The sequence below is a fragment of the Amblyomma mixtum genome, chromosome 1 (genome assembly GCF_055824585.1).
Source record: "Amblyomma mixtum isolate Tamu chromosome 1, ASM5582458v1, whole genome shotgun sequence".
Lineage (NCBI taxonomy): Eukaryota > Metazoa > Arthropoda > Arachnida > Ixodida > Ixodidae > Amblyomma > Amblyomma mixtum.
The window spans coordinates 146,805,989-147,051,671 of record NC_143012.1 but is presented as its reverse complement, the minus strand read 5'-3'; the positions used below and the strand labels follow the sequence as shown (position 1 = coordinate 147,051,671).

At 48.5% G+C, this 245,683-nt stretch overlaps 1 protein-coding gene and 3 pseudogenes across 1 annotated transcript; 1 reads left to right on the top strand and 3 right to left on the bottom strand.

Annotated features, from left to right (window-relative positions):
- The first annotated feature begins 16,449 nt into the window (after window positions 1–16,449).
- LOC149367884 (uncharacterized) lies at window positions 16,450–108,862 on the top strand (annotated as a pseudogene).
- A 118,010-nt stretch (window positions 108,863–226,872) lies between these two features.
- LOC149367883 (uncharacterized) lies at window positions 226,873–227,842 on the bottom strand (annotated as a pseudogene).
- Window positions 227,843–240,228: 12,386 nt separating this feature from the next.
- On the bottom strand, window positions 240,229–241,871 carry LOC149367882 (uncharacterized; annotated as a pseudogene).
- Window positions 241,872–242,054: 183 nt separating this feature from the next.
- LOC149367881 (uncharacterized) lies at window positions 242,055–242,633 on the bottom strand. Its single transcript, XM_089567429.1, has one exon. The coding sequence runs from the start codon at window positions 242,631–242,633 to the stop codon at window positions 242,055–242,057; it is 579 nt and encodes a 192-aa protein (XP_089423555.1).
- Between the last annotated feature and the right edge of the window lie 3,050 nt (window positions 242,634–245,683).

Below are 245,683 nucleotides of genomic sequence, written 5' to 3'. Positions count from 1 at the left end.
AGCAAACTTAAGCCGTGCACAAGGTGGGCCTCGATACCGGTGAATTCAACGCGTGGCAGCAGTCTTGTATACGTCGCACACCATGCCGGTGCCTCCGCATTCCTACGGGGGGTCGACCTTTTCACAAAGTAGAACCTTCTGAGCGTGCCCGCTCTTTTCTGCTTCGCACAGTTCACGGAATATTCACTCAGTCAAGCGGCGGCACGGGTCGGACAGAAATTACGTGCGGCGAGACGCGAAATACACTCACATTTCACCCATCACCAGCTATTCAAACGCTGCGGCTGGCTGCGGCGGCCGCGCGCGCGACCACCAACATGGCGAATGCCGCGCCGGCCGCTAGCGCCCCTTGCGGATGACGTCATGTGAATTACAGATGGGCAAAACGGCTCACTTCAGTGAGCGGCTCAGAACGGCTCCGCTCACTGAAGTGAGCCGGCTCATTTGAGCGGCTCACCGGCTCACTGCAACAGTGAGCCGGATGTTTTGAGTGAGCCGTGCTTCTTTTGGAGAGAGGAAGCCGGCTCTCTCTCTCTCGTTCACACTGAGCCGTGCCCGCGGACGTCCCGAACCGTTCCATCGGAGCCGCGTCTTCTGGTGGTAGTGGTTTATTTTTAAAAATAAAAAATAAAAATAAAAAAGTGAAGCAAGAAAGAGTTGCCGGCCGCGGCAATTGCTATCTAAGATCTTAAGCACCCGAGCTGGAGCCGGCGGAAATGGAAGAGAAAGGGAGAGGATAGTGAGGAGAGGGGAGCGACAGCAAGAAAGGACAGGGGCATAGAGTCGTTAATATAACGACAGGAGAGAGCTTTTTACACTATTTGCGATTCCGCGCCATGGTGCGAGAAGGCAACTGCTCTCCTGCCCTTCCTGGCAAGAGTGGCATCCAACCCCTCACCTTCGGCTGTCTTTTGAACCGCTCTTTTTAGAGAACGAGTGAGCCGTGGCGCTGTACGTGGTTCAGTTAGTGAGCGGCGGTTCTTCTGGAGAGCCGGCTCTCTCTCGCTCAGTAAGCCGTAGCCAAAAGAGTTAATAAAGCGCATGGGCGTCCGGAGGGGGGGGCAAGGGGGGGGCGGCTGCACCCCCCTGGAAAATCACTCACTCCAACCGTGAGTGATGGCCGCACGCCAGGGGCGGTGGTGCGCTCAGCCAAAAGGGTAAAAGCAGCCCCGCTTCGACGCTTGGTCACATCTGCGAAATGCCGCGTCCGGGCGCGCGTCGTTCCGCCGTTTTCAAACCACGCCACCGCCAGCTCTGCTGAAGGACGACCTGTTGCAGACATGCAGCGCCACCGGCGAGCATGTGTTTCGAGCCGTCTTGAGATGGGTGTCTGTTTCTTTGATCTCTAGAGAGATAGCGACACGGAGGCAGACAGCGCACAGGGCACAGGTCGCTCGCTATAATCATGATACGTTCGTACGCCGGCCACCGATGAATTCTTGAGGGGGGAAGGACAAATCAGCCGTGTCCACCCCCGCTTTGTGAGATGGGTGTCTGTTTCTTTGATCTCTAGAGAGATAGCGACACGGAGGCAGACAGCGCACAGGGCACAGGTCGCTCGCTATAATCATGATACGTTCGTACGCCGGCCACCGATGAATTCTTGAGGGGGGAAGGACAAATCAGCCGTGTCCACCCCCGCTTTGTCGGGCTGCTCAGGGGAAAGCGGGCGACGAGTTGGCGCCGCCGCCGCGCGCTGTCTCCTCCGATCCACGGGAGAGCTCGGTGCGGTAGAAGCGCCGCTTTCAGAACCTTCGGCAAAGGGGATTAGCTGCTTTTGTTCACGGCGACGCAGTCTCCAGAGGCGCCCCCACACCAGCGTTCCTTGCGTCTTCTCCGAAAACCAGCGCCTTTGGTCAACGCAGCCCGATGGCGCCTGCCTGGCTCGCCTGTCACCTCTGGCTGGGCCTCAAATCACAACAGCGCCCATGTACTGTGCGTGTCAGTGCATGGTAAAGAGACCCAGGTGGTCGACATTATCCGAAACTCTGTACTACTCCGTCCCTCATAGCCTGAGTCGTTTTGGGGCTCTGAACCCCATAAAAGCACAAAAACAAATTTTCCGGCCGAATTAGCTGCGGGTGTCCCTTCCCCTCGGAAGTCGCGCGGCGTTCCTTACACCCCAAAAGTGCGCATTCGTGGATATTGTGGCAAGTAAGCCCTTGCACGTGTGCGCGCCTCTATGTTTGTGCTTCGGTGTTTTTAGTGGCGGGTTGTCAACGAAGGTGAGAACAACCAAGACAGCGGACGAGAAAACGACGAGCGGCGAGCAGTGTGTGTGCGGTTGCTCGACTGTGCGGATGCGCGAGCAAGATGGAGCGAGGTGTATGAAGCTGCGAGCGTGCATTTATCTTGTAAATAAGTTTTCGTTGTATATATAGTCATCTTTTGTTTTCAACGTACTCGTTCAACCATTTTTCCAATCAATATATATGATGACTGTGCACTGAGAGCGTGTAATGAAGCACAGAAATGAATTTATCACCCGTGTAACTACGCAATTCGCCCAGAAAAATCCGAGGCGCCTACAGTTGCTGTTCAAGGAAGACTGACTGAGTGACTGTAGTTGCGTGTTTGTGAACATATTGCGCTGTGTGCTGGTCATCAATTCGGGTGAGTCGAGAACCCGTATGCAGTAAGACTGAGCACTTCGAGTATTGATAGTATCTTTTTGCATTTTTATTAATTTTAAGTGTTTCTTTGTTGATGAACTCCAATGTATCTCTACAATCCGCGCTTTAATTTGCTGCTTGTAATTTTCTTTCATGTGTGTATTTTACTTATTTTTTATTTATATATAAATAAATAAATTTACTCCGCAAATAGTGCCTTTTCGCTACGAATATACCCCCCCCCCCCCTCCGGCGCCAACAACCAATGGGCCCCCCCCTGCAAAAAATTCTGCGGACGCCCTTGATAAAGCGGGTGCCAGCGGCAGGGCACACGCGGAAACAGCTGAACGCGAGGGGTTGGTTGCGAAGGGAGGGAATTCAGTTGATTTCTCGCACTGCTCAATAGATGGCGCGCAAATCGCACCCTGAAGCAGACCCGGCTCTGACGGAACGGTTAGGCACAGTCAGCACGGCTCACTGAACGAGAGAGAACCGGTTCTCCAAAAGAACCGCCGCTCACTTTACTGAGCCACCGCTCACTCGCTCTCCAAAAAAGAGCCGCTCAAAAGATCCGGCTCGCTCCTGAGCGACCCATCTCTAAAGGCGGGGACACATGTCAGGCGGGCGCTCCGAATCCGGTCCGGCTCGCCGTGTCCGGCGGCGCCGCTCCGGCCAGCCGGCGACCGCCGGACGCGTCAAACCGCGTAGATATGTCCGGTGCACCGCGTCCGGCGAATGTCCGGCACGCCGCTCCGGCGGGCAGCGGCAGCCAATGCGAGCGCGCAGAGCGCCAACGTCACTATGACGTCGAGTTCGCGACGTCACAGGTGAGCACGACAGAGGTACCGTGGTGAGCGGTGTGTCGGCTGCTCAATTGTACGGTTAGTTTGACAGCGCTGTTTTCACCGAACACCATGTCTTCGTTCAAACAGTCCCGGATTTGGGAGAACGAACAAGGGGTGCCCAGTGTAGCACCTTTTTTGAGCGCTGGCCAGTCCCGAAGAGCCCGCGGCTGCGGCGTCGATACGAAACCACTAGGCCTAGCGACGACTAGGGCAGTCGGGGACTAGCGCGCAGTTCGTCGCCCGGCGTTGCCGCAGGCGATGTCGTTGCCGAAAGCTCCACTCTAGCACAGGCATGCTGTCGTTGCTCGAATCTAGGAAGCATCCTTTCTGGTAGCATGGCTGTTCTGTATTTTCTTGTGCGAACGTGAAGTAAGCCGAGCCTGCCAGTCGACCAGCTTGGATCGCGTCTGCTGGCGTCATAAAAACGAGCTAATGAGTGTTCTTGACGTAAATAATAAACCCTGGGATAGGGAAATGAGAAAATTATATCATTTTTCTGGTTCATTGGCCAATACCGAGTTGCTGGTAAAAGTAACAACTGTGGTACGAGCGAATTAGTTGCGAGAACCGCCTCGCAGCTGCCGCTAGCTGGCCCGACGCTGGGGTCCGGCTCGACTGGCGCCCGCTAGCCGCTGCTGAAGGCGCCACGGAAACTGACCATACTATTATTTTATTGTGTGATGATGCTGTTGACAGCAAAGCGGAGTGAAGAATAGGCCTTAAATTATAGCGCAGGCGACTTCCGAAGCGCCGGCCCCTGCCGCTTCGATGCGGAGCAGGCTATAGGCCTAGCGACGACCACGGCAGACAGGCAACAGCAGAGCTCGTCGCCCGGAGCGCCCGCGAGCGGTGCCGTTGCCGAAAGCTCGCAACATAAGCAGGCATGCTTTGTCGCCGCTCGAGTATAGCATGCAGTCTTTCTGATAACAAGGCGATGCCGTCTTTTCTTGCAATATTTGTACACCAAGCCAAGCAGCGCTCAGGCACCGCTGCGCGGCGGCGAAGTGCGACGCCGGTTGTGGGCGGAGCTTGGGTTGAGCGGCGCAGCGATGCTCACCGCTCCCTGTGTGTCCCTGCTTGCTGTGGTGCGGCAGTTCGGAAGCGGCGACCGGAGCGGCGCGCCGGACGCGTTGCCGGACATGTGTTCCCTGCTTAATGTGAATACCTCCTATACGTTGTTCGAGTCGGTCTTCGGGTCACCGGACGAGGTGATGCTACACAAGGTCACGCCGAGCGAGGCTGCTAATTGAAAGACGCTGTGTACTCGAAGAGGTCTCGTGCTTCAGCCATCCGGCGGGGGAGATCGAGGAGGTCATTCACCTGCGGGGAGACTGCGGGATTCTCCTTTCCCGCGGCGGCAACCCACAGAAGACTAGCCCCAGTGGACAAGGCGACACCTCAGTGTTTGTTGGTGTTCCACTTCTCATCCCCCGAGCTGTGAGAGAGCGAGAGAGCTTCAGCACCGCCCCGTGCCGTGGGTGGTACCGCCAGCGTCATCAAAACCGTATTTAACGGGATGTTGTTTTGTGATCGGAGCTTTCGATTCGATTCTCATCTGTAAATATGTAGAATAAACCCTTCTGTACAGTTTCCTCGATAACGCAGTCCGACATCGTCATTCGGAGCCGGTACCTGCGGGGCTAAACGAGTTAGTCATCTCCAGGACCCCTCCGTCTTCAACTCTGGTTCCAGCGGTGGGATAGAAGCCCCATCTTTAACACTGGTTCCAGCGGTGGGATTGTGGCCCCATCTTTAACAAGACGCAGACATTCGCCATGGAAGGAAGAAAAGAAGATCCAGAAGTGGTAGCGAGGGAGTTGGCTCAAAATCTACACCGCTATCGTGGTGCGCCCAGTGCATTGTGCGCGAAATGCGCCAGCCATGACGTCAAACAAAGCATAACTGCAGCTTTTCGCTTGTATATCCAGGCTTAACCAGAGCTAAGCCACTGCCAATTTTTTTCTCTTCAGCCTCGCGTGTCACCTTAAAGGGCCCGTGCCCACCCCAGCGAAGCAGACACTCTCTACCTCTCTTTGAGCGAGCCTCCTCTCCTTCCATTCCCTCCTCGAAATTCTTCTCTCCCGCTCCTCGTCGAGTAGGCTCGGCAAGGCAAAATCACCCCTTCCTTCTCCGGTGTAAGCCGGAGGCGTGGTGTCTGTGGAGTGCGTCACAGGGCGACGTCATGGCCCCGCCTTCAATAGAATTCTTTTCTTGGTTTTTGCATTTTCTCCGCACACTGAACGATCGAGAGGCGCGATCGGCTCGACCACCTAGACTTGTTAGCGAGCGCATCCTTTCATACATCTGTTTGTCATTCCCAGTTAACGAGCCACCTTTTCATTTTCTTTTAGGCCTCCCCACCGTTTCACGAGCGGAGGGGCGGAAGTCGGTTGTGTTCGAAACACACGGCGAAGCGCGGACCCGGCAACCGCCCGTTTGCTTTTCTCCATGCGTGTTTGTGTTCTGTGTGTTTGTGTCTTTTCTCAGCTCCAAACCATATGTCATTCATTGGAGTCAAGGCGTACGCAAGATGCACGAAAGATAAGCGGTGTGTGTGCGGAGCGGTCAAGTGGGCGAGCGAGGGAAAGGCTCTGCTGCACTACTAATTAAAACCTTGTTTTGGGGGGCTCGCATAGAAGAAAAGAAACTGAGAAGGGAGCACGCACGCAGAGCGTCTCGTGACGTGATCACGGCGGGGGGGGAGGGGGGGGGGGGCGAACCAACTCCCTCAGTTTTACTATTTTTTTACTTTTTATGGCTAGGGTTTAAGGCTGTCGCCGCACGCTCCCTCCGCAGTTTTTTTTTTTGTTCCTTCATGCGGGTTTGTAGGCATGAGCCAGAACAGAAGGCGCTGCGGAAAGCCTTGTGCAGACGACGCGACGCCAAGGCTACGCCCAACCTTCTCCCGTCAGTCAGAACGATGCACCAATGGAGTGCCTTTAGCGAAAGCAGCCCCCATTGACGTCAGCGGGGTGCAGAGTAGGGGGCCGGGCCCGTTTTTGAAGGAAGGAAAGAACGAACGGGCTTTGATTTGAATTTTCGCAGCTTTTCGGGGCACGCATGGCTCTAGTATTTTGCAGAGGTTATCTTCGATGCCTCATCTATGCAGTGGGCTTGTTTTTCAAAAATGTCCGGACCCTGGGCAGTGGCCCTTTAAGGCCACTTTATTGTAAGTTAAAATAAAACATTTTTCCATTATTATTCAGCGAAACACGTAACGAAATCCTTATTATTTGGCCAACAAACCTGCATGCACCGAACTGCTCAGCCACCCAACGAAATTAAGTATTTTGCGAAGATGGCCGCGCAAAAAAAAAATGGTATTTACCTCGAATTCCACGTTTTAAAGGGCCACTGCCCAGGGTCCGGACATTTTTGAAAAACAAGCCCACTGCACAGATGAGGCATCGAAGATAACCTCTGCAAAATACTATGGTCGGATACAACTTAAGTCTGCAGTGACGCTCCGCCCACATTCAGCCTCCGCGCACAGAATTCTTCCACGACAAAAAAGTATTCCGCTACCTAAACGTTTCTTGTTACGTAAACAAGACTCTTACCACAACAAAAGAGCTGTGAGCTCTAGAGTTCTGATATGTGCATTGTTTGATATAGTCAAACATTAAAAAGCTGATTTCGTTTACAGTTGCGTCTGGCCAGCGGAGTAATACAGGACGCCGCGGACCGATGCACAGTGTTAGCAACTGCTGTTTTTTTAAGTTGTATCCTACTATAGAGCCATGCGCGCCCCGAACAGCTGTGAAAATTCAAATCAAAGCCCGTTCGTTCTTTCCTTCCTTCAAAAACGGGCCCGGCCCACTACTCTGCACCCCGCTGACGTCAAGGGGGGCTACTTTCGCTAAAGGCACTCCATTGGTGCAGCGTTCTGACTGACGGGTGAAGGATGGGCGCAGCCTTGGCGTCGCGTCGTCTGCACAAGGCTTTCCGCAGCGCCTTCTGTTCTGGCTCATGCCTACAAACCCGCATGAAGGAACAAAAAAAAAAAAAAACTGCGGAGGGAGCGTGCGGCGACAGCCTTGAACCCTAGCCATAAAGAAGTAAAAAAATAGTAAAACTGAGGGAGTTGGTTCGCGCCCCCCCTTCCCCCCCCCGCCGTGATCACGTCACGAGACGCTCTGCGTGCGCGCTCCCTTCTCAGTTTCTTTTCTTCTATGCGAGCCCCCCAAAACAAGGTTTTAATTAGTAGTGCAGCAGAGCCTTTCCCTCGCTCGCCCACTTGGCCGCTCCGCACACACACCGCTTATCTTTCGTGCATCTTGCGTACGCCTTGACTCCAATGAATGACATATGCTTTGGAGCGGAGAAAAGACACAAACACACAGAACACAAACACGCATGGAGAAAAGCAAACGGGCGGTTGCCGGGTCCGCGCTTCGCCGTGTGTTTCGAACACAACCGACTTCCGCCCCTCCGCTCGTGAAACGGTGGGGAGGCCTAAAAGAAAATGAAAAGGGGGCTCGTTAACTGGGAATGACAAACAGATGTATGAAAGGATGCGCTCGCTAACAAGTCTAGGTGGTCGAGCCGATCGCGCCTCTCGATCGTTCAGTGTGCGGAGAAAATGCAAAAACCAAGAAAAGAATTCTATTGAAGGCGGGGCCATGACGTCGCCCTGTGACGCACTCCACAGACACCACGCCTCCGGCTTACACCAGAGAAGGAAGGGGTGATTTTGCCTTGCCGAGCCTACTCGACGAGGAGCGGGAGAGAAGAATTTCGAGGAGGGAATGGAAGGAGAGGAGGCTCGCTCAAAGAGAGGTAGAGAGTGTCTGCTGCGCTGGGGTGGGCACAGGCCCTTTAAATGATCTCGTCATTTACTTGCGATACACATTTCGCCGTTACGGTACCGGCTTTTTCTTCAACAATCTGCTTCACGGAGTGCACCTGATCCTAGCAGTTATTTTTTCAAGTTTTCGCAGCGAAAAAAAAAAAATTCACTGTCCACTCTTTCTTTGAACCTACATCTCAGAGCGTACTGCCGCGACAGAAAGAAATGCGAACAGAGCGGTGCCTACGCGCTCCGCTGTTGGATTTTATTTTCATCACGCTTATACTTCCGACTGCGCAGCGCGTGGGCGCCGTGCTGTTCGCATTTCTTTCTAACGCCTTTGTACATTTTGCTAATCCTCTGAAGCTCGTAAGCGTTAACTGGCTTTTTTTTTTCAGGAGAAAGCGTGCTGCTCGCGCAGCTATTCAATGGGAGGGGTGACCGGTTTGCTCGGTCAAAAGTCAAAAGTGTGGAGTCGACCGGAGAGGGCGCTTTTCACATGCGGCGCCCCCCTGCGAAGCTGCGGTCCCTGGACCCTGGACGTGCGAACGCATGAAATGCGCAGGAACGCCGCTCGTGGACATTCCAGCGTCTGCGCGACGTGGATAGCGTCTTTCTTCCTCTCCCAGCGCGTGGCGTGTGAACACGAACAGGTGAAAAAGCTTGCTTCGTCGAGCCATAGCGTGAAATCTTGCCAGGAAGGACGGGAACTAGTGGAAAGAAACAGCTTCTGGCTCAACTTTTTTTCGTGTTCTGTCCTCTGCACTTCGTCGACGATTGCGCTGTTTCTTCTCAAGGGGCAGGCGTCCGCTTTCGTAGCCATCTGTTCTCCGTCGTGTGTTCGTGCTGGCGGCGAAGCAGGGGGGGGGGGGGGGGGATGATTAGCAGTGTATCTGTTGCTTGCCACTCATTTTACATGGTTTTAGCGCTACGTCTCGCGCTACATTTAGGCAGTTCTAGCCGTTGCGACATCGTGGTGCCTATGCCGGGATGCGCAGCAAAAAATGTTTTGTTTATCCTTGCCTTTGACACAGTTTTCGTTATGCGGCACACGTTCTTTGCAAAGTATTCGATACATTATGATACTATATGTTGCCGAGGATGTGATAGCGGAAATATTAGTTCGTCATTTGTCGAAGCTTTGATTTAGCGCACAATTTTATGCCAGGCATGCTTCATGTTTTTCTGGTGTTTAGCTTGTCATTGTGAACACCATGCTTTGAATTAACTGATAAAATTGCGCGTACCGACTGACCTTTTGTTTTAATGAAGTCATGCTTATTCAGAAATGAAACCTGTATTCTTTTTTCACAGTGAAAGTGGTCCTGCTGTTGCTGTGCAGTGTGTTTGCAAAAGAAGCAGGAAGAAAACTGCAAACCCATATACTGTGCAACTGGTACTTGCTGCAGACTGTCTCGTGGAGGGAGCACATTGCAGTAGTCCGCAGCTCGATCTTCAGGATACTGCAGCCATTTGGTAGCTCTATACTGAAACAGCTTGTGCAACTTCAACAGCTGGTCTACAGGAGCCTCCTGTAGAGCTCGCACCAACAGAACTTCCGCAACAGTGGAGGAGACCACGAAAATCTATGGCACCTGAAGACATCATGAAAGTAAATTGGCGTCAGGTTGGCGAAGGGCGGCCGGCAGATCAAAAACGAGCCACGCTTGACTTTGGATATGAGATGCCGTCCATTGAAGAACAGATAGATGCTACTTGGAGCTGACAGAAAGCAAAAAAGATACACACGGCTGCTTTGCAGCCATTCATGCGCAATCAGTTTCTTGTGAGCATGTTGAAACACAAGCTGGGCCAACTTTTGTTGGCTCAGCAAATTTAAGTCCACTCATTTGCCTCTTTTGCCAACCGCATTGACTGCCTCGGCACCGAACACAATTTCCAATCTTTTGAAACAGGCTGGATTGGATACCATTGTAGAATTTAAGTACGCCGTTCATCGAAAGTGCGCCTACAGCACGAGAACCGAGCGACAAGAAATTGACGCAAAGCAACGAGAAAAACGAATGCAGGAATGAGTATAGCTTCCTGCTTATCTTTTTTCCTTCGGCATCCTTATTTCCCCTTTGTGTACAGCACGGACCACAGCAGTATGTCGGCATTATCGCAGACAACGAGCGCGGGCCGCACAACTTTCTACCGTGACGCCTCAGCTGCTCTGTTCAGCTACCCTTAAACACGCCGGAAATGCACGCGGCGGCCACTAGGTGGCAGCACTTTTGCGTAAGGTCAATAATCGTGAGTATACTCAGTAATATTAGGCCCGCTGCACCCGGTGTTGATTTTAAAATGTGCCATATTTTAGCCTCTGCCGACCACTAAACCTTGTGTCTGTAGCTCTTCGGCCTTAGATGCCCTTGCGCCAAAAAACCTATCACCATCATCATTATGATCATCACATTCTACGTCCACCTAGCAGTAACTTTTCATGGCTTTCACCCAAGAGAACGGCGTACCACAGGAGTGTTTTCAAAGCACGACACTCTTCAAAGCAAAAATTGTATTCCTTAACTGAAGCATATACCCAAGTCCATAATGTGCATTATTCTGCTTGCCATTATCTTTAAATAATTCGGTGCACTTTGAAGCACCTATACTGGTGCATTAGAAGCATGCTGGCGTCTCATGGCGCGATGACGTATCTCCTGCTATGATTTTTCCCGTCCCGCTAATACGCTATCAACGTAGCACATGCTGCAGAGAAAGTTTTCTTCACATCAGTTTATGCACTGAAGGAAACAGTAAGGCACACCCACTAAACACCCTGTAAACATGAAAGCACAAAAGAGGTCATCACTCAGGCATCACTCCTGATTTCAATATACCGGAGAGAAAATGTTTGGTTGGGGCACTCGAGACTGTCCATATTAACGCACTGAAATACGGGGGTCCTAATGGACACTCTGCATTTTCACCCTCTCCATTGCTCGAACAGTGAGTTTCCTTACTCACGAAGCATAGTACATTCAAAAAGTTTGGCCTCCAGAAAAATTCTCCGTAATTCGAGTAGTCCATATTAACAGGGGTCATATTAATGGGGTACGACTGTGGTCCAATGTGTGGTGTGTACATCTGCATGTATCTTTTTTACTAGTCGTGTGAATAAAATTTATTTGATAATTTGACACCCCAGCAAGCGTAATGGACGCCCCTAACTTGCATTCTTTTGACACATAATAAGAGCATGTTTGTAGCCATCTGTACCATGATTACTGGAAAACAAAGTCTGCAATCAGGATTTCCTATCAGGAACACTGATCCTATTGAGACTGCTGCGTGCTTTTATATGTCTTGTTAGCCTAGCAGATATCATTGCAAAGTCCTTAGACCACTGTCGCAGGGGGAACATTTTCATGTTGTTTCCTTTTGTGGTTGCAGTGTCTATCTGTGTTGCCCGAGAGTGTGTTGCTCGAGAGTACCGGTGGTTATGGCGCTCGGCTGCTAACCCAAAAGACGCCTGTTCGATCCCGGCCGTGGCAGTCAAATTTCTATGGAGGCGAAATTCTAGAGGTCCGTGTACTGTGCGATGTGAGTGCACGTTATAGATTCCCAAGTGGTCGAAATTTCCGGAGCCCTTACTACGGCGTCCTTCACAGCCTGAGTCGCTTTGGGACGTCAAACCGCCAATAAACCAGTTTCTGCATTTCTGTGGAGTTTTCTTTTTATTCCAGCGGCCAGTTTATACATCAGCTGCTGATACTTCAATGAGTGCAGCTTGAAAAGAAAGGAATCTTGGAACAGTTTCGTTCATATGCGTTTCTACGGGCCGCCCTCCCACCCGCTACCGCCAGCCGACGCGGTGACCGCTAAGCACATGTATCACTGTTTTTAGTGTGAAAGCACGCATACCGTCGTCAGAGCCGAGCAGAAATCTTGCTTGTGCATCGCTCGTTGCGATAGCAACTGTGACGCCAAGCAGCAAGCATTTGTTCTCGGTCAGCCCTGAAATTTGACATTGGCCGATATGGACGAAAATCAATGTCCATTCATAACTAAGCGTGGCCGACGCAATGGCAGCCTCCAAATCTGGTCCTGGTCACTTCGAAAAATTCGGCCCTAGCAAACCCCGAAATTTGACATTGGACGATTTTGGCCAAAATCGATGCCCAACCGTAATTGACTGTGCCTGACACGATGGCGACCACCAAATTACCCCCGGATTACTTCAAAATATGTTCCGCGCCACCTCCAACAAAAATGGCTGCGTCTTAGCTCGGCTAAGCCCGTTTATGCAAGCGAAAGCTCAGCTATGCGTGGTTATGCTGTGTTGCCAAGCCAGGTTAGACTCAACCTCTTCGTCCGTCGCCGAAGTCATGGCGGAGCCAAAAGCCGCAGCGGCTGCCTCCGTGGCTCTTTGCTGCCGCCTTTCGGCATCCTTCAACCGCCGTTGAGCCAGTCGACGGTCCCCTTCTTCGCCGGTCTGTGCCGCTAGCTTGGCACCTTTGCTTAATTTACCTACGTCTAGCGGAATACTTAGCATGATTGGCAACGTCAGCCGAATGATCAAACTCAGCCCGTCGTCTACGAGACCGTCCTCAGATGCGGCGCAACCCTTAATCCGCTTTTGTGAAATTCTGAAGTACTATCAGCATGAACATCGACGTTACCCATCCCCGGCGAAAGGGCTTGGGAAAGCAGAAGAACGCGTGCTCCTCCGAATCCCCCACTATGGGTATGTGTCATCGCTTCAGAGGCAACAACAACTTCTTACGAATACTCTTGTATGCCCGGCTGTACTGAAACATTTCGACCCTATGGTCAGTGGCGACTTCTCGCACTGTGGTGAGGTGGCTGACACCTATCACATGGTGTGGGCCTGCCAGCAGAACACAGCCTCCCCCTCCGGCCCGTAAGGACTGGGAGGCGGCCATGCTCGGACGTCCAGACCCTGCGGGCCTTGGTCCAGAGGTCCCGGACGGCGGCTGCTACCAATGAAGTCTCGGACTAGGGACTCCACCTATGTAAAGAGGCTTCCCACTACAGGCCGAAACTAGGGACCTCCACCTAGTGCTTGTAGGGATCGGTCCCTTACAGGCTGATCTAAGCACACCTCCTGTCCCTTCCTAACAAATGTTTTCGAAACCACCACCACTAGGAGAAGCCCCCGACCACCTATCTGTGTATAATACAACAAATGCTTTTCACCACCACCGCCATCAAGCCAAATAAAAATTTTCTGGCGGTTTATCCTTGCTAAGCATGAAATACTGCGCTAAAGCGCAGTTTTTTGCAGGTGGGCACCACCGCCACCTACCTGAAAGCGCGATTGAGGTGTCCACTGACCCTCAAAGCCAGTTATGCGCCTTTCCTTACCTTCTAATCAACGCAGTGTATAACGTTGTCAACACCAACCTCAGTTTACCCAATGAACGCCGGCGGCCTATTGAAAAAATTGAAAATTTGTTTTTGAGGAAAGGAAATCGCGCAGTAACTGTCTCAAATATCTCGGTGGACACCCGAACCGCGCCGTAAGAGAATGTATAAAGGAGGGAAGGAAAGAAAAAAGAAAGGAAGAAAGAGGTGCCGTAGTGGAGGGCTCAGGCCTCCATCGAAACGCGTCCTCCGCACCCGGGAACTCCGGTTCAGTAGCAGAGCGCGCTAACCACTGAGCCACCAGCGGCGGTAGTGCGTAGTTCAAAACGCTTGAGGGGTTTACAGAACCAGGTAGCAACATATGCCCGTCTCCTTTCCTTTCATGTCTCTTTAGGAGACTTCACATACACCTGAAAATATTGCAAGGTAGAGGGCTAATAGTGCTCTTTGCGCAAAGACGGAGGTTACAGAGGACGACGACGTGCAGTGCACAACGCGAGAATGTGGAGAGAGAGAAACTCGTTAATGAAATACAGAGAATTAAGCCGGTATTTAAAAATCGCTGGCATGCTACTCTGCGTAGGGAGGGGAATTTGGGAGATATAGACAGAAGGAGAGCAGTGTGGAAAAGGTAAAAAAAAAAACAAAGATAAAATGCGGCTATGAAATGAGTGCTAAGGATGCAACGGCGAGTATTGATGTAACCTGTGGAATGATGGAGTGCATAGTCCGACAAATGGGCTGACGAAGTTCACTGCATGAAGAATGCGTGAAGGTAACGTGCAAGTGAATTTAAAGCTTATCGAGATGTCCAATGTTTTTTAAATATGTAAATAGAAAGTTCATTCCAAGTCTCTGTTGCCTAAGGCAGGCTAAGGGACCTAAAACTTCGTCCATTGTTAAGGGCACTGGGCAGAGCTTCTGCATGCAGTGTTCATAGTACGCACGCTCGTTAGCATGCGCAAGGCACTCAAGCAGGATATGTTCCACAGTTTCTATCGAGGCACATTTGTCACAATGCGGACTGTTCATTTGTCCAAAATGGTATCGCAAGACGTTTGTATACGTGGCAGCTAAACACTAGGTGTTCGGTTGCGGCAATAGCATAGTGCTCTCATGCAGTGGCCAGCGAAGCTGGCCTTTTCACGCCGCCGCGGTTTCGAAACCTAGCTGCGGTAATATTTCTTTTATTTCTGCCGGTATCTTAGAGGTATCAAGGATCAGAGGTAGAGGATTCAGAGACCCATGGGCTTTGCAGGATTGCTAGTGAAGCACTGCTTTCGCACCTCTGCTCCTGATTTGTGAGGTGGCTGAGAGGACACAGCGTTAGTTTTACTACTCTGCAGGTAATTGAGGTGAAGGGTACGTCTAACGGCGGAGGCATTCTGAGACTGCAGGAGGCTGTAGCGTGGAAGGTATATCGGTGGTAATTTATTTATTTATTTATTTCCTCAAAGGTCTCGGTTGAGACATTACATGAGGGAGTGGACGGTATCTGGCAAACAATGGTAAAAAATGTTAAGATGAAAGGTTGGCGATGCTCCGCTTGAATTATAGTGGGTTGATGATAATGACAACTTCGGTGGGCAGGTCATTCCAGTCTCGTGCAGTACGCTGAAAAAATGACTGCTGAAATGTCACAGTATGGGACTGTAGGGGATACACTGCGTTACTGTGGCTGAACCGGGCGATGGGGTGGGCTCTTTTTATGTAGGGGTTATCAAGAGGCAAAGAATGGAAACATTTATGAAAAAGGTTAAGACGTGCTATCTTACGGCGCGAGGCTAGGGGGGGCAAGTTGATTCGAGCTTTTAATGCTGAGATGCTTGAGTGGTAGGAATAATTAGATAGAATGAATCGTGTTGCGCGGTTCTGAACCAATTCGAGGGCGTTAGTAAGATTATTGTGGTGCGGATCAAAAATAGCGTTAGCATACTCAAGCTTAGGATGCACAAAGGTTTGAAAAGCAAGCTGTTTAATAGGGGGAGGAGCGAGTGAAAGGTTACGGCGTAAATAACCTAGAGCACAATTAGCAGAATTTATTATGTGATTAATATGACATTAATATAATGCGGCTTGTTTGAGAGCCGATCCAGCGACTCTTTCTATCGCAACTGAACTAACAGTCGCTTCCGGTGTGCCGTCGCACCTGTGGACACTACTGGTACTTTGCCGTGGGGAGATCAGGTTACGGACACATGTCTGTCACCACTGGTATCGGAACTGTGCTGCTCAAAAAATTTGAGGGTGTGCACTCACTGCAACAGCCAAATACTCGCAAAAACACGGCTATACCATAAAATATCGGTGCCCCGTTAAAAATTAACCTGCAACCAAGCATTCCATTAGATCAGGCGGAGAGCTTCACGAAATATGAAAGAAAAATATTTTATTGATATTTATTGGCGAATGTATGTAACCTCTGGAAGAGCTGCAAAAAGCTGTTTGAATTACGTATTTTTCGATCCCTAATGCCTCGACGACGTTGTTAAGCACTTAAAATATATTATTACATCGATACGGATGATAACCAGGAAAGCTTTTCGCGCGTTGTCGGGAGTATTCGATAAAAATACGGCAGGCTTCATCTAACGAAGGCAGTATTCTTCCAATGAATGAGAAATGCAGACTGCTTGGTCAACCACCTGGTGCTCCCTAGTTGCTACGCGTATACCGCAGCCTTTGTCTGTGCCATCACTTTATTGCACTTGTGAGGGGCGAGACAACGAATGGAAGCTTCTAGAAGGATCCTCTTCAGCTGCGTAGCTTCCCCTACCTGCGAGCGTCAGTGTTTTCTCGTAGGGTCCGGAGGACAGACCTGCAATTGTCGGCGGATCGGAATCAGCGCCAGAGGAAAGCCACCCGAGAAGCCATGGCCGAAACGACAGTGCACACACGTTTTCCACCCGAAGTTCTGTCGCTGCGCCAAAAAACTATCGTAAACAACGGCATACACACCTTATACCCGGTGAGTGCAGCGTCAAAACCGTCTTCGTGCCTTTTAATTTTTGCACGACGTAATAGGCGCGCTTATTTCACGAGAACAATGCAGGGCGCGTTTGTCCGGTATCCCACGGGAGCTGAAAAAAACGTCACTGGAGGCAGCTGTGTCCTGTTTCACAAGAGTTGAGAAATATCTTCGGTTCGTAGTTTGAGATCGAAAATTAGAAGCATGATTCAGTGCGAAAGCTCGTTATGCAGATGTGACCAGCATATGACCTTCGCAGTGATTTGTTTCAGTCATCCGATGCCATCTTTCCACGCCGTGATCATCATTTCAAAGTTAAACGCGTAAACTGTCATTCATCGTCTTATGCCAATTCATTCATTCCCCGTACTATCACTGAACGGAATAGTTTGCCATCAGTCATCGCCACAGAAACTGACAATAAAAAATTCCGAGAGCTTTTTCGCTGTGACGGAAATGTGTAAAAGTTTGCCGTTTTTGTTAGTGTTCATTTTTACTTTGTGTAATGCCTTATGTTTTAATTAACGTTTTTTGCTACACTCATTTGTTACAATGTATCGCGATTACTTATATGATTGTACCCACCCCCCTCCCTATGTAATACCCTCTTCTGAAGGGCCTTTAGGGGTAACTTGAATAAATAAATAAATAAATTTGCACACGCACATCGCGGTCTGGACCGAATGGACTAAAATTGGTAAGAAAAGAATGAGCGGTCTGACGGAGTTCTGAGATGACCTAATCGCAATGAAATTTGAGAACGATCTCACTACTAGGATATGCAAACCAGAGATGATGCAGCCTGATTTTGGAAGGCGATGTGAACACCACCAGTTTAAACTGCTGGAATGCGTGCTAAAGACGGCACATCGTTCCCGCTACTGATTTGTGCCCGCGTGTATTTTTTCCGCGTTAATCATGCGTTGAGAACTTGGAATCATGCTGTCCCTGGTGCCTCAGGCGCGACGCTGAAGCAAAATGCCGAACTGCGTTCTAAGAAGAGGGTGGGCACTGGCATGGCCAACTTCATTGGCAGCAGAGTGACCCACCCTATCAAAATCGGTTAACCCGGAATTGCCAGTCAGTGCTTTAGTGCCCCCTTCATCTTTTACTTGCCTTTTCCGCCTCAACCTTGGTTGCACGAGCAAATGAATTTTCGAGCCTGCGTCGGTGCATCTCTGTTGGTGGGACACAAAATGTAGAGTCGTGCTTTGCCCCTCCTTGGGCATGCATTGCTAGCTCCTCAAGTCCATATGATTCGTTTCGATGTCGGCGGCACATAAATTGCAACTTTACTACGCAGAAGTTTTCGACCTTGGCCACACAACGAGCTGTTTAGTTTAGCTCCAAGCGCTTCGGTACCGGTTTCTCTCTAGCCTCTGAGCAAGAACTGAGAGCTCAGCGCGATACGTACGGCAGCAGGGAAAGGATAGTACAAAATGTTCACTCTCGCATGCTCCTGGGGCCAAACGCTGCTCGTCAGGTCACTTTGTCGAACTACGCTATCGTCAGTTGCAAAGTGACAAATAAACGGCCAATTTACTTGGGTAAACAAGGTGCCCTTCCACAATATATATGTACCCCTGGCGTAGGTTACTTTTGAAGATTTTGCACAGAGTGTAAGTCGAAGCTGACACGACGCGGTTTCTGTTTTTTCACTTCGCTGTAGCTGCCGCGAAACACATCATCACCGGCTCGCGAGGGGCCTGTCGGAACTATGAGCTGGAACGGGCTCCACCCCTTGCCTGGCGCATACTGCAATATAGCTGCCGATGCGAAGATCCAACTGTACGTAACCTGATTTGGGCCCCCGGCCACCAGGGACCACGGGGAAACGAACAGGCCGATTAGGCGGCCGGCGCACTCTCTCCCCGGGCTATCTCCCTGACCTTGGAAGCCTACTCCTAATCAGACAATCTGGCCCTTACATTAAAAAAAATCATCGATTACTACAAGGAGGAGCACCGGCGCTACCCGGCCCCTTGTAAGGGACTGGATCGCGCTGAGGAGCGCCTCCTCAACAAAATTCTCACTAACATTGTACTGTGCCCGGCGATGCTTAAACATTTAAACACATCATTTGATGGCGCGTGCCAGTTCTGTGTGGAGGTGGCTTACATCTTCCACATGGTTTGGGCATGTCAATCAAATCCATCTATCCCCCCCCCCCCCCCCCCCAACTCCAACCCCAGCAGAGAGGACTGGGAGGCGGCCCTGCTCAGCTGTCAAAACCTAGAGACCCAAAAGGCCTTGGTTCAAAGGACGCGGGCGTCGTTGCTTGCAAATGGGGCCCCTGAATAGGGACTCCAGCTAGTATTGTGAGGGGAAAGGGCGAATGGGACCGTACACCAATCACCTCTCTGTAAAAATTTAGTAGACAGCAAATGTTTTTCACCACCACCACCGCGAAAACTGTTTTCACCTTCACCAGGACACCCCCGAGCTTCTCCAGGCCACCTAACAGCTTTTTCGCCAGTAGCCCACCTAGTGTTAGCGCACGAAAACGAAAGACAGATTACTTCTCTCCACTTTGCCACCCGCAACACGTCGCCTGTCACCCTGTCTTCATCATCCGCCTCCCATTTGCGTTTGGGGCTGTGTTTATGTCTATAAACTTTGTTTTAGTGCGCGTTTGTGTCCCCATGACATAGTGGTCGATGGACACTTGAAAAACTCATTTCATCTCCGCTCTTTTTCCTTTTTCCCCTCCCCAAGCGTAGGGTAGCCTACTGGGCATCGCCTGGTTAACCTCCCTGCCTTCCCGTCCATTTCTCTTTCTCTCTCTGAAAGTTTTAGGGGGAACTTTTCTGTATTTTACCACCTTCCAACCGTGGCAGGTGGAGGCTTTACCGCAGCCCATGACGCCTTTTTGCTAGTGACCCACTTACTGCTACCGCTAGAAAAGTAGAGATTCCCTCTCTCCACTTTGCCACCTTCCAATCGTGGCAGGGGGAGGATTCACCACAGCCAATGATGGCTTTTCCTTAGTGCCCCAGCTAGTGCTAGCGTACGAAAAGTACATTTCCTCTCTCCACTTTGCCACCCGCAACACGTCACCTGTCAGCCTCTCTTTGTTGCTCATTCAGCCGGAAAGACGAGGTCACAATCCGATGCCTCGGGGTTGGTCTGATGACCGCCGGAACACTTCCACCTTTACCGGTGGCGTCCTGCATGGGTATTAGAAAATCCTACTCGCCGAGACGGAACGCAAACACTACTTTCCAGATGCTGCAACGCTGGTCTCTCCGACGGGAGTCTTCTGTGCCGTCGTCGCGTTTAAGGGCGTTTCTGCAGGCCGCTGAATACCTCTGTGTGGGCCGGTGCTTTGCTCCCACGACTCCTTCAGCGGGAGGGAGCCGGCGCATTGCACCTCGGAGAGGAAGCACCCAGGTGCTTTCATAGGCCCTCTCGTCCCGTGCAGGGCCCGAAGAACTTCCCTGGAGGAATCGCTGAGGTGGAGGACTTGGGCAACGGCTCTTGTAGCGACCTCTGGATCCACAGTTGAAGCAGAGGGGCCGTGTCTCCTCTTCGAATGCTTCGTGGTGAGGGCCGCGCACCGGCTCTGCCCGGCTTGGACAGGAGCGTGGATGTTGAGCTGGTGTGCGCAGAGCTTTGGTGCACCATGGCGCAGGTCGATCGGGCCTGGACTGGTTCCCTGGTGCGTTCATGTCGGCTAGTAGGGCGCATACGTTTGCTTGGCCGGTCCGACGCCCATACGCCGTTTGGGTCAATTGCCAGAGGTATCGGAAAAAGAGTTGCTCGGGCCAGCGCAGGACCGCCTGACCAGGCGCAAGAAGTTTCCTGGCATGTCTAGGCCGCAGGCGGTTGCTGTTAGCTCAGATCCGCTGTGATGACCGCCTGGATGGCAGCTGCTTGTCCGGCGAGGTCATCCAAAGAGCTGAAGGTGCGGCCGCGAAGGTAGGCCTAGCGACGGGGATGGCACTGGTGCACAGCTCGCGTCACCTCTTCAGCATAATATGCAGTCGGTCTGCACGCTCATGTAGTTTTTGAATTATGAAATGCACGGAAGCAAACTAATGTGCCCGAGTGCTTGTCCCCAGCTCTTCCTTTGATCGGACTGGGGAATCAGGCCGCAGGAACTTCGCTCGCAGGCGTTGTTCGAAATCTGTTTGGTCGGTAAAAGACTGACCTCGCCGCCATCGCGGTGAGGACCCTTTCAGAGCGACAGGCAGAATCCTATTCAGAAGGACGTAGTCGGAGATGTTTTCAGCGCTAGTATAATGCGACAGTTGCTGCAAAAAGCCCGCCACGGCCTTGCTATAGATGTGTCCTTCATATACTGGCACCGGCAGATATAATTTCAGGGCTCTTTGTGTAGGCTTCGGCGCGAGATGCTCCTATTTGGCCTGCTGGCTTTCTATCGCCCGAAGTATCGCTCGCAGGAGGTCGTACAAATGGCGACGCGAGTAAGTTGTACGTTACGACGTGGCTCTAGCACATACGGCGAGACGGGGTGCTTTCAAGGTGTCGTGCAAGTAGCAGAACTCGCGGAGCCAACTAAGGCTCGTAAAAATCACATTGGGCGCCAGTGAGGGAAACTTTTCCTTCCAGAGGATTCGCGAGCCCAGGTATTTCTCAAGGAGTAACACCACAAGAACAGGTAACACCGTTTATTGTGGTCTTGCTGAACGGCAGAAAAAAACTTGGAAAGAACTGCAGTCTACTGCACTGGAGAAATGCGAGAGCGTTTGCGTTTGAACGTTAGCAACTTTCTTTCGCAACTCATCGTTGCCTGACATCAGTACACATCCCCAACACACTTTACCGTCGTACATACCACCTTCGTGTCCATCTAACACGACTGCACCTACGACCCTTCGTTTCTGGGTGAAACAAGAGGTTCAGCGTTGCGGTCTAACATGGGCGTTTTTCGCAGCCTATGAAGTCCAATTAAAAAAATCACGTCATAGGGTTCGCAGTCAGGTTGAGTGGCCGCAAGGCAACGTACACTGTTGGAATTTAAAACAAAATCCTTCGTTAGCGTCCTTTGCAGCACATCCCAGAGTAAAATCACATCCTCGCAGCTGAGAAAACAGTGCTCAATGGTTTCAGGTTCATTGCATAGGCGATAGTTAACAAAAGATACAAAATGTTCTTCTGGTGGTGTCACGTTTGAACAGGGAGAGCTTCAGTGTGTAATCTATAAAAAACTTTTTTTTGGTGAAAAGTGGAAGCGGCGTCTTGTACACGCACTTTAACGCATCATTAGCCATGAAGCCAAAGTACAGGATCGATACAATGGCGGCGGAAAGAGCACACCGAAATATATCTTCACAGTCTATTACTCGAAACAGAATATAAGTACTCGTTAGAATATCGAACTGTCAAAAACTTCACAGATGCACGAGCTTCCTGCACAAAGCTATTGTAAAGAGGGGCGCTCAGTAAAATTTGAAGAAACCACTAATTTTGGAAAGAGGGTCATGAATTTAAAGTGCAAGAATATTCTAATGATAGCATGGGAAAAATCGCGAAAAAAAGAAGAAACAGACCACTAACTGTCTAACCAAGCCCAATCCACCTGCGCCAACTGGCCTGAAAAGATTATCACCTCGCATCGGCTCCAAACTGAATGTCCAAAGCCGCAAAAATTCGATGAAAACGCTGTATATAATTTCTAGCGCAGTGCAAGACATGAAGTACATAATAGATTTTTGGTGCCAGAAAGGTGCTGCGGGATTTGGCAGGACCAAAAATGGAAAAGCCGTGTGGGACAAAGCTGCAGTTCAGGAACGTTTATGATAAAAGAGACTTTCTACCGGGCTGGTTTCCGCTGTTGATACGGTGTCTATCGTTGCTGCCCCTTTAGTTGTGTTGTCTTCTATCAACCTGGTAAAGTGCAGCCACTTGCTGAGGTGTCTGTAAATAATCTGTATATGGGCCCTTCCTGTACATACATAACATAACCTCGTATACAAAATACCATGTCGCATAAAGATACCTCGTGGCATATGCGTTGCGTGCCCCCCTGGCACGCAGAGTGCGTGGTTTCGAACCCCAGTGCCGGCAAACTTATTTCTTTGAATGAGGTCACGTGAGAGGTACCATGAACTTCCTATGGACATATTCTTCGGACAACTTCCAGTGACGGATTATCCTTCGCATGAGGCATATAATTCTTTCGCGTTAATAAACAAAAAAATTGGCTGAGGCTTAGCTAAGGTTAAGCCTAGTCAGATGCGAAGCATATTGATGGCTAGGCTTGGTAATACATGGCTTTCCTTGGTTGAATACTTGGTCATTTTAATACAGCCACTAGAAGTGTAGCAAGGATTGCCGTGACAGCTATATACGGGATCATCGGTGAATTCAATGCAGAGTGTACAACCGCTGCCCCAGCACCGGCTACAACAGCTTTCGCTTCTCGTTCAAATCAGCCCTGCTTCTAGGCGGCATCCCAACACCTGGCCGCCTCGTAAGTGCCCGGAGAGTTGTTGTGTTGTTGTGACTGAGAGAAGGATGAAGAGGAAATTGCACGGGCCTGCTACTGGCTCGAGCCAAGCCACCACCGCTGCCAAGTGCAGATAGAGGAGAGTTAAAAGATCAAAGGAAAGAGAAAAAGGAAAGGAAAGACGCGCGTCGCAGCAACAACTGCGTCCGCCGGAGCGGACGCTGCTCAAAAAGAAGCGGCCGAAGCCGCGCTCGCCGAAGCGAGAACGCCCGGAGAGCGAGGCAAGCTCAGCTTTATACCGCCGCTGTAGCGTCACGTGGTCAGCTGCAGCGCCTCTGATGTGGAGCCTCCACCGCCGCGGCCGACCGCGCGAGCCGGCAGCCCATCTCTCCTCTGCTGTGACGTCATGTTGTCACGTGGTCAGCCGCCGCGCCTCTGATGTGGAGCCTCCACCGCCGCGGCCGACCGCGCGAGCCGGCAGCCCATCTCTCCTCTGCTGTGACGTCATGTTGTCACGTGGAGTCACGTGGTCACGCTAAAGGTCAATGGTAGCTCCACCGCCGCGCTCGACGAGCTGTAGTGTAGCTCTAGTAATATGCTTCGCATAAAAATGCACTCGCACCGATTTCCAAGTAGAGGGGCAGCGCTGACACAAGCTGAACAACTCGGTAGCGTCCGAGCTCCGCAACGGAGGGACGGCCCTAAAAGCTACACTCGGATTAAACAAGACGCTCCAAAAAACTACGTGACGACAATCCCGCCTCGGCACTACACAACTCGCAAGGCCACTCACGACAGGTAGTGCTGCAACACTGCCGACAGCCCGAAATGGCCGGGAAGGGAGGGTGCCCGAACCACGAAGTGCGCGGGCTGATCTCCCTGTGCGCTGCTTTTATCTAGCCGCTCTCCAGGTGCACGCTCACTGCGCTTCCGGCGAAGCACTTGCCAGACATGCGCGGTGGTATTGCACTCGGATGCACTCGTTTGTACCCGAAAGACGGCAGATGACGTGCACTCGGCGGGCTTTGCTTGTTGCGCTTAGCAGTGGGGCGCCGTGGGCCCCAAAGCACATACGAAGTGATATAGTTTTTAAGAAATTACATGATGTTGCTAGCGCTCAATGACTAAATTCATTGTTTCTTTCTAGCTTGGACAAGACCGCAATGCTCATTACGCCCCCTTCACCGCATACGAAGGCTTCATCGCTCGTGTTTTCGGTTACGTCCGGAATTTTAACGGAAAGTGAGTGCTGTGATTTTTGCTCGGTTTTTATTCTCTCCCTGTGTTGCAGCTTGCAAAGTAGTGCGCTGCTTCTAAGAGCGCAGAATGAGCAGCGATGCTGTTTCTGGTTTTGAACCGTATTCTGCCTTCTCGTACTCTCGCCCACACTCCTGTCCAGAGCGCTCGGGTGGAGCTCTCGCATATATGACAGTAGGTGCTCCCTGGCAGGCCGGGTATAGCTTTTAAATACGATCCATCCGAATTGGCATACTTGATGAAGTCTTGTTTCGAACCGCCAGTCACTTGTGAGTGACACCAGTGTACTTTCTGGTGCGCCGTTCGTGAGCTCCAGACATATATGTGCTCGAGTGTTCATGGCTGTTGAAAGCGGAAGCCAGAGGAGCGTACAAACGCGCCGCGCTTGGTTTGCTCTCTTCGCAGTAGAGGGATTTAATGAGTCGCCTGAAGAGTAAGCGGAGTAATAGGGACGCCACGTGCCACCTTGTTTACCGCGTGGCGAGAGCTGCCCTCAGCCATTTTAAAAACTGCGCGAAAAAGGCGAGGCGACAAGACGAGGCACAAACACACCACATCTCCTCTTGTCGTCCCGTTTTCTTTTCGCAGTTTTAAAATGACTGAACTCAACAACCAACTAGCCCAAATGCACGCCTTACTTCAGAGCTGCGTACTGGACGCCGGTATTTTAGGAGATTCTGGGCGCTTCAGTGGCGTATGTGGCTAACGCTAGAGTAAGCCGAATGCGCTCATTTGGCTGCCCGTTGTAGAAAGTTTTCGTTTGTATCGCTCGCGTTTCGGAAGCCCTGTTACTGGAAAAGAGAGAATGGAAAAGGCACCTAACGCCTGAAAAAGGCGTGAGCCGCAATATGAACATGACACAAGGCTCGTAATAACTCGGACATGTGTAAGCGGAGCATGCGAGCACTGTAAGAAGTCCAACTGAGTCACACACAGCCGGGCGCGGAGCAAACGGAAATGCAGGCCCGCAGGGGGCATCTGTTGAAGCACATGTTTGTGTCTTCATGTTCGTGCCCACACCACGGGCCCGAGCACCTGCGCTTAGCCGTGCGTGGCTTAGTCGAGTCCGGGGCAAAGGAGATCCTGCTGGTTGAGCCAACGCCGAGTGTTCGTACCTTTAAAGGGACACTGAGGAGAAATTGAAGTTGGCTTGTATCGACAGAATACCAGCTCCTGATTACAAAAACGCCACTCATACTGACAACAAATCTCTTGTAACGTAGAAAAGAGCGAGAACCAAAATACAGGTATCGCCGCCACAGGCCAAACTCGCAAGTACAAGCGTGGTGACGTCATAGGACAAAACAGTGTTGCTAGAACCAATGGTTCTAGCAACACTAAAACACGGGAGGCCATGAATCACTGAGGCGCAGCCAATGCTTGCGCAAATCTCCTTGACGTCTCAGATGGCGCCACGCACCCGGCAGCTACGCGCGCGCCTGCAGCACCGGGACTAGTCAGCGCCTGCTCACCGGCGGTAGGCGGGCTCCCGGTATTCCGCTAACGGTAACAAGGTACATGGTATGCTAAAGGTGTCTATTTGCTAGAACTTCGTTGATGACTTCGAGAACGGGTGCATCGTAACGCTGGCAAAACGCCGGTGCAAACGTAAACGAAGCGACGGTTGCGACGGCCGCAATAGCCGATAGATGCCTTCAACGTGCAGCCGGCGGTAGCTTTCTTTCTCGGCTGTTGCCAGGCCGCACTGCTGGCCGTCAGAAATCACGGAGTCTGCGTTACGTCATGTTAACGTCATGTTTCACGTCACTTAGTCCTGTGTCGTCATAAGAGAATCCCAAGTTTGAATCAGAGCGGCGAGAAAAACTTTTTCAACTTCGAATCCAAATTTGTTTGGAATAAATGCATCTTTCGCTGCCGGCCAAGTGGCAACAAAGCCATGAAATGCCGAAATATCGAATTTTGCTTAAAAAAAATGTTAATAGAGCTCTCCTCACTGTCCCTTTAAGACCTCTCGCTCGGGGCAACGCGCCACTATGGCCACAGCTGCCTGTAGACGCCACCTCTGGCCGGACCGAATAGGGGGAAATCGGCAGTCTCCTTTTCATGACCTCCTCTCCACCTTTCACTTTCCAGTCTTTTATCTCAACAATTTCCTGTCATAATGGTGGTTCAACAGCGCAAACATACACAGACCAAGAAAGAGACAGACACACACACCAGCGCTGGTGTGTGTGTCTTGTCTCTTTCTTGGTCTGCGTGTGTTTGCGCTGTTGAACCACCATTATGAGTCTACACCAACTAGCCCAATCTGCAGTTCTTCTACAGTTAATTTCCTGTCTCCCGCCACCTTCTTGGTTTTTCCTTTTTCCTGGCGGCCAGGGTTGACCTGGTCTGGAGTAACTACCATCAGTTGCTTCTATTTGTTTATGGTTAGGTGTCCTGCTGGTGTGGGCAGCACTTGCTTGCAGGTTCCTGTCCCGTCCCCTAGTTGACTTCGTGGTGAGTGGCTGGTACCGTGAATTTTTTCTGGCTCTCCCTTTCCAAAAATGATCGCTGACTCAAAAGAGGGCCGAACGAAGCCGCACACTTCTTTTACAAAAGAAAGGTAAGATTTCCCGAATACGACGTCATCCGTAGCGAAGTACAAGGAAAGTAAAGAGGGATTCTATCCCCTTCCTTATATCAAAGTGCTTGACAGATGCCTTGGGCAAGGTACCGAAACGGGTTAGTGGCGTCTTTCTGCCCCAACTGCGTGCCACTGTGCAGTACCAGAGGTGCCCACCTGCCCTCATTTTCACCTTTCCTCCCTCACCTAACATTAAATCCATTCCCCTCCCTGACCCTCGCCGTGATTTTGAAAAATTATCCGGGCTTCCCTCACCTTCACCTCGCTCTCATCCTCACATTCTCGACCATCCCTCATGCTCACTAATAGTTGCTTCAGAACTTGAGTTATTTTTGCTAGTCGGCAACTTCTGGCGACATTACTGAGTAATAAACGCAAGACAAGCCGTCAGGGCAATATTGGACGAGAGGCTAGATGCTTATATTGACGCCGGTGCTCGGGCAGACGGAAGCGCCTTTCAAGAAGAGGAGGAAGTGTGTGTGTGAAAGTGATCTGGAAGCGCACGTCTGGGCTACGCCGCTGGGCAAATTTGGGCAAGTCGGTATCGATCCATAACATAACAGTAGCGCAGTACCAGGACGACGGACAAAAGGGGAGAGAAGGGGGTGCGTGTTCTCTCCCCTTTTGGCCTTCGTCACTCTTATGTTATGGATCAATCATATGGTTACCAGGCCACACGGAACACGCAGGAGGGAATGATACGCCCGCCGGCCAGCCCCAGCTCTCTGGCGGTGGCCGACGGAGGGGGCTGCATTTGGACCGTTTTCCCCCCAAAATCGGGTGGCCGGTGCCGCCGGGTCCTGCTCTACGTTTCCGTCGAGCGGCGGCGACGGAGCCCCGCCCCACGGAGAACGCACCAGTCACAGCGCGAGCTCGCTCACGTCACCCGCGGCTTGCTTGCTGCGACCAAGAGATGGCGCTGGTGAGCGTCGGCGGCGGCGATGCGCGGGTGATGATGATGAAAAGCCTTTATTTAATAAAGAGGTGAGGCTTTCTTAAAGAGCCCCGCAATGGGTGGAGTCCCTATTCCGGGACCCCATTGGCCGAAGCCGCCAGCTTAGCCCTCTTGACCAAAGCCTTTTGGGCCTGAAGGTCCGAGCAGCCAAGCAGGGCCGCCTCCAATTCCTCTCTGGTAGGGTTGGGGTGGGGGGAGAGAGCTGAGTTGCGCTGGCAAGCCCAAACCATGTGGTAGGTGTCAGCCACTTCGCCACAGTGTTTGCACCTGCCAGTGAACGCGGGATCGAAATGTTTTAATACTGCCGGGCACAGCATTGTATTAGTGAATAGTCTAAGTAGAACGCGTTCGTTTGCTTTCCCCAGTCCCTTTGCAGGGGCTGGGTACACGCGGTGCCTATCCTTATAATAAGATGTTATGTCTTTGAACGAGAGTAAAGAGCCACCTTCAGGTTTCAGGTGCTCAGGAGCCAATGGGAACGCCCGGTGAATGAGTGCTCGGGCCGCCGCGTCTGCAGCTTCGTTTCCTGCTAGGCCCTGATGGCCCGGAGTCCAAACTATGCAGCGGGGAGTAGGATCGGTGTCTCGGCTGCAGTTCCTTAGTATTCGTTCAGCTAGTGGAGTTATCCAGCCAGTCTCATAATTTTTACACGCCGAACGCGAATCAGTTATGATGTGTTTTGATTTGGTATCAGAAGCAGCTAGGGCGATAGCAACCTCTTCAGCTTGTGTTGTGCCTGGGGCTTGAAAGGACAGACCATCCACCTGTATTTCTTGATGTATGACCGCGGCAGTGTACCACCCCCCGTGGGTCGGCCCGGCTACATCTACGTAGTAGACACCTTGCTTGTTGCCATAGTGGCGCGCTAAGGCTTCCGCCCTAGCCTGGCGACGACCACTATGGTCTTCCTTATCCATCTTAGTGGGGAGGGGTCGAACTCTGACGGCGCGTCTCCAGAGTTCGGGCACTCGGACCCGCTCCTGAATGTGGAAATCGTGTTGGATGTGAAGCCGGGCTAGCAAGTCCCGGCCCGACTTCGTTTGGGCTAGCCTCGTGTATTGATTTGTGAGATGGGCTTCCTTGAGCTCCTGAAAGGTGTTCACCACTCCCAATGCAAGAAGTCTCGCATTGGAGGTGGAGACAGGAAGGTCAAGTGCCCTCTTCATCATTTTACGGAGTATTACCTCAACTTTGTCTTCGTCGTGCTTCCGCAAGTGTAGATAAGGGACCGAATAGAGAATTCGGCTGATTACGAAAGCATGGGCCAGCCGAACTGCATCCTTGCTTCGCAAACCCCCTCTCTTATTGGAGACGCGACGGACCATACGGCCCACCTGGTCTCCAATTTTGCGGAGCTTGTGCAATGTTGTGTCTACTCTTCTTTGGCTATTGATGAAGAGTCCGAGTATTCGAATTTCTTTGGCCTCATGTATGGGGCCACTTGTTAAGGAGAGATGTATTTTGGTATTGTCCTTAGGTGATGCCCTAAGGTGTACAAATTCAGATTTGCTGGGTGCGCATTGGAGACCACAGTGCCCTGCGTAGCGATCCACTACGTGAGCGGCTGTTTGCAGGCATTCCTCCATGCGCCCTAAGTTTCCCTCTGTGGCCCAGATCGTGATATCATCGGCATACAGCGCATGCCGTATGCCGTCAATACCCTGCAACTGGTCCGGGAGATGGAGCATCGCCAAATTAAAGAGTAGGGGGGATAGCACCGCGCCTTGTGGTGTCCCCCGCGTACCCATTTGATAAGGACCGTATTCTGCCTCTTGGATTTTGATTAATGCTGTTCGATGGGTGAGAAAGTCTTTGATATAGTTGAAAGTGTTGCGGCCACAGTGGGTCTCACTGAGGTGTGTCAGTATGACGCTGTGTTTGATATTGTCGAAGGCTCCTTTCAAGTCTAAGGCAAGGACGACCTTGTCATTATGCGCGGGTGCGCGGGCAGGGAGAAAATACAAAAAGCCTGCTCATTTTTTAGAGCGCAGCTCTTTGGCGTCCGTTCCTGGGTTTCGCGTCGTCGTCGGCCTCGTAACCAGCTCCGCCCCCAATGTCACGCTTTTCAATTGGTCGAAATGCTCGTGACGTCACAGTGCGCGAATTTCAAATGGGGCCAATTGTACTTTGGCTAGTAACCATGCAACCAATCAAAGGGATCGTATAGTGATGCTGCAACTAAGTTGGACTGAGTTTAGTTAATTGCTTAGTTAATCAATTAGCCTAATTAATATAGAGGAGAATGAAGAGGTCAGAACAAAAAAGAAAGACGCGCGCCGCAGCGACAACAGAGTCCGCGGAAGGAGACGCTGCTGAAAAAAACAGATAAGTACGAAGCCGCGTTCCCTCCACCACCACGCACTTCCCCACTCAGTAAGACGTTGCTCGTTTCATATACGTTGTGTCGAACATCCTAGACAGTTCCAACAATTGACAGGTTAATGACAGAACACGATGGATAGAAATACAAGAATATAAATATGAAATAGCCTAATTAACCTTTATAGTTAGACCGCATAAATCAATAAAACCGAGAACGAAATTGGCCGAGTTGGGGAATCGAACCAGGGTCTCCGGAGTGCGATACGAGCACGCTAGCCACTCCGTAATGCCAGCTGAATGGTTTGGAATGAACAAAGGCGCGTCTAGCTAATACGGCGTCTTCGTTCACTCCCATCTTCCCCCTTTCCCTTACGGCGAGGTGCAGGTGTCCACCCAGATATGCGAGAGAGATACATTTCCTTTCCTCAAAAAATAAATTTACCGTCCAGCAAGGCGTACAGCCGAATTGGCGATGGCGTTCTGTGGACTCCCTGGCAGCGTTGCAAGACGCTGTCGCGTTCCACTCTTACAGGCGAAGCTTAACATGTTAACCACACATCAGTAACACACGCAGACAGCCAATGGACGCGTCATTCGCTGGCAGCACTTGATTCATCATTCACAACCACATTCTTAACGTACGCTCCCTTGCCGCACATGCCAAGGACGTACACCACGATCACATTCTGCGCCATTCCTCTGTACTTTGCTTTGCTGAATCCTGGATGGATCCCGAAGAGCCTCTCGAAATCATAGATTTCCTATACTGCTGTGGCGCTCGCAGAGACCACAACAGAGCGGCGGGAGTCGCTATCTACTTGCGCACAGGTCTCTCTGCAATACCAGTCGAAATGTTTGGTACGTCACATGAAGTTGGCGAACTGTGCGCCGCAAAGTTGCCCAACGGCTTGCTGGTAGTAGCTGCCTACTTCGCCCCTACCGCACTCACGAAAGACGTCGTGCACTTCCTGCAACTCGCATTAACCGTCCATCGATCCACACCGATGTTAGTAGTGGGGGACTTTAATGGTGACATAAAGACAAACAGCAATTTCCTAACACTTATGCGGGAGAACATCCCGTTCCTCTCGCTCGTAACGCGTCCCACGGCTGTGACAACCTCGCGAGGCACTTGTATAGATCTCGTCTTTGAGAATCAAGCATTGGTGTACCAAGTCGAACATATATCAGTCTATTTCTCCGACCACAAAGCTTCCTTCATGACTGTCAAGAACTGTTAGTGGAGTCTTTGTTAAAGGAATACGTGTGAAAAATAAAAAAAAATTATGTGATAGCGCATACATGTGTTGCTCGATTTCTTTGCCTCAATCTATCGAAAAGGTGAAACAGCTTATTTGCTGCGCTCAAATTTCGCATTAGGAAGTAACGTAATCGTCGGTACTTTTTTTACTCTCCGTAGGGAGATGCACGCGCCTTGCTCCCCGAAAAGCGCCCGCTGTCGAGAAGCAGAGAGCGGATGACAGTTTTATGTCATATGGCAATATGCGAGGTGTTCGAGCCAAAACGGGTCTCCGAATGAGCATTGTGGTTGCACTAGGCGTGGGATATACGATAAATGATTTTTTTTTGGGTGTGGGGGGGGGGGGGGGGGGGGGACGCTCAAGTAGCACCACTGTTATGTATTTGAATTTCATGCGCTATCTTTTAGAGCTTTAAGAAAAAACTACTCGGACGATACCTTGTTGCGAACACTCTAGCCGGCCGTTTGTCAAAGTGATCTACAACTTTTAAATTGACACTTTTTTCAAGAAATCAGTCAAAAGAATGAAAATACAGCACCAAAACCTTTTCCAAGAGGACTTCCTGACGTCCATGTTTTTGTTTTGGGGGGGGGGGGGGGGGGGAAGCAATCTTTTTTTTTTTTTTTTGACGCGATATAGCCTTGACGTGTTTGTTGCCTGAATACCGCTAGCGGGAACGACTCACCGCGCGATACTTTGAAGCTGGAATATCTGGTGCGATATTACTTTGGGAAAACGGCACGGAAAACGTAGAGTGAATGACACAACACGGGAGGTGGCTAACAACTGAGGTTCACTCCACGCACAGAGAAATACAGAAAACGGCACGCCGGGTCAACACACTCGTTCACATTTAGCCCCGAAGGAAAAGCCTGTTCACAAACAGCGCCGACTGCAGCACTCCGCTTGCATGCTACAAGAAGATCGCCAACCCAAGACACCCCAAATCAGGAAAAGCCTGGGAGGTTGAAACGGTGGCTCAACATGTGGCTCCACAGTTCAGAGGCGAGCCATAAGGTAGAAAAAACCTTAAAAAAAAAACGCGGCCCGTGGGCCATGACGAACAGAGGGAGTTCGGGAGGGTAACGAAGTGGGGGACGAAAAGACTGTTGCCAGGTTTAAAGCGAAGTGAAGGGGATGGCTGATGCAAAGGGGAACCATCCAGGTGAAGAAAGGAGAAAGGGGCGAGAGGGGTAACTGCGGAGATAACGAAAAGAGCGGAAAAAACTAAATTCTGTTCGCCCGTTGCTAGCTGTTGAGGCCTTATTGTTTTTATTAGCCGTTTAAATTTTTTTGCTAGCTCAATTCTTGAATGGTTGTATAAAGACCAATCTCCCAAGCTATTGATAACAGAGTTCATTACCACCCTACATATGTTCAATTTCGTGCATATCGGCCTGAATACTGGGACTGCAGCACTCATTTCTGCAGCGGCTTTAAAAGTAGTTGCTATACTCATATATATTTGTTTTGGTGCTGTACACGTGGTGTTTCGTTGCAAAAATAGGGGAGTTGCGTAGAGTTAATAAGCTAACTTCAAACTTTGTCCACCGCTTGCGAGATCACATCGATTTTTTTCTGCGATAAGAGCCAAGCGAACCAAAGCGCAAGCAGACGGCAGACGGCAGACGACTTTCATCGCTACTTCGGGAATGTTTCTCGGACACCGCCGAGCAGCGTTTTTTTTTTTCGCGCGGAAGAAAAAAAAAGGAATTGACGTAGAGTCACGTGGGAGCAGCGAGCTGCCGCCCAAACTGGTTTGCCGGTGTCCGGCGCCTCTTTCGATTAGAACACAAATCCGTTCCGTTGCGGCCGCGGTTCCCGGCTCCGTCGCCGCCGCGCCGGAGAGGAGACCGGCTGTGAGAATCAGGCCTTACACAGCCCATAATCAGCTTCGCCGAACACCTACAGGCTTGCAGACAGGCCAGACCGACATACCCCCACCTCACAAAACTCTAGGCAAGGCAGAAGAACACACCCTTCGCCGACTACAAACACACTCTCGTAACTCCATTTATACTTCACTAAGGGTACCCCTCACTCTACAAACCAGAGTGCCCACACTGTGGAGAAATAGCGACAGCTTATCACATGGTGTGGGCATGCCAGTTCAATCCTGCCGTCGACAGACTTCCGAATCCCGATATGAAGCAGTCGGAGGCCATGCGAACAGCGAGGACCCCGACAAGCAACGAGGACTGGTTTCTCAGGGCCCACGCTGCGGCGCTGGCCAGTGGGCTGCCGGAATAGGCGGATCACCCAAGGCTCCAGTAATTGCCATTGTTTAAATAAAGTTTTCAATCAATCAATCAACGCGGGTAGATGGCGAAGACGACGGCATTGAAAGCACAGCTCGCAAGCCTGGCAGTTCGAACAGGCAGGATGCTAGGATTCCTGCCAAATGATGTACTCTCGACCACTTAACGCGACCTCTTACCAAGCTCTTTCCGGCGAATAAAATGTTTTACAATCAATGCCAAGTGATTCTTCATCTGAGGTTAGTATATGAACCGACTTACTTTAAAGCGAACGGAACGTCCGATCTGGCCGTGACTCGGAGGCTGACGCAAATCCGGCTTAGTGCTGACTCCGGCCTCTTTGAGAGCGGGAGACAGATATCTCTTTCGGTGGCGGGTTCTCGCTTGATTATGCAATGTTCAACTTGTAGTTTGTGTGTTAGACTCTTGAACCATCGGACGCTGACGGGGATGCCGTTTGGTGCGGACTCTTGCCTGCTTGAGAATTCGAGTTTGTAGATTTTACTGAGAGTACCTACTAACCACTTTGTAACATAACTGTAAATAAACAGGTACAGTTAAAGAAAGTGTTGTCCTCTCAGCTCAACGTGTCGCTGGGTCAGTAAACAAGCGGGAACACCATTAATGAGGAACAAGAACGTCATTATGAGACAACAGCGCGAAGACGACGGGGGCAACAGTGAAGACGACAGAAGGAGCGCTGACTCTCAACTAACTTTATTTGACTTGAGATGAACTCATACGCATGAGCTTCTGGAATATTGCGTGTAAGGAAAAGGAAGAAAGAGTATAATCACAGATAACAAACAACATACAATCCACTGAGCCCTCAGCTTGTGTCCAGGATTGCGATCTCTTTATCTGTAAGAACTATTGTGGCCTGTCTGATGCACTTGCCTAGTTTTTTTTTGCGAGGTGTTATGATTTCATAACTTCACGCGTGGTCTTATCCCTTTTTTTATACAATACTATTGCTGTATTGAAAATGGGCGAACACCCGCTGCGCGCGAAACAGTGCTTGGAAATGTAGGAATCTGGGTCGTTGTTTTCGACATTGTTGTTGTGTTCCCGAAGGCACGTGTTCAGACATCGTACAGCCTGCCCTGCGTAAATAGCTGGGGATGATAAACTGATCTGATACACTACGCTTCATTGCACGCAACGAACTGCTTCTCATGGCGTATAGTACAACCCTAGCGTGCACCTCGGTTCCGTGCTTCCAGCTTGTGATGCACCTTTGGACATATGCGGGCCAGTTTCAAGGGAGCGGACAAAAATACATGAGCTTTTGATACCGCTTCGCCACGTTCTTCAACCCATGAGAGAGGTGGTGTACATAGGGCAAGACAACGAATTTATTACTTTTATCCCTGTTGCGTTGTTGGCTGGCGTGGCAAAACCTACTACTTACTCCTTTAGCTAGCTCACCCGAGATGCGCGCCAATAGTTCTTGCGGATAGCCTGCTTCCTAATCTGGTCACCTGGGCTTCGAAGCTAACGTTCATGAGATGGAAACACGATTTCTTCACGGCATTCTGTAGGCACGACTTGGCTATGCAATTTTTAACTCTCTTGGCGTGCCCTAAGTTGAAACTGAGGATCGGTTCAATTGACCTTGTGTTATAGTGCCGAGGTGCACGCAAGAGTCTACTATACGCCATGAGAAGCAGTTCGTTGCGTGTAATGAAGACGTAGTGTATAAGATCAGTTTATCGTGCGGAGCCATTTACGTAGGGCAGACTGGACGATGTGTGAACACGCGCCTTCGGGAACACAAAAATGTCGAAGACAACGACCCAGATTCCCACATTGTCAAGCAGTGTCTCGCATGTAGCGGGTGCTCGCCCGTTTTCAATACAGCAATAATATTGTATAAACACAGGGATAAGACCACGCGGGAAGTTATGGAATCATAACACCTCGCAAAAAAAAAACGAGGCAAGTGCATCAGCAAGGCCACAATAGTTCTTACAGATAAAGAGCTCGCATTCCTGGACACAAACTGAGGGCTCAGTGGATTGGATTTTGCTTGTTATCTGTGACTACACTCTTTCTTCCTTTTCCTTACACGCAACTTTTCCAGACGCTCACGCGTATAAATTGCATTTCAATTCAAATAAAGTTACTTGAAAGTCAGCGTTCGTTTTGTTATCTTCACTTTTGTCCCTGCCTTCTTCGCGCTGTTGTTTCATAATGAACCGGTATCAACTCGCCAAACTCGCTCTTCCTCCACAACAAGAACATCGTTCCATCATCTAACCTCACCCTTGTTGCGGCGAATTTCTTCGAGCAAGAGCTGCTTCCAATAACACTGATACGAGCTTTGCAGTCGCAGCACACAAAGCTCGCATTCAAGAGACCGAATGGCGAAGAGTGATGCATAATCACCCAGATAACCACTTATGTCCTTTGAACATCCTAAGAATGCCTAGTGCTGGATATTGCGTACTTCTTATAGACATCCCAATTAGTGCACGGAATGCACCGGAGATGTTGCATAGATCATCAGAAGTGCATCGGTACCTCTAGCATAGGATGTGCATTAGATCAAATGGTTGGATATTTGTCGCATCCAGGGGATATCCATGATCATATAATGTTCTTCTAATGGATATCCTAATTTGTCCATGGAGCACACGGAAGATATTCTATAGATCACCAAAAGTGCTTCTTTACCCCTAGTAATGGATGTGCACTAGACCTCGCAGTTGGATATTTGTCGCATCCACTGGATGGCCACAAAAGCTACATAGCCAGCGTTGCAGAGCAGCAGTGTGACGTGTCGCAGCCTGCGCCGTCGTCTGCTATGTTGGATAACTAAAATGGTAAATTGGTTTTTGAGGAAAGGAAATGGCACAGTATCGGTATCGCATATCTCAGTGGACACTGAACCACACCGTAAGAAAAAGAAGGAAGGTGGGAGTGAAATAAGAGAGAAAGAGGTGGCGCAGTGGAGGTCTCCGGAATAATTTCCACCACGGGGATCTTTAACGAGCACTGAAACCGCGCAGCACATGGGCGCTGTTAAGTTCGCTGAACTTTCTGCGGTGTCATCCAGCCTCCACAGGGCATGGAACCGCGGACGCACGACGCTACGCATGTCGGTGGCTGCTCTATTGTTGCCGGCGGCATCGTCGCCAGAACGCCCGTTCTGTCTCCGGTTCGCCTCCCCACCACAGATACTTTCTAGCGCGCAGCGTTCTACGGTGCACTGCTTGAATGTCAGCAGTAGGTGTGTTTGCGGCCAGTGCATGTCTTTTTTTAACCTTCTCGCGTCCCTGCGGATAACTGTGAGGATGCAGGTGTACGGTGGCCGATCGGTACGCGATGCGGCGCCGACGGGTCTTCGAGCGTCCGATGCTCGGAGGAGGCCCATGGTTGGGCTTTGGTTGCCACTGGACGCTAGACCCCTCGGCGACAGCTTTCCTTTTTATGCGAAGCATACTAAAATAGCCCAACCCAGCTCCTCGAGCGCGGCGGTGTCGTTACCATTGACCTTTCGTGACCTCCATGTCATACCACGTGATGCGTGACGTCACAGCAGATGAAAAACGGGGGCCCAACTCGCGCCGTCGCGCGAGGCGTCGTGACCAAGGATGACTACGTGGTGCGTGACGTCACAGAAGATGAGAAACGGGGGCCCAGCTCGCGCCGTCGCGCGAGGCGTCGCGACCAAGGAGGACCACGTGATGCGTGACGTAACGACATAGGAGAAACGGGGCCCCAGCTCGCGCCGTCGCGCGAGGCGTCGCGACCAATGTGTTTCCTGCTTCTGCCGCTAGGTGCGCTGTAGTGAACACGTGATGCTGGAGCGGCGGTATACAAGGGGGTGCGTCTGCCTCTGCTAGGCGTACACGGGATAGAGATGCCTCCTGGAGACAGGGCTGCTCGTTGGAATGAGAAGCAAAAGTTGCGGCGTGCTACAGAGACTGATGAAGAGCGTGAAGAACGTCTAGCCAAGCGGTGTGCTCGATATACAACTCGGCGACAATATGCTTCGCATCTGACTAGGCTTAACCTAAGCTAAGCCTCAGCCAATTTTTTGTTGTATAAGGAGCCTTCGGTGATTGTTCCCGTGGCATACGTGCGTCTCGTATGCACGTGTGCGGGAGGGGGAACGAAGAGGAAGGCGGAGGTTCGGAACGCGGCGAGTTCAGTGCTTTTTGTGTGCGTGCTCGGAACCTCTCCTTTCCTAGGTATTTGATTGGCTGGCATCCTTTCCCCAGTCTTTGATTGGCTGACGGAGGCTTTGTTGTCCTTTTCCTGGGCGTCGACTGGGGAGAAGTGTCGTCTGTTTTATTATTGGTTGCTGTCCCCGCCAAGGGCGGAGACAGAAGGCTTAAAACGGAACGCTCTCAGAGAAGTGGGGCTGATTTGTGTAATCAACAGTTCAGTCATGTTGTTTTTTTCATTTCATTTCATTTATTTTTCCCTTAAAGGCCCGAGGGCATTACATAAGGGGGGAGCAAACTCAAGATTTGTACGAACAAGACAAGAACACTACAAAGAAAGAAAAAAAAATAACATTGCAAAGGAATAGAGATGTACAACAGGTAAGGGGCGTCGAAAAGGTTATACAATATGTAACAAGTAAAAAAAAAATTTAACACATGAGTAAACAAAGGCTAAGGAATGAAAAAAAGCAAGGACACTTGTCTGTCTCAAGCACAACATATAATTGAAAAGATTGCACTCACGAAAAATGGTCCTTTAGTATTTCACGGAATGATTTGCGATTAGTGCATGATACAATGGTGTTTGGCAGGGCATTCCATAGAGCTATTGCGTGCGGGAAAAAAGAAGAACTGAGTGCTAACGTGCGACAGTTGGTGCGAGCGATGCTATGATTGTGGTTCAAGCGGCTAGACGTCCTATGGGGGGGTTCTAGTTTTGCGTGGCGTGAGCGCGGATGATAATAGAAATGATGCAGAAGACAGAGGCGAGATATGATGCGGCGTGACACGAGCGATGGAATGGAGACGGACTGTTTCAGTGCAGTGATGCTGGTTTTTCTTGAATAGGAAGATGTTATAAAGCGGATGGCGCGGTTCTGTACGGCTTCGAGGTCGGCGGCGAGATAAGCTTGCGATGGATGCCAAATGGATGACGCATATTCTAATTTCGGGCGAATGAATGTCATGTATGCTAGTTTCTTTATTTCAGGGGATGCGTCCTTCAAGTTACGTCGTAAGTAGCCGAGTGTGCGTGAGGCTTCTGCGCAAATGTTTTGAATGTGGGTTACCCATGATAGTGATGGTGTTAGGTGGAGGCCAAGATATTTGTATGATAATGTGGGGTCGACAAGAAGTGAACCAATGCTGTACTGATGCGGATTCATAGTGCGTTTTCTCGTGAAAGACATAGATTTGCACTTGCTAATGTTTAACGACAGGAGGGACGTATTACACCATGACGCGAGTGTGTTAAGATCGGTTTGAAGTAAAGATGAATCATTGGCCGCCTCAATAACTCTGTATATGACGCAATCATCTGCAAAAAGCCGTAAATTAGAGTTTATGTTACAAGGGAGATCATTAATGTAAATGAGGAATAGAAGCGGTGACAGTCCAGCGCCTTGAGGGACCCCTGATGTTACGCTGGTGAAGGGTGAGTGGCTATCGTTTGCGGAAGTGAACTGCTTGCGTCCTGAAAGAAAATTTTCGATCCAGTGGATTAGGTTGGCGGGAATTCCTAGCAATGAAAGCTTTTGAAGTAAGTGGTTATGGGGGACGCGATCGAATGCTTTAGAGTAATCGAGGAATATGGCATCTACTTGAAGGTTATTGTCCATAGATTCGAGTAAGTCATGTATGAACTCTGCAAGCTGTGTTTCGCATGAAAGGTGTTTCCTAAAACCGTGCTGGTGAGGATAAAAGAAGTCGTTAGATTCTAGATGTGCCATTAGGTTCGTGGATATAATGTGCTCGAGAAGTTTGGATGGGATACTGGTTAATGATATAGGACGGTAGTTAGAGGCTGATTTGCGGTCACCTGCTTTAAAGACTGGAATGATTTGGGCAACTTTCCAATCATCCGGGACTTCCTCCGATTGCAAAGACTGGGTGAAGATTAATTCTAATATCTGGGACGAGGTTGATGATGTGTTTTTTAATAACTTACTGTTGATGTGGTCACACCCAGCCGAGGAAGACAGTTTAAGAGAATCAATGAGGTTGCTGATACCGTCGGGATTAATCAGTATCTTACGCATCGTAACCGGTGAAGTTTCTGGTGGAAGTGAGGTGGTAGAGTTGTGTGTGGGAGTGAAAACCGATGTGAAATATTGGTTCAGTACGGTAGCGCACTGATCTAGGTCCACTGGGTCACCATCAGTTCCCATGAGTTCTATTTGGTTCGGCCGAGACCTAGGAGAGAGAATACGCCAAAATTTGTTGGGGTTGGACTGTAGGATTTTGAGAAGGTCAACTGAAAAGAATTTGTGTTTTGCCGCACACAGGCTTTCGATATAGGTTTTTGCGCACTGATAGTATTGGTTCCACCTTGCAGGGCAGTTAGACGACTTTGCTGACCGGTAGAGGCGTTTCTTTCTGTTCAGGAGGCGTTTCAAAGTCACAGTAAACCACTCATTGCTATGATCGGATGTAATATTTATTTTTGGTATGTATTTGTTTCTTAGGTTTATCATTGTTGTTTTGTATAGTTCCCAGTTATGGTTGATCGTTCGTGACGCATATGACTCACGAAAGCACTCGTGAAACCGTGCAAGTTCAACGTTGATTGCATCAAAGTTGCCTCTTTTGTAGTCGAAGATTATCTTCTCAGTTGCGGACCTAACTTTTAGCAGTAGTGATATGGAAATGTGAAGAAGAGCGTGGTCGCTGATTCCGGGGTGAATCGTTACGCTTTTAATGTCATCAGGACTGCTCGTGAGCAATAGATCAAGAGTGTTATTCCCTCTCGTCGGAAGTGATATGGATTGATGCAGATTGAAATCAAGAGTTAGATCAAGGAATAGTTTGGGCTCACTGGATTGTGAATTACCAGGTGTGCTAAGTAGAGGCCAGTTAATATTGGGGAAGTTGAAATCGCCAAATAGAAAAATAGGTGAGTTGGGGAAGTTGTCCCTAATATATGTTAGACTATGACAGAGTAAGTTGCTGAAGGATGGACCATAATCGGGTGGTCTATAACAAATACCAAATACAGCTTTCCCATTTGAGGTGTGAACGCAAATCCATGATAGTTCGAGTACGTCGTCGTGGCACACTAAGGATGATGACAATGTGTTTCTTACAGCTATTAGAACGCCACCCCCTCTACGGCCGCCGCGATCTCGGCGATAGATGGTGAATTTCAGATTAGTGGGAAGCAATTCATTATCGAGGATTTCTGCAGTCAACCAAGTTTCAGTTAGAATGATAATGTGGGCGTCAATGTCATCAATGAAGCTAAGAAGTTGGTCACGCTTTGGAATAAGGCTTCTTATGTTGGTGAAGGCGATTTGGATGTCGAGGTATGATGAAGGACGCTTGTTGGGAGCATGATTTGCTGCGCGTCATTCGCTACAATCGGTGTTGGGAACACGAGCGGTACATTCAATCACCGTGTCAGTGGCAGAGTTGTAAGCATAGCATTTTTTCCCAACGTACATTTTATCAAGTCGCAGTTTGAATGCACATTTTTGAGGCCGGATAAATTTCAGAAGTTTAGAACGAGCAAGACGGGTTTCCGGAGCGAAATCCTCTCTGATTGCGTATACCGTGTCTTTCAGTTTGGGACCACACGCCAGAATGCTTTCTTTTGTCTTAAACTGAGTTAGCTTAATGATGATTGGCCGTTGTTTATCGGTGCAGAATGCTCCTAGTCGATGCGCACGTTCTATAGAATCTGCTTCTAGTTCTACACCGAGCTCAGTAGAGCACAGGTCTCGAACTTTTTTCTCAGATTCTTCCCAAGGTTCCTTTTCGACGTCTTTAAGGCCAAAGAAAAGTAAGTTGTTTCTTCTCATACGATTGTTTGCATCAATGTTGGCAGCATGAAGGGCTGCAAGCTCCCGTTTTATTTCGTTAGTTTCTTCGATTTTCACCACGTCTGAGTCTTTATTGTGAGCGAATTCCAACAGAGAAATGCGGTTGTTTAGCTCGGATAAAAGCTTTCCATGGTTGACTTGAGTAGCCTTAAGTTCTTTTAGTTCAGTAGACATGGCAATATGCGCGTTCTCGAGGCGTTTGAGGGTGTCTAAAACAGACGAGTTGTCGAGTGCAGTTGGAGGGCCTGGGTTCAGCTCAACATCACCTGATAGATATAACATTAGCTGGGATAACAGGTGGGATGCTATACAGTCGCAACACATTCGCAAAGCGCTACGCCACTTCATCACATAGGGGCAAGACACCGCTACAAGGCAGCGGTTGCTAGTCTTACATTCACTGCAGTTGTTCATATAACCAACCTGAAATGTCAGTAGCGGGTTGAGCATGGTGCCACGTGCGGTGTCGTGCCCCAGGTGGTGCGCGGCAGATGGCGGTATATATACTGTGCAGGCGGGTCCGGTGATCCATGACGTCGATGAGGGGCTGGGTTGCCAGGGGAGTAGCGGTATCCGGGCTAAATTTGGAATGTCGTCCACTACGGCGCAGAGCACACGGTCACCGACCGCGCAATTCACGCCACGAGCGGATGACGGAACTTGAGGAAAGGGGCGAAAAGCAGCAGGCAGCCAGAGCAGCAGGACCTGAAATGTCAGTAGCGGGTTGAGCATGGTGCCACGTGCGGTGTCGTGCCCCAGGTGGTGCGCGGCAGATGGCGGTATATATACTGTGCAGGCGGGTCCGGTGATCCATGACGTCGATGAGGGGCTGGGTTGCCAGGGGAGTAGCGGTATCCGGGCTAAATTTGGAATGTCGTCCACTACGGCGCAGAGCACACGGTCACCGACCGCGCAATAGTTTTCTCCTTGCTTGTTTCTTCTTGCTTATTTATGTGTTATTAAATAGTTAACCTTCTTGTCCAGCCGTCGAGTAATGTGATTGTTTGCGAGTCCGAACCATCAATTCATCATCATCAAATGTTTCCTCACATCTCCACCTGAAGGGGAAACTCAACTGGCGCAGTCGACACCGGACCGCAACTGCGCCTTTTGCGTTTCGCCTCCACTGCCTTCACTGTAAAGCTGTCTGCCTAGTCTTCCTAGTTCGAACGACTCAGTTTGCAAGCAAATGCACCGGCGTAATGCGCTAGCATTTTGGGCTGAAGATACCCAGTACAACAGTATGCATTACAACTTAATAACGAAGTGGCAGATGACCCTTTTATAGCACAGTAGCACTACAAGCCACATTCCTGCATATTCAGCCACATGAATATGTGCATGTTTTGTCGAAGCCAATAATTAAGGAGTAATTAAGTTTAGGAAACGAAAAGTGTGCGCGAGCGCCGAGATCGAAGGCGTAGCACGTACATCTGCATGCGTCTCGCGCTCTGCTCATGCAGCTCAAGGACAACAGGTCACAGAACCGCCACTACGTCTTGGTTACATCACAAACGATGGCAATGTTTCGCATTATCAATGTTTTGCATTATCGCCAAAAAGCTCTGAGTAATTGCCGATGAAAGAAAACTTTAATGGATTCATTCCATGGCGCACATCTTAGGATTCAGGCTTTTCTTATATGTTCGAATGTGGCACTAAAGCCGCCGAAGATATATGGCGCGTCCGATGTCCGCGTTTGGTGGATATCAACATACTTTGCACATCTATTGTTCACGCTTGGTGGACATGCACGAGATCATATATTAGGCATCTAGTGTCCATGCTTCGTGGACGTGCTCTAGACTTAAAAAACAATCATATTATTGACGTCCTATAGACGTCTAGCGCGTACAAACGTTCCGGTGATCCTTATGATGCACATCTAATGGACGCCCCTTTTAGGACATGACGTTTGGATCTTTCCGGTACGTCGAATGGATATTTGTGGTTCACTGGGCAATGGCGGCGCCGCCGTGGCGCAAACATGATCACGACGCGAAACGTTCTTTCCACGCTGCGATGGGTCAAACTACAGACAGCCATCCACTCATCAACTTCCATCATAAGCGTGTCGGTTCGGGCAGATTTATTATCAGGATGTTGCAATAATTCCTACGAGTCGGCACACATTTCCTCGTCAACGTGCGCTTCTACGCTCCAAGCATGTCGCGCAGTCCGTTCGCCCAGTTATTGTCTTTTCCTTTAAAAAGGGCACGGGAAAAAAAAAGCGCACGCTCCTGCACGCTTTGTTTTGCTTTTACTTCTTGAACGGCAGCTGGCTCGCTCATGCAGTTTCGTTGCAACTTGAGATCGCAGTGCTCGAAACTTAGCCTCAGTGCGGAACACGGGCTCCTGATAGATGTGCGCTCTTTCAAACCTAAGCGCTTACTTCGTTCATAGCGCATTAAATCCAAATAAGAGAACCCCAAAACAAAAGAGCCGAACAGAATAAGGGGAGGCTGGCTTACATAAAGCGAGGACGATCACATAAACAACGGGCGCCTATTGCTCGCCATCCCAACGTGCGACTAGGTAACAGAGCACATCGGCATTGCCTTACTCGCCTGACTTTGGTTCCGTTTCCCGAAAAATAAATTATTTTTATGCGGAGCATATTAACGTAGGTTTCGGGCCTTCGCGCGACGCCCGGCGGTGGCCACCATTGACCTTGAAGTGAGATCACATGATGTGACTCCCCGCAGGGAGGCGTCTGCAGCATGCAGACGTTGGTGAGTGGCGACACCACGGGGTTAACCCGAGCATCCGCAGGGACATCCCCTCAGGGGGATGATGGTGAACAATGCGTCACCACGGACCCGAGCATCCGCGCTTAGCCGTGCGTGGCATCGCCGTGTCCGGGGAAAAGGGAATCCTGGTGGTTGAGCCGATGCCGAGCGTTTGGACCCTTAAGGCCCCTCGGCGGAGGCAACACACCACTTTGGCCCCAGCTTCCTGTAGACGGCACCTCCGGCCTGACCCGACCGGGGGAAATCGGCAGTCGCCTTTTCCTATCCTCCCCTCTATCTTTCACTTTACTATCTCCTTTCTTACAACTCTCCTGTATCCTCCTCTTTTCTTCGTTTTTTCCTCTTTTTCCTGGCGGCGAGGGTTAACCGTGTGTGACCAACTACCCTGGGTTGAGTCATATTAGGTTATAGTTAAGGTGTACAGCTGGCGTGGGCAGGACTTGCTTTCAAGTTCCTGTCGCGTCCCCCTGTTGGACTCCATGGTGGGTGGCTGGCACCATGACCGAAAAACCTCAATTTTTTATGGCTCCCCCCCTTTCAAAACCTGATCGCTCTCTTAAAAGAGTGCGGAACGAGGCAGCAGACTTTTTTTCGAAAAAGAAACCTACATTCACGAAGTTTCATGTGATACATAGCAACAGTGACGAAAAGCAAGCTCGAATAATATCCCCATTCCTTGTAACCAAATGTTTAACAGATACCTTAGGGCCTGGCTACAAGGTATCCAAAATGTCCAGTGGCGACCTACTCCTCGAACTCCGTGAGAGCATCCAATGCTCAAAACTCTCAAACATCGATTCCATAGGGGACATCTCTGTCTCCGTAACTCCCCACCGATCCCTCAACACAGTCAAAGGCGTAATCTCAGAGGCTGACTTCATCCATCTAACAGAAACCGAAATGCTTGAAGGACTTTCCGATCAAAATGTAATTGAAGTGCACAGAATCAAAATCCGTAAAGACAACAAAGAAATAGACACCAAACACATGGTCCTCACGTTCAACACCAGCAGTTTGCCCGAAACGATCGATGTTGGATACCTGAAAATCACCGTAAGGCATTACATACCCAATCCCCGTCGCTGTTTCAATTGCCAAAAGTTTGGCCATGGCTCACAGAGCTGCCGTGGCCGCAAAACCTGCGCGAAATGCGCATCGAAGGACCACCAGTCTCAGGAATGCGACGCAGCACTACGCTGCGCAAACTGCGAAGGCGACCACGCTGCGTACTCCAGGGCGTGTCCGTCCTGGAAAAAGGAAAAAGAAATCATCACCATTAAGACCAAAGAAAACATTTCATTCAAAGAAGCGAGGAGGCGTTTTGCGCTTACCAACACATTCTCCTTCACAGCGAAACCTAACTTCGCTGATGTGGTGCGCGGGGGCGTAGCACCACACAGCACTCCGGCACCTGCCGAGGCCAGTTCTACTGCGCCTGTGGCAGGGCCACCCACGCCCCAGGCAGGGACAGCGAAGGCTGCTCTGCCAACTCCAAGCCAGGGAGTGCCGGCCCATGGGTCGACATCCCGCAGGACTTCCCCCCGTCGGGGGAGGCCTGACACTCACCCACCCGCGGCTTCCCCGCGGTCGTCCAGCACCTCTTGCGAGGTAATGGACCAAACTCCCAGCCCGCCTGCTTTACAGCGGCGGAACAGCTCCCTTGAGCGGAAGAAAGACAGGACCGTCATAACGGCCCCAGAAAATAAGTAAACTCTCAATCACTCCTATCCCAAACATAAATATGGCTTTTCTGGTTCAGTGGAACTTTAGAGGAATGTTGAGGAACTACAGTGACATAAAAGATATTCTAGGGTCAATCTCACCCGTAGCTTTATGTCTTCAGGAGACCAATCTTGGTCCACAACATGCAAATATCCTGAAACACTATAAAACTTTTAGACGCGATCGTGAGCAGGCAAATAGACTCTCTGGAGGCGTCGCGATTGTTGTGCAAAGCGGCGTCCCTGCTCGAGAAATCACACTCAAAACAAAGCTTGAAGCTGTTGCGGTCAGTGTTGTCAGCCATAAAACAATTTCTATCTGTTCTGTATATATTCCTCCACATTTTACATTAACAGTCCACGATTTACAAGAACTTGTCAATGAACTTCCAGAACCGTATCTAGTAGTTGGGGACTTTAACGCTCACTCCCCTTTTTGGGGAAGCGAGCACCGTGACTCTAGGGGTCAAATAATTGAAGATTTTATCCTCACAAATAATGTATGTCTTTTAAATACAGAAAAAGCCACATACTGCTCCCCTGCCTCGGGGAAAATGACCTTTTTAGATTTGTCTTTTAGCTCACCTTCTGTTTTTAATGATTTTAACTGGGACGTCATTGACAATCCATATGGCAGCGATCACCTCCCTGTACTAATCACTTTAACATCCCCACCGGAAATAATCCCCACAAGGCCACGTCGCTGGAAGCTCCACCTCGCCGACTGGTCACTTTTTAGAGCAAAGGCAACTTTAGAAAATATAGTTTTAGAAAATCTTACTATCGACCAGATAAACGAAAAGTTTACTAATTGTATCATAACTGCCGCACTCACAGCTATTCCTCAGTCGTCAGGAGTGACACGACAAAACCATAAAGTATGGTGGACAAAAGAATGTAAAGAAGCTAAAAAACAACAAAACAGGGCTTGGGGTAAATTCCGTAGGTATCCGACACATGCTAATCTCTTAATTTTTAAAAAGGCAAAAGCTAAAGCTCGGTACGTCCGTCGCAGTGCCGAGAAAGCTTCATGGCAGAATTATGTTTCATCTATCAACAGTCAGATCCCATCTAAAAAAATGTGGGAGCAGGTTCGAAAACTAAACGGTAGCTTTTCACCATTCACAATTCCGCTTTTAACAACACCTGGCACACAAACAAGCATAGAGGAACAGGCAGACATATTGGGGGAACATTTCACTGCAGTTTCAAGTTCATCACACTACACACAGTCCTTTTTAAAATACAAAAATACAGCTGAAAAACAGCGGCTGCCAACAACTGGAGGTGCAAATGAAAAATACAATAGTCTAATTACCCGCCAAGAAATCAACAGAGTACTGTCTGCCGGAAAAAAAACTGCTCCAGGACCCGACCATATACATTATGAAATGCTTGCACATCTTTCTGAGCCTGCCATAGAAGCACTTTTGAGATTCTTCAACACAGTTTGGATGTCAGGGAAAATACCTGTAGCCTGGAAGAAAGCTATTATTGTACCGTTTCTTAAACCTAGTAAACCCCCAACCTCTCCTAGCAGTTATAGACCCATAGCCTTAACCAGTTGCCTCGCCAAATCCTTCGAAAGTGTCCTAAATATAAGACTAACCTTTGTTCTTCAATCCTGTGAACTGCTTGATATCCATCAGTGTGGATTTAAAAAAGGATGCTCCACTACAGATCACTTAGTCCGCCTTGAAAATACTGTCAGAGAAGCTTTTATACACAAACAACACTGTCTTAGCGTCTTTTTTGATTTAGAAAAAGCATATGATACAACCTGGAGGTTCGGGATTCTCCAGGACTTAGCTGAGCTCGGCATCCGTGGCAGAATGCTCAACTCCATTAAAGACTTTTTGTCTAACCGCTCATTTAATGTCCGCCTAGGCTCGACCCTTTCGAGGGACTTCATTCAGGAAAATGGAGTTCCTCAAGGGTGCATTTTAAGCACAACTCTCTTCGTTGTAAAAATGAATTCTATTAGAAATATAATCCCAAGGTCCATTATGTATTCAATGTATGTTGATGATCTGCAGATAGCATGTACATCTTCCAATATATCCACATGCGAACGACAAGTACAGCTTACAATCAACAAAATGGCAACATGGGCAGACAAGAATGGTTTCCAGTTCTCAACACAGAAAACAGTGGCCTTACTTTTTTCACTCAAACGAGGCTTGCACACAAATCCAACATTACACCTCAACCAAACCGAGCTGCCTTTCAAAAACGAACACAAATTTCTAGGCATCACCGTCGATAAAAAACTTACTTTCCTGCCTCACATAAATGCACTGAAAAAGAAGGCGTCGCGAGCACTGAACATATTGAAAGTCCTATCACGCAAACGCTGGGGTTCTGATCGGGTATGTCTTCTACACATTTATCGCTCTGTAGTACGTTCCGTTTTAGATTATGGTTGCATAGTGTATGGATCAGCAAGGCCATCGTACTTGAAGCGACTGGATCCTGTGCACAATTTTGGATTGCGCCTTTCAACTGGTGCGTACAGGACGTCACCCATAAATAGCCTGTATGTCGAAACCAATGAACCACCACTTGCAGACAGACGAACAATGCTCACATGCTCATACATTTTAAAGATCCGTTCCCAGCCTAAACACATCTGTTACCCACTCGTTACAAAGTGCCCATCCCGAACACTATTTACCAACAAACCTCTAGCAATCAGACCACTTCTTCTCCGCTTTGAAGAGAAATGCCAAGAACTAGACATAATAAACGTATTACCTAATATTGCCTGCAAACCTGATCCACTCCCGCCTTGGTACTGCCTACCATCTGTGTGCGACTTCACATTAACACAATTTCAGAAAAAACATACTCCACATGAACAGATATTACAAGAATATTTAGCACTCAACGAAAAATACAGAGAATACGAAGCATTTTATACCGATGGATCAAAATCGGCGCAATACGTGGGAAGTGCTGTAGTTCAGAATAATTGGGAAAAAATAGTACGGCTACCTGAGTGTACATCCATTTTCACCGCCGAGTGTTACGCAGTCTTGGTGGCTGTAGAAAAAATAATAAATGAGAACATTCAGAACAGTATCATTTACACTGATTCTCTGAGCATACTAACCTCACTTCACCATAGCAATGCAGTGACACCACTAATCGGGGATATCATACATAACATAACAAGCGCCACAATACAGGGACAAGACATAAAATTTTGCTGGGTTCCCAGCCACATTGGAATCGCTGGCAATGAGAAAGCAGATGAATGTGCAGGAAAAGCTCGAAACAAAGAAATAAAGAAAGTGTACATTCCCTACAAAGATGGTATGAAGTTGGTACAGTGGAAATTAAGAAATAAATGGCAGTCGCAATGGAATACCGAAAGAAATAATAAGCTACATTTAGTAAAACCCATTCTAGACGAATGGAAATCATGCTCACACCAAAAACGATTCATCGAAGTTATTTTATGCCGTCTCCGTATAGGACACACACATCTCACACACAACTTCCTGCTAACAAAGAAAGACAAACCTGTTTGCGAGCAATGCGGACATGAACTTACCGTAAACCACATACTACTATCATGCACAAAACTTGAATCATTAAGAAAAAAATATTTTGCTACATTTTACAAAGAACATATCCCATTTCATCCAGCGTTGATTTTAGCTGAATATGCACTCGTTAGTATACTTGATGTTTTTAGCTTTTTAAGGGAAGCCGGTCTTCTTCAAAACCTGTAATTTTCTGACCCTGTGCTTCTCTACTTAGAACGATACACCTCAGCCACTTTCTCAGTCCTGAGAGGGAGGCTGAGGTTTTTTATCTGAGTAGTTGGGGGCCTCGAGATCCTTGGCAAGCCAAGGATGTCCACGGAGGTCAACCAACTTTTAAAAGCTTCTACAAGCAGCCATTTCTAAAAAGTTTGTATTTAATCAGCCAGGTAATAAAAATAACTTTTAGGCCCTTTACACCACCGTTTTTATCAACTTTGTTTTCACACTCTGCTCAAGCATATTTTTTTCCATACCTTGTTCTTGGCGCATGATAGCCTTAGCTGCTTATGCGCCAATAAACCCAACACAACACAACACAACACATGATGTGACGTCACACCGGCTGCAGATGGGGCCTCATATCGCGCCGTCGGACGTCGCCCGGCGGAGGCCTCCACGCTTGCACCACCATCGCTGCATCACGTGATATGTGACGTCCCGCCAGGGATGAAGCGGCGCGCGCCCGCCGTCGCGGCGTCAGTCTATGTGCCCGCAACCGCGCCAGCGTCTTTGCGCCGGCTGTGTATGCGGTCAAGATGCCTCCAAACGCTAAGGACGTTAATAATAAGAATGCAAAACGAAGGCTGCTTCGCATCCATTGGGGCTTAACCTTGATAAGCCTCCAACTTTTTCTTAAGACTCCACGCACTTGCTGCGGAGTCTAGACGTCATCGGCCGGGCCAGCGTGTTTCAAAAATCCGCGATTGATGTCAGCATCGAAAATTCAGTCACCAAAGAATATTTTTTTCATTGACGCAAGAAAGTTGTAACTTCGCAGATATGTTAGTAATATGCCCTAAGCAGCGGATGTTACTAATATAATTTGTTGTAAAAGAAAAATTCTACTGGGGTCTATATTCCGCTACGTAAGGAGAGAACGCAACGTGTCTCGGCTCTGTATAGCTTTGGCTGTCTTGTAGAATAACTGATGACTGGAATTGTGCGACGATATTATTACTGGGGTTAGCTCAGCAGCAGGCGCGACAAGCCGCAGTCAGAAGGCACACAAAAGCCAAATCATTCAAGCACCGGCTGAAGTGTCCTCGTTGTCGTCTCCAGCACAGCGACAGAACGTCCTCTTCGCCTCGCGACTGTGTACCGTAACACTACCCCCCTACGCCAGCGGAAGGAGGCACAGTCCCTGGGCGGACTAAGGAGGTGGGTTGGAATGGTAGGGCTTAAGATGGGCCACGAGCTGTGTGTGGGGCCGTGGGCGGAGAGTTGAGGTGCAGAGGCATGATTTCTTAGGTCGCATTGCTCAGTTGCCTCAAGATGGGGAAGGGCCCGCGTAGCTTCTCACACACGCCCACACGGCGCACAGTCAGGCAGAGGTATACGAGGGAGCCGGGAGGGTGGTGGCCGTCACGGTGTTCAAGGTCGTAACGACGTTTTTAAGCGGTCTGAAAAGAGTTGAGACGATCACGAGCGATTTGGCAGGCGTCGTCAGCACGGGCAATGGCGTCACAAGCGTAACTGCTGCTAGAAGGTTCATGAGAGCTCTCAAAGGGCAGAAACGGGTTGCGGCCAAAAAGTAGGTAGAAGGGGCAGTATCCGCTGGTACCATGGCGTGAGGAGTTGTAGACGAACGCCACGAAAGGTAAACTAACATCCCAGTCTACGATGGGGGTCTGAGACGTGCATAGACAGCATGCCCGCCAGGGTGCGGTTAAGGTACTCAGTAAGGCCGTTTGTTATGGGATGGTAGGCCGTCGTGAACTTGTGACGGGTGGAGCATGAGCGCAGTAGGTCGTGGATCACTTTAGAAAGAAAGCAGGGGCCTCGATCCGTAAGCAGTTGACGAGGAGCGCCATGAAGCAGGGCGACGTCATAGAGAAGAAAGTCGGCGACACCGGCGGTACAGGTGATCGGGATTGCGCGCTTTATAACGTACCGGGTAGTGTAATCGGTCGCAACGGCAATCCAATTGTTCCCGGAAGTTGATGTGGGAGAAAGCCCAAGCAGGTCGAGACCAACACGCAAGATTGAGGCAGTTGAAATATCAATGAGCTGGAGCCGGCCACTAGGTGGAAGCGGGGGAGGATTCGGCGAGGAGCGAGGAGAGGTTTTTCGGGCCGACACGGGAACAGGTGAAGTAGATTGGCCGGTCATCCGAGGTGCGTCAATCCGCAGGATTCCCTTAGCGCTAACGCAGTTGAAGCAGCAGCAACCAGTGGAGCGGTGATTGGCGAACAGGACGACTCAGAGGACTGGCCAGAATTGAGGCCCACGTTCGCGAACTCCTCACTCTCAGGAAAAAAGGACTAACAGGGGGCGAGAGGTTAGTCTTTTTGGGGACTACCTGACCTGCCACTGGCAATGGTACTTTTAGGGACTAGCTGCAAAGGGTGTAACTGTTGGTCCCCTTGGAGAGGGGTGCAACAGTTAGTCCCCGGGAGCAGACGTTTAATGAAGAAATGCAAACGACGCGTGATTTCCAGCGTGATTTAGAGTGGGATAGTTTCCCACAGAACTTGACGCATGTAATAACGACAAAGGAAGCAGAAATAAACACACATGAAAACATTACGATTCGAACCGACAACCTTTGGATAAGGAGCCGAGCGCGGACATGAGTAGGCCACCACAGCAGATGGCCCGAGGCAGAAAATAAAAGCCTTATATGCGAAACACACACATTGCCTGTGTCTAGCACTTGAATTGTTATCAAACGCATTGCTGTTTAGAGCACAGTACTGTGATTTTGCTGTCATATGCTTTTACATCAAGCCGCAGTAAGCTCAGGCACAGCGGTCTAAATCGCGAAAAAAGAAGTGCTGAACTGTGTGTACATTGCGACCCGTACTTCACAACCACAGCAGTTGTTTTCTTTTAGTTTCTTTTTTTTGCGTATAAGGCCAGTTGGCAGCTGCACATTACAGCCTGTTAAAAACAAACATAGAAGGCAATGGTTCACTTTGTGTTTTGTTGCTGGCGGACAGCGCTGACAGGGAATTGACTGCTTGCGACTCACTGTTTCACTAAGTGTCGCCGATATATACTTACACAGCATCACATAAGCTCGTAAACAAAGGCAACGATATGAAACTGCGTGTACTTGCTCAACCCTAACATTCACAACTCACATTCGACACGTATTCAAGCTCGTAGTATTTGAAATATTGAAATGAATGGCGGCGCTACAAGGACACTAACAAGAGAGGGGGCACCACATGCGCACACTATCAACTGTTTATTGCATGGAAAGGTGGCATATTTAAACATACAGCTCAGGCATGACACTCATTGCATTATCGCTCCGAACCCAACACGTGGAAAAAAAGCAGCAACATCAGGATAAAAGACAAGAAACCTTTAACCTCTGCAGAAAAAACTAAAAGAATCTGATAACAGAACTTAGAGCAGGCCATCTCGTAGCAAAAGCAGTGTCAAACAATCGTAGCAAAAGCAGAGTCAAACAAGAGAAGCAAAAGCAGTAAAAAAAATAAAAAAAAATAAAATCGTAGCAAAGGCAGAGTCAAACGCATTAAGCAAAAGCAGTCAGAACCCGAAAACAACAACAAAACGGAAAAGAGAAAAACAGTAACAAAATTAACAACCCGCCTAAACAAACAACAGACGGCCGCTAGAAATGCAGGGATGAAAATATGCACAGTACATGACGTCACAAAAAACTGTCAAGATAGGAAATTTCATTTCTACGGAGTGATACTGAAGAGTCGCTAACACAAGTGCTTCCCTTCTTATTGATCATAAAAGCCTCAAGAATTTCACGTGCCACCTGATCGCGACTCCTGCCCAGAATCCTTATTCCGTTAAGCACTGGCTTACACTTGCAATCTTTACAATGTAGGGGCAAATTCGACCCGCCTCCGTTTTCTAACGACTTTTCATGTTCCTGTGTTCTGTCGTTGATGCAGCGACCTGTCTGGCTTATATAGACCCCCCCCCCCCCCCCGCACGTCAGTGGGATTTCGTGCCTCTTTTCGCACACGGCTTTCTTCTTTTGGCTGATCCGCGAGCATAACCCGCTCAGCTTTCTTGGCGCAGAGAAAACGACAGGAACGTCATACCGGCCAGCAACCTTCTTCAAGCTGTGCGCCACACGGTGTATATAATATAAGGGACCACTTGTGGTCGCTTTGATCGCGGCTTAGCATGGGATTTTTTCTTCTTGCCTTTCATTTTTTGAAGGAGGGTCTCCGCTACGCTGCAAACAACAGAACACGGGAAGCCAGCCATTTGAAGCCTTTCGATCTGATTGTTGAAGCTAGCCTCAGCCATGTGAGCACAGGACTTAAGCAATGCGGACTCGAGCCAAAGTGAAGCGATCGCCCTTTTAACTGTCTTAGAGTGCGCCGATCCGTACGGAAGCAGTTCCTTTTTTGCTCGTAGGGAATACATCCAACAAACTCGTCCTTCTAAAACTTGATATTAATATCTAAAAACTGCAAACTGTTGTTGTCTGGAAGTTCGTGAGTAAAAGCCAGCCCTTTTCCCTGTTGTCTGAAAACAGATAAGATTCTTTCCACTGTGCTGGGGAGCGTCAATGCAGAGTTAGTACTTTTTAGTATTACCAAGAAGTCGTCCACGTATCTAAAAATTCGCAGGACTGGGCCACTGTCAAGGGAAGAAGCTAAAGCATGGTCAATAGTTGATAAAAATATATTACACAATGCAGGGGCGACACAGGAATCGATGCAGATGCCTCTTCTCTGCAAGTACATTTCTGTTTCAAAGGAAACAAACGTAGAGCTTAGGTAAAATTCTAGAAGTGATAAAAAATTGTCAACACGTAGTCCTGCTGAGTTCTGAAATGTGATGGCCCCATTAGATTCAATGCACTCCCGTACGGATTTGAAAAGGTCACTATGAGGAACTGAATAGAATAAATCTTCCACATCAACAGAAAACAAGTATCCAAAAGAAGACTGGTCTTTTAAAAAAGCTGTCACCTCTGCAGAATTCTTGGTAGCGAAGGGATCGCCTACTTCCAGTCCTTTCAAATGCTTCAGAAGAAATTTGCTCGCCTTTTGCTGCCAAGAATCCCGCTCACTAACGATAGATCTGAAAGGCATGTCTCGCTTATGGGTTTTCACCGTGAAAACAACATCAAGAGACCCTTTCTTGTAGTCGCTGATTCCTTTGGCCAGCCCGGAGAGCTGCAACTGGTTGCACAATGAGATGGCTTTTGTGTTCACTCTACAGGCACTCTTCTTCACCTGAACAAAGTTCTTAAAAATGGCCTGCATCGCCTTTTCTTTGAATACACCAGCCGGAACCACCGCAAAACCGCCTTCTTTGTCTGCTTGAAGAAGTCTTAGGTCGTTATCCTTGAAGAACGACACGACGTGTCGCGTGCGCCCCTTTTTGTAAAGGTCCTTTTTCCGGGCTGTCCTGAGTATTCCGTCAACACCATCCAAAAGGCACCTTTCCCGGTCCTCACCGGCTTTATCTGCCAACTTCCTGTTCAGGGACAGTAAGTAGCTCGAAGGCTGGGATTCTTGGAGGACAACTGTACTTCGGCCCTTTCGTTAGGGTAGCGGCAATTTCTTCTGGAACGGACGCATTCGCAAGGACGACCAGGCTCCTAGGCTTCACCGTCTTCTTTTCAGGCTTCCGCGGGAGAACCGTAAGGTAACGCTGCCACAAAAACTCTGTGGATTGCGCTGCGAGGAGTCTTAGAGCAGCCAGTTCCTTTTCAGCGAGCCAGACAGGGTTAAGGTTGAAGCACAAAACGCGCAACCAGTCATAAAACAATCGAACTTGTCTCCACAGTTCTGATTTCACAATTCGGCAAAGCCCTTTGACGTGTCCAATGTAAGGCTTAATCACACCAAAAAAGGCATTCACTTCTGAGGGAACAAGTCCCTTGCCGAGACAAAATGAGATGAATCTTGCACGGCAGGTTGAAGCAGCGATGTGAGCGACGAGCGTATGTACTTGAGCATAGTAAGGACTCGAACACATAAAAGGGCCCACTGTACAAGAAAGGTACTTCAGAAGAATGGCCTGAGGGGCACATCGCTGCTTCAACCTGCCGTGCAAGATTCATCTCATTTTGTCTCCGCAAAGGACTTGTTCCCTCAGAAGTGAATGCCTTTTTTGGTGTGATTAAGCCTGCCATTGGACACGTCAAACGGCTTTGCCGAATTGTGAAATCAGAACTGTGGAGACAAGTTCGATTGTTTTATGACTGGTTGCGCGTTTTGTGCACGACACACACACACACACACACACACACACACACACACACGCACACACGCACACACGCACACACGCACACACGCACACGCACACACACACACACACACACACACACACACACACACACACACACACACACACACACACACACACACACATACATACATACATACATACATACATACATACAGGAATTTTATTGCAAGGCATATATATATATATATATATATACAGTACATAGCGTGTGCCCGCAGAAGCGCAAGCGCTTATGGGCGGGCCACGGCAGTCACAACAGCATGCGGTCAATACAAAACGCTGAAAGTGCACAATTTACAATCCAAAAAGAAGAACAAAGAAAAAAATAGGAATAACACAAAGCAGAAATATTACATAGTTCAGTCAACAAATTTAGCGATTGATAATTATGTAAAGCAAAGAAAATCTGCAGTAAATAAATGGAACACAAATTTCAAAAACAAGATAGAAATTACAAAGCAACTCAGTATTTCCTTTCTTTGAAACTTTCAAACCACGCTAGCAGTCCAGATTTCACAGCCCTCAACGAATCACAACCAAACACCTTTGCAGGTAGTTTGTGAAAATGGTAGGGTATATAGAACTGTCGTGTCCTTTTACTATAATGTGTATAAACCCTGGGAACTTTGTAACGCGCTATGTGCCTAAGTGACTCTGGTTTTTTATCTGGCTGTTTAAACTGGGCTGAAAAGTAATTTCTCAGAACTACCACCTGCAAGTACAAGTCATGCAGAGGAATAACTCCTGCTTTAACCATTCTGGTGTTATGGTCGGACTTCTCGTGAACAGTGCCATACAATAAATTAGCGGAGATTCTGCACAGGAAACTATTTACCTTCTTAATCTTACAAGGTGCACAAGAACCATACACTGAAACACCGTATCTAAGGATAGATTCTCCTAAAGATCTATACACAGTTTGACGCAAGTTTATAGGTGTAGTGTATTTTATACGATAAAGCTGCACAGAAAGAGCACGGAGTCGTTTTAATAAATAGTCAATTTGGGAAGACCAACACATGTTGGAATCAAGGTATAGGCCTAGATATTTAACACTGCTCGAGTAAGGCAGTGGCGAGCATTCGCAATTGGCACAGTTGCTACCATGCGGTAGAACCGACTGGGTAAGATCAACATTCTTGTGCGGATTTCTGAAACATATTAACACAGTTTTGTTTATGTTTATGTATACTTGATTTCCAGATAACCAGTCTACTATTTTATTGATATCGTACTGAAGTAATTTCAGTGCGAGTGGGCTTGATTCATGGGATATCACTAAAGCTGTATCATAAGCATACTGAAATAACTTTGCATTTAATGTTAGGTTAACCATATCATTTACATAAATATTGTCACGATCAGAGAGGCCGTGGAGATAGGCGTCGGGAAGAAGCCAAGACTGGGAGCCTTCTTTTAATTACAGCGCCAGGTTCCAGGACACCGAACAGAACAAGCGCGCCTCGAGAGCCCACCGCCGCTTCGTCGTCGTCTTCGACTGAGCGCGGAGGCCGCACGGCGCGTTAGGCGCGTGGCATTATTCCGCCCCCGCGAAAGCAAACATCATCTCGATGTGGAATGGGATATGTACAGAGAGAGGAGGAGGTGCAAAAAAAAGAAGAAAAATAGGGGTGAGGTGAACTATACAATGCGCGCTAGATGAAGGCGGGGAGAGTCAAGTCCACACGTGGGGTAAGGGAAGAAAGGTACAAAACGAAGCGTGAACACAGCGCTCAGTCACGCGCAAAGTACGGCTTTAAGCGCACTACATGCACGATTTCCGGCCGGTGACGCTGAGGGCCGGCGATCACAGTTCCATGGGGGACAACTTCATAGTTGACGCTGTTCAGGCGGCGCAGGCCTCTGTACGGGCCAAAATACCTATTTAAAAGCTTTTCGCACAATCCCTTGCGGCGCACGGGTGTCCACACCCACACGTGATCGCCCGGCTCGTAGTGCACGTCCCTGTGTCGAAGGTTATAGTGTCGGGCATCGGCGGATTGCTGGTCCTTGATGTGCAAGCGGGCCAGCTGGCGGGCCTGCTCTGCTTGTTCCACGAAGTGGCCTGCTTCAGGGGGGAGCTCTGCGTCGCCGTACGGCAGCATGGCGTCTAGCATCATGCGTACCTCTCTGCCATACACGAGACGGAACGGGGTGAACTGGGTGGTTTCCTGCGTCGCAGTATTATATGCGAAGGTGACGTAAGGCAAGACCTCATCCCAGGTTTTGTGTTCAACGTCGACGTACATCGAGATCATGTCCGCCAATGATTTGTTGAGCCGTTCCGTTAGACCATTGGTTTGGGGATGATACGCTGTTGTTGGTCGATGAGCAGTATGGCTAAGCGCTAAGATGTCACGTAGGAGTCGGGCTGTAAACGCCTTGCCTCGGTCAGTAATAATGGCCGATGGGGCGCCGTGTCTAAGCACGATGTCGTGCATAAAGAAGTGGGCAACTTCGGCGGCAGTACCTCGCGCCAGGGCCTTCGTTTCAGCGTAGCGGGTCAAGTAGTCTGTGGCGACTACGATCCACTTGTGGCCGGTCGACGAGAGAGGAAATGGCCCCAGAAGGTCCATGCCAACTTTGTCGAATGGTACTTGTGGCGGCTCGATGCACTGAAGCAGTCCAGGAGGCTTGAGCGCGGGTTTTTTCCGCCGCTGGCATTGCCGGCATGTCTGGACATAATGCTTCACACTTGAAGTAAGGTTGGGCCAGTAATAGTTCTGCCGGATTCGGGACAAGGTGCGTGTAACTCCAAGGTGGCCGGAAGTTGGTTCATCATGGCAAGCAAGGAGGACTTCATCCCGTAGATCAGACGGTATGACGAGCAGGTAAGTTGTCGGACTTGAGGCAGAGTTCTTTTTATAAAGCACTCCTCTCCGCAGGCAGAACGACGACAGTCCACGAGCGAGGTATCGTGGTATTTCAGGGCACCCACCTTCGAGATGATCGATGAGTAGACGCAGCTCGGCGTCGGCACGCTGTCTGGAAACGAGCTCAGACGTGCTGACCGCTCCAAGGAAGCTATCATCGTCGGTGGTGTCTTGCGGAGGAGGTTCGACGGGAGCGCGTGACAAGCTGTCAGCGTCGGTGTGTTTCCGGCCTGACTTGTAGGTGACGGTGAAATCGAATTCCTGCAGGCGTAATGCCCAACGTGCTAGGCGGCCGCAAGGGTCCTTTAAATTTTTCAGCCAGCACAGCGAGTGGTGGTCGGTGACGATACAAAACGGTCTGCCATACAGGTATGGGCGGAACTAAGCGGCGGCCCAGACTACCGCTAAACATTCTTTTTCCGTGGTAGAGTAGTTCAACTCAGCGCGCGACAGTGCGCGGCTGGCGTAGGCAATTACTTTGTCGACACCGCTTTGCCGCTGAACTAGAACGGCGCCAAGGCCGACGTTGCTCGCATCCGTGTGCACCTCTGTGTCGGCATCTTCGTCGAAATGTGCCAAGATGGGCGGTGATTGGAGTAGGCGTCGTAACTCGTCGAAGGCAGCCTGCTGTTCGTTGCCCCAGGAAAATGACGTGTCATCACGGGTTAGGAGCGTCGGAGGGCTGGCGAGCTGGGCGAAATTTCTAATGAAGCGGCGATAATAGGAGCACAGGCCCAGAAAGCGTCGGACTGCTTTTTTGTGGACGGGGACCGGAAAGGCAGCAACGGCAGCAAGCTTCTCTGGGTCAGCTCGGATTCCGTCAGCACTAATGACGTGCCCGAGGAACTTCAATTCGGTGAACCCAAAGTGGCATTTTTCTGGTTTGAGGGAGAGGTTGGCGGATCGAACGGCTTCGAGGACAGTCCTGAGACGGTGCAGATGTTCCGTGAACGTTGCGGAAAAAATGATGACATCATCAAGATAAACAAGGCAGGTCTGCCACTTCAAACCTGTTAGAACGGTGTCCATCATTCTTTGGAACGTGGCAGGAGCACAGCAGAACCCGAATGGGAGGACGCGCAATTCATACAGCCCGTCCGGCGTGATGAAGGCGGTTTTCTCACGGTCCCTCTCATCAACTTCTATCTGCCAATAACCACTTCTGAGGTCAACCGAAGAGAAGTACTTGGCTTGACGAAGTCGGTCGAGGGAGTCGTCGATACGCGGGAGCGGATACACGTCTTTCTTGGTCACACTGTTCAGATTCCTGTAGTCGACACAGAATCGTAGTGTCCCGTCCTTCTTTTTCACGAGCACGACAGGAGACGACCACGGACTGCTTGACGGTTGGATGACGCCGTCTGTGAGCATCTCTTCGACCTGTGTTTGGATAGCATCTCGCTCACGAGGGGACACACGATAGGGCTGCTGATGGATGGGTCGTGCTCCTTCATGCGTGATAATGCGGTGTTTAACTATCGACGTTTGTCGCACTTTAGACGACGACGTGAAACACGCACCAAACTCCCGCAAGAGGTCCTGGAGGTGCCTCTTTTCAGCGGGTGGAAGGCCTGGATTGATGTCGACGTTGGTGACCGCTTCGGTGTCAGCTCCAGGTGTGCCCTCCTCGCAAGCAAAGCATTCGGCCACTTCCTGAACATAGTCGACGTAAGCGATCGCTGTGCCACGAAACAGATGTCGATGCTCATTGCAGAAGTTGGTGACAAGGACCTCTGTACAACCGTCATGAAGGGATCCAAGGCCCCGTGCCACCGCAACTCCCTTAGTGAGTACGAGAGAGACATTAGGCTCGACAACCCGCAGTCCCCTATGTGGCTCGTCACAGGTAAATCTTGCGAGAATGCTGGCACGTGGTGGCACCGTAACGGTATCGTCGGCAACTCGCAGGGCGGGCCGAGAACCCTGGTGCGCAGGTTCTTCTGTGGCCATTGCGGTAGAAAATGTCACCAAGCGATTCGGGAGGTCTATGATAGCACCGTGCTCGCGAAGAAAGTCGATGCCAAGGATGACATCGCGAGAACATTCGCGCAGAACGAGAAAAGTGGCAATGAATGTGCAGCCTCGGACCGTAACCCGGGCCGCACACATACCGAGTGGTGCGACAAGATGTCCGCCAGCCGTACGTATGTCGGGGCCGTCCCAGGGTGTCGTCACTTTTTTCAGGGCCGTCGCAAGCCGTCCGCTAAGGATAGAGTAATCTGCGCCCGTATCGACCAACGCGCTAACCTCCTTTGTGTCGACGAGAACAGGGATATCCAAAGAGACCCTTCCTTCAGCGCGGCCCGTCGATGGCTGTTGTGGATGACTCAGTCGGTGCGTGCGGCGGCGGAAACTGGCCGGCGACTGGGGTTGCGTCGTCGGGGCGAATCAAGCGGCTGGTTGAGGGAAACTCTTCGGCGATGCGGCGTTCGGCGTCGGGGCGATTGGGTCGGTGCGGCGGCGGAAGCGGGTCGGCGATTGGGGTTAGGGCATCGCGGCGAGTCGAAAGGCGAGTCGGGGAAAACTGCGCAGCGTTGCGGCATCCGACGTCGGGGCTATTCGGTTGCTGCGGCGGTGGAAGCTTTGCGGCGGATCGGCGTTCGGCGGCCTCGCCTCCAAAGGCCGCCGGAGCTAGTTTTCCCGACGAGGGCTCGAGGAACCGCGTTGTCCTGAGGCGAAACGGAGCCCAGAGGGGGAAGACCGGCGTGGAGAAGGCGATCGCGACTCGCGGCGCGGAGGAGACGGCGAACTACGCTGGCGGGTGACATACTCGGCGATGTCTTGAGGGCGCTCTCCAGGCCGTGGACGGAGGCTGTCGATAGAAAATCCGCGTAGTCCCATTTCGCGATAGGGGCACCGCCGGTAGAGATGGCCGGCCTCACCACAGTGATAGCAGAGCGGTCGTTGATCCGGGGTGCGCCAGAGGTCAGTCTTCCGCGGTGCCTGGCGCCGATCCACCCAGTAAGGAGTAGGCTGAGCAGAGTGCACCGCGACCAATGGTGCGGTGTAAGGAAAAGGCCCAGGAGATGGGGCCGCGCGGCGCACGACGTCCGCGTACGTGACTGACTGGACCGGAGTCGGGTACGGCGCGGGATCGTATGGAGTCGGTTGCGGCGCCGGCACAAGTGCAGCGTCTGGTGCTCTGAGGGCCTGCCGGACTTCCTCGCGGATGACGCTGGTGACGGAATCGACGCGAGGGGCAAAGGTTCCTTGAAGGTGCTGCAGCTCCTCGCGGACCACTGAACGGATGAGTTCGCGAAGGGAGTCCGGATTCGTCCTGGGATCATGGTCGAATCGGTCCAACGTTGACAGTGTCGACGACGGACGCATTTGCCGGGCGTACTGTTGGGATCTCTGCTGCAGCAATTTCTCCATGTGGACGGCCTCGGCCAGAAACTCCGCGACGGTGTTGGGCGGGTTCCGCACGAGGCCGGAAAAGAGCTGGTCTTTCACGCCGCGCATGAGGTGCCTCAGCTTTTTTTCTTCAGGCATTGCCGGATCGGCGCGATGACAAAGACGCGTCACATCCTCGACGTACATGGCAACACCCTCATTGGGGAGCTGAATTCTAGAGGACAGGGTACGCTCCGCGCTCTCCCGGCGGTCGCTGTTGGCGTACGTACTCAGGAGCTGACGTCGAAAGTCCTGCCACGTCGAGAAAGTAGCCTCACGGTTCTCGAACCACGTGCGTGCAGAGTCCTCAAGGCTAAAGTACACGTTACGCAGCTTTGTAGCGGCGTCCCAGCAGTTGAAGGTCGCAACCCGTTCGTAGTGCGCCAACCAATCTTCGGCATCTTCAAACAGGTCACCGTGAAAGGGCTTAGGCGTTCGTGGGGTCTGAAGAGTGAGATAGGTGGGGCTGGCTGCAGGGACAGTCGGAGGCAGGGCGGGTATTGGCGTCGCCATGAGTGTAGGGGTAGTCGAGGGCTCACCGACAAAAGGGAGGGCCTCGGGGGACAAGCCTCGGATCCTCCGGCTGGCACGATGGACAGGGGTGGTCACAAGAGGCGGGCGTGTCGAGTCGTCCTCAGGAGTAGGGAGCATCGGCCGCACCTCCACCAGTGTCACGACCAGAGAGGCCGTGGAGATAGGCGTCGGGAAGAAGCCAAGACTGGGAGCCTTCTTTTAATTACAGCGCCAGGTTCCAGGACACCGAACAGAACAAGCGCGCATCGAGAGGCCACCGCCGCTTCGTCGTCGTCTTCGACTCAGCGCGGAGGCCGCGCGGCGCGTTAGGCGCGTGGCAGTATTAAACAAAAAGGGTCCCAAAACAGAACCTTGTGGAACGCCGTAGTGAATAGCAGAAAAAGTACTAAATGATTCTTTAATTTTCACTACTTGTTTACGGTGCGAAAGGTAACTTGCAAGAAATTGTTGATATGGACCACGGAATCCAATACTTTCCAACTTACGTAACAAAACAGAGTGCTCCACGGTATCGAATGCTTTCGATAAATCCAAAAATAATCCGAAAACACACTGATTAACATCCAAGTTACCATTGATAAAATCACAGCAATCTTCAAGAAGCTCAACCGCACCAATATTACGACGGAAACCATACTGTGTAGTACTCAAACAAGAATACTTCTCACAAAAAGATGTCATATATTGGTGCACAATTTTTTCCATCAGGATGCTAATGACTGGTAGTATGGCAATTGGTCTGTAATTTGTTTGATCTGGCTTTTTTCCCGACTTGTAGATGGGTCTTAGTACTGAGATCTTCAGACCTGATGGTATTTCTCCTGTCTTGAAACACCCATTAAGTATATGTAAAAGTACATCTTTAAGTTTGGAGTAATTGTTTCGCAAATCACGCAGTCTAATCTTATCGTAGCCTGGTGGTTTGCTGTCTGGTAGCGTCCTAATAAGGTTCCACAACTCTTCTTGATCAACAGGAGGAAATGCAGCAGAATTAATTGTTTTCTTGCCTTGGTATTGAATGGTAGAAACGACAGTTTGTTTTTTAAGTTCCCTAATGGATGATACAAACGCATCATTAAAAGAATTTGCAATGGTCGAAGGATCTGCTTTCAGAAAAGTACAGTGCAACTTCTCATCCAAATTAGATTTCTTCTGTCTACCTAATAATTCATTTAATAGACTCCAAGTTTTCCATGTATTGCTGCTAGACCTAGAAAACTCAGCAGAAAAATATTGCTTCTTTGCTTGCCTCAGCATAGCAGTAAGCTTATTACGATGCGCCCTATACTGCTCTTCCAAGGCAAGATTCTCGACGTCTTGTTTATAGTCACATAGGGACATATGATAAAATTCTGTCGGGTGCCGAAGCATGTACGAATAGATGGGCATGAAAGAGCCGACTTCTGTGCTGACACGCTCAGTCGTGAAATCAAGAAAGTCATCATACCCTAGAGAGACTAATGAAATTAATACAGTGTAATTTGAAGGCTAAATGGCTTACAACTTGGGATAGCGAAATAAACAACAACCCGCATTTTGTAAAGCGTGCCCCGGGCGAATGGAAGACCTGCACACCCCAGGAACGTTTTACATGCTCGGTAATTTTATGTCGCCTTCGCAGTGGACACACACACCTTGCGCACACCTTCCTGCTGACTGAGAGAAAATGTGGAGGTAAAGTAAAAGTAAGTCACATGTTACTCTCATGTGGGAAACTTGAAGAACTAAAAAGAAATTGAAGGGGCACTTAAGCTTCACCTTTAAGGTATGACGCGATAGCGTATGGGATTGATTTTTATATATGCAGGTCATTCTCTACATTCATAGGTCCCCAGGAGTCTTCATACCCCTCCTGGCGCAGTGGCGCAGTGGTGCAGCGGTTAAGCGATGCGCCACTGCCCTGCGATGGCAGCTGCTCCCTGCGGCTGCCTTGTGCCACCCAGGGTGCTCTCCCTGGCTTGATTTAAGTGTCACGGTGGGCAGTTTGCTCACTCTCCGATGCGCATGTTGTGATGACGACGCAAGGTCACGTGACCAAGGTGGCCCACCTGCCTCCCAGGTTGCTCTCTGGGCACCACCTGCCACGCCCCTGATCTTTTGCTTACAACGCTGACAACGTCGACACCAGATTTTCTGCACAATGGCGCCGTTTACGCTGTCGCGCTAAAATGAGTTTACTCATAATGAAGACATTTCTTTACACCTAACACTGCTCTTAGGTGACAATGCTATTTTTACATCTCCTGTTTTTTTTCCATTTTTAAGAGAAGTAGGTTTTCTCGAGAAACTCTAACTACGAACCAACTGCTTCGCCTCATTTTTTGCAGCACTTCAGCCAGTTTCTCATTCCTGAGAAGAACGGTGATATCTTTATTTGATTGGTTGGGAGCCGCGAGATCATTGTCCAGTCATGAATGGCCGCTGAAGATGTCCGACCTTCTTTAAAGCTTTTACTGTTAGCAATTTAAAAAATTTCTTTCCTCAGTCATTACTACGTAGTACGAGCTCACTTTTTAGGCCCTGTGCACCACCGACGTTTTTTCGGATATCTTGTAAATTTCTATAGAAAATTTTTCTATACCTCCTTGAACTTAGCGCATAAGACGCAACTAAGGCGCATGACGCCTTAGTTGCTTATGCGCTACTAAATCCACCACAATTTAAAACAGATGCAGAGCGACAATGACAAGTGGGTTCGCTTAAATTAAAAAAAAATTCAGGGGGCACTTTGGCTGTCTAAAGTGCTGCAAGGCGAATGCGTTGCCTGGCGCACTGCTTTTTTTCATGTTTTATTTTTAGTTTTATTTTTGTTTCCTCTCTCATGTTTTTTATTTCTTTTGTTATGTTTTTATTTTTGTCTCTTTTCCTATTTTTTACTTTTTTCATTTTATTTATGAAACCCATGCATTCACTAGATGCGCCTTCATTCATGCTCAAATCCTGAGTTCGTGGTGGAGTGGTAGCGTATCCACTTCAAATGCCAGTGGCCCTGTTTCGATTCCCAACCTCGACACAGTTTTTTTTAAGTAGTGACGCCGAAACACGGACAAATCTTCCGACACGGCTGCTAACGACAGTGTGAGGCATTAAAGGCTTCCGCCTTAAAATGGAGTGATGGCAGGTGCAACCAGTCTGTGCGAAAAGAACGAACAGCACTATGACAACGCGACATAAAGAAGGAACACACGCAGGTGCTGACTATGAATCATGTTTGCTACCTTTCGGCGTAACTATATGCTATATGGGAGAAGGTGTACAAAGAGGTGAAAAAAGAATTTTGCAGTAAGCAATATCAAGAAATAGTTATGAACGGAGGCACTAAAAATGATGTACCAGTTGCTATCATTTTGCTAGGAAAAGATACGCCAATCCAAGAGCTATCTAGATGGAAAGCGGAGGCGTATATTACCCTTGTTTATAATCGTATAGTTGGCAAATTCAATGCATTCTCTTGTTTCTCCCTCAAATTCTGTAGCGCAGTCTCTTTTTCTGCAATGTGTTTCGTAATGAGCCAGACCGGCGTCAGAGAACGCGACAAAACTAAGACGACGAAGACGAGTAGAAGCTGTAGCAACGTCGCAGAGATCGCCACACAGAGCTACTCGCTCAGCATTTCAGCAAGGAATCCCTGGCACTGCACCCCGCATCACATTTGGTGGAGGTCACTCCTGATCGTTGTCCTCATTCTGGAGCTCCTAAGCCGCACGTTACCCACAGCGGCCACGATACAAGACGGTGCCAGCCAGACATCGCCGCCCGTCCATCCAACCGTTCTGGGCTGTGGTGCGCAACGGCAACGCTACCCTGCTGTCTACTTTGGTACCGGTCACCGAAGTGTTGATGACTGGCTAACCTCCTACGAGCGGGTTAGCATTACAACAGGTGGGACGATCCTAATAAGGAGTCGAATAGAAAATGCGACTAGAAAAGGAGTCGAATAGAGAATTCCACCGGTCACGAAGGCGTTTGCCAGCCGCAAGACATCCTTACTTCGTTAAACCCCGGCGTTTTTTTTTTTTTTGGAAACCCGGCGTACCATGCAGCCAACCTGGTCCGCCTCCTCACGGAGTTTGTCCAATGTAGTGTCTGACCGTCTGTATTTGTGGAGGTAGAGTCCGAGTACCCGTATCTCGTCAGTTTCGCATATGGGACCACTGTCAAGAGAAAGAGATTTGAGTTGTGTACTTTGGCGAGGGGCGGAGGACGCAGATTCCGATTTTTTAAGGAAACATTGAAGACCACAGTCGTCGCCGCTGTTTGCAGGCTGGTTTCAATGTCCCCTGTGCTGCCCTGAGTGGCCCACAGGGTGACGATGTCCTCGGCGTACAGGGCTTGCTGCACGTTGGCGACACCACCCAGTTGGGCCGGCAGGTGCATCATAGACAGACTGAAGAGCAGCGGGGAAAGTACCTCGCCTTGGGGGCTCCTCACGTGCCGAGTAGATAAGGACCATGCTCTCTATCTTGGATGCGAATGTAGCACAGACGATCCGTTAGATTTTGACGTATGTATCGGATTGTGTTGAGGCCACAGTCGGTCTGGCTTAGGTAGTGAAACTCCCGGGATTTCCTCCGATTAACTTCAGGCGACGGCGGACGCCGAGTTTTCAGTAGCGGACGCTCCTTACACGATCCCGTAAAAGGAAATAAAGATGAAAACAGCAATAAAAAATTACAAGGACGCTTATGGAACACGACAGTGTCTTGCAGCGCTGTCAAGGAGTCCACAGAACCCCATCGCCCATTCGGCGCGACGCCTTGCCCGTTTGACAAATCGAAAATTGGTTTTATGAGGAAATGACGCAGTAACTATCAATTGTCTTGGTGGGCCCCCGCAGAATTCAACGTTTCGCACATCACAATACGATTCAGCGTTCCGCACAGCATAAACTTACTAGCTAAGTTAGAGCCTAGCTAGCGGCAGGGATTTGAACCGGTGACCTATAATCGGGGGCTGCGCACATGATGCGCAGCCCCCGATTATAGGTCACCGGTTCAAATCCCTGCCGCTAGCTAGGCTCTAACTTAGCTAGTAAGTTTATGCTGTGCGGAACGCTGAATCGTATTGTGATGTGCGAAACGTTGAATTCTGCGGCAAACGGTCAGCACGACACGATTTTTTCCGACGCGCGATGTCGACAACTACAACTACGACGCCGACGTCTTTTCGATCGAACGAGCTGTATACGCTGTCAGGTAACATATTTCGTAACCTCTAAGCACAAGGAAGAAAGCCACTTGGTTGTGAAAAATTCAAGATTGTGCAAAATTCAAGGTTGCTGCCGAGAAGAACGCAGGGGTATGAAAAAAAATTTGGGAAGTTTTGGGAATTCTCAGTATTCTCGTTGAGCGGCGGAGTGACCTCTTGCTATTTTGAAGATTGCTGTGAGGTCACCGCAGGGTATGCACACCGTACTCCGTTCTAAACAGGTCAAGTGCTCTTGATAAATATACCGCTTGTTTTTTTTTTCTTTTCAGTTACGAGTGGTCAACGTACACCAGTGCCAGTGGTGCCTACGCCCTCATGAAATTTAACCGCCAGAAACAACGCACTCCTTGGACCGGCCTCAGGCAGGAGCTATGATGCGTTTGCCAGTGCGACGCTTAACCCTGGAGAGTTTTTCTCTTTTGCAGTCCGAACGTCAACCGACAGCAAATACGGTCAATCCCACGCGGTGAGTGCTGTGAAATATGCAATTATGGCACCTAACGTCGCGCTTTGCATGTTTACAGGGAACTTATTACCTTTCCGGGAACGTATGACAGCTCGAACGGTGGTTATTTCAATATTCTGTATTAATACATAGCGTATATTGCCACCCTACCCCTATCTTTTCTTCTATCGCTCCCCCCTTTCTTTCCCTCTCCCTGTTCTTTTATTCCCGCTAGCCGCAGCTCAGGTGCTTCAGGTTTAGATGGCAGACGCCGTGGCTAGCAACATCTTTTCCTTCTATTTTTATCTTTTTAATAATAAATAGCCACTAACAACAACAACGAACGGTGCTGGCCCGCGCATTAGATTCAGTGCGGAAAAAAAATTGGCAAAGGCTTAGCTTGGATAAGCCCGGTAAGTTGCGAAAGCAATAGCCCTGGCTGTGCCTGGTATTAAGATCGACGTCAGCGGGTCTCGTTTGGAGCCAGCCAGCACACCTGTTTCTACTGTGCATAGCTGCGAGCAACTTCAGCGTGATTACTTTCGGGCCTGCCGCCATAGACAGCACGCACGGAGAGGACCCAGGTGCCAGCTGACTTCAATTACGGAGTTTGCCCGGTTGGAGTACAGGACCAAAACCAGACCCCCTTTCCGAAAGGTCTGCACGTGTAGAACGCCGCCGCCGCCGCCGCCGTCGCCTCGGGGAGACGAACGTTATCTTCCCCATTTGCCGTGACCGTGCCAGGGAACAAAGGGCCTCGTCTCCTGTTGCTCTTTGTCGTGCCAAGCACCGCGACAAGCTGGCGGGCATCATCTCCGACCCGAGCACGAGGAACCACTTTCTGCCTTTTCGTGACCTTGCGTTCGGCCTCGAGCGGCGGGTGACATTTGATGATCAACAGATGTCGGTGACCCGCAGAAACCTTCGGCTGGCCGGGGGCCATCACCTACCACAGTCGACGCTACCTCGACGACGACCTTCTTTCCCTCAGACTCAACATGTGACGTGGGCGTGGCCCTAAGTGCAGTGGTGTGTTTGTGCGCACAAGTTTGTGTTGTTTGTGATCTGGGCCCCTCCCACCCCGGCGTGGGCGTCCTCAACCTAGGGAATTTAGGGAAGGCGAACAGTATAAATGTCGAGAACGAATGCGGCAGAGCAGCTCACTTCAAGCCTCTCTTGAGCCTCCCATAGCCTCTCTTAGGGCCTCTTTTGGAGTCTCACTTCAGTCTCTAACCATGTTGTAAAAAGATGTAAATAAACCCTCTTGTAATCTTCCTCCCATCACTTAACTCTTCGACTTGGCGGCACTCCTGTCCTGGTGGTGGTGGGAACGGGTTCGAAGCTTGACCGCGGTTCCGTCAAGCGAGCAGCAGCAGCAGCGAGCTGGCAACGACTCCGAACCGACCCATCTTCGCCAACAACTGGTGGCAGCGTCAACACTGGTTTGGCTGGTGGTGTGTCTTGGTAGTGCTCTTAGTAAAGCTTATGTTTATCAAAGTTTTGCCCATTTGTTTTACATGGCATTATACTCACCACACGAGGGCGCCCACGTGCTGGGAGATTTATGTGCGCTTCGGTCGCCAAAACGAGCGGCTGACGCTAACGGATGATTGTCTAGAAGCTCCGAGCTACACCGCCAAAGCCGGCGGCCCAGGTTGCGCATAACCGCTGGATGGATGGATGGATGGATGGATGGATGGATGGATAGGAGCGCCCCTTTTGAAACGGGGTGGTGGAAACTGGCACCATGCTCAGCTTTTCTTTCTTTATTTTTATTTTTTTTTCTTAATTTTTTTAATTTTTTATTTTTGTTTCCCTTTTTGTTATTTTTTAATTTCTTTTTTTTTATTCGCGGCAGCGGCGCGCAGCTGCTGCGGGGCGCGGCGTGGATCCGCTGGGACAGCAGCGACGAGCTGAGTTGGGCCCCAGTTTTCTCTCCGTCTGGCGTGACGTCACAACAAAGGTCAAACGTGGATCCGCCGGGACGACGCTGAAGGCTCAAAACCTAGAACAGTATTGCTTTCGCAATAAAATAAAACAAAAGCGGACAATTCACTGAACACGTACGAAAAGGGATCCCGCGCCATCCAAATATCACCCGCACAATCCTGCAGCAGAAGAGGAACTGCGCTGCGCTTATCGCGTCCCACCTGACGGTGGCTCGAGAATGCCGCGTGACCTGACTGCACCGGCGGAAGACAGGCGACGCTTCTTCTACCGGCGGCATCGCGGGGAGTGACAGTGTCACTGTGTCAGCAGTGCAACTGACTTCAAAGCTGAAGAGCAGTTTCTGCAATTTATTGATTTTTTTTTCTTTTTTGGCAGTTATAATTATATGCAAGATCTCGTTAGTGCAGGGCTGCCAAACATTCGCGACATTGTCACTGGGAGTATACAGCTGATCGGAGAACAAAGAATGCAAAACTTTATTGAGAGAACTCGCGCTCCCAAAGACTAAACAATACGGTCGCGGCGACGATGCGGCAAACGCTACAGCATTGGGGAAACTGAACCACAAAGAAAGGGATTGACAGGATGCGCCCGCAAAGTGACTGGTTTCGCACAGCGGTGGTTTTTAGTTTTTTTATGGCCGTCCACGCTTTCACACTACACTCGTGGAACCCCCGCGTATGACATGATTATGAAGGAATTGCTAACGTCTCGAAATGTCGGCATCAGACAAGATTCGAACTATTTTGATTATATACAGCCAGTTTGTCTGTCGAGAGTAACCAATACGTAATGGCTTTTGTCCCGATGTTAAATGTCCTTCGAATGGCATTACGTCTGAACACTGCCGTGGTGTGCTTCCTCAAAACGGAAGAAATTGGTGCGTTGAATAGAGTTGATAGAGTGCAAATTGCTTTGCGGCACGCTACTTGCTCGAAGTTTGAAGTTTTAAACCTGTGAATAAAAATGTTGCTCAATGTGTATGCTATCATATCTCTGTCGTGAGAATACCGGCCAGGACGGCCCCGTAGGCGGCTGTTGCAGTGTGTCCCACGTTTCGCAGTACGTAGTTTGTTTAGCTTCATTGTGTAACGGAAAGAGTAATCTCGCGATATTTCAAGCATGGAGATACAACATTCGCACGTTGATGCTCACAAGTGACTGTTCACGTAACTCATCCACAAAATCCCGATGAAATTCAAAAGCCCAAACTTCAAGTGTGTCTCCTCGCAAACTTTGTTCACAGTGTACTTAAATGAGTTGGAAGCGTGCTGGTACTTTTTTTTAGTATGTAAATATTGCCAAGAAGCCTTGACTGTTGTTCATGTCGAACGCCGCAGATACGCAGCTTATTCATTTCGTTGCAAGAGATGCGACCTGGTTTACCTCCAATGACCGCAGTCATAACCAACAGCTTTTACGTTGTTCAAGATTGTTGTATGGCGCCTTATCTCGAAGGTTCTGAAATTTAAACTGAGCATGGCCGAGAGCAGCGGTGGTTGTGTTCGACGACTGCCATGCACGCTTATTGCCGTTCCCAAGTTGCTCAGTTCGCTGTGTGTGCTAGTCAGGCCAATAAAGGATCTTTATTTTGGAAGCCTTTCTATGCATTCCTGACTTCGCATCTTCGGGACAGTACATGACACCTGGCGGAAATGCTGGGCCGTGGGTCATCCCCCGGACACCCCTTTCAAGCCATGGGACCGGCCCTCTTCGTTTCGATCAGGAGGACCTGTCGCCAGTGCACCGAGCGAGCCGCCGACTTCAAGGTCTGCCACCTGAACACGGACCACTCTCGAACCGTACCCGGCTGTAGAAGGATGCTTCAACTACAGCATCAATTACAACTATTATATCGTACTCGGACATTTTTCAAACGCCGCGCAAGCCCGCAACTTTCAGCGGGATTCCCAGTGAAGATCCTGCAGATTGGATTAACCAGTATGACTGATTAGCCGCTTTCAGCAGATGGGATGACCTGGGAAAATTAGGGCAAGTTTGTTCGTGCCGCAATGACCGATCGGACCGAGTAAAAAAAACTATGAAACTTCTTTGGCCGCCGCGGTGGCTCAGTGGTTATGGTGCTCGGCTGCTGACCCGAAGGACGCGGATTCGATCCCGGCCGCGGCGGTTGAATTTCTTTGGAGGAGAAATTCTAGAGGCCCGTGCACTGTACGATGTCAGTGCACGTTAACGAACCCCAGGTGGTCGAAATTTCCGGAGCCCTCCACTACGGCGTCTATCATAGCCTTAGTCGCTTTGGGACGTTAAACCCCATAAACTAAATCAAACCAAACTTCTTTGGTGACGTGGAACGCACTTTTGAATACGTTTACAAGCGTCGTCAACAAAGAATGGGCCGAGGTTTTACTACAATCGCGCATAAAGCATCCGAATCGGATGGTGTGATGTCCACACGAAATGGTCGGGGGATTTTTGAACGCGGTGCGTCGACATTGGTGCGTCGCACAGCGGAGCGCCGTGCGTGCCAGCCCAGCATTGCGGGTGCGCACGTGCGAATGGTGTGTCCGATGCGACGTCATTGAAGAACGCGACGGGCACGAGGAGAGCGGGGAGCTGACGTGTCAGAAAACCGAGGTGTAAGGGAAGACAGAGCAGCGGAGGTCGGGTCATTCAAGCGTGGAGGTGGCAGCCGTCGGACGTTGGGTCCGTGCTGCGGGGGACCTCTTTTGGATCTCGGACGCAAGCCTACAGCGTCCCTTTCAAGCTTGTAGGTGGCAGCCACTGCATTGAGGGTCCGTGCTACCGAGAGGCTTCCTTGGATAGCTTGCATAAGCCTACGGCGTTTCGGGACGCCGTCGACGGGTCTTGGCTACGCTTTTCCTGCTGCTACTGCCAAGTTTTTGGGGCGGCTGACTGGAGTCCAGCAGCGGCTTTCTGTGCTCATCTCCCCTCCTTACCACCTGGCTCTCTACCACCGCTGCCTTCCAGCAACGCATCGCAGATCGTCAATCCGCGTCCTTGCTGCCAGCAAGGCATCCCCGCTTCACCTGGGACGCTCCATATCTGGTGAACTCTTTCCCTTAGTCGCTTGAGTTGTACGCGTGTTGAGTGTGTGTTTTTATTGGTGTTTTTGTTTTTGATCGGCTCCTTCCCTTTAAATTATAAATACTGCTTCGTTTTGTTTGATCTGTTTGTTTTCTTGCTCAAACCTGCACGCGATAGCTTTCCCCTTCGGCAGTCGGGGACGCGTCAGCGATTCGCGACAGACGGTTACTGCTAAAATGAAAGAAATGGAGCCCTTCTTCCATCGAGCTGACCTCCAGGTTTCCGAAAAAAAAGGTGAAGCTTTTGGTCTTAGGCGCCAAAGGGCAGCTTTTCACCGGCTTCCCACACAATTAATCCTCTGAAAACTGTAGCAAAGTTCACCATTGAGACATCCACCATCGAGAGTACCCTGGACACCCAAGTTTGCCAGTACGGCCAGCAGCAGGATGTCTTTTCAATGCGCCACCCAGACGCTACGATGACAAACAACGACAGCTAGCGGGAGGTTATCCGTGAAACCGCTCGTGAAAAGCTGCGCTGAACTCGCCCATCGCCAGCACAGCTTGACGCCTCGGTGTTTGCGGATGCCGTTTGCGAGGTGGACAGCAAGTTCTAGGCGCCCCGAAAACGGCGACGGCCAAATCGCAACCAGCCGCCATCACTTACGCCGCAGCTTCCCGCCGCCAAAGGCTTCCCCCAGCTCGCTCCAGAAGCCATATGTACCAACACACGGATCGCAACAAGCCGGTCGTCCAAGAATGGTGCAGCGACCTGCGCCATTACAGCAGATGACGGGAGGACCCTTGATCAGCGATGCCCACTGTTCTTTCATTGCAACGAACATGGTTTAATTCTTCGGAACGGCCTCTGCAGAAGAAAAGGCTTTCGTATCGTCTCCACTGACGCCCCACGACCACGCCCCGGTGAATGTCAAGGGGAGATAGACGAGTACCTGCGCCGTGAGAAGTGCGTGTCATCGAGACCTCTGTCCCGTTCACCGTTGCCGTCCACAGAACTCTCTGCGTCGCCGGGCCTCAGCTACGCACTAGCTGTTAGAGGAGATCCCCCGCGCCCAGAAGCTAATCTGAAGGAAGCAACCTTTCGAGGTGAGGTTGCTTGCCGACGACATGTCGAATATCCTCACTGCGGACGATGCAACGCCACACCGGATCCGCTACGACACCGGCGCCGCAAACAAAGTATAACCCGACAGTGACGTGATGCAACTTCGAGATTATAGCGATGCCACGCAGAGAGACGACGACAAGCCCTCAGCCGCAGTATCAAGACATGATGAATCCTTGATAGCAATCCTAGACCAACATACAACTCGAAAACAAGAACCTCTGACCTTGAAGTAACAGCTGACGGCAGCCAAGTTACTACTTCGGTTGACACGGGAGCAGGGTATTCAGTGATGAATGAACACTTCGCCACGTAGCTGAAGATAGCCACAACCGTTCTGGACGTCCACAAACCCGCACCGCAGGGGCCCTTCTCATTCCACAACCTGAACTATGCACATCGACAGTGGCTGCAAACGGACGTACCTATGCTTAGACCTTTGTAGTGACAAAGCAACGTTGCTGCAAGGTGATATTTAGTATGGCTTTCCTTAAGCGGCCATTGATTTCTATCCAAGCTCATCGCGCTCTCGGCGACGAAGCCATCCCTTCGATGACAGCCCTGAAGCATCACACTGCCCTGAGTGTCTTGGGTGAACATGTAAACGTTCCTCCCCATTAAAGCTTCTAAATCGCGGTAGCTGCCAGGGATCCGAAGCGTCCAAAGCATCAGCGGGGGAAGCACAGAGTGGCTTTTCTACCGGGGAATCGCAAGTTTTCGGAGCGAGCATGCTGTGCTGGTGGTAACAATTTTTAGCAAAGACGGCCGACATCTCAATAGATACACGAATATTGCGTTTTTGGAGGAAGTCACTGACGTAGGCAACGCCTTCGCCCTCTGAGACATATTCGGAAAACGCCCGCTCTTCCAAGACCATGCATAAGCCTTGGACATCCACCTAGCGCTGCCCGGGCACAGACAAGACCCGATACGCGGTTTGCGTCAAGTTATAGGGACCGTTTTTCATCCTTGGGAACGGCCGGCCAAATGCCGATTGCCGTGCATTGCATCATAACCGACTAAAATCCCCGACCTCCCCGCCACAATCCCTACCGTGCATCACCGCGAGAACACCAAATCATCTGCGACCAAGTGAACGAAATGCTTCGCGACGACGTGATTCAGCCTTCAAAGAGTCCTTGCGCATCGCAGGTTGTTCTCCTCAAAAAGAAAGACGCAAGTCTTCGCTTCTGCGTCCATTACCGCAGTTTAACAGCATAACGAAGAAGGTCGTCTAGCCATTTCTAAGGATCGGAGGTACCCGCGACCGAATATCCATACCAAGTACTTCTCGTCGATGGACCTCAAGAGCGGGTACTGGCACATTGAAGTCGTGAAGGAAGACTTAAAGAAGGCAGCCTTCATCACGCCAGACGGGTCATTTGAGTACAGTCATGCCATTACGGTTTTGCACTGCAACAGCAGCGTTCGAGCAGGATATGGCCACGGGGCAGGCAGGCTTAATAATAAAATCATGTTTATTTTCACCAATTATTACAAAAAGCAGAAAGAGGTAGCTGAAGAAAAACTGCTTTTTACGCAGCTTGACAGCTCTCCAGCCTTCTTTACATCAGCAGAATTGAAATGATGTCGAACAAGTTTTTTTTTTCGCTTACCAAGACATGGAAAGCAATGAAGGTTACACTGCAATACATGAACACAACACTGAGAAAACAGTCATGAAAAATAAAGCATTGTGAGTAGCATGCAAAAAGGGAGGCAATGTGCCTATGTGCCACTGTAGAAACATCTGCGTAGTCCGTGATCAATTCATTCTTCAGCCGCATTATATATCTTACTGAGTTGACCATCGCTTGAAAGTTGGTATCGAGCCAAGCCTTTCTTTACTCTTTTTACCACACAAAACTGGAATCACCTTCCTTCCGACATTGTTTTCATTTCTGAAAACACCCGATTCAAATGTCAAATGTGCTTTAGCTAACATTGCACGGTTTGGAGTTACCATGCCTTACCATGCTTTGGTTGATATTTTTAATTGGCCACAAATGCTTGTTCCACCCACTTACCTCTCTGTAATGCTTCGGCTCTTAGGGTAAATAAATAAATACGTTTGTGACATTTTTTGCGGGGATCTCAAGTTTACCAAACATGTAGGAGCGCAAAAATACGAACATGGACGTAGTCAGGGACGCAGTAAGGCGCTTTACTGGACGAAGGGCGTCGTACTGTATAAAAGCTCCTTTAGCCGTGCGCAAAGGCACGAACTGCAAACAATCACGTGTTCGAGATGCGTATCAAGAAAAACCATTTGACTTTGGCGAAGAACCACTGATGTACCAATAATGCAGTTATTTCCTCGTTTCTTGATATAAAAGGGTTTTACAAGTTAACCTTCCGGTTTGTTGCGACTTTTCAATGACACTTCACAAACCGATAGGCGAGGATCACAGGAGACACGATTCTTCACCGAGCAGGCTTGGCAGTAATCGGCAATATGGGAGCCTTTTTTTTCTTTTTTTGCGTTTGTGTGAGCACGAGCGTTTATTGGAAAAAAAGTCCCCCATATTCCAGGTCACTGCGAAGCCTTCTTGGTGAAGAATCGGGTCGCCTGCGAGCCACATCTATCGTATTGTAAAGTGTTGGTGAAAAGTTTTGACAAAACAGAGCGTGAATTTGTAGAAGCCTTTTATATCTTTAAACAAGGAGGCGATTGTGTTAATTATAAATCAGTGGTTAATCGCCGTTTTTTCTTGACGGGCATCTATACAGATATCAATGTTTGCGGACCACGCCTTTGTACAAGGGTAAATGAGCTGGAATGTAAATGCTTTTCATCCAATAAAGCTTTCTGATAATACAGCGCTCGTACCGTTCCGTCACTGCGTCCGTGTTCGTACTTTCGCGCTCCTAAATCCATCCTAAATACGCACCAACAAGCCCAGCTACAATTACTTCTTAGTTATATCTCAAGTTTTCTCAACCAAAAATGCTTTGTTTCGTACGCAAATAATAGTGTTTTTTCTGTATCATTGAAAAGAGAATGCTATTAAATACACTGTTATGTGCTGCCGTAGAGAAAATTTATTAAATAATGGTTGAAAAAAAGTAATGCACACGACCCTCAAATTACCTTTTTTTTTCCTATGGTAAGAAAAGTTAACTCAAACATCATCATCACCTTTGCCACGGCTCCCTCCTAGACAAGGCAATCTCCCATGTCTCTCCAATTAACCCTGTCCTTTGTCAGTTGCCGCCACTTTATCCCCGCAAACTTGTTAACTCATCCACCCACCTAACTTTCTGTCGCCCCCTGATACGTTTGCCATCTACGCTTGGAGCCTGTCCTGTTGCTTCACGTTCCTTCTTGTCCCTTGTGCGCCTTTCTGTTTCAAACTTGGAATCCGCTCCGTTACCCTTAAGGACCAGCGGTTATCTTGCCTTCGCTTCACATGCCGTGCCCAAGCCCATTTCTTCCTCCTGATTTCCATAAAGATTCAATTCAATTCAGTTCAGTTTTATTCAACATCTTGAGGAAGTTGCGTGCGCTGACAAAAGCCATAGAAAAAATGGCCTGGCTTAGCTTATGGTTAAGCCTAGGATGCGAAGCATATCGCCGGCGGAGGCTGCGCGTCCGCAAGCGAGCGCACGAGTTGAGCCCCAGCTTTCACAGCTGTTGTGACGTCAGCGCCCCTAGCGGAAGGAGCGGGAGTTAGGCCGCCGGTGGAGGCTGCGCGTCCGCAAGCGAGCGCACGAGTTGAGCCCCAGCTTTCACAGCTGTTGTGACGTCATATCACGTGGTGCGCCGATGGAGGTCAAGTGGTAGCTACGCGGCCGCGCGCGGTGCAGCAAGGAAGAGCTCGGTTGTGCGGCTAGTATTCTTCGCATAAAAGCTTGAGAGAGGTCGACGGACCCTACAGTGACTTGACGGCAGCACCGGAGCGTTATGCAGCATGTGGCATACATTCATAACAGTATCACTGAGATACATGCATATGGAAATAAAACGGCATGTCAGCTCACAGGAAAAATACAGATCACAAGTACAAATCTGAGTGACGCGAAGTGCCGACGGTATCCAAGTGTACAGGGTCGTCCACTCCAAGTACGAACACGCCGCAGCGTGGCCGCGCTCCGCGGGGCGCGAGCGCATCCGGCGCGATCGCGCATCGAAGCTCTGCGGCGCAGGCGCACACGGGCCTGGAGGCGGTGCTTCGTGTCGTCTGCTACAGCGCGGGAGGGCACTGTGCTTGCTCTGAGGTGAAGCGCACCTAACTTTCTGCATGATTACAGTGCTCGTGTGCACCGAGCGCTGTAGTTAGTGAGGGAAAGCGCACTAACTACAGCGCGTTGTCGCTGGTTGCGCGTGCGACAACTCAGCGGCCGAGAGCGCTCGATCTGTGTGCGTGCGCACATGCGGAAAACCTACAAATGTATTTGCTTGGCCGAGTGAACCTCAAACTTCGAAAGTGCGGCAGCGCTTTAAGTGTTGAAACCGGTGCACGTGTCTCCCTGCAAAATTCCATTGGCACGGAATACTCTTAGTTATGTACTCCCGGTGGTGGCTGATGGGCTGCTGATCCCAAAGTTGCGGAATAGAACTCCGGCCACGACTGCTGCATTTCGATGCAGGGGAAACGCAATTGTCCTGTGCGGCTTCATTAAATGTTACAAAAACCCATGTGGTGGAAATTAATCCGGAGCTCTCTATTCTGGTAGCCCATGCGCACCTTTTGCATGCGAAACACCTTATAACATTGCCATTGATAAAGAATCGTGTGGCCGCTTGGAGAGGCTTCCAGCTCCGTGCGCCTGTTGTGGTTGAAATGAACACGATAATTTTAGCGATTTTTGACTATTATTTTATTCGGACCCGACGAAATAGCGAGCGCAGTGCATGCAAAACATTAGCGTGCTTTATTAAGAAATTGTAGTGTAGCATCCGTAACCACAGGAACTGATCCGAAGACAGAGAAAGTATCTCTGGTACCTCGACTAAGCATAAACCTTGCTTCACATGATTTCTGGAAAATCCAAGCAATCGAGAGCGCATGGAAGCTGGCAACACCGGTCTTGCACTTACACCAGATAAGGACCTAAAAAATAAACTCAGCTTTGTTAACGCACGTGCCCCCATCAGCCCCTATATGATTGCGGGTCTCAGGAACTCAAAGGGACACCTCAGCAATACAGATTATATTGATTGCTTATCCTACAAAACAAAATCTTTCCGACCAAGCGTCATCAACTTCTCTACATATGTTGACCTTACTTTGTTGCAGTGTATATTCATGGACCAATCTTTAAATGCCGTCGCTTTTCCATGGAGCGGTGAGTATATTTAACGCTTGTTTACTGTCTGGAACAGAGGTGACAATGTCTGCTTTCAAAATTCGGTCTTACCTTCTTGCCTTCGCGAATTCGGTCTACAGCAATGGTGTAAGTTTAAATTTTGATATTAAATTCCTGACTAAGCTCCCAGAGCTAGGCACCGTTTGAACATTTGGCCGCGGTCCAGCGCTTAAATGAAAAGATCACAACGAAACCGGATCGGATGATCTAATTCGCATACGCTTCCAGACTTCCACGTCTTTAATTAATTACACGCATGAGCAACAGCCGGCTACTGCTGATCGTACACGGGAGAGATCACACTATAACTGGCGCCATAATGCGCAATAAAACACAGTTACTGGGCTCGACACTTAACATAAAGAAGACTGCACACGGTAGAAATTGAATGCTCATTTAAAAAAAACAATAAGCGATGAGCAGTCATAATCAGAGTAAACGACCTATGAAAAATAAACACAAGAAATGAAAAATAACTCATACTCAAAAAGAGAAAGACAAAACAAGAAGGACATAATCGCCGACACATGGTTTTGCGTAGACTAGGAACGCATAAATAGCAAAGCAAACAATGTTGTACGCGAGCGCAGACGGTAGTCTGCGAGAAGAGTCAGGTGCACTGTAAAAATATTTGCACCCTTAAGGATACATTTTCGTGTCTATCACTCACACCCTTGCACCCTCCCCATAGGGTGCGAAGTATGCTCGTCGCATCCATAGCAAGGGTGGGATTGTTACATTTGCACCCTTATTTTTTCGCTGGCCAAAAAAGGTGCAAAGTATGTTTATCGCAACCTTTTTCCGACAGCTTTGCAGTTTCATAGGTTCTGATTACTTTAAAAGGCGCTGATCAATTTCTTTTTGGGGGTGCACTCTTGAATGGAAGCCAAACATTTCCAACGAAAAGCTGCCGACGAGATGTCTAACTTTGCACTAACGTTACGGCATCTCCAACTATATATACAATACGCAGATATGTCTTTCGCGAAGATTCTGAACCTCCTTGCTGGGGGGTCACATTTGTGATGTCTGCATGATGTTCACGTTGTTATTTTGCTACATATATTAAAGAAAGAGAGAGAGCAAAAGGGCTTGCTAAAGGAGGTCAACCCTCAGAAACCCGCTCGCACTGTAATACGATGCTAAAATGTGCCACATATTTTTGCCAAAGGAACATACACGGATGAGCTTTACTGGAATGAGTCATACAAAGCTACTGAGGGGGCAGAGTACAACACCACTGCTGCGCGCATTATTTACTTGCGATAACAAGCATACTTTCTCTAACTTTATATATGCCATTTCAGCGAGCCCCTATTTAGAGTCAGTTACGCTTAGCACTTCAGCTAAAATGATTCAGTTATCCCATTATGGGGACGCAGATTGCTGTAATAGCTGCTCGCATCAAGGTTGCAGATGTCTTTTAATGGAAAGCACGAATAGCTCACATAATTTTAAAAGCACGCTTGATTGAACTACTGCAATTTTGTTCAACAAGTCAAAGAACATTCGTACACCCTCACGCACCCTTGCACCCGAAGGAGCTACAACACCCTTGCGCCCGTGCACCTTTGAAGGGTCCATGGGTGCATTAAAAGTGCTAACGTGCTCAGCGCACCATTTTCCAAAGAAATAAGAAAAAAAATAAGGGTGTGGAAAAGGTGCAGCCACGAGCGCTACACATTTAAGAATGCAATTTTTTTTTACTGTGTAGTGAGTCATTTCTTGTTTGTATTCAAACCAAATAGGCTTCTCTTCGGACTAGTAATTTCGTTGGCGAAATTTGAAGGTTAATAAATACCAGACTTCGAGAAATTTTCTTTTCGTTAAAACATAGCGAGAGAACACCCATTTTCAAATATTTCGTTTTGGGCGTTGCAGTAATGCTTTGTTTGAAAGCGTACTGGACGATGCAGTTGCCACCAGCTCATTTCGTCGCGATACTCTGTTAGCGCCATGCTGTACTAAAGATTTAAAGGCAGTCTGTTTGATGCTTGCGTATATCTCAGACATTCGGCTCAGCGGTCAAAATATCCTCTGTTAGCACCGTTCTGTTAGTCGGCTTCGACAAGTGTCCATACACGGAGACAAGAGAGAAAGATCTCTTTAATAGAGAAGAGATTTTAACCGGCGTGAATATCCGCTGATATGCTACTCTGCGTACAGGAGTGAATAGGGGAGTAAAGACGGAAGAAGGGTGCTAGAAAAGAATGTGATCAGTGAAGAGAGTTGCAACGTAAAAGTTCACTGCTTGGTGGCGTCTTTGGATGAGGCCGAAGTCAAGTTCTGTGCATGCACTGTGGGGTGAAGAAGTGTTCGGGCAATTAGAATTTGTCTTAAGCACCAATAAAACAGGGAAATAAGAACACCAATGCACGTCGCTGCTGTCTGTAGGAGCTTAAAGGACCTAATAGAGAGTCACTGTGAGTGGCACTCGGATGATGGACTGCATGAGCACGTTCGTTGGCGTACGCTGAACATTCGAAGAGAATATGAAGTACAGTTCTATTGAGCCGCAGTTCTCACAATATGGACTGTCTGCTTGCTTGAAACGGTATCGTAGGCTGTTCGCAAAAGCAACATTAAGACGAAGACGATGATAAATTGCTTCTAGATGACGTGGAAGCCCGATTGGTAGTCGATTTCAGCTGTGAGCCGGTGGAATGGAGGAAGGGGTAATGACGACTTGGCAAGTTGCAGAGGCAGTTCTTTTCATCCTGGGTATATTTTTTGACGAGTTGGGACGCAAGTGATTTTGTGTTTTCAACATCCAATGTTGAACAGAAGTCCCACCAGCTTTGTCGGCTAAGTTTGTCTAGGTAGCGCCTAAAGAGTGTGCCCGTCGGCACGCCCAAAGATCCTCAAGGATTTTCGAGCTCAAAGATGTCCTTTCGGCGCACTTGCCCATCGCATACAGCGTTTCGTATTCCTCATCATTTAACGGTATTGTGCCACTTTCGGCTGTGAGTTGTGTGCTTGATTCCAGACAGTGAGCTAATGTGGAGGCTAATTCCACCTTCTGGGTTGCAGCTGTAATTCCCCTGCTCACTGCGTCCTTTTAGGTATCCCAATTTGAAGACTTTAAGTTTCCTCCTTGATGACGCCTGCGCATTACCATCGCATATGACAATTGGGTAATAATCACTACCACGTGTTTCTAACTCAGCGCCAAGAGAAGCTTTGAGCCGCTGCATTTGTGACGAAAGTCACATCAATGCAGCTGGCGGTCGTCAAACCTCGGAGGTAGGTTGTGCTGCCGTCGTTTAGGGGCTAAGTTGAATACTTTGCAAAAAGGTCGGCATGTTTCGCACCTCGTGCACATTAGTGGGAGCTGCCCCAGTTTTCAATGTGAGCGTTAAAGTCTTCACAAATAATATGTGGCGAAGGAGTTATCAATATTAAATGTTCAAGCCTCGATAGGTCTAATTGCTTGCCTGACTCTAAATATGTACCTGCGAGAGTGTAGACTTGAGTGCAAATTACTGTCAGGGCACACACGTACTGTCTGTCGCTGTGAGGCAGGACTTCAACCAAGGAAGCCGGAATATCCTTGCGGAAGCCTATCAGCAAGCTCCTGTCGTCATCTGGTCGCTGCGAGTGAAGGAGGTGGTAACCGTTCAATCGGAACTGGTCTCCAACACCCGATTATGATATAACAGCGCAAGGAAAGTGATGCGCTCGAACCAGCTGTCGAAAGTCTGCTTCTACTGGAGACCACGTGCGCTCCATTGAAATATGGCACACATGCGCGGAAGATGTGAATGGTTAGATGTGGTGGGGCTATTGCAGAAGCCATATATATTGCAGTGTTCAGATGCGGCCCTGTGGGCCCTAAGATGCTGACACCAACGGCTCCATGCCAGAACAGCTTCTACCTCAGGGAAACTTCTTGACGACAAGACAAGAAGGCACGGACAAGGCGCGGTCAAGAGCCTTGAAGGCTGCAAATAGTATAGGTATCAGTGATTCGAAATATCTTGTTCTGTGCCAATTTGCTGCTTTTGGTAAGTCATCCTGTCACGGTGTCTCAGGTCGAGGGCGAGAGTTGGCATTTGTCGTGTCTTGTGTGGAATATAGGGTTAACTTCCCAATAGGCGAAGAGATCGAAGGCTTGCCACGCTTTTTTAACAGCAGATGCGTAGAAGTTTCCAGCTGTCTTGTCTTCTTGAGTTTCTTTATCTTGGTCTTGTATAGATGCAAAAGAAATTCATGATTAGGTGGCAGCTCATCATGTTTGGGTGGTTTTCCTTGTGCTTGTTCCACTGTGCGCGCAAGCGTAACAGCTTTCTTTTAGGAACATCCTCCGTATGATGCGGGGTGTGGGCCATCGCAGTTTGCTCATTTTGGTTGCGCTCTCGACGTACATTGCTGGTGTGAGTGAGTGCCAGCGCGTACTTTGCAGCAAAGGGGGCCGGTGTTATGTCTTGAGATGTGTCTATGTCTCTGGCATTTGAAACATTGCGCTGCTGGTCCAGAGTATTCAGTTACGGGGTAACAGGAAAAGCCTAGTTTAACTCGTTTAGGTAGCGGGGAATGTTTGGTTAATCCCAATATTATGGTGTGGCTACGTATCTCTCTGATGTTTCCCCCGTCTTCATGAATGTAAGCGGTGCGCCTCCTTGCGGGGACAACGCCTTGCTCACGGAAGTACTCATGCAAGTTTTCGTTGGGGTAATTGGGAGGTACGTCCTCAATTTTCCCACAGCTTACTGTGTACGGGTATGGAACGCGGGCCTCTACAGCCATTCCAGCAAGTTCTGTCACTGCAAGCAGATGGTTCGCGGCGGGCAGCGTCGATACCGAAACTATCAAGCTTCCATCCTTGTTGAGACGACGATGAAGCGCCTTTTCTTGGGCCGACATCACAACCGCTGTTGCCACGACGTTGGGGATTGGTTTTCCATGTCTCCTCCTTCTTTCGTAGGCCTGAATACGACAGGAACTCCATAATCATCCTGTTTCACTTGTTTGCGAGCCCATTGAGACAAAGTGTGAATGCGGCTCTGCTTGAACCAGCGCTCTAGGCGGATCCTCTCGCTAATTCAAGTAGTAAATAACATCATCATCATCAGCCTGACTACACCCACTGCAGGGCAAAGGCCTCTCCCATCTCTCTCCAATTAACCCTGTCCTTTGTCAGTTTCCGCCACTGTATCCCCGCAAACTTCTTAATCTCATCCGCCCACCTAACTTTCTGCCGTCCCCTGCTACGTTTGCTTTATCTTGGAATCCACTCCGTTACCCTTAAGGACCAGCGGTTATCTTGCCTTCGCATTACATGCCCTGCCCAAGCCCATTTCTTCCTCTTGATTTCAACTAAGATGTCATCAACCCGCGTTTATTCCCTCACCCACTCCGCCCTCTTCTGATCTCTGAACGTTACACCTATCATTTTCCTTTCCATAGCTCACTGCGTTGTTCTTAACTTAAGCTGAACCCTCTTTGTTAGCCTCCACGTTTCTGCCCCATAGGTGAGTACCGGTAGGATACAGCTGTTGTATACCTTTCTCTTCAGGGATATTGGTAAGCTACCATTCATGATCTGAGAGAACCTGCCATATGCGCTCCACCCCAGTAAATAACGAAGCGCCACAAAACAACTATTATGGTGCTTTTGGCTGATCTCTCGCCAGACATCAATTCGTCGTAATTTTCAGTGTACTGAGGGGGCTAATGATGGAAAGCCTTACAGCGAGCGTTCTCGACTAGCCCAAGTATCTGAGGCGTGCTCCTAGAGTAAGTAGAAGAGGCTTCCGAGACGCCCTAACCCAAATGACACTGGACTGTACTTCACTAACGACAGATGTGACGGTAGATTTGAGACTGTACTCGGATGGAAAGCCAAGAGGAGCCTACAAAGAGCCGCACCATCCCTAAGCGCGTACGGACTGAAAGCTGCATTTCAGCCAGAATCATAATTTTGTGTGCGCTACCCACCGACATTACAGCGATATGAACCGGCAAGGCATATCTTTGCCGCTCGAGGCTCTCGTGATCATTGAAATGACAGCCCGTAAGAACCTCGTCACCGTAGACGTGCTATTTTTGCGGCACACCCAAACTTGGTCGCGGGGATTTTAGAAGACTTGCCTGTACCGATGGTTGTACCGGTCCGACTCTTTATCTTGTTGTGCAGCGTAGAGGCGTGCTAGTTGACCAGCCTGCACGGCGTCTTGAGCAAACTGCTCAGCGTCGGCATAAAGGTGGTCATCGGTTGCGCAAGGGAGCATTGCATCGAGCACCGTCGGAATCTCCCTGCCGCAGAGTAGGCGAAACGGTTTGAAACGTGTCGTCTCTTGGAATGCCGTATTATAGGCGAGTGTCACGTACGGCAGGATCGGGCCCCAAGCCTTGCGCTGGGCATTGACGTACTTCTCCAGCTGGTCCGCTTGGTATAATTAAGCCGCCCTGTCAGAGCGCTTGCCTGCGGTTGGTAAGCAGTAGTTTTTCGATGAGTCGTATCACTGAGTTCAAAAATTTCGGCCATCATCTGCGACGTAAGGCCGCCCCTCTGTTGGCAATGACGAAGCCCGTTGTGCTCTAAGCGGTGCGGGCCGGGCGCTATAATTTTTCATTCCTTTTTACTCGCCCACCCTAATTTTTTTTGGCAATGACGTAGTTCGGGCAGCCGCCGTGTCGAAGTACGATCTGATTCATGAAGAAATCTGCAGCCTCGGACGCTGCCCCATGAGTTGAGGCTTTAGGTTCCGCATATGGAGGAAGAGGGAGTTAGTCAAGATAGTCAGTGGCAATGTTGATGCACTGGTTGCCACCTAAACCTTTGGTAGCATGTGCATCATAAGCTTATAGCGCATCGTAGAGCAGATCATCGTAGTTTTTATCAGTGGCAGTGCAGCCAGAGTAATTGGAGGTATCTTCGGAGGGGGTGTTTTGACGATGGCATTGCCATCCCGATAGGCCTTACCATATGTTCCGCATAGACAGGCAGACGCTTTGCCGGCGGAGTTCATATAAGAATACGGCCAGCTCAAAAAATGTGTCATCGGCGCTCTCCTCCGTGAAGTCACAGGAGCGAATTATCGCTGTCAGCCCCCTCTTCAACTGCCCTACAATTGATGGGAATTACTTTTCGATTCTCTGTTTTATTTTTTTGTATTTGAGATCCGAGTTTCGCCTATTGGTGCTTTCACTCGCCTCTCGCTAGAAATACCCAGTAGTGTGACTGGCTGTCGTCTGCTGTTGTGCAGGCTGCCTAATTATTGAATCTTTGCTGCATGGTAGGTGCATTACGTTTTCTGCACAGTGCCCGAGAGGAGGCATGATTTAATGTCTATTAATCACCTATACAAATAAGTGTGCGCCCTTGGACTTCACGTCATGCTGATAATTGAGCGCGCACATGAATAAAGGCCGTCTTCGTAATGAGGTTGTTTTTTTTTTCGCAGGAGCCTATATCACCAATTTTAATCGAGACGGATACTGTGTAAACCTGTCTACCCACTTTTGTGATAATGACGCCAACGCGGAATTCCCAGTGAACGATGGGCTGGTAAGTGGTCAACCGCGACAAGCTTGCAGCTAGTCACTCTGTGGACTGCGTGCTGTGGAAGTTCCTTTATTGCTGTAGTTAGATGTTCTTTCGCTGCCATATAATTTGTAATATACCAGCTCTTGCCCAGTAAAATGCAGACGCTTTGGTAGGCACTACCAGGTTGCATAATGATACAACTGCATCACCTGCTCGTAGTATGAAGACACCAAACATGACAGCTCAGTGGTTGCGCACGAAATGCAAATGATCTTTGGTGAAGTGGTAGACACCACCCCGCTTAGGAGGAGGAGGAGGAATAAGAGGAAAGGCAGGGAGGTTAACCGAAGATTAATCGGTTTTCTACCCTACACGAAGGGAAAGCGGTGAGGGGATAAAAAGTTAAAGAGAAAGGACAGTAACAGAAAATTGAAGACACATGGAAAGTCAGCGTTCGTTAAAGCCACAGCCTATCATGCAGGCCAGAAGTTCGCAAGAAGCGGAGCAGTTCCTTGGAGGCCTTCGCCACCGACGATCGCCGCGGCCAGTGGCCGAGAATCTTTATTTCCGTCAGTGGGCGTAGATCCAGACGCTCCAGCGCACGCCTGAGAGACTGCCTTTCGGCGCTGTAGGCAGGGCAGTCACAAAGAATGTGGTATATTGTCTCGTCATAACCGCAAATGGCTCATGCAGGGCTATCAGCCATACCGATCAATAAAAAGCAATGGTTGGTGAAAGCTACACCAAACCGCAGGCGACACAGTAAAGTTTCTTCACGTCGTGGTAGGCCGGATGGAAGCCGGAGCTTTAGATCTGGGTCCAACGATTATTAACGTGAATTGGCAAATTGGCCAGAATTATATGCGGCAATCGTGGAAGGTGCAAAATGCGAACCTCTGATTGCTTTTAAAATGCGGTTCGGAGTTCTATTAAGGCATTTACCGCACAAAGCGTTTGTAGAAAGGTTGTTTTATCTAAGTGAATGAATGGGCCTTGATTTTATCTCGGATATAAAAGCATAAATGTTCGTGTTCCTCAAGTTTCAGGAAACCCAGCACGCTAATGGCTGCACACGAGACACGGCCTTAATATCTGCTTTGAGCTCCGTGGCTTATGAGCATGAATGAAATAAAGACAGAGAGAGAAACAATTTAATGAAAAAACAGAGAATTAGCCGGCGTTTAAAAATCACTGGTATGCTACTCGGTGTGGGGAAGATAAAGGCGGAAGGAGAGTGGTATGGAAAGGGTAAAATAAAAGAAACAAAAGGGGGAGAAGATAAAATGCGGAAATTGAATGCGCACTAAGGTGCATCGGCGATTAATGATGTAACACATGAAATTCTGTTGTGCATGATCCGACAAATAGGGTAACAACGTTAACTGCGTGAAAATTGCATGAGGGTAACATGCAAGGTGGAATTAGAGCTTGTGAAGATCTGCAATGTCATTTAAATGTGCAACCCGCCGCGGTGGATCAGTGGTTACGGCGCTCGGCTGCTGGCCCGAAAGACGCGGGTTCGATCCCGGCCGCGGCGGCCGAATTTCGATGGAGGGGAAATTCCAGAGGCCCGTGTGCTGTGCGATTTCGGTGCACGTTAAAGAACCCCAGGTGGTCGAAATTTCCGGAGCCCTTCACTACGGCGTCCCTCATAGCCTGAGTTGCCTCGGGACGTTAAACCCCAATAAACCAAATTAAATGTGCGACCAAAAAGTTCATTGCATGTCTCTGTTTCCAAAGGCAGGCTAAGGGACCTAACACATTGCTAGAGGCACTGGAGAGAGCTTCTAGATGAAATATTCGTAGCAAGCACGCTCGTCAGCATACGCAGGCACACAAGCTCGATATCTTCCACAGTTTCGATTTAGCCGCAGTGGTCACAAAGCAGACTGTTAATTTGACCAAATCGGTATCGTAAGGCGTTTGTAAATAAATCAAATTAATCTGTCAAGCTTTACTCTTTACGCGAGGAGAACACAATTCCTGATCTTTTTTTTTGCTTTCCGAATACCCCTTTATTGGCAGTCCTTGAAGGAGTATACACACCAGATTTTGGTTCAATGTTTTTTGCTTTGAAATGATCGGTAAGCCATTACTCTACATCAATCACCACGTGGTGTTCGCCTACGACCACTAAATAATGTATAACTGAAATTTTCGCGTGCACTGTGTCAGCTTGGGTTTCAACAGCTGAGTGATGACTAGACGTCAAAGGTCACTAAAGTTCTCGTGAGGCATGAAAGAATTGCGATATAACCACTTCTTCACTCGTTTCGATTCCGAAACTTCAGGCAGACTCGCTTTAGCATTGCAGACAGTTGAAACGACCAAGCGTGGGGTAGGAAGCTCCGGTTAGTTTCGGCTTCCAGCTATTCCAGCACAATTAGTGGTCGAAGGAGACTTTATGTTTGAAAAAAAAAATAATGAAAAAATTAACCGGCTGCGGAGGTGGCCGAATAGTCTGGTGCAGTGGGAAACGAAGCTGCTTAATTATTTCTGGCGGCGGTTGGAATCCTGCTTAAGAACAAACTTTTTTTCACTTAGAGGCCGGTTCCATGACAACGATACGACGCTCCGGTTGGCTTCACTCCGACTGCTACGGGCGGAATCGACGGTGGGGTCTGAATTTCCGGGACAGTGGTATTTATGGGAGGTTGCTACCCCTGACCAAGCAGCGTATTTATCGCAGTTTTTTTCTTCCGTCACGCGACGTATACTGACCTTTGACACGACTGAAATGACTCGGCCAGCAGTTGAAGCTGGAACAGCTGTGAGAAGAGCTGCAATTGCGCATTATTTAGAGTCGCAGGGGAACAACTGGTGGTGACCTATGTATAGTAACGTCCTACGCATAACTGCGAATGAGAGATCACGGCACCGAAAATTCAGTGTCTACTCTCCTTGAAGGTGCGGTTTCTACGGACTTACATGACCAATACATTATTGTATAGCTTTAAGTATATTCTCATATTTTATCATCGAGGATGCTCAGCGAGATCTTAAAAACGGGAAGCGAACATCCTACCCCACATCCTCCTAGGACCGTATGGTGACAGGTTAGGACACCTTAGGCAAGAAAGAAGACGATTCTCACTGCCACACGAACAGCTTTACTCCTCGAATGACCTTGAATAGAGGAGAATAAAAACAAACATTTAGAACACCTTAGGCCAGAAAGAAGACAATTCTTACCGCTACACAAACAGCTGTCCTTCTCGGATGCCATTGACTGGAGGGGAAGAAAAAGAAACACATATCCAGTGCTTCACATTTTACACCAGATCAGACCCACACAATACTCAAGTTACTGTCCTTGGGGTGGAGGAAGGCCCACGCTCTACCTTACATCTTGGGAATGCCAGGACAAACCGGACAAAACGTTAATAATGCCATATCCGACACACGAGCAGTGGTAGGAGGCCCTGACTAGGGACAACCCGGACCAGCCAGCCTGGATCATCCAGCTAGCCCGCAAGTCAGCTGCGGCCAGCGGAGTCCTGTAATTAATCATTTTCTCTCTCTTAGACATTTAGAGGCATTTGGCTTTGTCTTTTTCGACTCCGTGCCCTATCGGAAGACGACGCAGATAGCGCGGGGCGCAAGACGGGGCATATGAACACGAAGTGAGCGTGGACTGGACTCGACGCCGCCTCCGCTCAGTACGCAGGGTAACTTCGCTGCAGCAGCAAACGCTCCAAGCAAGTTATACCGGGTCTACGGGTTTTGAAGCAGTTAGTTCGGGTCTACAGGTTTTGCAGGCGATTTGCAGCAATTTTATATTGTAGCCGAGTCACACCCTTTGGTACCGCTTTATTACTGAATGTCCTCAAGACAACTTTTTTCCTTTATATCTGCAGCACCACAATCTGCCATCGTTTGTGAGGTTGGACTTGGGAACCTACCTTCTATACACGGGTATCTACCAAGGAAGCGGCCCGTAAGTGCGCAAAACACTAACCTCTTAATTCCTTCCTTTACCTACGGTCTTCATAGTAACAAAAAAAAAAAACAATTTCCACACGTGTGCACAGTGTCGGTACAGCCCATGCAAGTTATTTGTTCAGGGTCACTACTTAGCAGCAGTCCGATTTTAGTGAAAGCATGGTACAAAATCTACCTTATTCATGCAAAATCACCGGGAACCCAGTATTAGCGTAGCATTTATTTATTTCAGATACTGTCAATCCCATTGGGATTTTTGCAGGATGGGCACATAGTAAGGAACAAATCGAATACAAATGGAATGGCATACATTAAAAACACTGTTATTTGCAAGTAATTACATGATTATAGGTAAAAAGCCACAGATAACAGAAAATAAAATGCATAACGAAAGAGCGTTTTTCCCAGAAGAGGGTGCAATTTTATGCATTATAAGTAATGTGTTCATACAGATGCTGTTACATGCAGTGATACGAGTGATCTGTTGTACTTGTATAATTATGATTTAGTTATCGCGGAACTGTTCTTCTACCAGAGTTAAAAAATTCTGCAAAGATGTATTAGTAGTGATAGAGGGGTTCAAACTACTCCATTCTTTTATGGCAAGCTGGAAAAATGAATATCTGAAACAGTCGGTTCGGAATGCGTACTCTTTAAGAGTTAATGGGTGCTTATGCCGGGATGGTCTGGATTCATCTACAGATATATATAACGAAGTATCTATGTCTAACGTGTTATGTACTAATTGCAACAATAATTTAAGTCGTGCCAGTCTGGCGCGTTTCTGTAAAGTAAGGATACATGCTTGATTTAGTAGTTGGGATAGTGAATCACTTGTCCTGCATTTGTTAAAGATAAATATAATTGCCTTTCTCTGCACTCCTTCTAGTTTATTAATGAGCAGTTGTGTGTAGGGAAACCAAATCGTGTTTCCATATTCGAGAACTGATCGTATAAATGTGTTATATGCTAAAAGTTTGGTCTCCGGTAGCGTTTCTCGAAGCCGTCTTCTAAGGAAGAACAATCGTTTTAGAGCAGATGATACTATACTGTTCATATGTGATTCCCATCTTAGATCATGCGAAATGATTAATCCAAGGTATTTGTGTTCGTGAGCTGGGGTGAGCGGTGGTCGAAATTTCCGGAGACCTTCACTACGGCGTCCCTCATAAGTTGCTTCGGGAAGTTAAACCCTAATAAACCACTACCAAACCTTTGTTTTTTATGGGTTACAGATAAGAAGGCTGTTTTGTTAATGTTCAGTTCCATTTGCCAATTGTGACACCAAATTACTACTTCATGAAGGGCGCTGTTTAAATCATCGTGGTCATTTATAGAGTTAATTTCGTTGTAAAGGATGAAATCATCGGCAAAAAATTTAATTTTAACTTGTATGTTAGAAGGCAGATCATTAATGAAGATAAGAAATAAAAGTGGAGCAATGACGCACCCTTGGGGTACTCCCGACGTAACGAGCGCAGTAGAAGAAATTTCATTGTTGACTACAACATACTGAGATCGGTGAGTTAAGTAATCCTCGATCCAGTTGATAATAGGGCCGCTACCTAAAGTTGATCTAAGTTTGCTTATTAGTTTTTTATGGCTTACTCTGTCAAACGCCTTAGAAAAATCTAGTGCAGTCAGGTCAATTCGCTTTTGGTTATCAATGCTCTGAAATAAATCATGTGTTAGTTCGAGTAATTGGGTGATAGTTGAAAGTCCCCTCCGAAATCCATGTTGAACAGGCGATAAAATGTTCTCTTGCTCAACATAACTGGTGATACGCTTTAGTATAATGTGTTCCAATAATTTTCCTACCGTGCACGTTAGTGATATCGGTCTGTAATTTGAAACGTCATCTTTGCGTCCTGTTTTGTGTATAGGAATAACTTTCGCTATTTTCTATTCATTAGCTAGACTACAGTATATACTCACAATAAATGGCAGTACTCACAATATGCATGCCAGTACTCACAATAGCCGCCGCGGTGGCTCAGTGGCTATGGTGCTCGGCTGCTGTCCCAAAAGACGCGGGTTCGATCCCGGCCGCGGCGGCTGGAATTTCTTTGGAGGAGAAATTCTAGAGGCCCGTGTACTGTGCGATGTCAGTGCACGTTAAAGAACCCCAGGTGGTCGAAATTTCCGGAGCCCTTCACTACGGCGTCTCTCATAGCCTCAGTCGCTTTGGGACGTTAAACCCCATAAACCAACCAACCAGTACTCACAATAAACCTATTAAGGTAACGAAAGAAACGTTGCCAATGCAACGTTTATTTATTCATACATCCTTCCAATCTCATTTTCGATTGTGCAGGAGGGCATAGCAGGGAATCTAACACAGCGATTGAAAAGTAGCCCAGGAACGCCACCTCACCCTTCTTAATACTCCTTGCTCGCCTACTCGAGCAGGCACTGTCTCACAGCGCCCCATGACACCCGACCTCCCCTTTTCTCGGGGTTCACTTTCCTTTCATTCGCAGGCCACAGCCGAAACTCTTCCAAGCGACCGCTTTCTCATCCATATTAGAACATCTCTTTCCCACATCCCTCGATGTCATCCCGTCATTCACACTGAATGGCAGGCCTTTTGCACTTATCTAACCTCCGACTCCTTTCAATTCTACGACGACTGGACGTCGCGCATCTCCGCAGCGCTGATGTCCAATAGCCGTCGCTTTCGCTCTCGTCACCAATCCCAGACCCAGACCCTCATCTTCTCCGCTTATGCCGTCGCCGTAAACGTCTTCAACGCTCCTTTCGCTCCCAGCCCCACAGTGCCCAACTTTCCTCCCGGATCACTGCTCTGCGCGCCGAGATCGTCGCCCACTGCGCCTCCCTCGAGCACTCTCGTTGGAGTGCTCTTTGTGATGGCCTTGACTCTGAATTGCATTCGCGATCCGCATGGTCTCTCTTTAATGCAGTACTAAATGCACTCGATGAATGTGGTATAGGCGGACGTCTACACAATTGGATTGCAAGCTATTTGACAAACCGGACAGTCTACATGGAGACTCTTGAAGGAGACACAGCAGATCACCATGTTGCTTGTGGGGTTCCTCAGGGAGGAGTGCTCAGTCCAACGTTGTTCAATCTCGTGCTCATTGGCCTTTTCAAACAACTACCGAAGACTGTTTCGATATCCGCCTACGCAGACGATATTTGCATATGGACATCAAGTGTCACGCGTCCCCAAGTGCAAGCAAGATTGCAGCGTTCGGTTTCCATTACGTCTGCGTACTTGCGCCGTCAGGGGCTTGAACTTTCGCCAACTAAAAGCGTAACATTGGCTTTCCCACGCAAGTTAATGGCGTGGTATCCGGTCACAATCGACGGGCAAATTGTTCCATACGTAACACATCACAAATTCTTAGGTGTTACGATAGACCGTGACCTGTCCTGGACGAAGCACATTTCTGTGCTCAAGAAAAAGCTCGACAGCTTTGCAAGCATTGTGCGGTGTATGGCAGGAAAATGTTGGGGTCCCTCTGAGCGATCTTTACTACACGTGTACCAGGCGCTGGTAGTCGGTCTTCTCAGATACAGTGCACCCGTTCTCTTGGGGGTCAGACTATCAGGCCTGCGTGCGCTTGAAAGCGCGCAGGCTCGTGCTTTAAGAGTATGCTTGGGTTTGCCATGTAAAACTTCTACATGGGGCACATTTTATGAGGCCCGCTCTTGCCCAGCACGAATTTATTTTCAACAGGAGCCACTTCGTGTGCATTTGCGGCATCTGACCAGGCATCGTCATCACCCCCTGACCAACATTAGTGCGGTGCGTCCAGATGCAACCTTTTCCAGAGCCCTTTGGATGCAGCGCAATGCAGCGCCTTCGAACTACGCGCCACACCAGATTGCGGAGGTGCCACTTTGGGCAGTACCAAAACCATCTATACGGACAACAATTCCAGGTATAACAAAGAAGACGCACATTCCAACAGTCAGATTGAAACAGCTGGCGCTGTCATACATTACATCTATGTATACTAACACCCAGCATGTTTTCGTGGACGGATCTGTGACGACCACTTCTTCAGCTGCAGCGATGATAGTGCCAGGAAATGCCTCATGTCACCCTTTCAGGCTCATGCACAAAACGTCCTCTACGGCAACCGAATTGGCAGCCATACGAGAAGCCGTACTTTATATTGGTCACCAGCCAGCGCAGCAATGGACTATATTCTGCGACTCGAGATCGGCATTGCAGGTCGTACAAACTTATCTAAAACCAAGGGCATGCGAGCAGCTAGTTCAACAGATTGTGCTTTTGTTAGCCGAAGCTTTCCACCGCGGGCATATCACAAAGTTTCAATGGATACCGAGCCATTGCGGCATAGCGGGAAACGAGCGTGCTGACGCCGAGGCTCGGATGGCACATAGTGATGGTGCTTTCATTGAGATAGCCTTTTCCAGATCAGACATTGGAGCCTTGTTGGCGCATTTAATGCAAGCGGCAATGCAGTCGCACTGGCATGATTCGAGTCATCAACAGGACCGCGTCTGTAAGCTTGACGCTGGCTCACGATTACATTTGCCATCTATGGTGGTGCGACGTCATGGGACTTTACTCCACCGGCTACGGCTTGGCGTACGTTGCCTACACCAAACACTATCTTGACAAGATTGGCATCGAAAGTAACCCAAATTGCGCACAGTGCCACACTCCAGAGACTATTGGACACCTTCTTTGCGAGTGCCCGAACTGTACTGCTGCAAGAAGAACATTGGAGGCGACCGTGAAACAACTCGACTCTCGCCCTCTCTCTGAGGAAACTCTTCTGGGCGCCAGGACGAGACGTTCTGATTGGTGGCGTGTGATAAAGGCCCTGCTCAACTTTTTGTGTGAAACAGGCCTGGATACTCGTCTGTGACTGCCTGTGCACAACCTACATGGTTAATGACATGTGTCGGTGTTTGTGTTGCAGACACCAGTTTTACGAGTTTTATGTGCGTCTACTAACCGCGATGCGAGTGCCAGCCAGTGTGGTGTGTGTGTGTGTGTTGTGTGTGTTGTGTGTGTGTGTGTGTGCGTGTGCGTGTGCGTGTGTGTGTGTGTGTGTGTGTGTATAGACATCACCCGTGAAACTCATTGTATTATGCCATCATCAGCCTTCATTCGCACTTTCCTTTTCCTCCTCTTCCCTTTCCCCTGTGTGGAGTAGCAGGCCAGCGCCATGTTGCCACCGGGCGACCTCTCCACCTTTCCCTCATTAAAATTTCTTTCTCTCTCTCTCTCCTTGGCACTAAACCTGTCCTTGCTCCCACTCTAGCTTAAGCCCTCACTCAGGGGACTCTCTCCGATGTTTTCGACCAGCTTGCCTCTCTGTATCTCCCGCCCCCTCTGACACCTTCCTACCCGGTGTACTCGGGTGGACCTAACCCCGATCTGGACCACAATTTTACTCTCCGGCAGCTCGAAGCGGCTATGGCTGCGAACGCTACACGCTCGGCTCCCGGTGAGGGATACCATTATATGCACCACACTTCGTAACCTTCCTGACTGCGCCAAAGAATTCGTCGTTCAGACCTGCAATGGAGCCTGAGACAGCGGCTGCCTACCGAGCTCCTGGACCTACTCCCTCATTTCTATGATTCTAAAGCCGGGAAAACTTCCCTCTCCCTCTAACCTCCGCCCAATCTCTCTGACGCAGTGCGTTGGTAAGATCCTTGAGCGAATGGCCCTGACCCGGCTCTCTAATTTTCTTGAGGCGAGGGAGTTCTTCCCCCCTTCTCTCATCGTCTTCCGACGCCGCGTCTGCGCACAAGACATGTTGCTGATTCTCCAGCACACCTTTCTCTCACCTACCTCCACCCAACTTCACGCACATGTGACCTTCCATGCTCGCAAGGCCTTCAACGGTGTTTGCCATGACCACATCCTTTCTCAAAACGCCTCCCTGGACTGTGGCTCCTGCATGTACTCTGATATCCGCTCATTCCTAAGTGAGTGGCTCGCTTTCGAGTAGACACCCATCTGTCCGACCCCCACCACCTCACCCGTGGCTCTCCTCAAGCTGCTGTTCTCTCTCCTACCCTTTGCAATCTTTCTATGGCTCCTCTCTCCTCCCAGCTAGCTGAAATTCCCGACCTCCACCGTATTTTTACGCCGATAACATCACTCTCTGGTGTTCGTCTGGCTCTCCCAGTCACGTACGTGGCCTAGATCTCACTGACTACTTTCTCACCACCGCTGGCCTCTCTCCTGCTCCTGAGAAATCCGAGCTTCTCTTTCTCAACCACTCCTCATACCAGCACTCGCACAACCAGTTCGTCTCTCTCCACCTTTCTGGCTCTCCCATTTCTGTCGTATCCCTGTGCAAAGTTCTTGGCTTTCCTTTGCATGCGGCCAAGAACGTGCAAGCCCTCCACCGCGCTGTCACCACCTGCCACTCTGTAACTCACCTCCTGCGGCGCGTGGTCACTCGGCGCTCAGGTCTCCACGAGGCTCTTGCGTGCTGAGTTGCCCACTCGCTGGCCCTCAGCAAGGTCTTGTACTTTGCACCCTACGTTTCCTTCACACGGACTGAACTAAACGCTCTCGAGACTGCCCTCTGCAGTGCACGTAACTCGTCGAAGTAGCCAAAATATCTTGTGCCACGGCGCCAAGGGTAACCACATTTTCGAAATTCTAAAAACTGATATCGAGATTACCGTGGGCTACGCGCCTCTCAGTAATTAAGGAGCCTAACAATGTTAGTAAGAATGTTAACTATTCATTATTACTTAACCACCCTGCTGTTAGCACGTCTTAGCTGCATTCTGATGAACTACACCAGTGACAAAGCTATGCCGGAAAAAGCGCTCTTGTAATTAAAAAAAGCCAATTTTTTTTTTAAAAAGTGCAAAGACTTACGTGAAACACCCTATATAACCAAGGTTATAAGCGGATTTCAAGGTAAATTAACTCAATTGGCAGCTAGTGCTCTTCTGTCTCTTATGTTCTTCCTTGTTTTCTTGCACCCGTTCACTTCAACTCAGGCTTGGTGAAGTGCGCGTGTAACCAGCAGCAGCTGCACGTGTAACCAGCAGCTGCACGTGCTGCACTTGCAAAACAGTGAAGTAGTTTTTGCCAAGGCATTTTATCTATGGTTTGTTGGCTGATATTTGAGAAAAAAAATCTTAACAGTGCGGCGGCAATATATCACCGCCAGCGTTTTGGATAAGCCTGGGAATGAAATTTGGACTATGAAGCTCGAAACCTGACTTCTGTCCACATTTTAAGTACGCCGTCAGGAAAGTACGCTGCCGCAGAGAACACTCTTTCACAAATGAAAGAGGTCCCCTTCGTCACACTTGTTTAAACGTCCCTAATCTCCACACTGACTACGAGAGATGCAGCAGCACAGGGCATAAGGCTTGCACAATTTCATTACACGGTGTGTGCACTGTCCATAGACTCTTGTCAATCAAGTGTACTTATACCCAAATCCTCTAGACAACTATATTGAGTCTACAGAACCTATTGACACCCTTTAGACAATCCATAGATTTTCTCTCAAGTGAACCGCAGCTAAGTCACTCAGGAAATGAACACTAAAGCATGATCAATGAGTTAGGCAGGAAGAGCAGAAAGGTGGGTCTAAAAATTAGCATGCAGAAAACCAAAGTAATGTTCAACACTCTAGCAAAGGAACAGCAGTTGAGAATTGGTAGCGAGGTTCTGGAAGGGGTAAGGGAGTACGTCTAATGGCCGCTGATCCGCTGAATGAGCGTCGTAATGGCCGCTGATCCGGATCATGAGGGGGAAATAACTAGAAGAATAAGAATGCTGTGGAACGCACATGGCAGATTCTCTCAGATCATGAATGGCAGTTTGCCAATAACCCTAAAGAGAAAAGTATACAACAGCTGTATCCTACCGGTACTCTCCTATGCATGGGGCAGAAACGTGGAGGCTAACAAAGAGGGATCAGCTTAGTTAAGGACAACGCAGCGAGCTATGGAAAGAAAAGTGACAGGTGTAACGTTAAGGGACAAGAAGCGGGCAGGGTAGGTGAGGAGACAAAAGCGGGTTGATAATTTCCTAGTCGAAAACAAGAAGAAGAAATGGGCTTGACTGGGCATGTAGTGCGAAAGCAAGATAACCGCTCGTCCTTGAGGGTAACGAGGTGGATTCCAAGAGAAGGCAAGCGTAGCAGGGGGCGGCAGAAAGTTAGGTGGGCGGATGAGATTAAGAAGTTTGCGGGGATACAGTGGCCGCAGCTGTCAAAGGACAGGGTTAATTAGAGAGACATGGGAGAGGCCTTTGCCCTGCAGTGGACATAGTCAGGCTGATGATGACATTTAGGAGATTTTTTGTCTCTGACAGTGTGTAGACTATGAATAGACAAAGCGAAATATCTACAGGAAGACAACATATTCGATACGAAGTCTATAGAATTGAATTGAATTTTATCTCGGATTATCAAAGTCTATAGCCCATTTTTATAACAAGGTGTAACTTAGAACACCTGGGGTTCTTTAACGTCCCTCAGATCGCACAACCCACAGTTGATTTTGCATTTCACCTCCATCAAAATGCAGCCACCCCAAACGGGATTCGGTCCCGCGTCTTTGAGCACAGGACTTCAGTGTCATTTCCACTAAGAGAACTCAGCGGGTATTAAAAAAAGAACTCTTTGCTACTCTCCAGCTGTAAATGCATTTACGGAAATCATAGCAGAACATTGGAGCCACAGGGTTCCTTGCACCTTTAGCTGCAGAGCGACCATATCCGAAATACTGACACCACAGAAAGCGCAAATGCTGAGAGCACATGTCCATTGCAGACTGTTAACACACTGAGAAGGCAAACGGTAGTAGTTAAGGTAGTAGTTTTGTCAGCTCGTACTGCACAAAATGACGGTGATGTCATGACAGAAATGAAAATAAGAAAAAGTGAACATAGATTGTATGGTGTTGCATCAAAATGTTTTTTTGCACGTTGAAATAAAACAACGTGATAACGCATGCGTTTCCTTTCTTTCTCATTTTCTAATTTAGGATTAGATTATACAGACCACGTGGTGCTGTGCCCGACCTGAAGAATCCATCGCAGACGGGCATAATCGTGAGGATTGGCATCCGAGTTACATTAGAAAGTTTTGTATTTACAACAGATTACGAGTCCACGCCGGTGGTAGCAGTTTTCAAGGACCTTGTCCAGAACGGCTACAACTACATACCACGCTTCGAATCAAATTTCAACGTTAGACATGTTCTAATTGTAAGTACGCCTGAACGATCTATGCTGGTGTTATATATTAGCTTTTCAATGTGCCTTACTTCACGTTAGTGTCACTATCAGGGGAGGTGGTTTATTCGCATATGCTGTGCGCCTATTTTTTTTTTCTAAATGCAAATTTCAGTGCGAGCGAGAAAAGTGTATGACCCTAATTTTGGAACTTCTTTGTAAGTACTACTGTTTCAACGGTACGTAGCGCAGAACTTTCATAGTGAGCGCTCGTGTGTTCAGTCCATGCTGTAGTTTTCGATGCCTAGAATCCTATCACTTGCTGTAATTTGATCAGAACTCTGGCATGTTGATCAGTCCAGCAATAATGCTTGACATACCTAATGCCAAGAAAGCGGATCGACATAGTGGTTCGACAAAAAGAAACTGACCACAAAGCAAAAAAAGTTGGCTATGGTTTAGCTCTGGTTAAACCTAGAGGATTGCGAAAGCAACATCTGCGCGTAGCCATATATTGTTGCGTGAGATACATTGCCCACAGTATCACAGTTTCGCGTGCTCTTGCAAGACCATACTGCGCGAGGAGCAAGTGACGTCACTACGCACAGCTGGCGTGCCTAGCCTAGCGCGCGCTCGCCTTCCTTTCCTTAAAACGATCGGAGTGTAAAACGTTGACAACGCCAACGCCAATGAACACAACACAAAGGAGCTAAGCCACTGCCAATTTTATATACGCCACAAACCACGCAGATGGCGATGCGCAATCACTACTACGCATCAGGCAGAGAGGGAGACTGTCGGCGAGGCGGTGGAGAGCGCGCGGCGGCGGCGGTTCCGGCGGCGGCCCCCGCGCGCCAGCCGCGCGCCGTTTGACGTCACTCGCTCCTCGCGCATGCGCAGCTTGGCCTTTCCAGAACTCTCAGAAATGGCTCGGAAAAATAAAAGCGGAAATAAGTGACCCACGTTTGCTAACTGATACGGTAAAGGCCAGCGCTAGTGATGTCACTGCAGTCATTATGCTTAACGTGACGACGCGTTTACTGCATGCGAGTGAGATGACGCTGGTGATGATGCATGATGAATGTTATGGTGATCCAATCGGCGCCAATATTATTGACAGTCCTTGCACAGCAGTGGCGGGTATGCACCAGTTTTATACACGAGTTCTGAGAGACTGTTCGTTGAAGAGGATTTGTTTTTAGGACGAAGCCTTCGCATGCGATTTTCGTGGTGAACTGCATATGCCACATCACCTTAAGGTCGAAGTTGCCGACAACCTAGGTTGGCGAAGTTCAGTAGAATGTGCCAGAAAAAAAAAACTGATGAATTTCAAGTTGCTTTTGAGCTAAGCCTTGAGAGGCACGTACAGAGCAGCGAGGACGATGTCGTTCTCATTTTGGTGGCCGCGATGCCACATGCGGGAGTGGGAGGCAGCACCAGCGGCGCGGCTGACCGGGCGTTTTTGCCCCGGCAACGAAGCGGCGCTTGTTTACTTTCTAGGAGATAAGCGCGGTCCATCCACAGCTCTAAAAGGCAGAGCATAGTCGATTTCGTGACGGCATGGGCGTGGACTAGGAGATTTCTCTGTGTTACTAAAAACCAGACGTTGAGAGCCGTGAGGACTAGGAAATCCCATTCAGCCAACTAGCGCCACGTGTTCGCGACAGCCTCGAGCACCTCGGGCGACCTCTTCTTTCAGAAACCACAGCTTGTTGTCCTGACGAGCTGTGGGTTTGCAGGCGGCGTTGCATTCTAGCAGGGTAGTTTGTAACTACTGGAGGTGGCGAAAGTTAGGGCTGAGAACCTACGTTTTGCTCACCTAGCGATAGTCGCAGAGGTTGGGCTCTGTCGTGGTGGCGCTCGCATCTGTGCCTCGTCGTGGGCGGTGCATGCACCTGAGAGTAACCATGGCTGGCTCTGTTGGCCCGGGCTCCCTCTCTTTATTGATTTATGTTTTTCTAATCTATCGAGGGGACCATAAAAATTGCAAAGAAAAAAGTGATCATGCGGTCGAAGACGGATGAGCAGCGGACTGTAGTTTACAAGGTATAGCACGAAACACGCGCGTGCCAGAGACCGTCTCCAAGTTTTCGGTACAAATATGTTCTTTAGCTGCCGTAGCTAGAAAGTTAGTAATAAATTTCAGTTAATATGCTGATGCTTTTTACCGCGCATGGAGGGCACGAAAACCTTATATAATTTTCTTTGTTTTTGAGTGAAATTGCCCTCTTGTGATACTTTAATGGTGGTGCAGGCATTGAAGAAATGAATAGCAAATAAATTAAATACAGCAAAATTTTCAGATCGCGTCGTTAGAAGTCTGCAAGGGATGACCATAACGCTACTAACATGTTCGAAAGTTCGTAGTAGAAGTATGGGGTAGGTAGCTACAGAAGATATTAGCACGCAAAATGCGAAAGTATGGAAGCCTCGAACACATCAGTGGAGCAGAACTTTCAGGTCTGTCAAAGTACGCATAAAATGAGCGACGCATAAAATAAGCGACGCTAAACTAAGATGTGAAAGGCACGCGCAAGACAGGACAGGCGCTGTCCTGTCTTGCTCATGCCTTAGGGCCGTTTCACATGCTGCGACTACAACGAAAATAGCCGGCCTAGTCGGTGACGCCGCAGTGCCATTTTCGCACAGTGCTTTCACATGCAACGCGTACCCAGCGAATTCGGTCGGAGGGACACGCAGGTTGCTCGATGTTCGCACAGACAACCCAGATTAAACGCGACAGAAACGCTGCACGGAATGTGTTGATGATATTGTGACCAGCGTGTTTTTAGGTGCAAGGCAATATTTCGTATGTTTTGATTAGAATAAACAGTTTTGCTTACGCCGCGGGAACTGCTCCCACGTGACCCCACGCCGAGACGGCGCGTGACGTGACCTCACGTGGGAGCTGTTGCCGCGGCCGGTCACGACGCGCGCGCTCTCTCGCTCGCGCGCCTCGAGGCTCGAGACCAGCCGTGGCCGCGGCAACAGTTTCCACGTGACGTCACGTCACGCGCCGTCTCGGCGCTGCCCATTGGTCAGTCGCAGAGCGAACGCACCGACGCTGCGACTGAATTCCAACCGGACGGAACTTGGTCGCAGGCCGTCTGCGGCTAGACCGACGGCCCTCCCCAGTCGCAGACCGACAGAATTCGCAGCGTCGCAGGCGAGAATCGCATGCATATGAAACCGCCTTTACGTGTCCTCGTTTAGCTGTGTTGGTTTCATCTCTATCTTGCAATGTCCCAGCTAGCTCAAATCGAAATTTTGCTAAAACTTTAATCCCACCACACGTGCCAGCGTTTATATTCCAAGAGGTGGTGGTTCATGGTTGCCAAGCACACCAGACGTCAGGCGGGGACACATGTGCGAAAAGTGCGTGCAATTCGCCGCGGCGCGTCGTTGCGATCGTCGTCGCAACGACAGAACGCAGCTCGTTGCATGCGTCCAACCTGCTGGATGTCAACGACGAGCCGCGCGCGGCAAACGCAACGACGGGAAGCGGGAGACAATGCGAGCGCGGAGAGCGGCAGCGTCATGATGACGTAGAGCACGAGGCTCAGGGCGCTCGGGGCCGAGCCACTCCGGACCGGTCTGCAAGCTTTGATGCGGGCCGCCGGCGACTGAAAAACACGCTAGTATTGTTTGTTCACATTCATAGCAAGCCCAGGGATAGATGCATGTCAAAATTGCATCATTTCTGACGATCGTTGGCCAATACCGAGTTGCTCGTAAAAGTGATGACGGCGATACAAGCAAATTTCATCCCACAGCCGCTTCGGTGCTGCTGCTACTTGGTGCCGTTCGCCTGCCGTCTGCTAGCTCCGTTTCTGAAGGCGTCGTGGAAATCGAAAATATATTTTATTATGGGACGAGTTCGCAGTAAAGCGATGTGAATAGTAGGCTTTTTATTATAGCTCAGGCGACTTCCGAAGCGCCGTCAGCTGCGGCTTCGACGCGAAACCAGCTAGGCCTAGCGGCGACTAGGGCAGCCGGCACCAGCGCGCAGTTCGCCGCCCGGCGTTGGCGCAGGCGGTGTTGTTGCCGAAAGATCCTCTTTTGCACAGGTATATTGTCGTTGCTCAAATCTATGAAGCATAATCTCTGGGACATGGCTGTTTTGTATTTTCTTGTGCGAACGTGAAGTACGCCAAGCATGCCGGCCGGCCGGCTAGCCTGGAGCCCGTCTGCCAGCGTCATGAAAACGAGCTAAAGTGTGTTCTTGACTTAAATAATAAACTCTGGGATGAGAAATGTGAAAAATATGTCATTTTTGAGGATCGCTGACCAATACTGAGCTGCTGGTAAAGATAACGACTGTGATACAAGCAAACTTCTTGCCACAACCGCCTCGCAGCGGTCGCTGGCCTGACGTTGGGGTCCGGCTCGCCTGGCGCCCGCTCGCTCCGCTGCCGAAGGCGTCGCGGAAATTGACGATACTATTACTTTATTGTGAGATGATGCTGTTGACAGTAGAGCGGTGTGTAGAGTAGGCCTTTTATTATAGCTCAGGTGACTTCCGAAGCGCCGGCCCCTGCGACTTCGATGCGAAACAGGCTATAAGCCTAGCGACGACCACGGCAGCCAGGCAGCAGCAGAGCTCGTTGCCCGGAGCGCCCGCGAGCGGTGCCGTTGCCGAAAGCTCGCAACATAAGCAGGCATGGCAGCGCTGAGATTGGCTTGAGCTTTGCGCCCATGTCATAGGGCAAAACGTCGCGAACGTGGCATATACGCGGAAAGTGTGTCAGCTAAACCTGTCCCATATAGTTTTTTTTTGCTTAGACGCTACAAAAGGTGACCTAGGATATCGGCCAGAGCGGCCACACGCAGCATGGACAACGCCGACGGGAACACCAGCACACCCCCAAGTGGGGGCTCCACTCGCGATGTCTCTAGGATCTCTCTTTCCCTTCCCCATTTCCATGCGCTGGATGTTCAACTGTGGCTAGCCCAAGTAAACACCCATTTTGCTGTTGCTTGTATATCACCACAGACGCGGAAGTTTCATGTCGCTGCGTCCCTACCACCCGAGATGTCCCTCGATGTCTGGGACCATATCTTAGCATAGCCTGCCTCGGCGCCTTTTCACACGTTGGATGCCGAGCTGATTAAGCAAACCACGGCCTCTGAATACCGCCGCATGCAACAGCTCATTTCCTCCGAAGAATTGGAGGACCGGAAGCATATGCCATGGCTGCGGCACACCCAGCAGCTCCTGGGTGACAAGAGTGGGGTTGTAATAGGGGGATAAATACGTTCGCCCCGTTTAACCGCAGCTGACACAGTTCAAAAACGCCGACCCGACAACGTGATCACGAGCACTACCGAGCGCACGCCAGCCACTGCGGGCTTTGCTTTCAATGGGAGCAAAGGAACGACACATTGGCTGACACAAACAAAGAATTTATTGCTGCAACAACAATAACGCTAGCTAAAAACAAAATACGCTAAGGAATCGAGGTCGTCCGACTCACCAGCACAGTTACGAGCGAATGCCCGCCCACGCTAGGGCGCGCGAGAAGCTCCGAGGCGGGCGGAACGAGCTAGAGGGCGAAAGTCCCCACTACGCGACGGAAGGTCAACGCGCGTTGAGTACCCGAGCCAAAGAGCGAGCGCTTTCCCGCGCGCGCGCACGCAGGAATTACGCCGTCCGTGGCGCTCGTGTTGCTGCGACGCCGACGCATCCTCGTGTTAGTTAACTAGAAAGGACACCGCGAGGAAACAAACCTTAAATAAGACGAAACGGGCCGAGTCTCCACACTAAGCTGCCACTTTCGGTTACGCCTTGCTTCGCGAGCTCTTTCATCAGCGCTTGTCGCCATCGGTCCACATGACAGACCGATAGCCGATGCTAAGAAGCTCGTTGAGCTTGCGCACTCGGTCGATTCCTTTCATCCTACGGTTTTTGGTGCGAAAGCACTTCTAGCCGCACTGCCCGCGTTTCAGCGGTATGTGTCTATCTGAAGCACCTGAGTAGCAACTGCAACTGGCTCACGGGTCAGTGGGCACCTCGCGCTGTGAGTACGCGATGGCACGACCTCTCTGTACATATAATAGATGCTTTTCACCACCACCACCACCATCACCGTCCACCGACAAACTCATGTATTTTTGCGCCTTTCCTTTTCTCAAAATCAACGGAGTCTACAATGTTGTCAACGCCAACGAACCCAATGAACGCCGACGGCTTATCTAATGACTCTACGGCGGCCTATTGCTCCTGTGCTGTGTTTCTGCCAAAGCGTTGTCAACGCCAGCGCATGCAGGGCATAACTTCTCTATCACCACGACCAGGTGCCTCAAAGCGCGAATGACGCATCCACTGACCCGGGGAGCGAGCTATGTGCCTTTCTTCAGAATTGACGTTGGCAACGTTGCAAACTCCGTTGATTTTGAGGAGAGGGAAGACTTATAACTGGTTTCCTGGATCAGTGGACACCTCAATCGCGCTTTGAGGTACGCGGCAGTGGTGTACATCAGCAAAAAACCACGTTTTCGCACAATATTTCGTGCTTAGCAATACTGAACCACTAGCTAATTTTTTTCTCGACGCACTCTCGGCCTACCAAACTGCTTTCATCTCTTCCCATGGATCTCAGATGGAATTAGAGAGCCACCGCGACGAGTTCCATGCCGAGATTACTCGTATATCCTATCCGACCACCTCGTTTCCCTGGTAATACTGGTAATTACTGATTCTAATCACTGATAAAGATACGCATCTAGCCTTTATCAGTGGCCCTGCCTGCTGAGAAGGGTTGATATTTTTTTGCAATTTGCCATCGGTTTGCATGGGTAAGAAGCATATGGGAACCAACATATTCATGGCTTTTTTGACGCCTTCCCAACAATAGTTTATGCAAAATTGTTTATACTCTGCACTTTGCGCTTCTCTTATGGTGAAGTAGAGAATACTTAGAAACGTAAAGTATTCAAAGCCAAGCAGCAAGGTAAGGCGTATTGTATCCCGTCTTATGTTTTGATAGCATGCGCTGAGGTGGCAGCTCATTATTTGGTTATACTGTATAGAAAATTGGTAACGAGGTACCCATGTGGTCTAGTTGGTGTACATCAGACATAACTTGACCAGCGAAAGAACGAGACACGAGGAGAAGAAGAACAGCGTTGTCCTGTGTTCTTCTTCTCCTCGTGTCTCGTTCTTTCGCTGGTCAAGTTATGCCAGAAAATTGGTAGTCTGGGGCTTTCTTCCTGCGCAATGTACAATAGCTAACATAGTCACAATGCACAAAATTGGCTGCAATGATAAGGTCTTAAATTACTGTCCAATTACCCTTACAAGCGTAAGCTTCAAAATATTCGAACACATTCTTCACAGTGCCGTTATAAAACATTTCGAAAATGATAACTTCGTTGCGAATATGCAGCCTAATTCACTGTGCGCTAGTGTGTGCGTAAATTGTTGTTTATGGCATTTCCATGTGTTGTTCGAAATGTCGCATCATCAGACTATGGCATATGTAAAGCTTGATTTCGTTTTTCGTCCACCTGCAATAATGCCTTTGGGCGCTGCATGAATCCTGGAATAAAACAAAATATCGCCGTTCCTGACCGCCAGCAGTAGTGCAAGGAGCTTAGACGCGATAAACGGCGTGATCAGGCTATTGTAAAGCATATCACGATAGTAAAGAGGGACAGCAAATTTTCTGACGGGTTCAGTGTTGCATAAAACGGCGTTGAGTAAGAGCTAGGTAAAATTTGAGCTGCGAACATGATTAGGTCAGACGGCTCAATCCGCCAGCTAGAGGTTTCCATCGGGTGGTAATCTTTCATTTTTGCTGTCATCATTCTCCTAAGAGAAATGAACAACGCATACCCACAATAATACCGCAGCTCTAAAGGGTGAACGAGAGTCAGCTTACTCAGTTTTAGAAATCACCTGCGTTCTTTGAACTGCTTTAACACATTGTATTTTGCGTTAGCATCACAAGCAGATGAAAGAGTAAGTGTCAAGGGACGTCCGACGCTGCTCCTATCCGTACGATACAATCAAAAGCATGAAACCGCGCTAGCACGCGAAGTGTAGTAAAGTGTACGGGACAGCCTTCTTGCTATCAACAACAGCGAGCATGCTCAAAACTCACGTGACTGTACAAAAACGCAACCGGAAAAACCTCCAACCTAATCGAGGAACTCTGACTCATCATGAAGCAAGTGCACTGTAGCCAAGAGCGCTGAAGCTAGTGTCTTGTCTGGCCTACGTAAACGTTTCCCGACTGAACGGGTGTTTTTTAACGGACGTGGTGTTTTTTCTCTCTTTTCTCTTTTCCAGGAGTCAACCAAATACACAACGTGAAGCCCTGCTGATACCAGCCCATTCTCTCGCAAACATTTCCTTAAACAAATTCATACGCTTCTCGGAAATAATAAAGTCAAGCATCGTCGGTGGCAGGGACAAAATGTTTGTGTTAATTCACACTGTGCAGATTACATCATGTTTATTTAAGGGCACCGGATAGGACCAGTACTTCCTATGCATTTTCAGGGTTACTATAGACCGGTTTTCTCATCTGCTCCAGAACGTAATACCTGAGTATTTCTTTTACTTTGCTCCTTCTACTGCCTTGATTCATTTTAACTAGGATTATGGTTTTGTGGCAAACACTAAAAGTTTTATAGTTATCCAAATCGATAGATTTTTGTTGCTTCTAGTAGAGAATAGCATTCTACTAGCAAAAAAAAAACAGCCGCATAACAGTCTACCATCCAAGTTCTGCACATTTGCATCTCTTTGTAGATAAAGATGACAGAGTATCAATATTCTGCGCCTTCCAGTTTTTATACGAACGAGTGAAACGTAACACGAAGATTACATTTGGGGACAGCAAAATTCAAAGGGAAAATATATATTTGCTTCAGATTGAATCGGAGTAACAGCTCGTCGATTTTGTAACCACTAGCAATGCAGTTGTACCAATCAAATTTACCCAATTTTGCTTCTCAATTTGCTCTTGTCTGCCACGCTCCCTTTCGATGGTAGTTAACACACCCTTAGTTAATAATCAGGTGAGCAAAAACTTCCTGCTTGCTTTCGACGACTTTTTATTGCAGGCATGCAAGCGAGAGCAAATTCCAAAGAAACCCGCAATGCCTTCACACCACTTGGTTTTAATGCAGTCACGTTTAAATTCTCATTTCACAAAAATTTGTGGCTTCTCTCTCACGATTTTCCCTCATTGGTCGTTAGGGACATGACGTCACCAACAACGCGTGACTGCCAGAGAACCAATCATAGAGCAGCGCCAAAATTTTACAATTTGTGAACCCAAAAATTTTGAAGTCGGGCCTCCCGTAAGAACTCCAAAGGACCCCTAAAATTCTGGAACTAAGCCCACCCAAGGGGATTAGTGGATGTATTAAGGCCAATTGTTCGGTCGGATTAGACGATCTAATATGAAAATCTGATGGAATGTAATGGAATTTTCAGGAAGGTTATGACTCATGCATGCCATACAAAGGCACTAGAACAGGTTCCAACGAGAGTTTTGGCGGGAATATCACAAGAACAATACCTTCATTGTAGAAGCAGTAGCAGGCAAACTGAATGCTGTCGCATTTTCTTTTTTAGGAATAGGGTTAAGGAGTCCCCAAGGCTTATTTTTTGTTTTTTATAAACCAGGCTCGTCGATGGAAAAGCATGCGGGTCACTGATTATCAACCAAGACGATTTCTGCGGTCAAGATCGGTGGAAACCTGAAATGTATACATGCTTTTAAATGTTTCGGAGCAATAGCGCAAACAGGACAAGGGACCAAGAATGAGTAGACATACACAGTGCTAACTTCCAACAACTTTATTAGAAACAAAAGCGCAAGAATTTATACATGCATTTTTGCCGTGTCATCCGAAAGCATGCGCGAATTCACTGCAAGCGTAAGTAAGCAATTCCTTTTTTTGAGGGTCTGACACAAGGAGTGCTTACACAGGCACTTCCTAACCTGGCTATCTTTTCTGCTTCAATAATTTCAGCAGTGCGCTTGTCCTTACTTTTCCCAACTAAAAAACAGTTGTCTAGTAACGGTTTGCACTTTTTACATGCGTCGCAATGTTTCACAAGTTCTCCATCATTTTCGTTTTTATTACTTACATTGCGATTATTCTCACGGAGGCGGTCACTCAGGCAACGACCAGTTTGACCGACATACTGTCGTTCACATGAGAGTGGTATCTGGTACACCACGCCTACCTTGCATTCTGCAAACGGAATTTGGCGTTTCTTTGTGCATTCTTTCGCCCAAGGACGAACAACTTTGTTTACCTTGCATAGACTGTTTAACTTTTAAGGGGCAGAAAAAACACCCGACACATCTATCCAATTTGCAATGCGCTTAAGAATTTGAGAGATCGTATGCAAGTATGGGATAACTGCCATTTTTTTTCTTCTGTCTTTCTAAGGGCCCATGCGCACAAGGATGCAGCTCAGTGTTTGCCTTCCTGAGTAAACTTTCCGCTACTGAAATCTGAAGGTGACCAGGATAGCCAGCGTGCGATAGCCTACTGCACTGTTGTTGCAAACTTGCATACATCAACTGCGGACAGGATTTTCGGAGGGCATTTTCAAAGCACAGATTCGCTATCGCTCTTTTGACCAGTTTAGAGTGGGCAGATTTGAAGGGCAGGAGAGGCTTGCTATCGCGGTGTCCATAAGCCCAGCAGGTATGACCTGGGTGAAAGATGATGCTAATGTCAAGAAATCTAAGCTCGTCATTAGAAGTCAGTTCGAAAGTTAGAACAAGAGGTTTAAAACTTTGTCTGAACATAGTATGTTAAAAGCCTTGGATTCAAAGGAATCATGGTCAATTTGAATCAGGAAATCGTCAACGTATCTAAAAACATTGGCAACCTGCATATTGTCTAATCTGTCCATAACGGCTTTGTCAAGTTTTGCTAAAACGAGGTCACTTAAGATCGGGGGAATACATTAGTCGATACAAATCCCTTCTTTTTGAAGGCGAGGTTTATCATTCCACAAGATAAATGTGGACCTCAGATAAAAGGATAAAAGTTCTAAAAAACATCTAGTGTTAATACCTGCTGAGTTTTGCAAAGCAACGATTCCGAACTGTTCAATACACTCTTCAACACATTTTACTAACATATCATGCGGCAGGGAATAGTACAGGTCCTTAATATCTACTGAAAAACGCGAAGTTTATCACATTTACCCGGCTGCATAAAATCAAAAACTTCGTTAGAATTTTTTTTACAAAAAACGGGTCTTCTGCTTTAAGTAGGCTGAGCTTAGATTGCAAGAAACGAGACACCTGTCTTTGCCACGTCCCTTGTTCAGACACGATAGGCCTAAAAAGGCACCTCCGGCTTATGCGTTTTTGCACTGAAAAATACACGAAGAAAGTTTTGTTTTCCGTCTGAAATGTTCTTAGAGAGGCTACACAGGTTGAACTTGTTACACAGTTGTATCGCTTGCCTCTTAACTTTAGCTAGCTTTATGCCCTCATGGCAAGCAAACACAGAAGACACAGCGCTATCGGCTTTTGACTTAACAAGTTTCGAGGATAAAATCGCAAAACCACCTTCTTTATCGGCGGGAATCACAGTTAGATCCTTCTTCTCGAGGAAGGTTCGGAACTGCTTGACCGGTTGCCTAGATGGGGCTGTATTGGAGCGGGAAATAACGTCAACGCCTTCCAAGATGCAGCGATCTTGCCAACTGGCGGGTGCATGCCGGGATATGCTGTGCACTAACGAGAGGAGTTCCGGGGGCGAACGCTTAGGCGGAACTGCGAACTTGGGCCCTAGGGCGAGGACACAAGAGTCAACGGGAGGAAGGTCCAGCGGTTCTAGAACATGCATTTGGTCCTAATCTGATTGCTGCTGCAGCTTGACTCCATTCCGAAGCTGGTTCAACTGCGTGGTCCAGAAGAACTCGGTGCTGCTAGCCGCGATCCGGAGGAATTGCTGGAGTTGGCGAGCAGCTTCCGAGGCGGCAAACAAGTCGGACTGCTGAGCAGCCAAGAGCTGTCTGTAGAGTATGGCTTTTCTGTTGAACTCAGCTTTCATGATCTTGCACACTCTTGCTGTGTGACCAGCTGAAGGAAGGAAGCCACCAAAGAGCTTCTTGACGTCTTCCAGCAAGATGTGGTTCCGAATGCAGAACGAGAGAGTCCTGGCACAGCATGTGGCCACGGCAGTGAGCGTGACTGTCATAGACGGATCCAGGGAAGCACATTGAAAAGGGCCCGTTGAACTAGAAATATGTTTTAACAACGTTGAAATTCGGGCTTGTTGGTTCATATTTATGAGCAATAGCGCAAACAGGACAAGGGACCAAGAACGAGTAGACGCACACAGCGCTAACTTCCAACAACTTTATTAGAAACAAAAGCACAAGAATTTTTACATGCATTTTTGCCGTGTCATCCCAAAGCATGCGCAAATTCACTGTTAGCGTAGGAAAGCAATTTCTTTTTTTTGAGAGTCTGACGGAAGGAGTACTTACACAGGCACTTCCTTCAATAATTGGCTTCAATAATTTCACGAGTGCGCTTTTCCTTACTTTTCCCAACTAAAAAACACTTGTCTAGTAACGGCTTGCACTTTACACATGCGTTGCAAGCGTTTCACAAGTTCCCCATCATTTTCATTTTTATTACTTACATTACGATTATGCTCACGGAGGCGGTCATTCAGGCATTCATTCGATTCGTCTTTACGCGAAATTATCAGCGCGTCTCACCGAGGCTGCACAGCTGCAGAGTCCGAGGAAGTAGCTGTTGCTCTAGCGGTGGCGGAGGGCTATAGAACCGGGCGGTCACTAATATACTCACGGACTCTCAAACAGCCTGCCGAAATTACATGAATGGCAGGATAGGTCGTCACGCGCTCCGTATACTCCTCGCAGCTAGCGACAGAATTAAAAACCAGGAAGAACAAAATGACAAGATCCCACACAAAATTGTGCGGGTACCGGGGCACACGGGGGTGGCAGGGAACCAAGAGGCCGACAGGATAGCTCGAGGATACATTACTTTCCGAGCATCCGACGAGACCGCGGAACTCGCGCCAGCACCCAGGGAATACTCGGCCATACCACAAAACTATAGAGGCAGAAGAATGCGATATCCCCCACCACACAAATCTCTCAGCAGAGAGGAAGCTGTCACTTGGAGACAATTACAAACAGGCTCTTTCCCAAACCTACATATACTAAACAAAAAAACATAGACGTGGTCCCCAAAATACAAAACCCGAGTGCGGAGCACTGGGAGACTCTGCTGTCCAGCGACCGCTGTGAAGACCAACAAGGTCTGGTACAGCGAGCTCAACGGGCGGCAGTGGCCAGCGGAGCCCTGGACTGAGGGCAACCGACCATTGAATAGAGGCGGACGACTTCGACAGAGAAGGCTCCTGGGGGTAGAACCAAGACGTCTCTGAAGATGCCCCCAAACCGCAGGAATAAGCATTAGTAAAAATAAAGTTTTCCCTTCCTTCCAAGGCGGCGGTCAGGTCTGTGACGCAGCGGAAGGTGCTAAGAATCACCGACTCCGGACAGCCCCTATAGGAAACTGAACCTGGCAACGTTTGACGCTAGAACCTTATACAGTGAGGCTAGCCTAGCAGTGCTGTTCGAAGAACTAGTCATAGGGCTTTCTGGCGTTAGGAGCACAGATCAGGCGTATAGAGTACTAAAGGGCGGGCACCTACTGTGCTATCGTAGATTAGCGGAGAGAGGGGAATTTGTGTGGGATTCCTTACCAATTAGAATATAGCTAGCAACATGGAGGAGTTTTATAACTTTAAGGAGAGGTTGGCAGCTATCGTAATAAGGCGCAATAAGAGGTCATGATAACGAACTCGTTGAAAGCTTCTCTGAAGACGTGGAGTAACAATGAACAAAGTAAAATTACGAGGAACTTTAGCGGCTAAAGTGGTGAAAGGCGAAAGCCTGAGTGCTGCATTCTGCTAATTTTCCAATCATGAATACCTTACCTGAATACTTGAATAAGGACTGCACAGCTACCATATTACTTTATAACGTCAGCAATAAAATTCCAATGAGGAAGAGTGTCAGGCAGGGAGACACTATCTCGCCAATGCTATTCACCGCCTGTTCTACAGGAGGTGTTCCGAAGCCTGGATTGGAAACAATTGGGTATAAGAGTTTGGTTTGGTTTGGTTTATGGGGTTTAACGTCCCAAAGCGACTAAGGCTATGAGAGACGCCGTAGTGGAGGGCTCCGGAAATTTCGACCACCTGGGGTTCTTTAACGTGCACTGACATCGCACAGTACACGGGCCTCTAGAATTTCTCCTCCAAAGAAATTCTAGCCGCCGCGGCCGGGATCGAACCCGCGTCTTTTGGGTCAGCAGCCGAGCACCATAGCCGCTGAGCCACCGCGGCGGCTATAAGAGTTAATAGAGAATACCTAGGTAATTTGGGATTCGCGGACACATTGGCTTGCTAAGTCAATCAGGAGATGAGCAGCAAAACATGATCAATGATTAGGACCGGCAGAGCAGAACGGTAGGTCTTTCATTAACATGCAAAACACCAAAGTAATGTTCAACGTCTCGCAAAGGAACAGCTGTTCACAATTTGTAGCGAGGTGCTGGAAGTTGTAAGTTAATACGTGTACTTAGGGCAAGTAGTGGCTACTGATCCGGATCATGAGAGGGAAATGTCTAGAAGAATAAAAGTGGAGTGGAGCGCATATGGCAGGCTTTCTCAAATCATGATCTATGAGAGCATGAATTGCAGTTTACCAACATTCCTCAAGAGAAAATTATATAACCGCTGTATCTTACCGATACTCAGCTACGAAGCAGAAACGTGGAGGCGGATTAATGACATCCTAGACCAAATCAAAAGGAATTTCATTTCATTTATTTTTCCCTTAAAGGCCCGAGGGCATTACATAAAGGGGGAGCAAACTCAAGATTTGTACCAACGAAGACAACAACACTACCGAGCAAGAAAAAAAACAGTAAAAAAGGAATAAGAATGTACAGCAGGTAAGTGGCGCCGAAAGGTTACACACTATGTAAGAAGTAAAAAAAAATTGAACGCATGAGTAAACACAGGCAAAGGAATGATATAAAAAAGCAAGGACAATTATCTGTATAAAGTACAACATATAATTGAAAAGATTGCTAATTGGGCTAATTGGGCTTGGACAGGGCATGTAATGCGAAGGCAAGATAACCGCTGGACATTAAGGGTAACGGAGTGGATTACAAGAGAAAGCTAGCGTAGTAGGAGGCACCAGAAAGTTAGCTGGGTGTATGAGATTAAGAAGAATGCGGCGTTACGGTGGCTACAGCTGGCAAAAGACAGGGTTAATTGGAGAGACGTGGGAAAAGCTTATGCCCTGCAGTGGGCGTATACTCAGGATGATTATGATGATGATGACAGGCAAAACAACCACTCCAGTCGACATGGCCCAAGAAGCGAAAATTTTTTGGGCCACAGAGCCGAGGGCGACTACGTTGTCTAGGCTCTAAAAACTTGTATTGAGGTTGTTGCAACATCCCTCGCCCTAGGGTTGACAGTATTTGATGAATAAAAAATAAATATTACTTACGGTGGGCCACACACCTCTATAAAGAAGGAGAATAAAAGTGATAGTTAAGAAGTTCACTGTTCGCTATTAATTAACCAGCCTACTATTTAGCTTGTCTTAGTTGTATTCTCATGTGCTACATCGTTGTCAATTCTGTGCCGAAAAAAGCGTTCTCCTTACTGAAAAAGCATATATTTTTTAAAATTCCAGGACAGCTTTGGTGAAACGCATGGTATGCAGGGGCGGCTTACATCAGGTTTCTTGGCGGTTTCTGGGCTTCGAGCGCACGATAGTTTTATCTTTGTCATAGTTTTGTTTGTTCAATTTTGTTTTCAGGATTATGCCTTCCTTATATACCCAGGTTTTCGAAATAAAGCCTTAGTTGTGAGTTCAGCGCTTGTCCTGTCGTCGCCTTTACTCTTGTGTCTAGTCTTTTGTGCGCTGTTTTTCAACCATGTTACATCAGGTGTCTCAGGCAAAACTAAGGAATTGTGAAAATTCGTTTTCTTTTTAGGTAAAAATAGGGCTTTGTAAGCACACTATCATCAGTGTTGGCGGACACCAGAAAACCGGTCAATCGTCCTTGTTGTAAACTGGTTAACTAACTTTGAATACTTAATTTTTGAGCTTACAGAGTTAGGTGCCTACTTGTAATTAGAAGTTTGTAACCGGCGGTCAGTAATACCCATGTCATTTTTTAAATTTTCGAAAACGCGATTACCTTTTGCGCTTTGGCTTTTTTGACTAGATGCGTGCACTGGAAAGGTTGCTTTTCCTGCATGAATTTCTAAAGCATATTTAGTTTGCCGCGATGTAGCGAAATTTTGACAAGTCACTGCGCCGAGGATAACCACGTTTTCGAAATACTAAAAACTTATATGGCTATTACTAACGACCTGCTACAAATCACTAATCAATCTGCCAAGCTTTGACAGTTGAAAAGTTAATCAGAAATTAGTTAACCAGCTTACTACTTAAGCCAGATCAACGGCTTTCCTGTGTCCGGAAACACTACTAATACTAAGCCTATTACTATTACTAAGCCTAATACTATTTACAATAAAAAGTCGATTTTTAAAAGAAAGGCTATTCAAAAGCGGTCAAGATTGAGACTCGGCGCGCTCTTCCTCTACTCTTTGTTTGCAGCTGGTTTTAAACCCTTCGATAATAGACGATATGCGAAATGCGCAGCGCCATCTCTCGGCGCTCCGAGAACTAAGTCCTCCATGTTGGCACGGTACAGAAAACGAAACCGCTGCCCAGCGTTGGGTTAAAACGGCTGCGCTTCGTTTGAAAAGTAAAATGCCGATGCAGTGTTGCGCTACCCTCTCCACTGTGAAAAGACACTACGATGCGTGCCAGAACTAGGTGCGTTCCAGCTTTTCGCTTTTCTATTTTTTTACTCCGTCCCAACGTTTTAGTAACACAAAACGCCATGCGAGGTATCATGTGTCAGCACGCGGATCAGTGCGCAGCTTTCGCTTTCTGCGCTGATTTTTGACAAATCTCTCGAGGTGATTTGCGTTTAAATTAAAATAAGGACCACAGCCTTTGTTGTCTCTGATCAAAATTAGTAGCCGATTTCGTGCATTTATCAACTCTCCGGTCGGGCGTGAATATATATAGACGCATACTTGAACAACGTTCCCCGCAGGGATGCGTCTGCAGCATGCAGACGTTGGTGAGTGGCGACACCACGGGGTTAACCCGAGCATCCGCAGGGACATCCCCGCAGGGGGATGATGGTGAACAATGCGTCACCACGGACCCGAGCATCCGCGCTTAGCCGTGCGTGGCATCGCCGTGTCCGGGGAAAAGGGGATCCTGGTGGTTGAGCCGATGCCGAGCGTTTGGACCTTTAAGGCCCCTCGGCGGAGGCAACACACCACTTTGGCCTCAGCTTCCTGTAGACGGCACCTCCGGCCTGACCCGACCGGGGGAAATCGGCAGTCGCCTTTTCCTGTTCTCCTCTCCATCTTCCACTTTCCTATCTCCTTTCTTACAACTCTCCTGTATCCTCCTCCCTTCTTGGTTTTTTCCTCTTTTTCCTGGCGGCGAGGGTTAACCGTGTGTGACCAACTACCCTGTGTTGAGTCATATTAGGTTATAGTTAAGGTGTACAGCTGGCGTGGGCAGGACTTTCTTTCAAGTTCCTGTCGCGTCCCCTTGTTGGACTCCATGGTGGGTGGCTGGCACCATGACCGAAAAACATCAATTTTTATGGCTCCCCCCCTTTCCAAACCTGATCGCTCTCTTAAAAGAGTGCGGAACGAAGCAGAGAACTTTTTTTCCAAAAAGAAACCAACATTTGCCAAATTCCATGTCATCCACAGTGAAGTTCAAGATAAACAGGCCAGAATTCTATCCCCCTTCATGGTATCGAAGTGCTTAACAGAAGCTTTGGGCCCCGGCTACAAAGTATCCAAAATGACCAGTGGCGATTTACTGCTGGAACTCCGAGAAAATGTCCAAACCACCAAACTCTGTAACATAGTGTATATTGGGGACACACCTGTCTCCATCACTGCACACCGATCCCTCAACACTGTCCGTGGCGTCATCTCAGAAAATGATTTTCTACACCTTACCGAAAAAGAAATGCTGGAAGGGCTTTCCGAGCAAAATGTCATTGATGTATATCGAATCAAGATCCGCAAGGACAACAAAGAAATAGATACCAAACACCTAGTCCTGACTTTTAACACATGCACATTGCCCGAAACCATCGACGTTGGATACCTCAAAGTAAATGTAAGACACTACATCCCTAACCCCCGAAGGTGCTTTAATTGTCAACGGTTTGGCCACGGATCGCAGAGTTGCCGCGGCCACAAAACTTGCGCGAAATGCGCGTCGAAGGAACACCATTCTGAGGAATGCGACGCAGCTCTACGCTGCGCTAATTGTGAAGGAGAACATGCTGCGTACTCCAGGGCGTGTCCGTCCTGGAAGAAGGAAAAGGAAATCATCACCATTAAGACCAAGGAAAACATTTCATTCAAAGAAGCCAGAAGGCGTTTTGCACTGACAAATACATTCTCTTTCACAGCCAAACCAAACTATGCTGACGTGGCGCGCAGGGGCGGTGCACCACGCAGCACTCCGGCATCTGCCGCGGCCACTCCCACCGCGCCTGTGGTAGTGCCATCAACGCCCCAGGCAGAGACAGCCAAGGCTGCTCTGCCAACTCCAAGCCAGGGAGTGCCGGCCCATGGGCCAGCATACCGCAGGACTTCCCCCCGTCGGGGGAGGCCTGACACCAACACATCCGCGGCTTCGCGGTCCTCCAGCACCTCTGGTGAGGTGATGGATACAACTACCACTCCGCCCGCTTTGCGGCGGCGGACCGGCTCTCACGAGCGAAGAAAAGATAAAACCCCGGTAACGGGCCCAGAACAGTAAATTCCTTCAGTTCCATTCACACCCAAAAAAACAAACATGATATTTGCGATTCAATGGAACTGTAGAGGAATGTTAAGGAACTACAGTGATATAACACATATTCTAGGGTCCGTGATGCCTCTAGCTCTATGTCTCCAGGAGACCAATCTTGGTCCACAACATTCAAATATCTTAAAGCATTATACAACTTTTAGGCGTGATCGCGAACATGCAAGTAGACTCTCGGGAGGCGTCGCAATCATCATCCAAAGCGGCGTCCCGGCTCAAGAAATCAAACTGAAAACAAAACTTGAGGCGGTTGCGGTTAGCGTCATCAGCTACAAAACCATAACAATATGTTCCGTATATCTTCCCCCACACATCACATTAACATGCCAAGATCTAGAAGGCCTGATCGATGAACTGCCGGAGCCATTTCTGGTAGTTGGCGATTTTAACGCTCACTCTCCGTTTTGGGGAAGCGAACGCTGCGACTCTAGAGGCCAAACAATCGAAGATTTTATACTTTCGAATAATGTCTGTCTTTTAAATACGGGAAAAGCCACATATTGCTGCCCAAGCTCAGCAAAAATCAGCTCTCTCGATTTAGCCTTCGCATCACCATTACTTTTTAACGATTTTAAATGGGATGTTTTAAATGACCCCATGGGCAGCGATCACTTACCTACCGTCATCAGGCTCTCATCATCCACTCCAATCATCCCCACAAGGCCACGGCGCTGGAAAATTCAGCTTGCCGACTGGTCACTCTTTACAAAAAGTGCCACTCTAGAAAAGGAATTTTGTGACGACCTTAGCACAGATGAGATTAATCAGAAGTTTACTGAATGCATAATATCGGCCGCAACACTCGCTATACCACAAACAACAGGACTTGCACAAAAGAAACACAAAGTGTGGTGGACAAAAGAATGCACATTAGCAAAAAAACAACAAAACAAAGCCTGGAGCGCTCTGCGTCGATATCCCACTGCAGAGAACTTACTTACCTTTAAGAAGGCAAAAGCCAGAGCGCGGTATGTGCGAAGAAATGCAGAAAAAACCTCTTGGCAGAAATATGTCTCCTCAATAAACAGCTCAACAACATCAAAGAAAATGTGGGAAAAAGTTCGTAAATTTACTGGTGACCATACCCCTTTCACGCTTCCTCTCTTGACAGCACCCGGGACACAAACATCTTTAGAAGAACAGGCCAACATATTAGGCGAGCATTTTGCTGAGATCTCAAGTTCATCCAACTACACAAACACATTTCAGAAACACAAAGCAATAGCTGAAAAACAAAAATTCCCATCTGGAGCAGGTATACATGAGGATTACAACCAGCCTCTCACACTGCAAGAATTAAATAAGGTATTACCTTCTGGAAAAAAGACAGCACCAGGACCGGACAACGTGCATTACTCTATGCTTGCCCATCTCTCGGAGGCTGCTGTAGAGGCACTGTTAAAATTGTTTAATAAAATCTGGATAACTGGAAATATACCTGACGAGTGGAAAAAAGCAGTCATAATACCTTTTCTCAAACCCGGAAAACCACCAACAAGTCCTAGCAGTTACAGACCAATAGCCCTCACCAGCTGCATTGCTAAATCTTTCGAAAGTGTAATAAACATTAGACTGACCTTCGTACTTGAATCTCGGCAACTACTAGATAAACACCAATGTGGGTTTAAGAAAACATGCTCCACCACAGATCACCTTGTCCGCCTAGAAAACACCATCCGGGAGGCGTTCATCCACAAGCAGCACTGTATTGGGGTCTTCTTCGACCTGGAGAAGGCCTACGATACTACGTGGAAGTTCGGCATCCTCCGTGACCTAGCAGAGCTAGGTATCCGCGGCAGGATGTGGAACTGCTTGAACGACTTCCTGACTAACCGTACATTCCGAGTCCGCCTAGGAGCAACTCTCTCCATGACTTTCACCCAAGAGAACGGCGTACCCCAGGGGTGCATTCTAAGCACGACACTCTTCATAATAAAAATGAATTCCTTAGCTAAAGAAATACCCAAGTCCATAATGTATTCAGTTTATGTAGATGACCTACAAATAGCGTGCACGTCCTCCAGCATATCAACCTGTGAGAGACAAATACAAATCACACTAAATAAACTAGGTTCTTGGGCAGACAAAAATGGATTTAAATTTTCCCCTCAAAAAACAGTAGCTGTTCTTTTCTCATTGCGACGAGGCCTACAGGTCGATCCCAGTCTATACCTGAATCACACTGCGCTACCAATTAAACAAGAACACAAATTTTTAGGCCTAACTTTCGACAAGAAACTCACATTTCTACCACACATTAACAACCTTAAAAAGAAAGCTTCTCAAGCCCTCAATGTCTTAAAAGTGCTCTCACGGAAGCGGTGGGGGTCCGATAGAGCAAGCCTTTTACAAATATATCGCTCTCTGGTGCGCTCCAAGCTGGACTACGGGTGCATAGTATATGGCTCGGCAAGAGCATCCTACTTGAAAAGATTAGACCCCATTCATAATCTTGGTCTCCGCCTATCATCTGGAGCATACAGAACATCACCAGTAGCCAGCCTATACGTTGAAACTAATGAGCCCGCTCTTGAGGACCGAAGAATCGCACTAACATGCACATACGTCTTAAAAATCCGTTCTCTTCCGAAACATCTCTGCCATCCAGTTGTCACCAAGTGCCCATCTAAAAGATTATTCATCAACAAACCACATTCTATCAGGCCATTACTACTGCGCTTTGAAGATAAATGTGAAGAGCTAACAGTACTAGATGCCCTACCGAATATTGCACAAAGGAATGAATATTTGCCACCATGGTACAGCCTGCCTTCAGTATGTGACTTCACAATGACACATTTAGACAAAAAGCAAACGCCAAACGAGTACATATTACAGGAATTCTTTGCACTACAAGAAACGTATGACACCTACATTGAATTTTATACCGATGGCTCAAAAACAGAAAGTCATGTTGGAAGTGCAGTAATCCAAGAAAAAAATAAACAGATAATGCGACTACCAGAATGCGCATCAGTTTTTACTGCTGAGTGTTATGCCATCTTCATAGCTGTAGAAAAAATAGTAAGAGAGAACATCAAAAATAGCATCATTTACACCGATTCCCTCAGTATGCTCAAAGCACTGCACTCCAGGAATGCTACTGAACCCATAATAGGAAACATCATACATAACATAGTTAAAATCACAAAACAAAAGCACAACATTAAATTCTGCTGGGTTCCTAGCCATGTTGGAATTGTAGGTAATGAGAAAGCAGATGTATGTGCTGCACAAGCCCGGAATGGCCAAATAAAGCAAGTGAACATACCGCACAGGGATTGTTTAAAGTTTATCTACAGTAAACTCAGAAATAAGTGGCAGGCAGCATGGGAAGAGCACGCAAACAACAAATTACATTCTGTTAAGCCCATTTTAGGGGAATGGCAATCGTGTAGGCATCAAGAACGTTTTACCGCAGTTATTTTATGTCGGCTCCGCATTGGACACACCCACCTCACGCACAACTTTCTGCTAACCAAACAAAACAAACCTCTCTGTGACATGTGTGGTGCTGAACTCACAGTGAACCACATTTTAATTTCATGTATAAAGCTAGAAGAACTAAGAAAGAAATATTTTACAACATTTTACAGGGAAACCATCCCATTACACCCCATGTTACTTTTAGGTGATCGAGCACTGGTTGACATCTCATGTATTTTTAGGTTTCTCAAGGAAGCAAGCATTTTAAACAAACTCTAAGTATAGAAAGCTTCACCTTTAACAAAAACTCTAACCTTGTGTTTGGCGCATCATAGCCTCAGTTGCTTTTGCGCCATTAAAATCAATATAACAATAACAACAACTTGAACAACGTAATAGATAAGGTAATTTTTTTGAGCGGGCCAATCGCTTGTGCCGTGGCGAAATAAGTTCACTCGAAGAACCATATGCCGATTACTGCTTAGTTTGCTACGTGTTCAGTTAAGTTTTTCCCGTGTTCAATTAGTTTTAGAAGGGCGAGCAAACTCTCTGGACCATATACGCATATGTTATGCGCGTTAAGGAGTCTTTGTGAAGCAATACACCCTACGTATAAAAACTGAGGTGCGAATAGTTTATTTCTTGAGGATTCCTATACCTTCGATATCTGCGGCGACGAAAATCTAAAAAAAAAGAAGCGAATAATATAGCTACTTTATTATGAAGGAGGGACGCATGTCTAAGCTAGAAAGTACGTGCAACAGTGTTCTGAAAACGCTTCAGGCCATCAGATTTTATTATCGTTGTGGCAAGCTCCAACAGCTTGCTTCGCAACAAAGCCATTTGTCCAAGTTTGGGAGTAAGCTAATTAAGTTTTGGAAGTAACCGAACATGCTAATTTCGCCCCTGCACACACAGCTTGACCAGCGTATCGAGTCAGTGCATGCACCTACAGCTGTAACATCTTTCTCTAATCAAGCCGCCGCGGTGGCTCAGTGCTTATCTGAAAAAAAAAGCTGCGTCTTTGCTTACAATATTTTGAATTATATGTGCATGCCTACTTTCCTCTTGTTAATGTCGACTGACTGCGTCTTAAGCAGGACGCGGTTTCAACGAATTGTGGCGAAAATCAACCGATGCCGGGCTCTGAAACGGTGACGTTGAAAACCGCGGATGCGCATTGCACATTACAGTAAAGGAATCGAATTACGCAGCTGGTCGAGGGTTTTGTGTGATTATACTGCAATGCACGAAGCTCCTGGCGTCGGCGCGAACGAAAGTTCGCACTGTCACAGAAGTTTGTCAACACACGTGCGCACTCACCGCAAAATAACCGCTCGCTACCCTACCAGATGAATTCGCGTCCACCTGGGAATAAAATAGCCATGATAATGCGTGATGCTTGAACTGCTTAATGCGAGCATTGAAACGACAACAGCACACGGTGACGGTTCGACTTTCCAACCCACTTTCGAGTGCGGATTATTGCGATCATCAGCGCGACTTCAAGCGAAGCTGAGGATGCGGTAGGAGTAAGCTGGCGCTAATTGAAAGCACCTACATTTGGTCGAAGATCAGCTGTGAAAACAACGCAGCAGCTGAAGCTTGCCTGTTGAAATTCCACTCGCAAGAAGAAAGTACGCATAGCAAACGATGCACCAGCTCGACGAGCTCGACCGAGCCAAGATGGAAACCGGAAGTTGTGGGCGCGGTGTTGCCAGACCGCCAAGCAATTTCGCATATCGTCTATTGGGCGGAGCTTTAGTAAATCTTCTCTCGCCCAATTTTGACCAATAATAGTGAACGGCACCATATATACAAGTGGGCGGATCCCAGCGCCCGCCAGAGCCCGACTCAGCGGACCCCGAGCTTCCTGGTACATGCAGGGCGCGCGGGTTCGCATATGGATCTCGCTACACCTGTAACCCATCGGGGAGCCGCCGCATCGGATTCACTGCCCCTGCTGCCAGTAAAAGGAACTCCACCGCTTGGCCGGACAGTCGGCTGATTTGAGAAGTCTCTGAGCCTAATGACCCATTTAATGAGAGTTCATCCCTCCTCAACGGAAAAAGGTCGTCGGCCCTTCGAAACCCTGACAAGGTCGTCCGCGGTCTCACTCCACATTCCCACAGCCTTGGACAGCTTACGAAGCGCGCGACGCACTGTCATTATTCTTAACCCCTCTAGACTTCCCACGGACGCAGCAGTTACCGGCGAGAGAGGGCAGAGAAGCGCAAACTTCCAGAACAGCTTGGTCAGTTGGAGTGAAAAATTGCTGACACCGCCATTGGAAGCCACATTGGCGCGCATTCCAGCTGCAGCCACGTGGATGGGGCTTGCACTGGCATGGACAGCGATAAGCAAGTAAGTCAGTCATGTTCAGACAGGAACAGCTACGCACAGGTGGCAGCTAGGAAGTCTGGAGGCGATAGAGAGAAGGGGAACAGACTCAACACAAGGAATGGGTAACAGCCACTGATAAGAGGCAGCATGATCCGGAAGTTAGGAGGGAGGGGGAGAGTACGCTAGTGCTAATCACTGGTGAATTAAACATGAGGCGCTGGAAAATAACTACACTGGAGCGTGTAAAGGACGATAGGAGGGTAGTAGTCGGGGTATTCCCAGGGAGGACAATGGACAAAGTACTGAGAGAGACAAAAAGTGAACTTTCCGAGAATGTTGCAAGGCGTAACTTGGTAGTGGTAGCGGCGGGGCTAAATGATGTCCTGAATGGTGACGCCGCACAAGTAGTGAAGAGCTTAGCTGAGGGAGTTGACGGTATAAGAGCGATAGCACAGCAAGCGCAGATCGTGGTGTGCACATTGCCGCGGGTACAAGGAAGGAATGGAGAAGTTGCTAACGACGTTGTGAATCTTAATCGAAAGATCAGGATGTTAAGCCTCGAGAAAGGCTTCGAGGTGGTAGACATAAACAAGGAAGTGCACAGAGCAGGCTTGGGCGCAGGCTTTAGACGGGATGGCATTCATTTCAGTGGAAGGGTAGGAGAAGAGATAGGCTGGCTCCTGGGAGCACGAGGAGCAGCTTTTTTAGGGAGTCCACTTTGGCTCAGGGCGTAGGGGTAGGTAGAAGCGAAGTCGTAAATGTAACAATGGCAGCTCAGTCCAACAAAATGGCTACTAGGAGGCCGAGAAAGAAAACTACGAAAAAGAAATTTAACGCCATGATCAGTTACATAAACATGCAAGGGGGTAGAAAGAGAGCGAAATGGTTGGTTGGTTGGTTGGTTTATGGGGTTTAACGTCCCAAAGCGACTAAGGCTATGAGAGACGCCGTAGTGGAGGGCTCCGTAAATTTCGACCACCTGGGGTTCTTTAACGTGCACTGACATCGCACAGTACACGGGCCTCTAGAATTTCTCCTCCAAAGAAATTCTAGCCGCCGCGGCCGGGATCGAACCCGCGTCTTTCGGGTCGGCAGCCGAGCACCATAACTGCTGAGCCACCGCGGCGGCGAGAGCGAAATGGCTAGAAATAGAACAGCAGTTAAAGGACGAAGCAGTAGGTGTGCACGCTCTATGCGAGACACATCTGAAGGATCTAGAAGATCCACCTTTAATCGGTGGATATGTCTAGGAAGGGTGCAACAGAACAACAACGGAGAAGAAGGGAGGAGGAGTAGGTATGCTGATACATCAAGGAACAAATTGGCAAAGAATAAAATCAACTTGCAAAGAACATGTCCGGGTATCAGGTACAATTGCTTGTAAAAGGAAATAGCTAGGGGAATTTTATTTAGGGACCAGGGACAAATTCAGGAAAGAAAACAAGGATTAAGTGCCTCAAAGACGATATAAAGCAGTTTGGAAACGGTGCCGATATTATTCTGCTTGGAGACATGAATGGCCACATCAAGCATCTGGATGGGTGCACAGATTGTAACGGGAAGTTAATGCTAGACTTCTGTGAGCGGCACTACCTGGTTATTTTCAATCGAGAAAGTAAGTGTGAGGGACAAATCGCGTGGGAATTCCGTAACAGGCAGACAACCATTGACTACAGTCTAATGTCGCAGGTCATCTATAGCAAGCTCGCAATAATGAAAATAGAGGAAGAGGGGAAGTAAAGCCTAGGAAGTGTACATAAACGTATTAATCTACAGCTGGGAGCCCTACACAAAAGAGAAATGCTGTGAAGTCAAAAAGTCAACGCAAAATTAAACGACGAACAAATAGCGCTAATAGCAGCCGATATATAGGAAGCAATCGAGAAACGCCCCATGAAAAAGTTGGATTATAATCAGAACTACTCATCACTACAAAAATGAAACAAGTGAAAGGAGTAAACCGCTGGAGAGGAAACAGGAAGCCACGAAGCTGGTGGAATATGGAGATTAAGGAGGCCATCGAACAATGACGGGCGGCTTCAAGGGAACGCAGAGAAGCAAAGAGGGCGCAGTTATCTGAAGAGGAAATAGGCAAAAAATGGGAATTTTATCGAAAAAAGAAACAGCAAGTTCAAGTCCTCATCCAGGCTAAAAAAAGCAGTCCTTAGGTCAATGGCTGGCTGAAGTTCGCGGTGCAAATAAATGGGGGGCCAAGAAAATTCTGGAACCATATAAGCTGATTAAAAAAAAACAAATCAAAGAAAACAGGAACAGGTTAAAGATGCTGAGGGAGAATGCTTAGAGGGAGACGATGCTGTGAACTACATTACGTCAGTTATCGCTACGTCATTTAGCAAAGGCAATAGGGTAATCTCAACAACTGAGGGAGCAACACAACACAGCACAATAGAGAACAGCTTAGAACGGACTAGTCTTAACTGGAAAAATGAGGAAGAAAATATTCCTAGAACAACATCCGCAGGATAGACGAAATTCCAATTAAGCTGATTAATGAACTTGGCCCAAGAAGCAAGTAAACGCTGATAAAGGTATTGGAGACAGTCATAACAAATAAGCTAATTGCGCACGTCTGGAGACAGAGTAAAATGAATTCGATTTATAAAGGGAAAGAAGATAAGATGAACATAAAATCCTTCCGTCCGATTACGATAACATCTGTTATCTACAGGCTGGCAATGCAGGCGGTGAAATTGAGAATGCAGTCATGGGCAGAAGGTAATAGGATACTCAGAGAACTTCAGAATTGGTTCAGAAGGGGTAGGCGCTTAGAGATAGCCTGTTCGTGCTTTCCCAATGCATAGAAATAGCTATGGAGGAAAACAGACCTCTGTAGTTAGCTTTTCTGGACATAAGCGGTGCATACGATAACGTGAACAAGGAACTACTGTGGAACATATTAAAAGATGTAGGTATATACCGACACAGGAAATATACCGAGATAATAAAGTTGAAGTTACATGGGAAGGGATAAAAAGTACCAGAACTGGGGGGGTACACACAGGATTAAGGAGAGGTTCTCCGCTATCACCGCTGCTGTTCATTCTTTATGTGATAAATATGGAAAGAAGGCTACAAGAAAGTAATCAAGTTATAATCTTTCGTACATATTAGGCGGAAATATAGTTGAGCAGCGGCTCCCGGGTTTAATGTACGCGGGCAATATTGAACTGTTAGCAGATAGCCAGGAAGATTTACAAACCTTGGGTAATTTGAAAGCACGAACTGATGGGCGAGTTGGTTATGCATTGTTTGATTGAAGCAGCGCAAGGCCGAAAGCCAAAGAGAGCAGAGAAAGAAAGAAACGAACAACACAGCGCTGATGACGAAAAAACAGGGCCCTTTGTACTAGAAATGAAGCTTGAAAGCACGAGCTGATGGGTGAGTTGGTTATGCATTGTTTGATTGAAGCAGCGCATGGTAATTGTTGCGGAGACGAAAGAGACGCTCTAGGTTTCAGTTTTAGCGCAACTAAGTCAGGTGTGATGATTTTCAACGGTACAACTGACCAGGCGCTTACAATACAAGGCCACGAAATACCCTAAGTGGCCTAATACAAACACCTCGGGATATGGCTAAACGAAGGGCAGATACACACGGAAAAGCATGAACAGGCTCATAGGGCAAAAGGACGAAGAGACGCCGGGATAATGGAGCATCGGGTATTAGGGGGTACAACAAATATGAAGTACTGAGAGGTATTTGAGAGGTATATGAAGTATATGAACTGAGTGGTATATGAAGTACTGAGAGGTCTCAACAAATGCTAGAGACTGCATTTTCTCTTAATTTAACACAAGTCGTCGATACACCGACACGCGTGACTTCCAACGCCAGTTCACTACTTGATCTCGTTTTGACTTCCGACAAAATGTCTGGATTAGGCAACTCGATAGCTACTATAGCTGGAATATCGGATCATAAAACTGTTCTGTCCACAAGCCACATGACGCATTCTGTCACCCGTAACACTTCCAAGTCATTCTTCAATTTCCAAGACTCCCAAGATGAAAGCATTCTCGATTTCTTAGAAAGAAATTTCGATACTTTTGAGCACAAACAAGCAGATGGAACTGCGAATGTTAATCAGCTGGGGCTTTTCTTTAAGAGCGTCTCACACGAGTGCCTTGAAAGACATATACCAATGAAACACACAAAGCATACAAGGCATAACCCGTGGATTACGCGTGAAATCCTTCACTTGAAACGCCGCGTAAAACGTCTATCACGTTCGGGCAATAAAAATGGCAGCGATAACATCCAACACCTGCGCAGTGAACTGCGCTCGAAGATTAAACTATCTAAACACTCTTTCTTTAACATTCGAATGCACAATTTCCTCACAGCTGACCCGAGAAAATTTTGGACGTATTTAACTCAGAAAAAAGATCGTGTATCTAAACTAACAATTAACGCCTCTGAAGAAACTGACAACTATTCAATAGCTGCTGCGTTTAACGACTATTTTTCGTCCGTGTATCTTCCTTGTAATCACACCGTCAATGTATTTGATCAGACTGGTTTTGAAATACCGAATCTCATCATCACTGAGGAATGTGTATTTTCAGCCCTACTTAACCTGAACACTAAGAAGTCTTCAGGCCCAGATGGCATACCTAATATGTTCCTTTATAGATACGCAGAGTGGTGCGCGAAGTATCTTTTCGTTATATTTAATGAAAGTCTGCGGAAAGCATAAATTCCCACAGACTGGAAAACTGCTAAAATAGTACCGATTCATAAATCAGGCGACAAACTCAATGTAACGAATTATAGCCCAGTCTCCTTTGTAGCAAAATTATGGAACATATTCTTTTCAAGCACATATCTTCGTTTATGGAAGCTAATGACTTCTTTTCTAGCGCTCAGCACGGGTTTCACCGCGGTCTGTCGACGGTAACTCAACTTATTCACATTAAAAATGAACTGATGGAGCTACTAGATAAAGGTGAGCAAATTGACATGGTTTTCCTCGACTTCTAAAAGGCTTTTGACCGAGTCTTCCATAGTAACTTATTGTCGAAGGTACGCAGCCTCCTAAAAAATGACCAAATCACGAACTGGATCCAAGCGTATTTCGCACAACGCCACCAGTATGTTGAGATGAATAATATTCTTTCGCATCTAGCATCAGTTATTTCCGGGGTTCCTCAAGGTTCGGTACTTGGCCCGCTACTCTTTCTTATCTACCTTAATGACCTGCAGTTTAATTCATCAGTTCGCTGTCGATTTTTCGCCGACTACTGTCTAGTGTACCTTAGGATACAGACTCCGGCTGACCAACTCGCCCTGAATGACTTCTTGGACGTAATTAATAGTTGGTGTGCTACGTAGCACATGAAACTAAATATTGTCACGGCTTGACGTACAGGCCGGCGGCGAGAACGGGTGAAGACAGGGAGCACAGAAAAACAGGGGGGTCCACCAGCAGCAACGTCGTCGTCGGCGCGCGGCAAACACTCCTCGTCTTTTTCTTCCACTCGCGACACTACCTCCCCTGCTGAAAAAAGTTCTATGATGCAATGACCTCATAGATCATTCATCATAGAATATCATACAATCTGTATGACATATCATACAATCTGTTGATATATCATACGAATTGTATGATATATCATACAGATTGTATGATATTCTATGATGAATGATCTATGAGGTTATTGCATCATAGAACTTTTTTTCAGCAGGGTCCCCCTATAAAGAAGCATCGTCCCGATGCTAATACGAAAACAAAGGCACAGGGCGGAAAACCGCACACGCGCACAAAAACCCCTGCTGGCCAGTGTAGAAGGAGGTGGGAAAATCAGTTCGGGGCAGACGATCATCGCGCGTAATACGGCTTAAGCCGCACTACGTGCACAATTTCAGGGCGGGGTGAACGACGTGATGACGGTCGTGTTCCTTCGGGCAGCACCTCGTAGTTAAGTTCACCGATGCGGCGAAGAACTGTATACATAGCTTGCACCGACGTCACATCCGGTGGCCGTTCGTTGCGAGTCGGCCATGCTGCCGAACCACCGCCAGACCGCCTCTAGCTTTCCGCTGCCTATGTTAGCTCGCAATGTGTCGATTCTCGTCCATCCGTAGATTCGGTATGGTTTTGTGTGCCACCCTTGGCTACTAAGACCGTAGCGACAACTCCAGGTGAAAGAAGAAGTCATTTAACACGAACTTCATCTGCATTCGTAAGATAATCGGAGGCATGCAAGTGCGAGCGCTCCATGTCTCAGTACGAATCTGCGCGAGCTGTGGCTGGCTCGCATTAAGCGCGACGATTTGGAACCCGTCAACCCAAATTTACTTGTGTGCGGAGTGCACTTTGTGACAGGTAAGAGGCTTGTGTCGTCGACTAAATGTTTACGAAAACATGGGAAGCAATGGCTACACTCTTGAATGTTGCTGTTTTGATTGACGCCATCCAATTTGTCTGACAACACAAACCCATACTGGGTCCCGTGTCGCTGCATCCTAGCTACAGCACTAGGCAAGCCGGCTCGGATCGCCACGACCGCAGCGAGCAATGACGGGAGAGAGCGGCGTGCCGAGGCCGAGCTTTTCGTCTCGTTGCTTGCGCATCGCAGACAGGCTTCTCACCCACCTGCTGTAGAAATCATTGTGTGCCTCCATTGATTCGAAGGCTTTCATTTCTTCCAACTTCACAAAGCTGGAAAGAGTACACGATATCCGCCGTGGGCCACTTCAAGGAACACATCAACGCCCATCGTCGCGTCGACTCCCGGTCGCAGCGTGTACGGATCTGTATCGTCGCAAATTTTCAGTTTGTCTGCGTAGCGTACGCGCGCCGATCGGATAAATTCAGACCAGTAGCCTGCACGGAATGGTTCATTCCTCTGTGGAGTAGGCATCGCGCCCGAAAGATTAGAACATAGTCCAAAATGCCCGAGGAGTGGCCAGGCATCGCAGGGCGGACGGGCGGGGACGGCCGAATGGTTCGGCAGCATGGCCGCAAGCGATTGACGGGGGCGGAAGTGACGACACGTGCAACCTATGTATACGGGCCAAAGTACCGCTTTATGAGTTTGTCGGAGAGTCCTCGACGGCGTACTGGCGTCCACACCCAGACCTTGTCGACGGAGATCGTACCGACGAGCGTCGGCATACTGTTGGTGTTGGATGCGGAGTCTAGCGAGTTGCCGAGCTTCTTCCGCGCGCTCGCATACTATTCGGGCACCATCGTCTACGTCGACAGGCGGCTCGTGCGGTAGCATAGCGTCAAGCATTGTGGTGACCTGTCTGCGGTGGACCAGCTGGAAAGGGGTCATACCGGTCGTCTCCTGGACAGCGGTATTATAAGCGAATGTAACGTAGGGCAGTACCGAGTCCCAACTGCGACAGGCGACATCCACGTACATGGCGATCATGTCGGCCATGGTCTTGTTCAGCCGCTCCGTCAGCCCATTCGTTTGCGGATGGTACGCAGTAGTTCGGCGGTGGCTGGTGCAGCTGAGACGGAGGATCTCCTGTGTGAGCTTGGCCAGAAACGCGGCACCCCGGTCAGTGATCAAAACGGCAGGGGCACCGTGACGGAGCACAATGCACTCAATAAAAAATTTGGCTGCCTCAACAGCTGTCGCAGACGGAAGTGCTCGGGACTCCGCGTATCGCGTTAGGTAGTCCGTCGATCGCTATAATAATGTACCCGTTGCCCGACTGCGACGTCGGAAATGGACCAAGAAAATCCATTCCGACGGTGTGGAACGGTACAAGCGGTGGTTCGAGTGGTTGGAGAAGACCAGCTGGTCGTATTGGTGGTGTTTTGCGCCTTTGACACTCTCGACAAGTTCTTACGTAGTGACGCACGTACTTAGGAAGTGTCGGCCAGTAGTACCGTTCTCGAATACGTGAAAGTGTTCGGCTGTAGCCAAGGTGACCAGCTGTAGGATCGTCGTGGCAAGCTTGGGCGACCTCGGAGCGCAGGTCCTCCGGCACAACAAGGAGCCACGACCTCGGGCTGCTGTCGAAGTTCTGCTTGTACAATACGCCGTGCATTATCTTGAACGTCGGCAGCATGCGCTGGAAAACGCGAGGCACCGCAGCTTCGTGGCCTTCCAAGTGCGCCATCAGCTGACCAATCTGAGGATCACTGCGTTGCCGAGCAGCCATATCTGCCGCGTCCAATGCCCCAAGAAAGCCGTCCTCTTCGTCATTTTCGCCTCCCGGTGCCGGCTCCACAGGGGCTCGAGACAAGCAGTCAGCATCATGATGTTTGCAGCCGGACTTGTAGGTGATGGTGACGTCGTACTCCTGTAGCCGAAGGCTCTACCGAGCAAGGCGGCCTGCGGGATCCTTAATATTGGCGAGCCAGCACAGCGAATGGTGGTCGGTGACGACACGAAAAGGGCGACCGTACAGATAGGGCCGGAATTTGGTGATGGCCCAGATGACAGCGAGGCACTCTTTTTCAGTTGTCGAGTAATTGCCCTCCGCCTGCGAAAGAGCTCGGCTGGCATACGCAATAACCCTCTCAGCGCCATCCTGGAATTGCACAAGCACTGCTCCTAGTCCTTTGTTGCTGGCGTCCGTGTGGAGTTCAGTGTCGGCGTCTTGATAAAAATGGCCTAGTATGGGGGATGTTGCAAGGGCGTGTTTCAATTGGCGGAATGCTGATTGTTGCTCCTCGTTCCACTCAAAGGCAACGCTATCCTTCGTAAGGCGGTAAAGTGGCGCCGCGATCTGGGCAAAGTTTCGAACGAAACGCCTGAAGTATGCGCAAAGACCGAGAAAGCTTCTGACAGTCTTCTTGTCCGACGGTGGAGGGAAGGATGCAACGGCAGCCGTTTTCTCGGGATCTGGCTTCACACCCACTTGGCTGACGATATGACCAAGGAACTTCAGTTCACTGTATGCGAAGCGGCACTTCGAAGGCTTGAGCGTAAGTCCGGAGTTCAGAAGAGCTTGAAGAACTGCTTCAAGACGCACCATATGGTCTCTGAAAGTGCTTGAGAAGATGACAACGTCATCCAGATACACGAGACATGTCTGCCACTTCAGACCGGCTAGCACAGTATCCATGACTCGTTGAAATGTCGCGGGCGCTGTACACAGGCCAAACGGCATCACCTTAAACTCGTAGAGGCCATCCGGGGTTATAAATGCGGTCTTCTCGCGGTCGCGCTCATCCACTTCAATTTGCCAGTATCCACTCTTCAAGTCAATGGACGAAAAATAGCGGGCATGACGAAGACGGTCGAGGGTGTCGTCGATGCGTGGGAGTGGATACACGTCCTTCTTGGTCACCTTATTGAGTCGCCGGTAGTCAACGCAAAATCGAAGGGTCCCGTCTTTTTTCTTGACCAGCACTACAGGTGCGGACCACGGACTGTTGGATGGCTGGATGACGTCGTCGCGTATCATTTCGCGCACTTGCTCCTGGATGGTTTCCCTTTCCTTCAAGGAAACGCGGTACGGCGGTTGGCGAATCGGGTGCGTTGCGGTGTCGACAATAATTCGATGCTTGGCGACTGGCGTCTGTCGAACTCGGGATGTCGTCACGAAACAGTCGTTGTACCGATGCAAAAGGGAGAGCAGTTCGCGTGTTTGGGATGGCTCAAGTTTGGGATCGATATCCAGGGGCAACGTTGTAGGGTCTCGTGACCCGGGCGGGGCTGCCTCCTTAGGCAGCGCAACTGCTTCACGAACGTCGCTAAGCTCTTCCATTTGGGCTATTACTGACCCTTTCGTCAGGTGCTGCGGCTCGTTCCTGAAGTTGGTCACGAAGATGTTGGCTCGCCCTCTTTGAACATTTGCGACCCCTCGCGCAACACCAATGCCGCGCGTAAGTAACATCTGGACACTGCCTTCCAGAACGCCTTCTCCACATGCTGTTGTATCGGCTCGGACCGGCAGGAAAACTGTCGACAACGGCGGCAAGTGGACATGGTCGGCATCAACTTTCATCGCAAAGCCTGTGGCCCGGGGCGGTACTGGCGATGAAGAACGTGCGCAGAGGGTCAACCTGTTCTGCCCTATGTCGATTACGGCGCCATATTCACGGAGAAAGTCCATGCCCAGAATAACATCCTAAGAGCAATTCTCCAATATCACGAAAGTGGCGGGGCACGTCTCACCGTGGATCTCGACGCGGGCAGTGCACTTGCCAACAGGGTTTACGATGTGGCCGCCCGCGGTACGTATGGGCGGTCGGTCCCACTGGGTGGTAACCTTGCGAAGACGCCGAGAGAAACTGCCGCTGAAGACCGAGTAATCAGCGCCGGTGTCCACAAGCGCCGTTACGGCGCGCCCGTCGATCAGAATGTTCACATTGCTAGAGGTTACAAAACGGTTTGCGTTTCCAAGGATACCATCGGTCGAGCTGGGACACACTAACGTAGACGGAGGCTCTTTGCTTCGTGCGACTCCGGCAACGCCACCTCCAGGCGTCGCCGTACTCAGTTTTCCCGAAGTGGCGAAAGGCTCTCACGGCGAGACCCGCGAGAAGGGGATGGTGGGCGGCGAGGTGGCGGCGACCGAGAGGTGCGAGGAGCAGCTGTAACCGGTGATGGAGAACGTCGAAGGTAGTCTTGTATGTCGCGGGGCTGCTCACCGTAGCGGGGGCACGGATCGGCCCGGTGAAAACCCCTTAGGCCGAGTTCGCGGTATGGACAGGAGCGATACATGTGATCAGGCTCACCGCAGTGAAAACACAGTGGGCGCCGGTCCGCAGTCCTCCAGATGTCGGTCTTCCTGCGTCTCGGCAGTCCCAGGCGTGCATCAGACGAGTGCAGGAACTCACGGCGTCGAAGGCCGGATTCGGGAGTGCTCTGGTCCTGGCGATGGGCGGGAGGAGGACGACGAACTGCGGCGGAGTAGCTCAGAGCTGGTGGGTCGGCTGCAGCTACAATTGGGACGTCTTCTGGCGCCAGCGCGTGTCGCAGTTCTTCGCGAACGGCCGACGCGATGGAGACAGAGGCGGGCTGCTCAGGAGTAGGGGTAGGGAAGAGCTTTTTCAGCTCCTCGCGGATGACGTCGCGAATTATTTCTCGAACATCGGCGAGACCAACTCCGCCCAGGTCAGACGAGTCAAGACTTGAGACGACAGGAAGGGCGCTCAGTCTCTGAAAGTGACTGGTTCTTGTCGCCAATGCCTGCTCGATGTTGGTAGCTTCGGCGACGAATCCGGCCACTGTGGTCGGAGGATTGCGGATGAGGCCTCCAAAGATGTCATTCCGGACACCCCTCATCAACGCCCGTACCTTTTTCTCCTTAGTAGCCCGCGGGTCGGCGCGGGCACTCAGACGCAGCACGTCTTCGACGAAGCTCCTGACGCTTTCCGTAGGTCCCTGGATGCGAGCGTGGAGCAGATCTTCAGCTTGCTGTCGCCGGTGCTGGTTCGCGAACGTGCGTACCAGTTCGCTCTTGCACGTCTCCAATGATGTCAACGAAGCCTCATGGTTCTCAAACCAATACTTCGCTGTGGCTTCCAGGGAGAAGTACAGGTTTTGCAGGCATTGGTCTGGAGTCCACCCGTTATGTCGCGCTACTCTTTCATAGTTTTGGACCCAGTCTTCAACATCGTCAAGGCCATCGCCACGGAACGGCACGACAGATCTTGGAGTGAGAGGCACGTAGACGATCCTCGATGCAATCGCGGGGTCGGTTTGTTGTGACTGGGACGCCATGGTGACGTTGGCTGTCCTAGATGTCTGCGATCCCTCGGGCAAGAGTCCGAATTCCGGCGCTTGGCCTTGCTGGCGTCGACTAGCGCGAGTCTCAGTTTCTGCCGAGGGCTCCTCCAAGAAAACTCGACGGCCAGGACTTAGGACGGGGCTCGAACTACGAGGCGAGGTGCGCTGCATGAGATGCGTTACCCAGCACCTCCACCAAATGTCACGGCTTGACGTACAGGCCGGCGGCGAGAACGGGTGAAGACAGGGAGCACAGAAAAACAGGGAGGTCCACCAGCAGCAACGTCGTCGTCGGCGCGCGGCAAACACTCCTCGTCTTTTTCTTCCACTCGCGACAATATCTCCAAATGCACTCAAATGACCTTAACTCACAAAAAGAACCCGCTAGCTTATACTTACAAAATAAAGCATGTCGCAGTTAAAGCCGTCACTGAGTTCAAATATCTTGGAATCCATATTACGTCAACTCTAAACTGGAGTAGCCACATTAAGCATATTGTTTCGGCGGCGACTAAGAAGCTCTGGCTGTTGAAACGTCGCCTGAAACATTGTACATCTGAAACCAAGTGAGTGGCCTACACATCACTAATAAGACCTTTATTGGAATATGGCGATATTATTTGGGATCCACACACTAAATCAGATATCAATGCCATTGAAAGTGTCCAGAGAAGAGCGATAAGATTCATCTATCGCGTGTATGGCAGGCATATATCTGTTATCAATCTTAGGGACAGAAACGGCATTCCAACACTCGAAACAAGACGTAGGATTCATTGGCTGCACATGCTTCATAACATAATCAACAATAGAACAAAAATAGATGTTAACACCTACATACAGTTTAACAGAACCAGATTAACCAGATGGAAACATGAGAAAACAATTGTTATGCCACTGATTAGAACTAACGCGCACCGCTTCTCCTTCTTTCCGCGAACCAAAGCAAAATGGAATGCACTGCCACCTGAAGTAGTGAACATGCCATCAATCGACTCATTTTTAACTGCTCTAAAAAATCATGTCACATAACGCGCCATATCGTTGCTTCATTTTTCGCGCACATAAGCATTGCAGAAAGTGCTCCTTCCGATAGCTGGCAAAGCGATGCCTAGCACTCTACTGTACCTTTTCTTTTTTTGTGCATGTGTTTTCTTCGTGCGTCATCATAATTCTTGCTGCTCATATCTGCTCTCCCCACAGCATATCTACCATGTACTGTTCATCTTCTTTTGATATTGTTCTTTTGATTATGAAGTGTTCATTTTGTAACTTCATGTGAACGCCAAGAGTATTTTTTATTATCTTTTGTTTGTACCCCCTCCTGCCTTGGCCGCCGAAGGGCAGCCGGCAGTATTTGATAAATAAAATAAAATAAATAAAATTTAGAAAGGAATAATGGTGCCGGGGCTTACTTTCGGGAATGCGGTTCTGTGCTTAAGGGCCGAAGTTCAGTCCAGATTTGACGTAAATCAGAGAGCTGTTGGAAGATTGGTCAAACCACAAACGAGGTAGTAGAAGGAGATATGGGCTGGGCATCGTTCGAAGCACGGGAAGCTAAGAGTAAAATACCATATAAAGAACGCCTGAGGAAATTGGACGATAACAGGTGGGCAGCTAAGGTATTTAAATACTTTCACAGAAAAAAGTTGACTCACAGTAGCGGAAAAGAACTAGAAAACTAACCAGTAAGTATGCCGGTCATGAGGACGGAGAAAGAAAGAGCATTAAACGACAGGTTAAAAACGCGGAAGTTAAAACTTGGTTTAATTCACTGGAAAAGAAGCGTAGTGTAGAACTATATCGATACTGGAAAAGGCCGCTCAGGAAAGAATTTTTCTATGATAACTCAAGAGGCAGTGCCCTACTCTTTGTAGCTAGGTCAGGGTGTCTTAGAACGCGCAGCTACAAAATAAAAATTCAGCGAAGATGATGACACATTTGCAGTATGTGGTAGATCTGTGGAAATAATTGAACACCTCATACTCAAATGTGAAGGTATCCATCCGGATGTCGATGCAGGCACAGTCACTCTTCCTGAGGTCCTTGAGTTTAAAGATAACAATGGTCATGTAACTAAATCTGCAGTGGAAGTTAGCAAAAAGCGATTGGAGGATTGGTGGCTGAAAAGCAGAGATGTGACATAAGGTTACAAGTGTAGGAAACTGTAGTGATAGAAGATGGCGTATCTTAAGGAGTATTAACAACACAGATGAAGACAGAAAAGCTGAGCATGGGGGCAATTGCCACCACCCCGTTTCAAAGGGGCGCTCTTATCCATCCATCCATCACGTGAGCTTGTGGCGTCATCACAACCTGCCCACCGGATAGTGAGCAAACTGCCCACCGTGGCAGGTGGCAGTTAAATTAATGATTGGTCGCGAGAGGTTGTTCCGGAAAAGCAACCTGCAGGTCTCACAAGCCCAGGCAATGTCAGTATCTGGCATCGCGGGGCAGTGGCGCATCGCTTAACCGCTGCACCACTGCGCCAGGAGTGGTGCAGCATTGCACTGCGGGAGTTGATGGTTTATAAACATTGTGAATGCCTACTAGGAAATCACTCTCATTGCCGTCGGTGCTAGCTAAGTATATCTCTGCGTGAGCTGCATACGCCAACTGTCGTGGAGTGCGACAGCTGGCTTGTTTCTGTGAAAATGTTATGCACATCTAGCACTTCAATCATTAAATGTAATGATTCAGGGCACAGCAACATTCGACGTAAAAATAAAAGTGGCTTACAACATGTTCTTTCTGACACTGAAAAGGAGTCGGTAGCTATATAAAAACCGACGGCATTTGAAGCGCTGAAAACAGCAGTTTTCAGAAAAAGGGGAAACAAAGGATCCCTAAAATAGAATCTAACATCTAACGATAACAGTACAACAAGCGCTGTAGTAGCAGCTTACAATGCATCTGGTGACTTTATACAGGGGAGATAAAATCCATGCTCCCGGATTTTAAGTGAAGGCAGTCGTATCACCTGTAGACAACCGTTTACCGCAACCAATACTAAACAACGGTACAGAAATTGAGAAATGTGGTCCAAAAGTACTTATAGCAAGTGAAAAAAATATTGCAAAGTTGTTTAAAACGCATCAGTTCCTGTAACAAACGATTTGGTGCGTGATACAACCATCCCAGTATGACAACAATGATCCTGCCGAGAACTGTTCAAAAGCACAGTAAACAAAAATTCAAGCAGCATAGTCAAAATGCAGCACAGTGGGTAGCTAGACACAAGACTGGTATGATAAAAAAGAAACACAGTTGCTCACTTGAACCAACCGTAACTCAGAAACGTAACACACAGAAAAGTACTGTTCGCGCTCAATATGATCGGCAATGCACAGGAGGGTGCAAGAGTTTACTTCCCGAAACTGCGCTGACAGCACTACTCGAAAGTATTGAGCACTGAATGGCGGTTTAAAACAGAGTGCATGGGACGTTTGCGTCCGTTTTATAGTATGCGTAAAAGTGCTTTGATGTACTATAAAACAGCCCCATCAGTTTGCTCAGTCCGAGTGCGTGTAGCCCGTAGTGCGCGCGCCTCAAGCGATGCGGGGAACTTTGAATGCCCGCAGACAACAATGCAAGCGTTATCTAGAACATGAACGATACATTTTACTCAGAGCAAAAATGCACATGCTCTAAACGTGCACTGTGACAGGAACTGCTACGAGAGGAAAATGCGCAGGACTGATTAGAGCAGTCAAATCAGCGCTTAACATTCACTATTTCACTTTGAGAAAAACGCTCTACGAAGCGCTTGCGAATGCTAAACTCGCGAAAAGCGCAATACATGCAGAGTATTATGCAGCATTGCTTTCCTCAAAATGTGAACAGCGGTGAATCCTGTACACTTCCCCCAACCTCAGCGTCCTGTCCCAAGACATCGCAACAAGTCATCGAAAACTCCATCCACTGACCGGCGCCATTATGGCGGCAAGCCCAGAACATGCGTCTTCACCCCTTTTTAGAACGCTAATGGCGAATGTCGCATTACGATAGCTTACCGTCACCATGCAAGACGTTTTGGAATATGCACAACTGGTATAGAGATTGCTTACCTTCAAAGACAACTGCATAGTCGTGCAAAGTGCTCATTGCCTTCGCATCCACCACCGCAGCAACGAGTCTGACCAGCACAAGTAATTCTACATCGTGGGCACATCTACCACCTAGTCACGCGCAATAAAATTCTCAAGGCCATCTTATTTCGACCCTTGGAAACGTGACACAGACGGCTGAAGACCGAAGTGCCTCCTCTATGCTTCCAGAGTGCAGCAGGCGCTAGCCAGAGCGCATGACAAACGCACACACTGTAAAGCTACCGAACGCGGAAGTGATCCATTGCATCAGGTGAGACCCGTTGACAACACTACGCAAGCGAATACACGTCTTCAATTACGTACGTGCACAGCTCCAGACACGAGCCCCTCGCGATGGCAGGCCCTCATGAGGGTGTCCACACCCTAACCTCATCAGGGCTTCATTCGGTGAAGTGAGGGACGGCATAGGTGGTGAGGAGAGGGGGGGGGGAGGGAAAGATGCACGGGTTGAGGGTGAGGATGTGTCTCAAAGCTCGTGGCTGACCTGGAAAATTAAAATTGGTTTTCAGGACTTTCTTCAGTTTCCGGTCCGGCGCGCAGCCCATTTCATGACACACATGGACGCGGGAATGACGACTAAAGGAAAGCAACTCAACAAGCACTATAGCCTAAAGGCGAGCTGCGCGATCTCTGCGGCCCATTCGTTTAGAGCTGCGTACCGGTTAGGCATGAAATGGGAGCAGGCGACCGAAAATACAACGGAACTAACAGAAACAGAGAAAAGAAGTTGCGGTGTGATCCGCGCTACATCTAGACTACCCCAATGCAGGAATGTGTGCGTACTGACCCGTGTTTCGTTGCCGTAAAGAAATAGAGGTTTTTGAGAAAAATGTACCTTTATTCATGCTGGTGTTTTGCGTTGTCGGCTAGGACGACGAGTGTCGGCATGTGATAACTGAAGTATGGCACATAATTCATGCTGATCTGCTGTTGTCAAAGAACTCGCCGGGCACTTTAGGCAATCTCGCTCTTCGCCACCATCCGTGGTAAAAGATCTCGTCGTGGTTAAAGATCGCGCCTGGCCTCGGCAATCGGCACTTGTGGTAGGTTCCGCCGATGTCGACGCCGCTGTGTGAGGTCATAGCAACGCAGTTAGCGAGTGAGATGTTCAGATGCGAGTCAAAATGGTCGGTCCACATGACTGCTTTAAGAATGCTGCGCAGAAGCAGAAGAGAAAGCATCTTCAATTTAGCCGCTCATTCCCCCTCGCCTCATCACTGCTTGAATGGCGAAACAAACGTTCTTTGAATAGGCACTTGATGGCGCCACCGGTATCATACATGAGAAAGCTGCTTGGAAAGCTCTTTTCGGTCGCCGATGTTGCAGACCGCGCGGATTTCTAATTTTGATCGAATGAGGCAAGTACACCGCCCAAGCCTAGTATTAGAACAGCAGTTCTATCCCATGGAATCTCTGCGTCAAGTTTCAGCGCGAATAAGAGCGCCGTTTTACCGACTGAAACCGACGGACGGTATTAGCGGACAAAGACGCGCAGTTGTAGCCTTAAATGCATTCCTGCGACGAAACGCTTCAACACATGACGACAGAAAGGGCCGGGTTATTAAGCGGGCGACACTGCGTTTCTCAACAGGAAGCCAGCTGCAGAATCCTGAGGGCCCATGCAACTGTGATCCAACATACGGACGCCCGCATATCACTGGAGGAAAGCTTCACACCTGAAGACACTAAGTGCAGGAATCTCCCGGGCTCCAACGATCTCAGGCCTTCTACGAATGAGTGGTAGCTGCGGACAGACTGAAGCATTTTACGATTTGAACCACGACCAGCGAAGACCCGTTGCCGGACAGCACATGGCAACCGACATGTGAGGAAAAAATGGCATGGCTTAGCTTATGGTTAAGCCTAGGATGCGAAGCATAGTTTTGCGGTCTGGCGTGCCGCCCTCTCCCTGGCCGACATCTCGCTGCTCAACTGATTCAACGAGTGCGTCGCCTTTTGCGTGACGTCAGTATCTCCTAGCGGTAGGAGCGGGAGTTAGGCCGCCGGCGGAGGCTGCGCGTCCGCAAGCGAGCGCACGATGCCCCAGTTTTCACAGCTGTTGTGACGTCATATCACGTGGTGCGCCGATGAAGGTCAAGTGGTAGCTACGCGGCCGTGCGCGGCGCAGCAAGGAAGAGCTCGGTTGTGCGAGTAATATGCTTCGCATAAAAAGCGTCACCCGCTCAACCAGCAGAAGCTTGCCTTGCAGGTTGCCGCTAGTCAGACGCGTCTCCCAGAGCTCGGCTGACGGATTTTTCGGCGCACATAAGACAAACACTGTCCGGAGCGGAGACAATGCGCTCTGACAAGAAGCAACACCCGCGCGAGTCCACAATATTTATTTATTTTACAATACTGCCACCAGCCTTTTAGCTACCAAAGGATGAGTGGACAAGGTACAGAGTGTGCAATCAAACAGGCACATGCTCGGTATACTTCAGCTGTGTTAAAAAATAAATAGATACAACAGATAACATAAGCAGCAACGCCAGTGCGAAGTTGTAAAAAACTTGCTCGTTTGGCAAGGAAGATAAGGAATTACCTTCATGATGCACATGACAAAAAGGGAGACCACGTACGTAACACTGCAGTTAAAAAGCGGTAAAATCGACGAACATCCTTCAACAGATGTTCAGTTCGCCACCTATGAAGGCAGCACGTTCCATTCGGAGATGGTTCTTGTAAAAAAAGGAATATCGATATGCGTTTGTTCTGCACTGGTGCATTATAAGTGTGCTGCGTTGTTGTAGTCTATGCTGCGTTGTAGCTGCATGTAGTCATTAAATTGCAGCCTGTTATTGTTATTAATTATATTAAACAACATTTAGGTCGCTGCGTCTTGTGACGCTGCTCAAGCTGGGGAAGGCCCGATCGCATAATACTGGTCACGGAGACGTGTCTTCCGTAGGCATTTTAGATGGACCCGAAAAATTTTCGTTGCACTCCTTCAATATGACTAAAGTCCAGGTCCCAAACGACATCAGCATACTCGAGTAGAGGACTCACGAGGGAAGTGCAGGCCATTAGTTTTGTCTTGGACGTGCTTTAGTTTATGCCTCGGTGTCCAGAGCCTGAGTGGCGCTAGCGACTATGTCCTTAATGCTGGCGCTCCAACTTAGGCTTCCTTCGAAAGTGAATCCTAAGTTCACTGCAGCAAAACAGTGCAAAAACACAAAGCCGAAAAGAAATAAAAACACACAACGAGCACTGACTCTCAACTGATTTAATCGCCATCCAAAACATTTATTGTGCGCATGACCGGCTGTAATCAGATAAGTGCGAAAAAGAAAAAGGTTTACAATTGTACAACACAAACTAACAATTCACAGTGAAATCAAGTTTTGTCAAGGAACTAAAGTTCTTCATCTTTGAGAAACAAGGTGGGTTCGATGATGCAAGTGTTCCGGTTTTTTATAAGTGCTTGCATTGACTGTCAGAGGTGATTTATTTATTTATTTATTTATTTATTTATTGCAACACGTACAAATCGCCCACTGAGCATTGGTGTACGGAGGAACAAACGTAGTGTGATTTGAAAGCAGTGCTCACTGCTGAGCAAACAAACACACGCAATGTAGCAAAGAAGCACTGCGGCAATAAGTATGTACCTCATATGTATGCAGAAACGTATGGAAACATGTAAAGATTTCAACACATGTATTTTATGAGTTACTTGTAATAACGCATGCAAAAACATTGGGAAAATAGAACATGGTGCATATTATTTAACTACAAGTCTTTTACCGTTCGTAAATGTACTTTAAGGGAAGATGTAATTGACTATTTCGTTCGGAAGGCTGTTCGATTCGCTTATTGTGCGTGAAAAGAAAGATGGCTGGAACGCACATGTTTGACAAGCTATTTCTCTCATTTTACGGCTATACTTTGTGAAATGGATGTTGGAAGTTTCAGGTAAGCGTCTCGGTCAATGTCATTTTTTTTATTTATAATATCGTTTGAAGATGTTATCCTGAAGAAGGCACGACGAAGTTGTAGGGAGGCCCAGCCAAGCTGCCTTTTTAACCTGCTTACTCTGACGCCGTGATCATGACAGTTCAAAACTAAACGTACTGCACAATTCTGTACGTATGCCTTAAATTTTCTTATGAGGAATTTTTCTTGCTGGATCCCACATCGCTGGAGCATATTCCAAGACCGAAAGCACAGTTGAGACATAAAGAACCTCCTTGACGTCTTGGGGTACCCCGGGGAAATTTCTTTTATTGAAGTTTAAGACTCGGCTGGCTTTCAATCTACACATTCAACATGATTAGTCGAAATTAAATTAGGCGAGAAATATAGACCTTAGTATTTCGCATCCTGATCTACTGCTATTTGATGATTATATAAAACGTAATTTTTAATATGTTGATTTTACTTCTGGTGAAAGTAATGAGGCACTTTTAGGGATTCAGGGTCATGTTCCAGTTTCTGCACCATGTCAATATCCGGGTGAGGTCTGTTTGCAATTCGACTGAATCTTCATCGGTCACTATACCACGGTAAAGAATGCTATTATCGGTGTAGAGCGAAATTTTTATCTCACACCTATGCATTAATAAAAATCAGATCCTTGTGAGCACCACATGTTACTGATACATAGCATGAGTCAGGGCCAATTATTATTACTTTTTGAGTGCGGCCGTGAAGATAGTCTCTTATCCAACAAAGCACATTCTCTGGCAAACCTAGCAAAGTAAGCTTGAGCAACAGAAGGGAGCGTGATACAGTGTCAACGGATTTTAGGAATCTAACACTATACGGCCAACTTGTTTACTGCAATCATAAGAGGAAAATTATCAAGACAAAATTCAAGAAGTTGAGTGGTGCAGTTATTGTAAAGTGCAGTTATTGTTAATACGGACGGATGGATTGATAAATGGATGGAGTGTCCCCTTTAAAACAAGGCAGTAGCAGTTCCACCCCTATGCTCGATTTTTTCTATTGATATTTATTTACGCAATCTGTCAAACTTACCGATATTATTTTAAAAATCACTATTTTCTTTAAATACAACTTTTACTCCTGAACTTGCTTTTGAGCCACCAATCTTCCAGTCGCTTTTTGCTAACGTCTACCGCAGATGCGGTGCTGCATTACCGCAATTACACTGCAATCCCGACTCTGCAAATTACAATGAAATTCAAACATTTTACTCTATTATAACCACCGACCGCTAAGTATTGAGCTTTACGCGCGTACACTGCTACTACCATCACGGCGAACGTGGCATTTTCACGCTGTCATGAGAACGAACTCTTATGACTATTCCAATTTTCAATGCACAGCAGCAGATGGGAGCAATAATATCGCACTAATATCACACCATGGCCGATATCCCCATCACATGCAAGATACCTTGGAGCTTTCCATTCGCCGTTCCTTCTTGTTTCCAGTTCCTGGCGCTTTTGCAAGTACAAGTGACTTTTCCGCTTCACGTTGCCGTCCAAGCTCCTACGTGGTGTTTTCGCCATTTAATTTGTTTTTCTTCTTCTTGACTTTACGTTCTATTAGCTTGTACGTTTTCTTCGACATTTGTTTTTGTTGTGCTTTCGTGTTCTCGTGTGCTTTGAGGCATATTCAGACATGCATTATATACTGAAGGCGGCCCCGAGTCACAAACTGTACCACTCCTGTAATTCGTTTATACGCTTCATGATGTTAAAATCATGTCAAAAGTTGTTAACTTTAGTTAAGCTATAATTTATAGTAGACAGCTTTTACCTTAAACCTATTCCTCTCTAGTAATCCTAAGTTGCTCCGGTGTGGTCTCTCAGACTTTCTTGACAGCTGGTTGCAGCGTATGTTGCTCTAATCTTCATCCTTTATGGCTTTCCGACTTACTGAGGTGATTTTATTGTCCTTTTTTGTGGCTAGTATAATGCATTGATTGTACCTCTTTCTTTGCCCTGAACTTTATTTGTGCCATTCTACTCAGCCTTTCGGCGAAATGTTCACCCCCTCACAACGAAAACAGCGCAAACTTCACGAGGACGCAGAAAGGGGAGACGAGACACAGGCGTCTCCCTTTTCTGCGTCCTCGTGAAGTTTGCGCTGTTTTCCTGTGATGGAAAACCAACTAGCTCGTGATGTGTTCTCGAAATTTTCACCGCTTGTTCCCCACTGGTACTTGCAGTTTTCATAAATCGATTAAATATGTGCAGCGTTCATTATTCCATTAACACGCAAGAAAAGCAAAATGTGCGAAAAACATTCGATTTACGTGAGATGTGGTTCTCACAAAAACGCCTCCCCCACGGATGTATCTGTCGCCCGGAAGCTTCAGATACAGGGAGACGAAAGTGAACTCTGTACAGCATATTCAACAGCCATTCAGGCAAGTCGTTCCTCTCCAGCGGTCGGTGACTTAATGGTGCGCTTCCGTGTCGCAGTACGGTTGCGCAGCGACATTCATAAAATTCTGAGAAAACGCTAAAACGTTATCGGCAGAGGTCAACAAGTGCCGTGCTGTCATACAGGAGGAAGAAAGCGGAGTTCTGCAAGCGTTGCACGCTGAATGGAATATTCGAGAGGGTTGCTTGTTCGGAAACGTTTTCTATTTCTGTCTCTTCCGACTCGCACACAGAATCGCAGAAACGACAGCCCAGCGCCAACCGGCAAAGGCTTCACCCATGTCTGTGGAGAGAGAGAGAGAGAGCTGGCTCGGCAAGGACGCCACAAGGGCAGACAGGCCGGGCCGCACCGGTCGTTATACCCTGGGCCATGCCCGGCGCGGGCCGCTGTTGCCCTCAGGTGTCGGCGCTGCTCGTTTGTACCGATCCGGCTCAGAAGACCGACGATTGACGTCACATATTTCCCCCTCTACATCTGAAATGACACCGCTTTCGCTTCGGTCTTCGCCGCTGTTACGTAAGGGTCACGAACGCGGTAGATGCGAAGGGCTCTCTAGACTCCTGCGGGTGGGCCACGAGTGACCTTGCGAGGGGCTGTGACTTGCGCGCACGTATAATCAATGCGTGAAACGTTTCCCAGCAACGGCGGCCAGAGTTGGCGTGGCCCGTCTTTCATATAATCGTGCGTGCGTGTGTTCGTTCGCACATACATCGTAAGCATGTGGATAATCTGAAGCCAGAGGTAAAGCTCCGCGATGAATATTCTGCATTTTCCGTGCTCCGCCATTCCATATCGGGGTCCCCGATTCGGCTGTTGAGGGCCAGCAGGCGTTCAGCCTGCAGCTCACCGCTTTTCGCTGCGTTGCATTTGTTTGTTGCCGGTTGTCCACAAGGGCATCTGCTATGGAAGATTTCCGAATGGACATCGAGCCAATGGAAAATTACCGCCGGATATTTTGTTTCCTTCCTCTAATCGCTATTCTTGGTGTGAGGATACGGCGGAACGCGTTCTGATACACCCACTACATCCTGTTCAGTCATCGTTGTATTCATGATCCTCGCGCAGTTATTTACTAGAAATGTGGTAAGCAGAAAAGAACTCTGGTCCTTGTCTTGCTTTCCGCTGTCTACTCTCCCTATTCAGTGCCGCTTCCGAGTATTTTTAAAACACGAACGATCAGTATAGTGCATGAAGGCCGTTTTCCATGATCAGACAGGCATAAAGTGGGAGGATGATTGTCGCTGTCAACAACTTGACTGAAATTAAATTACAAACGTCTTGACCACTGTGGCTAGCGTCAATTTTAACACTGGAAACATAGAGGGGGGGCCACATTCTCAGACTACTTCCTATGGAAGCGCGTTCCAAGATATACGGTCCCAAACTTACAGCCCCAGTCCGCTTTATTGTGCATCGCATGCAAGATGTTCATGATCACCGCTAAACTCCTACCGGTGTGACGCGGCTTTTCTAACGGCGTTTCGCCTGGTAACGACGCACAGCGACCGCTGAAGTTAAAACTGCTTCCATTTCGCTTCTGGCTTACGGAATAGAGCAAACGCCATTAAGCAACAGTTGCGTCACAATAGCGGAAGCATGGCGACGATGGCCGCCGCCTTGCATGTGTAATTACGGTGAGTGAGTTAACACTTTGAAACGAAATGAAGTTTATTCCGGTTTCTTTACAACTGGGTAAACAAAGCAGTGTAAGACAGGCATAGGGTGTTATACACACCTGACAGAGGACTATCATCCCAAAACAATAATAACTAAACAACCGTCGCATTACATGGCTATGTGTACAACAAGAAAAACGCCAGTATATACATTTTCGCAGAAATGATGCAGGAAAGTCGCACAGAAGATAATTGAGAAGTTCAATGAAAAACGATATTCATATCACCTCACACAACTCAAGAATCGAACGATAACTGAAAAGAGACTGCCCATGAATTGCTGGCAATACTCACAACGGCGGTTAAAAATAAACAAGAAAGCAATTCAACGAAAAGTGCTAAGAAATAATAAATAACTAATAATTGAGCAAGAACTGTAGGTAAGAACTATCGGGCCAGCAAACCACGAGTAATTTTTTTTCACGATTGCTCACTAGCCTGTATTACTCTAAGTATATCAGGATAATTATTTAATGTTCGCGGTATATGGCGCGCCATTTTCTGAAAACTGTAGTTGGCACGAAGTTGGTGAACTTCATAATGCGGGTGGTGTAGCTTGTAAGCTACGCCAACCGCATTATGATTATAATTAATTATTAATTAATTATTCTCAAATTCCTGTTCATTACTATAATATAGACTATGTGTGTGCAATGCTGACTTCTTTCTACATACTTGTTCAATACATCATAGATTATACTTCATCAAGAATGCGCATGTGCTCTCAATGAATGCTGTTTCTCACTGCTCTGATTGCACTTCTCTGTAATGTGTAAAGTTAGTGATTATTGGTAACTGCGGTAGAGCCTCACGCCAATAGGCATTAATGCAGATGTGAGTGGAGTGGCGATAAGTACAGCTGTTTTTTAACTGCCACTGTTAGGCAGAGCAGTTATAAGTCTATTAAAGGGCAACAGAAGAAGTTTTAGAATTCGAGGAGTTTAAAGGTGTCGTATGTGTGAAACTTGCACGTAAACCATGCCAAGTCTTTTTGTGCCAGGATTTCAAATGGTGACGTAATCTCAGAATAAAGCCGCGTCGGTGTTCAAGCTTCTCTGCAGTGCGCAGCGACTGGTGGAGGCCGCAGTTATGACGTCACGCAGGGTTGCGCTGGGTTTCCAACGAAGAAACGGTTGTTTCAAAGAAGAATACCGGCACCGCCGAAGGTAACGCCCACAAAGCATTGTTTGGCGGCATTGGAAGACGCGCGGGAGATCGTGGGCGAAGGCAGCCGACGTCTGAAATTTCGGCAGCAATGACGTCATCACGACTTTCTCCGCACTTCTCTAACGAAGTGAGGGGGAGACTGAATATCGTCTCACTTTTTATCGGAGATTACGTCGCCGTTTTGAGAGAAACTGCTTGGCATGCTTTATTTAGAAGCTTCATACCTTCAAATTCTTGGAGAACCTGAGATTCACAAAAAACAATTTCACCTTCCCTTTAACGACGCCTATTGAACAGAAAACCTTTCTGCAAACATATTCTTTATGTTGTCTCCAGAGAGGCTGTTCCTCGAAAATTATTCTTTGAAATTTCATGGAACTTTCATGAATAAGACGCACATCTTCAAAAATGAGGCAGAAGTTTGTGCCAGCATTTTCACTTTGAGCCCTTCATATAATGCTTTAGTTTTGTTCACATTTATAACAAGCTTATTTGAGTTCAACCATCGAGAAAGTTGATATAGCCAGAAGTTTGCGGCATGCTCAAAGAAGGTCCGCTCCCGTAAAAAAAACACATTGCTGTCAGCTGCGTACATAACTGCGCTACGTGTACGAGGAATATTCACTACGTCATTATTTTACATGAGGGAGATAATTGGGCCTAAAATATACCCATGCGGCACACCTGTAGTAATAAATTTCATTTCAGAGTAAAAGCCATTTACCCTAGTGCACGGCTGTCGATGTGGTAGATAATTTTCGATCAGTTTTCAAGGCGCTATTCCCCACACCCCATAGAACTAGAGCTTTTTTAGTAATATTTTATGGCTAACCGAATCAAATTCTTTGCGTAGATCTAAGAAAACACGCACCGTTAACCACTTTTTCTCTATGTTATCTAAAAAAATTTATTCTATCTCATAAAGTGCTAATTCGTTGGTGCAATCTTTTTGAAAGCCATTAGGCTGGTAGAACGTTTAAATTTTTTCAAGGTAATAAATGACCCGAGTATTAATTACCCGGTCTGCTAATTTTTGAACACTGTGGCAACGGAAGTGGGGCGCAAATTGTTTAGGTGCGCTTCAAGTCGCGTCCTTAATGAATGGCGCTAGCACGACCTATTTTCGCTTCATCAGGAAATCGTCCTGTGTTTAGTACGCTGTTGCATTTAGGAGAAACTGGCTTAAAGATAATGATAAAAAAATACTTAATAGGTGGTACTACAATGCCATCTATACCTGGAGATAATTCAATGCAGAATGATCTAATTATGTCAATTACTTCACTTTCTGTACATGGCCAAAGAAAAATCCCTTTTGAATAAGCCCCGCCAAGGTGGCTCAGTGGTTACGGCGCTCGGCTGCTGACCCGAAAGACGCGGGTTCGATCCCGGCCGCGGCGGCTGAATTTCTTGAAGGCGAAATTCTAGAGGCCCGTGTGCTGTGCGATGTCAGTGCACGTTAAAGGACCCCAGGTGGTCGAAATTTCAAGAGCCCTTCACTGCGGCGTCTCTCATAGCCTCAGTCGCTTTGGGACGTTAAACCCCAATAAACCAACCAACCAACCTTTTGAATAAGCCCTAGATCAGAATGCTATGAGATCTAAACAAAAGTTATTGCATTTCGGAGGACTTAAAAAAAAGTACTCATTGAACTTGTTAGCATGGTCGCTCCTTTATATTCGAGACCATCAATGATAAGGGTAGGAGGTAATGGTTCATGATGACGTCCAAGAAGCTGGTTGAGTAAGGCCCATGTTTCCTTTATACTGACAGTTGCAAAAAATATTCCTCATGTATGTAGCACTCTCTCCGTGATTTCTTGATATCTTCTGTCAACTGGTTAAAAGTTACAATTTTTTAACTCTTGCAACACTATTAAACCTTTCGCGTTAATAAACCTGGGTTAAATAAAATGGCGATTGGTCCCTCACTTTATGCACACTTGGTAGCGTAATTTGCTTGCGGAAACAGCTGTTCTGTAGTTTTCATCCTTTCTTTCAGTCCACGAAATATAACTCTGAGATTTATGTAAATTAATTCATATTAAATTTTAGCTGCACTTGTCCCGTAGCTAAGGTTTTTCTGGCTTAACTGGTTTTCGTGCAAGATGCAAACTGTCCGCTTATTGTTTACTATTTTCATGCAGAATGTATAAATGTAGGTTTCTGTCGAGTAACTATTTACCTGAACAAGTATATTTTCTTTTTTTTGCTCATTTATTACCAATATTTTCACAAGCACGTTTCCATACTTGTGCCGAACTTTAGCGTCAATGCTAATGACTGGAGGCCTTCACACTTAAGCTGAGAACTGTAATGTGCAATCCAATACATAAATGTTACTCTCAAAACAAAATAAATAAAATTGAAAATAAGGGAACTGTGTCGCAGATGGTGTATTGATAAAACATGAACCCAACTGCCTAAGAATAAAGTCATCAGAAAATAATATTTACTGAGCGCAAGAGGAGTATTATAAGTCAGGGGCTGATATCTCTAGCAAGTGCGAAAACTCGGACATTCTATAAATGCTTCGCGACGAAAGCGACATTGAAGAAGAAACACGCAGGGACACAACACAGCGCTGCTGTGTTCCTTTCTTCTATGTCCCATTCGTCGCGCAGTATTTATGGAATACTCTTACCAACTCGCCCAACAACTTGCGTTATCAAAAACGTAGGATCACCCATTTATATGCATTTTTGCATGGGTGATCGCTCGAATAACTTTGGCCGAACTACATCGGCCGTGCTTTTACGATGCATGCAGGCTGTACCATCTGCTTTCGAGATGGCGGCGAGCGCGTACTTTCTAAGTAAATTCGTAGCCAACTGTTCGGCGCTTTTTCGGCTCGTTGTCCTTGACATTTCCCAGCGATCAACTGAAAACCGGTCATTCAAGATGCGACCCAGTGTGTGCCTAGCGTGACCCTGGCGAGAAGCTGTATTTTTGGCCCCCGTTGTGAAGCATTCCTTTCACTCTGAGGACTTTTACCTCTTCCAGAAAGAAAAAAAAAGCAATCGACAGGTAAAGCAGGGCAAAGTCGTCTCAGATAACAAACTTGATTCGAGACCCGATGGAGGGAGGGAGGCGAGGAAATGTACTTGCATGAGTACGCACGGGGTACAACATAGCCGCACTGGGTACGCCTACCACGGCGTATTGGTTTATTGGGGTTTAACGTCCCGAAGCAAACTCAGGCTATGAGGGACGCCGTAGTGAAGGGCTCCGGAAATTTCGACCACGTGGGGTTCTTTAACGTGCACTGACATCGCACAGGACACGGGCCTCTAGAATTTCGCCTTCATCGAAATTCGGCCGCCGCGGCCGGTATCCGACCCGCATCTTTCGGGTCAGCAGCCGAGCGCCGTAACCACTGAGCCACCGCGGCGGGTCCTCGGCGTGTGATGCCCTGGATTTACCGGCGGTTCTTACGCGTGTGACCTTGAACTCTTCGTTCCTGAATAGTATTATTTCCTCTATTTCACATCTATTACCGCTAACTCGTTTGCGTCAGCATCGTACAAGGCTGAGAGCAGACTTGTGCGGACTTCTGTTCATGTTAAGCAAGCAGAATTGTACATCATCATCATCATCAGCCTGACCACGTCCACAGGAGGACAAAGGCCTCTCCCATACCTCTCCAATTAACTTTGTCCTCTGCCAGCTGCGCTCACCCTGTCCCTGCAAACTTGTTTATCTCATCGGTCCAACCAACTTTCTGCCGCTCCTGCTACGCTTGCCTTCTCTTGGAATCCACTCTGTTACCCTTAAGGACCATCGGTTATCTTGCTTCGCATTACATGTCCTGTCCAAGCCCATTTCTTCCTCTTGATTTCAACTACGATGTCATTAACCCTCATTTGTTCTCTGACCTCCTCTGCCCTCTTCCTGTATTTTAACGTTACACCTACAATGTTCAGTTCCATAGCGCACTGCGTTGCTCTCAGTCTTCTCGTAAGTGGAACCCTTTTCGTTAGCCTCCACGTTTCAGCCTCATAGGTGAGTACCGGTAAGATACGGCTGTTGTATACTTTTCTCGTGAGGAATATTGGCAAACTGCCAATCACGATCTGGAAGAACCGGCGAAATGGGCTCCACTCCATTGTTATCCTTCTAGTTATTTCCGTCTAGTTATCTGGATCTACGGTCACTACCCACAATAAGAAGTTCTAAGGCGAAAGCCCTTAATGCCACATACTGTCGTTAGCAGCCGTGTCGGCAGATTTGTCCGCGTTTCGGCGTAACTGAAGCTGGGAATCGAACCAGGGCCTTTGGCATTTGAAGCGGAGACGCTACCACTCCGCCACGAAGGCTGAAGGTTTGAGCATGAATAAAGACACATGTAGTGGATGCATGGGTTTCATGAATAAAATAAAAGGAATAAAAGTAAAAATAACAAAAGAAAAACTAAAAATAAGAAAATAACAAAGGAACAAAACTAAAAAAATGTAAAATAAAAATAAAATATGACAAATAAAAATAAAAAACAATAAAAGTAAGAAAACAAACGACTTATGACATAAAAATTACCGACGATTACGTTACTTCCTAATGCGAAATTTGAGCGCAGCAAATAAGCTGTTTCACCTTTTCGATAGATTGACGCAAAGAAATCGAGCAACACATGTATGCGCTATCACAGAATTTTTTTTTTTAGCAGACGGAGGACTTCCATCGGTCGTCTCGCTCATGGCTCAGAAAGAACTGGCAGATAATTTCGCAGTGGCGAACGGCAGCGGCAATTTCGGCTCGGGCGGTGCACATATACAGATCCGCCGCCACCGATCTGGCTCTCTGATTGCCACCGCACAGGGCGAACGGCAGCGGCAATTTCGGCTCGGGCGGTGCACATATACAGATCCGCCGCCACCGATCTGGCTCTCTGATTGCCACCGCACAGGGGTTGCATTGGAGGAGGAGCGAAGAAAGGAATTAAGTTCGAGCCGGCGCTTTGACAACCGGAGACTCGCAGGAAGAGGGGGGAGGGGGCGGCGTGTACACCCAGCGGCAAACGATGGGGGCAGAAGCGCGCGCAGCAAGCGGACAACACGATAAAGGGAGGAGGGAAGAGATAGCAGCGACTGACTGATGCCGCTGACGCCGATAGTGAGTCAACCCCAGCTGCGGATGAAAGGGGGGCGGAGCTGGTTACGAGGCCGACGCCGACGACAACGCCGACGACGACGCGAAACCCAGGAACGGACGCCAAAGAGCTGCGCTCTAAAAAAATTCAGGGGCACTTTGACTCTCTAAAGTGCGTAGAGGCGAAAGCATTTTCCGCACCACTTTGACTGCTTCTGGGGCACCGGGGGCGTCACATGTAATTGAGTACTAATTACTAAGTGATGACAAATCACTAATTAATGGTTAATTACTGATTTGTGCCTGAGTACTAATTAACTACTAATTAATGACGCTTAAGCTTCGCCTTTAGGAGTGGAACGCGACAGCGTGTTGTAGCGCTGCCAGGGAGGCCACGGAACGCCACCACCCGTTCGGCGCGATGCCTTGCCCTTTGAATGCTTTTTGAGGAAAGGAAAGGGCGCAGTAATTCTCTGTCATCTCGGTGTACACCTGAACCGCACCGTACAGGAAGGGAGGAAGTGGGAGTGAAAGAAGAAAGGCAAAGATGGCCCGTAATGAAGAAAATGAAAATTGTATTTGAGGAAAGGAAGTTACGCAGTAACTGTCTCACATATCTCGGTGGACACCCGTCAAAATTCAGGGGGGGGGGGGGGGGGGGGCACTTTTTTACCTAAAGTGTGGTCACTGATGTGTGGTTAAGATGTTAAGCTTCGCCTCTAAGAGTGGAACGCGACAGCGCCTTGCAACGCTTCCAGGAGTCCATAAAACGCCATCGCCCATTCGGTTCTATGCCTCGCTCGTCGGCAAATTGGGTTTTGAGGAAAGGAAATGTATGTGTCTCTCATATCTCGGTGGACACCTAAACCTCGCCGGAAGAGAAGGGAGGAGGATGAGAGTGATCGAAGACACCGTATTCACCAGACGCACCTTTGTTCTCAAACCATCGAGCTGGCATGGCGGAGTGGATAGCATGCTCGTCTCACACTCCGAAGACCGGGGTTCGATTCCCGAGCTCGACCAATTTCTCACTCGGTTTTATTTATTTATATGGCCTGACTTGAAACGTTAATTAGGCTAATGGAGCAATCAAGCAATTAACTAAGCTCAGTCCCACTTACTTGAAGCATCACTATACGACCCCTTCAATTGGTTGCCTAGTTACTAGCCGAAGTACAATTGGCCCTGTTTGAAATTCGCGCACTGTGACGTCACGACCGTTTCGACCAACTGAAAAGCGTGACATTTCTGTCGACAACTGCTGCTTACAACGATGAGACATTAAAGGCTTTCGCCTTAAAAGAAAAATAAAATATTTAAAAAATAAAAACAAACAGTGCGCCAGGAAACGCTTTCGCCTTGCACCACTTCAGAGAGCCAAAGTGCCCCCTGAATTTTTCTCTAGCCACTTCCAGAGCCTCACTACTAATTATAAACTGCCATCCCCTTCCGAGACTGTTCCGGATCAGCGGTCACTACCTGCCCTAAGTAGACATATATCGTTACCACTTACCGTATTCCCTAGGCACGTGTCCTTGTAAAAGAAAAGAATGGAATATCGCGGCTCTATCTTGAGTCGCTGATTATCGTAACGACAACAGATGCGCTGAACCATTTTGATGGCAATCTACCCCAAGTATACGCTCTGTGTCTGGGACCTGACTTATGCCGTATTTAAGGCAACGATTTCCGCTTCACCTTCATTGTGAACCAGGCCCCCGAGCAGGAACCGAAGCGTCATTTCATCTTTCTTTTGGTCGGTGCCTTTTATTTGTTCCCCAGAAATAGATAATAGATGGCACATACTCATGAGGGGGACTGGCCCCACAAGTAGGTGTCAAAAATAGGTAATAGGAGGCACATACTCGTGAGCATTGTTCGCCACACATGTAAGAGTCAAAAATAGATAATAGACAGCACATAGCTCTGACAGGTATTGGCAGCACGTGTAAGTGTCAACAGTAGATAAAGCGGGTTCCATCCCAGCCGCGGCGGCCGAATTTCGATGGAGGCGAAATTCGCTGTCGATGTCGAAATTCGATGTGTGCGATGTCAGTACACGTTAAAGAACCACAGGTGGTCGAAATTTCCGGAGCCCTCCACTACGGCGTCCACCCGCCGCTGTGGCTCAGTGGTTACGGCGCTCGGCTGCTGACCCGGAAGACGCGGGTTCGATCCCGGCCGCGGCGGCTGAATTTCTTGAAGGCGAAATTCTAGAGGCCCGTGTGCTGTGCGATGTCAGTGCACGTTAAAGAACCCCAGGGGGTCGAAATTTCCGGAGCCCTTCACTACGGCGTCCCTCATAGCCTCAGTCGCTTTGGGACGTTAAACCCTAATAATAAACTACGGCGTCCCTCATAACCTGAGTCGCTTTGGGACGTTAAACCCCAATAAACCAAACCAAATCAAAAAAAGATAATAGCACATACCCATGAGGAAATTGGCCACACATGTAGCATCAAAAACGGATAATAGACGACACATACTTATGAGGGGGAGTGGCCGCGCATGTAAGCCTCAAAAATAGATAATCGAAGGCGAGGGGGATTGGCCGCAACTATAAGCGTCAAAAATAGATAATACAGGGTCTGTTCTGAAAGTAGTAGGAATGATTTTTTCATGGGCGGACGGGCGGACGAGAGGCGGTCGGCGCGTGCAGGATCGTTGAAGGGGGATATTGGGAATGCTGGGGAAAATCGGCAGTCGGCTCTTGGCCATTGAAGAGAGCAGGTCGCTTGTACTGTGAACCCCTGTCGAAACGTCTCGTCACGCAGAATCATGGAGCGTTTACTAGATCAGCGATACGATCAAACTATTTAAAAGAAAGGCAAATTTTTATGACCACTACAAACCGTCCAACACGCTTTCACGCAGTGGAGAGGGGCGTACCACAGGGAGCGGTACTCAGCCCTCTCCTGTTCAATATTGTCCTTATGCACATAACAAGAAGCCTTCCGCGAGGGGTCCGCATAACAATTTATGCTGATGATATCTGCATCTGGACCGCATCACGTTCGCGCTATGTTACCTAGCAACGTCTTCAGAGAGCGCTATTGCACATTTCGATGTACCTGGCTTCCAGAGGTCTTCGTCTCTCGCCAGAAAAGAGTGTTGCAATGGCTTTTACAAGAAAAACGATGACCCGATATCCGCTGCTCCTAGGCGGACCTTCTCTACCATATATGCGATCTCAGCGATTCCTGGGTGTTCTAATCGACTATAATCTGTCCTGGTCACCTCAGATTGAAAAACTCCGCGAGAGGATCACTGCAGCATCGCAAGTGTTCAGGTTCTTGGCGGGAACAAGGTGGGGTAGCAACTGCCGATCAATGCTTCTGCTTGAAAAAGCCTACGTTGAAGGAACCTTGCGCTACTGTCTACCAGTGCTTCAAAGATTATCTACATCAAGCAATAAGACTCTCGTTGCCGCACGGAGCAACTGCCTGCGAATATGCCTTGGCCTCCCAAAGGGTCCATCTGCATCAGGAACAGTAGCGGAGGCAGGATGTCTCCCAGTAGAGGTGATTGCCGCTTAGGAAACTATGCGTACCCATCTCCGCCATGTCCTGCAAGGGAAGAAGCACTTCCTGCACCGTGTCCACCTAACTCACAGCAACTCTAGCTTTGGTCTGGCAGTGCAGCTCCTGCCCCTTCCTACTATTAATCAGGCACAGAAACTACTCCCTCTGGCCTTTCCTCCATGGACACTCTCTCCTCTAAAGATGAAGAAGTTTGTTCCAGGTGTGAATGCAAAGAGCCGCATGCCACAGGCAGCGCTTCTGCAAGCTACTCTCGCCTACTTAATGGAGGAATATAGGCAGCGCACCCATCTCTACACCGATGGTTCAACTACCAATGAAACCTCTTCTTGGGGCCTTTTATGTGCCCTCAACAGGCCATGCCCTTTCTTATCGGCTGCAGCGGAGGACATCCTCTACGACAGCTAAGCTTCACGGCATTAAGGAAGCTGTTTCTTACATCCTGCGCCGAACCGCCCGCCGTTGGGTTATCTTCACCGATTCAAAAGCATCTCTGCAGATCCTGGCCAACCTGCTGAAGAAAACAAATCACCAGCCAGTTTCCCTCGACATCGGGTATCTACATTATTTAGCTATTGCCGCAGGCCACTGCATAACATTTCTGTGGGTACCTGCTCACTGTGGCATTCAGGCTAATGAAAAAGCAGATGAAGCGTGTAGGGTCTGCTCGCGGGCAAGTCAAATCTCGCGCCGCTCACCGCGGGTAGCCTCGGACCCCTTCTTCCCGAGTGGGGGGGCGGGGGGAGCGAGGCTGGGAGAAAGCCTTTATAAGGCGAGACCGGGAAGGCTCGCGCCCTCTCGCTCTTGGACCAGCCCTGCCAAAGGACCACCTGACCCAGCTGCCACGACGACGACCGGCCCCCCTGATGTGAGAATAAACCGTTTGTACAAAGTCCTGCCTCGAGTGACTGCCTGTGCGTCCCCGCGCAGAGGAATTGCCCACAAATAATGGCGCCCAGCGTGCGGCTTTAATTAACACCTTGTGGACGATTTCTCTGCCGATTTTGGGACGTGCAGCCAGACTCGTGGCAGGCCCTCTTTGTTCAGGGCCACGCCGGACCGATAGGGTTAAGGAGCGGGTCAGGCGGAATGTTCGCGGGGTAGCGACTTGTGTAGTGTTGTAAATTTGTTAGGGGTTTTGTGTTATTTATGTAGTTTTCGGGCGTTTTGTGTTGTGTATTTCCGTGTGTTTGTAGATAGATTGTTGTGTATACGAATGTTCTTGTTGCCATGAGCAGTTAGCCGGTGCGGCCGGACAGTTAGCGCGAACTATGCCTCCCAGAAAGGATGTTTCAGCCACGGCTTTGGATGGCGGGGCAGCCGGTAGTGAGACGGCCGACGCGGCGGCCGTAATAGAGCAGGTGACTGAGATGTTTGCCGCATTAGCCCGTCAGCTCGGTTCGGTGGCTGGCGCCAACCAGGCCGCAGCATCAGTAGCATCGGCGACAGCATCGCGCCCGCGGATAAATATGGAGGTCCCCTCCTTTTCCGGATACACGGACGCGAAATCAGTCCACGAGTTTCTACAACAACTCGAGGACTACCAGACGGCTCTGGGCGCCCCAGATGACGTAATGCTAGGGCAGGTCCTGCCTGTACCACTCGTCGAGAGCGCGGCGCGATGGAGGCGCTGCCAGCCGACTTTCCAGTAGATGGCGGACTTCAAAGACCGTTTCCGCGCCGAGTTCTTGCCGCCTGATTATGAGTGCCGGATGCTGGAGGAGCTCGCGTTGCGCACCCAACACCCAGAGGAAAGCCTCCTCGAGTACGTACGCGCAATGCAGGAGCTGTACAAGAGGGCAGATCCGACGGCAACCGACCGAGATCAGGTTGCGCGTGTGATCAGGCAGTGCCATCCACGCTTCAAGCCGTATCTGCGGGGGCGCAGTTTTACAAACCTCGAGGCCCTAGCGCAGGAGGCCAAGACCGTGCAGGCGGATTTATTGGCCGAACTGCGCTACCGGCCGCCCCCCAGGCCGGCCGAATCGCTGGAACCGGGATGCGCATGGGATGGAGGCCGAGAATGCGCGATGAGGGCTCGGCGCGCCGAGGTAAAGGCCGTGGAAAGGCAGGCGGAACCCCCTGTTGTCCCTCGCGCGCTGGACCCGTACGCATTCGAGCAGCGGCGTCGTGCCGGCCTCACAGGCCACGCGCCGAGCGAGCGTCAGGAATGCGCGGAGAAAGGGGAGAGCCGTCCCCAACCGCTTCGTGGAACGAGGGGTCCTCCGTCCACGCGGCGGGTGAACGACCGGCTTTGCTGGAATTGCAACCAGCCCGGCCACGTGGCACGCGAATGCCAAGCTAGGCGTATGCAGGGAAACGCCAGGCGCTGGCGGTGATGTCTGGTGGCACCGGCCTTTCACCGTCAGCGGGAGAATTTGATGGTTGTCAAGGCGCTAGTCAGGAAAAGAACTCCCGCGCCGGCGACGGGGAGGCCTTTGTCCCGCTCGCCTGTAGAGCTCAGGGAGTCGTTCCGCGCTTAAGCCCATTTATGCTAGTGCAGTTAGCGGGTCGATGCTACTCTGCACTCGTAGACACGGGCTCAACGCTGTCACTGGTCGGTGACGAGAGGTGTACGAGGCCTGCCGGATAGGTAACATCCGTGTCAGACCGGCCGAAACCCCGTTAAGCTTAGCAGCTGGGGCGGCAAAGGCGAAGGGAGCAGTGCGTCTTACGATGCGCTTTGACGGCAGAAAGCGGAGACATCGCTTCGTCTATCTGCCTGGCTTGTCAATACCAGTAATTCTGGGAAGGGATTTTCTCTCGAGCGAAGGCATTGTGCTCGACATGGGGTGGTGGTAGTGGTTTATTTAAAAAATAAAAAGTGAAGCAAAAGAGTGTTGCCGGCCGCGGCAATTGCTATCTAATATCTTAAGCACCCGAGCTGCAGCCGGCGGAAATGAAAGGGAAAGGGAGAGGATAGTGAGGAGAAGTATAGAGGGGAGCGACAGGAAGAAAGGACAGGGGAGAGCTTTGTACACTATTTACAAAATACACAAGTAATCAAGTTCGCGCCGCTCGCGCGCTAATGTCCAAGCATTGTCCGAAAATAAGTGCGCGCAAGCGGCCACTGCGCACAATCACTTACACAAGAAGTAAACTGTATGTACATAGCCGCGCGCACGTAGCGTCCTGTCTCGGATTAATCGCGCGCGCGGCACACTGCACTAGCGGCCGGGGTGGGGCGCCCGGCCGCGTATACCGTCCGAGGTAGCACCCACGGAGCGTTCGTGTCACGCGTGCACTACCTGGCGTAGAGCAAGCGGGGAGTCAAGTCCGCCTGCTCGATGAACGCACAGAGGCTCACCATTGTTCTATCACGGGTGCGCGCACTGCCGCGCGGCCACAGGAGCGCTTCGAGACTGTCCGGGATGATTCCCAGCGCCCTGTATGTCGCGAGCATCTCGCGACGCGGCACTGCAGAAGCGGTACAGCGAAGGAGCATGTGCTCCAATGTCTCCACTGCGCCGCATTCAGCGCACGCGTCGCTTGACGTAAGTCCGTGGCGCACCCGTCTTTCCCCGGGCCACACGCAGCCGACGCGCACTCGGATGATCATCGCCCGCTGGAGGCGCGACAGTGAGCGCGCGCCGACGAGAGAAATGCGCTCTCCTCGCGCGATGCGAGGGTCCGGGTGTTGCTGACGGAGGTGGTCGTAGATCACCGCACGCACGTCTTCCAGGGCGAGCGGTTCGTCGCTGGGAGGAAGCTGATGTGCGGCGGTGGCGAGCTCGTCGGCTTGCTCGTTGCCGCGGATGCCGCAGTGACCGGGCACCCACTGCACGCGAATACTGCATCTGCGCTCCGCGAGGCGCTCAATGCGCTCGCGTAACGCGCACAGCAACGGGGTGCCACGGGCGGGAGTCTGCAGGCGGCTGAGGGCGGCACGGGAATCACACAGCAGAGCACACCTGGGTGGCGGCGGTGTAAGGGTGAGCACCAGGTCCAAGCCCAGGCGAAGACCCAGTAGCTCCGCCGTGGTCGAAGAGCCCAGGTAAGCCACTCTTTGCTGGCGGTGCAGCTGCAGGGCGGGGATGGTGGTCGCTGCGGCGAGCGAGCAGTTTTCGCTCACCACGGAGCCGTCAGTGAACACAAGCAGATGGTCGCGCAGTTGCTCGTAGATGACGGCTCCGGTTAGCTGCTGCACTGCACATAGTGGTGTGCTGCGTTTTCCCGCGATGCCGACGATCTCTCGCTGTACGTCCGTCGTGAGGGGCCAGGGGGAGCAGAGGCCGTAGGGGGGCGTGGCGCGCGTCAGCTGGTCATATTCCTGCAGTGCCGCGCCCATTCTTGAGCGCGGGTAGTGACGAAGGCGCTGCAGGAGTTCCGCGCCGTCTGGTGCGCGGTGAAGGCGGTCAATGTGGTGCAGCGAGCGCTGCGTGGCCTGTAGCTGCAGCGGCCACGCGCCCGCCTCGGCCAGTGTCGCCTCGCATTGCGAGTTTCCGGGTAGACCGAGGCAGGTCCGCAGCGCTTTGCGATGCTGCACCTCCAGTGCCTTCCATGATGGTTTGCGCACCGTGACGAGGGGCAGCGCGTAGAGTATCGCCCCTAAGGCTGCGGCGTTGTAGAGGCGCAGCGCAGCCTGCTGAGAATGGCTATCGTTACAGCCAGCTCGCCCCCCTCATTCCCTTCGAAAGCGCATCCTTGCCCGGCTGTCCTGCAAAAAAGGTGGGTGTCCACACCTGTGCGACAGAAAGGCAGGTGAGCTCCCTCGAGATGCTGAGAGACGGTGGCCCGTTAGAAGCGATTATTGCGTCTTTCTCAGGACCCAGTAGACAGCGCCGAAGGCTCGCGGAAACTTTACTCCCGTTTTCGGATTGCTTCACGGAGAAACCGGGCAGAACCGACCTGCTTCAGCACGAGATTCAGACGGGTGATACGCGCCCTTTCAGGTGTAACCCGAGGCCGTTAAGTGCGCATAAGAGGCAGCTTCTCGACTGTGCCCTTGACGAGATGATTGACACCGGTGCGGTGGGACCCTCACAAAGTCCCTGGGCGTCACCAGTGGTTCTAGCGCCGAAGAAAGATGGATCGGTCAGGCTGTGTGTTGATTATCGTAAGCTCAACTCACTGACGCCTACGGTTGCGTACCCTTTTCAGTCGATCGAGGCTGTGATGTACGCATTAGGGAACGCGAGGTTCTTCACAGTCCTAGATGCAAGCAGAGGGTACCTGCAGATTGAGGTGGCCGAAGGTGACATTGAGAAAACCGCATTCACCTGCCACCGCGGGCTCTTCGAATTTACTCGACTCCCGTTTGGTTTGTCTAACGCCCCGAGCACGTTCATGCGACTGATGGACATCGTGCTGGGCGATGCAAGGTTCAACTACGCCATGGCGTACCTCGACGACGTTGTGATATTCTCACAGTCGTTCGAGGAGCACCTCATTCACCTGAATTCCGTTCTCGATAGAATGAGACGTGCCGGTCTAACCATCAATCCAAAGAAAGTGCAGTTGGCATCGAAGAGAGTGAACCTCTTGGGCTTTGTCGTGGATGATGGCACACTGAGACCGAATGATGACAAACTGCAGGCAATTCTGAACTACCCCTGCCCCATGGATGTGAAAAGCGTCCAGAGGTTTTTGGGGATGGTTGCGTTCTACAGGCAATTCATCCCGCGCTGTTCGGAGCTTGCAAGGCCGCTGAACCTGCTGTTGCGTAAAGGCTCGAAGTGGGTCTGGGGCAAGGAACAGAGTGACGCATTTGTTGCCTTGGCTCGCGCGATAGCGAATACCGCTAGTCTGCGCCTCCCCGACCTGAACAAGCAGTTTGTCTTGCAGACAGACGCTAGTGACTACGGTGTTGGAGCTGTTTTGTTGCAGGAACACGAGGGCAAACTGCGCCCTGTCGCGTTCGCTAGTCGCACGCTCACATCGGCGGAGCGGAATTACTCCGTGACCGAAAAGGAATGCCTGGCGATCATGTTCGCATTGTCGAAGTTCGACATGTACCTAGACGGAGCGGTCTTCACCGTGCAGACAGATCATCAGGCATTGTCTTGGTTAAAGAGGCTCAAGAACCCCGCAGGCAGACTCGCGAGATGGGCGCTGACGTTGCAACGTTATGCGTACGCCATCGAGTACCGCCGGGGCAGCTTGAACAAGGTGGCCGATGCTTTATCGCGCGCACCGTGGAATGCTGGCGGAAGCGCTTCAGAGGCGCAGCCCAGCTTTGTAAAAAGCGGCGTCACCGCTGTTGGAGAGGAGGAGAGGGCGGACGGGAGTGTCGCGCCCGGTTTAGAGAGAGAGGAGACGGACAAAGGTCCCGCACGGTGCTGTGACGGAAGGGAAACACAGCAGCTCGTGGCGGCGACCGTTTGCCTGCCTAGGAGCGAGGCAGAAAGAAATCTGTCTTGGGGAGTAGCGGTCAGTAGAGAAGAGCTGATCGAGGCCCAGAAAGCAGACGGCCTTTGCCAGCGGGTGCTGAAGGAGCTTGCGAGCAGCGCAGCTTGCACCGGGAACGCTGAGGGCAAGTACGACGCGCATCTGCTGGGCGATGATGGCTTGCTGCTCCGCTATATTCCCCAACTTGACGAGGAAGAGGCGATAGCATCCCCTTTCCGAGTCGTGGTCCCGAGAAGGTTGCGGAAACGGTTCCTGCAGTACTTCCATGACTCAGCGCTGGCAGGCCATGGCAGCGGCAGTAAGACTTACGACAAGTTATGCCGTGTCGCGACCTGGCCAGAAATGAGAAAGGATGTGCTGGGATACGCCCGTACCTGCCCGGTATGCCAGGTAGCCAAGCCTCGGGGGGGCAAGCCCGCTGGCATGATGAAGGCGGTAGTTAGCAACTACCCGTGGCAAGTGGTCGCGTGCGATATCATGGGACCCCTCCCTCGGTCCGCGCGCGGAAACCAATTCATCCTGGTAATAACGGACCACTATTCCAAGTGGGTTGAGGTTTTCCCCCTTAGGAAGCTTGTGTCGGAACGAATTTGGGAAAAACTGTTGGAGACTTTCACTCGTTTCGGTTTCCCTTCCGACCTGATTACGGACAATGCTTCGTATTTCACAAGCAAAGTCTTTGTAGACTCTTGTCGGGCGCTTCAAATCCGCCACAGGAGAACGAGTCCCTACCACGCTCAGAGCAACATAACCGAGCGGGTGAATCGAAATCTGAAGAGCATGCTGGTCGCGACGACCGAGCAGCACAGAGATTGGGACGCGCGGCTGTCCGAACTGGCGTTCGCTACAAGGACAACCGTGAACAGGTCAGTGGGTATTACACCCGCTTACTTGAATTTTGGGAGAGAGATCGCTTTTCCGCTAGAGAATGCCCTACTCGACGCGGCGGGGCCTGCGCCCCCTCCGCTTTCGCAGTACGCGGCAAGGCTCCGGGAGCGCTTGGAGGCAGCGCAGCGCGCAGCCCGCGAAAACCTCGATGTCGCGCGCATGGAGCAGGCGGATCAGTACAACAAAGGTCGCCGTCACGTCGTTTTCAACACGGGCGACTTAGTACTCAAGAGAACGCACCCACTTAGTAACGCAGCGCGCGGTTTCGCCGCGTCGCTAGCGCACAAGTGGGCTGGGCCGTACGAAGTTACGGCACGGACTACGCCGCTCACCTACCAGCTGCGGTTGTTGACAAACGGCGAAACCGCCGGTCCGGTGCATGTCGCTGATTTGAAGGCTTTCCACCTTCGCAAGGACGATGGCTGCGAAGCGGTGGAAAATCAGCGCGATGCGGCGATCTCACCCCCGGGAGGACGAGCAGGTAGCGGTGCGGTTCGCAACCGACGCTACAACCTGAGGACCAGGTAGCACCCGTGTCTCTCGATCAATTATCACTCGCCATGCTCTCGCCCTCTCAGTATGTCTTCTAGGAAGCTCCAGCGGACCGATGCCCGTGGCTCGGACTCCAGAAGGCAAGGCAGACCACCGTCGAACGGTGGCCGCCATCAAGGCGCGCCACCCGGCTGGCGGCAGTAGCCGCGCGAGTGGCGCAGGTTCCACGGCCGCGGTGGCCCCCACCGCCAGCCTAACCACGTGCCTAACCAGTGGAGAGCACCTCCCAGTGGTGCAGGCCAACGCAAGGGCGCCAGGGATCACTAAGCGCAGGCCACCCCTCAGCGCCCAGCCGGCGCTTCGGCCGCCGAGCAGCCCAGGAGCCATCGGCCGCTTGTACAACGACGAGGAGCGGGCCGGCCTGTGCTCGCTCTGCGGCACACTTGTCGTGCACCGGCTCCGCCACGAGGCCGGTGGGTTGCATAAAGCACGCAAGGAGGCAGCGGAGAAGTCCTTGGCGGCTGCAGCACCTTCCCCCGCTGCGCCACTGCAGAGGGGCAGCCCGGAGGAGGCGGCCCTCCGCATCCTCCAGTCCAGCCGCCCAGACCTGCTGTCCCCGGCGACCGAGGAGCTTTGGAGGGCGCTGCCGGCAGGGCCCCCAGTGGAGCCAGGCGCCTCGCTCCCCCAGGCGGCTCGTGAGGAGCCCGTCCAGCCAGCGGTGAGCGGCCCCCCGGCGAGCACCCCTCCCCCCTGCGACGACTCTATGGACCCGGACCCGGAGGTCATCGAACGCTTACTGGCGGACCCCGGGACGGACGTTTGAGGGGGGGGGAGATGTAGGGTCTGCTCGCGGGCAAGTCAAATCTCGCGCCGCTCACCGCGGGTAGCCTCGGACCCCTTCTTCCCGAGTGAGGGGGCCGGGGGAGCGAGGCTGGGAGAAAGCCTTTATAAGGCGAGACCGGGAAGGCTCGCGCCCTCTCGCTCTTGGACCAGCCCTGCCAAAGGACCACCTGACCCAGCTGCCACGACGACGACCGGCCCCCCTGATGTGAGAATAAACCGTTTGTACAAAGTCCTGCCTCGAGTTACTGCCTGTGCGTCCCCGCGCAGAGGAATTTCCCACAAGCGGCCCGTAAGGGCCATCAACATCGGAGATACATTCGAACTTTTTTCACGAAATCTGATGCGTCCCAAATGGCTAAAAGTTTTGCTTCCGAAGAAACGCATCGGCTTTGGAGTTTGCCGACATATCAGTACCAGTTTCTTCACTCAGTCGACCCACATCTTAGATCAAGACTCTCCCCCAGAATTCCTCGACATTTGGAAACACTTTATCATCGACTTCGTCTGAATGCTGCATAAACAAACGGCTTGCGATACCGTTTTGGACAAATGAACAGTCCGCATTGTGACAACTGTTCCTCGATAGAAACTGTGGAACATATCTTGCTTGAGTGCCCTGCGTATGCTAACGAGCGTGCGTACTATGAACATTGCATGTAGAAGCTCTGCCCAGTGCCCCTAACGATGGAGAAAGTTTTAGGTCCCTTAGCCTGCCTCAGGCAACAGAGACTTGCAATGAACTTTCTATTTACATATTTAAAGGACATTGGACATCTCGATAAGCTTTAAATTCACTTGCACGTTACCTTCATGCATTCTTCATGCAGTGAACTTCGTCAGCCCATTTGACGGACTATGCACTCCATCATTCCATAGGTTACATCAATACTCGTCATTGCATCCTTAGTACCTATTTCATGGCCGCATTTTATCTTCGTTTTTTTTACCTCCTCCACACTGCTCTCCTTTTGTCTTTATCTCCCAAATTCCCCTCCCTACGCAGAGTAGCATGCCAGCGATTTTTAAACACCGGCTAAATTCTCTCTCTCGATCAAATTTTTTTTGTAAATCTTGGCAAAACGGGCAAAGAGACTCGCGACATTATTAGGGAGGCGTACGCTGACGCTGCCATGGGTAGATCAGGTGTTTTTTGAGTGGCACAAGCTGTTCTGAGAAGGTAAGGAAAGAGTGGAAGACGACGATCGCTCAGGATGCCCTTCGACCAGCAAGACCAATAAAAATATGTAGCGATGAAACATTTACTGAACTGTGGTCGTAGGATGAGTATCAGAATGATTGCTGATGACTTGAGCATTCCTCAAACCCAAGCTTTTCAGATCGTGACAGAAAACTTAGCCATGAGGAAAGTGTGCGCGAAGATGGTGCTGGGAGTGTTGTCAGAGGAGCAAAAGGCCAACCGGAAAGCGATCCGCCAGGATCTCCTTCGTCATGTGAATGAGGACCCTGATTTTTTGCCAAACACAAGCCGGCAACGCTGCCTCAGCGCCCCTACAGCCTCGACTTGGCCCCGCCAGACTTTTTTCTATTCCTGAGAATAAAATCGACGCTCAAAGGGAAACATCACGGATCGGTAGAGGTGGTTCAACAGGCCGTGACGAGGGAGCTAAACAGCATTCCGGGCCAGGCGTTCCTGGAGGCGTACGAAAACTGGAAAATTCACTGGCAGCAGCGTGTAGGTGCGGAAGGGTGCTACTTTGAAAAATTTTAATCATTTGTACTAATCTCACGAATAAATTTATTTAAAAAATGAGTCCTACTACTTTCAGAACAGACCCTGTAGACAGTACTTACCTGTGACGTGGATTGGCCACTCATGTAAGCATCGAAAATAGATAATAGACGACACATACTCATCAGGAGGAGTGGCCGGGCATGTAAGCCTGAAAAATAGGTAATTGAAAACGAGAGGGATTGGCTCCATGTGTAAGTGCCAGAAATATATAATTGATGGCAGGTACCCATGAGATGGATTGGCCGCACACCTAAGCATCAAAAATAGATAATAGGCGACATATACTTGTGAAGGGGTGTGGCAGCGCATGTAAGCCTCAAAAATAGATAATTGAAGGCAAGAGAGATTAGGTTTGGCTAGGTGTATGCGGTTTAACATCCCAAAGCGACTCAGGCTATGAGAGACGTCCTAGTGAAGGGCACCGGAAATTTCGGCCACCTGGGATTCTTTAACGTGCACTGACATCGCACAGTACACGGGCCTCTAGAATTTCGCCGCCATCGAAATTCAACCGCCGCGGTTCATCCCGGCGGACTCCCTGGCAGGCTGCAACATGCTCAGAAGAGCAAGTTGCTGGGCTAGTTGGTACTGTTGCATCGTGGTGGAGCAGCGCAAAGGACGGCCATTCACACCTCGCAGCCTACCAGTTATTAATGTTTTTAAAGTGTTTTTTAATTATTCTTAACGAATTTATATGTTTTTAATGCCATCATTTCCGTTATTGATTGTCCATAGCTTTTAGCCCCTTTTGGGCGACCTCATCTTTCATTACCGATCATCCGTTATTTCGCGCCATGGCCCTATACACCCTCCGCTTCTCTTTATCGTCTTTCACCGCCACCACATTTACCAATATGTTTTATCTACTGACGTGACTGTCTTCTGGATTCCGGTGACCGACCAACCCTTTTATCTATGTTCCACCCCCTCATGATTGCTATATATTCTCTGTATTTCGCAATAAAAATTCAGTTGATAGTCAGTACCTGTGCACGTCTTTCCTTGTTTCTTGCGTCCTGTCCTTTGCGCTGCTCCACCACGATGCAACATGCTGTCGCGTTCCACTCTTAAAGGCGAAGCTTTAGCGTAATCCAACATTTTTCTTTCATTTATTGAGCAAACGCCTACTTTTTTCGGGTATCACGTTGGGGGAGGCGGTACTACAAATTACGAAATTAGCAACAACAACAAAAAGGCCCAATCTAAAGGCTATAGCTGGAAACTGGTAGTCGGAGTTAAGTACATCAAGGTACCAGGAATGAAACATACAGTAATGAGAGCATGAAAATACAAAATGAAGGTAAACATAAACAAAAACGTTAGGCATTACAAAACAACAAATATAGCCGGGTGAGTCATTTTGAGCAAAAGCTAAAAAAGTTAACCATCCAAGGCTTTTTCTGAAAACACAACCTACTATAACGCAGCGCTTGTGTCCGTGTCCTTCGCTTCCGTCCTGACTGTTAGCGCTGTTTCATCAGTTTCCATCAACATGCACCAACAAGCCAGACTAAGCCCTCTTTTAAAATTCAACATACTGCAAAAGCAGTTATGTAAATATAAAAGACAAAGAATTTTTTTTTTGAGACGCTGGCCGCAGATAGAACGGCAGTTTCCTGAAAACATTTCAGTACAGCAGAACATGTATATATACAAAAGTGAAGGGGCAAACCAGAAACGAAAAAAGTTCCTTAAAATATATTAGGTAGCCGAGCCTCCCGAACGTCCCCTCCCTCTCGTGCTTACTGCAACCCCTGCCGATTTGAAGTGTTACCGCTTGTGCATGCTACTATAGCTTCTCCGGGCCAGAAAATATTTTTACCTCTTTCACAAGGTGTCCGATGTGATATCGAGGATCCAGATTTACCGCAGAGCTCTTGTACGTAGAAAGGCAGCGATGCCGGGTGCTTCAGCGAACACGTTCAAAAGACTTCAAATATGGTCTTTTTGGGGTAAAAATATAGCTTCTGCGGCATAGGAGTACCAGTGTTGGCGGACACCTGAGAACTAGTGAATCGTCTTTAAGTCGTAGATGGTTAACTAGCTTTTAATAATTAACTTTCTGACTAATAGAGTTAGGTGTCTAGTTGCGATTAGAGATTTGTAGCCGGCCCTCATTAATAGCCATATCCGTTTTTAGAATTTCGAAAACTCGATTACCCTTGGCGCTGTGGCTCGAAAAAGTTTGGATTTTTCGACTAGTTACTTGCTCTGGATGGGTTGCTTTGCCTGCATTTTTTCGAAAGTGCATGTATTTTCGCATTATGCAGTCATATTCTGTCGGGCCACAGTGGCAAGGGTAATCGCGTTTCGAAATTCTAACAACTGCTATGGCTCTTACTAACGAGCGGCTAAAAATCTCTAATTGCAACCAGTTGCCAATCTATGATGGTTAAAAGTTAGTTATGGGAAATTAGTTTATCAGCTTACTACTTAACATTAGCGGATATCGGCTTTCTGGTATCCCCCAACACTGGTAATATTATGCCGCAAAAGCCATTACTTTACCCTAAAAAGCCTATTTTTGAACATTTTTGATGGTTTATGGGATTTAACGTCCCAAAGCGGCTCAGGCTATGAGAGACGCCGTAGTGAAGGGCTCTGGAAATTTCGACCACCTGGGGTTCTTTAACGTGCACTGACATCGCACAGTACACGAGCGTCTAGAATTTCTCCTCAAAAGAAATTCTAGCCGCCGCGGCCGGGATCGAACCCGCGTCTTTCGGGCCAGCAGCCGAGCACCATAACCACTGAGCCACCGCGGCGGCTGAACATTTTTTAGTCTTCGTTGAAAAGCCTGTTATTTCATGTTCGAATGAAGCGGAAACATGAAGCAATTGATCCAATGACTGAAAACAAGCATGAAGAAAATTTGGAATGTGCTTGAGCGGAAAACAGTCAGGAGTTGCTGCTAACAAAGCGACGCCAGTACGATAGATTAAAAGGGGCCGCAGCTGTGATCAAAGGTTCATGTTTACTATAGTTGTGGTTTAGGCTTGTTGCATGGCTACAGAGAGCAGTCCTGAGTGTTGAATTCTTGCTGTACACGTACGTGCCAAACGTTTGATAGGCTATTGAAAGATAGTGTTTTAATATGAAGATTTCTTTGCTATGTATGCTGTTAATGGTTTTCTCGTGTCACGTGAATCCTGGCTTGCATTTAAAAACCTGCTCGTCGCTCTCGATAAATTGTTGGTTGTTCCTCACCTGTACTCTTTGCTTCTATGATTGTGGTCGTCATTTTGCGCTGCTCCCTATAGTTGTAATCACTGCGCATGAATATTTTTGGTACCATATCTATACTGCTTTGAATTTGCTGAAAAAAATCATAGGCTTAAGCATGCTCTAACTTTGGCGACGCCACTGGTCTTAAACGTGCCACTCCTTCGAAAGCGCCACACGAATCCTTGCGCTGCAGCTTTCGTGATATCTTTACTCTTTCTGGTGGATCCCATACGGCAGTAATTTTACATTATGAGTGATTTTTCACTCATCTGTAACTTCGCAATTTGAAACGTCTGATAACCTTGCTACTGGGCCATTTTCCGATAATACCGCTTATCTAGCACTTGAATTCAGGGTGTGGGTAACGCAAACGATCCTGGCCGATAATCGGGGACTTCGAGTACCGAGCGCTAGACTACGCTCATGAAGATCTTTCGAAAAGTGTTGTACAGAAATATTAAAATTTGCTGGAAAAGTGCAACGAAAATATCGAACTGAAGCCCATGCATGTTTCAGCACATTATGGTTTGAACTGCGCGAAAAAACAAGGACACAGCGGAAGAAAATGAACGACACAGGCGCAGGAAGAGATTTTCTTCCGCTGTGTCCTCGTTTCTTCGCGCAGTTTAAACCATGAATCCCCACCAACTCGCCCACTTCTCCGTCCTTATCAGCACATTATCTCGGCAAAATATCAGATCGACGTCATGTAGGGGTCGAAGTTCGCCATTCACCCGCTTCACTTCGCATGTATACGGGCAAATGACAGTCGTGCACAGAATCCATTCAGGCGTCTTTGATGCCCGCACAAGAGAGAACGAAATGGGAGCGCCTGCAACGCATCTTAATGCGCGCCCAAGGCAGTTCAGGTGGAAACACACTGCACCGGAAACGCCGGAAATGACTTCGAAAGACAGCCGCAATTAGAAGGGCGTCTCTTCCACTCCTTCGTTCCTACAAGACGCGGCACACTGCGCTTCTTTACTAGATAAGTGACGATTATCTGCTTCCGCTGAATCTGCTGCTGCCTCATAGGTTTACAAGAGCCTTCGCTTTCACCACCTAAGTGCCGTCTGCGTTCCACAATATCCATGGCTGGGGCAATACTCGGGAGGTCGCTGCCTCTGTAAGTTGGCACAGGTCGTATGTGAACGGGAAGAAAGCGTGGTCTGCGTATCAATCAGGCAAGCAAGTAAGTCCGCGGTACCGCCTTCGCTGCACATGATTCGAAATTCGGAACGACGCGGAGCGGTGTTTTTGCACTGCGTGTGTTTGTTTTGCGTGTTTCTTTGTTTGTTTTAATGCAGTGATAGCATCGAAAAGTGTCTTTAATTGAGATGAGGTAGACAGGAAATCAAGGTTTACGCAGTTTTTTTGTCCTGCGTTTCTTATGTAATCATGTCTATGATGAGGTCATTGAGGCTGCGGCAACTCATCGAGGAAAGAATTAAGAAGAACAGCTGAAAATGTAATTCGATGGAACAGCAATCAGCAATACGCGCCGTCTATTGCGTCACTGAGTTATAAACATTGAAGTGCTCTTCGCAGCGCTATTTCGTTTCTTGTGTCCGTGAGCATCTTATGAATGCAGTAGTCGCCTTGGGGCCTTTTCTTCAAGAGATATACATGTATTAACAAGCCGCGTACGCGCAGCCAGTCTCCAGGCAAAAAAAAAAGGCAGTCGCGCAATCTATGCAGCCTGGAATGCGTGAGTAATTTTTATATCTGCCATGGTTTGAACATGCTGCTATCACGGAAAACTAGACATCTAGAGAACTTAACAGCTTAACAACTTAACAGCTTAAAAACTTAACTTAAAAACTTAACAACCAGAAAAGGCAGCAGAAGGAAATGCAGCTGCCGTCATCACGAACCAATTTCGTGTAAACTGCGTGCGTCGATAAGGTATTTGGGCGCGAATCTCCGAGGCTGGGCAAAACAGCCATTCAATCAAAAACGGTGATCCCGGGGCCCTTTTCGGAATAGTCGTCACTAATCTGAATCGAATGGCAGCAAATTTTTGAATAGAACATTCTCTACCATAAATGCGCCTTTGGCTACTGGACAATGATCAACGTACCCGAAAAAATCCATAGAATAGATTTTTACTAAGAAAAAACTGGACGGAGTCCTTGTCAATGTCCTTTAAAGGGGTCCTCCTAAAAAAGAGTCCCACCAGTCAACGCATTCATGGCATAAAATTAACCTTCTTCACGCCCTACTTGGAAAAGGATCATCAGGAGTGCGAATGCTGCAAGCAGTTAATGAAACCAATTTTACCTCCTGAGGCCAAAAAAGAAATGGTGTCAGTTAGTTGCCTTTGAGGAACACACCTCACAAGATCACCAGCCGTACGTCATAGAGTTTTTGCGCGTTTTTGGTCAAGTCAGTCCGACATCGTTAAGCAAAAGACTGCGCAACACAAACTATGGTCGCGAAGAGCATAAGGAGAGGCGCAAACTCACAGATGATTTCATCCAGAAGAAATCACATATTTATATCTTCATGTCTGCCAAATAATTCGCCAAGCGCTTGCCAATAATCTCATTTCTTTCTGAGAGAAATTTAATCAAGGCGTCAATGACGCAATCATCTCTTATGTTCCAAATGAATAAAAGCCTCAGCAAGCTCACGTCACATCTGGTCCCGACTTGGCCTCAGAATTTTTGTTCTTGCCAGCGAAGGTTCAAAGGAGCAAATGTTCTTGCCAGCAAAAGGCATGCGCCGCAGTGCAAGAGAAAATTATACCCTTTTAAGTTCTTATCGAAAACTGGTGGTCCCTTTGTCGTTGATTTATACATACGCCCGTTTCCCACAGATGCGGCTAATTCCATACAGAACCTCACCTGAACCCCTGATGAACTGAGTGGCGTGACGTTTCATGCTGTCTTCCTTTAGAAAAATTGCTTTAGACACAGCGTTCTGTCTATAAAGCTATTAGACTCTCTATACACAAATCTTATAGACTATGTTATAAGCAGAACAAATGCTATAGACAGTCTAGAGGCAATGTATAGATTTATGGCCATACACTTTTAGTAGACTTTCGTCTAAAGACAGCTTATTGATTATGAATAGACAAAAGGAAATATCTATACAATAGCAGCAGAGTCTACAAAAAGTATTTACACAGTCTATAGACCACTTTTATAATGGTTACACGTTTACTCCTGTGATGTCGATCCGGAGGCACAATGAGGCCAACTTGTAAGGGGCAGAAAATACCTCCTTACGCATTCTGTTCAGAAGGAAATACCTTCGCGCCCTAATCCAATTTGTCGCGTGCTACACCAGCCCCATATTTCTCTCTTCCGTGCCTTTGGGGCCACCGATATGTGTGTGCAGTTCTAGCCGTATCACTGTTTGGGTCTGCTGCCGTGCATTCTTACGATCATCATCATCATCGTCAGCCTGACTACACCCACTGCAGGGCAAAGGCCTCTCCCATGTCTCTCCAATTAACCATGTCCTTCGCCAGTTGCGGCTACTGTATCCCCGCAAACTTCTTAATCTCATCCGCCCACCTAACTGTCTGCCTTCCCCTGCTACGTTTGCTTTCTCTTGGAATCCACTCCGTTACCCTTAAGGACCGGCGGTTATCTTGCCTTCGCATTACATGCCCTGCCCAAGCCCATTTCTTCCTCTTGATTTCAACTAGGATGTCATTAACCCACGTTTGTTCCCTCACCCACTCCGCCCTCTTGCGATCTCTTAACGTTACACCTATCATTTTCCTTTCCATAGCTCGTTGCGTTGTTCTTAACTTAAGCTGAACCCTCTTTTCTAGCCTCCACGTTTCTGCCCCATAGGTGGGTACCGGTAGGATACAGCTGTTGTATACTTTTCTCTTCAGTGATATTGGTAAGCTACCATTCATGATCTGAGAGAACCTGCCATATGCGCTCCACCCCATTCTTATTCTTCTAGTTATTTCCCTCTCATGACCCGGATCTGTGGTCACTACCTGCCCTAAGTATACATATTCTCTTACTACTTCCAGCTCCTCGCTACCAATCCGATCAACCATGAGCAACTGTCCTACTTGCTTCTGCGGCGTTCCTTTCCAGTTAACGAAACTGAATGAGTTCAGGTTTTCAACAGCAAAGTATTCTCCTTTAACACCTGTTCGGAAGCAGACAGGGATGCTGTGAGCCCGTGCAAAGTGATCTAAATTATTTCGGTGCCCTCCATTACTGCGGCTCTTTCAATGTCTTTCTACTTTCACTCCCTTATTCATCCTTTTGCACATGGTGTGTTTGACGGGTTGTGGGGTCCGTCAAGAAGCGATACGGTTACTGCATTTTCTTCTCCTCAATACTAATCTCCGTGTGGTAGGACGTAGAAATTTGGCGGCTTTGGGGGCTGCTGGAAAACGAGCTTTGATGAATTTGCGGCGTGTTCGGGGGCTTATCAGATCGAACACCTCCACTATATCCCGCACTGAAAAGATCGCACGAAGGGAAGCGACGTCTTTCTAAGCGAAGCGTTCAGTAGCGGTACTTGTGCCCTGCACCCAAAAGGTAGCAATCGGAGGGGGCGAAAGCAACACACGCAATCGGCAGTCATCTGAGCCAGGCATACAAAGTCCATCGGTCACGCTCTAGCTGTTAAACACCGCAAAACATTTCGGCAGCTTAGGTAAAAAATATACAGCCGACGATGCCCACGTGTCAAGGTCTTGCTGGACACACTAGTTTCTTCTTCTCTCACGAGCGCTACCATGTAGTTGGCGGCCTTAGGGGAAAAAAAGTTGAAAAATGTTGAAAAAAGTTGAAAAGTTGAACAATTTTCAACTTTTTCTTAGGAAAAAAAAGTTGAAAAATGTTGCTGTTGAAAAATGAAAGACGCAGTAACTGTCTCAATTCCAGGACGACACCTCCACTGCGCCGTCAGGAAGAAAGGAAGGTGGGAATTAAAGACGTAGAGAGAGAGGTATGCCGTAGTGGTGTGCTCCGAAATAATTTAGACCACCTTGGGATCTTTAACGTGCACTGACATCGCGCAGCACACATGCGCTTTTCCCGGCCTTGTCCGAACCCGGGTACTCCGGCTCAGTATTCGAGCACGCTAACCACTGATCCACCACTGCGCACGGCTTTATTAAGCGCGCCTGGTCCGAAAGTGTGAGGGTAGAGTGCAGTATCATCTCTAACTCTCGGGCGTCAGGGGAGAATCACGGGGGGGAGTACACGTTGTCATTCCATTCGCCGCACGCCTTGTGAAGCCACGACGAAACCAGTGCACTTTTGCTACTAAGCCTCAATGGTAGCGGACAAGATATACGAAAATAACCTTTATGCAGAAGAAGATGGCCATTAACCCGGCCGCGATGCGTCCCTCCGAGTGAGATCCTGCTCAACCTGACCGACGGCGGACCACTATACTCCTTCACCGCTGCTTCCGTCGTCCTCAGAGTCACCAAATAAACCACTGTTATATTTGGTGGAGGTTCGGTTTGCCGTCGCCTTACGCTCTAGAACTCCGCAGCTGCACGCTACCGACCCCCGGTATTCCCGTCGACGCCATCCATCAAGCCGCGTAGGCTGGCCCGGCAGTCCTATTTTCCGCTTCCCTCCGCCAGCGATACAATGACAAATTACGCCATCGTCCATATTTCTCCGCCGCAAGTCACTGTCCCTGCCTTACGCCGCACTCACCCTGTCAGCTGGCCTTACGGCGTTGTTTGTGACCAATACGGTTGCGTATCCTTCCGCTGTGCATCGAGGTGAGTGTCTCGGAATTTCATTCTTCCTCGGAATGAGAATGACAATTCACCGTCCCTTGCCGTAAGCGCGCGCTCAGCTCGCCGGTTGCCGCGCTCGACACTTCGTTCCTACTTCGGTTTACACCAACCCGCTTTGAACCGCACGTGAACTGTCGCCCACCACATCGACACCGGTGGCCATGCCCCTATGCGTCAGCGCCCATACCGCGTCTCCGCCATTGAGTGCCATGAAATTCAACAACAGGATGACATCATATTTCAAAGCGGCGTGATTTATACCTCTCACAGTCCATGGGCCTCCCCCGTGGTACTCGTGAAGAAGAAAAATGGCTCTTTTCGTTTCTGTGTTGATTACCGCCGCCTGAATAATGTAATGCGGAAAGACGTTTACGCTCTCTCACGTATTGATGATGCTCTGGACTACCTGCAAGGAGCGGAACTCTTCTCTTCTCTCGATTTATGCTCTGGGTATTGACAGGTCTCCATGGCAGCCCAAGATCGCTCTAAAATTGCATTTGTGACCCCTGACAGGCTGTATGTATTTAACGCCATGCCTTTCGGCCTCTGTAATGCTCCGGCTACTTTCGAGCCAATGAACACTGTTTTATGCTGCCTGAAAGGGAAGTCGCACTTGCGCTACCTGGACGACATAGTTATCTTTTCGCCCGACTTCGAGACTCATCTGTCAAAGCTCAAGCCCGTCTTGACCTGCCTTACGGACGCCGGCCTGCAGTTAGTGCCGCTTTGCTGCTCGCGAATCAACCATTTTAGGCCGCGTTGTGTCAAAGGAAGGTATCCGCCCCGACCCCGCTAAACTTCGTGTGGTCACTGTTCTTCTCAAACCTACTTCCAATCAGGAATTGCGCAGCTTCCTAGGCCTCTGTTCTTATTTTCGGCGATTTATTCACAACTTTGCTGCAATTGTTGCCCCTTCAACTCAGCTTCTTGGCAGCAACGTGGATTTCTCGAGTTGGTCGCCTGCATGCAACGATGACTACAACACCTTGCGCACTCTCTTCACAGCGCCACCCATCCTGCACCACACTTGACCCGCAAGCACCAACCGAAGTACACACGGACACCAGTGGTATTGGACTCGGTGCTGTGCTCGCTCAGCGCAAATCTGGATTCGAAGAATACTGTATGTAGTTGCCGACGCCAGCCGCACACTGACTAAAGCCGAGTCCCACTACTCTATGGCGGAAAAAGAGTTCTTGGTCATCGTTTGGGCCCTCGGCAATTTTCGCGCTTACTCTGTGGACATCCTTTTGACGCAGTCAACCACCATGCCTTTGTCAGCTGATAGCACTTTCCCTTAGGGCGCCGTTGAGGTGTCAGCCGAGATATGTGAGAAAGTTCCTGCGCCATTTCCTTTCCTCAAAAACCAGTTTCCGTATCGAAATTGTGACGCAACTGTGCGTCTCGCAGCCTTCACATAGCATACATCTGCTGGTGAAGTTCGAGGCTAGCTCGCGACAGGTATTTGAACCGAGTGTTGGAGTGTTTTGCTCAGACCTTTGTGGATTCCGCGTTAGTGTAATGAGCGTTCGGAGACGCTTCATTTCTCAGTGCGCAATTGGCCTAAGGGACCAGTTGAGCTGCACGCCAGCTAGACTTCGTATTGTGGAGGTGCTCATATAGCACCAACCAGAGAATTTCAGCCCTCAAATACGTCCATCTCTATGATCACCTACAGTTGCACTCACAGAGAGCGAATCATTAACATAAAATATTGTTATGCAACCTTCGACCGACACAAGTGCTTTGTTAACGTGCACAGCCCTAGCACAGCGCACAAACCTCCGGTGACAACCAAATATCATATACACTGGTATAGCAGAGACTCAGTTTTCCACAGGTGGTTAGTATAGAATTCGCAAGCATGTCTGGGCAGTGGCGTGGGTCGACATCACCGATCCGGTGGTGAATATGGTTACACTCCCCATCGTCGAGGGTGTCGACACTGAGGAGACAAAGCTTAAAGCTTTCTTTGCAACGTCCTTGTATGCATCCCAGTCCGTAGATTTTAGAAGGAATTTCTTTTGCGCCGTCTGTGCGCGGATAGCAGGTATGAAGACTGGGTAATGGTCACTTCCACGTGTCTCTAAATCGGTGCACCAGCCAAACTTTTGGGCAATTGAACTTGTTACAAAGGTCACGTCGATGCTGCTGGCAGTCGTCAGTCCTCGGAGGTAGGTTATGCTGCCATCACTTAGTGGCTCAATTGAATGTATTGAGTGAAGTTATGCAAACTTGGCAGATCGGGAACATGTATGTGAATTGCCTCAAACTTCATTGCAGCATTGAAGCCTCCACAAATAATATGCGGAAAGGGTGCCCTTGTTACCGAATTTTCAAGCCTCGAAGCATCGAATGGCCTGCCTGGCTCAAGGTAAACTCCAATGAGAGTGTACTCTGGTCTGCCAAATACTGTTCCGGCGCCCACGTATTCGTTGTCCCTGTGAGGAGGGACATCAACCAAGGAGGCTGGGATATCCCTGTGAAATCCTATTAACAATCTGCTTTCGTCATCTGGTGGTTGTGAATGGTGAAAACAGTACCCGTGTAGTCTCAAATTTTCCTCCACGCACGATTCAGAGAGTTTCGAGCGTAAACCGAAAGCGTTCCACTGGAAAATGGCGCATCTGCGAAAGATGTTGTGGATGGTCAGTGATGGTGAAGCAGTCTCTGATGTGTGGGGATGCACTCGCCTCCCCGTGGTTCGCTTTCCCGCAATGCACCCCAATCATGGTTAGCTCCCCCGAAACGCACTCTTCTCAGTTTGATTACTTTAACTAACAGGGGAGGGCGCTCGCGTCACAGCGATACCAGCGCCACGGATGGCGTTTTGCTGCGCGCTCGCGGGGAGCAACGGGCTCTCTTCTCCTTGGGACCGGGAAGCTCGCGGACGTTTCGCGAGCCGCTCCGCTCTTCGCCGCGGGCGCCTCGTGGTCAGAACTTGCTCCCGCCACCCCATCCCGTCCGGCCTCGGAGCTTATCCATCTGCCCTACCGGGGGCGAACATTCTCTCGTAACCGTGCTGGTGAGTCGGACATCCTCGATTCCTCAGTGTATTTTGTTGCTAGCTGGCGTTATTGTTGTTATAGCAATAAATGCCTTGTTTGTGTCAGCCAGTGTGTCGTTCCTTTGTTTCCGCAGAGCAATGCCCGCCGTGGCCGCCGTGCGCTCGGTAGCGCTCGCGACCACGGGGTGGGGTCCGCGCGGTTTTGAACTGGGTTAGCCGCGGTTAAACGGGGAGAACGGATTTATCTCCCCCATTTCAACCCCCACAACTGGCAGCCCAACGTGGGGCCTGCTCTTGGAACATTGGACGACTGTCTGTTCGGTTCGAGGAACGCTCTTTGTCCGGATTTGAAAAGTGGTAGGCCTAGTGTGAATTTTGATTTCTGCCGCCGTACTTAGGAGTGTAAGTGGTTAGTCTCCTTGCTGAAAGGACGCCTTGGTCACGTAATTACTCCTGCAGATCTTCATTTGAAAGGGTGACAAGTACATCTTGAATTCTGCCATAACTGACCATTTAAGTGTATGGTATTCGGGCCTCTACAGCCAACGCTACAACCGCCGAAGCCACGATATTAAGGTTGGCTTTCCATAGGATTCCTCCGACCTCAGTGGGCCTGAAGACGACAGGAACACCAGCAGCTCTCTTTTTCTTGTAGGACACAACCGTGAAGGATGCCTGGTCCATGTCATCTGCATGCTCACCCATAAGCTCGTTGCTGGCTTATTCGTCGCGTGGTTCGCAGAATTTGCTTATTTGTTAGCAGAATTTGCTTATTTGTTATGACTGTCTCAAATGCCTTTATCAGCGTTTCCTTGCTTCTTGGACAAAGCTGACTCATCAGCTTGATTAGAATTTCGTCGATCCCTGCAGATGTGCATTTAGGAATATTTGCTTCCCGCCTTTTTTCAATTAAGACTAGTCAGTTCTAAACTATTATGCTTTCCTGTGTTACTCCTTCATTTGGGGAGATCGCCCTATCTTCATCCTAAATGACTCAGCTAAAGCTGATTTTGGTAATGTATTTCACAGCGTCACCTCCTTCTAAACATTTTCTCTCAGCGTCTTGAATCCGTTCCAGCTGTCAGATTCCTTTTTCCCAGACAGCTTATATGGTTTGCAAATATTCTTTGCCCACCTTTAGTCGTATTGTAAACTTCGGCCATCCAGTGTGGACTGGTTTGTTGGAAGATGACATGTATTTTCACTTTCTTTTGTTTATAAGACTACAATTTTTGGTCTCTTTCCTCTTCAAATAACTACGCCTTCTTTGCCTCTCTCTGCTGTTCCCTTAAGCCCCCCGTTGATATTCGATGACAATCTTAATTTCATTATTCCACTAGCTTCATGGCTTTCTCTTCACTTTCCAATGGTTTGCCACTTTTGCTTATTTCATTTTCGTAATGACGAGAAGTTCTGATATAGTTTCACTTTTCCAAGAGGTGTTTCTCTATTGTTTCCATAATTTTTGCTCGTATTAGGGGATTCCCATCAGCAGAGCAATACTTTAGTGACCACTTAACAGACTGCACTCCCCTTCCTCCTGTTTCCAATTATGTCAGCTTGTTGAAGATTCTTTGTGATAATAGGCAGTATAGTCGTCGCCTGTCCCGGAATTCCCACGCCATTTCTCTCTCTCAATAAGTTCCTCTATTTGCAGTAACTAGGTTGTGCTGCTCACACAGATCTAGCATTAACTTCCCGTTACGATCTGGGTATCCATCCAGATCCTCGATGTGGTCATTAATGTACCACAATAGAATATTATATCGGCACCATCTCCAAACTATTTTACATTGTAACTGAGACACCCAATTAGGTCCTTGTTTTCTCTTCTGCATTTGCCGCCGTTCATAACAAAATTGGAGGACACTTAAGGTTTGTCTTTAAGAGTGGAAGGCGACAGCATGTTGCAGTGCTGCGGAACACCATCCCCCATTCGGCACGACGCCTTGATTGCCCGTTGGAGAAATCAAAAATTGTTTTTTTTTTTAAGAAAGGAAATGACGCAGTAACAGTCTCACTTAACTTGGTACACACCTGAACCACGCGTGGTACGAATTTTTTACGCAACCCCTGAATTTAGGTCGCTGGTTCAAATCCCTGCTGCAAGTTTGGCTCTAACTTAACTAGTAAGTTAATGCTGCACGAAGCGTTGCAAAGTATGACGCTATCTGGAACATTCTGCGGCAAACAGTTGGCAAGATACGATTGTTAATACGCAGCACCCGATTATTTCTGACACACGGTTCTGACTACTACTACGCCGACGGCTTTTCGACCAAACGCGTTCACTCGCCCAAAAATCCGGCTAGAGCGGATTCGGCCGCTTTTGATGCCGAGCGAGGCGGAAAGCGGCGCGGCAAGGCTGATCGGTCCAGACCGATTTCCGCCACGCGGCAACAAACATGGCGGCGCCCTTCAAAGCCGGACCCCTCGCTTCGGACTGAATTCTCGCTATTGCTGCCTTTTTCAGTCCGTTCACTGCTGATATATGGGACAGCGGTCTTTCGCTTCGTCTCACCTTGCCTATAAGAAAACATATGAGTGATAAAACTGCTTTATTTTTATTTAGAGTGACGATTCTGCAGCTGCTAGGCTTAAGAGGAGAGTCGGTTTGTTGACAGTAATTGTTCCCATCCTGACAACCAGATGGCGCCACGATAGGCTGTTTATTTTTGCGCCTGAGCTAGCATACGCTGAACTAAAAGTGGGGATGCGCCTCCGTTTAGCGTACGTAAGCATGCATATGCTTGTGGTACGTAGACAGCGTAAGCTTATGCTCTTTTCTCACTTTATCTATGTACGCCGCGAGCGGCGACGTGGTGTGCAAAAGCGAGAAACAGCAGCGGCGCGGCGGTTCCACCTCACGCGGGTGTCAACAGATGATAACAGGTCCTAGTTTTCGCGGCGAGCGAATCGGCTTCACTCACCGGATTTTTGGACAAGTGTGAACGTGCCTTATGAATGCAAAAAAAGTGCATTTGAACATTCAGTTAGGTTTTATGAAAATATTTTCGTTTGAGCGAAACCGAACGTAGCGAATGTGGCGCCACACGAGCTTGGCGTAACACACAAGAACCATTTCAATGGCCATTGAGATTTGCCGTGTAGCAGCACCGCAACTCCCTCGAGTTTGATGGCGATCGAGAATCTCGAAGGCCCTCTACTCGATGGCCATTGAAACCGGCCGTGTGACAGGAATTTTATTTTCCAATTCATAGTCACTACGTCTCCATGTCAACCTGTCTGTTCTGTCCTATCAGCTCCGGTACTGTGCACAACACGAACTGCACCTGCTGTGGGCTGTTGCCCTTGTTGTCAACTCCCTGAGCTAATCTTTCCACCACTTCACAAGTGGTGTCACCATCGAGGACATCATTCAGCCCCGCCGCTACGATTCCTAGATTACGCCCTGCCATATTCTTGGGCAGTTTTCTCTTCATCTTTCTTGCTGCCACGTTATTTGTCCTCCCTGGGGAAGTCCAGACTGATACTCGCCTGACTGAACAGGGCTGCTGCGTGGAATTCCCACGTTCAGGAGCCAGTTTCACCGGGCTGGATTTCGCAGCTCCTTTTATGTAGACAGATACAACTCAAGTCTGCAGTGAAGCTCTGCCCACATTCAGAACCGCCGCACACAGCTCCTCCACGACAAAAAAAGTAGTGCGTTGTTAAAACTTTTGTTGCTACCTGAACAAGAAAAAGATTATAAGCCCCATAATTTTGGTATGTGGCTTGTTTAATAAAGTCAAACATTAAAAAGCTGATGCTTACTGTTCTGACTGGCTAGCGGAGTAATACAGGATGCCGCAGACTGTGGCCCAATGTTAACTGCTGTTTTTAAAGTTGTATCCTACCATACATACCCTAGCTCAGTATGCGTTGCATGTGAATGCACTGACCAACAATCATCAAAGACTGCACCGAACATTTTCATTCTAGTTGCAGCATGTGAAACAGGCTAAAGGCATCTCATTTAACTATGCCTGTGCCCAACAACGGCAGCGTAACCCCGAGTAAGGAATAGATGCAATGGGCATCAGCATTCAAATACCAGTCATGTCCGCCGCTCAAGGGTTTCCTATCCCAGCACATTAATGACAGCCATCTCTGCGACCACTACAGCTTCACTCTGCAATGGCACAGAGAAGCTATCTGGTCGGGGGACACAGAAAAACAGCAGTGATGTAAGACTCGGTGCACTTTCTTCAAGTAAGAGAATACAAAGCGGATTCTATGCACAAGAAAAAATGCGGAAAAGAAAAAAACTAGAACGATACACGTATTGGATCTGTGCAAGAAAGGAACATACAGCCGCGCTCAATAAACACACGTACAAAGGCCTTTCACACCGGTTGTCATCCAAGAAAAGCGTTTACAAAAAATGAGGGAATGACACTCCTAAAGAACAAAAGAAAAGCTACTACAAAGCAAGTCGGTATGGAAACCATCTCGAGGAGAAAACTCATGCAAACATCACTTCCTCCCTGGCCTCAAGAGCGTGCACCAAGCACCTCGCTACATTGCCCAGAAGTGTACAGGAAGTCACTCGTAGAAAGTAATCGCCGGTTAGCGTGCCATCTGTGCAAAAAGCTCTTGTCGTTTTGAAGATGAACGGGAAAGGCAGGAGTGGTACCCAAAACACATCACACATGCATGCACACATTACTTGTGCCTTGGGGCTTCCTTCTAAAAGTGGAGACAGAGAGAGGAAAAAAGAAAAATGCCGACAACTTCTCCATGTGAGCCCAAAGAGGCCTTTCATCACAGCCATAGAAAACATTCCCGAGTGCGGGAGTGTGGCAGCCTGAGCCGCAATCGCAGCCAAGGCATGATGCAACTACTACAGTGAGTGTTCCCGCGACCACTACTCTCAAGTTTCTGGGTGGCACTCATGAAGGGGGGGGGGGGGGGCTTTCCACAGTATACGGTGGCTTACAAAACGCAAATGTTGCCATTGTTTCGCCATAGGCGCGTTCACAACGCTCAGGACCACTGGACAGGCAGCGATGCCACTGGCCTTCATGCTACGAGGCGAATGGCGTCGAAAATGTTTTCCTTAAGCCTTGCATCACCAGACACGCAAGACTAACATACGCTTGTTCCCTTCCTGACCTTGAGAGAATACACATTGATGAGGGTCAAGACTACTGACTAGCACCTCCAAGTGTCTTGCCCAGTGCAAGAGTCCAAAAGCATTAGAACTAGTCCGAACAAAGGCTGCCGATCAAAAAGTTTCGCCACAGCTCGAGACCTAACCAGGACGTGGTGACAAGCTTCAGGTTCTGGTGCACGGGATGTGCAAGAAAGGCTATGGCTGAAAGATCAGTATCCACAACAACCTTTTTCTGCGTTTTTGCCGTGACGTTTAATAAGACATCATCCTGCCAGCATGGAATGTCACTTTTAACACTGAGAACACAAACTTTGTGTGTGGATATTGTGGTAGGGTGCGCCATGCCTGCTGCTGTTGCAAATGGTGACAACGATCAGCTTAGGTGAACCAAAAAATAAAGACTAGAAACTACGATGGCCGCTCTCAATTTTCATTCCTCTTTGTGTCGGCCAACTATTCAGAATCCCAAGGGCTGCCTCGGAGAGGATGCTATCTTGCTGGAGAGATAAGGGGTCTGCAGATGCAGTGGGAAAAAAAACAGTAGGTGTGAACGACACACCATGACAGACAGACGAGGCACCATTTCCTGCCGACCACAGGGGACGTGGCAAGCGCCTACGTGATCGAGAACAGACACGGTTTCCGCCAATAGTGCCTAGCGAAAACACACACACACACCACACATTTGCTAAGAGCACAAGGACTCACAAATAACATGTCCCGACGGCGGAACAGAGCCGTACGTAGACGAAGACACAAATGTGGTTCTGCTAGCACAGAGTGCTTACAAACGGTTGGCAGCGAGGGACCATGCACACAAGGCGTTTCCTCAAGAGGTTACCACACAGGCAAAACACACGCTCAGATTAGCGTACAGGGTGCAGGCTCGCAGCTGTCATGACAAAACACCAATGCGAGAAAGGGCGAAATGCAGTGTAGAACCCAATGGTTAACTACAGGTAGTGGTGTTTACCCACTAGACTTGCATCCATGCGTAATTCTAATACAAAATCATTTACAAACGCTCAAAGCATTATGCGAATGGCACTGAGAAACCATGCACAACCACAACAGCCCTGCCATATCACAAGGTTGCATTCCGTTTATGTCTCCCACCACGCCACATGTCCGGCGTGCGATAATTCTTGGAGCATATTTAGCTACAAAGTGGAGGGCGAAAGATTATCTTTTAACAATCCTTGGGCGCCTCAAACATGTTCGCGTGCATGAACAATCTTGGAAGGTGAAAAAGCAGCAGCACATTATAGAGTAAAGCATTACAAAGAAACTATGCTGCCCATTCATACATTTTTTACACCTTTATTTCTTTGCTGCGCGACAACCATTTCAATAAAAATTCTTGCCAGTACACTTACTTACTGCACAGCTTACGACAACACAAACAAACTGCGTCAAAATCACTTTCACGCTTTTTCCTTCACGCACGGCTAGCAGGGGGTGACAACACATGTGCACTTAGGCGGTCACTCATCCCTACACTGTCTAAAAGGCAAATGAAAGAGAATACAGAGGGTCCAGGAAATCATAGGACGCAAAAGCAGCCTAAAAAAGCAACCTCAGCCCACTACTGAAAAGGCATTCTGTTTCGCAGACAACGCTCAAGAAATTGTCACGTGCATTCAAAGGATTCTAAAGCTTTCACTCAGGTTTCGTCTACATCACGTGAGCCCTTCTACAACTGCAGGAAACTATGCTTTGTGTCTGCACGGCTGGCTTCCCTTATTACAAATAGTTCCTGGTGGCAGCTTTCCCTAAGCCGCCATACTTTCCTGAGCAATACTTTCCACTTGCAAATAGTGTCGACCTGCAAACGGTGACAGTCTGCAAGTGGCGTGTCCGTCTGCCCACGGTTGCACCACGGCTGTTTCCACACCTTCTGTTCCGCGCACAAAGAACAGACACAACTCACAAGCACAGTAAAACGCAAAAATATACAAACACGGATATCTCGATTGATTCAAGCAAAAATATCTGTCCCCGAGACTTTGATATGCACTGGCACTATGGCAAACTCACAAACCATTCAACACAGTACGAAACAGGAGGCAAACGTATGGACGACTCATAGGAAAGACTGCACAGTGCCCAACATGAGCGCAGGATACATTCCGTTAAAGAACCCGGAAGCGTCCAAGGAGAAACTCTGAAGGATATACGAGAGAAATGAAAGAGCTTGTTTCAGCACGCAGGTGACGAAACCCAGCTGTTTATGACAGGCACTGGGCACATTGTGTAATGACCAGTACTAAATTTTATTTACAAGGAAGGGTGTTCTAAATAGAACAGACACAATGCAAATGACACAGCTTGAAGGAACGTGGTCACTTTAGTTTTCATGTCGACCACATGTAAGGAATCAAGCGCCCATCAGAGTCAAGGCTGTTTTAGCGACTTACAATGCTCAAAAGAAATCAAACAGCCAAACTGACAACAAGCTTGGAGCTCATTTCTAGTAGCCTGGGAAAGGTTAGGTACCGCTTCCTGTTGGCTTAGCAAATCAATCCTTGTAGTGTAGTAAACAAGACGTGCAAATGGATACCTGAAACGCACCTAAAAAACGCATTCCAGCAATCAATTCTTCCTTCGGAGCAATAGCGCAAACAGGACAAGGGACAAAAGAACAAGTAGACACACACAGCGCTGTGTGTGTCTACTCGTTCTTTTGTCCCTTGTCCTGTTTGCGCTATTGCTCCGAAGTATGAACCAACAAGCCCGAATTTCAACGTTGTTAAAACTCTTCCTCTTCTTGAGTACAACGACGTAGTTGAAAGGTAATGTCCAGATCCAGCTTGTTCATAACTACAAGATTATTAATGTTGATGCACCTACATGTGTTAAAGGCCGCCTCTTCAGGACCTGTCGAACATGTGTCGAGTTCCTGTTGATTCTCCGTGAAACCCAAGCCTCTTGCAAAACTTCTATAGACTTCTTGCTGACTGTGGATAATACGCTTGATGAAAGTTACGTCTAAGTTTGCACAAGGAGAATAGAGTAGAACAAGAGACAAGGCTATGCAGACCTAATATGAGGAAAAAAACACGAATGAAACCTGCACGTGCGAGTGGATTCGTAGCTGACACAGCCGAGAATTTATTTCTAAACTATGTGCATTCGGAGTACATGAATGCGCACAAGCATTTCAGTTTTACTGCCTTCAACACAAATGTGTGTCAGTATGCACGAATTTGAGTGCAGAAACTGCCTTCAGAAGGTTGCGTGCAAGTTACAACACTAATTTCCTCAAAGTTGGGCAGGCCCAGAATTTGACTGTCACACTTACTTTTGGGAATTAACGGCAAGCGCAAGTTCGCTAACTATTTGCTCTCATAATATGACCTCTTTGAGTGAAATGGGCAAAACCTAGTAAACATAATTATTAAACACACAGGGAACATGAACGCCCCGTAAACAGAGCCACCAAACTCAACTAAACGTCCTCTCTTCCAAACTAGAAAGTTTTCAAAGAAACAGTCAAAATACCTCATCTGATTGGCTTGACAAAAGGTTTTTGCACTTCGGCAAAACAGAAAGTGACACAGAGGAAACCGTGAAATAAACAAGTTAAACAATCCTATACAAAAATCTTTTATTCTTTCACTAGCAGTGAAGAAATTGCAAACTTTTACACGCGCAAAGCACACATGTGCTTGTGAAATTGCTAAAACCGACTACAGTTAACCCTGCATGCAACTAACCTCCATGTAGTGGATTCCTCTATATATCAGTTTTGCAATTACCCTGCGCAGCCTCCACTGAGGTGTGTGCAGTTGTGAACTCCATGAAACGAAGGCATTGTAAAGGTTGATCTTGATGCAATGAACTCGCCAGGCCGGCTATCTATTGGTTGGTGCTGCCTTACTTGGAAGTTCGGCCGAATCATGCGAAAGTTTCACGACGATAAAACGCAAACCATCATGAGGAGGACATCCATGATCGCAACGAGGTAACGTAGTTGACATAACGCACCGTGCTTCAGCATGATTGGCACTTCTTCGTCGCAAACGCAGTAGTCTCCATAGCTTTCGCATCTGCGGCATAGCACCAGCGGCATAGCACCAGAATCGCCGCAGGCCAGTTGCATGCATGATTCCGGCGCTGGCGCCAACAGCAGACACGTGGTAGAGTGGGGACAATGGAGGGCAGCGACGATGTGAAAAGTCTGTTTCCTAGGCTGATGGCAGACAGGCAGACCAAAAGAGGGAACACATGTGAAGAGGTGGATTCATCTGAGTCCCACACTCTCACCATCTTACGCACAGCGGCGGAGATGGTTCTAGCTGCTGCTGCAGTCGTGTTGTCAGCGCAATCAAAAAACCCTTATTCCGTATTTCGTTTCTCCGTATTTGCGGCTTCAAACAACGTGTGTTTGCTGTGCACATTTACAAGGCTGTGAACGTTTACACCTTCATTCGTTTTTTTAAGCATGAAATGATTTTAGCCCCCGTTGTCGGCAGTGTGGTGACGTCACGCCGAGACCGAGAGCCATCATCCGGGCACTCAAATCCAGTCATCCGGGCTCTGAAACGAGAACATCCGGGCACCGTACGAGACTTAACGAGATTTGTTGTTGTTGTTGTGACTGAGAGAAGGATGAAGAGGAAATTGCACGGGCCTACTACTGGCTCTAGCCAAGCCACCACCGCTGCCACGTGCAGATAGAGGAGAGTTAAAAGATCAGAGGAAAGAGAAAAAGGAAAGAAAAGACGCGCGTCGCAGCAACAACTGCGTCCGCCGGAGCGGACGCTGCTCAAAAAGAAGCGGCCGAAGCCGCGCTCGCCGAAGCGAGACTCTCTAAGCCCTCCTACGCGACCGGCATGCAAGCGTCGGTTGGTCTCCAAAGGAGTAAAGAAAAATAACTGCTGCCAGTGCCTTCTCAATGTTTATCAAGATATCAATCGCTGTGCGTTTGATAATGCACGGACTTATAATTTCCGATTTCTAATAACTCGTGCAAAAAGCACATAAATGCCACGATACACTTCGTTGTCATACGTGATCTCTTAGGGGCTTCGCGCATCGAAGCAGAGCCGCGCAGGCGCACAGGGGCCCGGGGGAGAAGCGCTGCGTTCAAAGGGCAAGGCATCGCGCCGAACGGGTGGTGGCGTTCCTCCCTTCCATTACGGTGCGGTTCGGGTGTCCACCGAGATGGCAGAGAATTACTGCGCCATTTCCTTTCCTCAAAAATGGCTGAGGCTTAACTTGGTTAACCCTGGTCAGATGCGAAGCATATTGATGGCTAGGCTTGGTAATACATGGCTTTCCTTGGTTGAATACTTGGTCATTTTAATACAACCACTAGAAGCCTTCGTCGTGGGGGAAGACAACGGCATGGCTACAGCGGAACGCCGACTAACCCCGAGACGCGCGTTGGGTGGGCGCCTGGATTGCCACGGAAGCCGCGTCCGCCTGCCCGGTGGAGCGAGCGTTTCACCTACACCGAGTGCGAACGCGCGTTCGAAATGCGCGGGAATGCCGCTCGAGGACATTCCGGTGACTGTGCGATGGCATCGTTCTCCCTCTCCCAGCGCGTGACGGCGATCTGTCGTGACGTCATGTGTCACGTGGTATGTCACGTGGTGTGTCGTCACTGTACCACGTGGTCTGCACGGCGTGCAACCACAGCGACGGCGCGAGGTGGACCCTCATCTTCCTCTGTCGTGACGTCATGTGTCACGTGGTATGTCAGGTGCTGTGACGTCACTGTACCACGTGGTGTGCACGGCGCATAACCACGGCGAAGGGCTGTAGTGTACCTCCGTCTTCCTCTGTCGTGACGTCATATGTCACGTGGTATGTCACGTGGTGTGACGTCACTGTACCACGTTGTGTGCACGGCGCATAACCACGGCGAAGGGCTGTAGTGTACCTCCGTCTTCCTCTGTCGTGACGTCATGTGTCACGTGGTATGTCACGTGGTGTGACGTCACTGTACCACGTGGTGTGCACGGCGCGCAACCACGGCGAAGGGCTGTAGTGTACCTCTAGTAATATGCTTCGCATAAAAAACCTTGCGTTCAAATGGCAAGGCATCGCGCTGAACGGGTGGTGGCGTTCCTCCCTTCCTGTACGGTGCGGTTCGGTCCACCGAGATGACATTAGGCCCGTAAACATTTCATGCTTACTCTACTCTCGGTTACGGGAGAGGCAGAGATTTTTCTTTTTGCTTTCCGTTCTGCACTGCTCTTCACAGTATTTACGCAAAAGCTGCACGTGACGAAAAATCGGACTTTTTGTTATTTCTTTATATCCAGTTTTTGCTGTATAGCCAGCTGGAGACGACAGCGCATCCGTTTTTCAAACAAGGTGAGAACAGTAAACAAGATACCGAGAGCAAGACATCTATCACCAAATTGGAAACGTCAAACAAGCAACATAGTCTAAATGTACAAAATATTTTTAAAGCAACCAAATTTTATAAAGTTGTCCTCAGTTTCTTTATAACGTTATTCCTGAGATGCTGGAACAGGCCCCTGTGAAGGCGATAGATATTCAAAGCGGGTTACAGCGCCATTCAGTACGCTGAAGATGTGCTCTGTACTGCTCCGCTCTCCCCTACAGAGGCTGTCACAGAGACCATCGTTTACCCCACAGGCTCTTGAACGTGACTCCTTCCCGCGCCAGAAAGAGTATGTGTACACTTCTACGCATAACACAATATTTGTATATCCACTGTAACTTAATATAGGATCTTCGAATTCATTGAAAGTACAGCTGGCAAGCTGTAAAAATGACCGAGCTCAAAAACATCCCGGCAAAAAAAAAAAAGTATTTTACGGCCCATTTTTACTACAACAAGCATATCTGAATATCCACCACAATAATAACGTAAATATGTCATTACAGAATTGAACACATGCTAAGAGTCAAGTTTTAAAAGTGGTGAAGTAGGTACGAACAAATCATCAAAACCACAAACCTAAAAACATGCATTGATTGGAGCACACGTCTGGCGTCTGTCCGGCAGACCATAGGCTAGATCTCTGACTGCACGTTTAACTCACACTGTACTTCAATAGCTACCAAGTAACGTAACCCCTATCTTTTTCAGTTTTAACTACCTGATTTATCAGGTTAATCCTCTCTAAACCGCACCAGTAAATGGTCACGAGGCTGCAAAGGTTAATAAGCGCCGAAAATGTATGTAGGCAGTCTTGAGGGCCGTAGACAGCAGAACCGAGTTGAAACCTTTAGGCACTCGCAACAGCTAATTATCTTCTATTTGCAGAACATTTTATCCCCAATATCTCGCACAACACGACATTACAAACGAACGCTGCAAATCCAAGGGAGAAATAAAGCGGTTCTGGGCTGATGCCTTCTTGACCTTCGCATGGGTTCAGCCCGTATTGCTCTCGTCTATCACAACCGAAGCACCACACGTAATCAGCCCTGTATTGGAAATGTATGACTTCACTCTGGGCATTAGTTGGACCCGCCTTCGCCAATACGTTTCCAATATTGCGTCGCTTACGAACGGGGGAAACAGTGCCGCCATAGTGATGTCTTTGCATTTTCTTTCTCAGGCACTGAAAATTGTGTGGTTGGCGCAGCGTACAAACGCCCTCTAGGCTCTCTCTCAAACAGAAGATTGTGGAAACTGCCCTAAATGGCGACAGCCTAACTTCTGCCTGCATAGCGCTTCAAAACACATATCTCTGTCTACCTTTGTCCTGCCCTTTATTCAGCTTCTCCCTTGAGCAGAAAACCTTCTTTGGCACAAACATTTGTCCTCCTGCAGCTATGACACCACCAAAGGTGTCTCTCCAAAGCCAAAAGGCTCCAACGTTCGCCAACCTTGGTCTCACGTCCATCACCCTTGATATCAGACCTTATAAATCCAACCGTCTCGATAAGCTTGGGGGAATGGAATTTTCGCGGTTTCATGCCCCGAACGATGGCTTAAATCAAGCCGATTCCAGCGGAAGCGGCCCTATTCTCTACATGGTCAACATCTTTGATGAGGCTGGTGACATCATGGCAACGGGCACCCTGAGTCCGACCATCATACCACGGTATTTCGATATCTATTTGTTCGATGGAAACCGGCGTCAAGGTTTCCTTGCTTTTCTTGAGTTGTACAATCATGTTGGGATTACGCTAATCACGTTTTTTTTTTGTAGCAGATGCGCCCTGAGATCAAGTTGTTCCACTGGATCACAAATTGTCAGGGCGTGCACCTATTCCTTCATTTTAATTATTCACCTGCGCAGTAGTAGAAAAAATACAGCACTCAACTAATAGCCTTGAGCATATCCTCCGCTCCAAGCTTCCAACGTGGGGTTCATCTCTGCAGCACAATTTACCTTATCTCCTTATAGGACAGTACCATACAGCCAAGTTCTCTTACCTGCGGGAGGCTTTTCAGCGCGCACATTAATGGCAATGTTACACAGCTGAGGATTCCTCGTGAATGCGCACACTTTCTGAACATGTTATCAAGGATCTTAGACCAAGCAAGTACTAAGTCTTGAGGCACCGATAGGGGCCCTTGAACTGCTCAGAACTCTTTGGCATAGGGGTTCCTAAACTGCACCCAGCGCTGCGCGCACGACAATCCTCACTTACACTAAACTTGTAAAGTGCACGCAATCTTACGACTTCATTGTTTGGAGCCTAAATTTTAAGACCTCGCTTTCTTATTATCTACCTTGTCTCCCATCGAACGAGTGGTACTATTACTGCGTACTGCGGCAGGACATACATTCACTACGAAGCTAGCAGCGGGACCACTTCCTATGGATAATGCGCAGTCTTCCCACTCATGAGACATTGAGGGCGGGTCAGCGTTTTGTCCCGTTTTCCGTTTGTACCCTCGCTAGCCGCTGCGTGAGGATACTCGGGATTCGGTCATATTCAGGTAGTCTATTCAGTTACAGACAAGTATGCTGAATAGAACAAATCGTAATGTATAAGCCCGTCGTAGGTTACGAGAAAAACAAATGATTAAGTTCATACAGAGCGCTCATGCAAGCGTTATATTTATTTATTTATTTATTTATTTATTTCGTTACCATCATGGTCGTTGAGGCGTTACTAATAGAAGAGGCAAGTAATTATGCAAAAACAAACACAATGAGGACAGTTAATAACATAGGTGATGTTAGGACACTCTAGTAGACTGATGTACAATCGCCGATTTAAATTCTTCTAGTTCTGGGAATATCAGTGTGAAGATGACCAGTACAGATGAGGGGGGAAATGAAATTCTTAGCAGTGTAAAATAAAAATAAGAAAGGTGGAAGGGGAGCTTCAAACTCCTAGCAATCATTTTGATAAGAGCACTTTGTCTTGTCTTCTTTAGCAAAGACAAGTTTTAATCTCGGAACATTGGCTAGGGGACCAAGGTTCGCACTCAGCCTTTCTTCTTTTTACAGAGAGCATGAAGAGGCGTGAGAAGGTACAAGAAAGCAGATTCGTAAACTGTCATCCTACAACACGAGGAGTAGGAAAGAGCGATCAGATTGGGTGGTTGGAAGGAATATGAAGTATATATATATATAGCGAAGTATACGCTTCGTTAAAGGAAACATATTTATTCAACTCGACGTTTCGATCGGAAGACCGATCTTCTTCAAGAGCGATTTTACATTGATAATGCATCCCCTTATATATATATATATATATATATATATATATATATATATATTCTAGCGTACTTGCTGACGGAGGGGCTTTAATCGCAGGCACGAAAGGGAAGGCCAGGCAGGCTGGGGCAGCAAAAGCGACAGATTCCACACGGCGCGAGCCCTACTTCGTCGTCGTCGCCCTACTTCGTATGCGCCACCTGGCAATACTAGGTGGCATTATTCCCCCCTTATGTAAAAAGAAAAAAAAAGAGCGCAGTCGCTGTCGACGTAAGGGTGAAACAAAAAAAACAAGCAAAGTGTCGCAACTGAAGCGCGCGAAAACATCAGCACGGTTGCGTTACCGTGTATAGTACGGCTTAAGCCGCGCAACGTGGACAATGTCAGAGTCGGGCTGTCGCCGTCGCGGTTACGCAGCACCGTCCGGAACCATTTCATAGTTAACCTCACTCACACGCCTTGCCACTATGTAAGGGCCAAAATAGCGGCAGAGCAGTTTCTCACACAAACCTTGGCGACGAACAGGAGTCCACACCCAGACTTGGTCACCGGGTTTGTAGTCAACCTGTCGGTGGCGAAGGTTGTAACGGCGCGCATCCGCGCTCTGCTGTTGCCCGATGTGCACGCGGGCCAGCTGACGGGCTTCTTCAGCACGTTGGGCAAACTGTTGGGCGTCTGGGGCGAGTTGGTCATCCTCTGGGCACGGGAGCATGGCACCAAGCATGCTCTGGACTTCGCGTCCGTACACAAGGCGAAAGGGGGTGAAGCGGGTAGTTTCCTGCAGGACAGTGTTGTAGGCAAAGGTGACATACGGCAGGACCTCATCCCAAGTTTTGTGTCGGACATCTACGTACATAGACAACATGTCCGCAAGGGTCCTGTTCAATCGTTCGGTCAAGCCATTACTCTGCGGATGGTAGGCCGTGGTCTTGCGGTGCGTTGTGCAGCTCAGCCGAAAGATGCGGTCGATTAGCTGCGCTGTAAACGCCGTCCCTCTGTCTGTAATCACGTGCGAAGGGGCGCCATGTCGCAGGACGATGTTGTGCATGAAAAACTCTGCGACTTCTGAAGCTGTGCCACGAGGGGTCGCCTGGGTCTCGGCGTAGTGAGTCAAATAGTCGGTAGCAACTATGATCCACTTATCGCCGCCCTGCGACAAAGGGAAAGGGCCGAGGAGGTCCATGCCGATCTGGTCAAACGGAGCGCGAGGGGCAGTAACGGGCTTGAGAAAACCCGCCGGCTTAAGTGGTGGAGTTTTCCGGCGCTGGCATTCTCGGCAGCTTTTAACGCAGCGTTTGACATCAGCAGAAAGTCCAGGCCAGTAGTACATGTTCCGCACTCTGGCTAGCGTACGTGAAAAGCCCAAGTGGCCAGACGTGGGCTCATCGTGGCAGGCGAAAAGAACGTCAGATCGGAGGTTAGCTGGAATGACGAGAAGGTAAGGTCTATCGTTGCCTCTCGAGTTCTTGTACAAGAGACCTTGCCGCAAACAGAAGGAGCCAAGACGTCGAGAGAAGTGGCGAGGTATAGCCGTATCACTACCTTCAAGGGCGTCAATGAGAGGGCGAAGGTCCGAGTCCGCCCTCTGCCGAGTCAGTAGGCCGGAGGCGGTCAGAGTACCAAGGAAGCCACTGTCGTCATCGGGCGCTGCGTCGACAGGATCAACTGGTGCACGCGACAGTGTGTCGGCGTCTTCGTGTCTGCGGCCGGACTTGTAGACAATAGTAATGTCCAATTCCTGGAGCCGTAAGCTCCAGCGTGCCAGGCGTCCGGATGGGTCTCGCAAATTTGCCAGCCAGCATATGCAGTGGTGATCGGGGACCACTTTGAATGGGCGGCCGTATAGATAAGGGCGAAACTTCATGGTGGCCCACACGACCGCAAGACATTCTTTTTCAGACGCGGAGTAATTGCTCTGGGCGCGGGAAAGAGTACGGCTAGCATAGGCGATAACCCTCTCAATGCCCTCTTGGTGTTGAACAACGACAGCACCAAGACCGATGTTACTGGCGTCGGTGTGGACCTCGGTATCGGCATCTTCGTCGAAGTGCGCAAGAACGGGAGGTGTTTGAAGGCGCTGGCGGAGCGTAGAGAAAGCGGTCTGTTGCTCAGTGCTCCAGAGAAAGGAGGTGGTATTCCTGGTGAGGCACGTCAACGGTTCAGCAATCGTGGAAAAGTTCGCAATAAAGCGCCGATAATATGCACAGAGACCCAGGAAGCGGTGGACAGCTTTCTTGTCGGTTGGAACGGGAAAACGTGCGACGGCGCCAGTCTTTTCGGGGTCCGGCCGCACTCCCTCAGCGCTCACAACGTGACCCAGAAATTTGAGCTCTTCGTAACCGAGATGACACTTCTGGGGCTTCAGGGTAAGGTCTGCCGAGCGGAGGGCTTCGAGGACAGCCCGCAGGCGCTGAAGATGTTGGTCAAATGTCTCCGAAAAAAACCACGACGTCGTCCAAGTAAACAAGACAGCTTTGCCACTTGAGGCCTGTGAGGACGGTGTCCTTCATCCGTTGGAACGTATCCGGGGCGGAGCACAAACCGAAAGGAAGCACTTTAAATTCATAGAGGCCATCTGGAGTCACAAAGGCGGTTTTTTCGCGGTCCCGTTCGTCTACTTCAATTTGCCAATAGCCGCTCTTTAAGTCAATGAATGAGAAGTACTTAGCGCGCCGTAATCTATCCAGCGAGTCGTCAATGCGCGGCAACGGGTAGACGTCCTTTTTGGTCACACTGCTCAGTTTGCGATAGTAGACACATAACCGGAGAGTGCCGTCCTTCTTAACAAGGACTACAGGTGAAGACCACAGGCTTTGGGAACTTTGAACAACGCCATCGTCAAGCATTTCCTGAACCTGAGTTTGGATAACCGCCCGTTCTTTAGCAGAAACACTATAAGGCTGCTTTCGTATAGGGCGAGCGTCGTCATAGGTGATGATGCGGTGCTGCGTGATGGGTGTTTGACGAACCTTCGAGGAGGAAGCGAAGCACGACTTGTATTACTTCAGCAGCTGTTCCAAAGCCAGTCGTTGCTCCCGAGACAGCCTGTCGACGTTTTCAAGGGAAGGTTCGTCAGTGCCGGCTGCCGAAGACGCAAAACAAACGGGAATATCGATAACAGGTTCGGCAGAAGCGATAGCAGTTCCTGCAAAAAGGTGCCGGTACTCATTAGAAAAATTAGTGACCAGGACCGCAGACCGGCCACCACGAAGCGTCAGTAGGCTGCGAGCGGCGCAGATGCCTTGAGTAAGCAGGAGTGAACGGTTAGCCTCGGCGGCTGCTTCTGCGCCATGCAAGTCGTTGCAGGTGACTTCAACCAAAACACTGCTCCGTGGCGGCAACGTGACACTGTCTGCAGAAACACGAAGGGCGGCACTGCGGTGGCAAGGTTCGGCGAGGTGGGTCGCTTTACTGGTCGAAAATTTGATGATTCGTTGGCGGAGGTCGATGACAGCACCATACTCCCGCAGAAAGTCAATGGCGATAATGAGATCGCGGGAGCAATTGCACAGAACTACACAACTGACGACGAACGTAGATCCCTGAATCTGAACGCGTGCCGTGCAAATACCCTTTGGAGTAACGAGATGACCACCGGCAGTACGGAGATGCACTACAGAACAAGGCGTAAGCACTTTATTTAGAAGAGTCGCCAGTGTATCACTCATAATTGAATAGTCGGGCCCGGTGTCCACTAATGCACTGACTCTGTGACCGTCGAGAAGAACAGGTATGTCCAAGGAAACGCAGCTGTCTTGGTAAGATGACGGTGCTATCTGTTCACGGTCGGAGCGTAGCGGCGGCGGCGGAGGTCTTCAGCGCAGCGACTCCCAGCGACCTCGCCCCCGAAGGTCGCTGGTCTCAGTTTTCCCAGCGAGGGCTCGGCGAGCGACCTGCTCGCGAGGAGCTGTGCGGGTTCGGGAGCCCTCGGAGCGCCTCGGAGAAGATGAGCGCGGCTGGTGCGGCGCACGGGCTGAAAGTCGCTGTCCCGCGAGGAAGTCTTCAATGGCTGGAGGCCGGTGGCCAAACCGGGGTCTGGGCGAATCGGCTCGAAAGCCCTGCAGACCGAGGCGTCGATAAGAGGAATTGCGGTAGAGATGGCCTGGTTCTCCGCAGTGAAAGCAGAGTGGCCGGTTGTTAGGTGTACGCCAGACATCGGCTTTCCGCAAGTGCGCTCGGCGATCGTCGAAAAACGGGACTGGTGGAACTGGGGACAGCGGTGCAGGAGGCGTTACTGGAATCGGCGGTGTCGAAGCTGCAGCCGGGCGTGTCGCAACTTCGGCATAGGTGGGGCGGCTGTAGTCTCCCGGCAGAGGTGGTGTTTCGACGGTAGGACCCCTGAACGCCTGTTGCACCTCCTCGCGAACAAGAGCGGAAATCGAACTAAGTGCAGACTGCGAAGGGCTGCAAAACTTGAGGACCTCTTCACGCACGATGGTGCGAGTCAGTTCGCGCAAATCGTCAGGGTGGCTTCCGGCGGTGGCAAACGATTCGGTGACGGCAGCAGCATGCACAGGCCGGTTGTAAGTCGCCGAACGTTGTTGACGAACCTCTCGCGGCCTCGGCAAGGAATGCAAGGAATCGTCGCGGCCTCGGCAAGGAATGCAGCGACGGTCGATGGTGGGCTGCGCACGAGGCCTGCGAAGAGCTGTTCTTTGACGCCACGCATCAAATGCCGGAGTTTCTTTTCTTCGGGAATGGCCGGATCAGCTCTTCTAAAGAGGCGCGTCATGTCCTCGACGTACATCTGAACGCTTTCGTTCGGCAGCTGGATGCGGGATTGTAGCGCACGCTCAGCTCGTTCGCGACGATCAGCGCTTGTGTAGGCCTCCAGCAGCCGACGACGGAACTCATGCCACGAGATTGAAACGTCCTCTCGGTTTTCAAACCAGGTGCGAGCACCATCCTCGAGGCTGAAGTAAACGTTCCGGAGTTTGCCTGCGTCGTCCCATTGGTTAAACGCAGCTACGCGTTCAAAGTGAAGGAGCCAGTCCTCCACATCCTCAGAAAGTTCCCCATGGAACGTCTTGGGAATCCGCGGAGTCTGCAAGGTGTTTGGTTTGGTTTATGGGGTTTAACGTCCCAAAGCGACTAAGGCTATGAGAGACGCCGTAGTGGAGGGCTCCGGAAATTTCGACCACCTGGGGTTCTTTAACGTGCACTGACATCGCACAGTACACGGGCCTCTAGAATTTCTCCTCCAAAGAAATTCCAGCTGCCGCGGCCGGGATCGAACCCGCGTCTTTTGGGTCAGCAGCCGAGCACCATAGCCACTGAGCCACCGCGGCGGCTCTGCAAGGTGTAGTGGGATGACACGGCAGCAGCGGTTTGCACAGGAGGAGGAGCGGCTGTCGCCATGGCGCCGCTCTCTAATGGCCCAACCTCTGAAGGCAGCCCCTGGATCCTCCGACTGAAGCGATGTACCGGGGTGTCAAGCGGTACAGGGCTGGCGCGACGGCTGCCTGGAGGGGTCTCTTGCATGGGCTGACGGGTACCCCGCACCTCCACCAGACTGTAGCGTACTTGCTGACGAAGGGGCTTTACAGGCACGAAAGGGAAGGGCAGGCAGGATTGGGCAGCAAAAGCGACAGATTCCACACGGCGCGAGCCCTACTTCGTCGTCGTCGCCCTACTTCGTATGCGCCACCTGGCAATACTAGGTGGCAATATATAGCGAAGTATACGCTTTATTAAAGGAAACATTTTTATTCGACTCGACGTTTCGATCGGAAGCCCGATCTTCTTCAGGAGTGATTTTACTTTGTTAATGCATCCCCTTTTATTGGGGTGGGCACAGTACAGGTAAGTGGGAAACACAAAGCACATAGCAGAAAAATACACATAAAAATTATTAGAGGCAGTGCGACGCACACAAGAAAAAAAGAGAGAGTGCGAGGAACAGGTACTCATTAAGAAAATACAACGGCCTCTGCTTTGTTAAGCACCACAGGCTTGCTTATTGACAGGCGTGTCCAGCTCCGAGGTGCTCGACAGGTGCGCGGCCGTGCAGCAACTTTCGTAAAAAATGCTAGAACCTGTTCTTTCTCCTGGCCCTCGAGAGCAAGAAAAAAATAATGATAAAAATAAAAAATAAAAAAGTGAAAAATATATAAATCTGACCCTCCGACAGAGAGGGCAGACAAGAGAAAACGAGAAAACGAAAAGAGCAGGGAAGAGACCTCGGAAGGAAAAAAAAGTGAAATAGGTTACAACAAAAAAAAACCTTTTAAAGAAGTGCTTCTTCTTCGCACCCAGCAGTAACGCACCCACGCCCGGTTGAGCGGAAGTATTGGAAGGAATGTAAAAAACTGTAAGCTTACATAGTAAAAATAAAAAGGAAAAAAATTGTGTGGCATTCGCGGGACCACAAGGTGAGCACACCTTTGGGGGGGGGGGGGGGGAGAGGAACGGCACAGGTGTGGCATGCAGAAAGGGGTATGACCTCAGACGACATAGTCAGTGGCGCTTTGTTCAATTTCGTAGGCCTCTGACCTCGGAAGAGATGTGAGAGTGCCGTAAGTTTCATTAATGCCATTTTGCACTGTGTTAAATTTAAAAATACAATAGGATTCTGGTTGCTCGCGCTCACGAGTGTTTTTGAAGCCACTTTGTAGTAGTGTTACTTTAAGTTTGTCAAACTGGTGGCCTTTCTCGCGGAGGTGTTTCGAAAGAGGGAGGTTGGGGAGGGATTGGGTATGTGAGCGGTGGTTATTAAATCTGAATCGGAAGGAATTGTCTGTTTGGCCTATGTATTGCATTCGACAGTCGCCACACTCGAGCATGTAAACCACGTTGCTGGAATCGCAATTTAAGTCTTCCCGGATAGAATACTTGAAATTTGAGTGGGTGCTTTTAGCCAGTGCCGTGGTTTCCATGTGTTTGCAGACTTGGCATCGGCTTTTTCCGCATGGTGTGCAACCTACAGCTCTCGGTTTATTGACTGTCGAATGGACAACATGGTTTTGCAGATTTTTTGGTCGTCTATATGTTACTTGGGGGACCGTTGTGAAAATTTTTTTTTGAAAGCCGGTCACTTTGTTCTATGATATTGAAGTGTTTTTTTTTAGGATTTTTTAATGTTCGGGAGATTATTTGTGAAGGTTAGTATGAGATTACAGCGCTGTGATGTTGGCTGAGATTACTTTATGACATGATTAATATTAGTTGCTTCTGCCTTTTTAATGGCATCGTTGATTATAGAAGACGGGTAATGTTGTTTGGGATGCATTAACAAAGTAAAATCACTCCTGAAGAAGATCGGTCTTCCGATCGAAACATTGAGTCGAATAAATATGTTTCCTTTAATGAAGCGTATACTTCGCTATATACTCTTGTAAGCAGTCAAGTACTTCATGATTTCGCAACCTATATATATATATATATATATAAAGGCGAAGGACAGGGTTAATTGGAGAGGTATGAGAGAAGCCTTTGTCCTACAGTGGGCAGTAGTCAGGCTGATGATGATGATGATGATAGCATCGATTGCAGAGCTCATTGTGTAAGCAAGCAGTGTACAGAGGTAAACTTCAAAATTATCGTAAACAAAATTATTAATGTTAAACAGCCTGCAAAAGCAACGCCTCAAAATATTTAGTGACGTACTCGACGTCATAAAGATTTCCATCAATGTTGGCTAGGTAAGCACCGCAGATGCGAACTATGACAGAGGTTTCTAGAAGGATATGGATGGGCTCGCAGGTATTGCGCAGATGCTCCGAAGTTATGAGCGGCAGCTCATTCATATCTCTGAAGGAGAAAGGAGCTGCAGCCAGCAGAACTCAGCTATGGGGCCGGGATATCAACGCTACTGAAAGACCATAAATATTAATCAGAACAGCGCGGCCAGCGAGCTAACGAATACGATAGAGGTAGCTAGGAAGAAAAAAAACATCATTGTCTATTACAGAAAAAACTTTGCTTAGTGGTACAATATGTTAAACACCAAGATAGTTGGCTGCAGCGTGACAAAGGTTCCTGCCATTACAACAGCGCAGTAAGGATAGATCAGCTAAAATCTTCAGGAACTGAGCTGAATGTAAACACTTTGCTGATCCAACCGATATTGAAAACGAGGAATTGCACTTGCGCTCGGCATGTAAACAGATGAACATCGAGAGTTTGTATATGCAATCCAACGAATGTGTAGGGAGCAGCCAAAAGTGAAGCAAAGAGATAGCTTTAGGAAATTAAAAGAGATGAAGTGACCATGGCCAAGATAATTACGATTTCACGCCAAGATATCCACCACTTTCATGGCCACCACAGAATTCATATAAAAATATCGCATGAGTTCCGCCTGCTTAATTAAAGAACATATGAACTTATTTTTTTTAATATTTTCTTGTTTTCAAGGCAGTTTCATTTCCTCAAATGCCAGACAGAGGACAGAGTTAGCAACATTTTGTTTTTTCTAAACGCATTCCAAGTAGTCGAATTTTTGAAATGATGCTTAAGCAAGACCAGTAGTAGTAGTAGTAGTAAAATACTTTTATTCGACCAAAATTTATACGCCGAGCATTTCGACCGCCTGGGCGACCAGAAGCCGCTGTTCTTCTTCCCCTTCAGCGCCAAGCCAGTCGAGCCAGGTGGTGATGGATAGAGAGGGTGGGGGGAAGGAACCCGACTGCTGAGCAGCCGGGCAATAGAAGAGCCAATGGGCCAGGTCCGCATAGATACAGGGGCAGTTGGGACAGGAAGGGTCCGATCGATAGCGATAGAGGAAGAGGCGGGACGGGGTGATAACTGCATTCATCTGAATGTGCCGAAGAAGGCGAGACTCCGGCACCGTGAGTGATGGATGAGGGGGAGGGTAAAGGCGTTTGTCGAGGCGGAGCTCAAGGTAGACCTCTTTTATGGTGCGGCGAAGGGTGAGTCTCCCACCGTCCTCCGAGGGCTTGGGCTAGGGGATCAACGGTGCCCGGAAAAGTGTGTCGCGGGCGAGCTGATGGGCCAGCTCATTGCCGTCAATCCCTGAATGCCCAGGGACCCAGCGGAGGAAAACGATGGAAGGCTGCAGTGCGGAGACCGCTCGTTCGACCTCCTGTTGGAGAGAAGGGGTCAGGGTGCGTTTCTGTATGTGGTGTATAGCGGCTTGTGAGTCTGAATAGACTGTGTACTCTTGGAGAGAGGGAAGGAGGGCAAATGACTGGAGGGCATGCGCAATGGCGAGAACCTCGAGGGACAATGCGTCTGGAGGGTGTAGATACGGCCCGCTGGTGTGGGTTTCAGGAGCAGGGAGGTGTGGATGGTACAGGGCGTAGCCGCAGGAACCTCGAGGAGCCACGAAAGAGGCATCCGTGTAAGCTACACCCTGGGTATCAAAGAGTGGGGAATGGTGCTGCGCGGCCGCATGACGACGTCCGGCGTGCAGGACGGGGGACATGTTGGTCGGGAGGGGAAGGATACGAAGATTGGGGGCGGGGTGGGAATAGGAGAGGTAAACGGGGAGATTGGAATAGGCGAGATACCCGCTTGAGTCAATAACCACTGACCCTGACGGGTAAGGGAAAGCCGGACAAGCTGCGAGTCACGATGGAGACTGAGAAGAGAACGAAGAGGATGGAAGAGGCCTGTGGCAAAGAGCTTAGTGGTAGAGGTAGCAAGACCAGAGGTTTGTGTATACCACAAGAAAGCATCTTATTTTGAATTCGCTTACAACGCAAGGAAAACCACGCACAGGAAAACACAACAGTGTGGGGGATTAGAAATGTTTGACCAGAAAGCACATAAGCACAAGCTGATTTATATAGGCTTACAGTGGATCAAACTTGAAGCGTTTCAAAGATATTTTTGCCGTAAATAACTAACAATCTCACAAAAGAAGTTTCTTCACTGTAACCTGAGCAGATGCGTGACTTTTGAAGAGTAAAAAAGTCGGACTAGAGTACCAATGAAAAATACGCACTGCATACGTCTGTATAGTTAATCCCCTTCTCTACTTACGAGAGAAGTTTCAAGAGGATATAACTTCCTATTTACTGAAACTTTCCCTCAACACTAGCACAAGAATTCACCCCCCCCCCCCCCCCCCATGCAGACGGCGCTGTTGAGATGGTTGAGACTAGAGCTGTGCACGGGCCGCAAATTTCAGCCCGCGCCCGGCCCGAGCCCTACACTACTGACGGAGGCCCGGCCCGGCCCGACACTGAAGAAACCTAAGCCCGCCCGGGCCCGGCCCGAGTTAAGGCCCGGCCCGGGCCCGGCCCGACCTGCAAAACTGAAATTGAAGTGATGATGAAACAAAGAGATAATTTAAGGAAAATCAGTTTATTTCAATGTTTTTAATATGCTCGGCTCTCATGGTCTAGATGAAAATTAGTGAGTATATGCAAACACGGCGCATATAGAGAGTTATCACTCCAAGTTATTATGTAAAAACAACAAATCGTCCATTGATGACGGCTTGAGGCAAATGCGGCGCTCCTGCATAATGAACCCGGCAGCGCTGAAATTTCTCTCGCTGCTTGAACTGGTAACCGGAACGGCTAACACTTTCTTGGCAAGAAGAGAAAGCTTTGGGCAAGTCGCTGCCTTGCTTCTTCAAAACTGTGATAGCTCAAACTCTGAGCAAGGGGTCGACTCTGTGGCCAAGTACTCGCTCAGCTCGTCTCTTTTGGCACTCCGATTGCTTATTTCGTCGCTCCACTCGCTGAACAAATCCATGCCCGGCTTTTTCGCAGGAGGTTGTTCTTGCACAGTTTCCGGTAACTCCTGGGGTGTCGACGCTACGAGCTCTCGTATGCGCCCGTACACTTGATCGCGCTCCTCGGCGGAAAGCATCCTAAGGTGCTGAAATTGTGGGCAGAACATTGTTGCTATCTTGTGCTCCATGGTCAGGATAACCTTTTTCTTCACCTCACCTTCCTTTGTGCAGTGTCATTTGGGCTCGTGAGACCACTCATGTGGAGATTAGTTTCGAACCTTGCAACAGTAGGGCGGCTGGAGCCACGCAGGAGCAATCGCGATCGCGAAGCCCGGCCGGCCCGTCCGAGACAAATATACCGTGGCCCGAGCCCGGCCCGGGCCCGGGTGAATAGACTTCCGCAAGGCCCGAGCCCGGCCCGCGGGCCGGGCCGGGTACGGGCTTTCGGGCCGGCCCGAGCCCGTGCACAGCTCTAGTTGAGACACATATCGACGCAGGCGTTCTGAGACTGCGTTCAAATGTAATTAGAAGTTGTAAACAAAAATGGACCCTTGCCGCATCCGTACAGCCTTAATCCTACGGAGCATAGCAGCAGGCTTTATCTGAGCAAATGAGGAGTCCACTCGACCACTTCTCAGACAACGTCATGGTGGAGACGCGCTGTTTGCAGAACTGGCAAGCACTAGGGTGCACTGTTGCAGTTTACTTGGCGTCTCGAATATACAGGGTGTGCAAAGTTAGATTTTACCAATATTTATTTAAAAATGCGAAACGCCGTACACTAATCCCGGTTTTGCTACTCGGTAATGCGGCCAGGCGAACGCAAACTGGGGTAATAATTGTCCGCATAAATTCAGTAACCAGCTAAAAATCATTAACTTTTTATTGCCTGAAGTTAGCAAGCATATCTATATTGAAAACTTGGAGGCATTTACTTTTCAGGATTATTCCATTTTGTACAATTTTAGTAACGCGCCTGTGCTCCGAGATACGCACGTCTAAAACTTCCTCCCAGTTCGTCTAATTACGCAAGCGAGACCGCGGTTCTCGGCGCGAAGCACCTCCCTCGTGTTACGCAGCTGTTGCGCATGGCACTCTGCCTTGCAACAGCGAGCGGCGACGCGGATGACTTTTCGTTCTCGGCAGCGTTTTCCTTCTTACCGCGCATAACCGATGAATCACTCTGCTGGCGGCAGGGTGTCGAATCGGCATTTTTTCGGGTTCGGTTCGAGTTCACGCCTTTCGGGTTCAGTTCCGGGTTCGGCTCCAGAGGGCCATACCGTTCCGGTTCAAACCGGTTCGGACCGTCCCGAACCTGTTCAAACGGGTTCAAACGGGTTCAGGAGAAAAAAAAATTAGAACGCAGATGAGTTTCAGTCAGCCCTGCAAATCGTTTTCCTTTTTCTGACACATCGGTATAAAAAATAAAAAATGCAGATTTGTTCACGAGAACATAAAACTGTGCTAGTTTGTAAGAGTTCATGCTTAAGCAGCGCAGTATACAGGTCAAAAGGAAGACTGCAGACGACATAGACGCTGACTAACAACTGGGTATTACATTCTCGGAAAAGTGTATGAAGGCGCAGGACATAGTGAACAATCCAAAAAACAGAAGAACAAAGATTAAAACTAAAAAACCATACTGCGCATGCACAGCATAGTTGAGTCATGACATCTTTTTCAAAGAAATACGAAGACTATATTCGATAGTAGACAGCACTCCGCTGTCTCCTGGACCTCACACAGTTGCCAAGAAAGCCTGACTCCTTCTCTACCAAATTGGTGGATGGTGAAGTAACACGCCCATCTGCCCAAACAAAGTATACTTGCTTTCCCAAAAATAACACCACTGTACGCGTGTGTGTGCTGTGTGCTGTGCTGTGCTGTGCGCGTGCGCGCGCGCGCGTGTGTGCGCGTGTGTGTGCGCGTGTGTGTGCGCGTGTGTGTGCGCGTGTGTGTGCGCGCGCGTGCGTGCGTGCGTGTGCGTGTGCGTGTGCGCGTGTGCGTGCGCGCGCGCGTGTGTGTGTGTGTGTGTGTGTGTGTGTGTGTGTGTGTTCGGGGGGGGGGGGTGCGTGCGTGCAGCCTCCACCCTTGATGCACACTACGGTGGTCGTACATTCGGACATTCACCGGTAAAAATGCACCTTCAAAAACTTTCACCCATCTCCTCACCTCCCATCACCCGCCTGTACCCGATATAGCCGAGGCAGATTGTTGTGAAGTCTCAACGTATTGAGTCGCCCAAGCGTTGTACGAAAAAAACGCCAACAATCATAAGCCTGTCATGTCAGACACTAAGAACCGGAAGTATGACTGCGAGAAGTAGATAGATGTCGCCAGACCGAGAATTCAAGATCGAGCAGTGCGAGAACAGCTGATGGAGCCGCGCGCTGGCGACTGGCAGCAATTTTTGCTCAGATGCAGAACGATTTCAGCAAAGCGGCATAATGAAATCACTTCATAGTCACATTTATTGCAGTAGCATCTTTCTGGGCATAATCACTGTCGCATGCCGCCGAGCGCATATATTTCCGAATTGCCCTTTTGATTATCCGGTATTTACTTTTTTTCTTATTAGTACATCTCCACCGTTGCCAAGAACCCGTCTTTCGTTGCTTATTTCCATCGCGTGCAAACAAAAATATGCGGATTCTAAAAAAAAAAAAAAAGAGAAGCTGCACCAATTTATACATCCTTCTTTTGGCAATACTAGTAGTAATATCGCGAGTTTAACGTGTCGAGTAGACATTGAGGTTATAGGATAGACGGTGTAGTCGTGGGCTCCAGATTAACGGAGATCAGCTGGGGATTTTCGGAGTGCGAGAAAGCACGCTGTTTTTTGTATTTTTAGAATCAGCAGCTGAGCCCCACAGCCATTGAGCCATTTTTTTTCTTTGTTGCCCTACGTCGTGAGGGGTTTTATTTAGAACCTGCTGTCTGGGACATTGAGGGCCTAGAAAAGTAAATGGTTTGGTTTGTGGGGTTTAACGTCCCAAAGCGACTAAGGCTATGAGAGACGCCGTAGTGAAGGGCTCCGGAAATTTCGACCACCTGGGGTTCTTTAACGTGCACTGACATCGCACAGTACACGGGCCTCTAGAATTTCTCCTCCAAAGAAATTCTAGCCGCCGCGGCCGGGATCGAACCCGCGTCTTTTGGTTCAGCAGCCGAGCACCATAGCCACTGAGCCACCGCGGCGGCTAGAAAAGTAAATGTTGCACTACCCACTGCGGTGGCTTAGTGGTTAGGGCGCTCGTTTACTTATTCGGTGCACCCGGGTTCGAACCCCGCCCCGGGGGCCACGTTTCGACGGAGGCGAAGCGGAAAAGGCACCGTGTGCTGCTGCGCGATGTCAGTGCACGTTAAATGGCAACTGCACCACTTTTTGAGAATTTCGCGGTACTCAAGGATTCAAATCTATATAGGCTGTAGGTAAAACATGCCAAATTTTTTTACACCAACATTTAAAATAGTGACGTAATCAACGATTAAATTTTGCAGTTCTCCTCAAAGCAATGGAGGAGTGCAGGGAAGTTTAGTGTGACGTCACGGAAAGTATGATTTCAAATTACCGCTGCCGTCAGCCACGCCCTGCCGTGCCTCGCTGGACGCTGCCAAACAATGTTCGGCGGGCTTTGCCTTCGGTGGCGTTAGTTTTTTTCCTTTAGAGCAGGTGTTTATCCGTTGGAAATGTACCGACACCTTCGATGACGTCATAATGCGTCCCCCACTTAGCGTTGTGCGCTGCCGAGAAGCTTGAAGGCCGTCGCAATTATTATTGCTGATTACGTCACCGTTTCAAATGCTAGGCCAAAAGGACTTCGCATACTTTACCTGGAAGTTTCACACATTCGACCCTTTTAAGCTCGTCGATTTCTAAAGCCTACGCAGTTGCTCTTTAAGGATCCCAAGCTGGTAGAAATTATTCCGGAGGCCTCTCCTACTGCGCCTGTTTCTGTTTTTTCTTTCACTCCCACCTTCCTCCCTTTCTTACCATCAGAAGTGAGACAGTTACTGCACCATTTCTTTTCCTCAAAAAACCACCATCACAACGTTGTTTAATCCTCGCGCTAATATTTCGTCTATTTGTAGGAAATGACGCAAATAAAAGGAAGGCAGTCTTAATCGGTACTGAAATTACTATAGACACCCAGATTCATAGCGCGTTTTCTCCTTTCAAATGACTCTATAGATATTAGAATACATGGACCACCGTGTGGTGTTCGCCTACTGCCACTAATTAATTTAGAAAATAATTTCTTCTCCTATGCTGTCCCGGTTTCTTCAACCGAACGATGGCTGTGAAGTGAGTTCGACATTAGGTCACGTGAGGCACGGGAAAACTAATACAAACGCTGATACGTTGTTTTGACTCCCTACAGCCCTTAAATCAGCCAGCTTCAAGACCTATAATTACAACGAACGACGTATCACCAGTTATATTGCCGTTTTATTGCACCTCACGCGACCTAATTTCCGCTACACGTCACAGCCATCGCTATATTGGTGAAACCGAAACACGGTCATGAAGAAATTCAAGTATAAATTATTTATTATGTGTTGGTGAAATACCACGTGGTGCTCCGTGTACACCAATGTCTAACGCATCGTTTCAAAGAAGAAAGCACGCAAGCAAAAATTCAGAGTCTATAGTACCTTATTTATTTAGAACAGTCAAAGATTTACGCAAATATGTAAAAGGGGAGGAACTCAAGATTTCACATAAACCTGAAGTACAAAGAATTAGCGGTAGTACATTACAGAAGAGTCAATTAGGCTTCTTACCAGGCACCAGACTTCCCGTAAGTTTGCTGTCGCATATACTGGGTACCATTTTCGCACTTCCCAGCGCAGATAGCTGCGGGTGATGCGCTAGATCATCTCATTTTGTCCGGAAACAAGAAGTATGCCTAGATGCAAAAAGAGTGCGGCTGAACCGGGTCCGGAACCGGTTCGGAACGGTTCCTTTGAATCGTTCCGGTTCGGGTTCAGATCCAAGATGGCAAAAAATATGGGTTCCTTTCGGTTCCGGTTTTCGGGCGAAAATTCGGGTTCGGTTCCGGTTTCGGGTTCAGGTTCGGTTCCGGTTCGACACCCTGGCTGGCGGATTAGAGCGAGCGATGACTTTCTAATTTAGCGACTAGTCTTGGTGCCACCTGCTATTAGACTGCTGTTAGCACTGTGGCAGCGAGGATATTCGGCACAACCATCTGAGCTGAGGGTGCTCCATTGTCTTCATCAGAGGAACTGCAGGAAAATTGAAGAACGACTCCAAGGTGATGCGCTGAAAGCGTTTTTTGTGATATACGGGACGAACATTTATATTTTCACAAAAGGGGTGAAAGCGACGGGCCTCGTTTCGCAACCAGTGGTGACAACTTCGAGTTTTTTTTTGTGCGGCCTTTGCGAACGACTGCATCTGCTATTGCCGTGATATGAAAGAACTGCGTTCGAGTTTTCTCCGCTCGAAACTATATTAGTGTCGCTTTCTAGTGTATATCCAATGCATCCATAATGCAATTTTGAAATTCAGCCTTCCCCCCCCCCCCCCCCCCCCCCCGCTAACCAGTGTATTCTTTACGCTGCGACCGCGGCGCCCATCGCGCTGTGAGCCCGTTATCCCCTACTCGGCTGCTTCGCGCTGCAGCAGCAGTTGGGCATTTTGGTTTTTGTTTCAGACGGTGGACCCTCGGTCGTGGGAACGTCACTAGCCGCTGCTATAGATCTGAAACCGCAACTGCTGTCCTGCATATGCAATAATAACGTACAAATCCTAGGACCACAGAACCACAAATCAGGTTGCTTTCAAGGCGTAGTATTACTTCTTAGGCCTAACCGTAGTAGGGATCATATGGCTTTTATTCACGAATGCATGATGAGACGGAAGTCTTCAGGAGAGTATGGTAAGACGTACTGCACGCACTACTAGAGCTTTCTGGCTTGCCAGATGAGAAGAACAATAAATAAGCGAGATAGATCTATCCAATGCCGTTTTGTCCATGCCCATTTCAGCCAATAGATCCCTGTTTTCAGCAGAACACCAGCCACCGAATTATAGAGATCAGCAGCAAATAGTCTCGTCAGGGAACGATATCACACCAGTTGTTCCGCAGAAGAGAAAGATGTCAGTGTTAAAAAGGCGTACCTTTGAAATCAGACGGCATGTATGATCGCTTCATCATTGTGTGGGAGATAGTGAAATGAATGCCTCGCGTTTCGTATGAATTAACAGAAGCTACAAGTACATGAGCTGTTCTGAGTACCTTCACGACATTTGAGCCATGAATAGCTTCATTTATTGGACGTCGCAAAAGATACCAAACAGGCGCCTCGTCATGCGAATACCGCCATCGGTTATTGCGAAGTGTACAAGACAAGTTCTCGCACCTGCCAAAGTGTACTGGCACTGACAACACCTTACTTCCTCTTCCACAGTTATTCGGCAGTGCGGCAGCAGGTCCAACGGTGCGGAAATTGCTTTCCAATCTTTATAATTCATTAGAGATTGATTGTTACTTTTCCTTTTTCAATTTCACGTCTTCCAATGCTTCACGCTAACTGGGCTAATCCCTGTTCCTTTCTAGAAGAAATTTCACAGCCAAGGATGTAAAAGTTAGGCTTATCTTCACAACCGCACTTCCTGGCTAATATATAGCCTCCGCAGCTCCCCTTATTCACGCTGTGTCAAGAGGGTTCCGGGGCCGAATTGAAAGAATACCTCATTCTTCGCGCGCTTGGAAATGCAGGCGCGGTTCTAGAACATTCTGAGCGTCTTATATTCCCTCGCAGAGTCGAAGCCGTGAACAGTTTTCTTCCGTCGGCGCAGAAGGTTGGTAATCTGCCCGCAGTTCGACGATGACGGCAAGCTACGACATCTTTAATGACATGCCTTTCGACCTCATGGCACTCCAACAAGAAACAGTGGAACGCAGTGGCTACCACTTCTTTTATCAGGTAAGCGCATTCGTTTTGTGGTCTTCCGAGGTTTAGCACGAAGTTGCTAGCTCATGTTCTATGCTATGGGATTTTGTTCCAGTTTTACAAGTCTATTTTCGACAGGTATTTGGCTTACACGGGGTCGCCGCCGGCTTAGTTGACCAGGCTGAAATGTACCACCACTACCTCACCATTGTAACCACCTTTCAGTGAGAAATGCAGTGTAGAGTGGAAGGAAGAAAAACTTATACCAATCTTTACGTACCAGTCGCGGCGAACCGAAAAATAGCAAAGCATAAAAGCGCCGAAGATTGAAAAGCCTTCCTTCATTCTCTGCAACTCATCTTATACACCATAAAATGGAAATTTCCCGAGATCTGCTTCGACGAAGTTACTTTGTATGTACAAAACGTGCTCTGAACTAAAGAGGAGTGTAAAGCTACACCATGTTCCCTCAATAAACCGTCTTTAGAACTTATTCCCTGCCGCAAAGAGAAAAAGCGAAAACACATGCCATTTTCTTTTTAGTGTTTGAGAACTCTCGAACGCAGATCACTGTCGATAGCGCCGCGAAGGAAATCATCATAGAGCTCGCATATGAAGGCACACCCAGAGGAGTAGTTTTGCTTTAAAGGGACACTCGCGAAAAACAGAAATCACCCTCTATGCTGAGGTGCCCTGTTCTTTCCTAAAGAGATCACTCTCACTCAAAACGGAGTTTTTAAAGAGAATTGGAAAGAGAAGTCTCTTTCCATTCTTTTGCCTGCTGAATAGTTTACCAAGAGCCTCTATTCTGTCAGTTTTCATGAGAGGGTTCTCGCACAGCTTCCGCCCTCGCCGTTCGACCCCCTTCTTAAGTGGCACTGGATTTAATACAGGGCGTACTACGTCTCCCGCTATGGACGAGGGTGGCGCTGGTGAACAATCTCAAGGTTGGGTTGCACTGCACGTAGAATACCCCCGCAAGCAGAAGATTGGACCGCCGTGCCGTAGCTCAGTTCGTAGCGCACTGGACCAGAAATTCGGGCATCGTGGGTTCGGATCCCACCGGCGGCATGCGGTTGTTTTGTTCCGAAAGCAACACTACTGGAGCCCCGCTCGGCCCGCCGCGTATGGTCGTGACGGTGCGGCTACCAAACGACCTTGAGTTGTCGTTGCCTAGCAACCGCTTCAGCTGCGCTGCAACAGACGGCGCCGCGCCGCTGCCGTCTGTCGCCTACACATCCAGAGGACACCACACTCGCACAGGCACTGGGTTTCACAGCTCATGCCGGCGTCATGCCGGCCAGGGAGCCGGCACGAGCTAAACAAACGCTTAAACACAAGCGTGTTCGCAAAAACAGCACATACGATCTTGTGCCGGCGCCTAGCAACCCGAGTTATTACCTGAGCTCACACGAGTTACTCGCTTAAGCTCGGGTAAGTTCGGACCAGTGTCGTGCCATCTGCGCGAGAGGTTGCTCGGGAAGAGCAACATGGGTCGCAAAATCCGGACGCGTGGCTGGGATAGAAACAGCCACCTGCCAGTGCAATGGCGCATCGCTTTTAACCGCTGCTCTGGTAGTGGTATATGAGGACTCGCCGCTATCTATGAATCTTAAGTAGGAATTACCAATTCAGCATACATGGGCATTAACCCACTAAAGATATCATGCCACACCCCTAAGGACGAGTTTAAGTGCCCCCTCCAATTAAGGAAATAACACCTGCTTTCGAAGGTCTACTCGGTTTAACTACGTTAAGCCGCTATCAATTTTTTCTTCTGCTTTTATTAATCTCCCATTGATGAAAACTACATACTAAAAAAACACCCCTATGCTCCCTGGTTTTGGTGACTATCGGGTTCCGTCAATTATATTCTAGTCAAGTTGGAGGCTAGCTTGCTACAGGGATTCGAACTGACGACATATGCACTTCCAATTGTATGCCTTCCCAGGCACCCCTTTCCACCGAGAAGCGAGGCAGTTAATGGCCCATATCCTTTCCGGAAAAAAAACACAAATTTGCGTACTAAAATTGTGATGCATGCGTTCGTCGTACACCTTTGCGGGTGGTGTCTTACAGCATCTCGTTCTATATCGCATGGGTTCTCATTCTTACACCGTGGTTCTCAGGTTGAAGGCTAGCTCGCGAGAGGTATTCAAACCTAGTATCTCTTTCACTCCGACCTTTCTGGATTCGAAGTTTATGGATTCAGCCTTCGGAGGCGCGTCTTCGTTTCATTTCTCAGGGCGCAATCGGCGTCCACGTCCAACGCTCACGATGACGCACTAATGCTTTCTTCTTCACAGCAGGTAAGCAGCCTCAGTTGCCCTCTGAGTGTTTTTTATTGCTAAAGAAATACTACTCCCAAGAACGGCTTTTCGCGTAGCGGTGGCCACGTGCCACGTTTGACCTTTAGAATGACCCCTGACGTCATACCATGCCTAGTGACGTCACAGCGTGACGTCATACCAGGACCGAGAGACGGGCTATCAACTCGGCTCGTCAGGTAACGGCGGCCGTGGTTTTGGTGGTGGTGTAAAACGTTTATTTCCTATATTTTACAATATTTTTTGCGGCTTCAGATGGAATCTTCCATCTTATCATCAGGGTCGGTTCCCCTAGTCCAGGGCTCCATTGAGGGTAACTGCCCTGTGTGCACGCCTTACTAGTCCTTGTTGGACTTTCAGGATGGAGTCAAGGCTGCCAGAACCGAGGCCCTCGCTAAGCAATTAAGCAAACAAGGGAAGGGGAATGAGGGGCTCGTTATTAATATGAAAGAAGCCAACAGCCACAGAAACCAAGGGGCACAGGGGATTTTTTTTAATTAATTTATTTATTTTGTGGTGTTGATCAATTTAGAATATTACTGAACATGTCATCGCTTAAAGCTAATTGATTAGAAAAGCAGAAGAAAAAACAACCACTGCCGCCGGTGGGATCCGAACCAACGACCTCCGAATTACGCGTCCGGTGCTCTACCTCTGAGCTACGGCGACGGCTGTCAAATCTTCTGCTTTCGGGGGTATTTATGTTTACAAGTAACCTAACCTTGAGAGTGTTCATCAGCGCCACCCACGTTCATAAGCGGCGGACGTAGAACGTCCTGAGTAACCGCAGGTAGTGACGTAGAACGTCATCGAACGGAGAGGGTGGAAGCTGCGTGAGAACCCTCTTATGCTTCCTATGGAGTCAAGGCTGCCAGAACCGAGGCCCTCGCTAAGCAATTAAGCAAACAAGGGAAGGGGAATGAGGGGCTCGTTATTAATATGAATGAAGCCAACAGCCACAGAAACCAAGGATCACAGGGGATTTTTTTTTAAATTAATTTATTTATTTTGTGGTGTTGATCAATTTAGAATATTACTGAACATGTCATCGCTTAAAGCTAATTGATTAGAAAAGCAGAAGAAAAAACAACCACTGCCGCCGGTGGGATCCGAACCCACGACCTCCGAATTACGCGTCCGGTGCTCTACCTCGGAGCTACGGCGACGGCTATCAAATCTTCTGCTTTCGGGGGTATTTATGTTTACAAGTAACCTAACCTTGAGAGTGTTCATCAGCGCCACCCACGTTCATAAGCGGCGGACGTAGAACGTCCTGAGTAACCGCAGGTAGTGACGTAGAACGTCATCGAACGGAGAGGGTGGAAGCTGCGTGAGAACCCTCTTATGCTTCCTATGGAGTCAAGGCTGCCAGAACCGAGGCCCTCGCTAAGCAATTAAGCAAACAAGGGAAGGGGAATGAGGGGCTCGTTATTAATATGAAAGAAGCCAACAGCCACAGAAACCAAGGGGCACAGGGGATTTTTTTTTTATTAATTTATTTATTTTGTGGTGTTGATCAATTTAGAATATTACTGAACATGTCATCGCTTAAAGCTAATTGGTTAGAAAAGCAGAAGAAAAAACAACCACTGCCGCCGGTGGGATCCGAACCCACGACCTCCGAATTACGCGTCCGGTGCTCTACCTCTGAGCTACGGCGACGGCTGTCAAATCTTCTGCTTTCGGGGGTATTTATGTTTACAAGTAACCTAACCTTGAGAGTGTTCATCAGCGCCACCCACGTTCATAAGCGGCGGACGTAGAACGTCCTGAGTAACCGCAGGTAGTGACATAGAACGTCATCGAACGGAGAGGGTGGAAGCTGCGTGAGAACCCTCTTATGCTTCCTATGGAGTCAAGGCTGCCAGAACCGAGGCCCTCGCTAAGCAATTAAGCAAACAAGGGAAGGGGAATGAGGGGCTCGTTATTAATATGAAAGAAGCCAACAGCCACAGAAACCAAGGGGCACAGGGGATTTTTTTTAAATTAATTTATTTATTTTGTGGTGTTGATCAATTTAGAATATTACTGAACATGTCATCGCTTAAAGCTAATTGATTAGAAAAGCAGAAGAAAAAACAACCACTGCCGCCGGTGGGATCCGAACCCACGACCTCCGAATTACGCGTCCGGTGCTCTACCTCTGAGCTACGGCGACGGCTGTCAAATCTTCTGCTTTCGGGGGTATTTATGTTTACAAGTAACCTAACCTTGAGAGTGTTCATCAGCGCCACCCACCTTCATAAGCGGCGGACGTAGAACGTCCTGAGTAACCGCAGGTAGTGACGTAGAACGTCATCGAACGGAGAGGGTGGAAGCTGCGTGAGAACCCTCTTATGCTTCCTATGGAGTCAAGGCTGCCAGAACCGAGGCCCTCGCTAAGCAATTAAGCAAACAAGGGAAGGGGAATTGAGGGGCTCGTTATTAATATGAAAGAAGCCAACAGCCACAGAAACCAAGGGGCACAGGGGATTTTTTTTAAATTAATTTATTTATTTTGTGGTGTTGATCAATTTAGAATATTACTGAACATGTCATCGCTTAAAGCTAATTGATTAGAAAAGCAGAAGAAAAAACAACCACTGCCGCCGGTGGGATCCGAACCCACGACCTCCGAATTACGCGTCCGGTGCTCTACCTCTGAGCTACGGCGACGGCTGTCAAATCTTCTGCTTTCGGGGGTATTTATGTTTACAAGTAACCTAACCTTGAGAGTGTTCATCAGCGCCACCCACGTTCATAAGCGGCGGACGTAGAACGTCCTGAGTAACCGCAGGTAGTGACGTAGAACGTCATCGAACGGAGAGGGTGGAAGCTGCGTGAGAACCCTCTTATGCTTCCTATGGAGTCAAGGCTGCCAGAACCGAGGCCCTCGCTAAGCAATTAAGCAAACAAGGGAAGGGGAATGAGGGGCTCGTTATTAATATGAAAGAAGCCAACAGCCACAGAAACCAAGGGGCACAGGGGATTTTTTTTTAATTAATTTATTTATTTTGTGGTGTTGATCAATTTAGAATATTACTGAACATGTCATCGCTTAAAGCTAATTGATTAGAAAAGCAGAAGAAAAAACAACCACTGCCGCCGGTGGGATCCGAACCCACGACCTCCGAATTACGCGTCCGGTGCGTCATGAGGTACCTGAAGCCAAGACCATCACATAGGTACTTCAAAAGTGCTAGTACGCTTGCTACAGTCACTCTTAGTCCAGTAGCTGTCGATTTGCTAAGGAAGCCTTGTTGCCCCTTTGTGTGGTTTTCCCAGCTCCCCAGAAACTCTAAGAATGAATTAAGTTTCTGCACAGCAGGGGAGTTCGGCCGCAGAGCCTCAGCAGGAAAGCGAGACGTCAGGATCTCGATGAGGTCGTGAATGACTCTGCAAAAGGGAAGGAGAGAAGGTTTTACTTTGTTCATTGACAGTATAACTATATGCAAATTGCAATAATAACAGAAAGGGCTACTAAGCAGAAACAAAAATGTGCTACATTAGAACAAATGTGTAGCACTTACTTGAAAAAGTTCACTGTAGCTGTGATGTCACCACAGTGTTCCTCGATCGTGGTCTTGTAGAGCTCCGGCCCATCAATGACTTTTTTCCCAAAAAGCTGAAATGCTAATGAGACCCTCATTCTCTCAAAATTGTTGGGGTTTGTGTGACTGTTAGTGATGCCATGCATTGCCTGGAGAGTGACGCAGCTCCTGGTGCTGTCCACTCTGAGAGCCTTCCGAACCACCTGCATGGACACCTACACCAATGCATTGTGAGAGTCACCGAATATATATGACCATTTTGCAAAAACTAACTATAGTGTGAAGTTCAGCTGCACAAATTATTCAAGCTCACTTTTCCTTCAGGCACTTGGAAGTCAGACTTGAGCAGTCTATTCCTCAGACATTTTATCAAATGCGGGAAATCTGAGATGAAGTAGAGTTGACGATCAGGGTCAACAGGATGCACAGCGTTGCACTTGGCCCCAGTTAATGATGCAGCAATGCCCATTTTGGTCCACATTTTTCTGTTCCAGGTTGCTCTATCTGAAGTAATAAAATCAAACCCGCAGTCCAGCTTTTTCCACTAGGATCACAGCTTCGACCATGATCTTGGCCAGAAGACTGCCTTCTACGTTTCCACATGTGGCAAATGCACCCAGTATTTGGGTCCACTTCCCAACAAAAGGTACAAAAATGATGACCATTCCATGGTCACAGACAGCGTGTTTGTCTTCTGATAAAGAGAAGGCACCAAGGTCCACAAACCCATCCACATGACCTGCTGTGGTCACGGAAAGGTGTTCTGACAGTTTCATCTCGTCCGCTGTGAGACCCCCGTGACGCGAGAAATTGTCCATTGAGGAGGTTGTCTTGCTGATCACTTCGAAAATCTTCTCACTGAATCCAAATCCAGTCCTGTACAGCTGCAGGTATTTGCGAAGTGTGGACTTACTTGGCAGTACTAGGATTTTTTTCTTCCTTAAGTGTTCATACAATCGTGCACTCTTCATCTTCGTAATTTGAAAACTTCATTCCCCTGGTGCTTTTACGTGATGAGGCCTCGAAGATACGAAGTGCTGCCTCACGCTGCTTTGGAGAAAGGGCTGCCATCTTTTCAGTCAGTTCCCCCTCTGCAATAGCTTTGTTTTGGATCATCATTTCATTTAACTGCTTCTTTAGAGAGTTGGTGTTGCTTTTAAGTCGTGCTGTCTTCCGCTTAAGCAACTTGAGTCGATGAGCAAGGGCCCTTCCAGTAGGCAGGCGCACAGCGGCATTTACGCATGATTTTCTGGTAAGCAAGGATTTTCGCAGAATCTTGCACTCGTCGCAGATTTGTCCTGAAAGTAAAGAAAATCAAAAGCACACACGTGAGCAAACATGCCAGCAAAGAAAGCGCCACTGTTCACAAATACAACACAAGCCGGTTGTTTCAGAGAAGGCGAACTAATAAAATAGAGGGCTCGCTGAACAGTCGGAAGTTAACTGTTAGAAATCAGTTAACCAGCTTGCTAGAAACAATCCATTTCTTTATGCCCGCCAACGCTGCCATCACACGACGACGCGACCTGGAGTCTCAACGACACCACGACGCGATCGCCTTGTGGGTGATTTGAATTTGGGTGGTCAAGTGCTGCCGCGTTAACTTCCAGCCTAGGTCCGAACACGCAGCTGAAAGCAACGGATATTGATGTTCCTTCCAATATTGACGACCTGAAGTCTCAGAAATATGCCGAGCTGTTGGCGCTGGCTCGCGAGCTCGGCTACACGTGCAAAGGAAACCCGAAGAAGGCCAAGGTTACACCTTCGCAGTGAACTCTCCTCCTGATGCTGTAAAACACACAGCTTTTTCATGCCATAGTTCTGGTCTTTTCTTCATTTTGACAGATGATGTTGCAAATATTACGGTCTCGACCCCCTCCAACTCAATTCGGCACCAATCCTTGGATGGAGCTTCCATGGTCCGAAGAGATTCTACAGAGAATGAATTACGATCGGCTACAAGCGAATCTTCATGCTCTGGCGCTCCAGCATCATCCTCGTCGCTACAGGACCGGCTCCTGGTTTGATGGCACGCTCTCTTCCGCGGCACTTCAGTAGTTGCTAAAACTTTCCTCCTCCTTTCCGGTCCTTGTCGAGGTGTTGAGGTGGAAAGATACGTAGGGCAGCTCCAGCAATGTTGGTACCGTGCCCGGAGCCAGCGACGGCTTCCCTCGCGGAATCCGCACTTCGTTGCCATTTATCACATGCACATAGTCGCGCAGAACTAAGTGCGGTTCAAGGTGATGTTCGCATACCTCCGAAGAAATTGTGAAAGTTTTATCCTTCCTGTGAAGGTTACGCTCCCATTTCTTGCGAAGATCGTCGTCTTTCGGAGCCGCGAATAGCGACGCTTTGGGTCCACTTGGGTAACCTGTGCCGCAGCCCGGAGCGAAGCAGTGTGAATCTGTCTGCCTCTTCGCCATGCCGTGGACTGCACGCGGTGAAAGTGCACATACACAAGGCACAAGGTAGACACGAGAAGTCCCTTCGCATGAAACACAAAGCAAACGGATGCACAAACACTCGCAACAGTTTTGCCAAACGTAGGAGAGGCAACCTGACGAAAGTCTATCCGTGCCCCATGAGGCCCAGCTGTCAGCGCCGCCGTATGAAAGAGAGCAGCAGCGCCTCTAGCGGCTTTCCAGAGCGTAGGACGACGCTGGAAAGCCAGGCGCTCCCTTTCGGTCGTGCCACTATAATTATTCTAGTTCACTATAGGTCTAGCGGAGGCGCTACTGAGTTTTGGATATGGATTCGTGGCTCGACTAGTAGACGACAGAAGTCACTACCACGGGACCCGTTTTTTGCACGGAGTTAGCATCATCATCATCATCAAAACTTTATTTCCAACTGAATGAAAATCCTTTTTGGATCCCTCGGCACGCAGGCCTAAGGGAGCCCTACTCAGGAGCCTCGCAAACTAAGGTCTGGTGAAGATACATTGTCGCTTCATGGCCTCAGCTGTCAGGCAGATGGTCATGAAAATTTATCCTGCACACTCTACTATGGCCAGGTGCTTTAAGCTGCAGATATCAGTGCTCCTTGTTCGTGAAATTTTCCTCTTGTATCATGGTGCCCCACTGAGTGATTGCTTACTCTAAGGGGTTAACATTACAGGTCTTGCGCAGCTCGTCTGCCTGCTTTCCAAGATGGTCGCTAGTGCGCCAGTGCTCCTTGTTCGCCCTCTCTGTTTGCAAAATCCTAGGTGCTGCTCGTACAGCATCCTTCTGCGAAGTGTAGGATGCTTGGCCTGAACAGCCTTTTGCTGGAGAGTTTCTGATGCACAGACCGCTGGTAGATGGAACTGATTGTGCAAGAAAAGAGTAGGCTTCCTCCAGTTTTTCTGCTGCTTTATCTAGAGCTGAAGAATCGCTGCAGTAAAAAAGGAGACTGCCACACGTCTCCATTATGCTTCAAAAGTTGTCTCACTTCATGAGAACTTGCTCCTCCTCCATGCCCTGCCTGGCTGTCTGGTTCGTTTTCTTGATCATCAGCAGTAGCACCCCACGAAACACAAAACGTCTTACGAACGTCTCAGAACAGCTTCAAATATCTACAAACGTCTTGCGCTGTGTTCAAACGTCTCATAGATGTCGACAAGCAGAAGTTTCCTCTGCGACGTCTCTTAAACATCTGCAGTCAGACGTTTGCTGTGAAACTTCTGTGAAACATCTGTAGTCAGATGTTTTCTAGACTTGTTTCTAACACGTGGAACTTGAGACCACGTCAAGGAGATGCGCCAGTAATCAGAAGAGTTGCCACCGTGGATTAAACATGCTGTAAATCACGGCACATAAATTAGATGGCTCTCTTGCTTGACGTTTCGAAGAGCAGGCGCGCCGGTGCAAAGACCGCTCTTTGTATTCGAACACAGAAAGCGCGTTTTCTCCTACGGAGCCCGAATCACGTTCCACATCGAGTGCAGCTAACCCGCCACTCGTAAGGCTGGATTTAGGTAACATATAATGGCCCTGAAAGCCGACGGTAGTTACGCGAGTGAAAAAATTTGCTTCATGTTGCGAACGCCTCTGTTACGCCTCGGCTAGCTGGCGGCAGCATGCGGATTTACAGGCGCAGCGCACGCTGCCTTCGCCGCCTTCCCGCCGCCTTCGCCGAGCTCGCTCGCCGCTGTTTATCGCGCAGATCACCCGCGCGCTATCTTTTCGTGGCGGCGTATCTTGGAGGCAATCTTTCTTGAGTCACGCCGCAGCTTGCTGCTTGGTGTCGCTCCGCACGGTGGCGATGCAGGATAGTTTGCCAAAGTGGTTTTAACCGTTTAAAGCAGAAAAAAATCTTAGTGGAAGCTGCAAGTGCTTAGTTTTACATGAAAGTATTAGATTCAATTTGTTTTTTGGTTCTTTGATCATTTGTTTATTTTTACGTTTAGAAATTTAGTACTTCATTTGGTCATTTGGCGTTGCAGAGGCTAGCGATAGCTACGCGCGCGAAGCGGATGCTGCGCACGTTGTAGTACGTTTCGCTGCGCACTTTTTTCCGCGCTGGTTGGCACTTCACGCCGCTGCAGTTTGCATTTTCCCCTTTTTCTGCGGTATCGTTTACTACCAGTGTTGCACTGAGATGTGAGCCTCGTTTTCCGCAAAAGTAAGTAACCTTCTGTGGCGAAAGTTTCCGCTTTGCCGGCTAAGCCACTAACGCGCCTGATTGAACCTTTGGTTTACAAATCACAAAACAGTATCAGCCAGTGTTTTACATACCAAAGTGCAGCGTTGAATGTATTAAAACAGGGCATTTGCATGTATTTGAGCTTTTGTTAAGTGGATACAGCTAGGCTGCTATCGCATGCGAGTTGCTTTCTTTACCAAGGCGATGACAAGGTGAACGAGACAAAGCTTCAAACCAACCAGCTTTGTTTAAGCGTACGTTGATAAGGCGCGAATTTTTTCCTACACATTTATTAAAGTCTGTGCTCTATTGCATTCTGGCAAGGTTTTATTCTTGCCAAGTACTCTCATCTGGCCACCTGTGTGCTCCAATTCTCCTTGCTGTGATTGCCGTCAGTGAAACTCGCGTTAAAAAGGCTTTGGTTATCTTAACTGCGTCAAGCTTTTATTTCATTGCGATTGAGAGCCCCGGCACAAAGGTAGTTTACTCAGTGGTGCTGCTCTGTATGTGTGCAGGCTGTTTGACAGTGCAGTGAAGTACTACGGCTCTTTGCAGGCATGGCAGCTTTTATTTTTTGGAAAACCATTGCACCGTGCACAGCTGGCGTTGTCCCTACTTCACTGTGTACATTTCGTTTTGGGTACAGGCTGTTCAACAGTGGTTTTCAGAGGACCTCCTTGCCTGCTCAACTTCTCAAGTTTTGGTAAGCACACTTTGCAGCTGACACCTTTTCTTTCACTTCATGATTTCTTGTATAGGTCTAGGCTCTTTGCTAATGTTCATTCCACAAGCCCCATTATTTGTTTGTCCTTTAGAACTCCAACTGTTGGCCGGAGGAGCAAGGACCTGGTCTAGTTTCACGCAAATTAATAGCAGCACCTTGTACTTGGTTGTTCAGACGACTTGGCCTGGAGATTGTTTCAGTTCTGAGGTGGGAACCTGGACTAATGCTTCTTGTGCAGTGGTGTAAGTAATCTCTTGCCCACTGTTTGAGCTTCATCGTACAGATTAGAAAGGGCTTCTTTGGCAATGCAGTGTAAGGAACCTTATACACATGCACTTTTGTCTTATCTTTCAGATTTGCCCTGTGTGGCTGTCAAGTTAACGTCCAAGATTTAACACATCTCTGGTGTATACTGAAGTGATGCAGGCATTACCAGGACAGCAGCATCTCTGCTATGTTTTCATGCGACGGTGCAAGATGTCAAACATCAACCACTTTTGATTCAGCCACATCTTGCAGGTAAGAGAAAGCCTGTTTGCAAGATGCAGCTTAGGAGGTTCTATGAGTACAGTGTGCATCACAGTAAGGCAGTGCACTTGCTATTGACTGCTTGGCTTTCAGTGTCCATGCACGCTGTTTGAATTCTGCTTCTGTTAAAGGCCTCCACAGTGATGGACTTCTTGAGCTTATGGTGAGCCGTAGCACTCTGCTGAAATGCCGCTTGCAATGACATCATATGCATATATGTTTTTGGTTAGCTTATTTTATTGCCTGTGTTGTCACTCCTTGCCATTTTCTGGTCTTATTTGCTTCCGACTCCTCATTGGCCATTCTACATGCACCTGACTGACTGTGCTTTTGGTTACTCTAATATTTTTCACTTCTGCAGGCTGCTGAACAGAGCTGGATTTGACTTCCCCTTGTTACCGTCTAGTTGGCATCCTCCTTGCAAAAAAAGCGATGTTTGGAACACCTAGCGAGCTCTTCATTGCCATCCACATCACAGCAACTTAATCATCAGCGCATCTGTTGTGAACAAGGCCTGGGGCCAAATGAATGTTTGATTTAACAATTGGTTGCTGCTCGACACTTTCCTGCCATCCAAGTGCTTACCATCGTAATGTCAGCCAAACCAGTGAAGCTACCTCCTCCATGGCTTCTAACATTAATTTCCTGGTCCCTTTCTTTTATTGTGTGGTTGTATGCACTGGATTCAATAAAGAGTAACGCAGTGACTGAAAAGTGTGCTAGCACATGCATTTATGGCTCATTACTACAGCCATACATCCCTTGTAATGTGGGCTTATTGTTCGGGTCATTGCAAATCAGCTTTGAGTTCATTTTTGAGTGTATACCAGAAAAATGAACTGTAACATTTTTAAAGATTTAGAGGGTTTAAAGGCAGCACTAAAAATCAGTCTTGAAATGCGTAAGATATTACAGGCACCCATTTCGGAAAAAAAAAGGAACGTCTAAAAAAATTCTAGAAAAGTTCTACCTCAGAAGTTTTCTAGCCGTATACAAGCGTAGCGTTAGCAGAGCTAATAGAGGGCTAGTAAACGTCTAAGTCTAAAACACTGCTTAGATGAAACTTCTTCTAGATGTCAAGCTTTTTCCTGCGAGACTTTTTTTAGACGTCTATTAGCGCTTTTTGTGTTTCGTGGGACAGGCTGTCACAGTAACATGAGGCCGATTTAGGTAGCTTTCAGGAAGGTCAGCAAATGAACTCTCAGTCAGCCTGAACACTGCACAAAAGTGCTTGCACGGAAACTTTGTTGCTGCAAAATCTAGTCACGTGCAGTTCGGCCGTGCAAAATCCACCGTGTGCTAGCTAGATGATGACTGTGACTGCACGAGGTACTGCCCTGCCACAGATTTTGCCTTGATGTCTTCATGCGTGTACTCGCCTGCAATGCACATCCTCTGCATTACAGGCTTAATAAAAGCTGGTGGCCAGTTGTGCAAATATTTTGGGATGTTGTTCTTGTATGTCTGGTACGATTATGACAGGGTCATTACCTTTCTTTGGTGCTGATGTTGCCTGTCAGGCAGAAATTGCTTGACAAGTATCAGTATCGTTCAAGACTTTCTGTCATGGCTGTTTTTGGTGTTATGCTGCTTCAAGGTTTTGTTTTGCGCTCCTGTGCCATTATTTGTTGTCAACACTATATCATAGCCTAAACTATATGCACGCACCCACATTTCTTTCACTCTCAGCCAGTGTGTGTCAGTGTAACATCTGAAATATTCATTTTTTCAATGCTGAGATGCATTGAGATCATTAATGCATTGATTCATTTCTTCCTCAGAGGCTGCATTGGCTATTCTTCGCAGCAGAAAGAGGACATCTTCTTTTGCAACGATGCAACTCTCGGACCTGTTTAGCCACGTTCCCCATGCCTGCTCTCTATGAGAATCACAAACTGTGATTTGGCTTTGGGGGAAGCTGCTCTGAAGGGCATTGATTTCTGCCTGTCTGTAGTCAATCATCCAGTACTGCGGATTGAAGTCGGGGCACCACTGCCTGAACACTTCAAGGGCCTCTGCGACGCAGGCACCTGGACACATGTAGCCTTGTGCCGTCCTGACGACAATGAAGAAAAGTGGCAGAGCATAGTCTGTGATTTTGTTCGTTGCATCCAGTCAGGAAACTGACTGTCCTTATTTTATGAGCATTTCTTTCATAAATTTTGACTGGTAACGAAAAAAGGAGTGTTTCCTCGCATTCCTGCTCCATTTGCTCCAAAACGTCATCGCTTGGAAGGCTATTGATTTGTTCAGTTTTCTTCTGATACTGTCTGTAAAAGAATTTGCTATCAAGCTTCTCTCTCTGATATTTATCAATTAACTGCTTAGCATTTTCTTGATCATAACAGCTAAACTTATCTCTGCGAAGAGCAGCTTTTATATGGTTGCGTATGTCTTCCTGTGTTGGGAAGAATGCTGTTCAGCTTTACGATGGCTTGTTTTTCCCTCCCAACAGGCCGTCTTGTACGTAATAGTCAGGGCACTTCTTTTCCTGTACCGATGTCACGCACTCACAAACAAGGTCCTGAATTCGTGCCGGCACAGCTTTGTTTACAGTCTGGCTGAAGCCTGCCATTTCACTGAACTGATGAGCATGGTGGAAACTCATGGGTGAGATTGCCACATAGATGCACTGCTCGGTTCTGCAGTTTTTATGGGCCTTTTGCTCCTCAAGTTTTCTTATTTTTGCCGCCTTCATTGGCAGAGATTTTTCTATCCCTGTGGGTTGAGGGATGTCAACCGTAAATGCTAGCAGAACAATGAACACACAAAAATCTGATCGATGTAAGACTTAACACATTGAAGTAAGCTCACTCTTTTGTGTGGAAAAGATCCTTTCTTACATATTAAACATCAAAAGAATTAATTTATCAGGGGCCAAGTCAAAGAAGTGTGGTTTAGCATGAATTTTCTTAATACCTTTGTTCTTGCCTCCAATGACGTTAACTAGGCTTGCTTTTTCCACATAGCATTTCTTATTAATTGATTGGGTTGAACTCGAGGTTACAGGAAAGTTTTATTATTACAAGTAAAAGAAACTGATTTAATTTGTATTCCTGTTCAGCAGGAACCCTAAACCTGGCAAGCAAATGATTATTTCAAAAGGCCTGGCAAGTATAAAGATGAGATTGTGCAGATTGTGTGTTGCAATTAAGCAGAGCATAAACTTGATTTTTTGGTATTAATCAACTTATGGTACTATCTGGCGCATGATCATACAGTGTGGATACTAAAATGGTCGTGATAAAATATGCGTATTCAATGCTTTAATATAAATAAAAATCTAAGGCAAAGCATATAGCTGGACTTTTACACATATAACAAGAAATGGCTAAGGTCTGAGACCTGGTGCAATATTCAGCGAGAGCTGCTGCTTCTTCCTCATCCAATTATAATAACTGGGGCTTCAGTGAGGTGCTATGGAGAGCATCACATAAACAGCTCTTGCTTTAAAAGAGAAGCGTAGAACCATAGGCCATAGTTTCAGCAAAAACAAGCTGTACACTGAAATTTTGACAAGTCTATTGGTCAAAGTATGGGTCTGAAATGCCTGTCTGAAAGTGCTGTGCAGTGTGTTCTGTGTACGCAATTATAAATTTATTCTTGTTATGCTTTTCTAACTCAAAGATAAGACTTGTGCTTCACTTCATTTTCAATAAAATATGTGAACAGTGGCCAAACTTCAATTCTGGGTACATGCTGATCCACTTTAGATGCATGCTTACAGTGCAGGCGGTGCCACGCATACTCCATAATAGGGCCCGCAGCCTTTGCCATGTCACACAGGTTCGTGAATTCCATGTTATTGGTCAGGTCCTGAAAGGTCGGATGCATTTGCAGCCTCACCCGCTCAACTTTTTCCGTGTCGGTGACAGCTTCTCCAGTACGGTCATAGTATTCTGCTCTGAGGTGCATGAACTGTTTTAGATTCTCGGCGGGGTGCCGAGTGCGCTCGGCCAGCTCTGCCTTCAATTTCTCCTTGTAGTCGACGGCCGCGAGCTCACCCTTCAAGTTCTCGGCGAAGGAAGCCCAATCTGAGTGGCCGCCGATAAACCGCCACTACTGTTTCGCAGAGCCCTCCAACGCCGCAGGGATAAGTTGAAGACGTCGATCGTTCAGGATGCCTCCCAAATCGCAGTACTCGACAAATCGATCCAAGAATGTTTGCGGGGGTTGACTGTCTTCATATCCAATGAATTTCGGTAACGGTCCTGGGGCCGTCCTCATTGTCAGAGCCCGCAACATGCTAGGCCTAGCTTCATAGGCCTGCCCCGCTGTCGTACTCACCGTTTATAAAGCTTTTTTAGTTTCGAAACTGCTCCTCCCGAAGCGGCCGCGATTTGCGCCCAGCCACTGAGATGGCGCTGCAGTCGAAGTTTGCGCCGCGCTCGACGCTAGCTAGCCACGCTGCGGTGCAGCAACGTTGCTGGCACTCCGGTAGTCGCGCGCATTTGCGTCGCGTTTTCTTGTTATCAAGTGATCCTGTCGTTATGAGTTGAGTGTTCGTGCACTACGCTTCAGCAGCTTTCGGTGTGTGGTTGGATGCGAACGCTCAGGGTGTGGGCCCAACCTGCAAGTAGCGTGGGCTGCCGAATGTTCTCGAACGCCAGGTTTTGGATTTTTTCGCTGTCAGAGGGTAGGTGGTGTGCGTCATTTATCTTCTTTAGAATGTGCTAGGACTGGCAACCAAATGTCAACGTGTTTCGTGCCAGGATGTACCAGCGGGTACCGGCGCAACATGGAGAAGAGGCGCTTCTTTTCTCCGCCGACCGATCCAATTCTCCTTGCAAAATGGTCGTGAGCGATACCCCGTGCAGACAAGGTGTCGGGGAAAACATGCAAAGTACGCGACGCCCACTTCCAAGAAGGGGACATTGTGAAGTCATATAAGCATGTAATCAACGAAGAAGTGATTGAAATCGAGCGCGGTGTATGGTCTCTAAGGAGTGATGCAATTCCTACCATATTTCCTAATCTCCCGCTGTACTTCTCCTCAAATCGTAAACGGCGAAAATCTCCGAAAAAGAGAGCAACCGTCTCAAGAAACGCAGTGGCGACGCACAGCGACGCTGCAGAAGGTATCGATATCGAGCGCGAACAACCAGAGCCCGTGCAAGCAAGCTGCTTGCATGTTAATGAGCTGGTGGAGAAGAGCGCTTCTTTGAGGTTACCTCGTCAGTGGAGATCGGCAGCTCTTGAAGATGAAAATTGGCACCGATCACAGATTGTTTCTTTACAAGGCAGGATTGGAGGCAGATGTATATTGAGTGCTCAAGTGTGTCGTAGTTCGCGAAGACATGAGTTATGTTGTATCTGCCCGCGGAAAACTGGTGCCGGCGCTGCCCATAGATTTGGCAATAACTTCATTAGAAGACGTAAAGGCAATTGTGCAGGTTGTACAAACTATGCAAGCCTGTCATGGTTGCACCTCTAGCAGGGGAGGAACTGTATACCACAATCAGTGCTGAGTTCTGACTGAAGCAGAAAAAGGAGTCTGTATAAAGTGTGCGAAAATGACGAAGGACCTCAAAAGAAAAACTCGACTGAAACTCAAGAAAAAGGCATGCCCTGCAGCACCTCTTTTGAGGAAGAGGCTCATTCGTGCCGCTGCAGCTCGGGAGCAAAAGAAGAAAGAAATTAGCCGACTCAGTGGAAAACTGAAGAAAGCGTTTTCAACAAGTCTAGGTAGAGTGTGTGAGGAGTTTTAATGAACTATAATATGCTAATGAAACTCCACTAAAGACGTGTGTGTATTTTTTTTTTATTCTAGAAGTATTTACCAGATGCAGCGGAAAAATGTCAGCATGATATCTATCGGGCAGCTCTCTATATGTGCCTTGAAAACTAAGAAGTCGCATTATGGAACCTCTCGAGACTAGTCTGAAGGGTTCTTCTAATCTTTAATAAAATCAAGGCAGACGTTCAGGCTTTGCAACTTCAATTATTGTTAAATCTTGTCTTAAATCTTGTCTTGCTCAATTTCGCATCTGGAAAGCAAGAGTAAAAATTACTCGCGACCAACGGGATTGATACAGAGGGGTAAGGTCACCGTTCAAGCGCAATGTGATAGAAATGCCGCATTCTACAGACGCACGAAAGCGACTATTCTGCCCAAGATGAAACGTAATCACTGATGCCCATCTTTTTCTAAAGCACTGGTCGCTTCTACGCACACGTAGTTTAACTCCTTAAACTTACGAAGCGCAGATAATGACGCCACGAAGCGTGAGCAGTGTCTTCGGTTAAACGCCGTGCGGGAGGACAGCGGAACGGTACGCGTCTGTAGCAGACGACGCACTTCCTTGGCGCAAACTTCGACAGCAGCGCCGCGGTGGCGGGCGTGGCGGCGGGCCGCATGCTCCCTGTTGGCGCGGCGAGGAGATGCGGAACTGAAAAGGATCTATAAACGATAGTCGTACTGGTGTCGTTCGATGGGATGAGCAGAATCTCGCGCACTTGCGCTGCCAGTTGCTCCCGCTCGAGCGGTGTACCTGTTGTCGTAGTGGCCAGAAGTTGTTGCACCACGGTCGTCGGGGCCGTGGCTGAGGCAGAGCTTTCATCAGATGCGGACGTTCCGGCATTGGTCTCCATGTTGGTTCTGTCGGACGAGCCCCCACTTGTCAAGGGATGATTTATTTACACGCACTCAGTCCCTCGTGCCGTAGTCCCCACTTGTCGTCCGCAGTTCACGCACCCTACGCAACGTGCGCCGAGCTCACCCTCGGGCCCACTTTGACCACATCACTCGAATCACACCCGCGCACCGTCAGCACACATGCCGGCCATTCTGGTGTCACGTCCCCTACACTCCAGTGTTACCAGCCATCCTTCTTTGTCTTCTGATGGGGCCACCCGCACTGGCCCTTACAGCTAAAAACTCCAGAAAGCGTTTGATGCTTGCTACTTCTTTACTGTCTGGTCTTAAACCTTGCTTTGAGTATCTCGATGTCATGGCATCGATGCGGTCTCTCATTATAGACACAAGTGCAAAAGTAGCCTTGGTACCACCAGTGCCATAGAAGTGTTCCTCTTGGCTTTTGTAGACATACAAGCCCCTTAAAACTTCATCACTGAAGAAGGTGAATGCCAAGTTGACTCGCATTTTTTCGAAGCCATTAGGCTGGAAAATATTGATGGTGACATGCGGCATTGCCCTGAGTGTCAGTAAACTTGGAAGTGTCACATTTGCAGGCCTATTTTACATATTCGTTGCTAGCTCGACCATCTGGTGTTAAGAGACTTTTGGAGGTTATTGCGACACGCACACATTTCACCAGGTGGGCGAAATCGGACAAAGAATGCAAATATCGGCTTGAATCCATGCACACATTTCACCAGGTGGGCGAAATCTGACAACAAATGCAAATACCGGCTTGGATCCACTGGGTCTTTACTTTGCACACTGTCTTTTTGAGCTTCCCACTTACACCGAAAATTTTCCACATGCTGCGGTTGCACACACCCTCATTGCATGTTACAAAATCCACGAAGAGCCCCGATTTCTCGTCACAAATCGCAGCGTCAACGATGATTTTGGCCAGAACATCTTCCTTTACGTTGCTTCGTGCACCAAACGCACCGAGAATTTGTTGCCATCTGCCTGTGAATGGCTGAAAGAAAATTACATGGCCATGGTCACATTGAGCACCTTCTTGCCCTGGTGAGCTGTACTTGCCGAGGTCAACGAAACCGTGAACTTGCCCTTTGATCTTTAGGGTCACGTTTTCAGACAGTTTCATTTCATCCACGAGTATGCCGCCGTGTCGGTGATATGGATCAATAGTGCGTGCTTTCTCTGCAACAGCCGTGAGCACTTCTTCATTAAAGCCAAAACCACTTTTATATTTACGGGCATAAGTACGCAGGCACGAAGGGCTCGGTACAACCATGATCTTGAGTTTTCGAATGTGCTCGTAAAGACGCGGGCTTTTCATAATCATCACAATGCATTCAAGGATGCACTCTTGCTGAAATATTATTCCATTTGTTTTTCTCCTTTTCAATGCTTCAAAGCATTCACGTACCTGGACTTGCCGCTTTTTTGGCAGGCTTTGCAACTTCTCTTCAAAACTAGAGCTACTTATAGCTTCATTGTCCTGTTTTATTTTTTCTCTGGTCTCACTCAACTTTGCAATGCTGCGCTTTTGCCATTGCAGCTGCGCATTTTTTCGCGTTAACTTCTGTATGAGGTTAGCTCTTGCCTGTCTCGCTCTTGTACACTTACAGTATGCCTGATTTATCAACAGCTACGATGGTACTTGAACTGCAAGCATCGGCTTCTATTTTGGACTGTCCCACAACACGTGAGGCTGTGCAGTTTCCCTCCATGGAGTCTGTGCGTTGTGTTTATTTGTGCACTTTGCATTCCTGTTTTCATTTCAAACCCCTTGCAAGGAATCATGGCATCCATTTCGGACAGGATGTCCTTAACATCACTAATGCTGTCGACATCCCCTGTTTTTACAAGAACACCCATGCAATGAAAGGTTAAGGTATTACTTGAACACTTTTCAAAGCACAGAGTTCCACCACTTGAAGCACACACTGAAAATGCCACAACGTTCGTGTCATTTGGGATTACGTGTTTCGCCCAGTACTTACTTGGAAGGTCGTCTTGCGTCATACCCTCCAAGATATTGTAGCCGCCGCTACAGTTCGAACTTGATGGAACGTCGGTTTCAGCATTCTGTGGTTCCTCATGAATGTAGTCAACCTTTCTTCGATTGGAAGTCACATCTCCATTGGACGACACCATCTTTCTTTTTGAGTGCAGCTTTATTGAAAGGTAAGCAGGCAAATTTGGAAATATCGTGGGAATCGCGTCGTCTGTCAGTGTAAGACGATCAAGAGGGATTTCCACAGACTCGCCGTTGATGACATGCTTGTAGCTACAGACAATGAATCTCTCGTCGAAATGAGCCTCACACACAATGCAGTTCTTCTCCAATGGCTTGTCAGCACGAGGAATCATGCACTCCCAGGCCCTGCGTCGTTAATCGTCAACGGGAACAGCGAAGAGAGACGCCTTCTTCCCTTGTTTGTAGGCTGGAACATATCCCGCTTTGCATCCAGGTGCAAAACAGTGTCTTTGTTGTTTAGACATCACAGTGGCATAGACACGTAGGTACGTTGCGATCCCAAACAAATTTAAACCAGCACATCGCAGACATTGTGAGAACACGTGCTCGTACCTGTCTGTAGGCGACGAAACATGCGGCGACGGCGGTCGGCAGGTGCTTTTGGCGGATCTGGATGGATGGATGGATGGATAGGAGCGCCCCCTTTGAAACGGGGTGGTGGCAATTGCCACCATGCTCAACTTTTCTTTATTTATTATTATTTTTTGTTTACTGTGTTGGCAATTCTCATTAAGATTCTCCATCAACTTTGCCTACGGTTTCCTACTATTCTAACCTTATGCCACATCTCTGCTTTTCAGCCACCAATCCTCCAATCGCTTTTTGCTGACTTCCACTGCAGATTTATTTACATGACCATTGTTATCTTTAAACCCTAGGGCCTCAGAAAGAGTGACTGTGCCTGCATCGACATCCGGATGGATACCATCACATTTGATTATGAGGTGTTCAATTGTTTCCACAGATCTACCACACACTGCACATGTGTCATCTTCTTCGTTAAATTTCTTTTTGTAGCTGCGCGTTCTAAGACACCCTGAGCCCAGGGTGCAGCGACGGGGTGCAGCGAGCGGGGCAGCGACGTGCGCGCTGCCCCGCGGCGGCATGAAGCACCAGCACGCCTCGAAACATGGTGCAACCGTGAACCGTGACGATGCTGACGCCTCTCCTTTTAGCCACCATGCCCTAGATACCATAAACACGTATTGCCCTCTTGTGGTGGCGCATGGTACCAGGGTGTAGTTTTAATCCATTCTGACGTTTTTTTTTTTCACAAATAAATTATTTTCCAAAAATTTCAAGCAAGATTCGGAAAATCGTAAGACTCGATGAAATTCGTACATTTTACGGAAAATTCGGAAGAGTTGGCGGGTATGCCCACTGGGCTCCGGCGTTTCTTCGCTCTCGTCATTATACTCGTGGCCCTGGCAAAGTAGCGCAACCTTCCTCCCAAATGTCGTCAGTTGGCACTCATTACCTTCAACAGGATCAGCTGTCGTTTCCACAGATGGTGAACCATCATTGGACCTTGAAGGCTTAGCGTCGATCGCCGGCGGCAGGCATGGGCCTGGCGAACGCATAGGCAGACGCTCACTTGCTGGCCTAGTGCTGTTTCGGGCCGTCACTGTTGTGGCGCTTTCTGTGGTGCAGTTTTCCGAAATAAGTGGATTTTACGCGCAGCGTTCACTTCATGAATGAATCCGCGCGCCACTTACAACTCGAGCCGCGAAGGCGGTGAACTTCCTCAAGTTCCTGAGTCATCAGTTTCTCTGTCCCCACAACAGCGAGGATGCCTGACACCAACCCCAGACAAGAAATTTCAGTATTTTGAGTTTACCACTCTCCGTGTATCGTTCCTAGCGTGCACTACCGTTCCAACAAGTATTTTGCGATTCTCCACACAGTGCGCTACAGCTAGACACAAATACAGAGATACTTGTACATTTTATTCACAACATATTTTGTGCTTTTTCCCTCGTGCACACTACATTACGGCAGGCAAGACTTTTTTCTTGCATTCTTCACCTGCTCACTGACATTGCGCCTCTCTGCCAGGTATCTTGAACAAAAATGCATCTGCATTACCAAGTAGAACTTTATTACCTGCACTGTGAAATCTGCAGAGTGCAGGCTACAACCCACTTGTTGTAGCTTCCTGCTCGAAAGAAGATCCACAATCAACCAGAACAGATTCCCAAAAACTTTTCCCGTCTTAGTTTCTTGCTCGATCACTGACTCGATGCCAGTCAGAAGTTCAGTAAGGGGGCTCTAAGGGTGCTTTGGTGCTCCAGGAACATATGAGCGCTTTTCAGTCAGAAGAGTTGCCGCAGGCACATTCTCCACATCTGTCATGGTTTCTTGTGTCCACATGTCACTGCAAGGTCACGCAATACCAGAGTAACATTTAAAGCTGTGCATTTTCAGCACCAGGTATGCTACTAAGGTACAAACAGTTTACTATTACAAGCAAAGAAAGGCTACTGTTGCCCTCAATTCAAGCAGGGCATCATTTAGAGAAACAGCTGGCTGAGAAACATCAGCATTGTGAGCAATAGATGCAGCAGCTGCTTTCTTTTATGCATTTTTTTTGTTTTCCTTGTCGTGCTTACAGAGCTAATGAATTTGTCCTGTGGGAACAAACTAATATGAAAAATCTTTTTAGTGCTTACATTTTGTACAATCCTTCAAACATGAATTTGGCTGGGGAACAAAAGAGATTTAAAAAGATAATAAATCTTTTTTTTTTCAGAAAATAGACCTAATCTAAACCTTACATTATATATACTGGAGCTTTCAAAATTTACTCTCTTTCAATAATATAGTAATGTATACTTCATGTAGTTACCCTTGCAATGTCAAGAGCACTTCAAATTAGCAATCCTCAGTAGCTTACCCAGCCGTGCTCAAAATTTGACTTCCTTTTCTTGCTCGATGGAGCTGCTTCCCACTGCATACGGGGATACGCTGCAGAGAGAGCCTCTCCCAAGGCTGCGTACTGCCATTGCCTTATTGCACAGTTAGAACTTTCCATGCAGTGGTTCTCACTGAAAATAATGTATTATTTAAATAGGAAAAATTGCCAGTGCAGCAACAAAGCACGAAGTATTATCATCCAAAGCACTTACTCCAAGAATGATCAGTTCATTCCTCAATTGCACTGTGATTTGTTTGCACTGTGATTTGCTGGTGTGCAGTTTTCGGTAGCTCCAGGTCACATGGGCTGAGGTAAGACGAAAACTTTAGGAGGGACTGATTGCTCCACTGGTTCCCAGATTTTGGCACTGTTTTTTTTTGTTGTAATCTGAAAAACAGATTATGTAGATCACATTATCATGGTCGCACTGAAATAATATATTATCTAAATAGGACAAATTGCCAGTGCAGCAACAAAGCACTAAGTATTATCATCCAAAGCAGGAAACGACATTCCCTTACTCCAAGAATGTGATCAGTTCATTCCTCAATTGCACTATGATTTGCTGGCTTGCTGTTTTCGGTAGCTCCTGTTCACAATACAATGGGCTGAGGTAAGACGAAAACTTTGGGAGAGACTGATTGCTCCACTGGTTCCCAGATTTGGGCACTGTTTTTTTTGTTGTAATCTGAAAAAAGATTATGTAGATCACATTATCATGGTAGCACTGAAAATAATTTATTATCTAAATAGGACAAATTGCCAGTGCAGCAACAAAGCACTAAGTATTATCATCCAAAGCAGGAAAGGACATTCCCTTACTCCAAGAATGTGATCAGTTCATTCGTCAATTGCGTTGTCAGTTGCTGGCTTGCTGTTTTCGGTAGCTCCTGTTCACAAAGCAATGGGCTGCGGTAAGACGAAAACTTTGGGAGAGACTGATTGCTCCATTGGTTCCCAGATTTGGGCACTGTTTTCTTTTTTTGTTGTAATCTGAAAAAAAGATTATGTAGATCACATATCATGTAGCAAACTTTATGCCACGCGAAATGCAGAACTAGCCCAAACTAGAGTTCTTCTTGGCTAGTAAAACCAAAAATTTATTCAACAAAACATGACCTGATTCTATGCATTGTAGAGTTCAATTTTTAATCATAATCATCTAAATAAGGAGATAATGAATTAAGGCCTGCAATTAGTCAGTTGCAGCTTTATTCTACATAACAATGATGTGACTTGATGCTGTTGCATAATGTTGAATTTTTATTCCCAATTTTCTAATTATGATATTTAAGGCCTAAAATTAGTCAATTGCACTTATGCTTGACATAAGCTATCCAGTGATATGACATTTTGCTGTAGCAAGAAGTTCAGTTTTTATTCTCAGTCTTCTAATTAACAGTAATTGATGAGAGCCTACAATTAGTCTAGTGCAATTATACTTGACGTAAGCTATCCAATAGTACATGACTTGATGTGTCGTAATGTAGAATTTCTAATCACAATCAACTAAATTGCTGTAATTATTTACATGTAATTATACGTGGTCAGTTACTCATGTTGTCATAAATGGACATTAACCCATTAGGTATCAAGAAAAATCTACTGAACCAATTCTCTTTATTTTTGGTCCACGATGTCTCGTTAGTGGATAAAGCAAATTTCTTGAGTATCAAGAAAGTATATTTATTCCTTCAAAAGTTACAGAGGTGTACTTTTTATAGTACGCTGGCTTCTTCCCGTTGCAAAACAAACACTTGCTCCATGCTGTTACTTAGGCGCATGAAACTTGTTGAAGCTTTCGTGTTTCAAACAAAGTGTTACATTGCACTTCACACACGGACCTTTTGTGGCAATATTGGCACCGCAGCTTCTTTTCTAATTTGTTTGGAAAGTGGCCTCCCTTAAGGTCAACTACATTGTCACTTAGGATGAAGGCTATGTTATGTTTTGTGCCGAGACGAAGGTAATACCGCGTTATATTTTTCAGATGGAGATCGATTGGCTCCTCTGCAACCACTTGATGAATTTTCCATGCATTCACCACGGCTACGTTTAGCATTTGCATAAACAAAGGCCACCACCACGTTTTGCCACGAATGCCAACTGTATCGTTGTTTACGGCTTCATCTAAGAGGTCTACGGCTCCCATGCCGCTGTTTTAGCTGCTGAACAGCTTCGGAATACCAATGAACCTCTTCAGATCATTCAAATCGAAAGAAGAACCATGTTCATTTTTTTGGTTTGCATAGTTGCCAGTCTGTATTATTATATGAGTGAGTATTTGGTCATCAGGAATAGTGCTGAATACTTGACTCGGAGTATAACTGGTGTAGAGAGACCTCAGCATGGGCTTGCGCCCCGCTGCCCCGTCAGTTGAATTCTCCCAGGTATATTCAGGTTGATTCCTGGTCCAGTTCACGGCAGGAACCTTTGCGCGCTTCAACAAAAGGGCGCACTCGTCATCTTCTTCATTGCGACACCAGTGAACTTCCACTTTACCTGCAAAAAAATTGATGTAAAAGGACTTACACGGCTTCAAAAGCTATATCTAATAGTCTGTCTTGCTGAAAACAGGAAGCACTGACATCGCTAGCAACTACGCAGAGAACCTGCTTCCGTGTACAGTGAACTGCACCTCGAAGGTGCATCAGATCACACTCGGAGACATCGACGCAAACTGATACAAATATTCACAGTGCACATTGCCTCCGCTCCTCCATTGAATCACCAACATAAGTGTACTCCAAGCCCTCTCCCATTATCCCCGCTTCAACCCCACCACATACCGTAGAGGCTACTACGAATGAAAATAACGGAAGAAAAATAGTGCTTTGTTGGTGTCGCGGTCATTGATGCTGAACAATGATAATACGCAAAGTGCCTAAGTAAATGCTACCACACTAAACAGAAAAGCAGTTCTTACCAGAAACATCATTCACTGGCATAGCACCCATACAGTTCTCATCGCCTTCCTCTTCATCTCTTTCTTCTAGTGGGTCTGGAGGGATTATGACCACATCACCATCTTCTCCAGCATTCTGAGCAATATCTGCTACAGCCTCAAGTGCTTCTCTGAGCCGACAGAACGGTTTCTTGCCGAAGAAAACACCCGGATCCATAGTATCGGCTGCCTGGAAGAGCGACTGCCATTGTGCACACACGAAGTCTCGGCGCACTATAGATAGTACAGCAAGGTTTACTCTTATGTAACACAAAAAGCATGAAAGATATGCAAGTTTCACAGCACTGGATGCTTAGTCCAGCTCCTCTGAAGCTATATGCAAAGTAGTTTCATGAAATGTCGATTATTATAACCAGGAGAACAAGTTTACAACGCGCTTATCTGAGTGGTTGGTAGGAAAGAAGTTTGGCGATAGTTGATTGTAGAGATATACTCTGAGAAGCGCTGCGAATGCGCTTTCTTGATTTAGGTGTGTTGGCTGTCCCCCTGCTGGCAGAATTGCGAACTACGCAAAATGAAATACTCATTTTGCAGTTTGAAAAAAAAATGTAATTGTAGCTGTACTTTTAAAATGCAGCGGTTGGTACGATTTGGTACGATTTAAACCAACGCTTATGAACAGCCTTCGTCAGGTCGGGTTTGATGTTAAATTTCACACAAGCAATTAAGAAATGCCGGCAAGGCAGCTTCATCTTTCAGTACGTAGTGCAGCTGCATTCACGATTCTCAAGAGAGACCTCATGCCATGCATCAGTGCAACTCGATGCCACTGCATAAGTTTTCTCAGATACGATTCTGATCTTTGGAGGGTCATCCTGCATCTTTGCCAGTTCCTGCTTTATTATTTTGCAGGCATAAGGTGTTAGCTTCTTGGCACATTCCTTGTCCCTACCCTGAGACTCTTGATGAGAACAGAACTGATTTTTTCAGCAGTATAGTTTTGTGGCATGTCTCTTGCTGAATGCTGCTTGACATTTTTAAACTGTTGCGCACTGTTTCATGCAGTTTTGATGATGATGCTACGGCATTCTTTATCTTTGCATGATGTGACTCAATACGGTTGGTTGTATTATTTCCACCTGTAAACTTGCGGTCACATAAGTGTCCGACCCACATTTCGGGAATGCTGCCCCAGTTTTTTGCAAAATAGCGCACAGCTTCTTGACTTGCGCACCTTTCAAATTCAGCTTTCGCGTCGCTGTATCTGGCAGGTGCAGGGGAAAGCAGTATTTCATTGAAACTACTCAGTAAACGTTCTTGCTCATCTGATGATTTGGCAAGCTGCCCAGCTGCACTCTTGAAGGCCTTGCTGACATGGAATTGGCACAACTTCACAGCTGGTGAACTTGGAAATGTCATTCCAATGGCATTGATTTCCGTGAAATCTTTGTCCACAACAACCACTTTTGTATCAGCAGCAGCAGCAGGATTCTCTTGAACAAAAGTCTCCATAAGCTGGCTGACGACATGCTGTTGCTCGGATGCAACGAAGGCATATGCAATGACTTGGGTTCTGCCGGACCCATCCTGGACAGCCATCACATACAGGCATGGGCATGCGTAGTTTGTTGGTGCGGTAGGTTGCGTCAAGGAGGAGCACCTCTGGAAAAGACTTAGAATGCTTGCTGCATATGTGGCGTTTGCATGAAGAGTGTTTGCAGCTCCTCATTCTCGTCACTGATGACCAGCACTCTAGCACCATAAGTGGCTTGGCTGTGCTTTAGTTCTTCCACTAGTAGGCTTGCTTCATCCTCTGTGCACGCTTCAGATTGTGCACTTCTTTGGCAATAGCTGTTTTTCCTGCACATATGAAAAATTAAAACAAAGGCATGAGTAATAATGCAATCAGTACCTTCAGAAACTGAGAAAAAACTTGCAAGTAGCCAATACATATCAATATACCGGGTGTTTCAGCAAACACTTTCAAAAATTGGCGAAAATAGGCTTTTTGTGGTAAAAGTATGGCTTTTGCTGCATAGTATTACCAGTGTTTGCGGACACCAGAAAACCGGCACTTTTTAAATAAATAATTTTTTAAATAAATAATTTTTTAACTAGTAGAGTTATCCGCCTAGTTGTAATTAGAGATTTGTAGCCGGTCATTAGTAATAGCCATATCAGTTTTTAGAATTTTGAAAACGCAATTACCCTCACCGCTGTGGCTGGACAAAGTTTGGCTGCAAAGTTTGGCTGAACGCCCACGCAACATGTTGCGTGGGCGTTCCCGTGCTGTCGTGCCGGGAGGCCGTGAGAAAAAAAAGAGAGCCAGGCGACCACTCCGCTCCAGGACCAAACACAAAGTGATTTATTACAAACCCCCTAGCTGCGCTTCAGCTTAGAGGGCGCCACTATTAAGTTCATAGGTGGCGACCCCAACATCTCCCCCCCTCAGTCACAAGTTCAAGCGGTCCGGTGGTACTACACGGCGGCCGCTACGGGTAAACACAACACCATCACCAGGACGTGAAGGTCCCGCTGTAACAGGCGGTGGATCAGGTGCTGCTGCCTCTTGAGTTAGGGGGTGAGGCTGGAGAAGTGCTGGATCTGCTGCCCTCAGAACAAAGGGAACAAGGTGTCGACGATTCCACTGCAGAATCGTTCCTCGCTCCGTTTCGATGACGAAGGACCTTGGATGCTGTGCCTTGCTCAAAACTGTAGCACGCACCTGGTCAGGTCGAACCCAGACCTGCTCACCAGACTGAAGTGATGGCAGATCCCTGACGCGATGATGTCGGTTGAAGTCCTTTGCAGTCCTTTTCTTGTAAGAATCATCTCTGAGGGCCAGCTCCTCCCTTTCGGGCCAGTGTGGACGAAGCTTTTCATCCGGCTTTGGGACTCGAGTTCTCAGTTGCCTTCCCATTAGGAGCTGAGCCAGGCTGAAGCCACTCACACCTGGCGTATCCCTATAGCTGAGAAGGGCCAAGTGAGGATCTTTTGCCTTGCGGAAGGTATCTTTCACAGTCCGGATCATTCGCTCTGCCTCTCCGTTAGACTGTGGGTAATGGGGGCTACCGGTGATGTGGTCGAAACCATAAGATGCGGCGAATACGGTAAATTCACGTGAAGAAAATGCCGGACCGTTGTTCAACTTAATCTGTTGCGGTATCCCATGACGGGCGAACAGGCTTTTGAGCATCTCAATGACCACCGGAGCTGTTGTACTTTTCCGTGTCACCACCTGTGGGAACCGGGAGTAGTAGTCCACTACCATCAAGAAGGTTTGAGAATTGTGGTGAAAGAGATCCATGCCGAGAACTTCCCAGGGACGACCAGGGAGATTTGTAGGAAGGAGTGGTTCCCAGAAGTACTTGTATTCGGGCGTGTTGGTTCATAACTTTTCAGGAGGACACAGCTGTGTAATTTCAGCCAACTCTTCTTTAAGGCTGGCAATTTCTCTGTCTCGGGACTGCAATTGCATTTGAAATTCTTTCTCTCGAGCGTCAATAGATTGGGAGGCCTCTGCCGGCCAGCTCACCTTTTTGTTGGAGCGGCTATCGCTGCGTCTGCGGCTCGAGCTTTTCTTCTTGTTCCCTGCATGGTTCCCCAGGGGCGGGAAGGAGCTGGAGTTGTTGCGGCTCTGGCGGCCTCCTTTTCCGGTAGCACCCTCTTCCTTCTTCCTGGGCATCGACTGGTGTCCGTGTAGTGGTGAGTGGTTGTCCCCTTTCTTGGGTGTCTGGCTGCCATGGGGCGTTCCTTGCTGGTTCTTGTTGATCAGCCGGAATTCACAATTCTGGCTTCCTTGTGTTGTGGCCCCCGTTGCAGACGATGCGGATGGGTTGGCAGGTTGGCTGTTCCCCCTCAGGCGAGGGTGAGTGATTTTGTCTGCAGGGGCGGCAAAGGTGCGTTTTAGGTTTGTAGCAGACATCGGTCTAGTGTCCTACTCTCCTGCAGTTGAAGCAAACGTCATGTTGCTCCCTGAAGGGGTGCTCGCAAAAGACGCCGCATTGATAGATTACTTGGCTGGGTAGCTTCTTTCCAAAAAAGGTTATTTGTATCGTTCTGGATTGTCCGATCCTTCGAGCATTCACAACTTCTATTCTTTGGTTTCTGTTTCCAAACCCTTGACGGACCGCTTCGGCCGAGTCCCCTGCGTAGTCATTGCCAATAAACCCTTTGACCGAGTCTTTGGGCGCTGCCAGGTACGACGTCAATTTGTAGGTTTGACCTTGGAGATGCAGTTTTTCGATCTTGGCGTATGCAGTCGCCGTTTACGGTCAGGCGTGCATAATGTGAGGGTGTTGTTGGCCGAATTGACTCTAACCCGGAGGTCTTCATCCTTCACCGTCTCATACGGCAGCCTGGCCACTTCGCAGGCGCAGAATAGTAGTAGTCCGGGCGCAAAGCCCCTCAGATTCCATCCTTGCGGTCAGCAGACGATTTTGTAATCATCGGTCAGTATGCGTGGGAGAAGGGCTTTCTTGCTGGGGGCAAATAGCTTTTTCCCGTTCTTTCCCGATGGAAAATTCGAGTTCAACTTGCCTTGGCCATGCCACTGCGCAGGCTCGTCGTCGGTCATGGTACCGAAGAACGGTTTCCCATTTCCAGTCTGCAAGCTCTGATGGTGATATTTTCTTGCCTTCCACGACATATTCCATCATTGCGGGTCCCTGGGCACTCAGTTCCCAGCAGAGAGGTGACAAACTAGGGCTATTGATGGCTAGGCCGACAGTCGGCCGGCAATTTGGCCTAGGTGTCCGTAGGTTGGCAAAATCCAGTTTCAGCAGGCACAGGGCGCTGGTCCACAGGCACAGGGCGATGCGCACTGGTTGACAGTATAAATGTTGGGGCTAATACCATTAACTCTGTGTTGGATACAGGAGTAATAATATATGTAAGTAAAAATAGAGCATAGCAGACAGTCTCACATCTGTCAACTGGAATTAAAGACAGCACCTCCTTTGACATCAGGATCATATGAGGTAGACCTAAACTGTGAAGGCATATTAATACATCAAATGACAGTATAAAAAGTGGATCTCATTCAGATGCAGCATCACCTTGCTTTACAAATCAGGGACGCCAAAGTGTACTTACATAAGCGCGAGTCTTTGTGTCCAAAAGTTGGCTGTCAGGCTTTTGCTCATCCCACAGAAGTGGATATTTTGAGGCAAGTGCTTCACCAGGGGCTTTGTACACTGAGTGCTTTTCACCTTTTTTCCACTAGTAATGAGATTATGTTCACTAGAACAAAAATAATGCGGCTGTTATAAGCAGCGATACACTTCTTTCTAGCCTTTGCCATAAGAAACAGCCAATGTTGCAGTTATGCAATATCTGCATGAGCCACTTATATAAACAAATTTTGATTAAGATTTAGGCTCAGGTTAAATTCTATCTGCTGACAACATGGGTTAGCTTTTTCAGCATTGGGACTGCAAAAAGTGAAAAAGAAATAATGCATAATTGATATCCCTTTTTTAACAGCGCAAAAAAGACGACGACGTTTACACACACAACAACACGAGTTCCCAACTCACCCAGCTTTCTGTTCTTCTTAATTGCGTGATTGCCTTCCCAATGCATTGTAACTTAAGTCATGCGGTCTCCTTATAATTCAGCAAAATGTTTCATCGACTACTTCTGAAAATTGCTAGAAATATTAGTCAAAATAGAAAAACTATTTTAGCAACATGTTCTGAGCCGCGGTCAGTACAACATTCTGTAACCTTTCTTCAAACTATATTTATTTCCAGTTACTTCAAGTTCGGCAGTTAACTAATAAAGCAACCAAATAGGGTGGTTGCTGCCAATGGCGTACAATGGACAAGGTGAAAAAAACCTAATTTTTAATACACTAACGCAAAGTGACTCGGAGCCTTTTTCAGCAAAAAACCTAAACTGAACGCGATAAGTGTACAGAAAAATGGGTAGAAATGCAGTCTCTGTTGATTCCTGGTTTACAGCATTAAATTTTATCTACTCAGTTGGATTATATCATGCATCTTCTTTTGCTGGTTCGCACAAAAATAACAGCCACGTCGTTAGCTATGAGTGTCGTATTCCTTGCACGAACTAGCAAAG

What these genes read in the sequence shown, in the direction of transcription:
- LOC149367881 (XM_089567429.1), bottom strand. Translation starts at nt 242,633, where the DNA reads ATGATCCGGACTGTGAAAGATACCTTCCGCAAGGCAAAAGATCCTCAC.